The following is a 233,089-nucleotide window of genomic DNA, read 5'->3' as shown; positions in this document are numbered from 1 at the left end:
TTGCATATGAGAAAGGTTGATGAAACTTGGATGGCAAATGCTGTACAATGACTGATCTAAAAATGATCCATCGTCGAAAATCAGTCTATTGTTCATTCAAAAGAAACTGCACCATCCCCCAAAACTGAACATCTCAATGAGACCGTTCACTTGTACCCCAGGGTCAGAAGCAGCCTAAATGAAGAGATGTCAGATATCCAGACTATACTGTGTGCAGAATTATTAGGCAAGTTGTAGTTGGAATAATTTTATTATTGATCAACAACTATGTTCTCAATCAACCCAAAAGACTCAAATATCAAAGCTTAATATTTGTGGAAGGTGGAGTTTTTTTTTTTTTAGATTTGGCTATCTTAGGAGGATATCGGTTTGTGCAGGTAACCATTACCGTGCAGAATTATTAGGCAACTTAATAAAAAACAAATATATTCCCATCTCATTTGTTTATTTTCACCAGGTAAACCAATATCACTGCACAAAATTTAGAAATAAACATTTCTGACATGCAAAAACAAAACCCCCCAAAATTAGTGACCAATATAGCCACCTTTCTTTAGGATGACACTCAACAGCCTTCCATACATATATTCTGTCAGTTGCTTGATATGTTTATGATCAACATTGTGGGCAGCAGCCACTGTTCCGAGAGGTGTACTGTTTTCCCTCCCTGTAGATCTCACATTTTATGAGGGACCACAGGTTCTCTATGGGGTTCAGATCAGGTGAACAAGGGGGCCATGTCATTATTTTTTTTTTCTTCGAGACCTTTACTGGCCAGCCACGCTGTGGAGTAGTTGGAGGCATGTGATGGAGCATTGTCCTGCGTGAAAATCATGATTTTCTTGAACGATACCAACTTCTTCCTGTACCACTGCTTGAAGTTGTCTTCCAGAAACTGGCAGTAGGTCTGGGAGTTGAGCTTCACTCCATCCTCAATCCGAAAAGGTCTCACAAGTTCATCTTTGATGATACCAGCCCATACCAGTACCCCACCTCCACCTTGCTGGCATCTGAGTCGGAGTGGAGCTTTCTGCCCTTTACTGATCCAGCCTCTGGCCCATCCATTTGGGCCCATCAAGAGTCACTAATTTCATCAGCCCATAAAACCTTTGAAAAGTCAGTCTTAAGATATTTCTTGGCCCAGTCTTGACGTTTTATCTTATGTTTCTTGTTCAAAGGTGGTCGTTTTCAGCCTTCCTTACCTTGGCCATGTCCCCGAGTATCGCACACCTTGTGCTTTTTGTTACTCCAGTAATGTTGCAGCTCTGAAATATGGCAAAACTGGTGGCAAATGGCATCTTGGCAGCTTCACGCTTGATTTTCCTCAATTCATGGGCAGTTATTTTGCGCCTTTTTTGCCTAACACGCTTCTTGCGACCCTGTTGGCTATTTGCCATGAAATGCTTAATTATTCGGTGATCACGCTTCAAAAGTTTGGCAATTTCAAGTCTGCTGCATCCCTCTGCAAGACATCTCACAATTTTGGACTTTTCAGAGCTCGTCAAATCTCTCTTCTGACCCATTTTGACAAAGGAAAGGAAGTTGCCTAATAATTAAGCACACCTTATATAGGGTTTTGATGTCATTAGACAACACCCCTCCTTATTACAAAGATGCAAATCACCTGATTTACTTAATTGGTAGTTGGCTCTCAAGCCTGAACAGCTTGGAGTAGGACAAAATGTATAAAAAGTATCATGATACAGGAAAGTAATATATCTTGGTACCGTGTTAGCCAGTAGATAGAAAAATATTTAGAATTGAGAGTCCTCAGTGGTTGATACCTTTTAATGGTTAACTGAAAAGATGGTAACAAATTGCAAGCTTTCGAGAGTACAGGTCTGTTCATCAGGCAAAGACTAAAACAAATTCTGAAGAATCACATATTTATGCACAACATGGCATAGAAAAAAAAAAGCCATGTTGTGCATAAATATGTGATTCTTCAGAATTTGTTTTAGTCTTTGCCTGATGAACAGACCTGTGTAGTCTTGAAAGCTTGCAATTTGTTACCATCTTTTCAGTTAGCCATTAAAAGGTATCAACCACTGAGGACTCTCAATTCTAAATACTTTTTTAAAAAGTATCATGTGATCAAAAAATACAACTTGCCTAATAATTCTGCACACAGTGTAATGGAGAAACACAAAGAAAGAAAGGCAACACCACAAGATTGGGGAGATCTGTGTCCTCTACTAAAGATTTTGACGCAGATCTTAAAAGGAGGACAAAAATCACCTTTTCTAGTTGGTTTCATTGGGCAATTATGTGATATTTTAAGGCCAAAAATCACACTGGGCATTTTTTTTTTCAGCAGCAAAACTTGAGTGCTTGGCAGGAAAGAAGCTGGGGCAAAAATGCAGGTTTTGGTGCATTTTTTCTCATTCAATTCAATGGTTGAAAAATGTTGAAAGAAGTAACATGCTCTATGTCCAAAAAACAAGCAAAGCACAAAATACTGGTGAACAAAAAAACAAAACAAGCTGTGTGCATGACATTTCTGAAGTCTCAGACATAGTGGGTACGGTAAAATATAGCTGAAAATTAGCATAAAAAACCCATTAAAAACGCATGTAAACCTATGGAAAACAAAATCCGCAGTGCACATGCTGTGGAAAAAAACACGCAGAAACGCTGCGGTTTATATTCCGCAGCATGTCAATTCTTTGTACGGATTCCACAGCGGTTTACACCTGCTCCATAGTAGGAATCCGCAGGTGTAAAACCGCAGGTGTAATCTGCACAAAAACCGCTGAAAAAACGGCAATTTTCCTGCGGATTTACCAAAATCAGTGCGGAAAAATCCGCACACCTTTCCGCAGCGTGTGCACATAGCCATAGGGTGTAGACCAAGAACCATGTAGCAGCCTGTCGCATCTGAAAATGCAATGACCCGGAAGCACCAAACAGGTAAACTGCAACAATCCAGAAAAGTGAATCTATACTTACGGCTAAGTCAATCCGAGATAGTTGCCATGAAGGTCTCTTGCGTCGTCTGGCTGGGCGGACATACAGAAAGTCCGAGTACCTGAAGGAAGATTGACAGATACAGGCCGATTGCATGCCCAATATCCACCTTGTGGAATAGACACTTAATGGGTTGAGATGAAGAACAAAAAGCAAGGTAGGACAATTTCTTCATTATGGCAGAAAACACAGCTACCCTTTATGAGGTAGAAAGACACTAATTGAAAAACCACCGTTTCATGGTGAAAGGAGAAAGCCCTTAACCCATTCATGACCGGAGGTATTTTTGTTTGGGCATTTTTGTTTTTTGCTCCCCTTCTTCCCAGAGCCATAACTTTTTTATTTTTCAGTATTCTTTGTTCAATAAGGAAAAAAATCATATAATGTAATACACTACAGATGGTGGATGTATCGGTGTGTGAGAAAATACACCCAAATAACTCGCTTGTACCAGGGGTTCAGCAGGGGTATCAGAAAGGCCAGTGGTTTGTCCTTCCATGATTGGCAGTCTAGATGCACTGTTAACCTCAGTTCCCCTCTGGAATAAATAGTATTCTCACCTGTATTCCATCTGAATCGTCAAAAGGCAGTTCCCCCTTTAATTAGGATTTGGCACCTTTTTTTTTTTTAAATTCTGGAAGTGTGTTCTACTTGAGGCCTTTGCAACGTTCAGTCTTCGGCACGCACAGGAGTCAAGCGCAGTGATGGGGCAGTGTAAGCAGAGCCCCCTGAGGGGTAGTGGTTCACCCCAGGAGCCATAGCTCGACTGGACAGGCTGAGGAACCCATTGATCAGCAAGTCGTCAGCCTGCAGAATATGAGGAAGGAGAGTGATGACAGGACCCCATCCAGATCCCCGTGCCCCAGCACCAGGACTTCCTGCTCTACTGTAAGATATGAGTACACCTCTCTGCATCTGTGCCTGATAGGGACAGGAAAAACACAGGGTTGGAGGAGGGAAGGGCCTTTTAACCTCGTGTGTTCCTGTTCCTATCAAGGATATGAAGGACAACCTCCTGATGGTGCTGTCAGGAGGGACATCCTGGAAAAGGTACTTAAGATAACAGATCTGAATCACTTAAAGTGCATAGACATATCTGCAATAATTGTGCACATCCACATACAAAGGCAAATCCACAGTTACTATGACGGCGAACTCCTACTGCCTTGATCTTCCTGTGGGGCAGTGGAAGAGCGGAAACATTTAAGGCAGGTAAAAGACAGTTTATGGGATTTCCAGAGTGACCATTTTCAAAGAGTCATGTAGACAAACTGTGGTACCTTATGGTCTATGCCGAATTCTGAAAGGTCAACTCATGGGGTATCCCAAAACTTGCAGAGCTGGCAAAAGATGTAAAAATGGAGAGACTGCACTTCAGAGTACAACTTTTACATCATCAAGGGTGCAGTCAAACAGCCGTATAAATTGGGCCAAGATCGGAATGCAATCCACAGACTGGTCGGTGGATCTCCCAATGCAAGTGTGACTAGCCTGATGTCAGTCCAATTTATATGGCTATCAATGTGCTCCAATTTTCAATTTGAAATAAACTAAGAATATAGCACATAAAATTATGTACAAGAATGAATTTGAGAAGTTACCATTAATAGTGACCCCGTCCCTTCACATTATGTACCTTGCTTCTGGCTAATGTTTCTGACAGGATATGGTTGTCATCAAGAGTCAGCAACCCTTGGTATTTTCTTTCTGAAATAACTTACAGCAAGTTTGATTGCCTGGAAGTTGTCAACCCCTTTTGTAATTTGTCTGGAATGACAATGAGTCCAAGTGCCTGAAGGAAAGAAGTCTAGCAGTTTCAATCATAAGAAATTCAATTAGTTTCTATCTGGTGCTATCCTGATGATTGACATATGCCATGGCATGGCCAGTATGGACTTATAGGGTAATCCCTGCAAGATCTTCTGCCAATGAGGGTGTGAAAAATTGCAGGGCTCCTAAATGTTGCACAGGAGTACCCTCTCAAGGATTGCAATGGCCTCGAGTTGTGGAGGACAAACTCCTCTTTTGGCCGTGGTCAAAATTAGCCAGTGGACTAGCAAATAGTAATGACCCTGGAGACTCAAAAGGGGTTAAGATGACATCAAAGGAGGTATCTGCCTACTTCACTGGCAAGAGCTAAAAGTCAATTTTCAACTTGAAAAGGATGAAGATCTGGAGAGGAATTGAATTGGGTAAAGGCATCCGATTCCATGACAGCTACCACTGCTGTCCAGGGTATGCATGTAGAAGTGGAGAATTAAAAAAAAAAAACCTATATAATTGTCACCCGTGGGTCTTTAATGCGACCCAGAGACACCACACCAAAGTAATTTCTGGAGGAAGACTTTATAGACTTGTTGCCCAAGGAAGAGATGACACAAGCAAAGGCACTGATAGCTGTGGCCAAATCAAAGAAAAGGATAATTAAGTGAAATTTGACTTCTTAGCCCTGTGGTCCAGTCTAAATAGAGGGCTGGATTAGGACTTGCAAGTACCGTATTTTTCAGATTATAAGATGCACCGGACCATAAGACGCACCCTAAATTTTGGGGTGGAAAATAATAGAAAAAAAAGATTTTTATAAGATGGTGGTCCGTCTTATTGTTTGAATTTAAGGCATCTTACCTGAGGGCCGGCGGTGGTACAGCGGGGGTCACAGAAGGCTTGGTCCCTTCCTCAGGAAGCCGGCGGCAGAAGTGGGGCAATGCAGCAGTCCCGGGGTGCGATGCTGCATGTTCGGTGTCGGCAGTGAGGCAGAGCTGGAGCAGGGTCCCTTCTTCAGGATACCAGCGGCAGAAAAGTGGAGACGCCACTGCCCGGTGTCCACGGTGAGCAGAGCCGAGTGCATCACCGGTTTCCCTGCTGCCATCTTCCTGAAGTCATGGGCCGCTAGAGTCTTCAGGAAAATGGCCGCCAGAGGCCATGCATGCGCAGATTGAGATCTCTGTGCCATTTTCCTGAACCCGAGTGCCACCAAGATTTCAATCTGTGTAAGCGCGGCCTCCCACAGCTTCAGAAAGATGGCGCAAGGAAACCGGTAATGCACTCGACTCTGCTCACCATGGATACAGGGCCGTGGCAGCGCCACATTTCTGCCGCCGGCATGCTGAATAAGGGATCCTGCTCAGGTGCACTCTGCACTGCCCACCGCCGCAGCATCGCCACACCTCTTCCACAACCCCCCGGGTAAGCCTGTGTTCGCACTATAAGTCGCACCCCCCATTTTCCTCCTAAATTTTTTTTGGGGAAAGTGCATCTTATAGTCCGAAAAATACGTTACTTGTCCTGAATATCCAGAACACTGGAAAGGGTTAGCCTCCAAAGAAAAATAAAATAAAAACAAACTGATCAGCATCTCCAAAAAACGAATAATGCAAGCATGAAGAGGTGCAAGCTGCGATGACTGCACTGTATATCAAAGACTATTGCAGCACTCTATATGCCAGATGTAACTACACACTGAATATATGAAGCTTGACCTGCATTATTGCCATATAGAAGATGCTTATAAAATGAAGGCAATTCATGCACAAATTAGCCACATCATGCGAGCCCTCCAATCATGACAAAGGGACCTCATAGTACCTAATATTAATCAAATATGCTCTCCAAGGCTAAAAGCCTACAGATGTAAACAGCAGGTAGAATCCTACACAAATCAAAATCGGCCTTCGGAAATGTTCATGAGCATATATTAAAAAAAATAAAATAAAAAAATAAAAATCAGTTTCATCCAGTGTGCAGTCCATATGCAATCAGTTTATTTTTCCAGTAGCAGCTATTAATCATTTACAGGACAACTTTAGTTTTCCCATGTTACAGTACTGCAAAGTATCCATAAAAATCAGATGCCGGACTGTGGCTCCCTATGGCATCTGATTTTTTTTAACACACCGATATACGTGACTGAGTGAGTTTCATATGATTTATGGAGAAACTAGAGCATAATGCAATATTTTTACACTGATTTGGTCAGTGAAAAAAAAATAATTCAATCTGCCCTGCCTCACGGATATAACCTTGGTCCGAACGCTGTCCATTTTTTTTTTCACAGACTGCACTTGGGCCTGAAAATACAGTGATGTGAGTGAGCCCCTAGGCTGATGGGTAGAATGCTCAGTCAGTTATACAGCTGGTCACCACCTCCAAGAATATACAACAGAAAACGAGAACAGACCAGTACCTCCAAACAGAGCAAAGTGTAAAAAGATGTAAGCCATTGGTGAAGTTTGTGTCCGTATCTGACCCTGCACTCCTCCCATCAGTCCAAGAGAGCATTCAAACGTCCGCACAAATTGGTCCAAGATCAGACCGTAATGCATGGACTGGCTGTAGGTCTCAACTAGTATGTGGCAGCTTCATAATATAATATAGGAGGTCGCTATCGCTCTCTACCACATGGGAGAGTCTTCACATCAGCCTCAGTCAGCAGCCTGCATCCATGGTTTTCTACCTCTATACATCTATCACTCCTAGGTACGCCAACAGTGCAGTAGATAACAAGCGGTTATAACTCATGAGGGGCAAAGAGGGATGCTTTCAAGTCACCGTTATTCATTAAATAGCAGCGGTAAGACAATGGTAGTGGAGGATTGTCTAAGGCTGGTTTCACATTTGCGGTTGTGTCCGCAGCATTTTGGACGCATACATCCGCATACGTCTTGATTTCCTATCTTTTACATTGTAGACACAGGTGCATGCATTTGCATGCGTTAGCTTACGCATGCGTATTTTGGCAGTGTGCGGCTGAGCGCGGCCAACGCACCATGTTAGAATTTTTGTGGCGGCAAAATTCCGGCTCCATACGCATGCGGACGCTTGCGGAAGGAGTGCATCAAATAAACGCATTACAGTCTATGGGAACGCATGCATAGGCAAGGACTTGTGTTAGCTTGCGTACGCATGCGTTCTTCTGAGTAAACATTGCAGCATCAAGTTTGGAAGACTCCTACAAAATGTAAGTATACAAGCTATATGTCTGCCTGTCTGTTTTTCTCCCTGCAGTCTGTAATCATTTCTGTCTCTCTTGCAACATTCCTCCTCATGTCCCCCACTGAAGATCAGAGCTCACACAGTGGACAGGAGTACAACCGTGTGCGGTTCCACCATTACTCCAAAGCAACATGCCCGCTGCCTTGGGGTCATCCTTGATTCTGACCTTTCATTCACCCCCTACATCCGATCACTGGCTCGCTCTTCTTACCTGCATCTCAAAAACATTTCTAGAATTCGCCCTTTTCTTAATTTCGACTCTGCAAAAACTCTGACTGTTTCACTTATTCATTCTCGTCTGGACTATTGTAACTCTCTACTAATCGGTCTCCCTCTTGCAAAACTCTCCCCGCTCCAATCTGTCCTGAATGCTGCAGCCAGGATCATATTCCTCACCAACCGTTACACCAATGCCTCTACCCTGTGCCAGTCATTACACTGGCTACCCATCCACTCCAGAATCCAGTACAAAACTACTACCCTCATCCACAAAGCACTCCATGGCTCAGCACCACCCTACATCTCCTCCCTGGTATCAGTCTACCACCCTACCCGTGCCCTCCGCTCCGCTAATGACCTCAGGTTAGCATCCTCAATAATCAGAACCTCCCACTCCCGTCTCCAAGACTTTACACGTGCTGCGCCGATTCTTTGGAATGCACTACCTAGGTTAATACGATTAATCCCCAATCCCCACAGTTTTAAGCGTGCCCTAAAAACTCATTTGTTCAGACTGGCCTACCGCCTCAATGCATTAACCTAACGATCCCTGTGTGGCCTATTTATAATAAAAAAAAAAAAAAAAAAAAAGGTTCCTCGCATCATGTTCTCATACACTTTATGCAGTATTAGCCCTCTGTGTCTGTACTGCTACATACTTAGGCAGGTAACTGGTTCATGCAGCTTTACATGAACACCTGAGCCTTACACTATAGCTGGTCCGAATAACTAAAGCAATTGTTACCATCCACCTCTCGTGTCTCCCCTTTTCCCCATAGTTTGTAAGCTTGCGAGCAGGGCCCTCACTCCTCCTGGTATCTGTTTTGAACTGTATTTCTGTTATGCTGTAATGTTTATTGTCTGTACAAGTCCCCTCTATAATTTGTAAAGCGCTGCGGAATATGTTGGCGCTATATAAATAAAATTATTATTATTATTATTATTATTATTATTACTGCTGATTGGCAAGTGTTCACCAATTACACACTTCACATCAAGAGCTTTTTGTTCTCTTGTGTCTACAAGACTGGGGAGTTCCACCACTCCTCTTGGGCTATCTGCACAAAAGCTGTTCTACCCTGTATGCACACATGGATTTTTCCTCTCTGAACCCTGTTCACACAGGTTATATACAGATGATCAGGTTTTTAAATACATCAGATAGGGATTGCATACATTAGTTAGGACTGCTCTGATAAGGGTATACCGTGAAGATTGGTAGAGCAGCTTAGTATACATTTTTTGCAAAAAACGTATCAACCAAATACCCTGTTTTTTACATCTTTTACTAGCACTTGCGGATTACTGCAACATTTTTTCAAACTGAGTGTTTTTGGTTTTACTATTCTCTTTTGTGTCTTCAGGTTTCTTGGTGGTGTGTGAACATGATCATACAGACTTGTTCACTGTGCAAGTAGCCCATGTGTTCCTGATACCACTGTATGGCCACAACCATGCCCAGTCCTGCCGCACACCACTACACCGCCACCACCATGCCAAGTGCTGCTACAATCCACACTACCACCATGCAAAGTCTTGCTCCTGCACTGCTGCCCATCGCCACCATCAGTAGCGCGCCAGAAGATCCTGCACAGCTGCCCACCGCCACCATCAGTAGGCCGCCAGAAGATCCTGCATGGCTGCCCACCGCCACCACCAGTAGGCCGCCTTAAGTACCTGCACGGCTGTCCACCGCCACCACCAGGCCGTGACGAGTTTATACACGCCCTGCTGACCCCACCACTCCCAAGGAGACAAAAAAAGGAGGATGTCACATAAAACTGGACAGAAAGCAAAAAGGACTAAAGGCAGCAGAAGTGTTTTACTACCTCCACCCTCACCTCCCAATGTGTGTTGCCCAGTTTTTCTCTCCCTTCCAATGTCTCTCCTGTCCCATGCTTCCACTCCTAATGTGTCAACTTCCATCCTTGACCTCCCAGACCCCAAAAGTTTAGTTAGCCCTTCCCCCTGGAACCCCTTCATCGTCCACCCGTAGCCAATCTTCCCAGCTCCACAACCCCCAGGGTCCATAACATTTCCCCCTCATCAGTTCGTAAAAGTTAATTTTTTTTTGTAAATAAATTTGTGTTTTCCCCCCAATCACTGCTTGATCTTTGTCTCTTTCGTCCCCGTCAACACACACCGTGCACCATCAACACACGTAGCCATATACACACACTGTTTTTGCCACCTCATAGCTCCATGACACAATTTACTGCTCCTCTTTTTTATTTGCTTTACACAGCAGCTTTGCTTCTTGTGTGTGTAATGAAGCTATGAGGTAGCAAAAAACAGACGACTGAAAATCCTCCAAAATATATTAATACAGCAAAAAAGGTCAGGAGTCAACAATGCTCACCTGCACAGGTGTCAGCACTAGTGAACTCAGAATGCAGAGTTTTCAGCATCCTGAGTGCACTAGTTCTGACATGGGCAGGTGAGTAAAGATTGAGGTGGATTACCTCCATCATCTCTTCACTCTGCATTAATATATAGAACTATAGAAATGCAGACTGAAGAGACGATGGAGCTAATCCAATGTCACCTATCATAGCACTGACCTCAGAGAGAAGAGGTGTAGTGTAAAGCATGGATTACATAACCCAATTTGGTTATAATCCAATCCCTGTCTCATGCAATCTGCATGATACAGAGTGGATTTTTATAAAAACTAAACTGTTGTGAACCAGTGATCACCTTATTAAACTTTTAAAAAAATTATTCTAATATAGAGGGCATTTGGAACAGGTGTTTAAACTAGAGGTGTTTTATTGTCAGCAAACATTAAAGTACATTTTAATAATTACAGGTACATAACATTGCACATTACAAGAACACTAAACCATGTCATCTTGCCAGGACAGACGTCCACTCTCAGAAACAAAAGTAGGACACAAATGTATCCCTTATTTGGGCAACTTCAACTGTTGTCCTGAGAGGGTTAGGATGGTAACCTGGCAATGGGTTACAAACAGGTTCATCAAGTTCAATGTTGGGTCGCTCTTTAGCCAATATATAGTTGTGCAGAACCACACACGCCTTGACCACCTCATCAACTGTCTCAATTTTCAGATTAATGGCGGTCCGTAAAATGTGCCATTTTGAGACAAGAATACCAAAGGTACACTCAACAGTTCTTCGTGCCCTGGTCAGTCTAATTAAAAATCCTTTTTCTGTGGTTCAAATCCCGATTGGAGTATGGTTTCAGGAGGTTTCCACACATCTAAAAGACCTCATCCCCAATCAACAAATGGCATTGTCGGGCCTTGCGAGTTGGGAAAAGGTTGTGTCAGTGGGAAATTAAAATGATTCCCATACAACCGTTGGCCCATGTCCGAGTTTTTAAATGTCTGAGTCATTACCACGGCCAAAAGATCCAATGTCTACGACGACAAACCTGCAGTGTGCAGCTGCAATCACCATGAGCACTATTGAAAAATATTTTTTAGAATTTAAGTACTCTGATCCAGTTCCAGCTGGTTTGGTAATCCTGATATGTTTTCCATCCACTGCTCACAAACAGTTGGGGAAATTACAAACATCAAAAAATTGGTCTGCAGTTTGCTGCCAGATTTTCGTGGTGGACAGGGGAATAAATTCCGCACGGAGAACATCCCACAAAGCCGGCAGGTGTCTGCAATAATCCCAGAGTGTGGAAATTCCGATCTGGAACTGGAAATAGAGCGATAAGCTCTCTCCGGTAGCCAGGAATCTGCCGAACAGAGAAAGAAAAAAATATAAAATCAGAACAATAATTTTTAATGACTGGGGTTTTGCAAAACAGAGAAAGAAAAAAGAACATGGCTTTTATAACAATATATAGGACAGTATTTAAGCAAAACAAAAAAAGGGAAAAATATTAAGTACATTGCAGAACAGTAATAATTATGACAGGTGTTAATGTTTAAATATTTCGTACCTTAGTGTCACTAGCAGACGTTCCTCAGCAGGAATCGCTCTACGGAGCTGGGTGTCCTGCCTCCTGATGGCTCCATGTACATGAACAAGCAAATCCATAAAGATCACGAGACATCCTCGTGTACTCAAAATATTTCTCTGGGTTTTCACAGAGCTCACTTAAAAAGGAGTGTTAGGCTCCATGGCTCTGTCGGAGTCCAAGAATCGGGTGCTGCCTAAAGCGCTGACGCAGTCTTCTCTTTTCCGTTCTTGCTCACAAGCAAATGCAAAGGAAAGAAAGAAGTTGAGATCCAAATCCAGATTACGATAAAAACACTCCAATGCGAAGATCCATCTTGACACAGGAACAAAATTGAGGATTTCATCTGTACAAGGGTTTATATACAGAAATCCCATGAGCCATGCCCATTTGGAATGGCTTGTGTCAAGTAAATTCTTCTTGAAAAATGTTTTCCTATCAAACGCATGAGCATAAAAAACGCGAAAGCATGCAAAAACAGGATTTTTGGTTGCTTACCGTAAAATCTGTTTCTTGAAGCCTCCATTGGGGGACACAGGAACCATGGGTGTATGCTGCTGCCACTAGGAGGCTGACACTATGCAAATAAAAAAGTTAGCTCCTCCTCTGCAGTGTACACCCCACCGACTGGCATTATACTCTTCAGTTAGTGAGAAAGCAGTAGGAGATAATGAAACAAGGTTGAAAAACCATAACCACAACTTGAGAACTGTAACGTGAGAACAGTCATAGAACAGATAACAACAGAAAACATTGGGAGGGAGCTGTGTCCCCCAATGGAGGCTTCAAGAAACAGATTTTACGGTAAGCAACCAAAAATCCTGTTTTCTTTATCGCCTCTCATTGGGGGACACAGGAACCATGGGACGTCCCAAAGCAGTCCCAAGGGCGGGAAAACAGACTTCCATCAGGTCAGAGGACTCACCACTGCCGCCTGCAGGATCCTTCTGCCTAGGCTGGCGTCCGCCGATGCGTAGGTATGGACCTTGTAAAATTTGGCGAACGTGTGGATGGAAGACCAAGTTGCCACTTTGCAAAGCTGTAGGGCGGAAGCCCTGTGGTGCACCGCCCAGGAGGCGCCGACTGCCCGGGTAGAGTGAGCCTTAATCCCAGGAGGGGGCACTCTGTTCTTGACCCGGTAAGCCTCCAAAATTGCCGTTCTGATCCAGCGAGCAATAGTCGCTTTAGAAGCCGGCTGGCCTCTGCGCGTGCCATCAGGAATGACGAAAAATGAATCCGTCTTCCGGAAAGAGGATGTTCTATCCAGATAAATCCTCACTGCCCTGACTAGGTCCAGCTTGTTCAACGATCGCTCCAGAGGATGAGTCGGAGCTGGACAAAAGGAAGGTAGAACGATGTCCTCGTTGAGGTGGAAGGTGGAAACCACCTTAGGAAGAAAAGAAGGTGGAGGTCGGAAGACCACCTTGTCCTGGTGAATGACCAAAAACGGAGGGCGGCAAGACCGTGCCGCCAGCTCGGAAACGCGGCGAATGGACGTGATGGCCACAAGAAAGGCCACCTTCCAAGATAAAACTGATAGAGGAATCTCCCTAAGAGGTTCAAAGGGAGAAACCTTCAAAACGTCCAGTACCAGGTTTAGGTCCCATGCCTCCACAGGGGCCCTGTACAACGGGACGGCGTGGGCTACCCCCTGAAAGAAGGTCTTAATCTGTGGCCGAGAGGCCAAGGTCTTCTGAAAGAGGATGGAAAGCGCAGAGACCTGACCCTTCAGGGAACTAAGAGCCAGGCCCGAATCCAGTCCTGCCTGAAGGAAGGCCAAAAGAGAAGGCAGGGAAAAAACCATAGGCGGCACGCGGTTGGACTCGCACCAACGGAAGTAGGCCTTCCAGGTGCGGTAGTAGATCCTGGAAGACGAAGGCTTCCGAGCCTGAATCATGGTGTGAATCACCCGGTCCGAAAGGCCGGACGCTCTTAGAACCGCGGTCTCAACAGCCACGCCGTTAAACTGAGCGACCGAGAATTCGGGTGGCAGATCGGACCCTGGGACAGCAGATCGGGCCTGTCTGGAAGGCACCAGGGAGCGTCCGCGAGAAGGTTGACGAGCTCCGCGAACCAAGCTCTCCTGGGCCAATCCGGGGCGATCAGGATGACCGACACCCCTTCCGCTTTGATCTTCTTCAACAGTTTGGGAAGTAATGGAAGGGGTGGGAACAGATAGGGCAGCTCGAACTGTGACCAAGGAATGGCCAGAGCATCGACGCCCACTGCGAGAGGATCGCGTGACCTGGAGACGAATTGTGGAACCTTCCTGTTGATCCGAGACGCCGTGAGATCCACATCCGGAGTTCCCCATCGAAGACAAATCTGATGGAAGACCTCCGGATGCAGGGACCATTCCCCTGCCGCGAGACCCTCGCGGCTGAGGAAGTCGGCGGCCCAGTTTTCTACGCCGGGGATATGCACCGCGGATATCACCGGAACCGTTGCCTCTGCCCAAAGGAGGATCTTGGACACCTCGGCAAGGGCCAAGGAGCTCCGAGTCCCCCCCTGATGGTTGACATATGCCACAGCCGTGGCATTGTCCGTCTGGATCCGGATTGGAAGGCCCCTGAGGATCCTTTCCCAATGGCGGAGGGACAGAAAGATGGCCCGAATTTCGAGGACGTTGATCGGCAGCGCGGACTCCTGCAGCGACCAACGGCCCTGAACCGTCAGGTGGCGAAAAACCGCACCCCAGCCGATCAGGCTGACATCCGTTGTCACCACCTGCCAGTGAACCGGAAGGAAGGACCTGCCCTGGGAGATGAGAGGAGACGTCAGCCACCAGTTGAGAGACCGCTTGACCCGAAAGGAGAGTCTGATCGGCCGATCCAGGGAGAAGACCGACCTGTCCCACTGAGACAGAATGGCTTGCTGAAGGGGTCGAGAATGGAATTGGGCGAAGGGAATCGCTTCCAAGGTAGCTACCATCCTCCCCAGAACCTTCATGGCCGATCGGAGGGAGGGAGGCCGAGGACCCTGGAGCAAGAGAATGTCCCGACAAAGGGTGGATCTCTTGTCCTTGGGAAGGAAGACTCTGGACTGACGAGTGTCGAAGAGCATGCCCAGAAAGATGATGCGCTGAGAAGGAATAAGGCAGGACTTCTTCCGGTTGACCAGCCATCCGAAACGGGATAAGGTGTCGAGAACAATGGACAAGCTTTCGTGGGCCTGAGCAAAGGACGGAGCCTTGATGAGGATGTCGTCGAGGTATGGAAACAGAACCAAGCCTCTGACTCTCAAAATGGCCATCAGCGCCGCCATGATTTTCGTGAACACCCTTGGCGCGGTTGCGAGACCGAACGGCAGGGCGACGAACTGAAAATGATCTTGTTGCACTGCGAAGCGCAGGAAACGGTGATGTCCGGGAAATATTGGAACATGTAGGTAGGCGTCCTGGATATCTATAGAGCATAGAAATTCCTGAGCCTCCATGGAAGCAATTACTGAACGAAGGGATTCCATCCTGAAGTGTCTCAGGCGAACCCTCCTGTTCAACAATTTGAGGTCCAGAATGGGACGAACCTTGCCGTCTTTTTTCGGTACCACAAAGAGGTTCGAGTAGAAACCCGTGTACCGTTCCTTTTCTGGGACGGGAACGATTACCCCGGATTTGAGCAGAGAAGCGATGGCTGCGAAGAAGCCCGGAACCAAAGCGGGATCTTTTGGAGGACGAGATTGGAAGAAACGATCTCTGGGTCGGGAGGCGAACTCTATTTTGTATCCCGAAGACACAACTTCCCTGACCCATGCATCCTCTACTGCGGAAATCCAGACGTCCCTGAAACGGAGAAGACGGCCCCCCAACCTGGGAGTTGGGCTGGAGTCTTGCCGAGAGTCATGCGGAAGTGGATCTTCCAGTCCTGGGCCTGGACGATCTACCCTGGGAATAGCGAGGACGCCAGGACGGAGTGGGCCTGAAGGACACCGCCTTCTTCTCTTGACGTGCCTGTGGCCTCTGTTGCTGCTGGGAAAAGGAGTTTGATGCAGCGAAGCGACGAAAAGGCCGGAACGAGCGAAACTGCCGTCTAGGAGGAGGGCGACGAGGTTTAGCCTGGGGGAGAAGGGAACTTGTGCCCCCAGTGGCGTCCTTAATGATCTGGTCCAGCTGGGAACCAAAGAGACGAGAGCCCTGGAAGGGCAGACTAGTGAGGGACTTTTTGGAGGACAAGTCCGCCTGCCAGGCCTTGAGCCAAACGGTCCGGCGGATGGCAACGGCATTGCTGGAAGCCTGAGCCGCACAAGAGGCGACATCCAGGGAGGCGGAAACCAGGTATTCACCAGCGTGGGAAATCTGGTTGGCAAGTTCCGCTAATTGCGCAGGAGGAGCCCCGTCCAGGATACCTCGCCGCAGATCCTTGGCCCATTTTGAGATGGATTTTGAGGCCCAAGTGGAAGCAAAGGCCGGGCATAGCGCTGCTGAAGCCGCTTCGAAGGCAGATTTTGCGAAGGATTCTATAACTCTGTCGTTAGAATCCTTCAGAGACGCTCCGCCGGACAGTGGGAGCACCGTGTTGGTGGACAGCCTGGACACAGGTGGATCCACCGAGGGAGAGACCGTCCAATTGGCGGTAAGATCTGGTGAAAAAGGATATAACACCCCCAGGCGTTTTCCCCTCTGAAAACGTCTGGTCGGATTCTCTCTCTCTCTGGCCAGGATTTCCTCGAATTCAGGATGAGGGGCAAAAAATTTTGAAGGTGGTTTGGCCCGTCTAAACGAAACCGCCTGATCTGCGGGTTCCGTAGAGGGATCCTTAATGCCACAGGTTTGGTTTATAGCCCGAATGAGGTTCTGGACCGACTCACTCATGGTGGCGATTTGGCTAGGATCCAACTCCGACATCTCCTCTGAGGGCGCATCAGATAAAGCCTCGCCTGACTCAGGGGAGGAGGAACGGTGCGACACCCACCGCGGGGGAGGGCCGTGCGGCGAGATGGAACGCGAAGAGGACTCAGACCGACGTTCCTGTCTGGACCTTTTGTGGCTAATCAAGGAGGGCTCGGGCGGCGGTTCCTGCGACCCGCTGGCCACTGCAGGGGTCTGCAGGGGTAACCGATCCAGCGCGGACACCAGGGTTTGAGACACCCGTGATAAATCGGCCACCGATTGTGACAGAGAAGCGGCCCAGCCTGGGATGGGGGGGATCACTCTCGGGCGGAACAGCCGGGGGATCCTGGGCGGTGGGAGCAATCGGGTTGCTGCAGGACTGACACAGCGGGGAGGACTGACCTGAGGGAAGTTTGCTGTTACAGGACGAACATGCAAAGTACGTGACTAAGGTAGTAGATGAAGAAGAAGTAGGGGGGCGAGAGCGGCCCCCTTTAGAGGAAGACATTTTGAGGGACCCTGAAGATGCCAGTTGGTTAGGGGACAGTGGGCAGAGGGGGGTGTCAGACTGCAGTGCAGCTACTCACGGACCCGGTCCTGGAAGATGTCCCACTTGTCCTTGGTGGAGAAATCCCCTGGTGCTGAGCTCACAGAAGATGCGGGCGAAGGAGCGTGGCGCGCTGCGTGAGGCACTGCAAGGGCTGCTGCTGTGGTGTGAAGCGATGCTCACACCAGACGAGTGTCCCACGAGGAAGGGGGCGGAGCTAGACGCAGAGGCGCCGGTGGGCAGGTCATAGTATGTCGGGCGGGAAAAAAGCCCGCCCGCAGAAGCGGAAGAGACAGATCCGAAGACCGGAAGTAGGCCCCGGCCGAAGCCGGGGCTTAAATTAGGAACCGGCGGCCGGGAAACGAGCCGCGGCGCCGGTATAGAGCGCCGGAGCTATGCGCTGCGACGGGAGGCTGGCGGCACAGGCGCCGCAGCCTGCTAGGCTGCGCCGCTGAAGGGCGCCGCAGACCCACCTCCTGCGGCGCCGGAGCAATGCGCCGCGACGGGAGGCTGGCGGCACAGGCGCCGCAGCCTGCTAGGCTGCGCCGCTGAAGGGCGCCGCAGATCCACCTCCTGCGGCGCCGGAGCAATGCGCTGCAGCGATAAGCAGCGCGATAGACTGCAGGGCTGCTGCGCAGAGGACTGTGCCCAGTGAAAAACCGCAGCGCTGATAGTGCGCCGCGGAAAGGAGCGAACAGCAGCCAAGAGCTGTCAAGAAAGAAGGTGCTGGTCACGGGTGAGAGCGCTGCGGCCAGAAAACAGGCGCCGCAGCCTGCTCAGAATGGGGAAAATGCTGGAGCTCCAGGATCACCGATAAAATATCGACCGCGCTGCAAGGTTACAGGCGATGACCGGGTAAGAGAGGGTCACCATCTGGGAGCCCTTAACAAGAATCCCCCCCCTAACAAGGATCTGGGCTGGGATAGGGGAAATACCTAAAAAACATCCCACGCCGTACTAACCTTAAAAGAGGGTGAGACATCCAGGGCTGATGGACGTCCTCGTCTCCTCCAACCGACAGGCTCTGGTGGGCGAGTGGGTGGGGGACGGAGCCAGGACCGGACTTCTGAGCACGCTGGTGTGCCAGGATCTTGGTCCTGGTGAGGGATCTGTGAGGATACGGGGTGGCAGTACACACCGTACTCATAGTCCGCTTGTGGGAATACAGGTGTGACTGTTCACCCTGTATCCCTCCGAGGAAAACTGAAAGAAAACGACGCACATTGAGGTAGATAAGGGTCTAATGAAAGACCCGTGTCCACCTCCTACTGACACTAAGCTAAACTGAAGAGTATAATGCCAGTCGGTGGGGTGTACACTGCAGAGGAGGAGCTAACTTTTTTATTTGCATAGTGTCAGCCTCCTAGTGGCAGCAGCATACACCCATGGTTCCTGTGTCCCCCAATGAGAGGCGATAAAGAAAGTTGCGTTTTTTATCTGTCATGCGTAAGTTGATGCGGATAAAAAACGCAGCATTATCATGCGTTTTACAATGCGTTTGTGGACCAGACGCTGTGGAGTTAACCGCAAATGTGAATCAAGCCTAACACTGAATTGTTTGGTTCTGCTCAATATTGCCATGATCAGCAATCATGTATTCTAACAAGATACATTACTCATAGTGCAAGTCACTACCGATGTTCCGCATTTCAGCAGTGACTGATTTCCTCTAGAGATAGAACCCCCCTCTCACGTGTGCAGAAAACACTGATGTATCAGAACAGGCTTCACTCTGTAGGAGTTATGTACATATATTGACTGCTTTCACCCCTTTACCACCTTGGGTTTTCAGTTTTGATGTTTTTGTTTTTTCTCCCCTCTTCACAGAGCCATAGCTTTTTTTTCATCTTTAGGTTTATACGGCCATGTGAGGGCTTGCTTTTTGCAGGACGAGTTGTACTTTTGAATGACAACATTGATTTTACTATATAATGTACTGGAAAATGGGAAAAATATTCAAAGTGTGGTGAAATTGCACAATTGTTTTTTTTTTTTTTTTACCACATTTACCAAATGCTAAAACTGACCTGCCTTTATGATTCTCCAGGTTATTACGAGTTCACCAAACATGTCTAGGTTCTTATTTAAGTGGTGAGAAAAAATCCAATGTTTGCAAAAAAAAAGAAGAAAAAAAAGCGCCATTTTCAGAGACCCGTAGGGTCTCCGTTTTTCAGGATCTGGGGCTGGGTGAGGGCTAATTTTTTTAAGCGCCAAGCTGATCTTTTTATTGATACTATTTTGAGGTGGATATCATGTTTTGATCACCTGTTATTGCATTTTATTGTAAACATTGATGTGACAAAAAAACGCCCGTAATTCTGATGTTTCTCGTTACAGTTTACTGTTCAGTTTAATTCCTCTGCTATGAACGCCGGCCACTGGGCAATGACAACTACAGGGGTCTCCTGCGCACCCAGCCACCAAGGACACAACCTATGACACATACAGTACATTATATATACATACATATATGCCATAGGTCGTGAAGGGTTTAAACAAGCAATACTAGTCTGTCATATATGTCGAAGTTTTAGTTTGAAGATAATCCATATTTCTTGACGGCATTTCAGCAAAAAAGACTAAGGCTATGTTCACACTTTTTTTTTTCCTAAGGCCGGGTTCACATTGCGCTAGCAGCAGCCCGTTCAGCACATACGCTAACGGGCTGCTGCTAGCGCAAGTGCCGACGTTACATGGCGCTAGCGCAGATAGAGCAGCTGCTAGCTCTAGCTGCGCTAGCAGTGACGTACCCGGAAACGCTGCAGCCCGCGTCTCCGGGTCCGTCACTCAATGACGGCACATCCCTAGCGCACGCCCATTGTGGCGGCCGTAACGGACTACATTACACCGCGTTTATGCCGCAGTGTAACGTAGTCCGTCTAACGGACTTGCCTTGACGCAATGTGAACCTGCCCTAAGGCAAAACCTGCTCTCTTGGCAGTAAGAAAGTTGAGTTTTTGTTGTGTTTTTTTTGGTCAGGGTACATTTGTCTCGTGCATGCTGATAAAGTTTAGAGGAAAAAAAAAATCTCGATTCTACTTAATCAGGTTTTGGCACAAAAAAACGCAGCAAAAACAGATACCTGCATTTTATCTGCTGTTTTTTTCACCACCCATTGCTTTCAATGGGTGAAAAAAGCTAAAAGAAGTGCCATATGTTCCATTCTGCAAAATCTCAGGTTTTGCACAAAATAATGCGGACAAAAAAAAAAACAAAACAAAAAAAAACAAGCTGTGTACATGAGATTTCTGAAATCTCAGACTCTGCTGGCACTGTAAAACACAGCTAAAATTTGTATTAAAAAAAACACGCTTAAAAATGTAACGTGTGACACCGGCCTAATAGGTCACCTCCCTCAGTATTCCACTAATTGTAGAATAAACGGAAAATTATCAATGCAAAGACTATTGTTTTGAGAAACAGATATTCTGATTTATTTGGCATGGAGCCTAGTGTAGATGAGAAAATCTGTTCATCCAAGTTCCTAACCAAGCAAATAAAACAGACATAAGACAGGAGTCAAGTGTAGACTTAAACTTTACAGTATCATGTTTCCTTCTATATACAGAGAATTACAGTACATATTCATAGAAGGTGCACAGCCACCTTCCACTAGTGAGAAGAAAAGCAGTCCCAAACAAAAGTAAAAAAGCCTCATGTCTTATGTGCCACTCTCACCATGTGATACGAGTTCTGCCCCACATCTATTCGATCGTTCAGCTAACATACAGTCCGAAAGTTGAAGAGAAGTTTTCTTGTGGATTTCTTCTCCATTATACAGTTGGGTAGCACCAACTTTGGAAAGTCTGAAGCATGGCATTTTAGTAGGCTTATCACAGTCTACAACTATTCGTGTTCATCCTAAAATTATTTTTTGTGGCAGTAGGTCAAAACAAATACAGAGTGGAATATTCAATGAAACGATTAGACGGAATGGTCTGTTTCTGGATGGATTATAATTTGCCTTTACAACCAATAAAGCAACAACCTGCTATTCGACATTCTAAAACAGTGTAACACCACAGATTGTTTACACCCCTCCCTCAATGTGCTTATTGTACTACAGGACTGCTCCATTCCTTTTCTGTTGCCATGATCTGATAACTGGGTCTGTGCCCAGGGGAATATAGTTGGATTTGGAGAAAGATTGTTATACTCCTTAAATATTCACGGCCCAAGCTGGAAATTAATTGCATATACAGTTATGGCTGAAAGTATTGGCACTTCTCCCAGAAATTATTGCAATTACATACGTTTTGCTATACACGTTGGTTTCCTTTGTGGGTATTGTAACACAACAAAACAGAAAAAAGGCAAATTGGACATAATGTCACACAAAACTCAAAAATGGGCTGGTCAAATTTGTTGACAGTCCTAAAATTGTTGGGTAAGCAACTATGTTTCAAGCATGTGATGCTCGTTCAAACTCACATTTGGCAAGTAACCGGTGTGGGCAGTATGAAAATCACACCTGAAACCATAAAAAGGGGGAAGTTGCAATGGGTCTGTGTGCGTCACACGAAGCATAGAGAGCAGAAAGAAGAAAACAATCGCAAGGGTACATCTATGTTGATGTTCCTTTGTTCCTGGTGCGCAACATAAATCAAAAAGTTTACAACCCATGGCACTGTAGCTACTCTTCCTGGATGGCAGATAAAATTTGATGAATGGTTGCCATGAAGAATAGTCTAGATGGTGGATAAGCAGCCCCAACCAAATTCCAAAGAAATTCAAGCTGTTCTGCAAACTCAGGGTGCATCAGAGCACCCCACTGCTGACACAGATATAAACAGCTAGATTGAAGTGTGTTAAAATGTGCATGAGTAAGCCAAAATCCTTCTGGTAGGTGTCTTGTGGACAGAGGAGACCAAGATAGAGCTTTTAGTAAAGCACATCATCTTACTGTTTACCAATAATGGAATGAGGTCTACAAAGAAAAGTACCTACACTCAAATATGGTGGAGGTTCAAAGATGTGTTGGGGTTGTTTTGCTGCCTCTGGCACTGAATGTCTTAACGGTGTGCAAAGATGAATGAAACTTGGCACTCAATTTTTGAGAAAAAAGGCTTCTTAGTTTATTGATGCATCCAGACAAACAAAACCGCTGAACGTTTTCGGTCCACACCGGACCTTCGTCAGAGCGTTTCTTAGACATTGACTGGATGAGGAAGCTAATGAGCTTGAATGAGCGTCAGCCAGAGCACGGGATATAGGAGCTGCAGTTTGAGTGCTAGTAGTGCAGAGCGTCGCTCTCCTCTGCACTACTAGCACTCAGGATCCAGCGCCGTTACTCCCTCCAGGCTTTGTGCCTCTCCTCTGGCGCTTCACCTTCCACTGTGATCCTGCAGCAGACTGCAGCGCCTATATCCCGTGCTCTGGCTGACGCTCATTCAGGCTCATTAGCTTCCTTGAGTGCCAAGTTTCATTCATCTTTAATATACGGGGTGGACACCCTACTTGAGCACCGCCAACCCTCATATCTACTGAGTGCCGTGTTTTCTTCTTAACGGTGTGCAAGGCATCATGAAAACTTAAGATTACGAAAGGATTTTGTGTTGCAATGTAGTGCCCAGTGTCAGAAAGCTAGGTTTAAATCCTAGGTCATGGGTCTTCTAGCAGGATAATCATTCCATACACTTTAATAAGCACCCGAAAATGGATGGAAACAAAGAACTGGAGCGTTCAAGTGACAAGCAATGAGTTTGTATCTAAATCCCATTTAACACCTGTGGAGAGATCTTCAAATTCCTGTGGGAGAAGGCACCCTTCAAAGAAAACCTGGATCAGTTTGCGAAAGAAGAGTGGTGCAAAATTCCAGTTGAGACGTGAAAGAAGCTTGTTGATGGTTACAGGAAGCGACTGATTGCAGTTTTTTACTCCAAAGGGTGTCTAACCAAATATTAAGTTGAGGGTGCCAACAATTCTGTCCGGCCCATATAGGGGGCTCTGTGAGAAATTCTATCGAATTTGCCTTTTTTTGGTGGTGCTCCAATACACACATAAGGAAATAAACATGTGCATATGCAATAATTTTCTGGTACAATTTCAAGGGTGTCAACACTTTATGCCTTGGGATCTTCAGCCATTGGTTACAGTTCATCTTGGAGCTTTGCTGTGGCACTGGCTGGGAAGGGTAACGGAGGGGTGAAGAAAAAAAAAAAAACGGATTTTGTTTTGTCTACAACCATAGATATGAGAAAATTAAAAAAAAGTACAAAACCTCCCACCATAATTATACCACATCCATACATTTACAATGGTTTAAAATCATAATGGTCTCGTTTATTAAAAAAAAAAAAAAAAAATTCGGCACACTAAACAAAACCACTGAAAGAAAATTTACAAATGTTCACAGGACTGGAGGAAAACAGAAATGTAAAAGTGAATATTCATGTCAGAGGCACTGGCAAAGACACCAACACCAAGGTTTACAACTAAAGATACATATTTATATAAAAAAAACTCCTCAAAAAAACATACAGTAAAACATTATGCACAGCTGCCCATAGCACCAAAATCCCCACAGTGAGATTGCTCAGATTCAATGGAGGCAGGTGTAAGTTACATGTGCAGAGAAGGTTTAGTGTGGTGTGCATGGGACTGAAATGACCACTGTTGGTCAGTGACTAAAAGTGAAATCCAGCTGCCATACCGTCTGCCATCTTTGTAGCTTAAATAGCATTTCTCAACAATTCACATTATTTCTACTACATGTATAAGAATCTCCTGTCCACTTCGTAAAATATGCCTATACACAAACTGCATTCAATTAAAACAGGTCTCAACAATTACTACAATTCTGGTTTCACAAGTAATATAATGAGTTCAAGATGGTGATTTAAAGGGAATCGGTCAGTAGGCTCAACCCTTCTAAGCTGTCTATATGGGAACGTAGGTCATAGGAAGCTGAATAAAATGATAGTGCTATCTGAAATCTGAGGTCTTATTCCAGAGAAATCCACTTATTTGTTAAATGCAAATGAGCAGTGAAGATCTACGAGCCGGACGCATATCTCCGAGAGAATCTGCCTCCAGAGCTTATTTACCGGACTGACTCTCTTAATCACGCAACAGCATAAGTGACATTTGTCTCATTAGTCATTTGTAATAGCAGTCATCTCACAGGCAGTGTGTGAAGGAGGGAAGTACAGCTGAGCTGACAGCACTGTGAGAAGACAACTAAAAGTGTGCTTGCTGTGACTAATGAGACCTGGTTAAGCAGTATTGTGTTTGTTATAATCAGCCACAGCTCTGCAGCAGAACTGCCAGCAGTATCAGAAGACGAGTGCTGCTGCTGCAAATGCTGTTAAATGAGCACTGGACTAGCGGTGGATACTGCGTCCGTCACTCATGTCCGTTTGTGCCAGACCCTGCTTTATCAGAGATCGTCTCTCTATTCCAAGGGGGTACTTTTAACCCTATGTGACCCATAAAATCTATAAGTACTTAAGTGAGGTACATTGATGAAGGTCTAAACTGACCGAAATGTCTACTGTATGTACTCTACTTTATGAAATCTTCACTGCATTCACGTTCGTGTGTGCCAAGTTTATCTTTAGTTATGACATGTCTAACACTGGCAATGCCTTTTATTTAAATTAAGCCAGGAGGCGATTCTCATGGAGATCTGTGTCCATCCCATAGGTCTTAAGTCATTTACATACAACATACATGTATTACTCTGGATTAAGACATGGGATCTCACATAATATTGCATTCAACATTCTATGACCTACATGTCCATGTAGAAGGATTAGGAGGGTTGACTTTACCAACAGATTCCCTTCAATACAAGATCGGATAAGAAACCTCACCTTCCGATTGTGCCGTAATCTCCACCATTATTTTTACTACGTTACCCTTTGCTGACATTCTGTTGGGATCTTTAAGACAAACATTAATGCAGTAGTACCAACTGAACAATATACCTCTTGCAGCATTGTGAATGTGGGGCTGTACTATTACCAGGATGTTCCTTAGACTTCAAACTGGAAATAAGGCTGTTCATTAGAAGATGTAAATCTTAATAGTTATATAGAAGGATTCACATTAATACTGCAGTAACATCCTACAACACATGCCATTATAATCTACAATGGTAGTTGTATTTCGGCATGAGTTAGACAATTCTTGAGGTTTTGTGGCCACACACTGTACTCTGTGTCATAGGAAGAAACCTCAGACATGCAGTAACAGATCTTAATTTGACCAGAACAGGTACTCTTAACCCAAAGCACACACAAATCACCCTTCTGAGGTCCATTGGCATTTAAAGGTTTCTGGATATCAACAGTTAAAAATACAACTCAATGTAATAAGGCACCTCTTTCTTTTCCCTGCCATTAAGGCCCATAACTTCTGCAGACTTGCCACATTGATAGAAGTGCCTTATTGCTCTTACAGAACACAGCCTCTTTCAAAGAAAAGCGATTGACCTGATTATTTACTAGACATAAAACCCACTGATGCATTACAAGACGTAAGCCGCTCATCAGTGACATGATTGGGAATTCTCTAACTGCAAGAAGCCAACAATTAAAAAGCAAAAACTAAATACAGCAGCCTGCTTGTCAAATGTCTACATATTGATCACGCTGCAACTGTTTTGTTTGCCTGTATACATGACAGCCAGAGCGTGGGATTTCTCAGTCAGTCACAACCGTCTATTTCTATCGGTCCATTGCATTAGTTCTAGGATTCATTCCTTGTCTGGTTCTATATACACAGAAGGTCCTGGACAAGGGCTAGATACAGTTTTCGGCTGACAATCAGTAGCAAAGTTTTCAGACTGCTCCTGCTTTACACCAAGAGATGAATTTTCTACAATGCCAACTGAAAGTTCTCCCGGTGGATTGTTGGACGATTTCTCATCGTCTGTTTGGTGGTCTGTTGCAGGGTCTAGGTTCTGTACTGAATCGGCAGACTCATCCAAAAGTAATTGAACAATTGTTTTCTCCTTTTCTGCTGGCATAGAACAAGTTAGTTTAGGGCTGGTTAGCTCATCTGCACATAAATGCTTGAGTGATCTTTTCGAATGCAGACTTTTAGGACTTTCTAGATGCTCATCTTGGAGAATGCTTACTCTATGCAAGTCATTAAGCTTTTGTTCAGTAGTGCCTCGGGTCAATCGTCCCCGTAAAGAAGACTCACGCTTGTCTTCTGAACTAGGCAGAGGTCTCTTTACAGGATGAACAGCATTGTCAGTTTCTATTTCATCCAGGCAAGTATTAACAGAATCAAGTTTCTCTTTCAATTCTTTGTCTTCATCAGCAAGTGTTTCTTCAGCGGTCTGTCGTTTTACAGCAGCAGTTGTCAGGATGACCTTTCCAGAATCGATTGGGTATGTTCCAGCAGTTGTCAATACAACCTTCCCAGTTGATACAGGCTGTTTCCCTGTAGGAGATAGCAACACTCTACTAACTGATGAATTAGCGCTATTACTAACAGAAGTCAATAGTACCTTTCCGGCAGGTAGATTTTTTTTACCTATAGAAGCTAACAAAACCTTACCAGGAGATAACGATTTCTTCCCTAAAGAGGCCAAGAGTACTTTCCCTGTAGGTAACTGTTTCTGTGCAGACGATGCAAGAAATAACTTGCCACCCACTGGTGGTTTCTGGTTACCAGGTGTCAAGAGTAATTTGCCAGCTGACTGAGATGTATTCTCAGAGGAGCCTACCAAAACATTAGGAGCAGACGGGGAATTTTCCTCAAGAGTCAGCAAAACATTTCCAGATTCAGAGGTACTAGTCACCGAGGGGGCCATCAGTACTTTTGTTAGTGATGAATTATGCTCATCACTTGAAGATTTCTCCTTGGCTGTGTCCTTTTTAGATTTAGCTAGCCCAGAAGACACATTTTCAGGTGAGGACGATTCACTTTCTCGAATTTCTCCTGGCTCCAAAGGGTGTGGTCCACATGGGTCATGCTCAGTACAGGATAGACGACCATCTAGCTTGGAGATGAAGAGCATGCCCTCACGGTGCAGCTTGCAGAATGAACTAGGACACATTTCACAGAATGAAGCTGCTTCCTTGCTACAGACGTCACACTGATGCCAGGGACATTCCCACTTGCCTACAATGAGAACAGAAGAATTTATTTTAAGACACTAAGGTTTGTCAAAACATTTGTAGATATTCAATTTTTTTTTTCATTTTTCTCAAATATTTTCTTATTCAGAATTGGTTTACAAAACCATCATTGCTCCGACAGAGTATAAGGACAGCTCACACAAGCTGTAGAAATAATGATCCATCAATAACTGTAGAGAGGAATCCTTCCAGGAATAAAGCTGGGCCAATACGGTGAAGACAGCAGCACACTGTGCACACCTTACATCCAGCATGTGTTACTGGGAGGAGCACACCCACAGAGTCTGAAACTAAACTACACATCAAGAAGTCAGAAAATGAAGGACCAATGACGATTGTAATCAAACTTAGTGAATTTCTTTAATAGGAAAGTAACCTTCTCTATTGTTCACCCATGGCGTTTTCCTTCGTAGCTGAGTAAAAATCACACATGCATAAACTCATTGCTAGTATGTTAGGACGGGCATTGTTTTTGCTGCTCAACCTGAAAACGAGGTGCAATCAATTGGAAGAACCCAGGGAAAACAAAAAAACAAAAAAATCACAAGATTCAGTCTCTCAAATATTCTAGGATTTGCTACAACATGCAACCAAGTAAGAAACAGACTGCAACTATAGTAAAGTGGAGGGCAGTTATCACAGTAATCCAGGAAAGCTAATCAACTACAGTTGTGCTCAAAAGTTTACATGCCCAATCATAATTTTTGCTTTCTTGGCCTTTTTTCAGAGATTATGAATGATGACACCAAAACATTTTCTCCACTCATGGTTACTGGTTGGGTGAAGCCATTTATTGTCAAACTACTGTGTTTTCTCTTTCTAAAATCATAATGACAACCCAAAACATCCTATTGACCCTGATCAAAAGTTCATATACCCTGGTGATTATGGCCTGATAGCATGCACAGAAGTTAACACAAATAGTTTTGACTGGCTACTAAAGGCAACATCCTCACCTGTGACCTGTTTGCTTGTAATCAGTGTGTGCATGAAAGCTGAGGATTCACAGTTCACTACAGTAGGAATGGCAATCAGGTAGGTGATTTGCATACTCAAGGGCAGAACCAGTTTAGTGGGCATAGCCTCACTCCATACAAGTGCATAGAGCGAGCCCAAATACCCTAGACTGGTTCTGCCCGGGAGTATGCATATTGCATACATGACAGTGCGTGTGCAGAGAGGTTTCAAGACTCGCAGATGTTTCATCTTCGGACCGGACAACCCCTTTAATTATAAGGTTTATGAGGTCACCATTTCTGAGCACACCAAGACGTTTCTTCAGCCATATTTTATTTTATGGTAGGGGTAAATGTTTTGCAGCACCAGGTTGTTGTTGCTTTTTTTTTATTTATTTTTTTATTTATTTTTTTTAACACATGTACACACTTTTGTTGGAAATATAAAGGGCTTGCTAATTCGTGTCAACCCTTTGCACAATTTATGTCCTTACTTCCTTTTTTATCTATTTTTAATATATCTTCATTGTCACCTTCCTAGAAACCCTTACTGTTGGGCATATAATTCACAGATAAGACTCCGTTTGGTCTCTTAGTATTCTCATCTCTACATGGTCAGCTCTTGTTTTAACGCATTCAAAGGGACTGCATAGTTAAGGTACTGTCACACTAGACGATATCGCTAGCGATCCGTGACGTTGCAGCGTCCTCGCTAGCGATATCGTCCAGTGTGACAGGCAGCAGCGATCAGGCCCCTGCTGGGAGATCGCTGGTCGGGGAAGAAAGTCCAGAACTTTATTTCGTCGCTGGACTCCCCGTAGACATCGCTGAATCGGCGTGTGTGACACCGATTCAGCGATGTCTTCACTGGTAACCAGGGTAAACATCGGGTAACTAAGCGCAGGGCCGCGCTTAGTAACCCGATGTTTACCCTGGTTACCAGCGTAAAAAAACAAACAGTACATACTTACATTCAGCTGTCTGTCCCTTGCCGTCTGGTTCCTGCACTGACTGCTGGCCGTAAAGTGAAAGCAGAGCACAGCCACAGCGGTGAGTCACCGCTGTGTGACTCACCGCTGTGCTGTGCTTTCACTTTCACTTTACGGCCAGCAGTCAGTGCAGGAACCAGACGGCAAGGGACAGACAGCTGAATGTAAGTATGTACTGTTTGTTTTTTTACGCTGGTAACCAGGGTAAACATCGGGTTACTAAGCGCGGCCCTGCGCTTAGTTACCCGATGTTTACCCTGGTTACCGGGGACCTCGGGATCGTTGGTCGCTGGAGAGCTGTCTGTGTGACAGCTCTCCAGCGACCAAACAGCGACGCTGCAGCGATCCGGATCGTTGTCGGTATCGCTGCAGCGTCGCTAAGTGTGACGGTACCTTAAGTTTGTGAAGAATGGATTTGATGTAGTCTAATTACACGCATTGATGTTTGTACAAACTGTAGATTGTGAGCCCTCGCAGGCAGGGTTTTCTCTCCTCCTGTACCAGTCGTGACTTGTATTGTTAAGATTACTGTAGTTTTTATTATGTATACCCCTCCTCACATGTAAAGCGCCATGGAATAAATGGCGCTATAATAATAAATAATAATACTGTGGTGGTTCATCTGCTATAGGGAGTCACTGGACCTGTATTTACCCTGTGCAGCCATCCTTCTCTTTTCCTCCTGGTTTTTAGTGCTCAGCTTCCCCTAAACGGCATTTCTTGCTTTTTTGTGTGTGTGTTTTTAATATTGATTAATACAAATTATTATTTTATCTCTAAATATCTTGGGATTAGTTCTTGGTCCTGTATTAATCTTATAGGGGAATTTGTGGTTTCATTGTATATGAAGTTGCCCTTTCTATGTTGGACACTCGATCTAATTCTATGGAGCTAGTCATATAGACCAAGGAATAAAAATGAATGAATAATGGATCCAAAACACAGATTAATCCCTTAGTGACCGAGCCAATTTTGACCTTCCTGACCAGGACAAATTGTTGAAATCTGACCACTGTCCCTTTATGTGGTTATAGCTCTGGAACGCTTCAACGGATCCCACTGATTGAGACTTTTTTTTGTTAGATATTGAACTTCATGGTAGTGGTAAAATTTTTTCGATATGACTTGAATTTATTGGTGAAAATAATCAGAAATGTGGCGAAAGTTTCAAAAATTTCACAATTTTCAACTTTTAATTCTTATGCCCTGAAATCAGAAAATTATGTTACACAAAATAGTCAATGAATAACATTTCCCACACAGCTACTTTACATCTGCATCATTTTTTTTAACTTTTTTTGGTAGGAAGTTAGAAGGGTTAAAAGTTGACCAGCAATTTCTAGTTTTTCCAACAAAACCCCCAATTAGGGTTTTTATTGGTATCATTTTAGGGTACAAACTATTTTTTGATTGCTTCAAGAATAAGGCTGGATCACATTCTTGTATTCTATGCTGAGCACTTACGTTGCGGTTTGTGTAAATTCCCAAAAAATGTGATTCAGACAAAACCCCCAATGGAACCACCACCATGAGATAGATAGACACTTTGTCTTCTCTGAACTATATGAGACAGAGTACAAAGTCCAAATATATAACAGATAGGTCTGTTTTTATTACAAAAATATAAACAATGACTTACATTTAAAAGAAAAGCGATGGAAAAGTGGAGCACAGTGTCAAAAATTTCCGTTGCACAACTCCACAGATAGAAGTATCAGGCAGAAGAAGCCCACGCAAAACGCACGTTGGGGCTGTTCTCCCCTGCACTACCACATACAGGTAACAACGGGTGAGATGCTTGTTTTGGTTACCTATTCCAACCATGGTCTGATTCCATTATGTAAACATCTTTGGGTTTGTCTCTTTCCTCACCACATGTTATGGTGTAATTTTGCGATTATGTAGATATTACCTTGTTTTCTATAAAAACCAAGTCTGGTCTTTTGACCTTCAGCAGTTGATTAATATTTATAGCCTGCTCTGTTACATGTCATATTATTATAAAGAGCGTATGTTATGCTCACGTTTTTTATCCCATGCCCGATATGATATGTCTATTTGTGGAGTTGTGCAATGAAATTTTTTGACACTGTGCGCCACTTTTCCATCGCTTTTCTTTTAAATCTTTTAAATACAAGTTATTGTTTATATTTTTGTAATAAAAACTGCCATTTTTTATATACTTGGACTTTGTACTTATGTCTCGTATAGGTTTATCAGAGAGTCCGCTTTCTGGTCCAGCAACATATACAATGACACTATTTTGTGTCTTTAATTTTTCTTTTTTGGTTTGGTTGATATTGAATGTACTTCATCTTCTCTGGTGGTATCCATCTTTTGAGGTGTGAACAGATCTGTAGTCATCCACACTTGTGCACTAAAAAGATGGCTAACATGATGGGACACCGCCAGAAAAAGACCTGCTTCATAAGTGAGTGGTCCCATCAGGGGTTTTGTCTGAATAGCAGTTTTGGGGAATTTACACAGAAACCCCAAAGTGCTCAGCGGACAGCGCAAGATAAATGTGAGCCGAGCCTCATTACAATTTTTTTTTTGGTAGAATGAACAAAGAAGTACAAAAATTGTCCTTATTTTTATATGGTATAAGTGATGAGGCAGATTTATTCTTTGGGTCGGTGCAATTACAGCGATACTACATTCAGAATTTTTTTTTAGGTTTTACTACTAGCAACACAGTAAAAATGTTTTGAAGTTTTTTTCCATGACAATATTCTGAGAGCTGTAACGTATTTTTTGGCAAACAGCTGTATACAGGCTTTTTTTCCGGCTGGACGAGTTGCAGATTTTTTTGGTACCATTTTGAAGTACATAATATTTTTTTAATTCGGTCGTTAAGGGGTTAAAGAAAGCCCAATTTTTGTAGTTGTAGGAAAATAAAAAATTAGACTGCAGGCTTCTGAATCCTCATAGCGCTCATCCCATGCAGTCAGGATTCTCCGGTGCCGATTTAGAGAGTGGGAGATCATGTAACTGCAAGCATGCGATCTGCATACTTCCAGCCACACTCCAAAAAAACGTGAGTGGCCTCACTCAATACAGGTGAATTGAGTGAGATTCTGCATGTCTAGTCGGCACGTGACAGCATCTATTGCAAATTGCGGACACGGGAAAATCCTGACAGAGTGCAGTGCACACGCTGTGAAGATTCATATTTCTGCAGTTACACGGAGAACTGCAGACACCAATTCACAATCTTGGACAACCCCTTTAAGCTCAGAGTGAGAGACCAAGACTGTGATAGGGACAGATCTATGCATGTCTTTAGCGATGCACCACCTAAAATAGACATTTTAATGATCTTACAAAATGATATCCATTTACCTGCAGGTCTACGAGTTAAACTTAAGCAGTCTGCATGGTATACTTTTGGGCAGCCTAGTTTTTTGCAAGATACAAGCTGTCCTCCATCTCCACAACTGAAACACTCATCTTCATGTTCTTTAACCATCACAGTTTTCTTGCGCTTCACATACTTCCTCCTGGTTTTATCTTCAGGAGCAGTTGGCTGATTCTGGGTGTGAAATCAGAGAAAAATTAGTCATTTATGTTTTATATCAAACATAACAGAATGACAACACAATTGGCGACATTCAGAGCATACATCATAGTGACACAGCTTAACATGGGATTCCCAGGTACAGTATTTACAGGTCAGGTCCTGTTGCCTGCAGTTTGCTGCATAGAGGTAGGTGCAGGCTGTGTGACACAGTGGAATCTCACTAAGCAACTACAGTAATCAGAGCTAGCTCTGATCACTTCAGTTTAACCCCTTAGGCTAGGCTCACACTTGCATTTATAAATGTTATTTGTCTGTTGCATTTTAGGAACAGAAACAATTCATGTCCAAAAAGGAAAAATGTGACATTTGAAGCAAGTAGAAGCAGAAAAGCTCCTTCAACAGGTATGGGGTCAGTCCAAGTTCTGTTCTGTTTTGGTGATTAATGTTACACTTGTATTCTGGAAACATTGACATAAAACAGTGTGCATGGATGAACCAAGGCTTCGGTGTTGCTACCACCATTTTAGGGGTTAGAGAATTTTGTTGGTTCAAGAACACCAGTGGGACACCGATGGTTTGTCATGGGGCTACAAAAGGCCTTGTACTCCTAGGAGTAGGACAGGTCTTCGTAGAATTCATCCCCTCAATATGGAAGTATTGAATTTATTACAAGCTTCAAGGAAAAAAAATGTAATACCTTTTTATTCAACAAGAAAGTTGACCACCTCTAATGTAATACAAATGTATGCACCAACTAGAGAAAAAAGTGTGCAGCTTAAGTTTTCATTTTACAACACATACCTTAGGCCTAACACCAAGGAAACCGCTGCAATTTGGAGCACCACATTTACACACAGTCTTCCCATTTCCAAGACATTCCAGGTTGTAATTGAAAGTTAATTCTGTTCCTGAAAATGTTAAATGGTCACAAATACCATGATGTACTGTTTATCAAATCAACCAACATTAAGAACATTTTTTTATTGATTAAAAAAAACAAACAAAAAAAAAACAAAAACAATTGGCCATGTGATTCACGCTGCCTGAACCATGCCTGGCGGCGCTTGTGCAGCAGGGAAAGCGTTACTCTGAAACCTGCTGCACAGTCTGCAGAGACACAGACCCTGGTCAGATTTTCAAAGTAGGTTTTATCTGAAATGCCACAGAAAAGCGTGAACACAACTATAATAACCCAGCCAGACTCTGATTCAAGCCATTTGGATAAAACAGCAGGAATCAGATGACAGTTTTCTTTAAAAGAATCCCTCCTCCCATAAAAAAAAAAAATTGTATCCCCTACATATAGTGCACTCATCATATTATATAGCACTGTATATTTACAATTGCTCATTTTGCTTTTCTACCCAGATAATTATTTTCTTTTCCATTAGGTCTATGACAACACATGATTAAAAAATGACCAACTGAATCCATTTAAGCTCTATGTAGAAACAAGGTCAATTTTCTCTGCACAAGTTATCATTGCAAAAGTCTCTGGTGGGGGATGGGGGGGGGGGGGGGGGGAGGAGGGAGCAGCTGGGTCAGGGGTTGGAAGAGGGGAATGATAAATGCAGGGACAAGAGAATTCCTGTTTCTACACAGAGCAGAGAAAAGAAGAATTAACTGGGCACAAAGGCAAACGGAGCAATTAAAGTACAAAGTGCTATATAATATGCTTGCTATATAGTAAGGGGATAAAAATGTTGAAGGAGTGCTTCTTTAAACATGCTACTTTCACACATCAGGTTTTTTGTTTCAGGCACAATCCGATAAGTTTTTTAAAAAAAACGGATCCGTTTTTTGTTTTTTACGCCGGATCCATTTTTTTCTCATAGACTTGCATTAGCGCTGGATTGCGCCTGATGGGCAGACGTTTCATCCGTTTTTTTCCAGATCCATCCAGTCATTTCCGACGGACGGAGAAAACGTCCAGAGGAAGATTTTTTTTGTCCGGCGAAAAAAGCGCAGTGATGGAACCGGCCAAAAACGCGTGAAACGGAGATGTGAAACAATGAACCTGGTTTTCCAAGCATTTTCCATTGAAATGATGCATCCTCTCTCTCTCCCCCCTTTTTTCCAGAAAATCACTGTAAACTCCATGTTAAAAATAAAAACCGGATCCAGCAGAAAAACGGATCCATTGCATCAGTTTTTTCCAACATTAGCCGGATTCTGCATGAAACAAAAAACCTGATGTGTGAAAGTAGCCTAACATTTTCAAACTCCGTAGCAGCATTTACCAACTCTGTTACTGGATCTCTTACTGAATACCTGCCAATATATTAAAAAAAAAAAAAAATCACTGTAGACATGATTATGCACAAAATTATTAATACTGTGGTCTCAAGCATCTATAATCATTAGTGATGAGCAAATATACTCGTTACTCGAGATTTCTCGAGCATGCTCGGGGGGTCCTCAGAGTATTTTTTAGTGCTCGGAGATTTAGTTTTTCTTGCCGCAGCTGAATGATTTACATCTGTTAGCCAGCATAAGTACATGTGGGGGTTGCCTGGTTGCTAGGGAATCTCCACATGTAATCAAGCTGGCAAAGAGATGTAAATCATTCAGCTGAGGTAAGGAAAACAATCTTCAAGCGGTGTGGAGTCATAGTTGAGATGAATCTGTGCTGCACTTTATGTACATGCTTAGTAGTGAGGCAGGGCTGTGGAGTCATAGTTGAGATGAATCTGTGCTGCACTTTATGTACATGCTCAGTAGTGAGGCGGGGCTGTGGGGTCATAGTTGAGATGAATCTGTGCTCCACTTTATGTACATGCTCAGTAGTAAGGCAGGGCTATGGAGTCACAATCGTAAGTCAGAGAAATTGAGTAGTCAGAGATTTGGCTTCCCAACTCCACAGCCCTGGTTGTAATAACAATTTGTTTTTCTTACCAGATTTAATATCAAACAGGGCAAAAAGACCCACTCGTGTGTCACCGTTCACAGTCCATTTCTGAGTCTCGCAGTTTGGCTGGCAGCAGTGGTTCATAAAACGTGCAAAATTTCCCTTTGGCCCAGCATCAATCACACGATCCTATAAAGAAGAAAGAGATAGGAGCTCAGGGATTAGGAAACTAGTTTTTCAGATGAGAGAGATTGCCCAGTAATAAAATGAACATTGTGTCACGTCATGGATGTGAAAAGTAAAAAAACAAACAAAAAAAACAACAAAAAAAACAGTAATTCACCTCGAAATCATTGTCATGGGGCTCCCACTGACATTTAATTTCCTGTTAGCAAAGACAGTGTGAATTTGAGCCCTGTCCGTGTTTGCAGCAGCTCAATCGACTCCTTACATGCCGCAGTCAATAACGACTGCTGCATGTAGAGAATGTGACAGAGGGAGATCACTCCTTCTGTCACTATTGGCTTCCCAGGGAAACCATGGTTAATACGGCAACTGAGTGTCTCACAATAGCCTCCAATGGGCCATAGATCAAAGATTAATACATTGGAAAGGGTTTAAACAAGCACATTCTCACAAAATACTACCCAAGCATATTTTTCTAATGTTTCAAGTCTAATTTAGATGACCAGGTGGGTGCCACCTCTAGTCACCTGGTAGGCCATGCAAAAATCCCTTTGCATCAGAGTCTGTATGGACTTTTCTGACAGACCCATTTTTCACACAAGAAATGCTACTTTAGGTGGTAACAATTTTGGAATGCTTTTCCAATCCTAGCAATTCTGAGCTGTACTTTTGTGACATTTTTTATTCCAATGTTAAATTAAAAGGTTGATAACATCTGTGCTTATTTATAAAATTATTGAAAAAAAGAAAAACGTAGACAAATTTGAAAATGTTCACACATTAAAATCAATATGCCCTTATAGAAGATAGTGGTACCACACAAGAGTTAATAAATAACATTTCTCATATATCTAGTTTACATCAGCTTAATTATTTAAGCCCCTTTTATTTTGTTATGAAGTTAGAAGGGTTAAAAGTTTTGCAGCAGAGTCATAAAATCTTTTGTTTACAGACTATAGCAAAACCAGGTAGGCTAGGGTTAAAGGGAATCTGTCAATAGGTTATTGCCATGCAAGTTAAAGACAGCATGCTGTAAGAGGCATGGCTGAAATGTTCTTTAACAAGTTCAGAGGTTTTGTTTGCCTGCAATGATTGTACACAGAGAGCCTGATGTGGGCGGGGTTAGTTGTGGTGTGGGCGGGGTTAGCTTTCTCAGCTCTGCTTCATCATAAATCCAAAAAACTGTGTGTGAGAATGGTTGTACCCAGTAAATTAAGTGAAACTTTTTTGGATTCAGCTCCTCTTTGCATACATCAGGCTGCTCTCAGATGACATACAAAATTCTGGTGACCGATTTCCTTTAACAGCTTACCGACATCAGGCGTAATAGTACGCAGATGTCAGTATGCCTCCCTCTGATGTGGGCTCCAGCGGTGAGCCCACATCTTTCCGGGGACAGGTCAGCTGTTTTGAACAACTGACATGTGCCCGCAATAAAAGCAGGTGGAATAATGATCCACCAGCGGCTAGTAACTAGATAAATGCTGCTGTCAAAACTGACAGCGGCATTTAAATTGCATTTCCGGCCATCAGGCTGGAAATACGTGCACCGTTGACCCCTGGGGGTCATCAGTTCATCAGAATGACAATCAGAGGTCTCTGAGAACTCTGTTATGGCTGGCAATCAGGCAACACAGCGTGCAGTAATCAGCGCACATACAGAGATCTGGCAATAACCCAAAACAATAGGACGAGCTCTGAGACGTGGAATCTCTGTAGACTGCAGTACCTGATCTATCCTCACACAACTGGAAGCAGCAGTGGATTGCGCCTATCAACTACCTATGCAACTCGGCACTGCCTGAGGAGCTGACTAGCCTGAAGATAGAAATACAAGCCTGACTTACCTCAGAGAAATACCCCAAAGGAATAGGCAGCCCCCACACACAATGACTGTTAGCAAGATGAAAAGACAAACGTAGGAATGAAATAGATTCAGCAAAGTGAGGCCCGATATTCTAGACAGAGCGAGGATAGCAAAGAGAACTATGCAGTCTACAAAAAACCCTAAAACGAAAACCACGCAAAGGGGCAAAAAGACCCACCGTGCCGAACTAACAGCACGGCGGTGCACCCCTTTGCCTCTCAGAGCTTCCAGCAAAAGATAAAAACAAGCTGGACAGAAAAAACAGAAAACAAACTAGAAGCACTTATCTAGCAGAGCAGCAGGCCCAAGGAAAGATGCAGTAGCTCAGATCCAACACTGGAACATTGACAAGGAGCAAGGAAGACAGACTCAGGTGGAGCTAAATAGCAAGGCAGCCAACGAGCTCACCAAAACACCTGAGGGAGGAAGCCCAGAGACTGCAATACCACTTGTGACCACAGAAGTGAACTCAGCCACAGAATTCACAACAGAACTCTATGGTTGTCAGTGCAGGATTGCTATGAGCACCACCTAATGGTCGGCACTCATAGCCACGCAGCAATTCAGCTACATAGAGGCGATCTGAACATCATCTCTATGTAGCCGAGCCGATCGAATTGTGCCAGCTTCTAGCCTCCTTGAAAAGCGAAAAGAAAAAGGAAGACGCAAATAGAGGTGCACACACCTAATATACATGTGAACAAAGGCTTTTTTGAGGCAATAACAAGTGCACATACATGTATATAAAAAACATTTGAAACACACGCAAATCATGGCTCAATGGGGTTATAACGGTTAAATATACACAAAAAAAAATCCATGAGTGATACTGTGAAAGCTTAATAATCTGTAAATGGCGTATCTACTTACTAAGAGCAGTTTTAAATACTTTTTCCAAAGTTAGTACTCCAGAAAAACCAATAATAAATACCAGGCTTAGATGTAGCCCATTTGCTAAAATTCTGAAATGTATGCAATATTACTGGTGCGGTACAATTCCACTTAAGATGAAAACGCTCTTATCTTGTAAAAAGCAATACCCAGATACACTCATGAGGAGAATGTGCAAAACAGATAATCAATATGTAGCCATAAGAAATAACCCAAATAATATCAATAGGCATGCATATGAGCAAAATTCGTGCTTGGCAAGCGATCAATATGTAGCCATGTAAGGCATCCCTACGCGTATCGCTACCATGTGTAGCTTCGTCAGGGGAAGATGTAAAGTACACTGCCCATCCGCTTTAAATAGAAGTGCACTAACTATTGTTGCCCGGATCGCCAACACCTGTGTTTGGCAGTCAAGGAACAAATCAGCGAATGAAGGAGGCATGGAACGAGTCGGCGTGCGTGTCATCCTGCTTTCCATAAAGCGGAGAATGACGTCACCGTGCCTGCGCAGAATGAACAGCCAAGGTATCCGATGACACTCCCACTATCTCTGTAAGCATGCGTGTCTCTGTGCGTTCCACAGCACAAAGGAGATGCCAGATTGACGTCACCACATATGCGCAAAGTGACCGGCAGGATTTTCACTATCTGCCAGTGCGCGCAAGAAAATATCCACACGCATGCGCAAAGGTAAATACAAAAGAAGGTCTACTCATCCTCTTTAATGTACACTCGTGTATATCTCCACAAAACTACAAAGATTACTATTACCCCTACACTTAAGCTAACTATCCGAAGGGATATAAGGGCAATCTGATCATTGCACTATAGTATCCCATATGTAGCAAGGGAGTTTGTGTGCCATGACATACCTATACGTCAAAGGTCGGGAACCCCTATCCAACCAGAACGTATGGGTGCGTCAAAGGTTGTGAAGCGGTAAATGTACTGAAAAATGGGAGGCAGCGTTGTCGGCTGAATGTTCCCTGCAGAAGTGGAGTCCCAAGATGGCGCACGAGATTTGCAGGGCACGTCTCGTTCAGAGCGAGAAGCGCCTGAGTAGTGGGCGGGGCTTTGACGGTGGGCAGGAATTTTAAGTTGCGGTCTAGTCCGGCAGAAGCTGGGGACTAAATTTATGGAGCCGGCCGGCGGAACGCACCGGCGGCTGTGCCTGATGATCGCCGCTGGCATCTAGCCAGCGGTATCTCTCCCCAGGGATCCGGACCGCACCTTCCCACACAGGCAGCGTGAGGAAGGGTAGTACTCACCAAGCAGGGGTGCCTGCAGCTCAATCGATCCTCCCTATTCATCTGCGTCTTCAGATGTGCCTGCCGCAGGGGACTTACGGCTACTGTGGGCTCTACGTGACGCCGAGGTAAGGGCTTAATTTCGGATGAGGCCGACAGATGCACATAAGAGATATACTCTATGTGCTCACCCTCTTGCAGGGGGGAGATCGGGACCGTATAGGAACCGTCGCCCTGGTGTAGCTTAGGCGTGCCCCAGTCGTCGCAGGAGAGGCACGAGGAGGTGTGCTCGCCTGTTGATGGTTCGGGGGAGAGCGGACCCTAGAGAGGAATCAGTCGCCCCCTTCACTCCATTAATTAAAAAATAAAAATTTACAGAAAATAAAAATAAAACAAAAACCGGTGGGGTCTGAAAACAGACCCAAGTGCCTCCTACAGACACTAAGCAAGAACTGAGTCGATACTGGCCAGTCAAGGGGTGTATACTGCAGAGGAGGAGTTAACTCTGTGTTTACTTCGTGTCCTCCTAGTGGCAAGCAGCATAACACCCATGGTCCTGTGTCCCCCAATGAGGCATAGGAGAAAACCTGTTTTCCTGACGTTTCACTTTTTTTTTTTTTCTTTTTTACGGACTTCTACCATATGGGTTAAGATTTATTGAACCATAAAATTATCAAAAAGGTAACTTGTGCAAAAGAACAGTGTATAAAAATAGTGTCCCCCGGGCATCAAAATATCAGAAAAAGATATTGTCATTTCGGGAGTTGGACCAGTGATCCCTTTGATCACATTTTATATATAATGAAATACTACTGTGTGTATTGCAATATATAGGGTGGGTTGGGTTTCACAAAAGTACCAAGTTGGCAACCAATGGGGTGTACTCACCAGGCCCCCAGCTACCAAGATGAACAATAGCCACCCCATGATCACTTCGAAGGGGACCCAATGGGAGTCGGTCTACAATTGCACAATTACAGCATTTGCAAGCTGCTGTTCTGTTATGGCAAGTGGTTAAAGGGGATATCCAAAACTTAAAAAAAAAATCAATTTATTTAAGTACTACCAGGAATGTAGTTGCTACCTACCTGCCTGTTGCGCATGGCGCCGTTCTCCGCCGGCACAGAGTTGTCACAGACTTTCCCTGATGTCACATCAGCAGAGAGGTAGTTTCTCTCTATTGACAGGGCAGGACTACTGGTGTCATGCCCACTGACAGCTGGCTCTCCACTGTTTAATTGGGAGGAATTCGGCTGTCAATCAGGATGACGGCAGTAGTCCCACCTTGTCAACAGGAAATGAAACTACTGCTATGGTGACAGGGAGCAGCAGAATCTCTGGCAGGAGCAGTCAATGACTGGCTCTGGATACAACAGTTAGGTAGTTACCTCTGTTAGAAACTACACTGTGTGCAGAATTATTAGGCAAGTTGTATTTTGATCACATGATACTTTTTATACATGTTGTCCTACTCCAAGCTGTTCAGGCTTGAGAGCCAACTACCAATTAAGTAAATCCGGTGATTTGTATCTCTGTAATGAGGAGGGGTGTTGTCTAATGACATCAAAACCCTATATAAGGTGTGCTTAATTATTAGGCAACTTTTCCTTTGGCAAAATGGGTCAGAAGAGAGATTTGACGAGCTCTGAAAAGACCAAAATTGTGAGATGTCTTGCAGAGGGATGCACCAGTCTTGAAATTGCCAAACTTTTGAAGCGTGATCACCGAACAATCAAGCTTTTTATAGCAAATAGCCAACAGGGTCGCAAGAAGCGTGTTGGGCAAAAAAGGCACAAAATAACTGCCCATGAATTGAGGAAAATCAAGCGTGAAGCTGCCAAGATGCCATTTGCCACCAGGTTTTCCATATTTCAGAGCTGCAAAGTTACTGGAGTAACAAAAAGCACAAGGTGTGCGATACTCAGGGACATGGCCAAGGTAAGGAAGGCTGAAAACGACCACCTTTGAACAAGAAACATAAGATAAAACGTCAAGACTGGGCCAAGAAATATCTTAAGACTGACTTTTCAAAGGCTTTATGGACTTATGAAATGAGAGTGACTCTTGATGGGCCAGAGAGTTCCACTCCGACTCAGACACCAGCAAGATGGAGGTGGGGTACTGGTATGGGCTGGTATCATCAAAGATGAACTTGTGGGACCTTTTCGGGTTGAGGATGGAGTGAAGCTCAACTCCCATACCTACTGCCAGTTTCTGGAAGACAACGTCTTCAAGCAGCGGTACATGAAGAAGTCGGTATCGTTCAAGAAAAACATGATTTTCATGCAGAACAATGCTCCATCACATGCCCCCAACTACTCCACAGCGTGGCTGGCCAGTAAAGGTCTCAAAGAAGAAAAAATAATGACATGGCCCCATGTTCACCTGATTTGAACCCCATAGAGAACCTGTGGTCCCTCATAAAATGTGAGATCTACAGGGAGGGAAAACAGTCCACCTCTCGGAACAGTGTCTGGGAGGCTGTGGTGGCTGCTGCACGCAATGTTGTTCGTAAACCGATGAAGCAACTGACAGAATCTATGGATGGAAGGCTGCTGAGTGTCATCATAAAGAAAGATGGCTATATTGGTCACTAATTTTTTTAGGTTTTGTTTTTGCATGTCAGAAATGTTTATTTCTAAATTTTGTGCAGTGATATTGGTTTACCTGGTGAAAATAAACAAATGAGATGGGAATATATTTGGTTTTTATTAAGTTGCCTAATAATTCTGCACAGTAATAGTTACCTCCACAAACAGATATCCTCCTAAGATAGCCAAATCTTTAAAAAAAAAAAACCACTCCAACTTCCAAAAATATTAAGCTTTGATATTTAGGAGTCTTTTGGGTTGATTGAGAACATCGTTGTTGATAAATAATAAAAATAATTCTCTAAAATACAACTTGCCTAATAATTCTGCACACTGTGCACACTGCTCAAAAAAATAAAGGGAACACAAACAATATAACAAGTAAATCAAACTTCTGTGAAATCAAACTGTCCACTTAGGAAGCAACACTGTTTGACAATCAATTTCACATGCTGTTGTGCAAATGGAATAAACAGTTGGAAATTATTGGCAATTATCAACACACACAAAGGAGTGGTTCTGCAGTGGTACCAATGTTTTCTGGCTGATGTTTTGGTCACTTTTGAATGTAGTTTGTGCTTTCACACTCGTGGTAGCAAGAGACGGACTCTTCAACCACACAAGTGGTTCAGGTAGTGCAGCTCATCCAGGATGGCACATCAATGCGAGCTGTGGCAAGAAGGTTTGCCTTGTCTGTCAGCGTAGTGTCCAGAGGCTGGAGGCACTACCAGGAGACAGGCCCATACACCAGGAGACGTGGAGGGGGCTGTAGGAGGGCAACAACCCAGCAGCAGGACCGCTACCTCAGCCTTTGTGCAAGGAGGAACAGGAGGAGCACTGCCAGAGCCCTGCAAAATGACCTCGAGCAGGCCACAAATTTGCATGTGTCGGCACAAACGGTTAGAAACCAACACCATGAGGATGGTCTGAGTGCCCGACGTCCACAGATGGGGGTTGTGCTCACAGCCCAACACCATGCAGAACGCTTGGCATTTGCCACAGAACACCAGGATGGGCAAATGCGCCACTGGCGCTCTGTGCTCTTCACAGATGAAAGCAGGTTCACACTGATCACATGTGACAGACGTGACAGAATCTGGAGACGCCGTGGAGAGCGATCTGCTGCCTGCAACATCCTTCAGAATGACCGGTTTGGCAGTGGGTCAGTAATGGTGTGGGGTGGCATTTCTTTGGAGGGCCGAGCAGCCCTCCATGTGCTCGCAAGAGGTAGCCTGACTGCCATTAGGTACCGAGATGAGATCCTCAGACCCCTTGTGAGACCATATGCTGGTGCGGTTGGCCCTGGGTTACTCCTAATGCAGGACAAGGCTAGACCTCATGTGGCTGGAGTGTGTCAGCAGTTCCTGCAAGATGAAGGCATTGAAGCTATGGACTGGCCTGCCCATTCCCCAGACCTGAATCAGACTGAACACATCTGGGACATCATGTTTCACACCATCCACCAACGTCACGTTGCACCAGACTGTCCAGGAGTTTAGTCCAGGTCTGGGAGGAGATCCCTCAGGAGACCATCCACTCCCTCATCAGGAGCATGCCCAGGCGTTGTAGGGAGGTCATACAGGCATGTGGAGGCCACACACACTACTGAGCATCATTTCCTTGTGTTGAGGCATTTCCGCTGAAGTTGGATCAGCCTGTAACATTTTCCACTTTGATTTTGAGCATCATTTCAACTCAAGACCTCCGTGAGATATTAGTTATTATTTATTGTCATAGCGCCATTTATTCCATGGCGCTTTACATGTAAGGAGGGGGATACATAATAAAAACAAGTACAATAATCTTAAACAATACAAGTCATAACTGGTACAGGAGGAGAGAGGACCCTGCCCGCGAAGGCTCACAATCTACAAGGGATGGGTGAGAATACAGTAGGCGAGGGTAGAGCTGGTCATGCAGCAGTTTGGTCAATCGGTGGTTACTGCAGGTTATAGGCTTGTCGGAAGAGGTGGGTCTTCAGGCTCTTTTTGAAGGTTTCAATGGTAGGTGAGAGTCTGATATGTTGTGGTAGAGAGTTCCAGAGTAGGGGTGATGCGCGAGAGAAATCTTGTATGCGATTGTGGGAAGAGGAGATAAGAGGGGAATAGAGAAGGAGATCTTGTGAGGATCGGAGGTTGCGTGCAGGAAAGTATCGGGAGACGAGGTCACAGATGTATGGAGACAGGTTGTGGATGGCTTTGCATATCATGGTTAGGGTTTTGTACTGGAGTCTCTGGGCAATGGGGAGCCAGTGAAGGGATTGACAGAGGGGAGAAGCTGGGGAATAGCGGGGGGACAGGTGGATTAGTCGGGCAGCAGAGTTTAGAATAGCCAAAAAAGGAAAAGATGATCCAGCTTCCAAATAAAATATTAAAGTTTAATCCAACATATTAAAATAAGGAGAAAACTCCTGGGACGGCATCATACACATAGTAAGGCGAGCGACGCGTTTCAACCAAGCGGTCTTTATTACAGCTGATCTGCTAAATGACATATCCGGTATATATACAATATAGCACCAATCAAATGCTAGAAAAATGTCATGTGATACATAGGTTTAAAAAAAAAAAAAAAAAAAATCACAAATGTACCCAATAAATTCAAAACAATAATGTGCAGAAGGATATATACAATAGATAATGAACAATAAACAATGCACGATGAATAAGAATAAAGACATAAAGAAAATGAAAAGAAAACAGAGGGAGGGACATGGCTAGTAATGAAACATTAGTTCATTTCGTTTGTTCAAACCACCTGGAAACCTTGTACCTAGATTAAAGATCCAGAACGCTTCTCTGGTAAGTAACGCTCTGTGAATATCCCCACCGCGCGGAGGTTTTTTAATTTTCTCAATACCTATTACTTTTAAAGAAGCTGTATTGCGGGAATGAAAATCAATAAAATGCCTCGCCACCGAGGAAATGGTGCGACTATTATTTGTAGTGCATTTGATGTCATACAAGTGTTCCGATATGCGGTTTTTTAATTTCCGAGTAGTACACCCGATATATGATTTGTCACAAACCGTACAATCAATTTTGTAGACTACAAATCGTGTATTACAGTTTATAAATGTTTGAATTTTGTATTGATTTTTATTTCCTCCGGTACCAAAAAACTTAACGGTGGTAAGATGTCTGCACGTAGTGCAATTAGTTACATTACATTTGTAACAACCTATACAATGCAACCAAGTATTAGTTGAATGTTCAGAAGAAAAGTGATTAGGAGATATTATGTTGCCTAAGGTAGGCGCTTTTCTGGCTACTATATTGCATCCCTTAGACAGAATCTGAGCAAGAGTGGGATCTTCAAGTAAAATGGGCAAAGCTTTATTAATAATAGTTTTGATTTTATTAAACTGTGGACTAAATTGTAGACACACATATGGTTTATTGCCTATATTAGTTCTATTTATAATTTTCTTTTTTTTATTTTTATTATTATCGCTTGTTCCACTGTCTATCTCTGAGGGGATAAGACTTGATTGCTCTTTCTGATTTACTATATGTGCTGCTCTGTCTAGCATCCAATGCGGATATCCACGTTTTAAAAATTTGTTTCGTGATTGGATTAGATCTTTAAATAAATCATTATTATTGTTACAGTTTCGCTTCAATCTCGTGAATTCACCTACAGGAATTGCCTTAACTGTGTGCCTGGGATGACTACTTTTAGCGTGAAGTAAACCATTACCTGCCATTGGTTTTACAAAAGTTCGTGTGGAAATAAGTTCATTAGGGACACCTGTCAACTCCAGATCTAAAAAGGAAATCTTGGACACAGCCTGAACATATGTGAATTTTAAATTAAAATTGTTGTCGTTAATATAATTTACAAAGTCCTGTATGGCAGATACGTCGCCACGCCAAATAAACAGCGTATCATCAATGTATCTGCCATACCAATGAATACATGCAGAAAACGGATTGGAAACTGCAAAGAGGTGTGAATACTCCCAATAAGACATGACCAGATTTGCTAGGGAAGGTGAAAATTTAGCCCCCATGGCCACACCTGTGCATTGCAAAAAATATTCAGAATCAAAAGAAAAGAAATTATGCGTCAAAAGAAAATAAGTTACCTGTAAAATTAAATTAATCAGATCACTTGAATATGAACTATACTTGTTCAGATGGAATTGTAATGCTTGTATTGCAACATTGTGAGGGATACAAGTATATAAAGAAACGACATCGCAACTTAGCCAAGTATATTCCAATTTCCATTTCTTTTTTGTTATGATACCCAGTATATCTTTGGTATCCTTAATATATCCTGGGGTCCTGGATACCAATGGCTGTAGTAAAGAATCAAGCCACTGGCCAAGAAATTCATTTAGAGATCCTACGCTAGAGACTATGGGTCTCATAGGTGGAAAAGCAGCTTGTTTATGAATTTTAGGAAGCCCATATAAAATGGGCATCACTGGATGAGAAACTCGTAAAAAATCAGCCTGTTTAATGGTCAGAACCCCCAAAGATATTCCCTCTTCAATAATTTTGTCAATTTCAGATTTAAATGAGGGGGTAGGATCAGAAGTCAATTTTTTGTAAATATTAGTGTCCGCTAAAGATTTTAAAATTTCATTTTTGTAGTCAGATCCATTCTGCGGTTTTCCAATCGCCGCAAAAAACAGAACAAGCGTTTTGTAAGCTTTAGCTCAAGAGAGGGGGGTTCTGACGATAATGGCTGCAGCACATCGGATGCCTCCCTCAATGAGCTCACAGATACCAGTCCCATTAGACATGTGAATAAGCCAAAAAACGCAAAAGGCGCGGTGGGAGGAAGCACAGAAAGTCTATATGGTGTGCAGACCCGCCGCAGGAAGGGTGCAATGAGATGAATAATAATGTTACAAATTTATCATCTAGATCTTTTACACAAGACCAATTGGAAGTATTGTCTTTTGGTTTAAATTTTGCGCCGGATCAAGACTTTAATCTTTTTGCAACAATCTTGGACATCAACAAATTCATTCGGAATCTTACAATTAAAAAACATTTTTTTTCAGCTGAACAACAAGAATATTTGTCTGAGGAAAATTATGGGACAACAAATGTTTTTCATTCTTTGGATTTTCATGAACAAATGTCCCTTTTGATTCTGAAGGATTTACAGGATCAGGATACTGAATCCAATAAATTGGTCAATCAATCTCTAGATTTGGTAACAAAGAATCCCTTTTTTTATCCTTTGCAGTCTCGGGCTGAATGTATGAATAAATTTCAAGAAATAGTGGAACAAGATCTTAAAACCCTGCAGAATCAAAGGGTTTCAGTCAAACACAATTTATCTATAAACCAGAAACGAGCTATGCAGGAGATAAAAGATATGAATGACATAGTTATAAAAACTAGTGATAAAGGAGGCATAATTGTCATCATGAATTCCTCTGACTACAAAAATGAAATTTTAAAATCTTTAGCGGACACTAATATTTACAAAAAATTGACTTCTGATCCTACCCCCTCATTTAAATCTGAAATTGACAAAATTATTGAAGAGGGAATATCTTTGGGGGTTCTGACCATTAAACAGGCTGATTTTTTACGAGTTTCTCATCCAGTGATGCCCATTTTATATGGGCTTCCTAAAATTCATAAACAAGCTGCTTTTCCACCTATGAGACCCATAGTCTCTAGCGTAGGATCTCTAAATGAATTTCTTGGCCAGTGGCTTGATTCTTTACTACAGCCATTGGTATCCAGGACCCCAGGATATATTAAGGATACCAAAGATATACTGGGTATCATAACAAAAAAGAAATGGAAATTGGAATATACTTGGCTAAGTTGCGATGTCGTTTCTTTATATGCTTGTATCTCTCACAATGTTGCAATACAAGCATTACAATTCCATCTGAACAAGTATAGTTCATATTCAAATGATCTGATTAATTTTATTTTACAGGTAACTTATTTTCTTTTGACGCATAATTTCTTTTCTTTTGATTCTGAATATTTTTTGCAATGCACAGGTGTGGCCATGGGGGCTAAATTTTCACCTTCCCTAGCAAATCTGGTCATGTCTTATTGGGAGTATTCACACCTCTTTGCAGTTTCCAATCAGTTTTCTGCATGTATTCATTGGTATGGCAGATACATTGATGATACGCTGTTTATTTGGCGTGGCGACGTATCTGCCATACAGGACTTTGTAAATTATATTAACGACAACAATTTTAATTTAAAATTCACATATGTTCAGGCTGTGTCCAAGATTTCCTTTTTAGATCTGGAGTTGACAGGTGTCCCTAATGAACTTATTTCCACACGAACTTTTGTAAAACCAATGGCAGGTAATGGTTTACTTCACGCTAAAAGTAGTCATCCCAGGCACACAGTTAAGGCAATTCCTGTAGGTGAATTCACGAGATTGAAGCGAAACTGTAACAATAATAATGATTTATTTAAAGATCTAATCCAATCACGAAACAAATTTTTAAAACGTGGATATCCGCATTGGATGCTAGACAGAGCAGCACATATAGTAAATCAGAAAGAGCAATCAAGTCTTATCCCCTCAGAGATAGACAGTGGAACAAGCAATAATAATAAAAATAAAAAAAAGAAAATTATAAATAGAACTAATATAGGCAATAAACCATATGTGTGTCTACAATTTAGTCCACAGTTTAATAAAATCAAAACTATTATTAATAAAGCTTTGCCCATTTTACTTGAAGATCCCACTCTTGCTCAGATTCTGTCTAAGGGATGCAATATAGTAGCCAGAAAAGCGCCTACCTTAGGCAACATAATATCTCCTAATCACTTTTCTTCTGAACATTCAACTAATACTTGGTTGCATTGTATAGGTTGTTACAAATGTAATGTAACTAATTGCACTACGTGCAGACATCTTACCACCGTTAAGTTTTTTGGTACCGGAGGAAATAAAAATCAATACAAAATTCAAACATTTATAAACTGTAATACACGATTTGTAGTCTACAAAATTGATTGTACGGTTTGTGACAAATCATATATCGGGTGTACTACTCGGAAATTAAAAAACCGCATATCGGAACACTTGAATGACATCAAATGCACTACAAATAATAGTCGCACCATTTCCTCGGTGGCGAGGCATTTTATTGATTTTCATTCCCGCAATACAGCTTCTTTAAAAGTAATAGGTATTGAGAAAATTAAAAAACTTCCGCGCGGTGGGGATATTCACAGAGCGTTACTTACCAGAGAAGCGTTCTGGATCTTTAATCTAGGTACAAGGTTTCCAGGTGGTTTGAACAAACGAAATGAACTAATGTTTCATTACTAGCAATGTCCCTCCCTCTGTATTTTTTCATTTTCTTTATGTCTTTATTCTTATTCATCGTGCATTGTTTATTGTTCATTATCTATTGTATATATCCTTCTGCACATTATTGTTTTGAATTTATTGGGTACATTTGTGATTTTTTTTTTTTTTTTTAAACCTATGTATCACATGACATTTTTCTAGCATTTGATTGGTGCTATATTGTATATATACCGGATATGTCATTTAGCAGATCAGCTGTGATAAAGACCGCTTGGTCGAAACGCATTGCTCGCCTTACTATGTGTATGATGCCGTCCCAGGAGTTTTCTCCTTATTTTAATATGTTGGATTAAACTTTTATATTTTATTTGGAAGCTGGATCATCTTTTTGTATTTTGGATATTCTTCACGTCACGTCAGGACGGAGATCCGTGCTTCCTGTATTTCCTCGGTGTGCTGGCTCCCTGCCTTTTGTCCAGAGTTTAGAATAGATTGGAGGGGTGCAAGAGTGTTCGAGGGGAGGCCACAGAGCAGGAGGTTGCAGTAGTCAAGGCGAGAAATGATGAGGGCATGGACTAGGGTTTTTGCAGATTCTTGGTTGAGGAATGAACGGATTCGTAAAATATTTTTGAGTTGAAGTCGGCAGGAAGTGGAAATGGCTTGGATATGTGGTTTGAAGGAGAGATCAGCGTCAAGGATTACCCCGAGGCAGCGAGCTTGTGGGACTGGGGAGAGCGGGCAGCCATTTACTGTAATGGATAGGTTCGTTGGGGGAAAGATGATGAATTCTGTTTTGTCCATGTTAAGTTTCAGAAATCTAGCGGAGAAGAAGGATGAAATAGTGGTCAGACATTGAGGGATTCTGGTTAGTAGGGAGGTGATATCTGGTCCAGAGATGTAGATCTGTGTGTCATCATCATAGAGATGATACTGAAAGCCATTAGATTCTATGAGCTGTCCCAGGCCAAAGGTGTAAATGGAGAAGAGCAGGGGCCCTAGGACTGAATCTTGTGGGACTCCGACAGATAGGGGGCGAGGTGAGGAGGTGGTGTGTGAGTGGGAGACGCTGAATGTCCGGTCTGTTAGGTATGATGAGATCCAGGATAGGGCCAAGTCTGTGATGCCAAGGGATGAGAGGGTCCGCAGCAACAGGGAAAGGTCCACTGTGTCAAAGGCAGCCGACAGGTCCAGGAGGAGGAGGACAGAGTAGTGTTGCTTGCTCTTGGCGGTTAAGAGGTCATTGGTGACCTTAGTAAGGGCAGTTTCAGTGGAGTGGTGTGACCGGAAGCCAGATTGTAAGCGGTCAAATAGGGAGCAAGAAGAGAGATGGGAGGACAGTTCAAGGTAGACGTGTTGTTCCAGTAGCTTGGAGGAATAGGGGAGAAGTGATATAGGGCGATAGCTAGATACAGAGGGCTTTTTGAGGACAGGTGTGATGGAGGCATGTTTAAAGCTTGAGGGGAAAACACCAGTTGTTAGTGATAGGTTGAAGAGATGGGTTAGGGTTGGTATGAAGACTGTGGTGAGGTTTGGGATGAAGTGGGATGGGATTGGGTCAAGTGCACAGGTGGTGAGATGCGATCTTGAGAGTAGAGTGGAGAGTCGATCTTCTGTAATGGTGGAGAAGTTGGTTTTGGAGGTGGAGGGCTGGGAAGTCGGGAGGAAGGGCTCTGGGGGTTGTTGACCAATACGGTCTCTGATGTTATCAATCTTATGCTTGAAAAATGAGGCAAAGTCTTCAGCTGAGATGAGTGGGGAGGGAGGAGGTGCTGGGGGACAGAGGAGAGAATTGAATGTGTTGAATAACTGTTTAGGGTTGTGAGACAGGGAGGATATGAGAGATGAGAAGTAGGTTTGTTTAGCTGTGGCGAGTGTAGTCTTTAAAGTAGTGAGGGACTGTTTGAATGCGATGAAGTGCTCGTTGGAGTGGGATCTTTTCCATCTGCGCTCAGCAGCCCTGGAAGCTCGCCTCCGTTCTTTGGTCAGGCTGTTGTGCCAGGGCTGTCTGTTGATTTTGCGAGCTTTGGTATGTGTAAGTGGAGCAGCAGATTCCAAAGCTGCACCTATTGTGGTGTTATATAGAGCGGCAGCGTCATCCGCATTGTGTAAGGAACTTATATCTGTGGAGAGAGGGAGGAGGGATTCAGAGAATGAATGTAGGTCAAGATGTTTAAGATTTCTGCGAGGGTGTGAACGTTTGTGGGGTGGGGATTGTTGACATGGAGTGGAGAGGGAAGAGAATGTGAGACGGTTGTGGTCAGAGAGATTAAGAGGTGAGTTAGAGAGGTTAGATAGGGAGCAGAGGCGGGTGAAGATGAGGTCCAGTGTGTGGCCATCTTTGTGGGTGGCTGTAGAAGACCATTGAGTGAGGCCGAAGGAGGAAGTGAGAGATAAAAGTTTAGTGGTAGCTGAGAGGGAAGTGTCAATAGGGATGTTGAAGTCGTTCTCAACACATTCCACCATGTAATCAATAAAGCTTTACAACTGGAATATATCATTCAGTGATATCTAGGATGTGGGATTTTAGTGTTCCCTTTATTCTTTTGAACAGTGTACATTCCTGTTAGTTCTTGAGAACATTTTTTTTTAAGTCCTGAAAGCTTTTCTAAGCAGCAGCAAATGGATGCAGCTAGGAGAAAATGCCAGCTGCTTAACAGTTGACATCTGCTGAATGTGGAGTGGATCCAACTCCTGAGCCTGCTCCACACACATGTGCTCCATTTGTAGTTAGGGCTTATGGTATAACTACAATTTGGCTCAACTTGTTACAGGACAGTTCTTAGGCCTTAATTAGACCATATGCTAGCCACACACAAATGTGAATTTTCCTAAACATTCAATATCTTATTCCAGATATCAGTACACTGGCTCACAATAGAATAGACATTCTTAAAACTGATAAATCCATATTACCTTATCAAGAGTAAGCATGTAGAAGTTTGCGATATCATGCTCCTGTGCATAGCGAATACGTGCACGACACTCTTCTTCATCAATCAATTCTCCCACATACTCATTAACAAATTCACCCTACAAGGAGTACAGAATATAAAAGAAAAGATGACGAGCAGGAAGAAACAACAACTTTTATACATTTAAAGCGTAACAATGTTTTTATTTCCTAAAATCTAGTACATGTAAAAAATAAAATCAAGAGAATAAGCTCATCATTCAGTCTCAAATTTCTTCAGTGGAGATGGATTTACATTTTTCAATTACAGAGGCAAGAGATGATAGTTTGTGCTTTTGTAACTTAATAGGGAGGGAAAGATGAACAGGAGGAAGGAGCTAGAGGAAAACAAATTCTCCATAGAACTGGATTTGTCTGATAAGATATGAAAAAGTTTCTTATATACACTTACTATTGATAAAGGAAAAAAAATGGAATGATGGTTACTTTAATGATTGCAAACAAACTGTGATAACTAATGCAGAGAAAGGAAACTTGGGAAACTCACTTTTTTAATATCACTCTTACAACGTAGCCCCCAGCCTCGGCTTAGAGTTCGGAAAGTCTCCACTTCTGGATATTCACGTAGAGAGAAAGCCTGATTCTGGCAGCTTTCACCCGCTGGGCACACAGAAGGATGGCATTCATACAGCAGCATACGATTAATGCATTCAGAGTCCTGACCACAAGGGTTATCATCTGAGGCCTTGCAGTTACAGCGAGGAACTTCTGACAAATCAGCAGTTAATATCTGAACCTTCCCGACGGGTTTGTTCACCTGCCAACAAAGGTGCGACAATTATGCCATACACAAATTACAGCACAGAAATGGGTTGAATTAATGCAGGCTTTATATGCTTGATGAATATATCAATACATACATTTTCCATATTAACCCTTTCACCTCCGAGCCTGTTTTCACCTTCCTGACCAGGCAAAAATTTACAATTCTGGCCAATGTCAGATTATCTAATAACTCTGGAAGTCTAATGGATCCCACGGATTCTGAAACTGACATATTGTACTTCATGATCGTGGTAAAATTTCTTCAATATGACTTGTGTTTATTTGTGAAAGAATGGAACATTTGGTGAAATGTTTGCTATTTTAAATTTTTACATTTTTAAGCCCTTAAATCAGAGTTTTGTCACACAAAATAGTTAATAAATAACACTTCCCACATGGCTAAAAAATTGCGCTGAAGTTATAAGGGTTAAAATGTGATCAGCGATCTCATTTTCACAACCAAACCTACACAACCTTTTTTTTTTTTTAAAGGGAATCTGTCACCCCAAAATTAGAATATGAGCTGCGGCCACCGGCGTCAGGGGCTTATCTACAGCATTCTGTAATTCTGTAGATAAGCCCTCCGATGCACCCTGAAAGATAAGAAACCAAAGTTACATTATACTCACCCAGGGGCGGTCCCGGTTCGGGTCCGATGGGTGTCACGGTCCGGGTCCTCCCATCTTAATATGATAACATCCTTTTCTTCCTGCCGCTGCTGCTGCGCAGGCGTACTTTATCTGCCCTGTTGAGGGCAGAGCAAAGTACTGCAGTGCGCAGGCGAAGGGAAAGGTCAGAGAGGGCGGGCACCTGCGCACTGCAGTACTTTGCCCTCAATAGGGCAGATAAAGTACGCCTGCGCCGCGACAGGAAGACAAGAAGATGACGTAATCGTGTGAAGATGGGAGTTGCCGGACCACGACACGCATTGGACCCAAACCGGGACCGCCCCTGGGTGAGTATAATATAACCTGTTTTTTTTTTATCTTTCAGGATACATCGGGGGCTTATCTACAGAATTACAGAATGCTGTAGATAAGCCCCTGATGCCGGTGGCCGCAGCTCATACTCGAATTTTGGGGTGACAGATTCTCTTTAAGGGACCACATCACATTTGATTTCACTGAGGGGCCTATATGACAAAAAGTAGCCAAAAGAGACACCATCCTAAAACTGCACCCCCCATGGTGCTCAAAACCACATTCGATAAGTTTATTAACCCTTCATGTGCTTCACAGGAACAGAAGCAATGTGGAAGGAAAAAATGAACATTAACTTTTTTCACAAGGAGAACAAAGGGGAAATGGACCCCAAGATTTGTTGTGCAATTTCTCCTGAGTACACCAATATGTGGTCAAAACTACTTTTGAGACACAGTGCAAAACTCAGAATGGAAGAAGCGCCATTTTGCAGCTCAGATTTTGCTAGACTGGTTTGAGCAGAATCCCCCATAAGTGACCCCATTTTACAAACTACACCTCAATTCATATAGGGGTGCAGTGATTATATTGACACTACAAATGTTTGAAATTTTATACCATTGGGCAGTGAAGAAAAAAAAAATTCAATTTTAGCAAAATTTGTTTTAGCCCCAGATTTTAAATTTTCAACACTAGCAAATTTCCATATTTTGGCTGACAGTCAAATGACTTTTTTGCGGGACAAGTTGATGTTTTTATTGGTACCCTTTTTAGGCAAATTACATTTTTTTTTAAATCATTTTCTATTCCAATTTTTGGGAGGCAGAGCGAACAAAATCCAGCAGTTCATTTTGGTGCTTTTACACAACTATTTTATAGAATTTTTTTTTGGTTTTTAAAGGACAAAATAACCTTTTCAGAGATACCATTTTTATTTACATTAGTTTTTTTTTTTATTGCGTTTTATTTTGCTTTTCATTTATCGGTATTATGAAAAGTATAGTTTTTCTGCTTTGCAGAGCATCGCATGCAGGGAGGAGGCCTGTAAGTTCCAGCCCTTTACAGGAGCTTACAGGTCACCGTGCCTGGGTGACCCTGCGGCCATCTTTGGCATGGGGTCACCATCGGCACAACGCGATCACTGGGAGCAGAGAGGGAGCTTCCTCCCTCTGCGGTGCCAATAAATATCGCTGTCACTATTGACAGCAGCATCAGGAGTTAAACGCCCGTGATTGGTGCTAGCACCAATCGTGGACTTTGCTGCAGAGTATCAGCTCTCATATACAATAGAGCGGATACCCGCACTTGACCGCGGTGGTGGCCAGGGTGAGCCTGCACGATTGTCAAGAGGTTTATATGACCCTGGTTTGCTGGAATGCAGCTCCCAAAGCACCATACATATACTGCACATGTCGGGAAGAGTTTGAAGACGACCGGCTCAAAATAGGTATTTTTGTGTACTCACCGTAAAATCCTTTTCTCTGAGCTTTTCATTGGGGGACACAGACCGTGGGTGTATGCTGCTGCCACTAGGAGGCTGACACTATGATATAAAACGTTAGCTCTTCCTCTGCAGTATACACCCTCCTGCTGGCTCTCAGCTAACCAGTTCGGTGCAAAAGCAGTAGGAGATCAATTACATATGAGTATATAGCATGTCACATTATATAAGAGTATGGCATGTCAAATTATAAAACAAGCACAAGCTAATAACAGGGTGGAAGCTGTGTCCCCCAATGAACAGCTCGGAGAAAAGGATTTTACGGTGAGTACACAAAAATCCCTATTTCTCCTTCGCCTCATTGGGAGACACAGATCGTGGGACGTCCCAAAGCAGTTCCTGGGTGGGGACAACATCAGATCAGGCCCTGTGTAACCGCTACTTACAAGTGCGACACCGCGGCCTGCAGAGTCCGCTTGCCCAGACTCACATCTGTGGAAGTCTGGGAATTATAGTGCTTCAAGAATGCAAGCGGACTGGACGAACCTGCAATCTTGCAGGCATGCTTTGCCGATGCCTGGTGCCTAGAACCCAAGAAACCTCGATAGACAGGGAGATAGGCTGACATCTAACACGGAAGGACTCCTGGATGGTGTAACAAATCCACCAGGCTAACATAGCCGATGAAAAGGCTAAACTCTTCCTGTAACCGCCAGGAAGCCTTCTTCTTACAGTCAGGAAGCCCAAATAAAAGCATCCAACCTTCGGAAGGACGCCGTCCTCGAGATATACCTACTCACTTTGTCCAGAATATGGGGAACCCATTCCATTTTGTGGACTGGTGCCGAAAGATGAGTGGGAATACAATACCACCTTGGTAACAAGGGACGTGGATGGCCTGAGGACAACCTTGCCTTGAAGGTAAGGGAAAAAAAGTCTGAAAGAGCAGGGCGGCTAGCTCCGAAAAGTCGTCAGGATGACGAGATCGCAGAGAAAAAAGGGCGACTTTGTCTGATAGTAAAGTCTGTCCGGATCAAAAGGAGTCTACTGTAAGACTCCCAGGACCATAAAGGTCCCAAAGACCTAATGGTATGCGATAGGGAAAAACCACATGTGAAAACTCCATGCGAGGAAGTCCCTACTTGCAGTTTTGTTGCAATAAGACGGAAAAATACTAAAATACCAGTTCCACAAATGGAAAAAAAAAAACCTGACTTGGTCAGTGCGGATCTCCCAGGATCACTGGGGCCATTCCTGCTTCTGAAAAGCTCTCGGAAGTAGTGGAAGAGGGGTTATGGAAACTGGTACCATGGAAGAACAGAGCATGCACTGCGATTGCTTTTGGATCTTGAGGCCGAACCATAAACTAGAGTACATTGGGGTTCAGTCTGGACGCCATCCGACTACATCTGGAGTGCTCCAGAGAAGACAGATCTGATGGAAGACTTCTGGGTGAAGTTCCCACTCACTTGAGGCGGGACCCTGACTGCGTCTGCCATCTACAGTTCTAGTCCTGGGATTTGTAGTGCCGAGATCACCTGAATGATAGATCTCGGGCCAATCAGAGAATGTGAGGTACCTCGACCATCACGCCTGACCACGGGTACCTGCTAGATGATTGACGTATGGCACAACCGTGGAATTGTCTGATTGAATTCGGATGGGGTGACCTGCCAGAAGGCAGCCGGCCTGCTGTAGAATTAGCCATACCGTTCGGATCCCCAGAACAATGATCAGGAGAAGAGGATTGGCATCAGTAGTCACTAATAACCATTGAACCGGGAGAAAGGATCTCCACCGGATGAGGAAGGAGCTCAGAGACTACCCTGTAAAAGCCTGCTTGACCTACAGAAAACGAGAGGAGCGAAGAAAACAGCTTCCGTTGTCGTCACCATTTTCCATCGAAACCCTCATAGCAAATCGAATGGAATGAAGGGATGTGTGAACAAGTGCACGAGCTCCCTGTTGAAGGGACACGGCCTTGTCTCAAGGGAGAATTACCAACCTACTGGAAGTGTCCAGGATAATCCTCAAAAAGAATATCTGCTGGGCTGGAAATGAGGAAAAACTTGTTTAAGATTAGCTGCCAGACCAGGTGAGAAAGGGTATCGCAAGAGATATAGAGGACTCAGCAGTCCTGGAAGAGCAGCTAAAAAGTTGACCAGATAGGACGACCATGCCTCCAGAGTGGCAAGAGGAACATGACAGCCGACATAAGGAATGTGAAGGTAAGCATCCCGAATGTCGGTGGATGCCAGAAACTCCACCTTTTTCCGTTGAAGTAGTGGCTGAGCGGAGGAACTCCATCCGAAGAAGGGGGACCTTGTCAAGCTTGGTAGAAGTTTGCGTTCCAGGATCGGTCGTACTTTTCGGTCCCCTTTTTGGAACCAAGATCCCTTAGATCTAGACCGTCCTGGTCAACTCATCCACTGCTGGTTGGGTCCATAGGAAACGTGATTCTTTGTTCCTGCGTAGGTAACGCTCCCAACTTCTCACCAAAAAGCAGATCACCCTGGTAAGGGAGTGATGTCAGACGCTTTTTGAATGCAAGTACACTTCCATTCTCTGAGCTATAAAGTCCTTCTGAGTGTAACGGCATTTGCTGCTGACAGCGCCGCACAAATAGCCACACCCGAGAGGCGTGAAGCAGCTAGTCTCCCATTCAAGAAATTTGATTGACCAGCTGTACTGTCTTCGGGAGGTTACTGTTGTGAAGTCAAGGAAGTTAAGGTCTCTGACCAGGAGATCATTGCTGTAGCAACCCATGCCCTGGCTAAGGAAGGGTAGAGCGCTGAACCCGAGGCCGCATGACAGAATGAACCAGATTTGCTATCTGACAGTCCGTTGTATTTGTAATTGATGACCCATCGGGCAGGGATACTGGAAGGTATACCACAGGAGTTTCTACCCGGTTAATCTGCCAAGTGGCAGAATGCGCGGCTGCATCCGGAAGATCAGGAATAGCCACTCTTGACGGTGCGGCATTAAAATGATGAACCCTCAATCCACCATCCTCTTAACAGGGAAGTGGAGAGGGATCGTCCGCCTTCTTGCATCATCTGCGAGATAGTGGTGATGCAGAGGGGGACTTTCGGACACCAAAAAGGGTGCCTCTGTACATCCACAGAGTTCAGGTCACCGGGTGGACAGGGCTGGTTGTCCGGCGTTAGTCCTGGCTGCAGAAGAGGATACATGGAGGCGCCCTTTAAAAGGACCCGTTGCCCCTAAGAATCAGACCAGGCATGGCATCCCACGTCTTAGGTGGGTATACGTGGAGGGGACACGTGTTCGCATATTGGCTGAAAAAGGATACTGTGCTTGAAGAGGCTTCTGTCCAGTGGATCGCTTATCCGGACGCTCCATGTCTGGGTAAATGGCAAATGCTCTGCTGGGAGTTTAGTCTCCATATGAGGAACACTGCGTGATCTAGCGTAGAAACGAAGTCCTCGTCAATCTACAGAGATTCGTTGATGATATTAATAGGTGAATCCATCCTTTTCTGAAGTTCTGGTGAGTCCAGAACCAAGGCAATATCCAATCCATATTCAGAGTCTTGTTCTCAGCAAATCGTTGGTGAGGGATCAGGAAACGAAACTTCCGCTTTCTAGACGCCTGTACGTCTCTAGACGCCTGTACGTTTCTAAAATACTTGCGGCCCCTGCTAGCCGACAGCTCGCATGAAGGAGAGGGACCATCTATATCGGTCCTGCGAGCACTCCGAGCCACAGAGTGTTCACGGAGGGATTCAAACTCTTGGTCAGAGAAGCCATGGGTTGCGGCAGTGACCAAGCCCACTCAGGGAACTAGGTACTCTGGGATAAACTGGGATTGGCAGCGGAGGGCTCCTGAGCTCATCTAGGGTGACCGGTTTCGGACTGGTCATGTGCCTTTAAGACAGGGAACACTGTTCATGTGCCTTGAAGATCAGGAAATACTGGACATGTGCCTTTTAAGACCAGGGAATACTGGTCATGTGCTGTTAAAGGGAACCTGTCACCCCCAAAATCGAGGGTGAGCTAAGCCCACCGGCATCAGGGGCTTATCTACAGAATTCTGTAATGCTGTAGATAAGCCCCTGATGCTGGTGGGCTTAACTCATCTTCGATTTTGGGGATGACAGGTTCCCTTTAAGAAGATTAATGTCGCCTGATGCACCAGTAAAAATAGACCCTGTGACTTTGAGTCCCTCCTTCATAAATGAAACAAGATGGGTCTGCTTATGTGTCACACACCACATGGCCAGCCTGGGGTTGTTAAAAGTTACAATTACATTTCCCAGTGAATGCATTTGTAGTGGTTGAAAGCAATGTTAAAGTTGAAAAACGCTGCGTCTGAACTAAGCCTAAGTGGGGGAGGAAATTTTCGGTCTGGGGTTAAATATTTGGCCTTACAGGAAAGTCATTAACCTGAAAAGGATGCGCCTTGACATATTTCCAAGCAAAACCAGTTTTGGTTTTGTTTTAATGTGTTTTTTGTGGCGCGTCAAATTTTGAGAAATGTCATGAATCTCGGAAAAAATGATTAAAACTGTGAACTAGAAGTCAGGAATGCTTCCAGGGGCGATCCCCATGATGATCCTGTGTCATTTGAGCAATGTTTCCATCATTTTCAGACTTTTTAGACCTTAAAAGGACCCCCGGGGGGAATCGCGATAAAAATACTCGGGTCTCCCATAGACTTACATTAGGCTCGTTGTTCTGGCCGAGTACCCGAGTATTCCGATCTGCTCGACCCGACCAAAGACCACCCGAGCATTTTAGTGCTCGCTGATCACTAGTAAAAATCCCATTTGGGTTCTGTCAGACCGAATACGATTTTCAATTTCAGCCCCTCCATAGTAGCTATGAACAATTATGCTTTTTGGATTTATGCTCAATGTATACATGGGTTCTCTAATCACAAGGTTGTTTGACATGTGAATTTGATGTTCACATTGTTATTTAGAAGCTGCATAAACCTTCTTAATACATCTTCTGTCCCCTGCGAAATTACCAGAATATACTTTATATAGAGCCCAGACTAACACCTTTGAAATTGTTTACTGGGTTAGTAAAAAACAAAACAAAAAAAAAAAAAAACTACTACAAAGCCACTTCCATATCCGTCCCCTGGAGCTGTAGGGAGAGGGTTTCCTTAAAGATGAAAAAGTTGTGCATAAGGACAGTAAGGTTATGAGGAATTGGGCCAACTCTGGGTCCACGACAGTCATGGGCAGAAAACTTTGACTTCCCCTACACCATCCGCATTTCTAATAGAGCTGTATATCGGACTTGGAAAAAACAAGCCACATGTCATCTATTTGTTTTCCTGACTGTATTGTCAGAGAGCTGCATTTTTCCAAAATGCAGCATGTCATTGATGTATCCTAAAAGATGAGAAAAAAAGGTTATATTATACTCGCCTGGGGGGCTGTCCGATCTGGTGGGCATCGCGGCCCGGTCCAGGCCTCCCATCTTCAAAGGATGACGTCCTCTTCTGGTCTTCACGCTGCGGCTCCGGCACACTTTGTCTGCCCTGTTGAGGGCAGGACAAAGTACTACAGTGCGCAGGCGCCGGGAAAGGTCAGAGGCCCAGCGCCTGCGCACTGCAGTACTTTGCTCTGCCCTCAACAGGGCAGACAAAGTACGCCTACGCCGGGGCGAGAGGACTAGAAGAGGACATCATCTGATGAAGATGGGAGGCGCCGGACCGCGATACCCATCGGACTGGACCGGGACCGCCCCTGGGTGAGTATAATCTAACCTCTTTCTTATCTTTTAGGATACATCGGGGGCTTATCTACAGCATTCCAGAATGCTGTAGATAAGCCCCTGATGCTGGTGGGCTTAGCTCAACTTCGATTTTGGGGGTGACAGGAAATGCTGGTTCCCTCAAGACTAGGGAATACTGGTTGTGTGCCTTCAAGACCAGTAATACTGGTCATGTGCCTTTAAGCTTAGGGAATACTGGTCATGTGCCTTTAAGCACAGGGGGAAGATGCAGGGGAGGGGGAGAGCAGTACTTTCTTACCCGGTTGCATGTGCCCCTTCAATGCAAAACCATCGCCCCTGTGACTTCCATGAATAGGTCCAAGCCGGGGACTAAATTTCTGCAGCCGGCAGGAGCAATATCAGGGGTAGAATAGAGGGGCGTTACCGAGAGAAGCGAGCGTTCCCGTGATAGGTGAGAAGTGCCAGAAGAGGTGGGCGGAGTCGCCTTAGCGCACCATAGTGCGGGCGAAGCTTCCAGGATGCGGCCTACACATCGGCCAAAGCCGGGAGCTAAATTTTTGCAGCCAGCTGGAGCATTACCTCAAGGAGGTGGGTCACAGGGAAGCTGAGGCTGCCTATCAGCATGTGAATATCCCACTGCAGAGGCCCACCGCTGACTGGATCCACTCACCATCTGTGCGCGTCCCGGCATGGAGCCGCCGCGGATGACTGGATTTCAGCGCCGAGGAAAGCGCGCGCACTCTACTGTTCTGCTGCATATCAGGTATTGCAGCGTGGACGGTGCAGGGATAGAGGGGTAAACCTCAATTCACTATCCCTTTTGTTAGGGACATGGAGAGGAACCGTCCGCCTCCTTGTACCATCCGCTTTTACAGTGGTGGGACAGTGGGGGCTGCTCGGATGCTGAAGAGAGGGGCCACTGTACATCCACGGAGTTCAGCCCCCGGGTGGACAGGGCCAGTTGTCCGGCAATAGGCCTGGCTGGGGAAGAGGGTACGTGAAGGCGACACTCCATGTGCTCGTTCATGCAGGGTGTGGGGAGATCGGTGCCCCTGAAGAGACCCGTCGCCCCAAAGAATCAGCTCAGGCGTGGCACGTCGCAGGAGAGGATACGGAGAGGCGACACTTTCCGTGCTCACCTGTTGATGGTTCGGGGAGATCGGAGCCTTGAAAGGATCAGTCGCCCCTTCATTGTAGAAAGTAAAATCAAAAATGTAAAAGGTAAAAATAAAATACTAAAGAGTTTTGGGTCTGAATAGCAGACCCGTCTGTGTGCCTCCTACAGACACTAAGCAAGAACTGGTTAGCTGAGAGCCAGCAGCAAGGTGTATACTGCAGGGCAGGAGCTAACTGTCTTTGTATCACTTCGTGTCAGCCTCCTAGTGGCAGCAGCATACAACCACGGTCTGTGTCCCCCAATGAGGCGAAGGAGAAAATGGCATTTTCTGCTTTTATTTTATTCCTGCTGTTCCCCTAAAAAAAAAAATGTTTTGCCTAATTCTTCCACATAGTTCTAGACATTTTATTTAGTGCCAATTTCATGGTCATTACCTGTAGTGTAGCTACCGGAGAGTTAGAGGGGGCCGTCACCCCAGGCTCCACGCTCTCAGGGGCCAACCCGGAGCTACGCTACTGTAACTGTATCGGCGTGCACAGCGAACTCATACAGTAGCACACTGCAGCAGAGCAGGGAGACTCGATCTTCCTGCTCTGCCACCCAGTCGCCATTTCAAGTTCAACTGTCGGCTACATGCCGATACAATTGACAGCATTGAAGAGAGTGGGAGCGTCTCGCTCCCTCTTCCATCATCCCACCCTCAGCGTCTGACGTTACCGACGCAGACACTGACAGGAGTTGCGTTGACATTACTAGTCGGCACCCATTGTCCAGAGATATGCGGCAGAACGAGGAGAGGCGAGTATTGTATTTATTTTCTGTGGGTGCATTATACTATATAGAGTTTGCCTATGGGGGGGGGGTGCATGATACCATATAGAGACTGCCTATGGACGGGTGAATTATTCCATATAGAGTCTGCCTACGGGGCATTCATTATACCATATAGAGTCTGCCTATGGGGGTGCATTATACCATATAGTGTCTGCCTATTGGGAGTGCATTATACTATATAGCAGCATATGAGGCGAACATCTGGTGCATTATACTATATGGAGGTTATCTAAGGGGCTATCATACAGTGTGGGGATTAGAGCGAGGGGGCCATCAAACAGTGTTGGTGCCATCAAACAGTTTGTCGGCTACAAAGGGGTTAGTTTACTGTGTTGGTGGTATTATACTGTGAGGGGGCATTGTACTATGTATAAGAGCATCATACTGTGTATAGGGGAGCTGTACAGGGGGGAGACTTGGGACATTATTAAATGTAAAGTGGGCACTTTTTGTTATAGTGGAACTCAGATTACTGTGACTGTCAAAGGGACACACAGAGGGCATTATTACTTTCTAGGGGGCAAAATGTGGGCACCGCATTCTAGGGCACTTGCACAGGGCATTACTATATTTTTGTGGTTTGTTTTACCATCTAGAAGGTACACAGCACCACACAGTAGCTGAAGAATAGGGACATGTATCCCAAAACTGAGCCACTGCTGCTGTATTAGCAGGGCAAGGAGTTTGGGCAGGTTGGGAAAGGTGTCTTTGTTGTAATCTCTGCAGCCGAGTCGTGGCCGGAAAAAGATGTCATGTCGCTCTGGGCCAGATGGAAAAAACGGGGAAAGTGAATGATTTCATCAGAAAGAACGTCAGCTGTAATTCTGTAACATCTATAACTGTGTTGTAATCTCTTATATATCTACCACTGACCATATGGCAGTAATATTCATGCTGGTCTTAATATAGAGATTAATTTCAGCAACAACGCGGTCATCTGCTGAGGTTCTCCTCCACTATTAGGGTGCTTCACCGAGTTGTAATCAAGGTTACCTGGTTACGGGTCCACCCTAAAGTTTGATGGAAGCAAAGACTCAGCATCCAACATTGAACCCCTCGATAGTTAAATGCAATTTCAAAGGAAAAGTGGTGCAGACTTGGAAACAATGGTACAAACTTGTGTAGTTGCCATCACTTGTAAATGAAGGGTCTAACAGATTTACTAAACAGCAGGCGTGGGCACCTCGCCGCATTCAAAGGCTCATGCTAGAATTGCCCGCTAATCTACAAAGAGTGTCAGCTATGATAACATGCTAACAGCCATCATGCCTGATCCCATGCTATCACAGAGTTGTACATATAGCGCTACATAAAACCCTGGACGTTATGACCCCATTTATTCAAAACTGAATAAAGCCTCTTACTTTATTAAGCAACAACGTAGGTTAGCATATTGCAAAAGCCATTATAAACTAACAAGCACATTTTTTTTTTTTTTGCAATCTGCTTGTAAGGGGAGGATGCAAAAGGTATGAATAACCGTTTCATAAATCTTAGAACAAATGTTGAGCTTCTCTCATATGATTGAGGAATTGATTAACCCCTTCACCACCTAGCGATTTACCGTTTCGTGTTCTTTTTGCCCCTCTTCTTCCCAGAGCCATAACTTTTCTATTTTTCCGTCACTATAGCCATAAGAGGGCTTGTTTTTTGCGGGATGAGTTGTTCTTTTGAATGACATTGATTTTACCATATAGTATACTGGAAAACAGGAACAAAATTCCAAGTGCTGTGGAATTGCACTTTTGTTTTGCAATTCCACAATTTTTTTTTATTTACTGTGTTTACTAAATGCGAACAGTGACCAGCCACTATGATTCTCCAGGTCAGTATGAGTTTTTTTTGTTAAGCTTAAATGGGAAAGATGCAGGCTCAGCACTGGAGCCTGCATAAAACGCAGAGAGACGAAGGTCGTAACCATGTGTCGGAGGTTGTAAAGGGGGGTTGTTGACATGACAGATAAGGGTGTAAGGAAGGAAAGGGACTTAATGGGATAAAACTGAGCTACTCACTTTAATGTGCTTATAAGGAGGTGGTTTTTTATCATTTTTCTTCTCTTCTTGCAATTGCCTCATTTCCTTCTGTGCTCTTAACTCTTCAAATCTTTCTGCAGCTTCCATCAGTCCTAGAAGAAAGTAATATGACTAAATGCAAAATCGTTCAAAATGCTCTCAAAAGCAACAAAAAAAGGTTAACTATACCTTTCTTGTATACAGCATCTACTCCCTTGCTCATCTTATCTTTGTTAAGAGCATCTCCTTCCATGTAAGGAAATACTCTGGCCTGGTGGGTCCATAAGAAGTCCTTAGAACCAAAAAATAAGACTGGAAACTCTCCAATGTCATGTTTCATCTTCTGGATATTGGTTGGAATGGTCTTTGGATGACAAACCTCAGCAGGCCACCACCTGAAAAAAAAAAGTATACATAATGCTTTCTTAACTATTATCAGGAAAGATGGACAGGTGGAAGGTAGAAAGCAGTCTATTACCTGTATCGCCCGACTTTAACCCATACTATTTCCTTATAATGAGGCTTTTTGCCAGCTTTACAGTCATTGCAGAACCAGCTACCCTCTGGCATGTCAATATTAAGACATTCACGGTGAAAAGCAGCTGGACAGGACTCACAACAAAGAAGACTTCCACCTGACACAAAGAAATTATATTTAATATATTGCACTATACTATAAAATAATGCAAACACAAATTAACCACCAAGCCATCTAACTGAACAAAAACACACAAACTCCTGTAACCTTAGTGGAGACAGCTGTGAATGGGAAAATCCAAGATAAACTTACCTTCAGAGCACACAAAGCACCAGCTGACATTAACATGCTCGTGGTTCTTACAGCCTCTACGGGGAGTAAAGTGGCTTGGGCAAATAATACTATTAGAAGCCAAGGCAACTGTTCCTGCTGCCATACAGAAATCGTTGGCATGATAAGCAACTGGACATCGAACACATCTCATCAAGCGACCTGTGCCCCAATAAAGTAAGAAGATTTAAGCAATGCAGTAATCGCTCCCAAAATTAGCCCCTCAAGACACCTTATAAAAAGGTAATATCAGTACTTTACAAGTAAGAATCATAGAAAAGAGAAATTGCATTAAGAGAACATCTACAAGGAGCTTGTATGTTTGCCTACTGTTTATGTACTGGTAGGCGATTTACATTATGAGCCCAATGGAAACCAATTAGTAAAGTGTTGTAAAATTAATAGTGCTATGTAGGCAAGTAAAATAAAATGATTAAATATTATTAAATATCAAAAGCATCAATTCGTTATATGATAGTCAAGCAACTTTTCTTTGGGTCTTGGAACAAACTTGACTTTTTTATAGGAGAAATATACGTGGTATCTAACATAGGCCCCCTTCACATGTCCGCATAATACTGGTACAGGAAAAAAAAAAGGTAACGGTGTCAGTGTGCCATACATGGTTTTCCATTATAGCTTAAGAAAAAAATAGATGCGAAAGCTTCTTCTAGATGTTACCGTATTTTTCGGACTATAAGACGCACCGGACCATAAGACGCACCCCAAATTTTCAGAATAAAAATAATAGAAAAAAAAAATGTTTCAAATGGCGGTACGTCTTACAGTCCGAATTCAGCTTACCAGTGAAGGGATCGGCACAGGTGGAGAAGTGGTCACAGGGGTCTTTCGGTGGTCCAGGCTGGTGCGTTGGCCTCCAGGAAATCCCATCCCAGGCTGGTGCTCTGTGCTTGGGCAGGGGTGGAGGCTCTGTGCTTCGGGGTAGTGGCTGTGCTCCGGGGCAGGGGCTGTGCTCCGCTCCAGAACAGTGGCTGTGCTCCAGGGCAGGGGCTGTGCTCCGGAACAGTGGCTGGGCTCCGGGGCAGGGGCTGTGCTGCAGGGCAGGGGCTGTGCTGCGGGGCTGTGGCAGCAGCTCTCTCGGCTCAGTGAGGGCTCCGACGGCATTTCGTCAAAGCCCGGTGGCCCCCCGCTCATCCGTTAATGGCATGGCCATGTTGCGGTGGCGTCCGAGAACATGGGCGCCGGGAAAATGGCCGCCGGCTGGCGCACGCTCAGATTCAGATCTTGTTGCAGAGATCTCGCCCCGAGATCTCGGGAGACGAGATCTCGTTGACGAGATTTGAATCTGAGCGTGCGCCGGCCCGGCGGCCATTTTCCCTGCGCCCATGTTCTCGGAGGCCACCGCAACATGCCATTAACGGATGAGCGGGGGACCACCGGGCTTTTTCGAAGTGCCGTCGGAGTCCCCACTGAGCCCAGAGAGCTGCTGCCACAGCCCCGCAGCCCCACAGCACAGCCCCTGCCCGCAGCACAGCCGCACCAGCATGGGAAGGGAGGCTGCATCGGGACCGCCGCCGCTGCCGCATGATTTGTAAGTATATTGTGACTACAAGACGCACCCTCATTTTCCCCTAACATTTTTGGGAAAAAAAGTGCGTCTTGTAGTCCGAAAAATACGGTAAATATTATAATATAATAATGTTAAATAGGTACAGCACACAGATGACACCCGTCTGCTGTATTTGTTTTACAGACCCATAGATTTGTATTGGCCCTTGTCATGCGTGCTCTTGGTAAAAAAAAAAAAAAACAGACATGTCTCCATTCGGTTTGCAGCACCATAGATTCTATTGGGTACATGTGCATTTGTGAAAAAACAGATACAATAAATACGGCAAACAGATAAGATATGTGATGGGGGCCTTACCCATTCATTTCCACCAACATAGACAGCTCACCTTTGGATGCCGATGGGTTGTTGGGATTGTTGACATGACAAGTGTTGCAGATATGTAAAGAACAGCGAAAACCTCGATTTAGTTGAATGGTAGGTAGATAATTAAAAGCACAATCTTCATGGTAGTACTTTCCACACAGGGGAAGTGAGCAGCGTTTTACCCCTTCATCCGAGGACTTGCATACAAAACAGGTATGGACACCTTAAAAGATGAACATTTAAAAAAATATATATATATTTTAATTCCAGATATATTAAAAGGAAAACAAGATGAAGCAAATAAAAAAAACCCAATAAGATAGATTAGGAAAAAGAAAAAAAAAAAGTTTTTGAGCACATAATTAAGAAAGGCTGTCATTGAAACCATAGGTATAGGATTAGGGATGTTAGTCAGTTTGATAGCTCAGCCTAAAAACCCACACGTCTGGAAAAGGCTGCTTGCAAAACTGCAATGTTGATTGTGAAAGGCAACCCACAGGCTAATTGAACACTTCCTCCAAATAACACATTTTGAATTATTGAAACTACAATCTGTTACGTTTGACACCTACCTGAAGAACACTCACTGCAGATGAACTTTCCCCGAGGCATGTCTCTCAGACCAAGGCACTGCAGGTGAAATGCTCCGCAGCACTGGGCCTCACACAGCAGCAGCTCTCCTGGCTTCTCGCACACCTGCATAGAAGAAAAGGGACCTTCCCTGATAACACCGCATAGGGCAGGAGATACAGCATACACAGGCTCTCCAGCCGTACACTACGTCACTAATTACCATAAGGACACCCCAGATCTAGAGAATAAGTGTCTGGGCTGCATGGGAGCAGCGCTAAAACTAGCTGCGCCGCTGATCCGTCATTCCGAAGATCAGGGGTTAGAGACGAGTCAGCAGCAGTATAAATCAGATGGAGATCAGTGCTCAGACCGAATACATTAACCAGATTATACTATTGGAATATGCCGAGTGTTAGCCGACGTGACAATAGCCAGAATTAAAGGGAACTCCAACCACAGCCATTTATGACAAAGCAGTCAATAGGCAATGGGCATCTAAGTGGTAAGGGGAGAGGGTGGGTTTCATTCCTGCATACCAGAGAATTGTCATGGCAGCTTGGAGACTGACAAAGGTCTCACTTCTGCTTTGGGCACCAACAGGCTGCAAGTTTTCCCACTCATTGGCATAGGAAACTGCAATTCAGAAGCTCAGTGTAATGATTAGTGGCAGAATTTATTTTCTCAACCCTACTAAAAATAAAAGAAAAATAGAATAAAAATGGTACGTATCCCCAAAAAATTAGATGCTATTTTTTATTTTGATAAAAGTTTAAGAAATTCATTACTTAGGCTAGGTTCACATTGCGTCAAGTACATGGCGTTAAACGGATGCGTTAAACGCATGTACAGAAACGGAGCAAAAATATGTGAAATTCGTCGTCACGGTAACGCTAGCGTTAACGCATGTGATCGTGTTTTTTCATTTTGATGTCCGTTTACGAAGTATCCGTTTGTCTGCGTTTGTCACTGTCAATAAAGTTGTTCTTTTTTTTTTCCCTTTTGTCATTGTCGGGTGTGGGCACAGACTCATTCTCCATTTTGAAAGCATTGAGTGAACTTCTGCTAGCAAGATGTTTGTGTCTGAGCTCGTCAGATTTCGCTTGATGCGGTTGCGACTTCGGCAGAGAAAGCGTAGTTCGCAAAGGAGATATTGGATCCACGAAGTGAATTTCTTGCGGAGTACATATGGTGCCTTTCACACCCTGTATGTGCAGCTTCGGGATCAAACGCTATTAAAACGTGTGGTCCTATTTGGAAATTTTTCATGATTTGCGTCTGACTGCGTTTGCCATAGCCTTCTATGGCAGAATGAACGCTTCCGTTAGTAGTGCGTTATCTTGGCCGGACCCGAAAACGCTGCAAGCCGCGTTGAAGGTCCGTCAGAAAAAAAACGTTATGTGACAAACGCATACCAATTTAGGGATGCGTCACGATGCGTCAGACAATGCAAGCCTATGGGCGCGTTAGTATGTGCGTTACATTGCGTTTTTACTACTTAAAAACAAGTCCGTTAGACGGACACACCTAGCGCAATGTGAACCCAGCCTTACTCATCAAAATCACCCCAAATACCGTACATACACAAAGTTAATAGAAAAATAAAAAGGTTTGATATTCAGTTGTATACTTAAAGGGATTCAGCCTTTTAAAACTGAAGGCCATTCCTTAAAACACCATCAATATTAAATTTGTGTATGCCCAACTTTCGCATCTCGACGATCAGCTGTTTAAAGGGGCCACAGAGCTCATATAAGCAACTTCAACACTTACATCGACATGCAAACTGGTTTATATCTACTTATTACAGCAGAAAAGGGGGCAGCAGTGCTTACCTGCCAGGTCTCCGAACAAATGCACTATCCGGATGCATCAAACCCATATAGTAAAGATGGCGGCAACACACATCTCTGCTATATGGGTTTGTTGCATCCTGTAGTGCAGAGGTCCCCAACTCCAGTCCTCAAGGCCCACCAACAGGTCATGTTTTCAGGATTTCCTTAGTCTTGCCCAGGTAATAATTGCATCACCTGTGCAATGCAAAGGAAATCCTGAAAACATGACCTGTTGGTGGGCCTTGAGGACTGGAGTTGGGGACCTCTGCTGTAGTGCATTGTTTGGAGACCTCTGCTGTAGTGCATTGTTTGGAGACCTCTGCTGTAGTGCATTGTTTGGAGACCTGGGCAGGTAAGCACTGCTGCCCCTTTTCTGCTGTACTAATTCTTGCATTTTGGGAGGATTGTCAGTCCTCTTTTTGTGGCTTTGCTATTAAGTTTAGTGTTAGGACTCGCAAGTGTGAGGACACTTGGTGCGGGTTTCGAGCTTGCATAACTATCCAAAATATCAGCCAATACCTCACATATTTATATATATTTTTTGCACTTTATTTTTCAGGGTGCAGCCAGGCCCAGCACGTTAGGTCTTAGGGTATGTTCACACGTTCAGGATTTCCATCCTTTTTTTTTCAGGACAGTTTTTTTAAAAAACTGCAGCTCTTGGCAGAAAACGCAGGTCCTTTTTTTGGTCCTTTTTTTTGTCCTTTTTCGATGCGTTTTTTGATGCGTTTTTTTATCCTTTTTTTATGCAGTTTTCTATGCAGAGACTGTTTCCTAGGAAGCTTTTTAGGGCTAAAATGGCTGAAAATACCCTAACCCTACCCCTATTCTAACCTTAGTGAAAAAAAAAAAAAAAAAAAAATTCTTAATTTTTTTATTGTCCCTACCAATGGGGGTGACAAAGTGGGGGGAGTGTCATTTACTATTTTTTTATTTTGATCACTGAGATATAACCTATCTCAGTGATCAAAATGCACTTTGGAGCGAATCTGCCGGCCGGCAGATTCGGCGGGCGCACTGCGCATGCGCCCGCCATTTTGCAAGATGGCGGCGCCCAGGGAGAAGACGGCCGGACGGACACCGGGACGCCGGGTAAGTATAGGGGGGGGAAATTAGGGCACGGGGGGGGCATCGGAGCACTGGGGGGGGGCATCGGAGCACGGGGGGGGGGGCATCGGAGCACGGGGGGGCAGCCACACTCCGCCCACGCACTTCCGCCCGCTCCCCCGCACTTCCTGCTGCAGCGGTTCTGCACATCAAATCGCAGTAAAACCCGCAGATATATTTTTGATCTGCGGGTTTTACTGCGATTTTGACCTCACAATGGAGGTCTATGGGTGCAGAACCGCTGCGGTTCAGGAAAAAGAAGTGACATGCTCCTTTTTTGCCGCAGCTATTCTGCGCGGCTTTTTAAACGAAATTACGGATCATGTGCACAGCAGTGACTGTTTACCATAGGGTTACATTGTTATGTACCCTGCATGGAAAACAGCTGCGGAACCGCAGCGGCAAAACCGCTGCGGTTCCGCAGTAAAAAACGCACTGTGTGAACATGGCCTTATACACTGGAGTGTCCACATGGGATGCATTTACATAGTGCTGGGCAGCCCCCCTGATCTAATAGTATGGGCGTCACTAATAGGCTGTGAACCAGATACTGTGCATTATCTGTACGTGAACAGTGCCCTGTACAAGCCTCTACTGTGCAATCATATACTAAGCAGTCACCCCTCCATGGATTGGTAGGCTGCGAGTGGTTGTCTTAGCAGTATTTTGCACCTGTGTTGCCGCCATCTTTACTATATGGGTTTGATGCATCCGGATAGTGCACTTGTTCGGAGACCTGGACAGGTAAGCACTGCAGCCCCTTTTCTGCTGTACTAATTCTTGGATTTTTAGTCCTCTTTTTGTGGCTTTGTCATTAAATTTGGTTTTTAACTACACTCTTTTTTATTTTGCAGTAATCTCCCAGCCACTCACAAAGTAGAAACTTGAATGCTGAAAGGCATTGAATGCCAAATAGTATAATTCTATAATGCAAAGCTACATACTTAGACTTCAAATGTAGCATAGCAATTAACTAAAATGTAAACTGCTACTACCATTAAAAATAAGGAGTCAAGTGAATATAGCCGTATACCTGACACACATTCTCCTTCATGGCAGCTCCACCACCACATCGCTCAAGCTGGGCCTTCTTTGACGCAGGTCCATGTTCATGCTCTAGCCCTTCTTCAGCTGTGTCACTTGGACTGGCTGCATCATTCTCAAGCAGATCGCGCTAAATTATGGGGACAAAAATATATTTAATATAGATATATCTATCTATTCTAGAACGGTTTATTAAGTACTTTCCCATTAAAGTTAGAACTTAAAAGAACAAGAGCATACAGCACTTATGGAACAATGGCTAACGGTAAAGTGCCACGATCCTTGCCACCTACTGTACTCTTTATCCATGTAGTAGTCATTAGATCAATCCCTATACATATATTAGAATAAAACCATCTTCCAAAATCCCGTACAAAGGTATAAAAGACAGTGCATGTGGGCAAGGCGCACTTCGCATTTTTTTATTTAAATAATCCATACTTAGCCTGTACAGAGCAGAGTATGAAATAAGCCATCGTGGTTTTTCAAAACCCATTTTACAACAGTACTTACAACTTCAGCTGGGGCAAGAAGTAAGCATGCCTGACAAATTCATCCAATGTGGCGTAGTTCCGGTAGTGCATTAACCCCTTGGTGACAGGGCCAATTTTTTAAAATCTGACCAGTATCACTTTATGTAGTAATAACTAGAAAGTTTCAACATATCCCAGTGATTCGGAGACCTTTTTTTCGTGACACATTTTATGTTAATGCTAAATTTAGGTTGACATATATTTACATTGATTTATAAAAATAACAGAAAAATGACAAAAATGCTTTAAAATGTGCAATTTTCAATCTTTTAATGATCATCCCTTTAATCCAGATCGTCATACCACAGAAAAACAATAAAAAAAATAACATTTCCCACATGTCTTCTTTACATCAGCACCATTTCTAAAATGGTATTTTATTTTGTTAGAATTTTAGAAGGTTTAAAAATGTAGAAGTAATTTCTTTTTTCAAGGAAAGCATTAAGCTACTTACTGGTAGCGGCATTTTTCGGAGGCCCATGACAGCACTACGAGAGAGAGGATCCGCCCTTCAGGAACAGGAAACCTACAGATACAAAAGGGCGGCACCTCTCCCCATGCATCAGTTGTATTTCAGAGCTTGAGAGGACTACCGCGGTTAGTGGTACACAAATATACATTATATACAGTTTATATACAAAACAATCCATTGTATTGAACTAGATACCACTCGTGAAATCTATCATTATATACACTATAGGAAGTGCTACCCCCACGTGAATAGGGAGGGAACTAAGGGTGCTGTCATGGGCCTCCGAAAAATGCCGCTACCAGTAAGTAGCTTAATGCTTTATTCGGACTCCCATGACAGCACTACGAGAGATTTACAGAGATGTAAGCTACCTTAGGGAGGGACTATAGTCTGTAGCACCCTTAACCCAAAGGAGAGATCAGAGGAGGACCCCAAATCCAACCGATAGTGTTTAAAGAAAGTGGAAGGAGATGACCAAGTGGCCGCCTTACATATTTGCTCCACTGACACTCCAGATCTCTCTGCCCAGGATGACGCCATGGCCCGGGTGGAATGTGCCTTTAGATTCTGCGGAGCTGGCCCCCCACCTGCTGTATAAGCTAGAGAGATAGTTTCCCTAATCCATTTGGCTAGTGAATATTTTGACACTCTAAATCCTTTCCTTGGACCTTGGAAGGAAAGAAACAGTGCTCCATCTTTTTTCCAATTATCAGTAGCTGAGATATACTGAAGGAGAGATCTCCTAACGTCTAACGTATGAAGCTCCTGCTCTTTAGGATTAGAGGGATTAGGAACAAAGGATGGCAAAACTATCTCCTGTGATCTATGGAAACGTGTCGCTACCTTCGGCAGATATGCCGGGTCTGGTCTAAGGACTACTCTGTCTGATAAGATTTCTGTGTATGGAGGAGCTCTAGAAAGTGCCTGGATATCCCCTATCCTGCGAGCTGAGGTTATGGCAATCAGGAAGGCTGTCTTAAGCGTCAACATTTTGATCGAGGCCTCTTGCAGAGGTTCAAAGGGGGGTTTTGTTAGAGAGGACAGAACTAAATTTAAATCCCATGGAACTGTTCTATCCTTATATACCGGTCTAGATCTACTAACTGCCTTCATAAACCTCGCTATCCAATAATTGTTAGCTATATTGCATGAAAACAGGGCACCCAGAGCTGAGACCTGTACTCTAAGGGTACTAGTTGAGAGTTTTAACTCGAGACCCCTCTGTAGGAACTCTAAAATTTGTTGTATTGGTACCCCGTCTCGGATGTCAAATCTTGAACAAGACAAGAACTTCCTCCAAGTTCTAGAGTAGATTTTTGTAGTTATTTGCTTTCTACTCTTTAGGAGTGTCTCGACTAAATTTGGAGAGAAGCCTTTCCCCACTAATAGTGACCGTTCAAACTCCACGCCGTTAAATGGAGCGCTGCCACTTGTGGATGGGAGATCGGTCCCTGAGAAAGCAGGTTCGGGATCTCTGGTAGTACCCAGGGAACCGATACAGACATTGTCTTGAGCCAGGCAAACCAGGTTCTTCTGGGCCAAAAGGGGGCGATAAGGATGACTTTCGCTCGATCTTCCCTGATTTTCCTCACCACTAGAGGTATCAGGTTCAGTGGTGGGAAAGCATAGGCCAGTGGAAAATCCCATTTTATCAGAAACGCGTCCACCGCCAAGGGATTCTCCCTGGGATTTAGCGAGCAAAAAAGTTTTACTTTTCTGTTGTTTCTGGTGGCGAACAGGTCTACCACTGGTTGACCCCATCTGCAGACGATCAGATTGAAAATGTCTTTGTTGAGAGACCACTCTCCTTGTCTTAACACGTTTCGGCTGAGGAAATCTGCTGCCACATTTTCCTTTCCTTTGATGTGGAGAGCCGTCAAAGATAGAAAATTGTGCTCTGCCACCTGGAACAATCGATCCGTGATTTGCATCAATGTCTCGGAACGAGTTCCCCCTTGCCGGTTTATGTAAGCGACTGCAACTCTGTTGTCCGACAGAATTCTGACGTGCTGGCCCTGCAGATATATGAGGAATTTTTTAACAGCCAATTCAACCACCAACAACTCCCTTTGGTTGGATGAGAATGTTGTGAAGGGTTCCCATTGTCCCTGGACCACCATGTCCCCCATGTAGGCTCCCCACCCTGAAGAGCTGGCATCTGTGGTTATCACCCGGGACACATTTACTATCCAGGGAACCCCCGCTGATAAATTCTTTTTATCTGACCACCACCTAAGGGAATTTAGCGTGGTTGGCCCTAACGTTATTTTCCCATTTAACGCGCCTCCCAAGGCTCTGTCATGGAACAAGACTTCTCTCTGTAGGGATCTGGTGTGGAACTGAGCCCACTTAACTGCTGGAATGCAAGATGTGAGTGACCCAAGTAGAGACATTGCTTGCCTAAGTGTCATGGAAGGTGTATTGATTGTTTTTAACGCATACATTTGAATTAGATCTATTTTTTCTATAGGGAGGAGACACTGTTGTGTCACTGAATCCAACATTAGACCCAGGAACTTTTGAATATTTAGGGGCTGTAACTTAGATTTTTCGAAGTTTATGATCCAACCCAGGTGTTCTAGCTTGGCTTTAGTAACCTCCCATTGTGACAGACAGTGATCTACTGAGTTCCCTACAATGAGGAAATCATCCAAGTAGGGAATTATAAGGACATTTGATTCTCTTAAATGTGCCATGACTTCAGCGATTATTTTAGTGAACACTCTAGGAGCAGAAGTTATCCCGAAGGGAAGTGCCCTGAACTGAAAATGTTGAATCCTACCCCCCATTAGTACTGCTACCCTTAGGTATTGTTGGAAATCAGCGTCAATGGGTACATGATAGTAGGCATCTTTCAAATCCACTACTACCATAAAACAATTGTTGAAAAGCATTTTTATTGTCGAATTGATGGACTCCATTTTGAAGGTATGTTTTACCAAAAACTTATTGAGACCCTTAAGGTTTATAATGGTCCTATAAGACATATCCGGTTTTTGAATTAGGAAAAGGGGAGAGTAGAACCCCTTCCCTGCCTGAGAATACGGCACTTCAATCAAAACATTTTTGGAGCAAAGAGTCCTCACTTCCTCTTCTAAGGCAAATTGTTCAGTGGGAGATGAACGCCAGGGTGTTAACTGGAATTTGTCCCGTGGGGTATGGACAAACTCAAGTCTGAGACCATGGGAAACCGTGTCTTTTATCCAAACACTGTTTGTGATTTTTGACCACTCTGCCGAGAAATGCGACAGTCTCCCTCCCACCGGGATTGCCAGTCATTGGTCTTGTTTTTTGTTTTCCGTCGGGTTACGGCAAAACATGAGACCTGTGCCTCTTTTTCGCTTATCATCCCATCTGGAACGATCCCTACCCGGTGAGAAGGTGCGCCTTCCTCCCCGATTGAACCTTCTTTTGTTGAAGGGACGGCGATATGGAGTGAAAAGATTGGGAAACTTTTTCTTATCATCCCCTGCCTTCTCCAGGAGCTCATCCAGGGTAGGCCCAAATAGATACTCGCCTTTACAAGGGATAGCGCAGAGCTTTGCTTTCGCCTGCATATCCCCCGGCCAGCATTTCAGCCATAGGGCTCTCCTTGCAGCATTAGAAAGTCCTGCTGCTCTAGCTGCCAACTTTACGGAGTCAATTGAGGCGTCCGATAAAAAAAACCGCCCCCTCCTGGATTATTGGTAACGCTGAGAGTATGGAATCTCTAGAGGCCCCCTGTTTTAATTGGGTCTCCAACTGGTCCAGCCAGACCATCATTGACCTTGCCGTGCAGGTTGACGCCACCGCAGGTCTTAAGGAGCCGGCTGCCATCTCCCAGGTTCCCTTTAGGAAGGTATCCACTTTCCTATCCAGGGGGTCTTTAAGTGTCCCCATATCCTCAAACGGGAGAGAGGATCGCTTTGCTACCTTGGCAATTGCTGCATCCAGCTTTGGGGCCTTCTCCCAGCTACCCACTGCTGGGTCATCAAAAGGGTACCGACGTTTCTGCGCAGGTGGTAAGGAGCCTTTTCTCTCTGGTTTTCTCCACTCCCTGTTGATAAGTTCCTGTATTTTCTCATTTAAAGGAAAGACTCTGCGCTTTTTCTGTTCTAACCCGCTGAACATCATTTGTTCTTTAGATAGTTGAGGCTTGGGTTCTGTTATACCCATTGTGCCTCTGACCGCCTTTATTAATTTGTCTATCCTCTCTATGGGTAGGCAAAACCGAGCAGCGTCTTCTTCCGAAGAGGAGGATGAAGCTGCTGAATCGTCCGATTCCTCGCTCCTGTCCTTATCCACAGACGAATCAGATGCCCACTGAGTTTTTTGCTTAGAGCCTCCTGTCTGTGAAAGGTTCTTAATGGACTGCTTGACCTCCATTCTAACCATTTCCTTTAGACTGGCCGCAATAGAAGAGGACTCTTCTGCTACCTAAGGGGATAAGTAAGGTAGACTAGAATGTAAGATCTACATGCTATACCCCCTCCCCTCCTTCCAGGACCTCACCGTCTGCTGGATACAGGGGTCACATAGTTTTTTAGGGTGTGAGTCAGGCAAGGGGACCCCGCAGATGGCACACTCCCTATGCTTCGCCTTACTGACGCTTTTCTTTCCCTGCACAAAACATATGAGGGGACACTAGTCACTAAGTGAACTTTCTCGAAGGTCACTTACCAGTGGCTGCCCCACACCCAGAAGATACCGAAGTACGAGGGGGATCTTTTCTGGCTGACGCTCCAGACCCCTGTCTGGAGGAGCTTCTGCGGCCAGACCCATCGCTCTTTTTCTCACGATCCTTCTCCATGGATTTCTGAGGCACTTCATCCAGCAGCAGAGGCTGCTGATCCTGATCAGACTCCATCTTCAGTTTGGAGACCAGGAGCAAGGATCGCGCACCTGGAGCCGATATATAGCCCCTCCTTCGGCCAGCGTAATTATGCCGCGCTTGTAGCCACTTTCCACCACCCCCCCCCGCAGCTGCAGGGGATCAGCCGACACCTGAGGGTGATCGGCGCACATTTACCGGTGGGCGCCGCCATCTTGGAGCTCCTGCGCATGCGCAGAAGCTCCGCGACCCGGAAGACACCGCCGGCTCCGCCCCCCGACGTCACCCCTAGTCCACAGCGCTTCCTGTCAGCGCTGTGAACAGCGTGGGACGCCGAGACCATGCCGGGAGACTCCGAGGGCGCCCCCACAATGCCGCCGACCCCCCCAAGGGAGGAGGACCTTTATACATACCACGCGCGGCTTCCGGAGACCGGACACCCCCTGGCGACCGCTCCACGCTGATCAGACACTGCCGTGCAGCCCTGCCAGAGCCACCGTGTCTGCTTCAGGTACCCCGCACCGGCCGAGGTAGGAGACCCCCTCGCTACCCGAATCGGTCCGGCCGGCCTGGAATCTGCTAGCAATCTTCTTGTAGGATCCAGTCCCTCCAGGAACAGGAAACCAACTGATGCATGGGGAGAGGTGCCGCCCTTTTGTATCTGTAGGTTTCCTGTTCCTGAAGGGCGGATCCTCTCTCTCGTAGTGCTGTCATGGGAGTCCGAATAAATTTACAAAACTTATTTTTTTGGGACCTGTTCAGTTTTGAAGTAACTTTGGGGGTCCTATATATATTGGAAACCACCAAAAGTGATACCATTTTTGCAAAACTGCACCCCTAAACGTATTCAAAATTGCATTCAGGTAGTTCATTAACCCTTCATGTGGAATAACAGGAATGAAAAAGTTATATTTTTACCACCTAAATATTATAATTTTTTAACTGGTCAATATAGCTGGCAGACGCGAAGGCCGTTATTTGGCCACTAGATGGTGGCCCAATTCTAACGCATCGGGTATTCTAGAATATGTATGTATGTATGTATGTATGTATGTATGTATGTATGTATGTATGTATGTATGTATGTATGTATATAGCAGCCACATAGTATATAGCACAGGCCACGTAGTGTATAGGAGCCATGTAGTATATAGCAGACAAATACTACGTGGCCTGTGCTATATACTATGTGGCTGCTATATACATACATATTGTAGAATACCCGATGCGTTAATACAGGCCACGCAATATATAACAGTGGCCACACAGTATACAACACAGCCACGTACTATATAACACAGCCCACGCAGTATATAGCAGCCACGCAGTATATAACACAGGCGACTTAGTATATAACACAGGCCACGCAGTATATAGCACAGGCCACGTAATATATAGCACAGCCCACGCAGTATATAGCAGCCACGTAGTATATATATACTGCGTGGGCAGTGTTAACAGTGGCCACGTAATATATAGCAGAGCCCACGCAGTATATAGCAGAGCCCACGGAGTATATCACACAGCCCACATCTATAATATAACGCTGGGAGCGTCACTCTGTCCGAAGCCTTTATAGACTGCGCAGGCGCCGGCGCAGTCTGGCCCCCACAGAGTAACGCTCCCAAGAGATCGCGGTATGCGTAAGCACTGAAAGCATACCGCGATCTCCACCGGAGAGTCAGGGACCGCCAGGAGGGTAAGTATATTCACCTTTCCCCGTTCCAGCGCTGCGTGCGGCTCAGTCTCCCGGCTCCTCTGCGGTGACAGTTCAGAGGGCGCGAAGACGCGCTTAATGCGCGCCGGCGCCGCCCTCTGACCAGTCAGGCAGAGGAGCGCGGACTGCGTAGGCGCCGATTCCGGCAGCAGGACCAAGAAAATGGCGGCGGAAAGGAATCAGGTGGTGTAAATAACAAATTGCTGTGGCATGAAGTGTCACAGCTTCATGCCACAGCAATTTGTTACTTACGCCATTCCTTTCCGCCCATTTTCTTCGTCCTCCTGCTGCCGGAATCGGCGCCTGCGCAGTCCGCACTTTCAGATGCCATTTTCTTGAAGACACTCCGGCTCCACTGCAGGTGTGTCTTCAAGAAAATGGTGCCGGAAAGCGCGGACTGTGCAGGCGCCGATTCCGGCAGCAGGAGGACGAAGAAAATGGGCGGAAAGGAATGGCGTAAGTAACAAATTGCTGTTGCATGAAGCTGTGACACTTCATGCCACAGCAATTTGTTATTTACACCACCTGATTCCTTTCCGCCGCCATTTTCTTGGTCCTGCTGCCGGAATCGGCGCCTACGCAGTCCGCGCTTTCCGGCGCCATTTTCTTGAAGACACACTGCCGGCGCCATTTTCTTGAAGACACACTGCAGGTGTGTCTTCAAGAAAATGGCGCCGGAAAGCGCGGACTGCGCAGGCGCCGATTCCGCCAGCAGGAGGACCAAGAAAATGGCAGCGGAAAGGAATCAGGTGGCGCAAGTAACAAATTGCTGTGGCATGAGGCTGTGACACTTCATGCCACAGCTATTTGTTACTTACGCCACCTGATACGGGTCATATACTATGGAGCATGTTATGGAGCAGCGTATGGGGCATTTGGATGGGAGTAGCAAATTAAAGAACGGGGGCGCAGGATGGGAGCAGCACATGACAGAACGGGGGTGCAGGATGGGAGCAGCACATGACAGGATGGGAGCAGCACATGACAGGATGGAAGCGCAGGATGGGAGCAGCACATGACAGAGCGGGGGCGCAGGATGGGAGCAGCACATGACAGGATGGGAGCAGCACATGACAGGATGGGAGCAGCACATGACAGGACGGGGGCGCAGGATGGGTCCAGCACATGACAGAGCGGGGGCGCAGGATGGGACCAGCACATGACAGAACGGGGGCGCAGGATGGGAGCAGCACATGACAGAACGAGGGCGCAGGATGGGAGCAGCACATGACAGAACGGGGGTGCAGGATGGGAGCAGCACATGACAGAACGGGGGTGCAGGATGGGAGCAGCACATGACAGAACGGGGGCGCAGGATGGGAGCAGCACATGACAGAACGGGGGCGCAGGATGGGAGCAGCACATGACAGAACGGGGGCGCAGGATGGAGCAGCACATGACAGGATGGGGAGGCAGGATGGAGCAGCACATACCAGGATGGAGACCATATACCAATATAAATGCTCGGCACCTGGGCGTAGAATGGGTTCAATAGCTAGTAGTATATAACACTGCCTACGTAGTATATACCTGCCACGCGGTATCTAACACAGCCCAAGTAGTATACAGTGTGGGCACCATATCTTTGTTAAAAAAATAAATTAAAAATAGTTATATACTCACCCCCTGGGATCCACCGAAGCTCCCGCTATACACGCGCGGCTGTCGCCATCTTCCGTTCCCAGGATGCATTGCGAAATTACCCAGATGACTTAGCGGTCTCGTGAGACCGCTAAGTCTTCTGGGTAATTTCGCAATGCATCGCCGAGAAAGGAAGATGGCGGCCGGCGCAAGCAGGTCGGCAGACTACGGAGGGTGAGAATAGCAGGTTTTTTGTTTTTTTTTATTATTTTTAACATTAATTTTTTTTTGGAGACACACAGGGTTAATAGCAGCGGTTACGGAGTGCGTTACCCGCGGCATAACGTGGTCCGTTACCGCCGGCATTAACCCTGTGTGAGCAGTGACTGGAGGGGAGTATGCGGGCGCTGGGCACTGGTAAGTAAGGAGCGGCCATTTTCTTCCGGACTGTGCCCGTCGCTGATTGGTCGTGGCTGTTTTGCCGCGACCAGCCAGCGACTTGGATTTCCATGACAGACAGAGGCCGCGACCAATGAATATCCGTGACAGACAGACAGAAGGACAGATAGAAAGATGGAAGTGACCCTTAGACAATTACATAGTAGATGAACTGCATTGGCAAACATCAGGACCACACGATCAAGATCTCAGGGTGCCGATGGGATTAATGAGGAAGCCCCCATACTCTGTTAAGCATCTAGATGCCGTAGTCATTGACCGCAGCATCTAAGAGGTTAAACAGATATGGACGGTGCCAATGCTGATCATGGCTGATGCAGCAAGTTGTCAGCTATAGTAAACAACCGACAGCTGCTGGATTGTCACCTGCATGGGGATGCTATTCTCTTATATCTCAGGTCAGTAAAATAGGAATATTTGTGTACTCACCGTAAAATCCTTTTGTCCGAACCATTCATTGGGGCACACAGACCGTGGGTGTATGCTGCTGCCACTAGGAGGCTGACACTAAGTGATACAAAGAAAGATAGCTCCTCCCCTGCAGTATATACCCTCCTGCTGGCTCTCAGCTAACCAGTTCAATGCAAAAGCAGTAGGAGATCAATAACAATATTTGAGCGTATAACATGTCACATTATAAATGAGAGTATAGCATGTCAAATTATAAAACAAGCACAAGCTAATAATAGGGTGGATGTCCCCCAATGAATGGCTCGGAGAAAAGGATTTTACGGTGAGTACACAAAAATCCCTATTTCTCCTTCGCCTCATTGGGGGACACAGACCGTGGGACGTCCAAAAGCAGTCCCTGGGTGGGGACAACATCAGATCAGGCCCTGCGTAAAAGCTACTTACAAGTGCGACACCGCGGAATGCAGAGTCTGCCTGCCCAGACTCACATCTGTGGAAGTCTGGAAATTATAGTGCTTCAAGAATGCATGCGGACTGGACGAACCCGCAAGCTTGCTGGTGTGCTTTGCCGACGCCTGGTGCCTAGAATCCAAGAAACCTCAATAGACAGGGAGATGGGCTGACATTAACACGGAAGGACTGGATGGTGTAACAAATCCACCAAGCTAACATGGCCGATGAAACGTCTAAACCCTTCCTGTAACTGTCAGGAAGCAGTCCTCTTATCGTGAGGTAGCCCAAATAAAGTGTCCAACCTTCGGAAGGACACCGTCCTGGAGACGTACCTACTCAGAGCACTCACCACGTCCAGAATATGGGGAACCCATTCTGTTTTATGGACTGGTGCCGAAAGAGATGAGGGAAGAACGATGCCTTCATAACTGTGGGAATACAATACCACCTTGGTAACAAGGGATGGGGATGGCCTGAAGGCAACCTTGCCTTGATGGTAATAAGGGAAAACAGTCTGAAAGAACAGAGCGGCTAGCTCCGAAGACTCGTCAGGATGAGGAGATCGCAGAGAAAAAAGGGTGACCTTTCCTGATAGTAAAGTCTGTTCAAATCAAAAGGAGTCTACTGTAAGACTCCCAGGACCATTAAGGTCCCAAAGATCTAACGATATGCGATAGGGAAGAACCACATGTGAAGACTGCCTGCGAGGAAGTACATATTTGCAGCTTTGTTGCAATAAGATGGAAAAATACTAGTTCCGCAAATGAGAATACCTGATATGGTCAGTGCGGATCTCCCAGGATCACTGGGGCCTTTCCTGCTTCCGAAAAGATCTCGGAAGTAGTGGAAGAGGGGTTATAGAAACTGGTACCATGGAAGAACCAGAGCATGCACTGCAATGGCTTTTGGATCTGGAGGCCGAACCATGAACTAGAGTACACTGGCGTTCAGTCTGGACGCCATCCGACCAACATCTGGAGTGCTCCAGAGAAGAGAAGACCGATCTGATGGAAGACTTCCGGGTGAAGTTCCCACTCACATAAGGCGGGACCCTGACGGCGTCTGCCGCCCAGAGTTCTACTTTTGAGATGTGTAGTGCCGAGATCACCAAATCATAGATCATGGCCCAACAGAGAATGTGAGGTACCTCGGCCATGATGTCTGACCGTGGGTACCTGCTAGATGATCGACATATGGCACAGACGTGGGATAGTCCGATTGAATCGGATGGGGAGACCCGCCAGAAGGCAGTGGACCTGCTGTAGAACTAGCCGTACCGTTCGGATCCGCCGAACAAAGATCAGAAGAGGACTGGTATTGGTAGTCACTAATAACCATTGAACCGAGAGAAAGGATCTCCCCTGGATGAGGAAGGAGCTCAGAGGCTTCCCTCTGAAAGCCCGATTGACCTGCAGTAAACGAGAGGAGCAAATGAAACCGCTTCCATTGTCGTCACCAATTTTCCTCAGAACCCTCCTAGCAAATCGAATGGAATGAGGGAATGAGTGAACAAGTGCACGAGCTCCCTGTTGAAGGGCCATGGCCTTGTCTCAATGGAGAATCAGCAGCCTTCTGGAAGATTCCAGGATCATACTGAAAAAGGATATCTGATGGGCTGGAAATGAGGAAAAACTTGTCTAAGTTTAGCTGCCAGCCCAGGAGAGGGAGGGTAGCGAACGAGACAGACGACTCAGTGCAGGGCTGGAAGAATGGCTAGAAAGTCGACCAGATGGGGATGGACGACCAAGCCTCTAGGGTGCAAGAGGAACATGACAGCCGCCATAACCCTTGCGAACACTCTGGGTGCGGTAGCAAGGCCGAAGGACAAGTTCGTGATTTGAAAATGCTGTTCTCAAAAGGGAAAGCGAAGGAATTTTTGAAGAGGGGGAAACATAGGAATGTGAAGGTAAGCATCCCAAATGTCGGTGGATGCCAGAAAATCCACCTTTTTCCGTTGAAGTAATGGCTGAGCGGAGGAACTCCATCCGAAGAAGGGGGACCTTGTCAAGCTTGGTAGAAGTTTGAGGTTCAAGGTCAGTCTTACTTTTCGGTCCCCTTTTTGGAACCAAGATCCCTTAGAACTAGACCTTCCTGGACAACTGATCCACTGCTGGTTGGCTCTATAGGAAACATGCGATCCCTTGTTCCTGCATGGGGAACACTCCCAACTTTTCAACGAATAACCGATCACTCTGGTAAGGGAGTGATGTCAGAGGCCTGTTGAACGCAGAGTACGCTTCCATTCTCTGAGCTATAATGTCCTTCTGAGTGTAATGGCATTTGCTGCTGACAGCGCCGCTCAAGTAGACGCATCCGAGAGGTGTGAAGCAGCTAGTCTCCTCGCTCAAGAAATTTGATTGACCAGCTGTACCGTCTTCGCGAAAAGGTTACTCTTGGAAATCAAAAAAGTTAAGGTCTCTGACCAGGAGACCATTGCTCTAGCAACACATGCAGCGGCTAAGGCAGGGTAGAGCGCTGAACTGGAGGCAAGACGGAACGAACTAGATTTGCTATCTGACAGTCCGTTGTATTTTTAATTGATGACCCATCGGGCAGGGATACTTGTAGGTATACCAAAGGAGATTCTACCCGGTTAATATGCCAAGTGGCAGAATGCACGGCTGCATGCAGGTGGTCAGGAAAAGCCATCTCTTACTATCGCCGCTCTCTTTTGACGGTGCAGAGTTAAAATGATGAACACTCGATCTACCATCCTCTTAACAGGGAAGTGGAGAGGGATCGTCCGCCTTCTTGCATCATCTACTAAATAGTGGAGATGCAGAGGGGGTGTTCGGATGCCAAAAAGGGAGCCTCTGTACATCCACAGAGTTATGGTCCCTAGGTGGACAGGGCTGGTTGTCCGGCGTTAGGCCTGGCTATAGAAAAGGATACATGGAGGCGACACTCCGTGTGCTCGTCTGTTAATGGTGAGGGGAGATTGGTGCTTTTTAAAAGGCCCCGTCGCCCTTAAGAATCAGACCAGGCATGGCATCTCACGTCTTAGGTGGGTAGACGTGGAGGGGACACACCACGTGTTTGCATATTGGCTGAAAAAGGATACCGCGCTTGAAGAGGCTTCTGTCCAGTGGATCGCTTATCCGGACGCTCCCTGTCCGGGCGAATGAGGGACACTGCGTGATCTAGAGTAGAATCGAAGTCCTCATCAATCTACAGAGATTGATTGATGATATAAATAGGCGCATCCATCCTTTTCTGAAGTTCTGGTGAGTCCAGAACCAAGGCAATATCCGATCCATATTCAGAGACTTGTTCTCAGCAAATCATTGGTGAGGGATCAGGAAATTAAACTTTCGTTTTCTAGGCGCATGTACGTATCTAGACGCCTGTACGTTTCTAGAAAACTTGCGGCTCCTGCTAGCCGATGGCTCGCATGAAGGAAAGGGACCATCTATATTGGTCCTGCGAGCACTCCGAGCCAGAGAGGGTTCACGGAGGGATTCAAATCTCTTGGTCAGAGAATCCATGGGTTGCGGCAGTGACGAAGCCCACTAAGGGAATTAGGTACTCTGGGATAAGCTGGGATCGGCGGAGGAGGGCTCCTGAGCTCATTTAGGGTGACCGGCTTCGGACTGGTCCTAGGCCTTTAAGACAAGGGAATATTGGTCAGGAGCCTTTAAGACCAGGGGATACAGGTTCTGTGCCTTTAAGGACTACGAAATACTGGTCATGTGCCTTCAAAGACCAGGGAACACTGGTCATGTGCCTTCAAAGACCAGGGAACGCTGGTCATGTGCCTTCAAAGACCAGGGAACGCTGGTCATGTGCCTTCAAAGACCAGGGAACGCTGGTCATGTGCCTTCAAAGACCAGGGAACGCTGGTCATGTGCCTTCAAAGACCAGGGAACGCTGGTCATGCGCCTTTAAGACCAGGAATACTGGTCCTGTGCCTTTAAGACCAGGGAATGCGGGTCATATGTCTTTAAGCACTGGGGGGGAAGATGCAGGGGATGAGAGCAGTACTTCCTTACGCGGTTGCAGAGTCGTTGTGCCCCTTTAATACAAAACCATAGCATGTGTGTATGTATGTATGTATGTGTGTGTGTGTGTGTGTGTGTGTGTGTGTGTGTGTGTGTGTGTGTGTGTGTGTGTGTGTGTGTGTGTGTCGGCAGGGTGGACCAAGATGGCCACCGGGAGTTGCAGAGGTGGTAAAGTCTCTCAGACAGCAGAGGTGCCAATTTGGGGGGGGAAGGGGAGGCACAGACGCGATGTGGGCGGGCCTAGTGACTTCCAGGAATAGGCCCAAGCCGGGGCCTAAATTTCTGCAGCCGGAGTGAGCAATACCAGGGGTAGAATAGAGGGGTGTTGCCGAGAGAAGTGATCGCTCCCATGCCAGGGAAGAAGCGCCAGAGAAGGTGGGCGGAGCCGCCTCAGCGCACCATAGCACGGGCGCAGCTTCCGAGATGCAGCCTACACATCGGCCGAAGCCGGGGGCCAAATTTTTGCAGCTGGCCGGAGCGTTACCTCAGAGATGTGGGCCACAGGGAAGCTGAGGCTGCCTGTCAGCATGTGAATATTCCACTGCAGAGGCCCATCGCTGACTGGATCCACTCACCATCGGTGCGTGTCCCGGCATCGAGCCGCCACGGATGACTGTTTCAGCGCCGAGGAAAGCGCGCGCACTGTGCTGTTCTGCTGCAGGTCAGGTATTGCGGCATGGACGGTGCAGGGATAGAGGGGTAAACCTCAATCCACCATCCCTTTGTTAGGGAAGTGGAGAGGAACCGTTCACCTCCTTGTGCCATCCGCTTTAACAGTGGTGGGACAGTGGAGGCTGCTCGGACGCTGAAGAGAGGAGCCGCCGTACATTCACGGAGTTCAGCCCCCGGGTGGACAGGGCCAGTTGTCCGGCAATAGGCCTGGCTGCAGAATAGGATACATGGAGGCGACACTCCATGTGCTCGTCCATTCAGGGTGTGGGGAGATCGGTGCCCCTAAGAATCAGCTCAGGTGTGTCACGTCGCAGGAGAGGATACGGAGAGGCGACACTCTCCGTGCTCGCCTGTTGATGGTTCGGGGAGATCGGAGCCTTGAAAGGATTTATCGCCCCTTCGTTGTAGAAAGTAAAATCAAAAATGTAAAAAAGGTAAAGTAAAATAAAGAGTTTTGGGTCTGAATAGCAGACCCGTCCGTGTACCTCCTGTGGACACTAAGCAAGAACTAGTTAGCTTCCGTCAAAGTGCCTACGTCGCAATGCGTCGTTTTGGAGAGAAAAAACGCATCCTGCAAAGTTGCCCGCAGGATGCGTTTTTCTCCATAGACTTGCATTAGCGACGCATTCCGACGTATGGCCACACGTCGCATCCGTCGTGTTTTGGCGGACCGTCGGCAAAAAAAAAGTTCCATGTAACGTTTTGTGCAACGTGTCAGCCATTTCCGACCGCGCATGCGCGGCCGGAACTCCGCCCCCTCCTCCCCAGACATTACAATGAGGCAGCGGATGCGTTGTAAAACTGCATCCGCTGCCCCCGTTGTTCATTTATTTCACAACGTCTGTCGGGCCGACGCATGGCGACGGCCCCGTACCGACGGAAGTGTGAAAGTAGCCTAAGACCTACATGTCAAACCCTTGCCGATATGCGACGTAATGGTATGTCATACGTCGAGTCTCCTTCTTTGATGTGGGTTCAGGAACTTCGTTAATCTAGACCAGTGTTCCCCAAGTCCGGTCCTCAAGAGCCAACAACAGGTCATGTTTTCAGGATTTCCTTAGTATTGCACATGCGATGGAATTATCAACTGTGAAATACTAAGGAAATCCTGAAAGCATGACCTGTTGGTGGCTCTTGAGGACCGGACTTGGGGAACACTGATCTAGACCAACAAAGATACAGGCTTTGTTACTCAGCCAAGGAGTGCCTGTAACAAATGCTCAGAGCTGATAACCTGTTAAATGCCGCTGTCAGTCACTGGATGCGGCCTATTTATGAAAATAAAAAAAAAAAATATTTTATTCACTCCCTTTATCCCACCATTAAATAGAAAATAAAATATATAAACATGTCCATAAAAGTCTGATCAAAATATAAATTAAACAATTTGTAAACACAAATGAGAAAATTAAAATGCCAAAATTGCAGTTTACTGGCTGCCGCAACACGGCTGGCAAAAAATGCAGTAAGTGATCAAAACACTATTTAACCGAAAATGGTATAAAAAAGGTCAGTTCAGGGCACAAAAAAATCAAGTCCCCCCAAAAGCCTGATTAACTGAAAATGTTTTTTTTTTTAAAAATGTAATTTTTCTTCACCACTTAAAAAAAATTCTACGAGTGTTGGCATTGCTGTAATACTACTAACCTGCAGAATTATCTTCCCAAGTCATTTTACCTTATAATGAATGCTGTAAAAGCGCCCCCAAAAAATGTTTTTGCTGCACCTGGAGTTTTTTTCTCCCATTTTCAGTACATCTCATGATAAATTATATGGTGTCATTCAAAAGTACAACCCAATTCACAAAAAGAAAGTACCGTATATACTCGTGTATAAGCCGAGATTTTCAGCACATTTTTTGTGCTGAAAACACCCCCCCCCCCCCCCCGTCGGCTTATACAGGAGTCATTGTCCAGAAAGCCAGCGGGGGAGAAGGAGGGGAGCAGCGGCAGGAGCCAGCGGCTGTGACATCATACTCGCCCTCCTCGCTCCGTCGCTGAACGTCCCTGCCATCTCCATTGTCCTGGCAGCTCTCCTCTCCTGTGCTGAGGTCACGTGGTAGCGCTCATTAAGGTAATGAACATGCACGCATCTCCACTCCCATAGGCGTGGTGCACAAATTCATTAGCATAATGAGAGGTACAACATGACCTCAGCAAAGGAGAGGAGAGCTGCCGAGACAGAGATGCAGGGACATGCAGCGAAGAAGCGAGGAGGGTGAGTATGATGATGGGGGAGGACGGGGGGAGCCCAGCCATGCATACAAGGACGGGTGGGACCCCAGCCATGCATACAAGGACGGGGGGAGCCCAGCCATGCATACAAGGACGGGGGGGAGCCCAGCCATGCATACAAGGACGGGGGGGAGCCCAGCCATGCATACAAGGACGGGGGGGGAGCCCAGCCATGCATACAAGGACGGGGGGAGCCCAGCCATGCATACAAGGACAGGGGGAGCCCGGCCATGCATACAAGGACGGGGGAAACCCAGCCATGCATACAAGGACAGGGGGAGCCCAGCCATGCATACAAGGACAGGGGGAGCCCAGCCATGCATACAAGGACAGGGGGAGCCCAGCCATGCATACAAGGACAGGGGGGAGCCCAGCCATGCATACAAGGACGGGCGGAGCCCAGCCATGCATACAAGGACGGGCGGAGCCCAGCCATGCATACAAGGACAGGGGGAGTCCAGCCATGCATACAAGGACAGGGGGAGCCCAGCCATGCATACAAGGACAGGGGGGAGCCCAGCCATGCATACAAGGACAGGGGGAGCCCAGCCATGCATACAAGGACAGGGGGAGCCCAGCCATGCATACAAGGACAGGGGGGAGCCCAGCCATGCATACAAGGACAGGGGGAGCCCAGCCATGCATACAAGGACAGGGGGAGCCCAGCCATGCATACGAGGACTGGGGGAGCCCAGCCATGCATACGAGGACAGGGGGAGCCCAGCCATGCATACAAGGACAGGGGGAGCCCAGCCATGCATACAAGGACAGGGGGGAGCCCAGCCATGCATACAAGGACAGGGGGAGCCCAGCCATGCATACAAGGACAGGGGGAGCCCAGCCATGCATACAAGGACAGGGGGGAGCCCAGCCATGCATACAAGGACAGGGGGAGCCCAGCCATGCATACAAGGACAGGGGGAGCCCAGCCATGCATACAAGGACTGGGGGAGCCCAGCCATGCATACGAGGACAGGGGGAGCCCAGCCATGCATACAAGGACAGGGGGAGCCCAGCCATGCATACAAGGACGGGCGCAGCCCAGCCATGCATACAAGGACGGGGGGAGCCCAGCCATGCATACAAGGACAGGGGGAGCCCAGCCATACATACAAGGACAGGGGGAGCCCAGCCATGCATACAAGGACTGGGGGGAGCCCAGCCATGCATACGAGGACAGGGGGAGCTGTTATGACCTGGTGGTTAGGAGCACCCGGAATGACCTGATAGTTAAACCTCATACAGGACGAGCTCTGGGATGTGGGAGCTCTGCTGACCGCAAGCCCTAATCCTATCACACACACTAGAAATAGCCGTGGAGCGCTCCTGACCAGACCTAGGCGCCTCGTCACAGCCTAAGAACTATCTAGCCCTAGAGATAGAAAATAAAGCCTACCTTGCCTCAGAGAAATTCCCCAAAGGTAAAGGAAGCCCCCCACATATATTGACTGTGAGTAAAGATGAAAGTCACAAACGCAGAAATGAAACAGGTTTCAGCAAAGGGAGGCCAGACTTACTAAATAGACAGAGGATAGGAAAGGTAACTTTGCGATCAGCACAAAAACCTACAAAAGACCACGCAGAGTGTGCAAAAAGGACCTCCGCACCGACTCACGGTGCGGAGGGGCCACTCTGCATCCCAGAGCTTCCAGCTAGCAAGACAAAATCATGATAACCAGCTGGACAAGAAAACAGTGAACAAATAATGACTATCAGGAACTTAGCTTCTGCAGGAGAAGGCAGGTCACCAGAGAGATCCAGGAGCGAACTGAACCAATGCAAAAACATTGACAGCTGGCATGGAGTAACGATCTGAGAGGAGTTAAATAGAGCAGCCAACCAAAGGACACACCACGTCACCTGTGTAAGGAACCTCAGAAGCAGCAGCTTCACTCATAGCCACCAGAGGGACAAAACTCGCCGAAGTACCATTCACGACCACAGGAGGGAACTTGACAACAGAATTCACAACAGGGAGCCCAGCCATGCATACAAGGACAGGGGAGGATGGGGGAAGCCCAGTCATGCATACAAGGACAGGGGAAGCCCAGTTATGCATACAAGGACGGGACGGGGGGAGCCACACAGAGCAGGACAGGGAAGAGGGGACAATGCATACCCGGCTTATACTCGAGTCAATAAGCTTACCCTGTTTTTTAAGGCAAATTTAGGTGCCTCTGCTTATACTCAAATATATACGGTACTTATATAACTATCTTGCTGTAAAAAAAATAAAAATAAAAAAGGGGAGGAAAAAAACGAGAGCAAAATAATGAAAAATGGTCCAGTCAGTCAGCGAACGTTGCAAATATGGCAATTGTAATCTAAACCGAATATTGAAATATTCACTCATCTCTATTTATAAGGAAAAGAACATACTATCAGCAGTTAAGCATGGTGGAGGATACATAATGCTCAGGGGTTGCTTTACCGCATCTGCTGCTGGAGGCCTTGGCCGTATCACAGGAATAATGAGATGAGAGAGTAGGCAAGAGATTTTAGAGCAAAATGTCCTATCCAGTGTAAGACAATGACCCAAAACCGGAATGGTTGAAAAAGTTGAAAAAGAAAAAAAAAATACTTTTTTTAAAATTGCTATCAATGAGTCATGATCGTCAATGCCATGGAAAATTTTTGAGGTTAGCTGCAACCTGCCATTGGGAAAAAGAACCCTGCAAATATTGAAGAGCTTGAACAAACTGCAAAGGAAGAGTGGGAGAAAATACCAGCTGAGAAGTGCAAGAAGCTTATTGATGGCTACAAGAAACATTTGGAGGCTGTCATCAATGCCAAAGGGTGTGCAACCAAGTATTAATTGGGGGAGTCTTTACTGCTGCACATGCTGTCTATTCGGTTTCTTCTAGAAAATCGCAACATGTAATGTTTTATTGTTGTATTACTTTGGACCACTAATCAAAAAATCCTGAGGATTTAACTATGGTACATTTCCGTTTATTTCTGAAGATATTGTACAGTCTGAAAAAACCGAAGGGGAGCCAATAATGGTGAGCAGCACTGTACAGTATATTAGAATAGCCATTATATCATTCATTTTAATCCCAAATATCTAATGTAATGTTCATTTCTGATCACCCTTTGAGAAATAAACTAGGTTACATCCTTAAGAGTTGGACACACACTTGACATTAAAAACAACCCATTTTAACCATAGCTCACCTCAGAGTGTGAAGAATCCCGACGCATCAGGCCATTTCCCTTTCTAAATTTGCCAGCAAGTCTTAACCGTTTTCGTCTCTTCCGATTTTCAGATAGCCTGCTGGATGCTGAAAAATGAAGTGTGTACGTTCAGTATCATATTTTGTATACATAAAATTTGGAACAACTATATATTGACTTATTTCCATGCTGAAGAACCCAGCATCCACAGCAAAGACAAAGGCTCACATAACCCACAGGTTAATAATCCTCACACATTTAAAAGGAGTTGTTGGAGTCTGCAATTGCTGTGTGACTGCAGACGTATAAATCCCCCCAGCGAAGACCCGAGACCAGAGGGTATGTGTGCGTTATACATACTCCCGGTCTAGTCAGCTGAGTCACATCACAAGTGCACGACTGTAAGGACTTGTATAGTAAATATAGTGAGAAAATGTAAAAAACTTTTTATATTTCTAAAAACTGTTTAAATCCAAATACCCCTTTAAAAAGGGACCTTTCAGAAGGTTTTCCAAATTTAAGCTAAAGCCACCATTTTAAGTACTCTTGTACCACAGTCCAGAAATCTGAATACAAACTCCCCCTGCATATTAAAAAAAATACATTTAGAGTTCTCCAAAACTGGAGTCTAATTGGCGTGGTCCTCAATTGTGTCGTCCTGCCTAGAGTGACGTAGATGGCGCCTCCGACATCATCCACAGCGCTGTAAGTCTAGCACCTAAGCACTTCGCTCCGCCACAGCTGACACGTGCGCATTAAGGCTACTTTCACACATCAGGTTTTCAGTGTCAGGCTAAATCCGGCTAATTTTCAAAAAAACGGATCAGGCGAATGTTGCCGCCGGATCAGAATTTTTTCCCATAAGACTTGTATTAGTGCCGGATTGCACTGGATGACATTGCGTTTCATCCGGTTTTCGCCGGATCTGGCAAATCTGCCGCTTCCAGTTTCTTGAAAAAACGTCCATAGCAACATTTTTTGTCTCCGGCGAAAAAGCCAGAAGTGCCGGACCCGGATCCAATAATCTAGGTATGCTAGCCGGATCCTTAAAAAAAAAAAAAAAAAAAAAAACGGATCCGTCGCATCAGTTTTTCACAATCTGCGCTGGATCCAGTTTTTCCAACATTCGCCGGATTTAGCCTGACAATGAAAACCTGATATGTGAAAGTGCTTCAACCGGGCAGGCATGAGATTTGCAGTGGATGGCGCATGTTGTGTCATTCACCTCAATCAAGGTAGAACACCACAATTGTTTCTACCTCTAACGCAATGGGAATCGTGCATTATGCTGATCTATTGGACTGTAAAGGGCCCATATAATGGTCTTGCACAGGGATTCTCTCCCGTCTGTGTCCGCCGCTGGGGATATTTACTGTAGTATGAAAAATATAAGGTTAAATTCACACTGTTTTGTTCCTTTTTTTTTCCTTTGCAGAAAAAAAAAGGCTGAAACTCTTGAAAGATATGGTACGGATGACTATCACCGTGCACTAGCACATTTGGAAATATTGAAACGTTAATAGCTATAGAGATGAAGAATAAAACTGAGCAACACGCAAACTATCTCCCTACCATGCCCTGCTTTCATTTTAGCATTACTCATCAGGTTATGAAATCCTTTGTTTCCCAGTTTTGTTCTGCACATTTAGAAGTTAAGATGTGCGTAACTGACATATAGAGCTGGTACGGTCAACCGCTGAGGTGCTCTTACTCAGGTCACAAGCAGTTCATTTACATTCGATACATTTTAAGATTACCACAGAAAAGATGTAATATTACTGTCTGGTCCTAAACCTTTTTGTATAACAATAAAAATTATGAGAATGGAAGACACTTGTTTAGCTCACAAAATCATACCTGCTCGGTACCTAATACGCTTCAGGGAGGTTTTCTTCCGGGGGACTGATGCTGAAGACTAAAAGCAAACAAAAATAAAAAAGAAATAGAAAAGCATTTTTTAATTTTCACTATCAGTCTCTCAGGGAACTTGAATCTGCGACTGGACAATGGCCTGTAGTATGCATCGCAAGAGACCGTGCTGCTGTTTATATGTCTTTATCTTGGATGTTGCTAGATTTCATAGGAGCAACTGTCATGACAGGCACGGTGGTCTTCCGTAGAGATGCGCGAATTTGATCAGGGTCCCTACTTACTCGGCAAGCTATAGCGCTTACCGAATAAGCTGCAGAGGGAACCCGATACATGGAGCCGATCAGCTATTCTGCTCCGCAGCTGCACGTGTCGCGGCTGTGTGACAGTCACAACACATACATGGAGGGCCTGTGTGTTACAGTGACACAGCCGCGACACATGCAGCTGCGGAGCCGAACAGCTGATCGGCCGGAGCGATCCAGGAAGCCGGGTTCCCTCTGTAGCTTATTTGGTAAGTGCTATAGCTTGCAGAGTAAGCAGGGACCCGATTAAATTCGTTCATCTTTAGTCTTCCGTAGACCCCTCCGCTCAACAGCTGTAATTGAAAAACATTAGCACATCTCCGGGTGAGGTGGGATGGTTAGAATGGTGTACCCCACAAGTGGCACGCTGTAAACACTTCTGACACAAACTGACAGTGGTATTTAACAGATTAACCCCTTCATGACTTGGAGATTTTCCTTTTTTTTCCACTCCCCTTCTTCCAAGATCCATAAGTTTTTTATTTTTCCGTCAATAGACACATGAGCGCTTGCTTTTTTTTTGCAGGATGAGTTGTACTTTTGAACAACATCATTCATTCTACCACATAACGTACTGAGAAACGAGAATTCCAAGTGAGTTGAAACTGCAAGAAAAGAGCACTTCAACAATTTTAAAATTTTATATAGAATGTTCACTACACAATAAAACTAACTGGGCAGCATGATTCCTCAGGTTAGTATGAGTACGCAGATAGCAAACAATTATAGTTTTTGTCATTTACTTAGAATGACAGAATGTTAGAGTTGGAAGTGACCTCCAGGGTCATTGTGCCCAACCCCCTGCTCAATGCAGGATTCACTAAACCATCTCAGACAGATGTCTGTCCAGCTTGTGTTTGAAGACTACCACTGAAGGAGAACTCACCGCCTCTCGTGGCAGCCTGTTCCACTCATTGATCACCCTCACAGTCAAAAAGTTTTTTCTAATATCTAATCTGTGTCTTGTCCCTTTTAGTTTCATTCCATTGTTTCTCATGTTGCCATGTGCAAATGAGAATAAGGATGATCCCTCTCTAAGTGACAAAACATTTTTTGAGGAAATTTGTAAAAAAAAAATGAACGCATTTTGCCTTTTCTTTTTACATTTTCATTTTTTTGCAATACAGGCTTTATGAAAGCTTATTTTTGGCGTCCTGAACTGACGTTTGTACTGACACAATTTGGGGGTAGATACGATGCATTGATGGCCGCTTATTGCATTTGTTGAGTCTGCTAAAAAATAAAACAATCGTGGAGTTTATTTTGTTACACCATTAACAGATCAGATTACTTTATTTTGATTGATCTGACTTTTTTTGTTTGTTTTTTTTAAAAACGATACCAATTAAAAAAATATTTTTTTTAAATACTCAATGGGGCAAAAGGTGGGTGATTTGAACTTTTTATTTTTCGTTTTTAAAGACGTACTCACTTTTTACTTTAATAGTTGCCTTACGGGACTTGAAGCTGCGATCATCCGATTACTAGTGCAATGTATAGTGAAAATTATGATCTATGAACGCCAGCTACAGGTTATGTTCACAGGTGAATTGTAATAAACAGGCACAGGGGTCATCAGCAGACCCCCAGCTACCATGACAACCCATTGGTGCCCTGAGATCAAGTCAAAGATGCACCGATGGGAGCAATGTACGTCGAGTTCCCCTGCTGGCGCGTGTTAAGTGCCACTGTCAGAGACTTACAGCAGGATGTAACAGATGAACAGCTCTGGTCCACATGACTAAATCCGCCATCATGTGCTGGAAAAGATGCGGGCTCAGCGTGCAAGCCCACACCAAAATCAGGGACATGACATATATGATAAACGTGTAAGTCATATGTCGTGAAAGTGTTAATTGCCAAGAACAGATGTTAAGAAGCAGAAGATGGCTTAAAAAGGTTTGAGCCCACATTGGCTGGACCATACATCCAATGTTGTATGAGGCTATTGTAACTAATCACATCAACTATAAATTTCCTTTTGCAAAAAAAAAAAAAGAAAGAAAATTGTAGTGGAGCAGACTACCTTAGAATGCGTGTAACCTTCATCCTCCTCTTCCTCTTTAAGACCAAGCTGTTCATCCAAGTCATCAAATTCACACACTCGGGGAATAAGCTTGCTTTTGCGTCGGCTTCCACACTGTGCTTTAGTTTTAAAAGAAAAATACTTAAATTGAATGTATCACCTATATTTGTAAAATGAATGGTGTGGCAACATCTTATAAGGCTCAGTGATTAGGGTGAAAACTGGATCATTTCACAGTTTTTAAATTTATCCCCTTTGTGACAGACAATTTTGTACTTAACCCCTTCAAGACCCAGCCTATTTTGACCTTAAAGACCTTGCCGTTTTTTGCAATTCTGACCAGTGTCCCTTTATGAGGTAATAACTCAGGAACGCTTCAACGGATCCTAGCGGTTCTGAGATTGTTTTTTCGTGACATATTGGGCTTCATGTTAGTGGTAAATTTAGGTCAATAAATTCTGCATTTATTTGTGATAAACACGGAAATTTGGCGAAAATTTTGAAAATTTCGCAATTTTCACATTTTGAATTTTTATTCTGTTAAACCAGAGAGATATGTGACACAAAATAGTTAATAAATAACATTTCCCACATGTTTACTTTACATCAGCACAATTTTGGAAACAAAATTTTTTTTTGTTAGGAAGTTATAAGGGTTAAAATTCGACCAGCGATTTGTCATTTTTACAACGAAATTTACAAAACCATTTTTTTTAGGGACCACCTCACATTTGAAGTCAGTTTGAGGGGTCTATATGGCTGAAAATACCCAAAAGTGACACCATTCTAAAAACTGCACCCCTCAAGGTACTCAAAACCACATTCAAGAAGTTTATTAACCCTTCAGGTGCTTCACAGCAGCAGAAGCAACATGGAAGGAAAAAATGAACATTTAACTTTTTAGTCACAAAAATTATCTTTTAGCAACAATTTTTTTATTTTCCCAATGGTAAAAGGAGAAACTGAACCACGAACGTTGTTGTCCAATTTGTCCTGAGTACGCTGATACCTCATATGTGGGGGTAAACCACTGTTTTGGCGCACGGCAGGGCTTGGAAGGGAAGGAGCGCCATTTGACTTTTTGAATCAAAAATTGGCTCCACTCTTTAGCGGACACCATGTCACGTTTGGAGAGCCCCCGTGTGCCTAAAAATTGGAGCTCCCCCACAAGTGACCCCATTTTGGAAACTAGACGCCCCAAGGAACTTATCTAGATGCATAGTGAGCACTTTGAACCCCCAAGTGCTTCACAAATTGATCCGTAAAAATGAAAAAGTACTTTGTTTTCACAAAAAAATTCTTTTAGCCTCAATTTTTTCATTTTCACATGGGCAACAGGATAAAATGGATCCTAAAATGTGTTGGGCAATTTCTCCTGAGTACACCAATACCTCACATGTGGAGGTAAAGCACTGTTTGGGCACATGGTAAGGCTCGGAAGGGAAGGAGCGCCATTTGACTTTTTGAATGAAAAATTATTTCCATCGTTAGCGGACACCATGTCGCGTTTGGATAGCTCCTGTGTGCCTAAACATTGGCGCTCCCCCACAAGTGACCCCATTTTGGAAACTAGACCCCCAAGGAACTAATTTAGATGCCTAGTGAGCACTTTAAACCCTCAGGTGCTTCACAAATTGATCTGTAAAAATGAAAAAGTAATTTTTTTTCACAAAAAAATTCTTTTCGCCTCAATTTTTTCATTTTCACATGGGCAGTAGGATAAAATGGATCATAAAATTTGTTGGGCAATTTCTCCCGAGTACGCCGATACCTCATATGTGGGGGTAAACCACTGTTTGGGCACTCGGCAGGGCTCGGAAGAGAAGGCGTGCCATTTGACTTTTTGAATGGAAAATTAGCTCCAATTGTTAGTGGACACCATGTCGCGTTTGGAGAGCCCCTGTGTGCCTAAACATTGGAGCTCCCCCACAAGTGACCCCATTTTGGAAACTAGACCCCCCAAGGAACTTATCTAGATGCATATTGAGCACTTTAAACCCCCAGGTGCTTCACAGAAGTTTATAACGCAGAGCCATGAAAATAAAAAATAATTTTTCTTTCCTCAAAAATGATTTTTTAGCCTGGAATTTCCTATTTTGCCAAGGATAATAGGAGAAATTGGACCCCAAATATTGTTGTCCAGTTTGTCCTGAGTACGCTGATACCCCATATGTGGGGGTAAACCACTGTTTGGGCGCACGGCAGGGCTCGGAAGGGATGGCACGCCATTTGGCTTTTTAAATGGAAAATTAGCTCCAATCATTAGCGGACACCATGTCACGTTTGGAGAGCCCCTGTGTGCCTAAACATTGGAGATCCCCCAGAAATGACACCATTTTAGAAACTAGACCCCCAAAGGAACTAATCTAGATGTGTGGTGAGGACTTTGAACCCCCAAGTGCTTCACAGAAGTTTATAACGCAGAGCCATGAAAAAAAAAAAAAAAAATTATTTTCTCAAAAATGATCTTTTAGCCTGCAATTTTTTATTTTCCCAAGGGTAACAGGAGAAATTTGACCCCAAACGTTGTTGTCCAGTTTCTCCTGAGTACGCTGATACCCCATATGTGGGGGTAAATCAGTGTTTGGGCACATGCCGGGGCTCGGAAGTGAAGTAGTGACGTTTTGAAATGCAGACTTTGATGGAATGCTCTGTGGGCGTCACGTTGCGTTTGCAGAGCCCCTGATGTGGCTTAACAGTAGAAACCCCCCACAAGTGACCCCATTTTGGAAACTAGACCCCCAAAGGAACTTATCTAGATGTGTGGTGAGCACTTTGAACCCCCAAGTGCTTCATAGAAGTTTATAATGCAGAGCCGTGAAAATAATAAATACGTTTTCTTTCCTCAAAAATAATTATTTAGCCCAGAATTTTTTAATTTTCCCAAGGGTAACAGGAGAAATTTGACCCCAATATTTGTTGTCCAGTTTCTCCTGAGTACGGTGATACCCCATATGTGGGGGTAAACTACTGTTTGGGCACATGCCGGGGCTCAGAAGGGAAGTAGTGACTTTTGAAATGCAGACTTTGATGGAATGGTCTGCGGGTGTCACGTTGCGTTTGCAGAGCCCCTGGTGTGCCTAAACAGTAGAAACCCCCCACAAGTGACCCCATTTTAGAAACTAGACCCCCCAAGGAACTTATCTAGATATGTGGTGAGCAATTTGAACCCCCAAGTGCTTCACAGACGTTTACAACGCAGAGCCGTGAAAATAAAAAATCATTTTTCTTTCCTCAAAAATTATGTTTTAGCAAGCATTTTTTTAGATTCACAAGGGTAACAGGAGAAATTGGACCCCAGTTTGTCCTGAGTATGCTGGTACCCCATATGTGGGGGTAAACCACTGTTTGGGCACACGTCAGGGCTCGGAAGTGAGGGAGCACCATTTGACTTTTTGAATACGAGATTGGCTGGAATCAATGGTGGCGCCATGTTGCGTTTGGAGACCCCTGATGTGCCTAAACAGTGGTAACCCCTCAATTCTAACTCCAACACTAACCCCAACACACCCCTAACCCTAATCCCAACTGTAGCCATAATCCTAATCACAACCCTAACCCCAACACACCCCTAACCACAACACTAACCCCAACACACCCCTAACCCTAACCACAACCCTAATTCCAACCCTAAGGCTATGTGCCCACGTTGCGGATTCGTGTGAGATATTTCCGCACCATTTTTGAAAAATCTGCGGGTAAAAGGCACTGTGTTTTACCTGCGGATTTTCCGCGGATTTCCAGTGTTTTTTGTGCGGATTTCACCTGCGGATTCCTATTGAGGAACAGGTGTAAAACGCTGCGGAATCCGCACAAAGAATTAACATGCTGCGGAAAATACAACGCAGCGTTCCCGCGCGGTATTTTCCGCACCATGGGCACAGCGGATTTGGTTTTTCATATGTTTACATGGTACTGTAAACCTGATGGAACACTGCTGCGAATCCGCAGCCAAATCCGCACCGTGTGCACATAGCCTAATTCTAAAGGTATGTGCACACGCTGCGGAAAACGCTGCGGATCCGCAGCAGTTTCCCATGAGTGTACAGTTCAATGTAAACCTATGGGAAACAAAAATCGCTGTGCCCATGCTGCGGAAAAACTGCACGGAAACGCAGCGGTTTACATTCCGCAGCATGTCACTTCTTTGTGCGGATTCCGCAGCGGTTTTACAACTGCTCCAATAGAAAATCGCAATTGTAAAACCGCAGTGAAATGCGCAGAAAAAAACGCGGTAAATCCGCCATAAATCCGCAGCGGTTTAGCACTGCGGATTTATCAAATCCGCAGCGGAAAAATCCGCAGAGGACCAGAATACGTGTGCACATTCCTAACCCTAACCCTAGCCCTAACCCTAGCCCTAACCCTACCCCTAACCCTAACCCTACCCCTAACCCTAACCCTATTCTAACATTAGTGGAAAAAAAAAAATTTCTTTATTTTTTTATTGTCCCTACCTATGGGGGTGACAAAGGGGGGGGGGGTCATTTATTATTTTTTTTATTTTGATCACTGAGATATAATCTATCTCAGTGATCAAAATGCACTTTGGAACGAATCTGCCGGCCGGCAGATTCGGCGGGCGCACTGCGCATGCGCCCGCCATTTTGGAAGATGGCGGCGCCCGGGAGAAGACGGACGGGACCACGGCTGGATCGGTAAGTATGATAGGGTGGGGGGGGACCACGGGGGGATCGGAGCACGGGGGGGGGAATCGGAGCGCGGGAGGGGTGGAACGGAGCGCGGGGGGCGTGGAACGGAGCACGGGGGGGCTGGAATGGAGCACGGGGGGTGGAACGGAGCACGGGGGGGGGTGGATCGGAGTGCAGGGGGGGTGATTGGAGCACGGGGGGGTGATTGGAGCACGGGGGGAGCGGGCACGAGCACGGGGGGGAGCGGAGCACTGGACGGAGGGGAGCCAGAGCAGTGTACCGGCCAGATCGGGGGGGTGGGGGGTCGATCGGAGGGGTGGGGTGGGGGCACACTAGTATTTCCAGCCATGGCCGATGATATTTCAGCATCGGCCATGGCTGGATTGTAATATTTCACCCGTTATAATGGGTGAAATATTACAAATCGCTCTGATTGGCAGTTTCACTTTCAACAGCCAATCAGAGCGATCGTAGCCACGAGGGGGTGAAGCCACCCCCCCTGGGCTAAACTACCACTCCCCCTGTCCCTGCAGATCGGGTGAAATGGGAGTTAACCCTTTCACCCGGCCTGCAGGGACGCGATGTTTCCATGACGCCGCATAGGCGTCATGGGTCGGAATGGCACCGACTTTCATGACGCCTACGTGGCGTCATGGGTCGGGAAGGGGTTAATGACAGGCCAATTTTTACAATTCTGACCACTGTCACTTTATCAAGTTATAGCACTAGAATGCTTCAACGTATCCCGCTTAATCTGAAATTCTTTTTTCGTGACACATTGTACTACATGTTAGTGGTAGCATTTCTTTGATATGATTTACGTTTATGAAAACAAAACAGATTTGGCAACAATTTTGAAAATTTTGCAATTTTTGTACCCTTAAATCAGAGAGTGGGGTCACACAAAATAGTTAATAAAATAACATTTCCCACGTCAACTTTACATCAGCACAATTTTGGAAACTATTTTTTGTTAGGATGTCATAAGTGTTAAAAGTTGACCAGCGAGTTCTCATTTTTCCAACAAAATTTACAAAACCTTTTTTTAGGGACCACCTCACATTTGAAGTGAGTGTGAGGTGTCAATATAACAGATAATACCCCAAAGTGACACCATTCTAAAAACTGCACCCCTCAAGGTGCGCAAAACCACATTCAAGAAGTTTATTTACCCTTCAGGTGCTTCACGAGAACTAAAGCAATGTGGAAGGAAAAAAATGAACATTTTACTTTTTCACAAAAAAATGTACTGCAATTTCTCCTGAGTACACTGATACCCCATATGTAAGGGAAAGCCACTGTTTGGGCGCACGGCAGGGCTCAAAAGGGAGGGAGCACCATTTGACTTTTTGAACACAAAATTGGCTGGAATCAATGGTGGCTCTATGTCACGTTTGGAGGCTCCCTGATGTACCTAAACAGTGGATCGATCCCCCACCAATCCTAACTCCATCCCTAACCGCAACACACCACTAATCCTAATCCCAACCCAAGCCCCGACTGAAAAATGAAGTACTTTTTAAAAAAAAATTCTTATTTTTAGCTAACCAAGGAGGTTACGATTTTTTTTTTATTTTGATCACTATGATAGGGTCTATAACAGTGATCAAAATGAACCAATAGGAAAAAATTCCAATTGTTGCCTGGTGCTGACCTGCAGATCTCAGCAGGCGCACTGCGCATGAGCCCGCCATTTTCTTCCCAGAAGAAGACGCCGCTGGCAGAGGGACTTCATAGAGGAATGCAGGGACACCGGAAGTACCGGTGGTGGTGTTTTTTTTGGGGGGAAATCTGGGGACCCCATTTCTCTCTCCTTTGATCTGCGATCACACCAGAGAGAGAAATTTAATGGGAAATCTGAATTATTATTTTTTTTTTTGCGGTCGTCGTTATTCTTTTAATGACGGCGATCACAACGCTGGGGTCAGTAAAAACCAGAGTGCTATACCCTTATTTCTCAGCGCCGTTAAAAAGCGGCGTTGAGAAATAAGTACCCTTAACTGCCGCCGTTAAAAGGTGTATCGGTGGTCATTATGGGGTCAAGGAGAACCGGTTGTGTCTAGAAATGCTAGTTCTCAGCAGATAAAGGGTTAATCTGCAGGAAAATAGTGTTAGGCCATGTTCACAAGTTGCGTCCTGTCCCTGCGGGTTTCCCCGCAGCGGATTTGATAAATCTGCAGGGCAAACCCGCTGCGGTTATCCCTGCAGATTTATCGCGGTTTGTCCTGCGGGTTCCGCTGCGGGATTTTACTCCTACTATTGATGCTGCATATTCAGCAATATGCAGCATCAATAGTAATGTTAAAAATAATAAAATCATGATATACTCACCCTCTGGCGTCCCGATCTCCTCGGCGCTGCAGGCGGCGGTCCGCTTCCAAAGATGCTGTGCGAGAAGGACCTTCGTGACGTCACAGTCAGGTGCCCGCGACGTCACCGCAGGCCCTGCTCGCACAGCAACCCAGACCGGACGGCTGCGTGCAGCGCTGAGACTTCAGAGGTGAGTATAACATTTTTTATTTTAATTCTTTTTTTTACCCACAAATATGGTTCCCGGGGCCTGGAGGAGAGTCTCCTCTCCTCCACCCCGGGTATAACCCGCACATTATCCGCTTACTTCCCGCATGGTGGGCACAGCCCCATGCGGGAAGTAAGCGGATCAATGCATTTCTATGGGTGCAGAATCGCTGCGATTCTGCACAAAGAAGTGACATGCTGCGGGTTATAAACCGCTACGTTTCTGCGCGGGTTTTCCCGCAGCATGTGCACAGCGGTTTGCAGTTTCCATAGGGTTTACAGGTTACTGTAAACGCAATGGAAACTGCTGTGGACACGCAGCATCAAAATCGCCGCGGTTCCGCAGTAAAAACCGCAACGTGTGCACATAGCCTTAAACTCCTGCCTGACTACTGTCAACTACAGGGAGAAAACTGTATCCATTCCTGCAGTACTTGCAGTGATAGGGCTGATTTAGGGAGCTGTTAGTCACTGGTCACTTGTGAGCATGCTGAGATCATTCACCTTGCACATGGACAGCTTGTGGCTGTCAATGTGGCGGTTACAGTCGCTTGATGTACTGCCCATGTGACTAAAAAAGTGGCCACAGGGTGATTAAGCTGTATGCAAGTCCCAAATCCCCTCTACAAAGCACAAAAAAAAACAAAAAACTATTATCTGGTGTACGTCGTTTGTTTTACTTCGGCACCTCCTCTCGTCACAATTGCCCACCTCCTGTTTGCTTCATGTGGATGATGAGGAGTCTTACGTCATCCATAGCGTCTCCCAATCGCACTCTTGGGCAGGAGTAATTTGCTCTGCCATGCTGAAGGCAAAGTACTGTAATGCTCTGGCTTTACCTATGGGTCATGGGCGCTCTTTGGCCTCTCATGGCACATGCGCATTACAGTACTTTGCTCTGACCTCAGCAGGACAGAGCGAAATACACCAGCAAAGGAGCATAATTGGGGGACACTGTGGTTGAAATGGGAACCATCATCCACATGAACCAAGGAACGTTTTGTGAGGAAAGAGAAGGCGCCGAAGCAAGACCAGCCATGCTCATCGGACCGGATGGTATGAGGGGGGATAAGTATTTTTTGGGCTATGCAGAGAGGATTGGGGACATACTAGGGTACAGTGAAAAAAAGGTCTTAAAGGTGGTGGCTGTATTTTACATTGGGAACATTTGGTGACAGGTTCTATATATGACATACATACACACATACTACATACACACAAACTACTGGAACAACACGTTTACCTTGAACTGTCCTCCCATCTCTCTTCCTGCTCCCTCTTTGACCGCCTACAATCTGGCTTCCGGTCACACCATTCCACCGAAACTGCCCTAACTAAAGTCACCAATGACCTCTTAACCGCCAAGAGCAAGCGACACTACTCTGTCCTCCTCCTCCTCGACCTGTCGGCTGCCTTTGACACAGTGGACCATTCCCTATTATTACAAACCCTCTCATCCCTTGGCATCGCAGACTTGGCCCTATCCTGGATCTCATCATACCTAACAGACCGGACATTCAGCGTCTCCCACTCACACACCACCTCCTCACCTCGCCCTCTATCTGTCGGAGTCCCACAAGGTTCAGTCCTTGGGCCCTTGCTCTTCTCCATTTACACCTTTGGCCTGGGACAGCTCATAGAATCTCATGGCTTTCAGTATCACCTCTATGCTGACGACACACAGATCTACATCTCTGGACCAGATATCACCTCCCTTCTAACCAGAATCCCTCAATGTCTGTCCACTATTTCATCCTTCTTCTCCGCTAGATTTTTGAAACTTAACATGGACAAAACAGAATTCATCATCTTTCCCCCATCTCACGCGACCCCCCCAACGAACCTATCAATTACAGTAAATGGCTGCCCACTCTCCCCAGTCCCACAAGCTCGCTGCCTCGGGGTAATCCTTGACGCTGATCTCTCCTTCAAACCACATATCCAAGCCCTTTCCACTTCCTGCCGACTGCAACTCAAAATTATTTCACGAATCCGTTCATTCCTCAACCATGAATCTGCAAAAACCCTAGTCCATGCCCTCATCATCTCTCGCCTTGACTACTGCAACCTCCTGCTCTGTGGCCTCCCCGCTAACACTCTCGCACCCCTCCAATCTATTCTAAACTCTGCTGCCCGACTAATCCACTTGTCCCCCCGCTATTCCCCGGCCTCTCCCCTCTGTCAATCCCTTCACTGGCTCCCCATTGCCCAGAGACTCCACTACAAAACCCTAACCATGACGTACAAAGCCATCCACAACCTGTCTCCTCCATACATCTGTGACCTCGTCTCCCGGTACTTACCTACCCGCAACCTCCGATCCTCACAAGATCTCCTACTCTACTCCCCTCTTATCTCCACTTCCCACAATCGTATACAAGATTTCTCTCGCGTATCACCCCTACTCTGGAACCCTCTACCACAACACATCAGACTCTCGCCTACCATCGAAACCTTCAAAAAGAACCTGAAGACCCACCTCTTCAGACAAGCCTACAACCTGCAGCTACCACCGATCGACCAAACCGCTGCATGACCATCTCTACCCTCACCTACTGTATTCTCACCCATCCCTTGTAGATTGTGAGCCCTCGCGGGCAGGGTCCTCATTCCTCCTGTACCAGTTATGACTTGTATTGTTTAAGATTATTGTACTTGTTTTCATTATGTATACCCCTCCTCACATGTAAAGCGCCATGGAATAAATGACGCTATAACAATAAATAATAATAATAATAATAATAATAATAATAATACACACACACTATATACTGCAGGGCTGGTTATGGTATTACTTCCAAGAATAGAGGTAGCATCTCATCACAAGTGCTGCATACATGCGCTCACCTTGCTTTAACACTGCCCCTCCAGCAGCTTGCTCAGGAACATCTGAAGGAAATATACTGGTATTCTCCGTTTTAATGAAGGAAACATCACAGAATACGCTTGGAGAATTTGTTTCCATAGCCGAGCGATCATCTGTTTCACAAGTTGACAGGAAGGTCTGTTCGTTGGTTTCATTACCTGAGCGACCTATGCGGCCTCTCTCTCGGAGTTCACTCTAAGAATTAGAAAAGGCAAAAATAGAACACAAAAGACGTGATTCAGACACATCTTAAGCCAGCATGCCATCTTTTAAATATTATATGCTTTGTACACAAAACTGGTATGGTGGCTTTAACATTGTAGTTCGGTTCGTCTTGGAAATAAGAGTTCAGACATTGCATAAATGTGAATGAAATTTGTGAATAGCTCATTGATATTTGGGGCTTCCTTCATAAAGCAGCATATCCATATTTCCGCATTTTGTATCAGTCTAACACCTTAGAAACTAAACTCCCTCCACAGACTTTAGATGCCGGCATTTACGACTTGACTTAGCAGCAGCCAGTTCTCAGCTCTAATCGCCCTTAATTTTAATGTCACTGTCAATCACATAAGGCTGCATTTAAACAGAGTGGCGCCAATGAAACCGTACTGACACTGCCGGAATCAATAGCAGTGTGTCAATAGCGGGCTCTCACATTACCAATCACCAGCATAGTGTTCTCACTATTGTGATTTAGCACGCCGACACTGTTCTTGGCTCCTACAGTGTCTGTGTGCAGGGTATTCAATGCAAGCAGCGCTCCAAAGTGGGCATGAAATTTACATGAATCCCATCCATTATGCTAGAACTACATGTTGCATCAAAAAAGCACCAAGTACTCATCGTGGGAACTTCGCGGTGGAGTCTTATGCGATGCTCACATAAGAAGAAAAAAAAATAAAAACTATCCAACAATGCTAGCACTTCCAGACAACAAGCAAAATTATTGAAAGGTTTACCAGAGAAGATGCGACAGTCCGCCTGCAGTTCCGTTTCTTTGGAGTGCTGGTTGTCCAATGGTCATCTGCATGATGAAGGGATCTCCTTTTCGATTTTTTTCTATGTTTCTTACCCCAATTTTCTCCTGAAGACAGACAAAACGTGTAAACATTACTGCTGGTCTGTCACCATCCAGCTATATGAACTACATACTGACAGTACTTAACCCCTTCACCCCGTTTTCACCTTTCTGACCAGGCCAATTTTTACAATTCTGACCACTGTCACTTTATGTGGTCAACTCTGGAACGCTTCAACAGATCCAACTGATTCGGAGGCTGTTTTTTGTTACATATTGTACTTCATGGTAGCGATAACACTTGTTCTATATGACTTGCATTTATTTGTGAAAATATTGGAAATTTGGTGAAAATTTAGAACATTTTGCAATTTTCAAACTTAATTTTTATGCCCTTAACCCCTAATGACTGAGCCAATTCCAACCTTAATGACCAGGAAAATGACTACAATTCTGACCACTGTCACTTTATGCCGTAATAACTCTAGAACGCTTCAACGGATCCCACTGATTCTGAGAATGTTTTTTCGGGACATATTGCACTTCATGATAGAAATGATTTGAAGTGACTGGGGGGAAGTTTATAGGATAAAAAAAATTACCTAAAAGTGACACCATTCTAAAAACTGTACCCCTCAAGGTGCGCAAAACCACATTCAAGAAGTTTATTATCCCTTCAGGTGCTTCACAGGAACTGAAGCAATGTGGTAGGAAAAAAAATGAACATTTAATTTTCACAAAACATTTACTTTAGACCCAAACTTTTATTTTCACAAGGGTAACAGCAGAAAATGGACCCCAAAATTTGTTGTTCAGTTTCTCCAGAATACGCTGTTCCCTTATTTGTGGGGAAATCTACTGTTTAGGTGCATGGCAGGGCTGGGAAGGAGCGCCAGTTTACTTTTTGAATGTAAAATTTATTGAAATAATTAGCGGACGCCATGTCGCATTTGGAGAGCCCCTGATGTGCCTAAACAGTGGACACCTCCCACGAGTGACCCCATTTTGGAAGCCACACCCCTCAAGGATTTTATCCAAGGTTATAGTGAGCATTTGGAATCCACAGGTACAACACACAATTTGATAACATTAGGTCGTCATATTGAATAGGTCATTAGTGTTCAGCAAAAGTGCTCACTATTACAGTTTGCATTGGGTGCACCAAATATCACGGGTGCTTGAGTGACATGCTTGAGTCCTTGCCCCGCATGCTTCGCGGCTGTTAGACACCCCCCCACCCCCCAAAAAAAAATGCGGGGATCCACAATACTCTGTGCATACCTGACCACCTGATGCAAACTTGAGTAGTGAGCACTTGTGCTCAACACTAGCCGTCATATAGTTTTTTGGTTTTTTTTAATACTTTTGAAAAAACCCCAATGAAAATTTTTTAAATAATTTTTATTTAAGGGGTGACAAAGGCTATGTGCACACGTTGCGGATTTACTGCAGATCCGCAGCATTTTTTCCGTGCAGAAACGCTGCAGATCCGCAAAGTGATTTACAGTACAATGTAAATCAATAGGAAAAAAATATGCTGTGCTAATGGTGCCGGAAATTCCACACAGAAAACACAGTGGATTGAAAGGAGCATGTCACTTTTGTGTGGATCTAAGTTTAACAATAACTGACATATTGGATATACATAAAATATATACAGGTCCTTCTCAAAAAATTAGCATATAGTGTTAAATTTCATTATTTACCATAATGTAATGATTACAATTAAACTTTCATATATTATAGATTCATTATCCACCAACTGAAATTTGTCAGGTCTTTTATAGTTTTAATACTGATGATTTTGGCATACAACTCCTGATAACCCAAAAAACCTGTCTCAATAAATTAGCATATCAAGAAAAGGTTCTCTAAACGACCTATTACCCTAATCTTCTGAATCAACTAATTAACTCTAAACACATGCAAAAGATACCTGAGGCTTTTATAAACTCCCTGCCTGGTTCATTACTCAAAACCCCCATCATGGGTAAGACTAGCGACCTGACAGATGTCAAGAAGGCCATCATTGACACCCTCAAGCAAGAGGGTAAGACCCAGAAAGAAATTTCTCAACAAATAGGCTGTTCCCAGAGTGCTGTATCAAGGCACCTCAATGGTAAGTCTGTTGGAAGGAAACAATGTGGCAGAAAACGCTGTACAACGAGAAGAGGAGACCGGACCCTGAGGAAGATTGTGGAGAAGGACCGATTCCAGACCTTGGGGAACCTGAGGAAGCAGTGGACTGAGTCTGGTGTGGAAACATCCAGAGCCACCGTGCACAGGCGTGTGCAGGAAATGGGCTACAGGTGCCGCATTCCCCAGGTAAAGCCACTTTTGAGCTACAGAGAAGCAGCACTGGACTGTTGCTAAGTGGTCCCAAGTACTTTTTTCTGATGAAAGCAAATTTTGCATGTCATTCGGAAATCAAGGTGCCAGAGTCTGGAGGAAGACTGGGGAGACTGGGGAGAAGAAAATGCCAAAATGCCTGAAGTCCAGTGTCAAGTACCCAAAGTCAGTGATGGTGTGGGGTGCCATGTCAGCTGCTGGTGTTGGTCCACTGTGTTTCATCAAGGGCAGGGTCAATGCAGCTAGCTATCAGGAGATTTTGGAGCACTTCATGCTTCCATCGGCTGAAATGCTTTATGGAGATGAAGATTTCATTTTTCAGCACGTCCTGGCACCTGCTCACAGTGCCAAAACCACTGGTAAATGGTTTACTGACCATGGTATTACTGTGCTCAATTGGCCTGCCAACTCTCCTGACCTGAACCCCATAGAGAATCTGTGGGATATTGTGAAGAGAAAGTTGAGAGACGCAAGACCCAACACTCTGGATGAGCTTAAGGCCGCTATTGAAGCATCCTGGGCCTCCATAACATCTCAGCAGTGTCACAGGCTGATTGCCTCCATGCCACGCCGCATTGAAGCAGTCATTTCTGCCAAAGGATTCCCGACCAAGTATTGAGTGCATAACTGAACATTATTATTTGATGGTTTTTTTGTTTGTTATTAAAAAACACTTTTATTTGATTGGATGGGTGAAATATGCTAATTTATTGAGACAGGTTTTTTGGGTTATCAGGAGTTGTATGCCAAAATCATCAGTATTAAAACAATAAAAGACCTGACAAATGTCAGTTGGTGGATAATGAATCTATAATATATGAAAGTTTAATTGTAATCATTACATTATGGTAAATAATGAAATTTAACACTATATGCTAATTTTTTGAGAAGGACCTGTATAGTCCTATAGTGCTTGACCATGAAATGAGAGCGCAACCGCGACTCCACCAAATATATACCACCTACAAAAGATCAGGAGTATACTCTCATTAGGTATAAATGTAGAAAGATTAGAGCCTACCAGTCAAAAAAGTAATAATTTCAAAAGTGAATATTTATTGAACAGCCAGCTCATAAAATAGTATAAAAACGGCTAAAGAGCCCAAAGATACAAAAAGACAAGGGGGAAAAAAAAACCACGTAAAAAACACAAACAGCCTGCCAGGAGGGGTCCATCCCTATATGTAGGTACTCAGAGTGAGTTGTAAATAGGCATTCCATAATCTAAAAATAGAGGAATGATAACACAGAGAGCCTATGTATATGTAAATGCCGCAGCTAGTACCGCTAGAGTCGCTACACTCATCAGACACGACATGCCAAATGCTTACCCATGTGGGAGGGAGATAGGGAGAGACCGTGGCAGACAGGAAGGAAAGGCCCCAACGCGCGTTTCGCGAAGATGGCTTCCTCAGGGGACCATTTTGTGCGGATCTGAAGCATTTCTGCACCCATTCCATTATAGAAAGCCACAGGGGTAAAAACCGCATGAAAACCACACAGAATCCGCATAAAAACGCATCAAATCTGCACCTGCGTTTTCTGCCAGGAGATGCAGATTTTGTGCAGAAAATTCTGCACCCAAATCTGCAACGTGTGCACATAGCCAAAGGGGAGTTTGATTTACTATCCTGTCACAGTGAGAATAAATAAATAAGTAAATAAATAAATAATATGAAAAATATCCTATTGTTGCCAGGTACCGGCAGATCTTGGTGTAGGCAATTTTTTATTCCACGAAGAGGATGCTGGGACAGACAAAACAGGAGGGACCGAGTGATCGCAGAGGTACCGGGGGTGGGTGGGGGCCCGGATAGGAGGGGGGTGGTTTGCATCATTTTTTTCTCCTCTGACATGTATATCATGTCAGAGGGGAGAGAAATTGTTGAAACTGCTGGCACACTTTTTAATTTTGTGATCAGACACCGGAAAATCCGTCCCTGATCATGTTCTCTCTGGGGTGTCAGCTACTCCTGGTAGCCAAGACTCCGGAGATTTTCCGACTCTGGGGGGCGCTACAGCCTTATTCCCGATCGCTGTTTTAAAAGGGCAATGAGGGATTAGGCACCCTTAGTGACCGCCATTTTAATGTGTATCGGCGATCGCTAAGGGGTTAAACCAGAGAGTTATGTCACATAAAATAGTTAAACATTTCCCACATGTCTACTTTACATCAGCACTATTTTTACATACTTTGTTAGGTAGTTAAGGGTTAAAAGTTAACCGGCGATCTCTCAGTTTTCCAACAAAATTTACAAAACCATTTTCTTTTTAGGGACCACATCATATTTGAAGTGACTTTGAGGGGTCTATATGATAGAAAAGACCCAAAAGAGATACCCTTCAGGTGCTTCAAAGGAACTGAAGCAATGGGGAAGGAAAAAAACGAACATTAACTTTTAGCAGAGCTACATGAGAATCTGCCTCTAGGGCTTATTTTAAATACCGTATATACTCGAGTATAAGCCGAGATTTTCAGCCCAAATTTTTGGGCTGAAAGTGCCCCTCTCGGCTTATACTCGAGTCACGGTCGGCGGCAGGGTCGGCGGGTGAGGGGGAGAGGGCGCTGAGGCATACTTACCTGCTTCAGGGGGCTCCTGGCGCTGTCCCTGCAGTCCCACGGTCTCCGGGTGCCGCAGCTCTTCCCCTGTTCAGCAGTCACGTGGGACCGCTCATTAGAGAAATTAATATGGACTCCACTCCCAGAGGGGTGGAGCCGCATATTCATTTCTCTAATGAGCGGTAACGGTGACCGCTGATAGAGGAAGAGGCTGCGGCACCGAAGACCACCTGTCCGGGGGAAGGAGCGGGACGCTGGGAGCAGGTAAGTATGTCATATTCACCTGTCCGCGTTCCACATGCCGGGCGCCGCTCCATCTTCCCGGCGTCTCTCCGCACTGACTGTTCAGGTCAGAGGGCCCGATGACGCATATAGTGTGCGCGCCGCCCTCTGCCTGATCAGTCAGTGCGGAGAGACGCCGGGACGGGATGCTGAGGAGCTGCAAGCAAGAGAGGGAAGTAAGGCATTTTTTTTTTTTATTATTGCAGCAGCAGCAATGGCACAGCTTTATCAGGAGAATCTATGGGGCAATAATGAACGGTGCAGAGCACTATATGGCACAGCTATGGGGCAATAATGAACGGTGCAGAGCACTATATGGCACAGCTATGGGGCAATAATGAATGGTGCAGAGCACTATATGGCACAGATATGGGGCAATAATGAACGGTGCAAAGCACTATATGGCACAGCTGTGGGGCCATAATGAACGGTATGGAGCATCTATTTTTATTTTTGAAATTCACCGGTAGCTGCTGCATTTTCCACCCTAGGCTTATACTCGAGTCAATAAGTTTTCCCAGTTTTTTTGTGGCAAAATTAAGGGGGTCGGCTTATACTCGAGTATATATGGTAAAAGGTGGCGTTGGTTTGTGAGACATGTAATGACTGACATTGTTCTCACTTACAGCTCCGCACTTGGTCTCATTACACGCATTTGCAACAGCACTCGTCCTCTCATAATGCTGTCATCTATGCTGCAGAGCTGTGCCTGATTATATCTAACACACTATAGCAGAGCTGACCTTTGTCTCATTACAAATACAAACAGCACTTTTGCAGTGGTCTTCCCTCAGTGCAGTCAGCTCTACTGAACAGCTCTTCCCTCCACACTAGCGGCCTGTGAGATGAAAGCTGAAGCACAGAGAGGACTGCAGTTGCAAATGTTTTTATAATGAGTAAAACACTTCTGCACTGTATTAGCGTTTAGCTCACTATAGAGGTGTGTTTATTTGTAAGAGCAAAGTGTCAGTCATTACACAATGAGCAGGAAACCACTGGGTAAATCTGACATGGAGATGGCCTTTGGGATCCTAGTTAATGATAAACTTACCTGGAGCAGTCAGTGCCAGGCAGCGGCTGACAAGGCAAAAAGGATCATGGGGTGCATTAAAAGAGATCTGGATACACATGATGAGAACATTATACTGCCTCTGTACAAATCCCTGGTTAGACCGCACATGGAGTACTGTGTAGTTTTGGGCACAGTTGCTCAGGAAGTATATAATGGAACTAGAGCGAGTACAAAGGAGGGCAACAAAAATAAAGGGGATGGTGGAACTACAAAACCCAGAGAGATTAGCAAAATTAGGATTATTTAGTCTAGAAAAAAAAAGACAACTGAGGGGCGATTTAATAACCATGTGTAAGTATATAAGGGGACAATAGAAATATCTCTCCGAGGATCTGTTTATACCAAGGAAGGTGACTGTCACAAGGGGGCATTCTCTGCGTCTGGAGGAGAGAAGGTTTTTCCACCCAACATAGAAGAGGAATCTTTACTGTTAGGGCAGTGAGAATCTGGAATTCCTTGCCTGAGGAGGTGGTGATGGTGACCTCAGTCGAGGGGTTCAAGAAATGCCTGGATATCTCCCTGGAGCGTAACAATATTGTATCTGACAGTTATTAGGTTCTTTAGAAGTACGTAGATCTGGGGATTTATTCTGCTGGAATATAGGCTGAACTAGATGGACAAATGTCTTTTTTCGGCCTTACTAGCTATGTTACATGTCTCACTCCTAATGTGCCTTTGTGTTCAGCCCATAAATTTAAGCTCCTTAAGGGGGGGCGATGAGAATTACAGGGACACCCTCTGCCCTGATCTTCCTGGTGACTCTGGGAGGCAGGGGTGGGGAGGGGGGGGGGGGGGGGTTAAACAGGTAAGGGAGGCGAAACCGACTCCAAGGAAGGACTAGCGCATCCGCCCCAATTGCTCTGGGATCCCGGGACCGGGCCACAAACTGAGGTACCTTGGCATTGAACCAGGAAGCCATCAAGTCTACGTCCAGAGTACCCCACCGAAGGCAGATTTGTTGGAATACGTCCTGATGGAGAGACCACTCTCCTGAGGCAAGACCTTGCCGGCTGAGGAAATCCGCGGCCCAATTCTCCACTCATGGAATGTGAACTGCCGATATGACCGAGTGGTTGTGTTCGGCCCAGCGAAGGATGTGCTCTACTTCGCGCATTGCAGCTCTGCTGCGGGTGCCCCCTTGATGATTTATATAAGCCGTGGCATTGTCCGACTGGATACGGATGGGGCGGCCTGCTAGGAGATGATGGAACCGCTTTAGGGACAGCCGAATCGCACGTATCTCCAGGATATTGATTGGAAGACGAGACTTGTGATGGGTTCAGGTTCCCTTCGCAGTGTGATGGCAAAAAACCGCTCTCTTGCCTAGGAGGCTGGCGACGGTAGTGACTACCAGCCAATGGACTGGGAGGAAGGACCTCCCTTGGAGAAGGGAGGATCGGAGCATCCACCATTGGGAGTGTCTGCTTGACCCGAGGAGAGGACACAGTCGGTCGAGGGAAAACGGACTCCCGTCCCATGCGTCCAGCAGAACGTGCTGCAGGGGACGGAGGCGTAGTTGCGCAAATGGAATCGCTTCCATTGCGGCCACGATCTTCCCGAGAATCCTCATGCCGAAACGGAAGTAACAGGGGGACGGCTGAAGAAGCTTCCTGACCCCCTGTTGAGAGACAGGACCTTGTCCCGAGGAAGAAGCACCAACCCTAGGGAGGTATCCAGGGTCATGCCCAGGAAGGAAATCCGTTGAGCTGGAACAGGAGATGACTTTTTAAGTTGATCAACCAGCCCAGCCAAGAGAGTATCCAAGGAAATGCGGATGCACTCCTCGCAGGCTCGGAAAGATGGACCTTTAACCAGTAAGTCGTCTAGGTAGGGAAGCACGACTAGACCCCGAGAATGCAGAATGGCCATGACCTTTGTGAAAACTCTGGGGGCGGTGGCGAGGCTGAAAGGCAAGGCGGTGAACCGAAAATGTTCCTCTCCGACAGCAAAGCAAAGAAACCTTTGATGAGGTGGGAAGATTGGGATATGGAGGTACGCATCCCCTATGTCGATGGATGCTAAGAATTCGCCATGTTCCATTGAGGTTATGACGGAACGGAGAGATTCCATCCTGAAACGATGGACTTTGACAAATCTGTTCAAGAGCTTTTAGGTCCAGGATGGGCCGCACTGTTCCATCTTTTTTGGGACCATAAACAGATTTGAATAAAAGCCACAGAACCTTTCGTCCTCTGGGACAGGGACAATCACTCCGTCGGAGCAACTGGTTGGGGCCTAGATCCCCTGGACCTAGACTGTGTGGAGCGGGCCCTCCAGGAATGGTTGGGCCTGTATGAAGCCTGAGGGCTTTTGTCTCTGCCGGCGCGGAGCCCCGAACCAGGGGAACTGGCTGAGGAATGCCATGCATAGGTTCCACGGAAGGGCCGAAAACGAGCCTGCAGCTGTTGTCGGAACGGTTGCCTGAATCTCTGCTGGGGAAGGGAAGTACTTTTTCCTCCCGTAGCATCTGAAATCAGTTTGTCCAGCTTTTCACCAAATAGACGGCCACTGAGATATGGCAGAGACGTGAGGGACTTTTTTGATACGGAGTCCGCTAGCCATTTCCTCAGGCAAAGTGCTCTTCTAATAGCCACAGCATTTAAAGCCATAAGTGCAGAGCAGTTTGCCGCATCCAGGGAAGCGTTTACTAAGTAATCGCCAGCCAAGGAAATTTGATTTGCTAGCTCCGCTATGTCAGAAGGAAGGTCACTGTTCTGTAAGGCCTTATGCAGAGAGTCTGTCCAACAAGTCACGGCTTTGGCTACCCAGATAGCAGCGAAGGAGGGAAAGAGTGCCGAGCCTGAAGCCTTAAAATCTGAACGGGCGAGTGTCAACTAGGTGATCTGTGGGATCTTTGATAGAAGATCCGTCCGGCACGGATAGGACAGTTTTAGAGGACAAACGTGAGACAGGAGGATCCACAGGAGGGGATTCTGTCCATCCTTTGCAGAGATCATGAGAAAAAGGATATTTGGACTCCAGAGATCTCTGGCCCTGAAAGTGTTTGTCTGGACGCTCCCTATGTCCTGGAACTCCGGGTGATTGGCAAACACCCTGTGAGTACGTTTGGTCCTTTTGAAAGACACCGAATTATCTGTACTGGAGGTCGCTGGTTCTCATCAACCTGAAGGGACTGGTTGACAGCCTCGATGAGACTATCTATAGTGCTCTGATAACCTGGCGACTCCAGATCTAGAGGCCTATCAGACTCAGGATCAGAGTCCTGGTCAAAAGAAGTGCCTGGGAAGCGAGAGCGGGAAGCGAGAGCGGGAAGCGGAGCTAACGAACGCTGAGGCACCAGAGGGCCTGTTGGACGAGCTACGGACGCGCTTCTTAGATGGCCGCTTGTGCTTAGAGTGAGAGCGGCTCCTACAGGCTGAAGATTCCGCAGCCGTAGGGGAAGCTTCCTGAATAGGCGGATTAGTGGTCCTGCTCCTGGTTGGATCCTGGAGGGACTCGATCGCTTTAGTCAAAGAAGCCATAGATTGCAACTGACAAAGCCCACTCAGGGGGACTGGTCACCGCGGGCTCGTTTGCGGCAGGGGGCTCCTGAGCGCATTTAGGGTCACAAGAATTACAGAGCGGAGTAGTAGGTCCGCTTGGTAGCGCAGCCTGACAGGAGGTGCAAGAAGTGAGCACCACGATGTGTTTTTGCGGCCTTTTTGTGTTTAGGCAGAGACATGTTGTCTATTAACCTCCGTGCAGGGCTGTGGAGCACCTGTGCAGCTAGTAAAGCAGAGCACTGTGCAGGAGTATGAGGGCCTGTGTCAGCGTGCAGCGCACCTACCCAGGTCCTGTGCAGATGCCGCACTGAGACCGAGGGGAGAGGGTGGCGCTGAGGCTCCTTGGAGTCCAAAATGGCCGCCAAGTTTGTGGGGCGCTTCTCGCAGTGTGAAGCACTGAACCGGTGGGCGGGCCGTCGCACGTGACGCACGCTATGGGCGGAACGCGGCCTAGCTGAGGCCGAAGCCGGCGACTAAATTAACGGTGTCCGGCCGCAAAATGCCGCCGAGTCCACGGTGCGCCCCCAACCCCCACCCCCCCCAACCCCCTGCTAGACTCACCGCTTAAGGTCCTCTTCAGGCGAGGTATGGGGGGGGGGGGGAGAAGTGCAGTCAACCTCGATCCGTCGCCCTCTTAATGAGGAGGTGGAGAGGGACTGGGAAGCTCCTTGCTGCACCGCTGTTCTTCAGTGGTGGTGCAGAGGGAGGGCGGCCGGACTGTGCTCATAGGAAGGTGGCCTCTGTGTATCCTATGGGTTCGCTCCCCTAGGATTTCACAGGGCTAGTCCACGGCCGAACATACCACGTCGCAGGCAAGGGTACAGGAAGTAAACTCGCCGTACTCGCCTGTTGATGATTCAGGGGAGATCGGCCCCCTTAAAAGGGTCCGTCGCCCCCTTCATCCTCTTGAGCAAAGATAAAAATAAGAACGTCTGGAAAGAAAAGAGACGCAGTGTGCCTCCTACGGACCCTAAGCAAGAACTGGTATTATCCGGAGCCAGTGGGCGGTGTATACTGCAGAGGAGGAGCTAACCCTTTTTGTATTTACTTAGTGTCAGCCTCCTAGTGGCAGCAGCATACACCCACGGTCCTGTGTCCCCCAATGTGGCGATGGAGAAATTGGGTTTTTGTTCTTTCCTGTAAAAGCCTTTTCTCATAACATCCATTGGGGTACACAGGTTCTACTAGGAGGCGGGCACTAACTTATGCATTTGCTCCTCCCACAAACTATACCCCTTCAGCAGGCAATAATCAAATCAGTAAGTTGATAGCAGTAGGACTAGTAGGAATAGCACTAAAAGATTAAAGGAATTAATGCTAACAGTCAGAACCCAAAGGACAACGAATCTCGAAGAGAATTGGCACATGAAAAAGACATGGAAACAGTACGGAGTCCCCCATTGGAAGGTTTGACAAAACATTTTTACAGTTAGGGTACCGTCACACTATACGATTTACCTACGATCACGACCAGCGATATCACCTTGCCTTGTGCAGGCGTGTCTTATGGAGGACAGAGAATGAACTTCAATCCAATATTGCAGCCAGCATGCAGCCAGCGGGTAAGGAAAGGGTTAATCAAACACCTAAAAACCCCGCCTCCATGGCTGAAGATTGTTCCCTCCAAATTCAGGTGACAGTGTCCCTTTAAGCGAAGCTGCAGCAATATAGGCAACGATGCCAATCGCTGCAGCGTCGCTGTTTCGTCGCTGTGTGGTCGCTGGAGAGCTGTCACACAGACAGCTCTCCAGCGACCAACGATGCCGAAGTCCCCTGGTAACCAGGGTAAACATCGGGTTACTAAGCGCAGGGCCACGCTTAGTAACCCGATGTTTACCCTGGTTACCATTGTAAATGTAAAAAAAAAAAACAGTACATACTTACATTCCGGTGTCTGTCCCCCGGCCTCAGCTTCACTGCACTGTCTCAGCGCCGGCTGTAAAGGAGAGCGGTGACGTCGCCGCTGTGCTTTACGGCCAGCCAGCGCTCAGTCAGTGCGGGAAGCTGACGGCGAGGGGACAGACACCGGAATGTAAGTATGTACTGTTTGTTTGTTTTTTTACATTTACAATGGTAACCAGGGTAAACATCGGGTTACTAAACGCGGCCCTGCGCTTAGTAACCCGATGTTTACCCTGGTTACCAGTGAAGAAATGGCTGAATCGGCGTCACACACGCCGATTCAGCGATGTCTGCGGGAGATCCAGCGACGAAATAAAGTTCTGGCCTTTCTGCTCCGACCAACGATGTCACAGCAGGATCCAGATCGCTGCTGCGTGTCAAACACAACGATATCGCTATCCAGGATGCTGCAACGTCACGGATCGCTAGCGATATCGTTGTTAAGTCGCTCAGTGTGAAGGTACCTTAAGCCATCACATAGAAGAGATGCGCCTTGTCCTTCAAGTGATACAAGGGGTCCAAGACAATGTAAAGACTCTCCAAGGTGTCTGCTCTAGATGGTACCATTATCATGATAAATCAGTCAGATAAAGAAAAGCTACAACAAATGGAAATGAAGACCAAGACCTTTGTGAAAATCCAAAAGCAGGTGCCAGACTGAAAAGGAGGGACCACAAATTGTAAATGTCAGTCCCTGACCGCAAAGAGAACACTAATGAATCTGACTTGGATTAGAAGGTACTATGTTCATGCAAATCGATGGCCCTTATATGATGTTGCCGCAGTCGGCTAATCATATGCTGCAAGGATGACGTTACAAACTAAAATTCACATGAACTCTAGTACATACCGTATTTTTCGGACTATAATACACACTTTTTCTTCACAAAATTTGGACGAAAATGGGGGGAGGGGGGGTTGCGTCTGATAGTCCGGATATACCTACTGTAGCTGTGGAGGTGGGGCGGCAGCAGGTCACAGGAGCTGGTGGCTGCAGCTAACACCTGTGCCATCTGCCAAAGAAAAATTAATATTCACTGCTCCCCACACCCATGGTCCCTGCCACCTTATGCACTGAAGCTTTAACCCCTTCATGACCCAGCCTATTTTGATCTTAATGACCTGGCCATCTTTTGCAATTCTGACCAGTGTCCCTTTAGGACTTAACTCAGGAACACTTCAATGGATCCTAGCGACCCTGAGATTGTTTTTTCGTGACATATTGGGCTTCATGTTAGTGGTAAATTTAGGTCAATTTTTGCTTTTATTTGTGAAAAAATTGGAAATTTGGCTAAAATTTAGCAATTTTCAAATTTTGTTAAACCAGAGAGTTGTGTGACACAAAATTAACATTTCCCACATGTCTACTTTACATCAGCACAATTTTGGAAACAATTTTTTTTTTTTGCTAGGAAGTTATAAGGGTTAGAAGTTGACCAGCGATTTCTCATTTTTACAACAAAAGGTACAAAACCATTTTTTTATTTTTTTTTAGGGACCACCTCATATTTGAAGTCAGTTTGAGGGATCTATATGGCTAAAAATACCCAAAAGTGACACCATTCTAAAAACTGCACCCCTCAAGGTGCTCAAAACAACATTCAAGAAGTTTACTAACCCTTCAGGTGTGTCACAGCAGCAGAAGCAACATGGAAGGAAAAAAAATGAACATTTAACTTTTTAGTCACAAAAATGATAGTTAAGCAACTTTTTTTAATTTCCCAAGAGTAAAAGGAGAAAGTGGACCCCAAAAGTTGTTGTCCAATTTGTCCCGAGTATGCCGAAACCCCATATGTGGGGGAGAACCACTCTTCGGGTGTACGGCAGGGTTCGAAAGGGAAGGAGCGCCATTTGACTTTTTGAATGAAATTAGCTCAAATCGTTAGCGGACACCATGTCGCATTTGGACAGCCCCTGTGTGCATAAACATTGGAGCTACCCCACAAGTGACCCCATTTTGGAAACTAGACCCCCCAAGGAACTTCTCTAGATGGGTGCTGAGCACTTATTACCCCCAAGTGTTTCACAGAAGTTTATAACGCAGAGCTGTGAAAAAAAAATAATTTTTTCCCCCCAAAATTATATTCTAGCCCACAATTTTTTATTTTTGCAAGGATAACAGGACAAATTGGACCCCAAAAGTTGTCCTGAGTACGACGGTACCCCATATGTGGGGGGGAACACTTATTAGATGTCGGGGCTCGGAAATGAAGTAGTGACGTTTTGAAATGCAGACTTTGATGGAATGGTCTGCGGGCTACATGTTACGTTTGCAGAGCCCCAGATGTGCCTAAACAGTGGAACCCCCAATTCTAACCCCAACACACCCCTACTCCTAATCCCAACCCTAACTTTAGCCCCAACCCTAATCGGAAAACTGGTGCGGGAGGGGGTGGTCACTGGGGGCAGGAGGGGGCCGTCAGGCGCAGGGGGCTGAGGAGATGCAGTGCAGATGGAGCTGGCGGCAGCAGCGGCAGTGGGGGGCGGGTGATCACCGAGGCAGGGGAGCAGACGGCGGGGGGAGCGGAGGGCAGCAGAGGCGAGTACCTGGCGGCGGCGATCGCGGTATGTGGCAGGGCAGCAAGCAGGCACCTTGCTGTTCAGCTTCCACGGACAGCATGAAGCTGGACAGCGAGGCAGCCATGTTTACTCCGCCCCTCCACATCTGAATGGAGATAGCGACACATGGACGCTAGCTCCAATGAGATCTGGGGGGTGGTGACAAAGTGGTCACCAGAGCGATCGTAGCCACGGGAGGGGGGGGGGGGTCAAGTACAAGTCCCCCAGTTCCTGCGAGTTGGGTGAAACTTCAGTTAACCCTTTCACCCGACCCGCAGGAAAACGATCACGCCATGACGCATACGCTGCGTCACAGGTCAGGAAGAGGATAATAGCGTGCACAGTAGCTGCAGCCACCAGCTTCCTGCTGCTGTGCGATCTCAAGTGCACAATACTAAAGGGAATGAATATTCCCTCCCGCCTCTTAGTGCTGACTTCAGTGCCCAGGGTTGGAGGGACAATGGGAATGGCAAAGTGAATTTTCATTCTCTTTAATAGCGGGCAGTGTTAGACGTAGGTTAAATACCATAGCAGAGAAGCAGGACAAAGGCACAGCTGTATGACCTCTGGTTGATGAATCTGCACACACACCAGGGATTACGGTTGCCACTTCCAAAGAAAAAGAATCTGTATGTCCATAGAAAAGAAAGCGGATTGGCACATACCATCCGATGCAACAAAATCCTTTATTGTGGCATCATCATACCAACAGCAGGCAGATAAAACAGTGTAGCAAATACAGATGACGATCGTTTCACGCTTACATTGCGCTTCAACAAGTCCTGTTGAATCGCAATGTAAGCGTGAAATGATCGTCGTCTGTATTTGCTCCACTGTTTTTTCTGCCTGCTGTTGGTATGATGATGCCTCAATAAAAGATTTTGTTGCACCGGACGGTATGTTCCAATCCGTTAGTCGTAGGTTAGTGCAGCAGCTGGGCAATCACATGTGCCCGCTATTATAGAGAATATATTCTGATATTTCGTCCAGTTGAGCACATCTCTGAATGTTGTGCCTTGGGTGGAGGGGGCATACAGACTGGAGATGCGATGATTGGGTACAATGCTTGGGACTCAGCCATTTATGGTATCTGCCACGGGATCCTCCTGCAGTTGATTTTTCACAATCTCGGGTACCTGGCAAAGCCTGTGAAGTTTAGGAACCCAGCACTTCCACGATGGATCCATTTGGCTAAAGCTTGCATCAGTGGTTATATTTACGCATGGAGATACTCTAATAATAATAATAATAATAATTTTTATTTATATAGCGCCAACATATTCCGCAGCGCTTTACAAATTATAGAGGGGACTTGTACAGACAATAGACATTACAGCATAACAGAAATACAGTTCAAAACAGATACCAGGAGGAATGAGGGCCCTGCTCGCAAGCTTACAAACTATGAGGAAAAGGGGAGACACGAGAGGTGGATGGTAACAATTGCTTTAGTTATTTGGACCGGCCATAGTGTAAGGCTCGGGTGTTCATGTTAAGCTGCATGAACCAGTTAATTGCCTAAGTATGTAGCAGTTTCCCTTTTTTGAGGTTTTTTAAGTCGACCCAGCATGAGAGGGACTGTTTTAACTCGCTGGGTAACATTTTGTTGTCTAATGAACTCTTTCCATTCCATACCGAAAGAACTTCTCGTTGAAGAGTTCTGGAGTGAAATTGGCTCCATTGTACGCTGGGAATACATGAGGTCATCAGTCCTGGAACCCTCATGGCTTTCCTGATGGAAATGTATTTGCGTTTTTTTAATGTTTGAAGTTCTTTTTTGATTGACCGTTGTTTTTGGTCTGGTAGGGAGGAGTATTCCTGTTCGGAATCTAGTAGCACTCCCAGAAATATTTTCTGTGTTTCTGGTTTGAGACTCGACTTTTTTGAATTTATTATCCACCCTAGACACCTCAGGAGTGATATGGTAATTTTTAAGGATTGTTCCATCTGTTGAGATGAATCTGCTATCAGCAACAGATCGTCCAGGTATGGAGCGATGAGAACTTATTTTTCTCTTAGATGAGCCATGACCTCCGTCATGAGCTTTGTGAATATTCTTGGGGCAGAGGCGAGACCGAATGGTAGACACTGAAACCGGAAATGAAGTATCTTCTTGCGGCTTCTTATTGCAAACCTGAGGAATCTTTGATGTGAGGGATGGATGGGCACATGATAGTATGCATGTTTGAGATCCAACTAACCAAAGGACATGAAGTATATAGACTCAAAAAATATATAGTTCCATATAAAATTGTATGTTTATTGATGCAATCGTAAGCAACACTAAAATATACAAAAAACAAAATATCCAGATATATTAACAGATTAGAAACAGAAACATTTGAGTATAGGGAATGGGTGCAGTTAAAACAGTGTTGCACCACGGATATAGGAAAACCGGGGGGGGGGGGGGGGTGGATTGATATATTGGGGGGTCATAAGACCTAGTAACACGAGGAGGATGCTGCCACAGGGCTACAGTAAAGTGCTCAGTGCTCAATCAATACCCTCACAGCTATATGGATTGTGAACGTTACATCAAGTGAAAGGAAAATATCCTATAGTTCAACACATCCACAGTAAACAAGGAGTAAACTAGTCCCATATCCCCATCTTACCCTTTTCCTTTTCCATAGTTCACAACACGCGGGACTACTAGCTTTTTTCCCCACATCTTCCCATTCTTCCAGTATCATCGCCGTTATATGGTTATTGACCGGAAATACTCTATTTCTGCGGGTTCTCAGGCCCCCGAACATTTTGTCCTGAACCGATAGAAGCACTATGAAGATAAGAGGACTCGACTGAACCACTAACTGCTTTTAGTACCACATCCGTGTTTTCGGACGAGAACAGGTATCTTTTGTGTTCTTCCGGAAATACAACAATTGCCACCTTCATCAGAGTCTGGATCGGAATATCCTGAAACCTCTCCTTCTTCTGAACTTAAATCCATATCCCATCTGGGCCTCTTAGGGTGAGGAGACTGGGGTGGCACCAATGTTGATACTGTAGCCTGGACTTCGTCTTTAATCATGGTTTTAATGTTAGTTAATAAGAAGCTTGTTCGTCTTTTAGTAGTTTAGCGATGCACACTTCGCATAACTTCTTGTTATAATCATCTGGGAGCTTGGTGGCACATAACGGACATCTGATAGCCTTTTCCTTAGCGGCAGACCGTTTGGGAATGTCCTTGTCCTAAAAATGTAAAGGAAAGCCCTGTAGCTACGGATCTAAAGTCCCGCTAGGTACTTCCCCACCACGACTACTCACATGGTCCGTTGGCAGCTCTAAGGATTGGACGTCTGGATGACTAGCACCTTCCATCTTACTAAGTCAGGTGTGCAGTCAGCTGTCAGTCATTAAAGTCAGAGCTCAGCTGCTGGCATCTACGGTGATTGCAGGTCCCCAGCTGTACTGCGCATGCGTCATCTGGAACGCACGCCGACCAGTTTGGGATCCTGATCCTGGTGCCATCATGTTTTGGCCTCTTGTTTCGCCGTAGTATCCCGATGCACCCGGGAATCTGGCCACGCCCCCCGGAAGTCGTCATCAGCGCCCTCCGACCCAGAGCGGAAGTTCGGGGAACGCCGCCGGCTGCACATGGAGCCTGAGGGAACAGCGCCAGACACCGCAGCAGCCGCCTCAGAGCCCCTTTGTGAAGGGATGAGGCAGCTAACGGGAGCACAGAGCTCTATCTTGTCGCAGAGGGACCTCCATCGGTATCCTGCGACTTGGGGAGTCCCTCCACGAGACTCCCGCGGACAGAGCCCCCTCCAGGAGGAACGGACCGCCCTCGGGAGCGCCTGCTCTACCGAAACCTGAATCCGGTCATCAGGTAAATCTGACTCTTCTGGAGAACTCTCTCCTGCGTCTGTCCCTAATAGGGACAGGAAAAACACTGAAGGGTGGAGGTGGGGAGAGGCTATTTAACCTCTTCTGTGTTCCTGTCCCTATCAAGGATATGAAGGGCAAGCTCCTGGTGGTGCTGTCAGGAGGAACGACCTGGAAAACGTGCAAAAAAGGCCGTGAATGTCTGGAAAACCATTTTCTCTTGTGCAAACTTTCCCTCTTACTAAAGTGGTACCAAATGATGCATACACAGCACTCATGTCTATTTAGTGTGAGATGGTTGAAAGAGGATGTATTCTGTTTTGTCCATGTCCACTTTTTGAAAAGGGAGCATAGAAAGGCTAAAATAGCGGCAAGACGTGCGATTTTGGTCAGTGAGGAGGTAATGTCAGGTACAGATAGGTAGATCTGCATGTCATCGGCGTACTGATGATATTGCAAACCGTGCCATTACATCAGTTGTCCCAGGGCGAAGGTGTACATGGAGAAGAGTAGGGGTGCTAGAACTGAGGCTTGTGGGAACACCGAAAGAATGTGGTCGAGGTCAGGAGGTGGTGTGGGAGAGGGAGACACTGAATGTCCCTGTAACATCCTGGTTTTTTATATACTCTGCCGATAACCCCCCAAAAGGCCATTTGCACCAACAGCCAGGCCCGCATCAGCACAGGTAGCAAAACTCCCATCCTAACCACCACAACCATGATCAGGCAAATGGCAGCAAAACACTCGACTTGGTTGGTTGAACACCAGGCTCCATGAACAGTGTCTGCTGGTGATACCACTGCTTCTTCCGATGTTGTGCGTACAAGCCAATCCCCTGTCCATGGTGCATGCAAAGCTGCCTCACGCCCTGCATCTGCAGTTGCACACAAACTCAACTAGCACCAACAAGCACGTCCACGTCCTTGTCCCAGTGCAGCGTTCAGTTGTCCATACCCCAGTCCTTGGAACGCAAGTGGTAATAAGAAGCCAATGCCACAGTACTAAATTCACACATTTCTCATCTGCTTGCGCTCAAAATGTGCATTTTAGGCCCACGGGAAACGTAAGCTCTCCGCAACCTGATGCCGGTGACCATCATAAGGTACTCGTTACCCAGCTGCCACAATTTTTACCTGTCTGCCGTTACGACATTACACAAGCAAGCACGTGTCCCGCAACATTACTCAGGCCCTCTACAATGCTGTTACAGGGAAAGTGCACCTAAACACGGACACTTTGATAAGTGCATGTGGGCAGGGATGGTACATCTCGCTGATGGCACGCTGGGTTAGCGTTGAGGAAGCCATGACCAAGTCAGACATTGGGAGACCATGTTGCCGATGTACGGAGACAGGTTGTGGAAGGCTTTGTCTGTCATAGTTAGGGTTTTGAACTGTAGCCTCTGGGCAATCGGAAGGCACTGAAGGGCCTGGCAGAGAGGAGAGGCTGGGGAATAACAGGGACAGTTGGATTACTCGGGCATCAGACTTTAGGATAGATTGGAGTGGTGCCAGAGTGCTAGAGGGGAGGCCAGATTAGAAGGTTGCAATAGTGTAGGCAGGAGATCATGAGGGCGTGCAAAAACATTTGCAGTTTCTTGGAATGTATGAATCCTGGAAATGTTTTTGAGTTGCAGTGGGCAGGAGGAGGCACGTGCTTGGATATGTATCTTGAAAGAGAGGGCAGAGTCGAGGATCACCCCGAGGCCCCGAACATGCGGGACTATTTGTACCGGTGTGCTATCCCGGCATTACACAGGCACGTGTCCCACAACATTACCCGTGCCCTCCACAATGCGGTTATTGAGAAAGTCCACCAAACCACAGACATGTGGACAAGTGCTTGTTGTCAAGGACGGTACATCTCACCTACGGTACACTGGGTTGACATAGTGGAAGCCGGGACACAGTCCAACCTTGGGATGGTGCACGTCCTCCCAACACAGTATTGCTGGCCCTACGTCAATCTGGGTTGCCACCACAGTCTACAGCTCCTGCACCTCCTTCTCCTTCGCATCCTCTTCGGCCTCCATCTCCGAAAGTAACACATCTGTCACAAGCTGGAAGCACTGCCTCAGGCAAGCAGCAACCGGCTGTGCTGAAGATGATTAGGTGACAAACTGTACAATGATGAGTTGTGGACAGCTCTGAAAGAGCAGGCAGATCTGTGGCTGACACCACTGAACCTACAGCCAGGCATGGTTGTGTGTGACAATGGCTGGAACCTGGTGGCTGCTCTGTGTCGAGGCGAGCTCACACACGTGCCATCCCCGGCCCATGTGCTCTGCTGTTCTGTTCGGGTCATAGTGACCCGAACAGACTTTTTGCGGCCCTGTAGATTTTTTTCTGTAAGTCTCTAAAACTTCAGACTCTTTGACTTTTCCTCATTTGGGGGACCTACCTATGAGTATTTTTTTTTTTTTTTCGTTTACTTTTTGCTACACGCAAAAAGTTACGCTTGTTCTGTTCGGGTCATAGTGACCCGACATCGTTTTTTACAGCTGTGAGGCCATATTTTCAGTGAAATAAACGAGTTATAACCTCAGTTGGGTCTATTTATTGCATCTACTATTGTATATCAATTGATTTATTTCCTAAATTATTTCAATGGGGTCGTACACGCGCTCTACCGGGGGTATGCACTGAGATCTGCGCACCATAAAAATGGCTTTATATTGATTATTTTTGGTGCGCAGTCTATTCTAAAATGTAGAGTGCATCCGGAGAGATCACTAGGTGTGCACTACACGTGTATATTATGCGCAGAACGGACTGCTCAGAACGCGCTGTCTAAGACGTGTAATCATGTGTATTGTTTTTCATGTATTTTTCTATTTTCGTTTTGCTCGTTGATCTGTTTTTTCAGAATAAAAACAAAAAAAACAAAAAAAAAAAAAAAAGATTTCTAGTTCATTTTTCTTTTTTTTCTTTTTTTACTACCAAACATGTTCACAAACCGTCTAGTAAGCAAAAAGTATAAAAAATGGAGTTAGAGTGTCTAAAATCAAGGTTTAATAAGCCGGGTCATAGCGACCCGGAACACTACAAGTGTATAGTAAATGCGAACAAAACAGAAGGGTTTTAAACTTATTGTTCAACATTTCCTGAAAAGCGACACGAAGATGCCAGATCTGCTAGGAAAAGTACGAGGCTATGCGTACCCATTTTAGAAAGTCAGCTAGAGCTTCATCTGCCCTTGCCGTGCTTCTGCAGCGCTTGCAGCTTTTGGCTCACCGACTGGTGTGTGATGTCCTCCCCATGCATTGGAACTCTACACTGCATATTTTGGAAAGGATTTGTGAGCAGAAGAGGGCAGTTGTTGACCACCAGCATCAACAAGGCTGTTGGTATTCAGTTCTGACTTCACACAAGATCTCAGGAGTGGACATAGACGTCAGACATATGTACCATTCTCCAAAACAGAGGAATTCACCAAGATGGTGAGTGGCAATGACGCTATAATTAATATCTCCATCCTGCTTCTTTGTGTTCTAATATAAATATTTATAGTTATTTATATGGCGTCAACATATTTACAGTTTGAAACACAGTCCTAAGTAACAATCATAACAGTAATTAAACAGAAAAAACAACAACCCTGATCGTGACAGCTTACAATCTACACTAAGTAACAACCAGAACAATAATGAAACCCTAAATAAACCATCCTACTCGTGACAACTTACAATCTAAAATGAGGTGGGGGTGATAACAACTACAGGGGAATGTACTTACAAGGATGTATTTACAATGATATTACTGAGGTTTGATGAAAGTTGTGGAGGCCTAAGACAAGGAGGAGGAGGAGAGCATGGTCAGTAGTCCTCTTGGTGAGGACACGGAAGTATCGACCGTTAGCAGTCTTGCACACATCGCTGAGTTTATGTTCCGCTGCCTTTCCCGTGACCCTCGCGATCTCAAAATTTTGGAAGACAGGGAATACTGATTGGTGACACTTCCAGACCCACGCTACAAAGAAAAACTTTATTTCTCTTATTCCAGAGGCAGACAGGTGTACTACAATGATGGAGGACCCTTCTTGCTGAATTTAAAAAATTCCCATCTGAAAACGCTGGCAGAAGAGGTCACAGTTCGTTGGCAAAGCAAGGAGTACAGGTGAGAGAGACAACTCCAATCCAGCAAAGGCAGTGGAACACTGACAAAGTTCGGGGAGAGTTTTCTCACACCCTCCTATCGCCCTGGCCCTGAGGTGTGGGGGACTCTCACAAGGAGTGCTTTGTTTTGGAAAATGCTGAGGGAGTACCTTGCTGACCGTACCAACGTCCTCTGTCATTCCTCTGTGCCCTTTCATTATTGTTTTGCGAAGCTGAACATGGAGCATGAACTGTGCCTCTACTGCGAACGTGCGCTGTTCTCACGGTCATGGAGCGCACGTTGCCTCACTCTCTGGCGGTCACTGTGAACATGGCTCCTCGCTTTGTGGCGGTAACGCTTTTATTGGTGGGAGAAAACGCCTCCGTAATACAGACACAGTAAAACACTGCAAAAGCGTTCACACTCTGCTCCTCAGACTTTCTATGTGCGCAGTGACTGCCTCTAGGCAGAAGATGATGGTGGTAGTAGTAGTTGGAGCATTTAACACAGTCTTGAAGAAGCCATAAACAACTTGAAACAGAAGTATTTTTAATGAGCTACCACACTGTTCGATATGTGGCCCGTATTTGTTAATTTTTGTAAACTAAAATAGGGTACCGAACTAGGGTAAATAAAGCTGAATGTAGGCCTGAATTTCCACATTTTGTAGGCCACAAATACATCTGACAGCGATAACACACTGGCAAATATGTGCCTTTTTATGTTTTTTTTAAGCTAAATAGTGCTGTATAGAATTAGAGTATCAGACAGCAAAAAAAAAGGGGTCCACCGGCCTACAATGACCAAACTTGGAGCAAGCAGCTATATGAGGGCTGTCACAGAAATACAGTACCACACTGGCAAATATGTGGCCTTTTTGTAATTTTGGAAGCTAAATAGTGCTGTATAGAATTATTGTAACAGACAGCAAAAAAGGGGTCCACCGGCCTACAATGCCCAAAGTTGGAGCACGCAGATATACGAGGCCTTTTTTGGTGAATTTAAACCACCAAAAAAAAAAAAAAAAGTGGCACAAGGCTAGCACACACAAGTATACTACGTATGCCTGAAAAACGATCATTTTTCAACAGGCCTCAGTCTGACAGAACAGACTGTAAATTTGTTTTTTGGGGGTGAATTTTTGGAGAGAAAAAAAATCCAACTAAGTATATAATAAAGAAGCTGCAGCATCAGACAGTTATGGAGCTTTGGGAAGGATGCAGTGGGAGCAATGGACGCACATACAGCGCCTGCAGGCCTTGCACTGATGTGGATATGCTGTGCCCTGTCTACCTGGCGCTGCAATATCGGGACCCATGAATTAGCCCTAAAAAGGACTGTTTGTTTCTCAGGAGTTGTGGATGTAAGAGTTGCAGACATACACTAGCTCTAAAAACCACGATTCTGACCTTATTTCGGCACCAGGTCTCCCTAATCTCGATGAAACAGGAATAGAATGAGGCGAGCAGGGAGACGCCAGGTCTCTTATACTCGGGATGATGCTGTGCGGCCAAGCCAATCACTGCACGACCACAACAAAGATGGCTGCGGCGTTTCATGGCCTGTCAGACAATCCCTGCACAGTGATTGGGTCTCTAAAGTCTGCCAAAAACGCGGGGTGTAGACTGAAGTTACCGCCGGATAATCCCGGAAATTCTCGCTGCTCAGAGTACGCCGAGCATAGCGATACTCGGGCAAGTAACGAGTAGTGGCGAGCACGTTCGCTCATCACTAATTTTTTTTTTTTTTTCAAATACATTTTTATTAAAGGGAACCTGTCACCCCGTTTTTTCAGATTGAGATAAAAATACTGTTAAATAGGGCCTGCGCTGTGCATTACAATAGTGTATGTAGTGTACCCTGATTCCCCACCTATGCTGCGAAATACATTACCAAAGTCGCCGTTTTCGCCTGTCAATCAGGCTGGTCAGGTCGGGTGGGCGTGGTGACATCGCTGTTTCTTCCCCAGCTTTCCGTTGGTGGCGTAGTGGTGTGCGCATGTCCAAGTGGCGAATCCACTGCGCGCAGGTGAAGAAAAAGCGCGCGATCTGCGCTATTACCCTTGTCATCGGTGGGGGCGGCCATCTTCCTGAGGCCGCGCGTGCGCAGATGGAGTGCTCCGCTTCACGGGGCTTCAGGAAAATGGCCACGGGATGCCGCGTGTGCACAGATGGAGATCGCGGCGGCAATTTTCCTGAAGCCGAGATGCAAACTCGGCTTTGGGAAAATGGCCACCGCGATCTCCATCTGCGCGGCCATTTTCCTGAAGCCCCGTGCAGCAGAGCACTCCATCTGCGCACGCGCAGCCTCAGGAAGATGGCCGCCCCCACCGATGACAAGGGTAATGGCGCAGATCGCACGCTTTTTCTTCACCTGCGCGCAGTGGATTCGGCACTTGGACATGCGCACACCACAACGCCACCAACGGAAAGCTGGGGAAGAAACAGCGATGTCACCACGCCCACCCGACCTGACCAGCCTGATTGACAGGCGAAAACGGCGACTTTGGTAATGTATTTCGCAGCATAGGTGGGGAATCAGGATACACTATTGTAACGCACAGCGCAGGCCCTATTTAACAGTATTTTTATCTCAATCTGAAAAAACGGGGTGACAGGTTCCCTTTAAGAATAACAAGGCAATTGACATGTTACATTCTCATTGTCAATACAAAGTTTTTCCCCCCTCCCCCTTCAAACAACCCCCTTCAATCCCAAAAACCCCTAGTCCCACCCAACAAAGCAGCTCACCTTGCTAAACACTTTCATCATTAAAACAATAGAATATCTAATCCCTCAGCCAATAATATAAGCCAAATTTTACATTACTATCCCATAGCAATCCACGGAGACCACAATTTATTGAACGTTTCAATTTTCCCTCTCTTCTTATAAATCCCCTTTTCCAGTGTCAGACCTTGCTTCACATACTGGAGGAACTCTCCTCTTGACGGCGGTTCTTCCCTAATCCAATTTCGAGCTATTACCTTCCTAGCCATGTATAACAATCTGGCAATAGCTATCCTTAGGTTGTTATCCACTCCAATCTCATCCACGCATCCCAACAAGCACACAACTGGATCCCTTGGCACCTTACATCCAAACGCACCTTTCATACGACTCAAAACTACCACCCAGAAGGCAGCCAATCTCGGACATGTCCACATCATATGAAATATATCAGCATCCGTAGATTTACACCTCGGGCATTCAGAGTCATTAGGCAAACCTGCCTTATACAGCACCATCGGAGACTTATAAACCCTGTGTATCAGATAGAGCTGTGACAGTCTATACGGTTCGCTCAGTGACAATCGTGGGACCCATTCTAGCACCAATTCCCAAGTCTCATTTTCCATTGGACCCAGATCCCTCTCCCACTTAGCTCTCGCCATTATTGGAAACCCCAATAGGAATGCATGCAACAAATCTTTATACAAAGTGGATATGACCCCTCCAGTAGTCCCGTCATTACACACATACTCCAATACTATATCCCTTTGAATTCTAATACCTCCGTCCCTACTCTGAGCTCCAAAGGCATGCCTCATCTGCAAATACTGATACTCCCCTGCAGTCCCAAGACCAAATTCCGCCTGCAATTGGGAAAATGATTTCAATTCACCTCGCTCAATTATTTGATACACGTACTGAATCCCTTTGCCCTGCCATTCTGTCAGTACCCCCAGTGCCTCAAACTCCTGCAGATTATTGTTATGCCATAGCGGCGAGAATCTAGTCAAGTCCGTGATCCCATGTATATGCCTCAACCTACCCCACAGCCTGCGTATCAACAACACAGTCGGATGTAACTTCCCCAGAGTCCCCAGGGATCCATCCTCCAAACATTGTACTACTGGCCTTCTTTTTGTCACCACTTCCATCAACCGCTGTACCGCTCCAGATGACCCTTCATGCACCCAGCCCTTTAAATGTTGACTCTGGGCTGCAAGAAAATATATTTCAGGGTTAGGCAATGCCAGGCCCCCATCATCCTTGGGTCGCTGAAGTGTCTCCAGTTTGATACGCGGATGCTGTCTCCCCCATATCAAATTCCTAAACAGAGAGTTAATCTGTCTAAATTTCCCACGTGGTATCCAAACTGGCGCATTATGAAGAATATACAGTATTTCCAGCATCAGAATCATTTTGATAAGATTCACCCTACCTACCACAGATAGATGCAGCTTAAGCCTCCAGTCGCCCATCCTCCAGTGGTTCCCCACCCGCGTCGTCCACCTTAAACAAGATAGACTTACTCCAGTTTATCCTAAATCCCGACACCGATCCGAATCGTTCAATAATCCCAATGGCTCCCTCCAAGGACGCAACCGGGTCAGCCAGAAATAGCAGAATGTCATCCGCATACAACGCCACCCTTTCTTCAATCATCCCATATTTAAACCCAGTCACCTCATCAGACCGTCGAAGCTTAGCAGCCAAAGGTTCCACAGCCAGAGCAAACAAAAGAGGAGAGAGCGGACACCCGTGTCTCGTCCCTCTAGCCAGTTATATGGTCCGTGATAACTCCCCGTTCACCCTAACCCTGGCCATAGGCATCGAGTACATTAGTTGAATCCAGGATATGAACTGCGGTCCAAACCCCATACTCCGTAACACCTGCCAGAGATATCCCCACTCCACACTATCGAACGCCTTATGGGCGTCTAAAGATGCAATAACTCTCTGGCCACAGTTATCGGATCCGAGTTGCAAGTTCATATACAGCCTTCGTAAGTTGATGGCAGTGGACCTATCAGGCATAAAGCCAGACTGGTCTGAGTGCACCAGGCCGGAAATGACACTTGTCAACCTCATCGCCAACACCTTAGCCAGGAGTTTAACGTCTATAGTAAGCAAGGAGATTGGCCGATATGAATCCGGCTGTGTCGGGTCCTTCCCCTCCTTAGGAATCACCACTATTGTGGCCTCCCGCATAGATGCCGGTAGACTTCCACCATTCCTAGCCTCCTCCAGAACCGCCTTTAATTTAGGGATCAACACAGTTTTTATAAATTTCGGCAGGAAATCCATCTACGCCAGGCGCCTTGCCATTAGCCATAGACTGCAATGCCCAACCCAATTCCTCCTCCGTAATGGGAGCCTCCAAATCCTCTCTATCCATGTCACTCAGCCTTGGGAGCTCCAACTCCTCAAGGAACGCCCCCGTGTCCTCCATCGACCCATCCACCCGAGAGGAATATAAGTCCACATAAAAATCTGCAAAAATCTCCAAAATCTCTGAAGTCTCAGAGACAGCCATACCGCTCCCCGACACCAGAGAATGAACAAAGGAAGTATTTCTCTGGGCAGAAGCCACCAGCGATAGCAAATGACCCACAGATTCACCCTCCTGGTAATAAGCCAGATTCATGAATTCCCTCTTCCTTTCAGCCTTACTCAGCAAAACCGCCTCCAACTGACTCTGAGCTGCCTTTAAACCTCCTCCCAGCCTCCGGAGTGCCCGTTATTACCATCTCATCCTCGGCTATCCTCAGCCCATCAATCGCCAACCTCTCTGCCTCTCTCGATTTCCGCTTACACCTACTAATATCCCTGAACAACAGCCCTCTCAAGTACGCTTTCATGGCTTCCCACACAGTAAGCATGTCTACACTTCCCTCATTTATCTCAAAAAATTCCACCAACTCCTGCTTTATCTTTTCCAAATCTATACTATGTAGCCAATTAGGGTGAATTTTCCACTCCCTCCTGGTCCCGGTCCGTGTCCCCACCGGCCGAAATTCCACTTCAACTGGACTATGGTCAGAGAGCCCTAGCCAAATATCTCACGTCCCCTACCATCGTATCCAGTAAACGGTTACCCAGCGCCAAGTCAATCCTAGACAAAGTACCATGAGCTGGCGAGTAGCATGAGTACCCCCTTTCCCCAATATGTCTAACTCTCCATAAATCAATCATACCTACTTCCCGGACATAGGTCCCAAACGTAGTGATATGTACCACTGTCCTATTCTGGGGGGTTTTTGTCCTTATCCCAAAAGTTGTCACATATATTATTAAGGTCGCCGATAATTAGCAATGGTATTGGTCCCCAACGCTCTACCCTCTCCAGCACCTCTCATCTTCTTGCTCGAGTATGGGGGTGGAATATACATTGCCGCTATACACATCAATACTCCATTCATTTTACATTTCACCACCACATACTGACCATCCACATCCTCCTTTACCATTACCTCCTCATACTGCACCCCCGCAGGTATTAACAGACACACCCCTAGAGTACGTCAAGAAAGTAGAATGATACGCCCTCTGTATCCAGCGCCTATTCAATACATTCACCCTCTCCCGCACTAAATGTGTCTCCAGCAGACATATCATTGAGACCTTCTGTTCTCTAACATACTGTAGACTTGCCGCCCGCCGTGTTTTATCCGCCAGACCTCTCACATTCCAACTCAATATTTTAATACAATCTCCCCTCATGTGGCTCATCATTTCTCATAGTATCCAATTTCCCAAGTATGAGCTGTCCCAACCCTCCCGCCCCCCCTGCCCCCTCCCAACTTACCACCCTAACCCCCCCAATACACCAAGGTTACTTACTGGTAGCCGGTTTTTCCGGAGCCCATGACAGCACACCTGAGAGAGAGAGGGATCCGCCCAGTCGGGACAGGAAACCTACCGAAACAAAAGGGCGGTACCTCTCCCTCGCTTCAGTTGGTTTTCAGAGCATGAGAGGCCTCCTTGGTTAGTACACATGGTAATCCATCACCACATTATAATAATAACAAAAAACACCCAACTAAAAGTGCGCACCAAAGGGTGACAAAAGAAGGGAGGGAATATACAGGTGCTGTCATGGGCTCCGGAAAAACCGGCTACCAGTAAGTAACCTTGGTGTTTTCCCGTCTCCCATGACAGCACACCTGAGAGTTTTTTGGAGAAAGGAACACCTTAGGGAGGGACCACCGCTTGCAGCACCCTTCTACCAAAGGTAAGGTCAGTTGAGGAGGATAGATCTAGCCGGTAGTGTCTAAAGAAGGTAGACGGTGAGGACCAGGTAGCGGCCTTACAGATTTGATCAATCGATACCTCTGCTTTTTCTGCCCAGGAAGTAGCCACGGTTCTGGTGGAGTGAGCCTTGATGCCTTCAGGGATCGGGGCACCACGAGAAGCATAGGATAAGGAAATGGCCTCCCTAATCCACCTAGCAATAGTACCCTTGGATACCCCATATCCCTTCCTGCTACCCTGGAAAGCTATAAATAGTGATTGATCCTTCCTCCACTGACTAGTCAGAGATATATACTGTAAAATAGCTCTTCTTACGTCAAGCGTATGAAATTTCTCTTCCCCTGGGTTCTTAGGATTATTACAGAAAGAGGGCAACACAATTTCTTGACTCCTATGGAATTTAAGAACTACTTTCGGCAGATATGCCGGATCCGGTCTGAGCACTACTCTGTCATCAAATATCTGTGTGTAAGGAGGGGAGATGGACAGGGCTTGCAAGTCACTCACCCTACGGGCTGATGTCAACGCTACCAGAAGTACTGTCTTAAGTGTAAGTATTTTTATTGATGACTCCTGCAAGGGTTCAAACGGAACACTAGTCAGAGCTTCTAACACCAGATTTAAATCCCATGGAGGAACCCTCTGAATTACCACTGGTCTAGACCTACTACACGATTTAATAAAGCGGGACACCCATCTATTGGAGGCCAGATTACAGTTATACAAGGCTCCTAATGCCGACACTTGTACCTTGAGCGTATTAGTTGCTAATCCCAACTGCAACCCCGCCTGTAAAAATTCTAAAATAGTACCCACAGGAGCTTTGTCCCCCAAAGGTTGCCCTGAAAAATCTAGAAACTTTTTCCATGTCCTGCCATATATCCTTGATGTAACTGGTTTTCTACTTTTCAACAAGGTAGAGACAAGCCCTGGTGAAAACCCCTGCCTACTCAGTAATGCCCTCTCAAATTCCAGGCTGCAAGATGGAAGCCCTTCACTTGAGAGTGGCATATTGGACCCTGAGTAAGCAGGTCCGGAATTTCTGGCAGGATCCATGGATCGGTCACTGACATTTGTCTCAGGAGGGAGAACTTTTTGGCCAGAATGGAGCAATCAAAATTACTCTCGCCTGCTCCATTCTGATTTTTCTCACTACCGTCGGAATCATCGCTATTGGTGGAAACACATATGCGAGACTGAAATTCCATTGTATGTGGAGGGCATCTACTGCAAAGGGTCTTTCTCTTGGGTCTAGTGAACAGAAGTTCTCTACCTTCCTGTTGTTTAGGGTGGCAAACAAATCTATCACAGGTAGGCCCCAAGCCTGCACTATCTGCTGAAACACTCGGGGATTCAAAGACCACTCTCCTTGTTTCAGTGTTTTGCGACTTAGGAAGTCTGCTTTCGTATTCTCGACTCCCTTTATATGGAGAGCCAAGAGGGAGAGTAGGTGGCGCTCCGCTAGTTGTAGGAGGACAGATGCTGACTTCATCAGGGAAGGGGATCTCGTCCCCCCTTGGTGGTTGATATATGCGACTACAGCGCGATTGTCTGACATGACCCTGGTGTGATGGCCCTGGAGGATGGTTAGGAAATGTTTCACAGCTTTTTCTACTGCCCACAACTCTCTTAGGTTTGACGCTTGTTGTGATTCCGATTGGGACCAAGATCCCTGAACTGAGAGAGTCCCCAAATGAGCTCCCCATCCTGAACCGCTTGCATCTGTGGTTATGATTTGATCTACCGGAGTTATCCATTGGACCCCTGATATCAAATGGTCTCTTACCGCCCACCATTTTAGGGAATCTGTTACCTCTAACGAAAGGCGTAGTTTCCCCTCTAAATGCCCTTTTAACCACCTCTGCGCTGACAGGACCTCCCATTGTAATTGTCTTAAATGGAACTGTGCCCATCTTACTGCCGGTATACATGAAGTCAGAGAACCCAACAGGGACATTGCCCTTCTCAATGTCATTACGGGGTGATGAATCGCTGACTCTACAAGATTTTGAATTTTGACCAGTTTGTTTTCTGGCAAAAGACAAAGCTGACGCCTGGAATCCAGGACTAAACCCAGAAAAGATTGCACTAGCTCCGGCGTCAACCTTGACTTGGCAAGATTTATTTTCCACCCCAACCGCTGTAGCGTTGATATGACTTGTTCTATTTGTGTTTGGCAATGTGTTGATGAGTTCCCTATTATGAGGAAGTCGTCCAGATACGGAACTATAACTACATTCTGAGAGCGGATGAAGGACATGACCTCTGACATTAATTTTGTAAAAAGTCTCGGTGCTATTGATAGGCCGAATGGTAGGGCAGCATACTGATAGTGCCTGAGACAGCCCTGTACATAAACCGCCACCCTTAGGTATTTTTGGTGGTCTTGATGAATTGGGACGTGGTAATAGGCGTCCTTCAGGTCTATGGCTGCCATGAAGCAACCTGGGAATAAGTTTTATGGCCGTATTTACTGACTCCATTTTGAAGGAGCAGTTTACTATTGACCGATTTAGATTTTTTAAATTGATAATAGTTCTCAGGGACCCGTCTGGTTTTCGTATGAGAAAAAGAGAGTAAAAACCTTTTCCCTGCTCTTCCCCCGGGACCTCCACAAGAACCCGTTTTGATACGAGCTCCAGTACCTCTGCCTCCAAGGCTAGCTGCTCCTCTGGAGTCTTTCTTTGGGGCGTTAAAACAAAAGTTTGTCGCGGTGGAAAAAACAAAATCTATTCTTAGGCCGTGTTCGATGACCTTTAGAGTCCAATGACTGGGGGAGATGTCTACCCAGGCTGGGAGAAAAGATGAAAGCCTTCCCCCCCCACTGGCCTGGCGTCATTGGGAGGGCTTTTTCGCCGATGTTGAGGGACCTTTAAACATGTATCCAGATCCCCTTCTGTCTCTGGAGTCCCAATTCCTTCTATCTCCCGGGGGGCGGCCTCTACTAAATTTGCCCCTCCGAAAATAAGGCCTTCTAAAGTCCACAGGAAAACGAGGGAATCCCTTTTTCCCATCTCCTGCTTTCTCTAAAATGTCTTCCAATTTTTGACCGAAGAGGAAATGGCCGTCACATGGTATAGAACAAAGTCTATTTTTTGAAGGTAGATCCCCCGGGCATCCCTTCAACCAGAGAGCACGTCTAGCTGCATTGGATAAACTTGCAGCCCTAGCTGCCAGTCTTACAGAGTCTGCAGAGGAATCCGCTACGAAGGCAGCTGCACCTTTAGCCAAAGTTACATTGGTTAGAATTTCATCTCTCGGGGCTTTAGACTTCAGTTGCTCCTCTATCTGCTGCAGCCAGACAATAAGGGAGCGAGAGACACAGGTTCCTGCGATTGCTGGTTTCAAGCCCCCTGCGGTTGCTTCCCAGGTGTGTCTTAGGAACCCATCCGCTTTTTTATCTAAAGGATCCCTTAATACGCCAGAATCTTCTAAGGGAAGGGATAATTTTTTAGACGATCTAGCCATCGCACCATCGATTTTCGGAACCTTATCCCAAGTCTCTGAATCTTTATCCTCAAAGGGGTAACGTCTTTTAGAAGCCGAGGGAAGATTACCCGATTTTTCTGGTTTCCTCCACTCTTTTTCTATAAGGGCTTTTATTCTGGAATTGACTGGGAAGGTGCGTTTTTTCTTTTCCTCTAAACCCCCAAACATTATGTCCTCCAGGGATTTGGCCGCTTTCTCATCTTTAAGGCCCATTGAAGCTCTAACGGCTTTTACTAGCTTGTCCGTGTTCTCAGTAAGAAAGCACGGACGGCCCCCAACATCACTATCAGAAGAGGAGCCAGAGGACTTAGGAGAAGAGGAGCAGGGAGATAACGGTTCCTCCTGACCTTCCTCATCAGAAGGAGATACCTCAGAACCCGAAACTGGTTCAGGGTGCTTACTACCCTTTTTCTTAAGGGCTGCTTTAACAGAGTCTTGTACTTCGGCTCTGATTATTGCTCTAAGACTAGAGGCAAAGTCAGGGGTCTCTTCCTGGATAGTCTTTTGAATACAATCTATACAAAGACTTTTCTGCCACTGAACTGCCAATGGGACATTACAGAGGGCACATTCTTTATTCTTTGTCTTGGAACTAGCCTTCCTCGGCGCCTGCCAAGTAAACAGAAAATGTAGCCCATTACCACCAGGGTGACATTCACGTAGATCACTCACCACCCGCTGACCATAAAGGGTACCGGATTCCGAGGCGGACTGGGAGCACGGGGAACATTCCTCCTGGATGTCGAAGAGTCCTGAGACGTCCGACTAGGATGATTGCTGCTCCTTCCACTCGAGCGGCTATTCTTCTTAGGATGATGACGAGCAGATGTGTCGCCTGATAAGGGCTCTTGCTGCTGCTGCTGTAATAGCTGCTGCTGCTCCATACCCTCCATCTCTGGAAACTGTATGGGAATGAGCAGCGATCTATTGCAGCCACCCCCTTAATAAGGGGTCGTTCCACAGCGCTCCCCGCCTCTTTCGGTAACAATTCTTGCTCCTCTCCCCCTCCAGAACACCGCCGGAGAGCTCACATAATTACCGGCGTTTCAATCCATGGGCGCCGCCATCTTGGATCCGGCGCGCCTCTCTGACGTCACGCAGGCACGCCCATACCCAGCGTGCTCTGCACTGAACGCCAGCCGCGCACCCGGAAGTCGCTCCAGCAGAGGGGGAGAGAGCGGCGTGGCAGCCGCAGAATGGCTCCAGAGATCCGGACTGCGCTGGACCGACGCCCGCACGTGCGCAAGAGCCCGAAGGATCTGCGGACGGCGCTACCAGCGTCCCGAAGGCCGACATACAGGCGTCCTGCCTGCTCTTCAAGTGCCGGGACGGGAGTGGGTAAGTGGATCTTCTATCAACGAAAAAATAAAAACAAAAAAGTACCGCCGTGGTTCAGCACAAGGGTTCCCGTCAGGACAGGAAACCCAACTGAAGCGAGGGAGAGGTACCGCCCTTTTGTTTCGGTAGGTTTCCTGTCCCGACTGGGCGGATCCCTCTCTCTCTCAGGTGTGCTGTCATGGGAGACGGGAAAATAACGCATTCTTCCTCTCATCAAGAGTGCCCACTGCGAACACTCTCCCTTACTTAACCCTCTCCATTCGCATCCCGCTGCCATAGTAATCATAATTTCCCCCAACTTTTCACTTTATTATATCTTAACATTCCAACTTATATGAACATATAGAAAAAGTACCAAACCAATTTACAGTACCCGGCATAGCCCTCCTCCCCCATACTTTGTAGTCGGTACTGTCCCCTCCGGCCATTCCCTCAACATGGCCCAGCAAAACCCTCAGCAGTTGCTCAACTCTTTAACCAATGCTAACGAGCGCAGAACGCTCCGCCAGCGACAGAAAACAATTCCCAACCAAATCTCGCCGATATGTCAGTCGCCCATTCCTTTCAGCTTTTTTTCTCATTAGTGTCAAGCCACTGGGTAGCGTCCTCCGGTGTCAGGAAAAAGTGAGTCTTATTAAAAGCCACCAGTCTCAGCTTGGCATGAAACATCACTGAGTACTGCACTCCCAGCTCCCTCAGTTGTCGCTTGACTCCAGTAAACTTCATCCGCTGCTTCTGAACCGCAGTGAAATAATCCAGATAAATGGCGATTTTCTGACCTCCAGCTGTCAGATCCTCCATCTCTCTAGCCTTTATAAGGATAATGTCTCTGTCCTTGTAGTTTAGTATTTTAGCAAGCATGGTACGGGGGATTTGCTCCTGGGGCAGGGGGCTGCGGCGGGACCCTATGAGCTCGTTCAACAGCAAAAACTTTTGTCAATATCGTGCTCCCAATTTTCTCCAGCAGCCAGTTTTCAACAAACTCTGTGGGATTTCTCCCCTCAGTCTTTTCAGGCAGCCCCACTATACGTATGCTATTCCTTCTGGACCTATTTTCCAGATCCTCATTTTTGGCAGCGAGCTCGGCTATTGCTTGGGCGAACTTCTTTTCAGCTTTTTTGTAATTTAACTATGTGATCTTCTGCCGTGCTCACCCTCTCCTCCACCACTCCTATACGTTTGTCCATTTTCTGTAGGGCCGCATTAATCTGTGCCGTGTCCCCTTTAACTTCCTGCATCTGTTGGGCTAGGGCAGTGGTCTCCAACTCCAGGCCTCGAGGGCCGCCAACAGTGCAGGTTTTCAGGATATCCTTAGTATTGCACAGGGGTTGGAATCATCGCCTGTGCAGATGATCACATTACCACCGATGCAATACTAAAGAAATCCTGAAAACCTGCACTGTTGGCGGCCCTCGAGGCCTGGAGTTGGGGACCCCTGGGCTAGGGAATTTAGGGATTGCTGGCATGAGGAGATCAGGGTAATAACATCCCTAAGAGTCGGCTCCTCTCCCTGCGATATGTCTTCAGGTCCCCCACTAGCCCCCGCCATGCTGCCTCCTTCTTTCCCCTTCTGTACCTCATGCTGCTCAGCCGTGCCTGCTTCCTCCACCTCCTGGTCAGCTCCAGCTCCGGATCTTTGTTCTGCCTCTTCAGCAGCCTCCACCCTGGCATACTGCTGCAGCTTCGCAGCCACCTCCATGCGCCGCTGACATGCGGCGTTCTCCTCATCAGCGTCCTCTCTAGCGTCGGCGCCATCTTGGCCAGCTCCTGCATCGCCGGAGCCCACGTCTTTCTGCCGCCTCCTAGTCATCGCCGCCGTGTCCGGACCCACCGCTCCACTCTCCGGACCTTCAGCCAGACGGAGGCTAGTAAGTATCCCCGAAAATCGGGGTTAAAACAGGATTCTTTGTCCTTCTGGCAGCAGGAGCGCTCTTCCCTGCGTCCGCTCACATGGCCAGCTAGGACACGCCCCCGCTCATCACTAATTTTTACCCCAGAAACTGTGCCACTTGTCCTAATTTGCAACCTGCGTGCCCTTTCATGCTGGGTAATGGACTGTAAGAGTTTCGGACTTCACGACATATTACTTGTAACACTGAGGAAACAGTACTTTACGCCACATGTACCCTGCATTTTGGTCAGGGTACATGTGTCTCTTGTGCATGCTGATAAAGCTTAGTGTATAAAAAAATAAAATAAAAATAATATGGATTCAACTTCATCAGATTTTGGCAGAAAAAATGTAGCAAAACCTGACACGTTTTTGGCGTAGTTTTTGAACTATTGCTTTCAGTGGGTAAAAAACTGCAAAAAACGCTGAAAAGTGACAAGTTGCATTTTGTAAAAAAACAAGCTCTTTTTACAAAACAATCAGGAAAAAAAAACAAGGTTTGTGCATGAGATTTTGGAAATCTTATTGACTTTGGTACTGTGAGGGTATGTGCACACATTCAGGTTTTGTAGCGATAAAAACGCATTACAAACTGCAGATATATGCATCCTATCATTTAGAATGCATTCTGCAATTTTTGTGCAGATGCGTTTTTTTTTTGCGGGAAAAAACACATTGCGGTAAAAAAAAGCAGCATGTTCATTAATTTTGCAGATTTTCTGCGTTTTTACCCCTATTCTATGCATTTGGGGAAAAAAACGCACAAAAAACGCACCAAAAAGCGAAAAAAAACACGCGGATTTCTGGCAGAAATGTCCGTTTTTTGTCAGGAAATTTCTGCTAGTAAATCCTGACGTGTGCACATACCCTCAGAGGCAAATGAAAGTTTGCGTAAAAAAAAAACAAAAAAAAACACTGCAATAAAAGAACGTGTTAACATGGCCTAAAGCACATCAGGGACATTTAAAGAAATGCGTCTAATACCATGGACGCGTCACAATCGAAACCTATACAAGCACGCTTCTAATTTGCTCATGGCTCTGATGCTGGCCTTTTGAGAACATTGACCGGGTCAGTTTTGATAAGCACGGGGGAAATTGGGAGGAAGAATCTAGCTCAACTGGATTACGGTATGAAGGTGGACGCCACCCAAATCAGGGGATTGGACGAGGTTCTACGTTTTGCCCCTTTGCTTTAATTGTTTATAGGGTGTCTGGTTTTGTTTCTATTCATTCACTACCCCTACAATTTTAGCACCTTACACTGCATATGGATTATGGTCCTATTTTACATACATTACCTTTATGTCCACATTGTAAATAATGATGTTCCAGACGTTACAATATTTCTTCTCCTTTTACAATGCCTCATCTTTGGTGTTATCCATTTTTTGTTGGCTCGGCTAGCGAGCTTACTCTATGAGTCACCTCCGCATCCCATTATCAGTGGTGTACAAATGCCTACTATCAGTTCTACACGGTGACTTGTCTTCTGAAGCGTTAGGACTGGTCAAGGACTGATTACATTGGATGAAGACTGATTCTTGTTGCACTATTCAGTTGGTGCAAGCACAGATTTGAATCACTTCACATCTTCATTGGCAAGTAACCATATAAAAATTATCTCTGCCACCCTCTACGCACATCCCCTGGAAGAAGCGAATGTGAAACACACACAAGGTTAGTCTAATTCCACTGGGGATTTTCCCACTATTCCCAGTCATCATCTGAGTCACTCTTGGGGTATATTATTTTACTCACTTAAGGTACCGTCACATTAAGCGACGCTGCAGCGATCTAGACAACGATGCCGATCGCTGTAGCGTCGCTGTTTGGTCGCTGGAGAGCTGTCACACAGACAGCTCTCCAGCGACCAACGATCCCGAAAGCCCCGGGTAACCAGGGTAAACATCGGGTTACTAAGCGCAGGGCCGCGCTTAGTAACCCGATGTTTACCCTGGTTACCATTGTAAAAGTAAAAAAAAAAACACTACATACTTACATTCCTGTCGCGTCCCCCGGCCTCAGCTTCCCTGCACTGTGTAAGCGCGCTGGCCGGAAAGCAGAGCGGTGACGTCACCGCTGTGCTCTGTCTGCTTTGCTTTACGGCCGGCCGGCGCTGATACTGGGGGACGCAGGGAAGCTGACGCTGAGGAATGTAAGTATGTAGTGTTTTTTTTTTTTTTACTTTTACCATGTTTACCAGGGTAAACATCGGGTTACTAAGCGCGGCCCTGCGCTTAGTAACCCGATGTTTACCCTGGTTACCAGTGAAGACATCGCTGAATCGTCACACACGCCGATTCAGCGATGTCAGCGGGTGATCCAGCGACGAAATAAAGTCCTGGACTTTCCCCAGCGACCAACGATCTCCCAGTAGGGGCCTGATCATTGGTCGCTGTCACACAACGATTTCGTTAACAATATCGTTGCTATGTCACAAAAAGCAACGATATCGTTATGTGTGACGGTACCTTTACATAGGTGCTGCTCACAATCTAAATCCACCATAAGTAGATCTTTGGAGTGTGGGAGGAAACTGAAGTACCCCACAAAAATACACACAAACATGGGGAGAACATACAAGTTCCTTGCAGACGTTGTTATTGTTGGGATTTGAACCCAGCGCTGCAAAGCAACATTTAAACACGGAGCCATTTCATTCCTTATTGCTCTACCAATTGTTTTAGGCCACTTGGCCCCAATTGTCTTGGTGTAGTTGTATAGCTTTGTGCATTTGGTATCTGGTTTGGGCTATTCATTATGTTAATATAAGCATATGCCCATAAAAGTATGTGTAAGGCCGGTTTCACACGTCAGTGGCTTCGGTACGTGAGGTGACAGTTTCCTCACGTACCGGAGCCACTGACACACGTAGACACATTGAAATCAATGCATCTGTGCAGATGTCATTGATTTTTTGCGGACCGTGTCACGGAGACATGTCAGTGTTCGTGAGAGCGCACGGATTACACGGACCCATTAAAGGCAATAGGTCCGTGTAAAACACGTACCGCACACGGACGTTGTCCATGTGCCGTGCAGGAGATGGCGCTACACTGGTTTGCTGTAGAGAAGATATGAATATTCCTTTTTTTTTTTTTTGTTTCTCGTGTTTAAAATAAATATCCATGTCCCCAGCCCCGTCCCACCACCCCGCTGTTCTTAAAATACTCACCTGGCTCCCTCGCTGGCGCTGCTTCCTGTCCTGGACGCACCTTCTACTGTATGAGCGGTCACGTGGGGCCGCCGATTACAGTCATGAATATGCAGCTCCACCTCCCATAGGGGTGGAGCCGCATATTCATTACTGTAAATGAGCGGCCCCACATGACCGCTCATACAGTAGAAGGTGCGGCCAGGACAGCAAGCAGCGCCAGCGAGGGAGCCAGGTGAGTATTTTAAGAACAGCGGGCGGGCGCACAGGGGGGTGGGGACATGGATATTTATTTTAAACACGAGAAACAAAAAAAAAAGGAATATTCATATCTTCTCTACAGCAAACGCTGCTGCAGAGAAGATATGAATGGAGGCTTCAGCACCAGATGCAGGGGACAGCGCTAAACTTTAGCGCTGTCTCCTGCATGGTGCGTGTGGTACCCAGTGGGCACACGGGCGGCATACGTGTGCCACACTGATGTGCCACAGAAACGCACGGGCACACGGATAATTCCGGTACCGATTTTTCCGGTACCGGAATTATCTGGACGTGTGGGACTGCCCTAAGGATTTTTGGGCGTGCCCTGTACTTTGGCCACATATAGGCATTTTTGTCAAATGTGCTATAAGGCACCGTTGCCTCTAAGCTGTGAGCAAAGGAGGAAAAAGAAAAAAGAATTAAAGTAAGTTGACAAAATTGGGGCAATAGTTTTATTCTACAGTATAGGGCTTTTAAAAAAAAAAATCTATGTAAATGCTGATGAAACATTTAAATTATTTTTTACATGTAAATTAACTGAACTTTTATGTGGATCTTTGAGGCAAAAATACACGTGTGATTATCTCCTATATGTGGCCTGCAAAATCACAAATACATAATACAAACACAGGTAAGTTCTATAATAGGTTTGATTACCTTGTTTTGGTGACTCTGCTTGAGCTGCATCATCAGAAAGCCCAGTTGCTGAACGTATGGCATCAGAGTCCTGCTGCTGAGGTTCTGCCTCCTCTTTAATACAGTGAATGGGAATAGGAAGGCTACAAGACCTACTGCTTGGACCCGTTTGTTCTTCTTGCTTAAACCTTTGCCAACGCTTTTTCGGTGCCACACAGTTAGACTCATCCCATCCTAGGCACTCATTACTCAGCTCAGACTCTGGTTCACCCAGCTCCTTGTAACATAAAAGTGATTTACGGCTTTGGTGAGGTTTTTCTAGAATTGCATCAGTGGTTTCTACAGTCGACTGTACTAAAGCGCCTACACTTTCTTTCGGTAGGGTCTCTCTTTTAGGAGATGGCTTACGATGGAAGGAAGAATCCAGCTCTGTCCGACCAGGTGCCGATGAGTGTTGTGCAAGATCTGAAAACAATTTGTCTTCAGACTTAAAGTTCATTAATTTTCCAGCAGTTAGGTTTTCTGATGCCTGGATTCTTCTTTTCTGTAGGATGCATGGTTTTATAAATCTTTTGTTTGAGCATGGCACTTTATAATTAGGGCATCTAGAATCTTCCATATGGCCTGTGGATAGAGGCAGAGGTGGTACACCAGACGGTACCACAGAAGAACAAGCAACATCAGAACTGGCATTATCATTAAGCTTATATTCAGATTTTATTCCAGTCACTGACTGGTCACATACCACTAAGGATTGGTTTTCAGGAGAGACGTCTTTACGACTATGCAAGGAAGCGGTTTTCTGTCCAGTCATAAGCTGCCTCTCCTTTGCTTTGGTATCATGCATATCTTTGATCATCATTAACAGAGTGCTGTATTCATAACCTGGTTCCATAGGTATTTTATTCTGCAGAGATATGTTAGAGTCTGAACTTTCACAATTTTCCTCTTTTATTATTACCTTGCCCGATGGCTCTTTTAGTCCAGACATTAACTTCTTCACCTCCCCAGCCTGTAAACGACCACAAGATCGTCCATGTAAATCAATGCCAACTGTAGATACATTCCCATTTTTACTAGGAGATGTAGAGATGGATTTTAAGTCCACTTTGACATTTTCATGTTTGGGATATGATGATTGGCGTTTCTCATCTAAATACGATTTGCTATCTTCGGTTAAAGGCATGTTTTCATCTTTCGTTAAATGGGTACCTTCACTGGTAAAACTGTTACTCAACACCGGACTTGGAGAGTTTGGGGAAGAATCTGAGGAGGATGCAAGTGTAGTACCAGATGAAGAGGCTTTAATATGTGTATCTGGACTGTCCAGTTTGGTCATTGCAGAATACTCTTTACCAGACAATTGAGCGTCTTTGTCACAGTCTTTCGAAACTTTAGATGTGGCAGGCTTCTTGTTTGAGTTTAAAGGACTAGACACAGGGTCTTCCCTCACACGTTTCTTGCTTTTATTCATTCCTACACACAATTTGTCTTCTGATTGAACGTAGTGCTTAGAATGAGGACTGGCAAGAACAGTTTGTGGTTTAAAGGTGTCTTCTGGGAGGGACACATTGTCATTGCATGATGTTTCTTGCTCTACAGGACCAGCACTCCTTTTAAACAACTTTGAGGAAATGCTGGACGTCCCGTCACAACTAGTTGCACTGGAGCCATCAACCTGGTTAAGGCTGAAAGCATCTTTAAATCCTTGCCTGGCAGTGTCTTTCTGGTAGGGCGCCATTGTAAACTTTGTATCATTGATTTTGCTATACAAATGATCAGGAGACATTGGTTTTATAGAATTAACGGATTCTTCATACAACTGTTTGGTCTTGACAGCAGTCTTATTTATAGGCTTATGGCTAGGGCCTTCATTTTTATTAACAGAGTTTACGTTATCACAAGGTGATGGGAGTGAGTGATACAGAGAGGATTTTAAAAAGCCATTTAGTCCACTATTCATTGTGCCATTGAACTCCTTCCCAATGCAATCCACTTGTTGGTCATCATCACTTCCAAGATGTGCAAGTTCTCCATAGTCTGTTTTGGAAAGACAATCCAAGGCATGCGCAATACTCGACTGCCATAATTTTAGAAGTTTTGAAGGAATCTTAAAAGAAAAAAAAAATAAAGAAAAAATGTAAGTGTAAAGAAACATCCATATTTAGCAGGTTTTAAATGGGATTGCGGATCTAATAGTCTGCAGGCACTGACTGCAGACTCCTGAAACCTGACCGCGTGCAGTGAACACTCGTTTAATCGAAATATGACCAAAAAAGTATGAAAGTAACTTATTTGCAGTCAGTGAATGACAGCACGCACTTTTTTTTCTTTTTTTTTTTAATCAGAAGCCTGGACAACCCTTTTAAGTAAAGAGGTTTACCATTGGACATTGCATTCTTGTTGCTTCCATTATCCCTTAAAAAGACCAGTCAATTGTTGGCATTTAAAATGAAAGGGGTAGTCCAATGTCAGGGTACACGTTTGCAGTCACTATGTGACACGCTGGGAGGATTCTCCAATGCCGGGCACATAACTGCAAGTTTGTGATTTGCGTACATGTGGCCACATGCTGACTAGATGGTGCGGCCTTGCTCAATGCAAGTGTATTGAGAGAGACCGGATGAGTCTAGTCGGAATGTGGCTGAAAGTATACAAATCAGATATTTGTGGTCACATGTCTGCCCACTTTCAGCGCCGGAGAATCTTGACATTGTGCAGTGCATGCGCTGTTAGAATGACTGCAGACTTGTACCCCAAGGCCAGACAATGCTTTTAAGGTCCAGATTCATAAAGACTGGTTTTAACAACACCTTTCTTTATGAGGGGGTGTCTTGGGGTGAGATTCTCTTGATTCATTAAATGTGCATGCCTGTTAATGACTGGGGCACGTATAAAAAGTGGGGTGTACCTCATCACAAAACTTACTCCAGTAAGGGACCAAAGCAAGATTTATGGTGAAAGGAACACCACAGCTAATCATTAAGTAGACAAGCTGTGGGGTCAGGCCCTCGTTCTGGCCCAGTCTATTTTGCTGGAGTCAGGCAAAATTAAGTCTTAAAGCACCAAAAGTCTACATTTTTACGCCCCATTTTACAACTTATCAGTGTTTTAAACCAGATTTCTGGTGAAAACACTACAATGAATCAGTGTTTAAGTGTTTTTTTTTACCACTCTTCAATCAACGCATTCCTAAAGCCATAATGTTTTAGGTTTCTTCTTGTAAAGCTTTATGGTGAATTGTTTATTATGAGATGAACTGAAGTCCTAACACTTGGTTATATTCAATTACCGTATTTTTCGGACCATAAGACACTTTTTTTCCTCCAAATTTGGGAGGAAAGTGTGGGTGCGTCTGATGGTCCGGATGTAACATGTGGGGAGGGGGCAGCGGCCAGTGGGATCCACTGTGATCCCACTCACACTAGGCAGAAAAAATGTCCCTACTGCCTGGCTGCAGTGCTGGGGAAACCACATGATCCCGATGATTAAAGTGCAGTGAATATTCATTAGCCGCTTCCCAGCCAATCTGACAGAACTGAGCAGTGAGCAGCAAATGAATATTCCTTCACTTAAACAGGGACACACATGGTTTCCCCAGCGCTGGATTCCTGCAGCAGCTGGGGAGATCTGTGACCAGTGGAGGAGGGGGCAGCAGCATGGGGCCAGGGGAGACCAGATCGCTGCATACCTGCCTGGGCTGTGCTGGATGCTGAGGCATAAGGACCTGTGTGATGTCATGAAGTGGGCGGACTGGAGCATCACAGAGCCCTCCCACTTCTTGACATCATCACAGGTCCTTCAGACACCGCACTAGAATCTGCAAGCTTCCTCTTATGACCGGTCATGTGAAAAGGCAACAAGAGGGAGGACTCTGCGTGTGCAGTCATGGGATGCTCCAGCTTTTAACCTCACCACAGTGGCTGGCACAATTAAAAGGTTGGTCTTTACAACACACAATAAAGCACTCTGCCACTCCTGTGATTACCTATAACTCTCAGCATGTCACAGGATCTGCAGGACAGGCTGGGAGTTATAGTTCTCCCATGGGTTCTTAAAGCAGCACTCCAGTGTTACTTTTCAGTGCTGGAGTGGTGCTTTAAATATAAGCCTTGTGCCCCCATTCTTATGCTCACCCTCCAGCATCTTCATATAATACTTTACAGACACCACACTGGTCCCGCAGCTTTCAACATGTTAACATACTATTATATATAATAACACCACATATAATAGTATGTTATTTATGTTGTTAAATATTTTACCACTTTTTTGCTTCAAATATTTTTTTCCCTATTTTCCACCTCTAAAACCCGAGTGCGTCTTATAGTCCGATGCATCTTATATTCCGAAATATACGGTAATTGAACAATTTTTTGGGCACACATGGAATCATTCTAAGTGTAATAGCTAATTTATTTTTTTTTCAGAAAATAAATACATGGTCCTGTTTTTGCTCTGAGACGAGCGTTCATTGACATTATCTTGGGATACACATGGTATTGAATGATTACTAATAGGTCTAAATTTACATACAAGTTCTTTTTGGAACTTATACCATGTATACCAAATGGGAAAACGGCATACTTTTTATGTGAATTTGTAAGGTTTTATCTGTACATTGACAAAAGAAACCACTGTATTTTTTTGTACTATAAGACACAGCCAGGTTTTGGAGGTAGAAAATAAGGGGGGGGAATTGAAGCAAAAAAAAGTGTTGAAATATTTAATAACATAAGTAACATACTATTATATGTGGTGTTATTCTATATAATAGCAGGTTATTATGTTGGAAGCTACGAGTAGAAGATGTTGCTGTGGGACCAGTGTGGTGTCTGCAAAGTACTATATGAAGAGGGTGGAGGGTGAGCATAAGAATGGGGGCATAGGGATTATAATTTAGGCACCACTCCAGCACTGAAAAATAACACTGGAGTGCTGCTTAAAGATCCCATGGGAGAACTATAACTCCCAGTGTGTCCTGCAGATCCTATGGCATGCTGGGAGTTATAGTTCACCACAGGAGTGGCATAGTGCTTTTTTAGGTGTTGTAATAACTAACCTTTTAATTAGTTCTTCCTTGTACAGGTTGTGCAGGTCCTGCAGCCAGCCAGCCACACTGTGGGGAGGTAAAAAAAAAAAAAAAAAAAAAAAAAAAAGAGCTGGAGCATCCTATGACCGCACAGAGCCCTCACTCTTGTTGCCTCTCTACCGGTCATAAGAAGAAGCTTGCAGATTCTAGTGCCTTGTCTGCAGGACTTGTGGGGACAATGAAAAGGGAGGGCTCTGTGCTGTCATGTGACGATCTCTCCTGTGGCACCCTGCTCCTGCCCCCTCCTCCACCGAACGCACGATCTCCCTTGCCGCTGCAGGAATCCGAATGGCACTGGGGAAATCATGTGGGTCCGCTGTTTAAGTGAAAGATTATTCATTTGCTGCTCCCTACCCACTGCCAACAGGTGGGCGGTGAAGCGGCTAATGAATATTCCTTCACTTTAAGCATCAGGACCACGTGGTTTCCCCAGCGCCGGATTGCTTTAAAAGCGACATTTTCATGCCTCCTGCGAGTGCGATCCCATTCCGCTGCTGCCCACTTCCCACGTTACATTTGGACCATAAGACGCACCCCACACTTTTCTCCCAAATTTGGAGTAAAAAAAAAAAAAAAAAAATGCGCCTTATGGTCTGAAAATACGGTAACTGAAGACATTGATTTGCAATTAGTAGCTTGATCTATTCTATTTTGGTAGATATTGGTTTGTAGTGTTAGGAGGGAAAATACAATTTTGAACTATTTGTACATTTAACATATTGATGACTTGAGACCAAATCTATGGGAAGCTAGAAATTGATTTGAACGCCCCCCACTCTCCCATGTAAGCCCACAGGAGAAAAATTATAAAATGGTTTTTGAGTGCCGCTCACTTCCACAACAGAGGTGAGCGGTGCCGCTGATGTTAGGACCTACACAAGACAGGTACACGTTTTCTACATTAGAATAGGCCATGTGCATGCATCTCGGCAGGTATGTATCATTGGTACTAATCTCTGATGCGGAAATGACCAGTGCAGGACAAATCCTTTAAAGACAAAAAGGCACATGACTTATACAGTTAAACTCCTTAAATAAACCAACAAGAAGTAGCTGCTAAAAGCTGTAGATCACCTGCTCATTTAAGGATAGGAGCTTCTTCAGGGTGTTCTACAGTGTACCAGAGAAAATGATAAAAGATTTAGCTTACTAATATGTTCTGGGTAAGAACTTAATTTACCCAGATATGAAATTTTAACCGTAATACATACTAAGACCATTGTCTCTGAGCCAATGACATCTCACTAAAAAACTTTCATTGGGAGATTGGGGACTTTATAGAGATCATAAAAGAACATAATTAGGGGTCACATAAGTATGGGGTTTAAATGGGAGTCAACAGGCAAGAAAAAAAAAAGAAAGAATCTTATGTAAATTGGCAGTTTTTGGATGATCTCCAATTGACGTGCTCCTTAGTGGGAAGAACATTTCTTACCTTGAGTGGCCCTTCCTTTAGTTTTTGAGGATGTCGTGGGTCTGGTAATCGTTCAAACTGATAAATTCCTTTGAAAGAAACAACTGCCTTAGCAGGGACCCAAACCTTCTCAGTTAGGTCTCCCAAAGTTTCAACATAATACTGCCACGGTGGCTTTTTAGTGCCCGCTTCTGGAAAATAGAGAATATTCATGGGGAAGTGTAAGTAACAAAGAATACTACATAAATTAATCTTGCCAAAATAAAAATCCCCATTATATGTCAACAGGGAGTGACATCGCTGTTGCCTAAAGTGTCTACTACATAAAGGACACCTTCATAATAAGGACACCCAGCTGATACTCCAGCATTTCTTTCCCAGCTTAACAATATGAGCTCTACACTAAAACTCACCAGATTTTATTGCTCGATACATTTATACAGAAAAACATGGAGGGTATCTGGGTTCACATTTTTATTCCAATCCTACAGACAGGAATAATCTATTATTCTAAACTGGCTGTCACCCATTTCCACTAAAGGTTTTCTCCATAGGTCCCAAACATACGAGGATCTAAGGCTTCTTTTACACTTGCCGTGATTTTTGCAGCCCGTTTTTCTGGTTTGGAATAGTAGGGTGGGAAGAAAAAAAAAAAAAAAGGCGATACACAAATACGTTCTTTACGGTGCACCGCAAAAACAAGCTTCCGTTTTTGTGGCCCCACTGATTTTCACTTGGGGCAGTGTCCGTAATCCGTGAAAAATATCAAGCAAGCTCATTTTTTTTTGGGAGGGCTCGGAAGGGAAGGAGCTCCATTTGGAATGCAGACTTAGATGGAATGGTCTGCAGGTGTCACATTGCGTTTGCAGAGCCCCTAATGTACCTAAACAGTAGAAACCCCCCACAAGTGACACCATTTTGGAAACTAGACACCCTAAGGAACTCATCTAGATGTGTTGTTAGAGTTTTGAACCCCCGAGTGTTTCACTAGTTTGTAACTCAGAGCCATGAAAATAAAAAAAATCCTTTTTTTCCCCCCACAAAAATTATTTTTTAGCCCCCAGTTTTGTATTTTCCCAAAGGTAACAGGAGAAATTGGACCCCAAAAGTTGTTGTCCTATTTGTCCTGAGTACGCTGATACCCCATATGTTGGGGTAAACCCCTGTTTGGGCACACGGGAGAGCTCGGAAGGGAAGGTGCACGGTTTTACTTTTTCAACGCAGAATTGGCTGGAATTGAGATCGGACGCCATGTCGTGTTTGGAGAGCCCCTGATGTGCCTAAACAGTGGAAACCCCACAATTATAACTGAAACCCTAATCCAAACACACCCCTAACCCTAATTCCAACAGTAACCCTAACCACACCTCTAACCCAGACACACCCCTAACCCTAATCCCAACCCTATTCCCAACTGTAAATGTAATCTGAACCCTAACCATAACTTTAGCTCCAACCCTAACTTTAGCTCCAGCCCTAACCCTAACGGGAAAATGGAAATAAATACATTTTTTTAATTTTACCCTAACTAAGGGGGTGATGAAGGGGGGTTTGATTTACTTTTATAGCGAGTTTTTTAGCGGATTTTTACACTGAAAGACGCTTTTTATTGCAAAAAATATTTTTTCGTTGCCACATTTTGAGAGCTATAATTTTTTCCATATTTTGGTCCACAGAGTCATGTGAGGTCTTGTTTTTTGCGGGACGAGTTGACGTTTTTATTGGTAACATTTTCGGGCACGTGACATTTTTTGATCGCTTTATTCATGAATTTCTTTTGGGGGGAGGCATTTATACCGTTCCGCGTTTGGTAAAATTGATAAAGCAGTTTTATTCTTCGGGTCAGTACGATTACAGCGTCACCTCATTTATATCATTTTTTTATGTTTTGGCGCTTTTATACAATAAAAACTATTTTACAGAAAAAATAATTATTTTTGCATCCTTTTATTCTCAGAACTATAACTTTTTTATTTTTTTGCTGATGATGCTGTATGTCGGCTCGTTTTTTGCGGGACAAGATGACGCTTTCAGCGGTACCATAGTTATTTATATCTGTCTTTTTGATCGCGTGTTATTCCACTTTTTGTTCAGCGGTATGATAATCAAGCGTTGTTTTTTGCCTCTTTTTTTTTTTCTTACGGTGTTTACTGAAGGGGTTAACTAGTGGGCCAGTTTTATAGGTTGGGTCGTTACGGACGCGGCGATACTAAATATGTGTACTTTTATTGTTGTTGTTTTTTTTTTTTTTTATTTAGATGAAGAAATGTATTTATGGGAATAATTTTTTTTGTTTTCATTATTTAGGAATATTTTTTTTATTTTTTTACACATTTGGAAATTTTTTTTTTTTTACTTTTTTATTTTGTCCCGGGGGGGGGACATCACAGATCAATGATCTGACAGTTTGCATAGCACTCTGTCAGATCACTGATCTGACTTACAGTGCTGCAGGCTTCACAGTGCCTGCTCTGAGCAGGCTCTGTGAAGCCACCTCCCTCCCTGCAGGACCCGGATCCGCGGCCATCTTGGATCCGGGGCTGGAGCAGGCAGGGAGGGAGGTAAGACCTTCGCAGCAACGCGATCACATCGCGTTGCTGCGGGGGGCTCAGGGAAGCTTCCCTATACCGCCGGCACATCGCGATCATCTTTGATCGCGGTGTGCCAGGGGTTAATGTGCCGGGGGCGGTCCGCGACCGCTCCTGGCACATAGTGCCGGATGTCAGCTGCGATAAATAGCTGACACCCGGCCGCGATCGGCGGCGCTCCCCCCGTGAACGCTGCCGATCACATATGACGAACTATCCCGTCGGTGGTCATAGGGGCCCACCCCACCTCGACGGGATAGTACGTCTAATGTCAGAAAGGGGTTAAGTAATGAAAATTAAATGAATCGGATAACAGTAAAGGGAACAAGAGCTTGCAATCAAAATAGAAAAGCGTGATAGTGGGTGCATAGAGCCAACTTTGCAAAGGAGAGCAGCAACTTACTTTGGTAATGGGAAAACTCTCCTAGATTTAGAGTACAAACCATTATAGTATATAGGTATAAATGGCTTTACATCACAGACAGGTCCAATGTCAGTTTGTAGAAATAAAATTATTATAATATAGAGTACAGACCAAAAGTTTGGATACACCTCATTTAAATATTTTTCTGTATTTCCATGACTGAGAATTGTACATTCACACTGAAGGCATCAAAACTATGAATTAACCCATGTGGAATGATATACGTAACAAAAAAGTGTGAAACAACTGAAATTAGGTCTTATATTCTAGGTTCTTCAAAGTAGCCACCTTTTGCTTTGATGACTGCTTTGCACACTCTTGGCATTCTCTTGATGAGCTTCAAGAGGTAGTCACCGGGAATGGTCTTCCAACAATCTTGAAGGAGTTCCCAGAGATGCTTAGCACTTGTTGGCCCTTTTGCCTTCACTCTGGGGTCCAGCTCACAACAAACGATCTCAATTGGGTTCAGGTCTGGTGACTGTGGAGGCCAGGTCATCTGGCGTAGCACCCCATCACTCTCCTTGGTCAAATAGCACTTACATAGCCTGGAGGTGTGTTTGGGGTCATTGTCCTGTGGAAAAATAAATGATGGTCCAACTAAACGCAAACAGGATGGAATAGCATGCCGCTGCAAGATACTGTGGTACCAATGCTGGTTCAGTATGCCTTTAATTTTGAATAAATCCCCAACAGTGTCACCAGCAAAGCACCCCCACACCATCACACCTCCTCCTCCATGCTTCACGGTGGGAACCAGGCATGTAGAGTCCATCCGTTCACCTTTTCTGCGTCGCACAAAGACACAGTGGTTGGAACCAAAGATCTCAAATTTGGACTCATCAGACCAAAGCACAGATGTTCATTCCTTGTGTCCTTTAGCCCAAACAAGTCTCTTCTGCTTGTTGCCTGTCCTTAGCAGTGGTTTCCTAGCAGCTATTTTACCATGAAGGCCTGCTGCACAAAGTCTCCTCTTAACAGTTGTTGTAGAGATGTGTCTGCTGGTAGAACTCTGTGTGGCATTGACCTGGTCTCTAATCTGCTGTTAACCTGCGATTTCTGAGGCTAGGTTCAGATTGCGTTAATGGGACCGCGCTAACGAACAGCGTTGCACGGCGAAATTAACGCCGTGCAACGCGTCCGTTAGCGCGCCCATTGGCAGCAATGGAAACGCGCATCGCTAGCGCGTGCCATTTTCGGCACGCGCTAGCGACGTGCCGGTGTTTTGTGATGCGCCTTGGACGCTGCTTGCAGCGTCCGCGGCGCGCCCGAGGTCCGTTCCCTGCTCTCGCAGATCAGGGATCTGCGAGAGCGGGGACATTAAACGCGACCCCGAAAAAGACATTGCGTTAGCGCAATCCGCTAGCGCTTAGCGCTAAACGGATTGCCCTAACGCAATCTGAACTTAGCCTGAGGCTGGTGACTCGAATAAACTTATCCTCAGAAGCAGAGGTGACTCTTGGTCTTCCTTTCCTGGGGCGGTCCTCATGTGAGCCAGTTTCTTTGTAGCGCTTGATGATTTTTGCCACTGCACTTGGACACTTTCAAAGTTATCCCAATTTTTCAGACTGACTGACCTTTATTTCTTAAAGTAATGATGGCCACTCGTTCTTTACTTAGCTGCTTTTTTCTTGCCATAATACAAATTCTAACAGTCAATTCAGTAGGACTATCAGCTGTGTATCCACCAGACTTCTGCCCAACACAACTGATGGTCCCAACCCCACTTATAAGGCAAGAAATCCCACTTATTAGCCTGACAGGGCACACCTGTGAATTGAAAACCATTCTCAGTGACAACCTCTTGAAGCTCATCAAGAGAATGCCAAGAGTGTGCAAAGCAGTCAAAGCAAAAAGTGGCTACTTTGAAGAACCTAGAATATAAGACATAATTCAGTTGTTTCACACTATTTTGTTAAGTATATAATTCCACATGTTAATTCATGGTTCTGATGCCTTCAGTTTGTGTATATATATGTGTGTATGTTTGTGTGTGTGTGTGTGTATGTGTGTGTGTGTATGTGTGTGTGTGTATGTGTGTGTATGTGTGTGTGTGTGTATGTGTGTGTGTGTGTATGTGTGTGTGTGTGTATGTGTGTGTGTATATATATATATGTGTGTGTGTATATATATATATGTGTGTGTATATATATGTGTGTGTGTGTGTGTGTGTGTGTGTGTGTGTGTGTGTGTGTGTGTGTGTGTGTGTGTGTGTGTGTGTGTGTGTGTGTGTGTGTGTGTGTGTGTGTGTGTGTATATATATATATACACACATATACATACATACACACCCTTTCAAGTCAATGGGTCCGTATAAAAAAAAAAAAGAAATTTGAGAAACCAGAAATGCCATCTATGTTGCACCTCAGTACAATTTGTTTTTACATATTAGGAGAATCGTGGAAAAAGTAATTTTGGTTTTATGGAGGAAAAATGGATGCCACTGACAGTAGACAGTCAAAGACAAAAGAAAAAGAAAAAAAAAACCACGTTGAGATGAAAGTCACTAAATCAGTAAAAGCATCAGATTTTCTACAACACAGACAAGTGATGCAATGTGTGTGATAAGTTGATGACATGATGAGTATACAAATCAATGGAACTTTCTAATGGTACAAAGGTTTTGGACACAAGTATACAACCATGAAGGCAATAAATAATCTTTACCGTTGACATCCTGCTGAGGTTCGGCACAAATCCTGCATGGCCACCACGGGCGTTGACCCAATTTTGCCCACACAACAGCCCCTTCTTCAAAAATGCGGACAGGTAATTTTCCCCTTGGTTGTCTCTGGATAGACAAGGAATAAAATGCATTTAACATGAAAAACAAGTTCTCCAGCAAAGCCCAAAACATCCTCTTCTAGAAGCAATCTTAGGTCAGGTTAAACAAGGACAGTGAAAATAGACATGTGAAATCACAGTAAGGTCTCGTGAACAAAACTGTAAAAATCGGATTAGTGCGATCGGACGTTTTAATGAATAGCACTTACACCCATGTTATTTTTGGGGGCTGTGCACATCTTTAATTTTGGTCCAAGGAGAGAAGAAAAACTGCAGTATGACCGAGTTGTATCCGATTATCGTATTGCCCTCCGCCATTCATGTTTATGGGTCTGTGTAAAACTTTTAAAAATCGGACCCCGTGCTCGGATGACAGAGTGGTCCGATTTTCATGGACAGAATGAATAGAGACAATTGAAAATTTCAGAGTGTGATTAGCATAATCAACAGATTTTCTCAAATGAGAGGAAAAAAAAAGCCATGTGACTATGGCCTAAAGAGTATAAAAACATAGAGAAAAACTATAGTAAAATAGAGCACAGTATAAAATAAAAATGGGAATGAAAAGAGATTGAAACTCCATAATCGCAGTTTTTACAGTTGTCGCACTCCCACAACCCAAAAATACAATGTAAATGAAACCATTGTATATACCACAAAACCCTATCAATAACACCAGCTCAGCACACAAATCTCTGTAGTATCAATGTAGTCATACAGACCTGGAGAAGAACAGTGCCAGGTTATTTTTACTGCCTAATGAATGTCACATACAGATACTGTTCAGATGTGTCCGGTTGTTACATCTCTATAATTAACGCTGGGAGCTGCGCAAGCAAATGTGCAGTCTGAACCCCACAGTGTGACGCAGCCCAGGAGATCGCTGTATGCATAAGCACTGAACGCGTACCGCGATCTCCGACGGAAAAGCAGGGACGTGCCAGGAGGGTGAGTATGCTATATTCACCTGTCCCCGTTCCACCACTGCGCGCCGCTCTGTCTTACACGTCCTCTGCCTGTGACATTCAGGTCAGAGGGCGCGATGACTGGTAAATACGCGCCCGCCCACTGACTGAACAGTCACAGCCAGAGGACCCGGAAGACGGAGCGGCATGCAGCGGTGGAACGGGGACAGGTAAAAATAGCAAGTGTCAGGGGCCTGAGCCAGCAGCGACTTCAGCACCTGACCCCCATAGCGCGCCGGTGTCCCCGCCTGCTCAGGCCCCCAGCACTCGGCACCCAGCGACAATAGGCGAGTATGTCATTTTTCTTGTTTTTAATCGCAGCACCATACGGGGCATATTATACTATGGAGCATCTTATGGGGGCCATCAACCTTTATGGAGCAGCATACGGGGCATATTATACTATGGAGCATCTTATGACGGCCATCAACCTTTATGAAGCAGCGTACAGGGCATATGGATGGGAGCACCACACGACAGGATGGGAGCACCACACGACAGAATGGGAGCACCACACGACAGAATGGGAGCACCACACGACAGAATGGGAGCACCACACGACAGAATGGGAGCACCACACGACAGAATGGGAGCACCACACGACAGAATGGGAGCACCACACGACAGAATGGGAGCACCACACGACAGAATGGGAGCACCACACGACAGAATGGGAGCACCACACGACAGAATGGGAGCACCACACGACAGAATGGGAGCACCACACGACAGAATGGGAGCACCACACGACAGAATGGGAGCACCACACGACAGAATGGGAGCACCACACGACAGAATGGGAGCACCACACGACAGAATGGGAGCACCACACGACAGAATGGGAGCACCACACGACAGAATGGGAGCACCACACGACAGAATGGGAGCACCACACGACAGAATGGGAGCACCACACGACAGAATGGGAGCACCACACGACAGAATGGGAGCACCACACGACAGAATGGGAGCACCACACGACAGAATGGGAGCACCACACGACAGAATGGGAGCACCACACGACAGAATGGGAGCACCACACGACAGAATGGGAGCACCACACGACAGAATGGGAGCACCACACGACAGAATGGGAGCACCACACGACAGAATGGGAGCACCACACGACAGAATGGGAGCACCACACGACAGAATGGGAGCACCACACGACAGAATGGGAGCACCACACGACAGAATGGGAGCACCACACGACAGAATGGGAGCACCACACGACAGAATGGGAGCACCACACGACAGAATGGGAGCACCACACGACAGAATGGGAGCACCACACGACAGAATGGGAGCACCACACGACAGAATGGGAGCACCACACGACAGAATGGGAGCACCACACGACAGAATGGGAGCACCACACGACAGGATGGGAGCACCGGAAGAGAGTAGTACATGACAGGGTGGGGGAGCAAAATGGGAGCACGACGACAGGATTGGGGTGCAGGATAAGAGCACATTACAGGATGAGGGCTCAGGAAGAGAGTAGCACATGACAAGATGGAGGCACACAAAACAGGATGAGGGTGCAGGATGGGGGTGCAAGATGGTAGCAGCACATGACAAGATTAGGGAGCAGGATGGAAGCAGCATATACCAGGATGCAGACCATAACCCAATATAAATGCTTGCCACCCGGGTGTAGAATGGGTTCAATAGCTAGTTGCTCTATAAGGCCATGTGCACACATTCAGTATTTTACCTCAGAATTTGGCCAAAACCAGGAGTGGAGCAATCAGAGGAAAAGTATAATAGAAACATCACCACTTCAGGATTGGATTTTTTTACCCACTCTTTGATTAGCTTACAAATATTGAGATAAAGTCAAATACTCACCGTGTGCACATGGCAGAACGCATCTTCCCTAAATCAAGCGAGTCCTTGTATAGGAAGACTATAGTGAAATAACCACACACAATGGGAAACAAAACCTTATAAAGAATAATTAAAAACAGGAGGGATCCCCAAAACACTTCTGTTCATGTAATCTGTAGCACCGAAATACACATATTTCACCACAGCCCACTTCGGTAGTAAATTACTTGGATTTTAGCAAGTTATTTTGCCCACGACATTCCTAACAACTACCAGTGCAGCAAACCGTTTAAGGCAAATACAAAAGTAGCGAATTTGCTTTAGATTTTCATCAACCAATCCACGTTACATGAGGATTTCCCACATTCATGTGCTGCGTTTACATGCACACGCTGTGTTTTTCCACGTGGTTTACTTACAGAAAAAAAAAAAAAACACAGAAGTACAGTATCCGTGAGATTTGTGAAAGCTCATGTACAAGCGGCTTATTTTTTTCTGGCAGATTTGAAGAAGATTCGGATATGCAGTACATCATTTCTTTCACCCATTTAAATGAAGGGGGGAAAAAAACAAAAAAAAAACATATGCATCTATGTCACGCAGCGCTTTTCCTGCCAACACCCCAGTATTTGCAGCAAAGTCTGCGGCAAATACTGAACATGGCACACTTAGATGGACAACCAAAACTGCAGGATTAATAATGCAGCCATGATAGGTTCATGCCCAGACCAGTAGCTACAGGCACATTACGCCATCACCGCAGGTACCAAAGTGGCATAAGACATATGCTGAGAGTAATCCCCCACTACATTATACACACGCATTTGTCAGTATAGGAATAAGACTCTTAGGGTATGCTCACATGACATTACAAAAAATAATAATCAGTGTATAACTGTACGGATGAAAAGTCACCCCATGGCAGAACTCTCTCGGCATTGGAAAAAGCCAAAGTTGCACAAAGAATGGACAGGCTGCAGATGTAAGGCTATGTGCCCACGTTGCAGATTTCTGTGCGGATTTTTCCGCTCAGTTTTTCCAAAATCTACGAACAAACCCCTCAAATGGGTTTGGGAACCAAAAAAATAAATCTGTGCAAATCATTTTTTCATTTGTTGGCGTTTTACTTACAATTGTGACCAAGATAAGAGGAAATCAGTGCAGCTAGGTCCCGACCATCAGATGGGGGCTATAAACAGCTGGGCACAGCTGCACTATGCTGTTTGGGAAATCTCATAGAAAGGAATAAGTAACTCGGGAGTTACGCCAATAGTGTAGCTTGTTTTGCTACTTGTTTCCATTACTCCTATTCATTTTTATGACTGTCATACCAAAAGATAAGAGCAACTGGGTTAGGGCTCCTTCACTCGCTTTGCTGTGGACAAATGCAACATTTTACAGTGCCAGCAAAGTGAATTCGATATGTGAAATCTCATGCCGCTTATTTTTTTCTTGCAGATTTGAGCCTTCAAAGTGGTTTCACAAATCTGCAGCATGTCAATTCTTTCAGCGCTTTGATCCATTCAAATATATGGGGAAAAAAGTGTAAGTTAAAAAAAAAAGTATGAAAAATAATGCAGCAGGAGCATGCATATTTTATGCGTTTTTCCTTGTAACATTCTGGGTTTTACAACAGAAATAACTGCTGCAAATAGTTGTCTATTAGGCTATGTGCGCACTTTGCATAAATGGATGCAGAAATTCCTGCACCTCTAGGCATGAAAAACGCAGTTGCAAAAAGGCATGTTTTTGATGTGTTTTTGCCCTGATTTGAGCGAGATCAATGGTGAAAAACACAGGCAAAACCAAACAGAGGATTGACATGCTGCAGATTAAATTCTGCAAGTACATTACAAGGGTAAGTTCACACAGGGCGGTTTTGCAGGGGGTTTTTCTGCAGCAAAACCTGATCTTCTTGGCAGGAAAGAAGCTGTGTCAAAAACGCAGGTATCGGTGCGGTTTTTTTTTTCTCTTGGTCCATGCTAATGTCCTCAAATTTTCAGCAGCAAATAATGATACTTGCATTTTTGCTGCGTTTTTTCAACACTCATTCAAGTCAGTGGGTGAAAAACACTAATAAAAAAAAGCAGCAAAAACTCTGAGGCCATGTTCACACAGTGCGTTTTTTACCGCGGAACCGCGGCGGTTTTGCCGCTGCGGTTCCGCAGCTGTTTTCCATGCAGGGTACAGTACACTGTACCCTATGGAAAACAGGACACACTGTGCACATGGTCCGGAAATTGTAAAAAAAAAGCCGCGCTGAATAGCTCCCGGAAAAAAGAAGGAGCATGTCAATTCTTCTTCCTGAACCGCAGCGGTTCTGCACCCATAGACCTCCATTGTGAGGTCAAAATCGCAGTAAAACCCGCAGATCAAAAATATATCTGCGGGTTTTACTGCGATTTGATGTGCAGAACCGCTGCAGCAGGAAGTGCGGGGGAGCGGGCGGAAGTGCGTGGGCGGAGTGTGGCTGCCCCCCCGTGCTCCGATCCCGCCCCCCCGTGCTCCGATGCCCCCCCCCGTGCTCCGATGCCCCCCCCCAGTGCTCCGATGCCCCCCCCGTGCCCTAATCTCCCCCCCTTATACTTACCCGGCGTCCCGGTGTCCGTCCGGCCGTCTTCTCCCTGGGCGCCGCCATCTTGCAAAATGGCGGGCGCATGCGCAGTGCGCCCGCCGAATCTGCCGGCCGGCAGATTCGCTCCAAAGTGCATTTTGATCACTGAGATATAACCTATCTCAGTGATCAAAATAAAAAAATAGTAAATGACACCCCCCCCCACTTTGTCACCCCCATTGGTAGGGACAATAAAAAAATTAAGAATTTTTTTTTTTTTTTTTTCACTAAGGTTAGAATAGGGTTAGGGTTAGGGTTAGGGGTAGGGTTAGGGGTAGGGTTAGGGGTAGGGTTAGGGGTAGGGTTAGGGGTAGGGTTAGGGGTAGGGTTAGGGGTAGGGTTAGGGGTAGGGTTAGGGGTAGGGTTAGGGGTAGGGTTAGGGGTAGGGTTAGGGGTAGGGTTAGGGGTAGGGTTAGGGGTAGGGTTAGGGGTAGGGTTAGGGGTAGGGTTAGGGGTAGGGTTAGGGGTAGGGGTAGGGGTAGGGGTAGGGTTAGGGGTAGGGGTAGGGTTAGGGGTAGGGTTAGGGGTAGGGTTAGGGGTAGGGTTAGGGGTAGGGTTAGGGTTAGGGGTAGGGTTAGGGGTAGGGGTAGGGTTAGGGGTAGGGTTAGGGGTAGGGTTAGGGGTAGGGTATTTTCAGCCATTTTAGCCCTAAAAAGCTTCCTAGGAAACACACAGTAAAAAAAGGATAAAAAAAACGCATCAAAAAACGCATCAAAAAACGCATCAAAAAACGCATCAAAAAAGGACCTGCGTTTTCTGCCAAGAGCTGCAGTTTTTTAAAAAAACTGTCCTGAAAAAAAAAAGGATGGAAATCCTGAACGTGTGAACATACCCTATAAGTGACATGCTCTATGTCCAAAAAAACGCAGCATAGCACAAAATACAGATGCCAAAAAAAACAATGTGTGTGCATGAGATTTCTGAAATCTCATAGGCTTTGCTGGTATTGTAAAAAGCAGCTGAAAATTAGCATAACAAACGCAGCAAAAACGCCCTGTGTGAACTTAAGATACCGTCACACTGAACGATATCGCTAGCGATCCGTGACGTTGCAGCGTCCTGGCTAGGGATATCGTTCAGTTTGACACACAGCAGCGATCAGGATCCTGCTGTGCTGTCGTTGGTCGCTGCAGAAAGTCCAGCACGTTATTTTGTCGCTGGACCTCCTGCAGACATCGCTGAATCGGTGTGTGTGACGCCGATTCAGCGATGTCTTCTGGTAACCAGGGTAAACATCGGGTTACTAAGCGCAGGGCCGCGCTTAGTAACCCGATGTTTACCCTGGTTACCAGCGTTAAAGTAAAAAAAAAAAAACACTTCATGCTTACCTTCCGCTGTCTGTCCCTCGGCGCTCTGCTTCTCTGCCCTGTGTAAGCCCACAGGGCAGAGAAGCAGAGCGCCGAGGGACAGACAGCGGAAGGTAAGTATGGAGTGTTTGGGTTTTTTTTTATTGTGTGTGTGACGCCGATTCAGCGATGTCAGCAGGAAGTCCAGCGACCAAATAAAGTGCTGGACTTTCTGCAGCGACCGACGACATCACAGCAGGATCCTGATCGCTGCTGTGTGTCAAACTGAACGATATCGCTAGCCAGGACGCTGCAACGTCACGGATCGCTAGCGATATCGTTCAGTGTGACGGTACCTTAAGGCTGTGTGCACACGATGCGGATATAGTGCGGATCCGTAGCATTTTTTTCCGCGTCGAAACGCTGCAGATCCACAAAGTGATTTACAGTACAATGTAAATCAATAGAAAAAAAAATGCTGTGCTAATGGTGCGAAAAAATCCGCATGAAAAACGCTGCGGATCAAAAGTAGCATGTCACTTTTGTGCGGATCTGCAGCGTTTCTGAACCATTCCATTATAGAAATCCACAGTGCTAAAAAAACGCATGAAATCCGCACAAAAGCCGCAACAAAAACGCACAAAATCCACACAAAAAAACGCGTCAAATCTGCACCTGCGTTTTCTGCCAGGAGATGCGGATTTTGTGCAGAAAATTCTGCACCCCAATCCTTAACGTGTGCACATAGCCTAAGGCTGTGTGCACACCATCCAGAATTTGTGTGTTTTTTCGCTACAAGAACACGATAAAACCGTGAAAAAAACGCATCCATTAAGTACCCTATTAATAGAACGCAATCCGCAATTTGTGCACATTGTGCTAAAAAACGCAGCATGTTCATTAATTTTGCGGATTTTTCACGGATTTCACGCTATTTAATGCATTGTGAAGCTCCAGAAAAAAAAAAAACGAAAAATCCGAGGCAATTCCGGAACTCCCTGCTGCAGGAAAAACGCATGCGGAAGAATTGGCATGCATTTTCCCGCTAAACACTAGCATTTTACAAGCGATAAGTAGCATCACTTGGAAAACTCATTGACAGGTTGGTCACACTTATCAAACATAGTGTTTGACAAGTGTGAACAACGTTTACTATCGATGCTGCCTATGCGGCATCAATAGTAAAAAGATCTCATGTTAAAAATAATTTTTTAAAAATCGTGATATTCTCACCCTCCGGCGTCCCCGGCAGCCTTCCCGCTCCTCGCATTGCTCGCATTCCCAGTAATGCCTCGCGGCAATGACCCCAGACGTAGCATCACACGAGACCACACGTCATCACAGGTCATTGTCGCAAGGCATTACTGGGAACGAGAGCATTGCGAGGAGCGGAAAGATTGCCTGGGCCGCCGTAAGGTGAGAATATCACGATTTATTATTTTAATTCTTTTTTTTTTTTTTTTACAGGTATATGGTTCCCAAGGCCTGGAGGAGAGTCTCCTCTCCTCCACCCTGGGCATCAACCACACATGATCCGCTTACTTCTGGCATGGTGGGCATAGCCACATGTGGAAAGTAAACGGATCAATGCATTCCTATGTGTGCGGAATCCCTGCGATTCTGCACAAAGAATGAACATGCTCCTTTTTTCCGGAATGTGATTTCGCCGCGGAAAAAAAAACGCAGCATGTGCACAAAAAATGCGGAATGCATTCTAATAATAGGATGCTTAAAGGGAACCTGTCACCCAGAAAACCGCGGGTGAGGTAAGCCCACCGGCATCAGGGGCTTATCTACAGCATTCTGTAATGCTGCAGGCGTACTTTGTCTGCCCTGTTGAGGAAAGGTCAGAGAGGCCCGGCGCCTGCGCACTGCAGTACTTTGCTCTGCCCTCAACAGGGAGATAAAGTACGCCTGCTCCGGAGCCGGAGCTGAAGATCAGAAGAGGACGTCTTGGAATGAAGATAGGAGGCGCCGCAGCGGACCAGAGACACCCATCTGACCGGACCAGCAGCGGGACCGCCCCTGGGTGAGTATAATCTAACGTCTTTTTCTCCTCTTTCAGGTAACATCGGGGGCTTATCTACAGCATTACAGAATGCTGTAGATAAGCCCCTGATGCCGGTGGGCTTACCTCACCTGCGATTTTCGGGGTGACAGGTTCCCTTTAATGTAAGCGTTTTTCACGGTTTTATTGCGCTTTTATAGCGAAAAAAAATGTGAAAATTCCTGGGGACCGATCCGTGCACAGACTAGTCGGACAGTTGAGTCCCTGGTGGCTTCTCTCTGCCTGCTGATAGTGACTGACAGATCGCTGCCTACATGCTTGTATAGGTAGAGACAAGTCAGTCGCCCTTAGCGGGTGGGAGGAAGCCACAAGGGACCCGCCTTTCAGACTAGCATGCTGCATGGCTCGGTTACCGGCAGGTATGAAGAATGCTTTTCTCTGAAACACCACAGCAGTTCTGAGTAAAACATACCTGGCTGACATACAACCAGTGCCGGACACACGCTGCACTGCTCGGCACCATGTATCCGCAGTAACCTGGAACTAAACTTGCATGTGTTATAGGTTTACCCTCTGCATAGAAATGATTGAATCTGCAGATTTTAAGGGACCGGCAGACTTGACAATCCACACAATTTTTGCAGCAAGCGAATAGCTTTGCAAATTTTCATTTACATGCACATTTTTTTCCCCAACAACAACAATGCTACTTCTGAACAGGTTTCTTTTTCAAAAGCTATTCGAAATCAGGAGAGATTTAGTCCACATCAGTTGTGGCAGTTCTCTACAGAATTAATCATTTAGGCTACGTTCAGACTAGCGTTGTGCTAGTGTGCGTCGGGTTAGCGTCGGGCGATGCTTCGGGCTATGTTTAACATGGGGGACGCATGCGTTATTGTTTGTTGCGTTTTGCGATGCATGCGTCTTTTTTGCCGCAAGCGTCGGACCAAGAAAACGCAACAAGTTGCATTTTTCTTGCGTCCGATTTTCGGCAAAAAACGACGCACGCGTCGCAAAATGCAGCGTTTTTGCGTGCGTTTTGACGCGTTTTTGCGTGCGTTGCGTCGCCGACGCAGCGGCGCACAACGCTAGTCTGAACGTAGCCTTACAGGTATGTAAAAGTCTCATTTATATTATGCCTCTACATAACACTTGTGGACAGATGGTTCGCAAAAAAAAAAAAAAAACACGTGAATAGCACCAGACTTACAGCTACTCTATCAGTGAAAAATCGAGACAGAACATCTACACGATTCACGGACAAGGCCTTCTTCAAAAGGTTATGTATAAGGGGGCAGCCAGAACGCGCAACTGCTCATATGCAGCCGCAGCTCTGCCAGCCACACAGGCCCATTGCCACCACTTTAGTTTCACAACTGTGCAGCCACTGATCCTCAGGGAGTGGGCAGAGCATTGGCCATGTGCCCGCCACATCCTCTGGCCGTACAATTAAAAGGTATAATCACACATGGCAAGTTTGTTCAAATCCATGCGCTTGCTCCAGAAATGTACTAATAGATGCAGCAAAAGTTACCACCAATCTGCCCCATGAATGTTTCCTAGAAGCACAAGCTCAGACAGCCAATGCATGATCATATAATCACCACATATATACTGAGCTTCAATAAGACGGTAGGCAGGGTCATCGATTTTAAATTGATAGGGGTCTGACTATTGGGACCCCCAGTAATCAGCGTTTGTACGGCGCAGTGCTCCGCAGAGCGACACGTCCTCGCCATAGTTTCCACTGCTCTGTACAGCACAGCTTCCCATTTTTAGTAACAGTAATGCTTGGTAGAGCACCTCAGGCTCAGTTATTTTAATGGCACAAGGCTACACCAAGCAAAGCTACTACTAAAAACAAAAAAGCTGGTGTACAGCACAGTGTAAACAATGAAGGGGGTGCGTCACTCGAAAAGCACTGTGACCCCTAGAAATAGCTGACTGAGGCAGTGTCAATAGTCAGACCACCAACAATATAAAATTGATGATGACCTATTTTGAAGATCAGCCGCCTTGGAGGTCTCCATGACCCTGGCACATATTTGGAAGACCACCCTTTGACGCGCAGCAAAGTCTGAAACACTTTGAGCATGTGAGATTCCACTGCCAAGCAACAACCTGTAAAACCCTCCCAAAATCCCAGGATTTTGCTTACATCTTGTAATTCCAAGTTCCCAGAAGACAATTCATGGTTTCCTTCAAAGTCTTCTAGATCTTCCTCTTGAGAAACAGATTGATCTCCAGCACACATCTGACCACGTGGACCTTGGCCACTGAGTTCACCATCCAGCTGAGCGGGAGATAGCAGATTGTCAGACATTGGACTGGCATGAGATCCATTTGGAATTTCGGGATCTTGAATCATAGCTAAAAAAGAGGTTTTCTGCTCCCCATCTTTACTATTCATTGGATTCCCAGGCTCATCCCCCCAATCTAAGGGAACTAAATCCTCTAACTCTGTATCAAAACCTGGAGGGGTGCCAATTTTGGAAGTAATTTCCCCAATATTTTCCACCACTGAAGGCTGTTGTCCATACACAGGCAACGCCATGCCAAATTCATGTCCACCTAGGTTATAATGCAGAGGCTCCAGGCTATATTGGGACTCCATGTGATATGAATCAGGAGGGTGCATGCCGTTTTTTAACGGTTTACCGATCTTTAACGGTCCATCTGGATAGCAGTGGTTGGGATCAGGTCTGGCGGGTACGATTGCTGGCTCACTATTATTATTATAGAAGTACGGCGGAGTCGTTGGTTCTGGTCTTTTCATATCGTGAGATCCATTCATGCTTTCTCGATCCATCATGGAGGCAAGGTCTTGAAGCCTTCGTAGAGGAATGTAATGGCACGAGGGATCCTGCCCATAACCCGGTGGATGGCTCTGCAGCGGAGAAGTCAGTGGCACGCTGCAGCCGTTCCGTGGCTCGGGGTCTCGGCCCCTCTTATATGGGGCATCTGGATCAATGTAGTAGCTGGGAGCACTGCTGAGCCTGCCTAGGTCACAGGCTTCATCCATCCTGTGCAGGCATGAACCTAGGCATAGAAAAGACACATGAGCAGCAGGCAGGAGCCAAACAATGGAGGATGCTAGACATTCACATACAAAGGCTGCCCCATCCCGAGCTCCACTGCACGGAGCACATACCCACTAAGTGCAACCCCGTCCTCTAGCCAAAATGGCAGCCACCCTCAGCAGCAGAGGCCTACATGAGCGCCCAGCCTGCGCCTAGCGGGAAGGAGGGGGCCGCACGATACGCTGCGCCGCCATGTGAGCACAGGTCATACGAGCGCCGGCCGGGATAAGCCCGAGGACCGGCTTTGTCCTGCACGGTGCACACAGGCAGCGCCGAGCACAGCCACACGGCACCGGCACGCGTCTGCACGGTGGCCCTGCACCTCTGCGGTGTGCTGCCGGAATGGAGGATGGAGAAGTGTGCCCCCCGGCCTTACCGTGCGCCTGCCCCTCATCACAGAGCGCTAGGCCCGCAGCCGTCTGCACTACCTCCCCCGGCCGCACTGCACGCAGCGGCCACTGCTGGCTGCTTTCTTGCCTCAGAGCGGAGGGCGTGCGGAGCCTGCGTGGGGGAGGGGAGGCTGCAGTCAGGAGGCAGCCGAGGTAGTCGTCGGGAGGCTGCACTGCTGTGGGGGAGGGGTGACACTGCTCGCCTGGCACTGGGGGCAGCACACACACGGGCAGGGGTAGTTAGCTTCTGGGAAGGGCTCACACAATATCAAAATGGCGGGCCGGGCGCGGCCTGTCCCCTCTCCTGCATTGCTGACTGGTGGCCGCCACTCTCACACCTTGTCTCCATTATGTCCGGCCTGTCTGCAGTACTGTGTGCATGGCTGACTAGTGCCGTCCATTCCTCTGAGCTGAGCATGGCCTAATGAATAAACATGAGCAGTTTCCTGTCATGGAGGCAGCCACCTAGAGGTCGCCCGTGCCTTGTACAGCACTAGGCCTCTGAGCACAGCTCTCGGGTCCTGGCTGGGGCTGACATGGGAGAACTGCACAAGTAGCAAATCCCTTGGTTATTAGGCTTCCCTTGTGTCTGAGGTGCCACAAATCCCATACCTTGTGCCTGAGATGCCACAGAGCCCATACCTTGTATCAGGTGCCACAGAGCCCATACCTTGTGTCTGAGGTGCCACAGATTCCATTCCTTGTGTCTGAGTTGCCACAGAGCCCATACCTTGTGCCTGAGGTGCCACAGAGCCCATACCTTGTGTCTGAGGTGCCACAAATCCCATACCTTGTGTCTGAGGTGCCACAGAGCCCATACCTTGTGTCTGAGGTGCCACAAATCCCATACCTTGTGTCTGAGGTGCCACAAATCCCATACCTTGTGTCTGAGGTGCCACAGAGCCCATACCTTGTGTCTGAGGTGCCACAGATCCCATACCTTGTGTCTGAGGTGCCACAGAGCCCATACCTTGTGTCTGAGGTGCCACTGAACCCATACCTTGTGTCAAGTGCCACACATCCCATACCTTGTGTCTGAGGTGCCACAGATCTGATACCTTGTGTCTGAGGTGCCACAGAGCCCATACCTTGTGTCTGAGGTGCCACAGAGCCCATACCCCGTGCCTGAGATGCCACAGATCCCATACCTTGTGCCTGAAATGCCACAGAGCCCATACCTTGTGCCTGAGGTGCCGCAGAGCCCATACCTTGTGTCTGAGGTGCCACAAATCCCATACCTTGTGTCTGAGGTGCCACAAATCCCATACCTTGTGTCTGAGGTGCCACAAATCCCATACCTTGTGTCTGAGGTGCCACAGAGCCCATACCTTGTGTCTGAGGTGCCACAGATCCCATACCTTGTGTCTGAGGTGCCACAGAGCCCATACCTTGTGTCTGAGGTGCCACAGATTCCATACCTTGTGTTTGAGGTGCCACACAGCCCATACCTCCTGTCTGAGGTGCCACACAGCCAATACCTCCCGTCTGAGGTGCCACAGAGCCCATACCTTGTATCAGGTGCCACAGAGCCCATACCTTGTGTCTGAGGTGCCGCAGATTCCATTCCTTGTGTCTGAGTTGCCACAGAGCCCATACCTTGTGCCTGAGGTGCCACATAGCCCATACCTTGTGTCTGAGGTGCCACAAATCCCATACCTTGTGTCTGAGGTGCCACAGAGCCCATACCTTGTGTCTGAGGTGCCACAGATCCCATACCTTGTGTCTGAGGTGCCACAGAGCCCATACCTTGTGTCTGAGGTGCCACAGATCCCATACCTTGTGTCAAGTGCCACACATCCCATACCTTGTGTCTGAGGTGCCACAGATCTCATATCTTGTGTCTGAGGTGCCGCAGAGCCCATACCTTGTGTCTGAGGTGCCACAGAGCCCATACCTTGTGTCTGAGGTGCCACAGAGCCCATACCCCGTGCCTGAGATGCCACAGATCCCATACCTTGTGTCTGAGATGCCACAGAGCCCATACCTTGTGCCTGAGGTGCCACATAGCCCATACCTTGTGTCTGAGGTGCCACAAATCCCATACCTTGTGTCTGAGGTGCCACAGAGCCCATACCTTGTGTCTGAGGTGCCACAGATCCCATACCTTGTGTCAAGTGCCACACATCCCATACCTTGTGTCTGAGGTGCCACAGATCTCATATCTTGTGTCTGAGGTGCCGCAGAGCCCATACCTTGTGTCTGAGGTGCCACAGAGCCCATACCTTGTGTCTGAGGTGCCACAGAGCCCATACCCTGTGCCTGAGATGCCACATATCCCATACCTTGTGCCTGAGATGCCACAGAGCCCATACCTTGTGCCTGAGGTGCCACTGAACCCATACCTTGTGTCAAGTGCCACACATCCCATACCTTGTGTCTGAGGTGCCACAGATCTCATACCTTGTGTCTGAGGTGCCACAGAGCCCATACCTTGAGTCTGAGGTGCCACAGATCCCATACCTTCTGTTTGATGTGCCACAGATCCCATACCTTGTGTCAGGTGCCACAGATCCCATTCCTTGTGTCTGAGGTGCCACAGATCCCAATATGTGGCCACATTGCAGTGCAAAGGTGGTCTTCTCTCAGCAGCCGAAGCATTGTTGTAATGCTCGCTCCCTGAATGGATGGCATGAGTGAGGATTGCGGCCCCACTGTGCCACAAACCGGACTACCCTGGAGGGGGTGACTAAGCAGCTACCTTGGTGTTCACTGGAACCTCTAGTTGTGAGGTCAGACTTGTGCGGCAGGTAGCTACCAGGTACCACTCCAGGACGGTGTCTGGCTGTAGCATCTGATCCCACTGGGGAACGGAACACAAGCATCAGGTGCGGGCAAGTATGGGTGGGCACGACTGGTACTCAGGCGGGCACGGCTGGCACTCTGGTAGACAGGCTGGCATGGCAGGCAGTCTGGCGGGCACGGCTGGCTCTCAGGCAAGCAGGCACGGCTGGCACTCTGGCTGGCGGGCTTGGCAGGCATGGCTGGCACTCAGGCAGGCTGGAACAGCTGGCACTGGTAGGCACGGCTGGCACTCTGGCAGGCGGGCAAGGAACAGGCTGGAGGAGTCGGGACTGTAACGGGTAGGGCAGGAACAAAGGCAGGTACGAGTAGGAAAAGGGAACAGATAGGAACCAGTTCAGACTGGAGGAACAAAGACACACAGGGTCCGGAGCAGGTACAGAGCAAAGCCGCAGGATGCGGCAAGCAGAGCAGAACCTCAGGACGTGGAGAGCAGAACAGAGCCGCTGGATGCGGAGCAGAGCAGAGCCGAAGGACGCGGAGAGCAGAGCTGCAGGTTGCGCAGACAGAGCAGAAGGAGTAGACACTAGGATACACACAGCTGAGGAGAGAAGGCAACAAACAAGGATACAAACAGGTACAGACCAGAGTTCAGACAAGGACAGACACGGGAACAAGTACAGGACAAGGTTTCAGGCCTGGGTATACAGCCCCCAGGGTGGTAGAAATGAGACACAAGAATACAGACACGGGCCTGGGTATGCAGTCCCCAGGGTGCCAGAGACAGGACAGGACCTGGCAACTCAGAAGCAAGACACTGAGAAAGTACGTTGCTCAGGCATCTCCCAGTGGGTGGAGATGCCTTAAGGACCTGATGCCTCCTAGCAATAGGTTGGGGACATATTAGGAGAGTGCACACAATCTCTATAAGAATCAGGAAGTGCCGGGGCTGCTGCCCTAAGCATACAGCCAGGAAGCATGCAGCAAGCAAGGGCATGAGGCCCTGAGCATGGAGCCGGCAGAGGACAGAACTCACAGCCTGGCCTGGAGTGGTGAGTAAGATGGGAGATGGGAAGCCATGCAGTGATGGCGGTAGGGATGTTACAATTGTCCATTGGTGGTTTACTGGTGGATGAGCGCATCAATGAAGCAGATATTTGGGAAAGATGGGCACATTCCCCAAATCTGGTTTGGTCTGGCTAAAGTACACATGTGGTCAAAATATTTGGTAGCGCTCGTTTAAAGACAGAAAAACCCACAATGGTCACAGAAATAACTTGAATGTGACAAAAGTAATAATAAAAAAAAGATCTATGAGAATGAACAAATGAAAGTCAGACATTGCTTTTCAACCATACTTCCACAAAATGTTTAAAATAATAAAACTCATGAAATAGGCCTGGACAGAAATAATGGTACTCTTAAAGGGAACCTGTCACCCCGTATTTTAAAGATGAGATAAAAATGGCATTAACAAGGGCCAGAGCTGAGCTTTACAGTACTGTCTTCTGTGTGTTTATATTCCGCACCTATCTTGCCGAAATACCTTTTGAAAGTCGGCGTTTGGTGCTGTCACTCAGTCAGGTCTGGTCAGATGGGCGTTGATAAGTTGCGGTTCCTCCCCCCTGCTCCTCGGCGTGTATGACTTAAATGCGCTCTGTGAATCACACAGATCGCGCACTTTTTTCGCAGTTGCGCATTAAATGAGCCTCTTGCGCCTGCGCATTATGCTGTGCCCAACTGTGGGCATAGCGTACGTTACATCACTGCGCAGGCGCTTGTCGGCACTTTTACCTGTGTGCCCCGGAAGTGGTTATATGCGCATTTAATGTATAGCTGGATGCCGGTAAAACTTACGATCGCAGGTGGGGCTGAGAAACTGTTACCGGCATCCAGCTATACAGTATGCGCCTATGACCACTGTTGTGAATTCTGTGGCTGAGTTCACTTCTGTGGTCACAAGTGGTATTGCAGTCTCTGGGCTTCCTCCCTCAGGTGTTTTGGTGAGCTCGTTGGCTGCCTTGCTATTTAGCTCCACCTGAGTCTGTCTTCCTTGCTCCTTGTCAATGTTCCAGTGTTGGATCTGAGCTACTGCATCTTTCCTTGGGCCTGCTGCTCTGCTAGATAAGTGCTTCTAGTTTGTTTTCTGTTTTTTCTGTCCAGCTTGTTATTATCTATTGCTGGTAGCTCTGAGAAGCAAAGGGGTGCACCGCCGTGCTGTTAGTTCGGCACGGTGGGTCTTTTTGCCCCTTTGCGTGGTTTTCGTTTTAGGGTTTTTTGTAGACTGCATAGTTCTCTTTGCTATCCTCGCTCTGTCTAGAATATCGGGCCTCACTTTGCTGAATCTATTTCATTCCTACGTTTGTCTTTTCATCTTGCTAACAGTCATTATATGTGGGGGCTGCCTATTCCTTTGGGGTATTTCTCTGAGGTAAGTCAGGCTTGTATTTCTATCTTCAGGCTAGTCAGCTCCTCAGGCAGTGCCGAGTTGCATAGGTAGTGGATAGGCGCAATCCACTGCTGCTTCCAGTTGTGTGAGGATAGATCAGGTACTGCAGTCTACAGAGATTCCACGTCTCAGAGCTCGTCCTATTGTTTTGGGTTATTGCCAGATCTCTGTATGTGCGCTGATTACTGCACGCTGTGTTGCCTGATTGCCAGCCATAACAGTACAAGGAGCCATTCAATGATTTCCAATAGAGGGAAAAAAGAAATCCTGACATCATTTTTTTTTCTTAGCTCTGTCTTCAGTCTTTTTTTTCCCCTAGACATTAGAGTGCTTCAGGACACAGCTGTGGACATGGATATTCAGGCTCTGTGCTCCTCAATGGATAATCTCGTTGTAAATGTACAAAAGATTCAAGATACTATTGATCAGAAATCGATGCTAGAACCAAGAATTCCGATTCCTGATTTGTTTTTTGGTGACAGAACTAAGTTCCTGAGCTTCAGAAATAATTGTAAGCTATTTTTGGCCTTGAAACCTCATTCTTCTGGTAATCCTATTCAACAGGTTTTGATTATTATTTCTTTTTTGCGCGGCAACCCACAGGACTGGGCGTTTTCTCTTGCACCAGGAGATTCTGCATTGAGTAATGTTGATGCATTTTTCCAGGCGCTGGGATTGCTTTACGATGAGCCTAATTCAGTGGATCAAGCTGAGAAAAATCTGCTGGCTTTATGCCAGGGTCAGGATGATGTAGAAGTATATTGTCAGAAATTTAGAAAATGGTCAGTACTCACTCTGTGGAATGAATCTGCACTAGCGGCTTTGTTCAGAAAGGGTCTCTCTGAAGCTCTTAAGGATGTAATGGTGGGATTTCCTATGCCTGCTGGTTTGAATGAGTCTATGTCCTTGGCCATTCAGATCGGTCGTCGCTTGCGCGAGCGTAAATCTGTGCACCATCTGGCGGTATTGTCTGAGAGTAAACCTGAGCCTATGCAGTGCGACAGGACTATGACTAAAGTAGAACGGCACGAACACAGACGTCTGAACAGACTGTGTTTCTATTGTGGTGATTCTACTCATGCTATTTCTAATTGTCCTAAACGCACTAGGCGGTTCGATAGCTCTGCCGTTATTGGTACTGTACAGTCCAAATTCCTTTTGTCCATTACCTTAATGTGCTCTTTGTCATCATATTCTGTCATGGCGTTTGTGGATTCAGGCGCTGCCCTGAATCTGATGGATTTGGATTATGCTAAACGTTGTGGATTTTTCTTGGAGCCTTTGCGGTGTCCTATTCCGTTGAGAGGAATTGATGCTACACCTCTGGCCAAGAATAAGCCTCAGTACTGGGCCCAGCTGACCATGTGCATGGCTCCTGCACATCAGGAAGTTATTCGCTTTTTGGTACTGCATAATTTGCATGATGTGGTCGTGTTGGGGTTGCCATGGCTACAAACCCATAATCCAGTATTGGATTGGAACTCTATGTCGGTAACCAGCTGGGGTTGTCAGGGAGTACATGGTGATGTTCCATTTTTGTCTATTTCGTCATCCATTCCTTCTGACATCCCAGAGTTCTTGTCGGACTTTCAGGATGTATTTGAAGAGTCCAAGTCTGATGCCCTTCCTCCGCATAGGAATTGTGATTGTGCTATCGATTTGATTCCTGGTAGTAAATTCCCTAAGGGTCGTTTATTTAATTTGTCCGTACCTGAACACACCGCTATGCGCAGTTATGTGAAGGAGTCCCTGGAGAAGGGACATATTCGCCCATCGTCGTCACCATTGGGAGCAGGGTTCTTTTTTGTAGCCAAGAAGGATGGTTCGCTAAGACCGTGTATTGATTACCGCCTTCTTAATAAGATCACTGTTAAGTTTCAGTATCCCTTGCCATTGATTTCTGACTTGTTTGCTCGGATTAAGGGGGCTAGTTGGTTTACTAAGATTGATCTTCGTGGTGCGTATAATCTGGTGAGAATCAGGCAGGGAGATGAATGGAAAACGGCATTTAATACGCCCGAGGGTCATTTTGAGTATCTGGTGATGCCGTTCGGACTTGCCAATGCTCCATCTGTTTTTCAGTCTTTTATGCATGACATTTTCCGTGAGTATCTGGATAAATTCTTGATTGTTTACTTGGATGACATTTTGATCTTCTCAGATGATTGGGAGTCTCATGTGAAGCAAGTCAGAATGGTTTTCCAGGTACTGCGTGCTAATTCCTTGTTCGTGAAGGGATCAAAGTGTCTCTTCGGTGTGCAGAAAGTTTCATTTTTGGGGTTCATCTTTTCCCCTTCTACTATCGAGATGGATCCGGTTAAGGTTCAGGCCATCCAGGATTGGACTCAGCCGACATCTCTAAAAAGTTTGCAGAAATTCCTGGGCTTTGCTAATTTTTATCGTCGCTTCATCTGTAATTTTTCTAGCATTGCCAGACCATTGACCGATTTGACCAAGAAGGGTGCTGATTTGGTTAATTGGTCTTCTGCTGCCGTGGAAGCTTTTCAGGAGTTGAAGCGTCGTTTTTGCTGTGCCCCTGTGTTGTGTCAACCTGATGTTTCTCTTCCGTTCCAGGTCGAGGTTGATGCTTCTGAGATTGGTGCAGGGGCGGTTTTGTCACAGAGAGGTTCTGGTTGCTCAGTGTTCAAACCATGTGCTTTCTTTTCCAGGAAATTTTCTGCTGCTGAGCGTAATTATGATGTGGGCAACCGAGAGTTGCTGGCCATGAAGTGGGCATTCGAGGAGTGGCGTCATTGGCTTGAGGGTGCTAAGCATCGCGTGGTGGTTTTGACTGATCATAAGAACCTTACTTATCTTGAGTCTGCCAAGCGCTTGAATCCTAGACAGGCCCGTTGGTCGTTGTTTTTTGCTCGTTTTGATTTTGTGATTTCATACCTTCCGGGCTCTAAAAATGTGAAGGCGGATGCTCTGTCTAGGAGTTTTGTGCCCGACTCTCCGGGGTTATCTGAGCCGGCGAGTATCCTCAAGGAAGGAGTCATTGTGTCTGCCATCTCCCCTGATTTGCGGAGAGTGTTGCAGAAATTTCAGGCTAATAAACCTGATCGTTGTCCGGCCGAGAAACTGTTCGTCCCTGATAGGTGGACTAGTAAAGTTATCTCTGAACTTCATTGTTCGGTGCTGGCCGGTCATCCAGGAATCTTTGGTACCAGGGAGTTGGTTGCTAGATCCTTCTGGTGGCCATCTCTGTCACGGGATGTGCGTGCTTTTGTGCAGTCCTGTGGAATTTGTGCTAGGGCTAAGCCCTGCTGTTCACGTGCCAGTGGGTTGCTTTTGCCCTTGCCGTTCCCGAAGAGGCCTTGGACACCTATTTCGATGGATTTCATTTCTGACCTTCCCGTTTCTCAAAAGATGTCTGTCATTTGGGTGGTCTGTGATCGCTTTTCTAAAATGGTCCATCTGGTGCCCTTGGTTAAATTGCCTTCCTCCTCTGATTTGGTGCCTTTGTTCTTCCAGCATGTGGTTCGTTTACATGGCATTCCTGAGAATATTGTTTCTGACAGAGGTTCCCAGTTTGTCTCGAGGTTCTGGCGAGCCTTTTGTGGTAGGATGGGCATTGACCTATCTTTTTCCTCGGCCTTTCATCCTCAGACTAATGGCCAGACCGAACGAACCAATCAGACCTTGGAAACATATCTGAGATGTTTTGTTTCCGCTGACCAGGATGATTGGGTGTCATTTTTGCCGTTGGCTGAGTTCGCCCTTAATAATCGGGCCAGCTCGGCTACCTTGGTCTCTCCATTTTTCTGCAATTCTGGGTTCCATCCTCGTTTCTCTTCAGGACAGGTTGAGTCTTCGGACTGTCCTGGTGTGGATAATGTGGTGGACAGGTTGCAGCAGATCTGGACTCAGGTAGTGGACAATTTGACCTTGTCCCAGGAGAAGGCTCAGCTTTTCGCTAATCGCAGACGCCGTGTGGGACCCCGACTTCGTGTTGGGGATCTGGTTTGGTTATCTTCTCGTCATATACCTATGAAGGTTTCCTCTCCTCAAGGGGGGGGTACTGTTGTGAATTCTGTGGCTGAGTTCACTTCTGTGGTCACAAGTGGTATTGCAGTCTCTGGGCTTCCTCCCTCAGGTGTTTTGGTGAGCTCGTTGGCTGCCTTGCTATTTAGCTCCACCTGAGTCTGTCTTCCTTGCTCCTTGTCAATGTTCCAGTGTTGGATCTGAGCTACTGCATCTTTCCTTGGGCCTGCTGCTCTGCTAGATAAGTGCTTCTAGTTTGTTTTCTGTTTTTTTCTGTCCAGCTTGTTATTATCTATTGCTGGAAGCTCTGAGAAGCAAAGGGGTGCACCGCCGTGCTGTTAGTTCGGCACGGTGGGTCTTTTTGCCCCTTTGCGTGGTTTTCGTTTTAGGGTTTTTTGTAGACTGCATAGTTCTCTTTGCTATCCTCGCTCTGTCTAGAATATCGGGCCTCACTTTGCTGAATCTATTTCATTCCTACGTTTGTCTTTTCATCTTGCTAACAGTCATTATATGTGGGGGCTGCCTATTCCTTTGGGGTATTTCTCTGAGGTAAGTCAGGCTTGTATTTCTATCTTCAGGCTAGTCAGCTCCTCAGGCAGTGCCGAGTTGCATAGGTAGTGGATAGGCGCAATCCACTGCTGCTTCCAGTTGTGTGAGGATAGATCAGGTACTGCAGTCTACAGAGATTCCACGTCTCAGAGCTCGTCCTATTGTTTTGGGTTATTGCCAGATCTCTGTATGTGCGCTGATTACTGCACGCTGTGTTGCCTGATTGCCAGCCATAACAGACCACTTCCGGGGCACACAGGTAAAAGTGCCGACACGCGCATGCGCAGTAATGTCCATTATGATATGCCCACAGTTGGGAAAACCATAATACGCAGGCGCCAAATTATACGTTAGTGCGCAGGCGCTAAGCACAACGCTGACGGCGGGAATAACATTCGCAGGGAAACGCAAGAGGTGGGGGAGGATCCGCAACTTATCAACGCCCATCTGACCAGACCTGACTGAGTGACAGCACCAAACGCCGACTTTCAAAAGGTATTTCGGCAACATAGGTGCGGAATATAAACACACAGAAGACAGTACTGTAAAGCTCAGCTCTGGCCCTTGTTAATGCCATTTTTATCTCATCTTTAAAATACGGGGTGACAGGTTCCCTTTAACTTAATATTTTGTTGCACAACCTTTTGAGACAATCACTGCAATCAAACGTTTCCTGTAACTGTCAATGAGACTTCTGCACCTCTCAACAGATATTTTGACCCACTCCTTAAGAGCAAACTGCTCCAGTTGTCTCATGTTTGAAGGTTGTTTTTCCAGACGGCATGTTTCAGCTCTTTGTAAAGATGCTCAATAGGATTTAGGTCAGGGCTTATAGAAGGCCCCTTCAGAATAGTCCAATGTTTTCCTCTTAGCCATTCTTGGGTGCTTTTAGATGTGTGTTTTGCGTCATTATCCTGTTGAAAGACCCATGACCTGCGACTGAGATCATGCTTTCTGACACTGGGCAGCATATTTCTCTCTAGAATCCCTTGATAGTCTTGAGATTTCATTGAACCCTGCACAGATTCTAGACACCCTGTGCCAGATGCAGCAAAGCAGCCCCAGAACATAATAGAGCCTCCTCCATGTTTCACAGTAGGGACATTGTTCTTTTCTTGATATGCTTCATTTTTCCATCTGTGAACATGGAGCTGATGTGCCTTGTCAAAAAGTTCCATTTTTGTCTCATCTGTCCATAGGACATTCTCCCAGAAGCTTTGTGGCTTGTCAACATGTAGTTTGGCAAATTCCAGTCTGACCTTTTTATGATTTTTTTCAACAATAGTGTCCTCCTTTTTTCGTCTCCAATGAAGTCCACTTTGGCTCATACAACGATCGAGGGTGCGATCTGACAGTGATATTCCTTGAGCTTGAAGTTCACCTTTAACCCCTTAATGACCGCCGATACGCATTTTAACGGCGGTCATTAAGGGTACTTAAACCACAGCGCCGTTAATAACGGCGCTGTGGAAAAAGTAAATAGCGCCCCCCCAGAGTCCGATTTTCTCCAGGGTCTCGGCTGCCGAGACCCCAGAGAACATGATTCGGGTCGGTTTTTACCGACCCCGCTTTTGCGATCGCCGGTAATTAACCGTTTACTGGCGAACGCAAAAAAAATCCGGACTTGTGTTTTCTTTCTCTCCCCTCTGATGTGATCGCACATTAGAGGGGAGAGAAATAGGGTCCCCCCGAGCCCCCCCATGGTACCTAATGTACCGAAAAAGGTGCCCCCCTGGTCCCCGACCCTCCTCCGTCTCCTCTGGGCTCCAAAATGGCAGGCGCATGTGCAGATGTGCCCGCCAAAACCTAGCTTCCCGCGCCAGTGTATTGGGGTCGGTTTTTACCGACCCCAGGAGAGATCGCAATCCCGGGGGTCTTCACAGACCCCCGGGGTTGCGATCGCTCCATATAGCATATAATATGTAAAAAAAAAAAAAGTTTGCTTTGCATTTCTCTCCCCTCTGATGTGATCGCACATCAGAGGGGAGAGAAAGAGTCCCCCGAGCCCCCACCATACCTAGAAGTCCCCCGCAGGTGATGTCCCCCAGTCCCAGGTCCCCAGCCCACTGCTCCAGGCCCCCCTTCTTCTTCTCTGCTGGAAGAAAATGGCGGGCGCATGCGCAGTGCGCCCGCCAAGATCTGCCAGCAGACACCCAGCAACCAGTGAGAATTTTCTCATTGGCTGCTGGGTTTTGATTACTGTGATATGTCCTATCACAGTGATCAAAACCCCTAATATTTGATAAATATGGCAGCACTTGGGCTGTACCTCTCTCTTCTCTCCTTGTAGTTCTGGGAGAGACGAGAGAGAGACTATATTTCAAGTGCTGCCCTGTCAGTTAACAAAAACATATTTCTGCATCCGCCAGCATCCCATTTACCCACCCCCGTTCTCCGTAATCCCTGCATCATCAGCAGAGGATTATAAAAAATAAAAAAAAATGTATAATTTTTGTTTCTAATAATTTTTTTAAAATTTTTTAGTGTTAGGGTTATGCATATTAGGGTTAGCAGAGGAAATAAAATGGCCCACAGAACTTTCAGCGCGGAGCAAGCTTACAGCCTGCTTTGCTCTGGCAGCTACGGCAGTGAAACAGAATCTGCCTCTGAAGCTGAGCAGCTTTCAGACAGTGATGACGACTCTTCCTCCACGGGATCCCCCAGCCCGGTGGTAGCGGAGTCGGTCGTCACTGCTGAAGCTTCAGAGGCAGGACCAAGTACCGCAGTCCCCCCACCGCTGTGGTATAATGACACCTCATTTTCCCCTCAAATTCCCCCTTTTTCTGCAGCCCCTGGAATAAGAGTAGATGTCACCAATTTTTCCCCTATTGATTTTTTTCAAATTTTCATTAGCCCTGAAGTCCTGCAATTAATCGTCCACCAAACAAACCTATATGCCCGGCAATATATTTCCCAAAAGCCTACTGCCTTTCATTCCCGTTCCTGGATCCCCACAAATGTCCCCGAAATAAAAAACTTCTTAGGCCTCACCTTGAATATGGGTTTAGTAAAAAAAAACACACTCTGCTCTTACTGGGCAACAAAAGCTGTCCACTGCACCCATGTATTTGCAGCCGTCATGTCCCGAGTCCGTTACGAAGCCCTGATGAGATTCCTCCACTTCAGTGACAATTCCCAAGCTCTCCCAAGAACTGACCCAACTACGATTGGCTAAATAAATTAAGACCCCTAATTTCCCTCCTAAAAACTTTGTTTCTAAATTCCTATACCCCAGAGCAAAATGTGGCAGTCGACGAGTCCTTGATGAGCTACAAGGGCTGTCTGTTATTCCCTCCAAGAGAGCCAAATACGGCATAAAATTATACAAAACTTGCGAGAGCTCATTAGGGTACACGTCAACCTTCCTAATTTATGAAGGTAGGGACCACCAAATAAACCCCCCAAACTGCCCCCAGACAATTGGTATCCCAGGCAAAATTGTCTGAGAGCTAATGATGCCCTTTCTCCATCAAGGGTAATAATAATAATAGTAATCTTTATTTATATAGCGCCAACATATTCCGCAGCACTTTACAGTTTAACAGTTTCAAACACAAAAGTCATAAGTAACAACGTTAACAATACAATAAGGGTGCCGAGTGTATACTGACAACTACTACACGAGCATCCACAGTCGGATCCTTCAGACGGAACCTGAAAACTCATCTCTTTAGGAAAGCCTACAGCCTGCACTGACACCGCTGCTGCCTCATCACTATCGAAGCTACCGCCTCACCAACACCGGAGCCACCGCCTCACCAACACCGGAGCTACCGCCTCACCAACACCGGAGCTCCTGCAACCCTCAACCTACTGTCTCCTTCCCCATAATCCTGTAGAATGTAAGACCGCAAGGGCAGGGTCCTCGCCCCTCTGTATCAGTCCGTCATTGTTAGTTTGTTTACTGTATGTGATATTTGTAACTTGTATGTAACCCCTTCTCATGTACAGCACCATGGAATCAATGGTGCTGTATAAATAAATAATAATAATAATAATCCCCCTATACAAATCCCTCCATGCTGCAAATACAAGGGCCTATGGGACAGTGAGGGAAAACAGAGTGGGGTTTCCATCACAGTTGGTGTCCAGACGTTTGGAGAGGGGGGCGTCATTCTCACTCGCAAGTGACCAACTTCTTGCAGTGAAGTGGAAAGACAGGAAGGACGTCTACATGCTTTCCACACTGCATACGGACACCACTGTGACGGTCAGAGAGAGGGGTGCCACCAGGGACAAGGAAAAACCAGTCTGCGTCACAGACTATAACAAAAATATGGGTGGCGTAGACTTGTCAGACCAGGTTCTGCAACCATACCTGGTCAAGAGGAAGACCAGGGCGTGGTATAAAAAGGTGGCAATCTACCTTATTCAAACTGCCACATATAACAGCTTTGTCCTGTATAAAAAATCCCAAGGACCACTTACATTCCTGCACTTTCAGGAAAAAGTTGTAGAGAGCCTCATATTTGAGTCAATGGCACCGGGGGAAGCCTTTGACTCTGAGGATTCCCGGAGTCTTTCAGAACGCCATTTTCCTCACCCTGTCCCTGTCACTCCCACCCAAAGGTATCCTCAAAAAAGATGCCGAGTTTGCAGAAAGCATGGCAGACGGAGTGATTCCTGATTCTATTGCCCCACATGCCCATCCCAAGCAGGCCTTTGTATCTCCCCCTGTTTTGAGACCTACCACACCACCTATTAGTTTGCTTTTTTTTTCAATAATTTTTATTTTCTGCTTAGTGGCCCCAGTAGAATAATTTGGAACAATTGATAAAGAAAATTTTTATTAGTAGATCCCATTTTACCCCATTTCACAATTAATTCCAGAACTTGATCAATCCCGTACCAAACTACTATCCCAACAAATTCTCATCCACGTACCCACGTCTGTACGCTCTAGAGTGTGGACCCCACAAATGTTCTTGCAAAGTCAGGTCATCTGAAAATTCTAGGACTCGATCAATCCCATACCAAACTACTATTCCAACAAATTCTCGTCAACGTACTCACGTCAATAAGCGTTAGAATGTGGACCTCAGAAATTATCTTGAAAAGTGAGATCATCTGAAAATGAATTCTAGGACTTGATTACTCACAAACATTTTTGACCATTTATCTAACTTTGACTGTTTTTACGACTGTCTTGCTACACAAAACTTTGGCTTCCATTTATATTACTTATATTTATGTTGATGATACGGGCATGATCATTTTATTGTAGGATTTCTAAAAAATTAGGAAGTTCCGTACTTATACACTATGGACTTTACTTTATGGTTCTTGCCGAACCTCTGGTACCAGACAATACTTTCTATAGAGAACTGGTTGTTTTGTGCATATAGCGGTTCTGACCTTGGCGGGTGGGAGCTTGCTATGGTGTACCACGTCTATTGGCACATTCGTCTCTCATATAGGGATTTATAGAGCTAAAAGGACGTTGTACGACCAGTCTCTGAAAGTGTCTGCCATTCTAACCCTGATGTTGTTCTTTCATCTTTGGAACAAACTCCGCTTTGCCACATAGTTGGCTGCATTTTCCTACACATTTTGCCCTTCATTCCAGTACAGTTTATTCTTTCTGCTACAATATACGCAAATGCGGGACAACTGTTTTGTTAGCAAGACCAATTTTATAGTCAGCCAATGTGTTTTAGGAGCATGCCTCCCTCTCTGAGTAATAATTCCTGGAAGGATTTTCTTTTTTGCTCAATGTCTCTAGAAGCTTTGAATGGGTCCTGGATCTTCAATTTCAGATAAAGCCAAATTTGTCACATTGTGCCCCTTTCTGTCCAAGCCCTGCCATTTGTCCAAACAGAACTTTTTGACTACATATGGGATATCGCTGCGCTCATAATAAAGTGGGTAACGAATTGTGGGGTCCAATTTTTGATGTTATTTCTGAAAAAAGTGAGACATTCAGGTCTAAAACAAGATTTTCATGGAAAAAAAATGAATTTTTTCAATATGACGACCTAATGTTATCAAACTCTGTGTCGTACATGTGGGTTCAAATTGCTCAATATACCCCTGATTAAAATCTTTGAGGGGTGTAGTTTCCAAAATCGGGTCAGTTGTGGGGGGTTTCTGCTGTTAGGCACATCTACAAACCCAAAATGGCGTCCGCTCTCACAATTAAAAGATTAAAAAGTCAAACAGCACTCCTTCCCTTCCGAGCTCCGCAGTGCGCCCAAACAGAGGTTTACCCCCACATACAGGGTATGGAGATACTCAGGACAAATTGCACAACAACTTTTGGGGTCAAATTTCTCTTGCTACCCTTGGGAAAATAAAAAATTGGGGGTGAAAAGATCATTTTTGTGAAAACAAAATTATTTTTAATTTTTTCGGCTCTACGTTATAAACTTGTGTGAAGCACTTGGAGGTTCAAAGTGTTGACCACACACCTAGATAAGTTCCTTAGGGGGTGTAGTTTCCAAAATGGGGTCACTTGTGGGGGGTTACTGCTGTTGACTCAACCTCTGTCCTGTGTCCTTGTGTGTACCACATTGAGCATATAGAAAAGAAAGAAGACCAAAGAACTGACTGAGGACTTGAGAAACCAAATTGTGAGGAAGCATGAGCAATCTCAAGGCTACAAGTCCATCTCCAAAGACCTGAATGTTCCTGTGTCTACCGTGCGCAGTGTCATCAAGAAGTTTAAAGCCCATGGCACTGTGGCTAACCTCCCTAGATGTGGACGGAAAAGAAAAATTGACAAGAGATTTCAACGTAAGATTGTGCGGATGTTGGATAAAGAACCGCGACTAACATCCAAACAAGTTCAAGCTGCCCTGCAGTCCGAGGGTACAACAGTGTCAACCCGTACTATCTGTCGGCATCTGAATGAAAAGGGACTGTATGGTAAGAGACCCAGGAAGACCCCACTTCTTACCCCGAGACATAAAAAAGCCAGGCTGGAGTTTGCCAAAATTTACCTGAAAAAGCCTAAAACGTTTTGGAAGAATGTTCTCTGGTCAGATGAGACAAAAGTAGAGCTTTTTGGGCAAAGGCATCAACATAGAGTTTACAGGAGAAAAAAAGAGTCATTCAAAGAAAAGAACACGGTCCCTACAGTCAAACATGGCGGAGGTTCCCTGATGTTTTGGGGTTGCTTTGCTGCCTCTGGCACTGGACTGCTTGACCGTGTGCATGGCATTATGAAGTCTGAAGACTACCAACAAATTTTGCAGCATATTGTAGGGCCCAGTGAGAGAAAGCTGGGTCTCCCTCAGAGGTCATGGGTCTTCCAGCAGGACAATGACCCAAAACACACTTCAAAAAGCACTAGAAAATGGTTTGAGAGAAAGCACTGGAGACTTCTAAGGTGGCCAGCAATGAGTCCAGACCTGATTCCCATAGACCACCTGTGGAGAGATCTAAAAATGGCAGTTTGGAGAAGGCACCCTTCAAATATCAGGGACCTGGAGCAGTTTGCCAAAGAAAAATGGTCTAAAATTCCAGCAGAGCATTGTAAGAAACTCATTGATGGTTACCGGAAGCGGTTGGTCGCAGTAATTTTGGCTAAAGGTTGTGCAACCAAGTATTAGGCTGAGGGTGCCAATACTTTTGTCTGGCTCATTTTTGGAGTTTTGTGTGAAATGATCAAAGTTTTGCTTTTTGCTTCATTCTCTTTTGTGTTTTTTCATTTAAGACAAATTAAATGAAGATAATAATACCAAAGAATTTGTGATTGCAATCATTTTCAGGAAGAAACTGAGTATTATCTGACAGAATTGCAGGGGTGGCAATACTTTTGGCCATGACTGTACATAAGTTCCTTAGGGGGTGTAGTTTCAAAAATGGGGTCACTTGTCGGGGTTTCTGCTGTTAGGAACATCTACAAACCCAAAATGGCGTCCGCTCTCACAATTAAGAGCTTGAAAAGTCAAACGGCACTCCTTCCCTTCGGAGCTCCGCAGTGCGCCCAAACAGAGGTTTACCCCCACATACGGGGTATTGACATACTCAGGACAAATTGCACAACAACTATTGGGGTCCAATTTCCCTTGCTACCCTTGGGAAAATAAAAAATTGGGGGTGAAAAGATCATTTTTGTGAAAAAAAAAATGATTTTTAATTTTTTCGGCTATACGTTATAAACTTGTGTGAAGCACTTGGGGGTTCAAAGTGTTGATCACACACCTAGATAAGTTCCTTAGGGGGTCTAGTTTCCAAAATGGGGTCACATGTGGGGGGTTTCCACTGTTTAGGCACATCAGCAGCTCTCCAAACGCGACATGGTGTCCGATCTCAATTCCAGGGAATTCTGTGTTGAAAAAGTCAAATGGCGCTCCTTCCCTTCTGAGCTCCACTGTGCACCCAAACAGAGGTTTACCCCCACATACGGGGTATCGACATACTCAGGACAAATTGCACAACAACTTTTGGGGTCCAATTTGTTTTGCTACTCTTGGGAAAATAAAAAATTGGGGGTGAAAAGATCATGTTTCTGTTGACCCCAAAACAAAATGACTAGAGGGCCGGGAAGGGGTTTCAAAGGAGTAAACGCTTATACTCGGGTGTCCTGCTGGCACTGATTACGCCTCTGAGTTGTCAGGATTCTCCGACGCCACGGGTAGGTGGGTGCGCAACTGCTAGTAAGGCTACTTTCACACTAGCGTTAACTGCAAACCGTCCCAAAAACGTCTTTTTCCCGAAAAAACGGATGCGTCAAAAAACTGCAAAACGTATGCAACGAATACAGCATTTCGACGGATCCGTCGCAAAACCGTCGCAAATCCGATAAACGGTTCCGTTGAAATGCTGGATGCGTTGCATACGTTTTTTCCATCCGTTGCATACGTTTTTACGACGGATCCGTTTTTAAAATGGGAGGCACCAAAATTTGATTGGCTACTGGAAACTAGGGAAATCTATATACTGACTGTATTTACAGCACATCTTTGAGGGTTTTAGTTTAGTGGCAATGATGGATGGTGTAATTGGGAGGATTTCGAGTTTGGTTACTGAAGTTATATTTGAGACGAATCGCCTGGATATCATAGTGCGGGAGAAGGAGGCGGCAGCAGAAAGACGGATGATGCAACGGAGAAGGCGACAATTCTGGATACATCCAATCAATGAGCTGCGGATGACCAGGGGTGTCCAGTCCACTCTCTATCTGGAGTTGCGGTGCAACCCCCAAAAATTCTTTAGTTATGTACGGATGAGGATGGAACATTTCGATTATTTGGTTGGAAAAATAGAGGATGTCATCCAAAGGCAGGACACAAGGATGAGGCTTGCCATCACACCGGCGGAGCGGCTCATGGTGACACTGCGGTAAGCATTTTTTCTTTATGTCATTGCTCATATTGAATGTGAGTACATGCTGCAGAGAATACTGCGCTGACACATTGCGCCGCATTTACTGTAGCATGTCATTTGTTGGTTTATGTGAGGCCATTCCACTTGTTTTTTTTTCTTGTGTCATTGGTCATATTGAATGTTATTACATGCTGCAGAGAATACTGCGCTGACACATTGCGCCGCATTTACTGTAGCATGTAATTTGTTGGTTTATTTGAGGCCATTCCACTTGTTTTTCTTGGTTGATGGTCTGTGCAATTTTTTTTTACATTTTTTTTTTATTTTTCCCTGCAGCTTCCTAGCTACGGGTGAGTCTTTGACTTCACTCCATTTCCAATTCCGGCTGGGGATTTCCACTATTGGCGGAATTGTGAAGGACACATGTCGTGCGATTTGGGACACTTTACAGCTGGAGTATATCCCACAACCAACAATGGAAATCTGGATGAGAAGTTCCGAACAATTTGAGCGAATGTGTAATTTTCCAAATTGTGTTGGTGCTGTGGACGGCAAACACATTAGGATTGCAAAACCGGCAGGAACAGGATCAGAGTACTATAACTATAAAAAATACTTCTCAATTGTACTCATGGCTATTGCTGACGCCAACTGCCGATTCCTTGCTGTGAATATAGGAGCGTATGGCCGGTCCAACGACTCCCAAGTGTTTAAAAACTCTCCGATGGGTCGCTGCCTGTATGGAGATACATACAATTTCCCGCCAGCAAGACCGCTCCCAGGAACCAGTGAACCAGCCTTGCCCTATGTGTGTGTAGGTGATGAAGCCTTTCAACTGTCGCCGCACCTACTGAAACCATACAGCAGCCGTGAATTACACCGCACCAAGCGGGTATTTAATTACCGTCTTACCAGAGCAAGAAGAGTGGTAGAGTGCTCTTTCGGTATTTTGACAGCAAAGTGGAGAGTTCTGCTGACGGCAATAAAACTGGATACAAAAACTGTAGACGATGTTGTCAAGGCATGTGTGGTGCTCCATAATTTTGTTATTTCAAAGGAGCCCGTTACCTTGGATGACGAACAATTGGAGACATCCTTGTGGGATTACCGAAGTGCCTCTGTTCGCTCCACCGGTTCTGTTACTAGGATGAGGGAACAGTTTGCTGAATATTTTTTGTCACCTGTTGGGCGGATTCCATGGCAAGACATAATTGTGTGACTTTTTTTTAATTTTTTTTCTTTTTTTTTTCCAAAATTTTTTGGTAGCAACTGCCACAAAAAAAAAAAAAAAAAAAAACAAAAAAAGAGTGTGTGTGGTTTGCTTGCTAATATAATATAAAACCATTTTGTTAAACCTTGAAAACGTCTGGTGTTTCTTTTCACTTAACCTTTCATATTTACCTTAATTAATGAACACACACACACAGTAGATTGTAAACCAGAATTATGTTTATTTCAAAAAATATATTTTTTGTGGGTAATTTTCCCACACAATTTTTTTTTTGGTAATTTAAAGAACCTTTCTTTTTTTGGCAAAAAAAAACTATGTACAAGTACATTCCAGGTTCACAGATCCTGGTATTGTTGGGTGGAGTAACTATGGGAGGAGGGGCTGGAAGGTTGGACCACGTCGGTAGGTGGGATTGGGGAAACCCTACCTGTTGCGTCTGTAGTGGAAGGGGGGGGGAAAACAGGAGGCTGACCAGAGGGGTGTTGTGTTGGGGTAGGTGGAAAACTTACTGGGGAGGGAAAGCTGGGCAAAGATGAAGAAAACACGGGTGAATACATTTGGGTTGTGGGCCGGGTTGGGTATTGGTAGTGATGTTGATATTGAGAGTGATGTGGATATTGGGACTGGCGGTGATATTGTGGGGCATGGTGTTGAAATTGGGACTGGGATGTGTGGGGAGGTGTGGGGGTAGATTGGGGTTCGTTAATTACCTTCAGCAGAGCGTTATGGCAGCTATTCATTACCCGCATCTGCTGATCAAAAGAAAGCTTTTCCATGCTCCTGAGCATAGACTGAAAAAAAAGATTGGCTGGAGCTTGACTTACATCTAAATGCAGTCTATCCAAGCGACTGCTGATTTCATGTTGGTTTTCACTCATGCGTGATTGCATCATGCTGAAACCAGCAGTCACTTGTTCTCCCAAAATTTTAAATGAATTTTGGAAGCCTGCATTTAGATGCAAGAACTCAGGAGCATAGCTCCTTTCCTGACCCCTCTGACGCTGCCGCCATGAACCTACCGGTGGTGTAGAGGTGGCAGGGTCAGAGGGGTGGGGTAAAGGGAACGCTATCTGTTGACCATCAGATGCGAGTAAGGAAGGCTGCACTCCACTGGTAGAGGCGGATGAAGTGGAGGGGACAGAGGGGTGAGAGGTGTGGGGCCTACCGACGTGGTCCCCGGTGGCGGACTCAGGAGGGATCGCTTCAGAGGGTGCAGAGGTAGATGCAGGCGCACGGTGGCTGGAGTAGGTGCTGTGAAAGAAAAAAAAATAAGTTAATATATTGATATGAAAAAGGCCGGACTGAAACAAAAGTTTTGTGATTAGACAGGTTCTTACTGTGATGTTGAATACTTACACTCTACTCAGCATGGTTTCCCTCAGGAAGGAGAGGTTCGTGCCATATCTGTACCTCCTCTTCTTCCTTGCTGCTGAGCCACTCGGGGCCTGCATCTCCTCGTTAAACTCCCTCTTAAAGCGATCCCTCAATGACCGCCACCGCTTCCTAACCTTGGTACCTGTGAAGACAGGAATGAAGAAAAAAAAAAAAATATTCGTAAATGCAAGACATTACATTCAGCTCAAAACATCACTGAAAAGTGAATACTTACATAGTTTGCTCTGCTGCTGTGGAAGAAGGTCCTCCCACCTCGCAAAGATGTTCCGGCATACTTCCAACCAGAGCCGACGGGTGACACTGGTATCAGCATGCCTGCGGTCAGCCATGTTCCACAGTGGCTCCCGTTCACGAACCTCCTCGATGAGGGCTTCAATATCGATATCTGAATCGTATTCGGGAGCACACTGTGAAGCCTGTTAGAACAAAAAAAAAAGAAAGAATTAAAAATTAGTAGACTGAAAGCAAAAAATTAACAATTGAAGCCCCACAAAAAACCGACTCACTGATGGCCGACCGCGGCGTCGAGTCCGCCGACTCTGGGAGCGCCTGGGAGAACCTTCATGCTGTGCTGGACGTTCAGCAGCACCAGCAGCAGCAGCAGCAGCAGCAGCAGCAGGAGACTGAAATAAAGGATAAAAAAAATTAGCTTTAATGTATGTATATGTTTTGTGTGTTACGTTATATATGAAATTCTGTTTTGTGTACGGTGCAGTGTGATGTGTGAAGCAAGTGTTTCACCACTACTTACACTTGGTTCCTCCTCCACTTCGATGTCTCCACCCGTCTCGGTCCCTTCCGACAGCTCCTCATCGGATTCTGATTCCTGTTTAAACATAATAAATGCATGTAGTGACTCAAAATGATGTAAATTTAAAAAAAAAAACAAAAAAATTTTTTTTACTTACCGATACCTGCTGTTGCTGTGGAGGAGGGCTGCCGGAAGAGGACATTGTGTGGCTGTGGTCCAGGTGGCTGTGGTCCTGGTAGGTCTGTAAGTTAAAAGACACTTGCAATCTGCTCTACACATTGAAGTAGCAGATTTGGGGTCTTCAAAACTTACTTTTCAGATTTTCTGGATGTGGGCCAGGTGGCTGTGGTCCAGGTGGCTGTGGTCCAGGTGGCTGTGGTCAAGGTGGCTGTGGTCAAGGTGGCTGTGGTCCAGGTGGCTGTGGTCCAGGTGGCTGTGGTCAAGGTGGCTGTGGTCCAGGTGGCTGTGGTCCTGGTAGGTCTGTAAGTTAAAAGACACTTGCAATCTGCTCTACACATTGAAGTAGCAGATTTGGGGTCTTCAAAACTTACTTTTCAGATTTTCTGGATGTGGGCCAGGTGGCTGTGGTCCAGGTGGCTGTGGTCCAGGTGGCTGTGGTCAAGGTGGCTGTGGTCAAGGTGGCTGTGGTCCAGGTGGCTGTGGTCCAGGTGGCTGTGGTCAAGGTGGCTGTGGTCCAGGTGGCTGTGGTCCAGGTGGCTGTGGTCCTGGTAGGTCTGTAAGTTAAAAGACACTTGCAATCTGCTCTACACATTGAAGTAGCAGATTTGGGGTCTTCAAAACTTACTTTTCAGATTTTCTGGATGTGGGCCAGGTGGCTGTGGTCCAGGTGGCTGTGGTCCAGGTGGCTGTGGTCAAGGTGGCTGTGGTCAAGGTGGCTGTGGTCCAGGTGGCTGTGGTCCAGGTGGCTGTGGTCAAGGTGGCTGTGGTCCAGGTGGCTGTGGTCCAGGTGGCTGTGGTCCTGGTAGGTCTGTAAGTTAAAAGACACTTGCAATCTGCTCTACACATTGAAGTAGCAGATTTGGGGTCTTCAAAACTTACTTTTCAGATTTTCTGGATGTGGGCCAGGTGGCTGTGGTCAAGGTGGCTGTGGTCCAGGTGGCTGTGGTCCAGGTGGCTGTGGTCCTGGTAGGTCTGTAAGTTAAAAGACACTTGCAATCTGCTCTACACATTGAAGTAGCAGATTTGGGGTCTTCAAAACTTACTTTTCAGATTTTCTGGATGTGGGCCAGGTGGCTGTGGTCAAGGTGGCTGTGGTCCAGGTGGCTGTGGTCCAGGTGGCTGTGGTCCTGGTAGGTCTGTAAGTTAAAAGACACTTGCAATCTGCTCTACACATTGAAGTAGCAGATTTGGGGTCTTCAAAACTTACTTTTCAGATTTTCTGGATGTGGGCCAGGTGGCTGTGGTCCAGGTGGCTTATGCCGGTCAGTGTGGTCCCTACTCTATCTGCAATATAATAAGTATAATGGATTGAAAGTTAGACCAAAGCAGAAATAGGTAATGTTTACCACTAAACACCATGTTAAAATGAGAAAAATATGTGAACACCCAAACCCACAAACTGGTGCACGTTATACCATTCTTTTCCATGTCCCAAAAACAAAAAAAGGTAAACTGTGAGACACCTTTTAAAAATATTTTTATGTTTTAAAAAAAAAAACAATTACCTCCCCGAAATAAAATTTCAAAGGATAACCTTTATTAAAAAATGACCACTCAAACAACTCTGTATTGCATGTGTAACCATTGGTACATACACCTGATTTAAATTTACCTTTAAGAAATTATACTACGGACAATTTTTTAAGAAACATTTTATTAATATATAATTTTTTTCTTTTTTTTTTTTTTTTAAATCACAATGGAGCAGAAATGCTCTTTATTTTAAAATACAAGTACATCGAATGGGAATGGTTAAGTAAATTTAAAAAAAAAAAATATAACCTCAAGCTGCAGACCATTAGACTTTGCAATAATACATCCATTTTAATAAACAAAAAAAAAAAAAAAGGTGCACAAAACACTATACTAAAGGTACTGTCACACTAGACGATATCGCTAGCGATCTGTGACGTTGCAGCGTCCTCACTAGCGATATCGTCCAGTGTGACACGCAGCAGCGATCAGGCCCCTGCTGTGATGTCGCTGGTCGGGGAATAAAGTCCAGAACTTTATTTGGTCGCTGGACTCCCCGCAGACATCGCTGAATCGGCGTGTGTGACACCGATTCAGCGATGTCTTTGCTGGTAACCAGGGTAAACATCGGGTAACTAAGCGCAGGGCCGCGCTTAGTAACCCGATGTTTACCCTGGTTACCAGCGTAAAAAAACAAACACTACATACTTACATTCAGCTGTCTGTCCCCTGCCGTCTGGTTCCTGCACTGACTGCTGGCCGGAAAGTGAAAGTGAAAGCACAGCACAGCGGTGAGTCACACAGCGATGACTCACCGCTGTGGCTGTGCTCTGCTTTCACTTTACGGCCAGCATTCAGTGCAGGAACCAGACGGCAGGGGACAGACAGCTGAATGTAAGTATGTATTGTTTGTTTTTTTACGCTGGTAACCATGGTAAACATCGGGTTACTAAGCGCGGCTATGCACTTAGTAACCCCATGTTTACCCTGGTTACTGGCATCGTTGGTTGCTGGAGAGCTGTCTGTGTAACAGCTCTCCAGCGACCAAACAGCGACGCTGCAGTGATCCGGATTATTGTCGGTATTGCTGCAGCGTCACTCAGTGTGACGGTACCTTAATTAGTAAATACATCACAAATCAATATTAACCAATATGGCATTGACAAATGCACATGCAACCAACAAGACGCACACAAACATACCTGCAAGCCGAGTCATAACGCAAGCATAACACATGAACAGTCGCAATATTGACGAAGGCATAATAAGGTGCAGGCACGTGAACACATACATACAAAAGCACACAGCAGTACAAAAATAAACACACACACCCACACACACACACACACACGGCCATCAGTCCTCCGGCTGGAGCTTGATATCTTCACAGTGGCAGGCCTCACGGTGGATCTGGACTGTAGCATGGCAATGGCTGTTGCAGGATGACGGCAGGCCTCAGGTTGGATTCAGGTTTTATAAGCTCTTGCTATAGTCAGTACGTCATACACAAATGCGCACACACACACACACACAAATGGCAATATACTCACACTGTTGTAGTGTGTCTGGTCCTTGCTGCCAGGCTGGGCTCTTGGTGTCCGGCTGGGCTCTTGGTGTCCGGCAGGGCTCTTGGGGTCCAGGCTGGGCTCTTGGGGTCCGGCTGGGCTCTTGGTGTCCGGCAGGGCTCTTGGGGTCCAGGCTGGGCTCTTGGGGTCCGGCTGGGCTCTTGGTGTCCAGGCTGTGCTCTTGGTGTCCGGCAGGGCTCTTGGGGTCCAGGCTGGGCTCTTGGGGTCCGGCTGGGCTCTTGGTGTCCAGGCTGGGCTCTTGGTGTCCGGCTGGCTGGAGGCTGCTTCTTCTTCTCTCTGAGTCTTGCTGGCATATGTGGGGGTTGAAGGCCCAGACCAGGTTTATATAGATTTGGGGATGTCTGGCCATTTAGATAAAAACACCTGTTTCTGAGCATGCTCAGTAGAAAAAAACGTATTGCAGCGCTGCATTGCGTCGTACGACGTGTCTCGACGCATCCGTCGCTCATAGACTTTCATTCTAGCAAAAGACGCATGCCGACGAATGCGCCGAGACACGTTTTATTGGCGGAGACAAAAAACGTTACAATCTTCTTTTTTCCAGACGACGTGTCGCCTCTTTTCGACGCATCCGTCGAAAGACGTATACCGACGAATGCAAATCCGTCGCAATACGTCGCCAATACAAGTCTATGGGGAAAAAACGTATGCAGCAAAATATTTTGCTGCATACGTTTTTTCTGCAAAACGACGCATTTTAACGTATTGCAGTTAACGCTAGTGTGAAAGTAGCCTAAGCAATTTCCATACATGCATTTTTGTGCCAACTAGGTGAGCTCAATACAGGCAAATTGAGCGAGGCCGGACACATCTAGTTGGAAAATTGTCGGAAGTATTAAAACCGAATACTTGCGATCATATGACTGCCTGATGCTAGAACTGGAGAATCCTGATTGGTGTGCTCGGTAAAACTACGTTCCCATGATGAGCGTTGATGCTGCGTAAAATGGATGGGCTTTATAATCATCCCTTGCTGATTTTGTAAGTTTGCCCACTGACAAAGACGTGAACAGTCTATAATTTTAAGGGTAGGTTAATTTTAACATTGAGAGATAGAATATCAAAAATAAAATCAAGAAAATGAAATTGTATAAATTATATAGAGTACAGACCAAAAGTTTGGACACACCTTCTCATTTAAAGATTTTTCTGTATTTTCATGACTATGAAAATTGTACATTCACACTGAAGGCATCAAAACTATAAATTAACATATGTGGAATTATATGCTTAACAAAAAAGTGTGAAACAACTGAAAATATGTCTTATATTCTAGGTTCTTCAAAGTAGCCACCTTTTGCTTTGATGACTGCTTTGCACACTCTTGGCATTCTTTTGATGATCTTCAAGAGGTAGTCAACAGGAATGGTTTTCACTTCACAGGTGTGCCATGTCAGGTTTAATAAGTGTGATTTCTTGCCTTATAAATCGTGTTGGGACCATTAGTTGTGTTGTGCAGAAGTCTGGTGGATACACAGCTGATATTCCTACTGAATAGACTGTAGAATTTGTATTATGGCAAGAAAAAAGTAGCTACCGTATATACTCGAGTATAAGCCAACCCGAGTATAAGCCGACCCCCCTAATTTTGCCACAAAAAAACTGGGAAAACTTATAGACTCGAGTATAAGCCTAGGGTGGAAATGCAGCATTTACCGGTGAATTTCAAAAATAAAAATAGATCATTATTTCCCCATAGCTGTGCCATATAGTGCTCTGCACCGTTCATTATTTCCCCATAGCTGTGCCATATAGTGCTCTGCACCGTTCATTATTTCCCCATATCTGTGCCATATAGTGCCCTGCACCGTTCATATTTCCCCATATCTGTGCCATATAGTGCTCTGCACCGTTCATTATTTCCCCATCTCTGTGCCATATAGTGCTCTGCACCGTTCATATTGCCCCATATCTTTGCCATATAGTGCTGTGCACCGTTCATATTTCCCCATAGCTGTGCCATATAGTGCTCTGCACCGTTCATTATTTCCCCATAGCTGTGCCATATAGTGCTCTGCACCGTTCATTATTTCCCCATAGCTGTGCCATATAGTGCTCTGCACCGTTCATATTTCCCCATAGCTGTGCCATATAGTGCTCTGCACCGTTCATTATTTCCCCATATCTGTGCCATATAGTGCTCTGCACTGTTCATATTGCCCCATATCTGTGCCCCATATATGCTCTGCACCGTTCATTATTTCCCCATAGCTGTGCCATATAGTGCTCTGCACCGTTCATTATTTCCCCATATCTGTGCCATATAGTGCTCTGCACCGTTCATATTGCCCCATATCTGTGCCCCATATAGTGCTTTGCACCATTCATACTGCCCCATAGCTGTGCCATATAGTGCTCTGCACCGTTCATATTGCCCCATAGCTCTGCCATATAGTGCTCTGCACCGTTCATATTTCCCCATAGCTGTGCCATATAGTGCTCTGCACCGTTCATATTTCCCCATAGCTGTGCCATATAGTGCTCTGCACCGTTCATGATTGCCCCATAGCTGTGCCCCATATAGTGCTCTGCACCGTTCATATTTCCCCATAGATGCTCCACATAAATCTGTGCCGCTGCTGCTGCTGCTGCAATAAAAAAAAAGCCATACTCACCTCTCTTGATTGCAGCTCCCGGCGTCTCGTTCCGGCGTCCGGTCCCGGCGTCTCTCCGCTCTGACTGATCAGGCAGAGGGCGCGATGACGCATATAGTGTGCGCGGCGCCCTCTGCCTGATCAGTCAGAGCACAGATAGACGGAAGATGGAGCGGCGCCCGGCGGCTGGAACGGGGACAGGTAAATTTGACATACTTACCTAGTCCCAGCGATCCTGACGCTCCCCGCCTGTCCCACGGTCTTCTGTGCTGCAGCCTCTTCCTCTATCAGCGGTCACTGGCACCGCTGATTAGAGAAATGAATATTCATTTCTCTAATGAGCAGTCCCACGTGACCGCTGAAGAGGGGAAGAAGCTGCAGCACAGAAGACCGTGGGATAGGCGGGGAGCGCCAGGATCGCTGGGACTAGGTGAGTATGCCTCAGCGCCCTCTCCCCCTCACCCGCCGCCCCTGCCGCCCACCGTGACTCGAGTATAAGCCGAGAGGGGCACTTTCAGCCCAAAAATTTGGGCTGAAAACCTCGGCTTATACTCGAGTATATACGGTAAGTAAAGAAAAACGAGTGGCCATCATTACTTTAAGAAATGATGGTCAGTGAGTCCGAAAAATTGGGAAAACTTTGAAAGTGTCCCCAAATGCAGGTGCAAAAACCATCAAACGCTACAAAGAAACTGGCTCACATGAGGACCGCCCCAGGAAAGGAAGACCAAGAGTCACCTCTGCTTCTGAGGATAAGTTTATCCGAGTCACCATCCTCAGAAATCGCAGGTTAACAGCAGCTCAGATTAGAGACCAGGTAAATGCCACACAGAGTTCTAGCAGCAGACACATCTCTACAACAACTGTTAAGAGGCGACTTTGTGCAGCAGGCCTTCATGGTAAAATAGCTGCTAGGAAACCACTGCTAAGGACAGGCAACAAGCAGAAGAGACTTGTTTGGGCTAGAGAACACAAGGAATGGACATTAGACCAGTGGAAATCTGTGCTTTGGTCTGATGAGTCCAAATTTGAGATCTTTGGTTCCAACCACCGTGTCTTTGTGTGACGCAGAAAAGGTGAACGGATGGACTCTACATGTCTGGTTCCCACGGTGAAGCATGGAGGAGGAGGTGTGATGGTGTGGGGGTGCTTTTCTGGTGACACTGTTGGGGATTTATTCAAAATTGAAGGCATACTGAACCAGCATGGCTACCACAGCATCTTTCAGCGTCATGCTATTCCATCCTGTTTGCGTTTAGTTGGACCATCTTTTATTTTTCAACAGGACAATGACCCCAAACACACCTCCAGGCTGTGTAAGGGCTATCTGACCAATAAGGAGAGTGATGGGGTGCTACGCCAGATGACCTGGCCTTCACAGTCACCAGACCTGGACCCAATCGAGATGGTTTGGGGTGAGCTGGACAGCAGAGTGAAGGCAAAAGGCCCAACAAGTGCTAAGCATCTCTGGGAACTCCTTCAAGATTGTTGGAAGATCGTTCCCGGTGACTACCTCTTGAAGCTAATCAAGAGAATGCCAAGAGTGTGCAAAGCAGTCATCAAAGCACAAGGTGGCTACTTTCAAGAACCTAGAATATAAGACATAGTTTCAGTTGTTTCACACTTTTGCATTAAGTATATAATTCCACATGTGTTAATTCATAGTTTTGATGCCTTCAGCAGGCTCGGACTGGCCCACTGGAGAACCGGAGGAATCTCCGGTGGGCCCAGGCACTGCTCCAGGGCCCCACTGCTCCAGGGCCCCCACTGCTCCAGGGGCCCCCCGCGCTCGCCTACCTCCCTCCCACCCACCCTCCTTGAAGACGATACTCACCTGACCCGGCTCCAGCGATGCCTGGTCTCGGCATCTGCAGCTCCTCCTGAATGATCGGTCACGTGGTACCGCTCATTAAGGTCATGAATATGTGCATATTCATGACCTTAATGAGCGGTATCACTTGACCGCTCACGCAGGAGGAAGGTGCTGCGCCGGGAGTCGGGACAGAGGCAGAGGGATGTCGGGGCAGCCGCGCGGTGTGTTGGACAGGTGATGCCGGTCAGGTGAGTGTGAGGGATGGGGGGAGACTGACCAGCTTTTTAGAAGTTAGCCAATGTTGTAGCAGAGCTAGGTTTGTCACAAGGTCTAAGCCAGTACTGACCAATGTTGAAACTGAGCTGTATTTGTCACCAAGGATAGAACTTGCTACCAGTATAGGAGAGTTACCCAAGGTTGTAGATGAGCTGACTTTGTTACAAGTTCTAGGCTAGAACTGGCCAACAGTATGGCAGAGCTATCCAGTGTTGTAGCAAAGCTGGGTTTGTCACAAGGTTTGAGTGGTTAGCCAGCATTGCTGGATTTGTTGTGAGGTTAAAAGTGGAAATAGTAAGAGGTACTGGTGATTATCTCAGCGGTGTAGCAGAGCTGGATTTGTCATAAGGTTCAAAGCAGCACTGACCAGAGGTATAGCAGAATTACCTAGTGTTGTAGCAGTGCTCGATCTGTCACAAGGTTCAAAGCAGAACTGGCCAGAGGTATAGCAGAGCGGGAGCGGGCCAGAGCCATGCATACAGGAGGGGCGAATATGAGCCGTGCATTGGGGGGGGGGAATATGAGCCAGAGCCATGCATTCAGGAGGGGGGAATATGAGCCATGCATTCGGGGGGGGGGGGGAATATGAACCAGAGCCATGCATACAGGAGGGGGAATATGAGACATGCATACAGGAAGGGGGGATATGAACCTCCATGCATACCCGAGGGGGGGGGGGTCATTATACAGTATTGAGCATCATGTGGGATCATTATACAGTATGGAGAACTGTGCGTGGCCGTTATACAAAATTGAGCATCATGTGTGACCGTCATACAGTATGGAGTATCATTTGTGGCCATTATACAGTATGGAGCGCTATGTGTGACCATTATACAGTATGGAACATCATGTGGGATCATTATACAGTATGGAGCACTGTGTGGCCATTATACAGTACTAGATTGTGGCCCGATTCTAACGCATCGGGTATTCTAGAATATGCATGTCCCCGTAGTATATGGACAATGATGATTCCAGAATTCGCGGCACACTGTGCCCGTCGCTGATTGGTCGAGGCAACCTTTATGACATCATCGTCGCCATGGCAACCATTATGACATCTACGTCGATACTGTGCCCGTCGCTGAATCAGAAACGTGAGATGTCTACGTCCTTTATGACATCATCGTCGCTGTGCCCGTTGCTGATTGGTCGAGGCCTGGCGACCTCGACCAATCAGACGCGGGATTTCTACGTCCTTTATGACATCATCGTCGCTGTGCCCGTTGCTGATTGGTCGAGGCCTGGCGGCCTCGACCAATCAGAGACGCGGGATTTCTACGTCGATGCTGTTCCGGTCTCTGATTGGTCGAGGCCTTGCGGCCTCCACCAATCAGAGAGCCGGGATTTCCAGGACAGACAGACAGACAGAAAGACAGAAAGACAGACAGACAGACAGACGGAAAAACCCTTAGACAATTATATATATAGATGGAGCTATGTGTGGCCATTATACAGTATGGAGCATCATGTGGGATCAAACTTTTTTTTTTTATTTCATCAAAAATAAATCAGTGATGCTCAAATAAATAAAAAACTGTGTAATAAATCTTATCCGATTAATTTGCTTCTTTCTGTCATTCTCTAAATTCTCAATTCACTGGTAAAATCTATATTCAGTGAACAAAGATACTGAGAAAGGAGATGACAGCTGATGCTGATGAGATTCTATGGAGGAGGGTGGAGCTTGGCCTCTAGCTCCTCCCCATCCTGCTCCTTATATGGGAGATGACAGATGGTACTGATGAGATTCTATGTAGGAGGGTGGAGCTTGTCCTCTAGCTCCTCCCCATCCTGCTCCTTATATGGGAGATGACAGCTGGTACTGATGAGATTCTATGGAGGAGGGTGGAGCTTGGCCTCTAGCTCCTCCCCATCCTGCGCCTTATATGGGAGATGACAGCTGGTACTGATGAGATTCTATGGAGGAGGGTGGAGCTTGGCCTCTAGCTCCTCCCCATCCTGCTCCTTATATGGGAGATGACAGCTGATGCTGATGAGATTCTATGGAGGAGGGTGGAGCTTGGCCTCTAGCTCCTCCCCATCCTGCTCCTTATATGGGAGATGACAGATGGTACTGATGAGATTCTATGTAGGAGGGTGGAGCTTGTCCTCTAGCTCCTCCCCATCCTGCTCCTTATATCGGGTATTCTAGAATATGCATGTCCCCGAAGTATATGGACAATGATGATTCCAGAATTCGCGGCACACTGTGCCCGTCGCTGATTGGTCGAGGCAACCTTTATGACATCATCGTCGCCATGGCAACCATTATGACATCTACGTCGATACTGTGCCCGTCGCTGAATCAGAAACGTGAGATGTCTACGTCCTTTATGACATCGTCGCTGTGCCCGTTGCTGATTGGTCGAGGCCTGGCGGCCTTGACCAATCAGACGCGGGATTTCTACGTCCTTTATGACATCATCGTCGCTGTGCCCGTTGCTGATTGGTCGAAGCCTGGCGGCCTCGACCAATCAGAGACGCGGGATTTCTACGTCGATGCTGTGCCGGTCTCTGATTGGTCGAGGCCTGGCGGCCTCGACCAATCAGAGAGCCGGGATTTCCAGGACAGACAGACAGACAGACAGACAGAAAGACAGACAGACAGACAGACGGAAAAACCCTTAGACAATTATATATATAGATGGAGCTATGTGTGGCCATTATACAGTATGGAGCATCATGTGGGATCATTATACAGTATTGAGCATCATGTGTGGCCATTATACATTATGGAGCATCATGTGTGGCCATTATACAGTATTGAGCATCATGTGTGGCCATTATACAGTATGGAGAACTGTGTGTGGCCATTATACAGTATGGAGAACTGTGTGTGGCCATTATACAGTACTAGATTGTGGCCCGATTCTAACGCATCGGGTATTCTAGAATATGCATGTCCCCGTAGTATATAGACAATGATGATTCCAGAATTCGCGGCAGACTGTGCCCGTCGCTGATTGGTCGAGGCAACCTTTATGACATCATCGTCGCCATGGCAACCATTATGACATCATCGTCGCTGTGCCCGTTGCTGATTGGTTGAGGCCTGGCGGCCTCGACCAATCAGAGACGCGGGATGTCTACGTCCTTTATGACATCATCGTCGCTGTGCCCGTTGCTGATTGGTCGAGGCCTGGCGGCCTCGACCAATCAGAGACGCGGGATTTCTACATCGATGCTGTGCTGGTCTCTGATTGGTTGAGGCTGGCAGCCTCGACCAATCAGAGACGCGGGATTTCCAGGACAGACAGACAGACAGACAGAAAGACAGACAGACAGAAAGACAGACAGACGGAAAAACCTTTAGGCAATTATATATATAGACTAGATTGTGGCCCGATTCTAACGCATCGGGTATTCTAGAATATGCATGTCCCCGTAGTATATGGACAATGATGATTCCAGAATTTGCGGCACACTGTGCCCGTCGCTGATTGGTCGAGGCAACCTTTATGACATCATCATCGCCATGGCAACCATTATGACATCTACGTCGATACTGTGCCCGTCGCTGAATCAGAAACGTGAGATGTCTACGTCCTTTATGACATCATCGTCGCTGTGCCTGTTGCTGATTGGTCGAGGCCTGGCGGCCTCGACCAATCAGACGCGGGATTTCTACGTCCTTTATGACAACATCGTCGCTGTGCCCGTTGCTGATTGGTCGAGGCCTGGCGGCCTCGACCAATCAGAGACGCGGGATTTCTACGTCGATGCTGTGCCGGTCTCTGATTGGTCGAGGCCTGGCGGCCTCCACCAATCAGAGAGCCGGGATTTCCAGGACAGACAGACAGACAGACAGAAAGACAGACAGACAGAAAGACAGACAGACAGACAGACGGAAAAACCCTTAGACAATTATATATATATAGATGGAGCATCATGTGTGGATATTATGTGTGGCCATATTTCTTTTTGTTTATAATTATTGTATATGAAACAGTGTGATCAGCAGTGCTAAATGGCTGTGGTTGGGACGTGGATATGGGTGTGACTAGTTGTGAAATGGGTGTAGTCAGAGGCGTGGCCTAAAATTTGCCGCGGTGCACTACGCGCGCCGCAAACTTTATACCTCCTTCCCTTCTTGAAAAGTTGGGAGGTATGGTACCGCATTTGCCAGATCACGGCAAGTGCCGCAAATCCCATAGGGAATGAATGAGGCCGAATGCAGTGTTGCTGTAAGTGATCCGTTACGCGGCAGATGCAGAAAAACTGCCCGATCTGCTGCAAAAGGCGACTTTCACATCAGCGATTCTTGCCAAAGTCACTGCCGATAGTGTCATACTCACCAAAGGGGGAGGCAGCACTAAAAGTGCCTAGGGCAGCAGAAAATCTAAATACGACCCTTGGGGGCTACATTACATTCTGTGGGGGGACTGCATTATACTCAGGGTACTACATTATATTATGGGGGGCTACAGTATACTTTATGGGGGGCTGCATTATATTCTGTGGTGGAACTGCATTCTCTCAGAGGACTACATTATATTCTGTGAGGGGGCTACCCCAACCCTTGCTACATTATTAAGACGTGAACTACCATATATTATACCCTGATATTAGCGCTTTTTACCGCACAATTGGTGGTCTTGTATCTATTTCTATGTAGCTACATAGTGGGCCCCAAGAATGATTTTCTCTGGTGGGCCCAAGGTGCTCCAGTCCGACGCTGGCCTTCAGTGTGAATGTACAATTTTCATAGTCATGAAAATACAGAAAAATCTTTAAATGAGAAGGTATGTCCAAACTTTTGGTCTCTACTGTAAATGTATTTGCATTTTGCAGTGAGAAATAAGTATTTGATCCCTCTGGCAAAAAAGACTTAATACTTGGTGGCAAAACCCTTGTTGGCAAGCACAACCCTTTAAGTTTTTCACTGTTTGCTTTATTGCAGCCATTTGGTAAATTCAAAAAAGTTCATTTTTTCACATTAATGTACACTCTGCACCCCTATCTTGACTGACAAAAAAATCAGAAATATAGAAGTTTTTGAAAATGTAATAAAAAAGAAAAACTGAAATATCACATGGTCATAAGTATTCAGACGCTGTCCATTTCCTTGTGATCCTCACAGCTCACAGTGCATGCCAGAGCAAATGAGAATCATGAGGTCAAAGGAACTGGCCAAGGAGATCAGAGACAGAATTTCTGCAGTACTCAGAGTTCCTAAGAGCACAGTGGCCTCCATAATCCTTACATGGAAGAAGTTTGGGATCACCAGAAGTCTTCCTAGACCTGGCCATCCAGCCAAACTGAGCAATTTTGGGGGAAGAGCCTTGGTGAGAGAGGTAAAGAAGAACCCCAAGAGCACTGTTGCTGAGCTCCAGAGATGCAGTAGGCAGATGGGAGAAAGTTCCTCAAAGTCAACTATCAATGCAGCCAACCATCAGTTGGGCCTTTATGGCATAGTGTCCCGACAGAAGCCTCTCCTCAGTGCAAGACATATGAAAGCCCCCATAGAGTTTGCTAAAAAAAAACACATGAAGGACTCCAAGACTGAGACATAAGATTCTCTGGTCTGATGAGACGAAGATACATCTTTTTGGTGATAATTCTAAGCAATATATGTGGAGAAATCAAGGCACTGCTCATCACCTGCCCAATACAATCCCAGCAGTGAAACATGGTGGTGGCAGCATCATGCTATGGGGGTATTTTTCAGCTGCAGGGACAGTACGAATGGTTGTCATTGAAGGAAACATGAATGCGGCCAAGTACAGAGATATCCTCGATGAAAACCTCATCCAGAGTGCTCTTGACTTCAGACTTGTCCGAAGGTTCACCTTCCAACAAGACAATGACCCTAAGCACACAGCTAAAATAACAAAGGAGTGGCTTCAGAACAACTCTGTGACTATTCTTGACTGGCCCAGCCAGAGCCCTGACCTAAACCCAATTGAGCATCTCTGGAGAGACCTGAAAATGGCTGTCCACCAACGCTCACCATCCAACCTGACAGAAATAGAGAGGATCTGCAAGGAAGAATGGCAGAGGATCCCAAAATCCAGGTGTGAAAAACTTGTTGCATCACTCCCAAGAAGACTCATGGCTGTACTAGCTCCATGGCTTCTACTCAATACTGAGCAAAGGGTCTGAATACTTATGACCATGTGATATTTAATTTTTTCTTTTTTAATAAGTTTGCAAAAATTACTACATTTCTGTTTTTCTCAGTCAAGATGGGGTGCAGGTTACATTAACCCCTTACCGGCATCGGACGTACTATACCGTCCGATGCCGGCTCCCCTGCTTTGATGCAGGGCTCCGCGGTGAGCCCGCACCAAAGCCGGGACATGTCAGCTGTTTTGAACAGCTGACATGTGCCCGTAATAGGCGCGGGCAGAATCGCGATCTGCCCGCACCTATTAACTAGTTAAATGCCGCTGTCAAACGCAGACAGCGGCATTTAACTACCGCTTCCGGCCGGGCGGCCGGAAATGACGTCATCGCCGACCCCCGTCACATGTCCGGGGGTCGGCGATGCGTCTCCATTGTAGCCATAGAGGTCCTTGAGACCTCTATGGTTACTGATTGCCCGTCGCTGTGAGCGCCACCCTGTGGTCGGCGCTCACAGCACACGTGCAATTCTGCTACATAGCAGCGATCAGCAGATCGCTGCTATGTAGCAGAGCCGATCGGCTTGTGCCTGCTTCTAGCCTCTCATGGAGGCTATTGAAGCATGGCAAAAGTTAAAAAAAAAAGTTTAAAAAAATGTGAAAAAAATAAAAAAAACATAAAAGTTTAAATCACCCCCCTTTCGCCCCAATCAAAATAAATCAATAAAAAAAATATCAAATCTACGCATATTTGGTATCGCCGCGCTCAGAATTGCCCGTTCTATCAAATAAAAAAAAGTATTAACCTGATCGCTAAACAGCGTAGCGGGAAAAAAACTCGAAACGCCAGAATTACGTTTTTTTGGTCGCCGCGACATTGCATTAAAATGCAATAACGGGCGATCAAAAGAACGTATCTGCACCGAAATGCTATCATTAAAAACGTCATCTCGGCACGCAAAAAATAAGCCCTCAACCGACCCCAGATCACGAAAAATGGAGACGCTACGAGTATCGGAAAATGGCGCAATTTTTTTTTTTTTTTTTTTAGCAAAGTTTGGAATTTTTTTTCACCACTTAGATATAAAATAACCTAGTCATGTTTGGTGTCTATGAACTCGTAATGACCTGGAGAATCATAATGGCAGGTCATTTTTAGCATTTAGTGAACCTAGCAAAAAAGCCAAACAAAAAACCAATGTGGGATTGCACTTTTTTTGCAATTTCACCGCACTTGGAATTTTTTTCCCGTTTTCTAGTACACGACATGTTAAAACCAATGATGTCGTTCAAAAGTACAACTCGTCCCGCAAAAAATAAGCCCTCACATGGCCAAATTGACGGAAAAATAAAAAAGTTATGGCTCTGGGAAGGAGGGGAGCGAAAAACGAACACGGAAAAACGAAAAATCCCCTGGTCATGAAGGGGTTAATGAGAATTTTTTTTTCTTTTTTGAATTTACCAAATGGCTGCAATGAAACAAAAAATGAAAAATTTAAAAGGGTATGAATAGTTTCCTTACCCACTGTATATTAATCCTTTCACCACTTTGTGACTTTCCATTTTTGCATTTCAGTTTTTTGCTCCCCTTCTTCCCAGAGCCATCACTTTTCTTATTTTCCATCAATACAGCTGTATGACGGCTTGTTTTTGCTGCACGAGTTGTACTTTTGAATTACACTATTGAGCCAACCACATAGGGTGCAGGAAACGAGAAAATAATTCCAAGTGCGATGAAATCTACTATATAATTGTCTAAGGGTCACTTCCTTCTGTCTGTCTGTCTGTCTTTCTGTCACAGATATTCATTGGTCGCGGCCTCTGTCTGTCATGGAAATCCAAGTGCAGCATGAATAGTAAGCAGCATTAATAGTAAAAATATCTAATGTTAAAAATAATAAAAAGAAATAGTTACATACTCACCCTCGGTTGGCCCCCGGATCGAAGCGGCCGGTTACTGATGCTCCTCGCGACGCCCCGGTGACCACTCCATGCATTGCGGTTTCGCGAGATGATGACGTGCGGTCTCGCGAGACCGCTACGTCATCATCTCGCGAAACCGCAATGCACTCTTCAGACCGGAGCGCGCGAGGAGCATCGGTAACCGGCCTCTTCGATCCGGAAGGTGAGTATGTAACTATTTTTTATTTTAATTCTTTTTTTTTAACAGTGATATGGTGCATACGACGTGACTGGCCAATATACTACGTGACTGGGCAGAATACTACATGTCTGTCCTGTATAGTACGTGGCTCTGTGCTGTATACTACGTGACTAGGCAATATACTATGTGGCTGGGCAATATACTATGTGGCTGGGCAATATACTATGTGGCTGGGCAATATACTATGTGGCTGGACAATATACTACGTGACTGGGCAATATACTATGTGGCTGGGCAATATACTACGTGGCTGGGCAATAAACTACGTGTCTGTGCTGTATACTACGTGGCTCTGTGCTGTATACTACGTGACTGGGCAATATACTATGTGGCTGGGCAATATACTATGTGGCTGGGCAATATACTATGTGGCTGGGCAATATACTACGTGGCTGGGCAATATACTATGCGACTGGGCAATATACTACGTGGTTCTGTGCTGTATACTACGTCACTGGGCAATATACTGTGTGGCTAGGCAATATACTACGTGGCTGGGCAATATACTACGTGGCTGGGCAATATACTACGTGGCTGGGCAATATACTACGTGGCTGGGCAATATACTATGTGGCTGGGCAATATAGTACGTGGTTAGGCAATATACTACGTGGACATGCATATTCTAGAATACCCGATGCGTTAGAATCGGGCCACCATCTAGTTGCAAATAAAATTGCAATTCAAAAACTGTTTTTGTTTTTTTTTATTTACCATGTTTACTAAATGCTAAAACTGACCTAGCAATATGATTTTCCAGGTCAGTGCAAGCACCAAAGATGTATAGATTTGAAAAAAAAAGTTGTCATTTTCCAAAACTTGTAGTGTCTCCATTTTTTGCAATCTGTGGCTGGTTGATTGCTTATGTTTTGTGCCTTGAGCTCATGTTTTTATTAATACCATTTTGGGTTAGATACGATTTTTGATCTCCTTTGTTATTGCAATGTTGCGGTGGCCAAAAAAATGTAATTCTGTTAATTTTTTCTCATTACGCCATTTACCGATCGGAATAATTTACTTTATATTTGTATAGATTGTACATTTTTTTGAATGCAACTATACCAAACGTGTATTTTTTTTTAAATTATTATTATTGTTTTATTTTGAATAGGGCAAAAGGAGGGTGATTTGAACTTTTGTATTTTTTAAATTTTTTAAATGATCAGCTCTCATGTGCAGAGAAATATGTGAGCTCAGCGCCGAAGCCCACATCAAATGCAGGAAGACTACTTTGGACATACCTATACATCTGAAGTCATTAAGGGGTTAATGGGGTTGTCCGAAACCTAACTAAATTCACAGAGGTTGTCCAATAATTGTTAATGGTTTTGCCTTAAATGCTCAAGGATAATGCACTTAAAGTTCTCCATATACTTTTTCTCCCAAGTCTCCTGTACCCAGTCAGGGTCGGACTGGAGCATCAAGAGACTGGTCTATTCTGCGGGGGACCCAGGTCCTTGACGGGCTCCTGAGCAGAACGTAGAGGGCGTCCGTTGGTTTCAACTGAATGTGCGTCTTCGGATGCACATTCAGTTGAAATGTATTGCAATGCAGGAAGTCTACACTGCAATAGTTAACATGGCTGCCGTTGCAGGCGGTGCATGAAAGTGACCTCGATGGGCACCTTGATATCAGCCATAGGTCAGTGGTTATTTTAACACGAAGGTGCCGAATCTGAAGGGAGAAGGCGCCGGCGGCTGTGGCAGGTAAGAATCTTTTTTTTCCTTCTGTGGATGCGGCATGATGCAGGGCCAAGACTAAGGATATGGGACCAGCACCAGGGACATGGGACCGATACCAGGGACATAGGGTCAGGAACAGAAACACGGGGCCAGCACAAGAGACATGGGACCAAGACAAGGGACGTGGGTCCAGCACAAGGGACATAGAGTCCAGCACAAGGGGCATAGGGGCCAAGAATATTGGCCAGAACCAGGGACATAAGGGCCAGCACTAGGAACATGGAGCCATTGTAGGGAGATAGACCAGGGTAGTGATATCTATTACTTATCAGGCCCGGAACTGTCGGGGCTGTCACCAGTGTTGCCAGGAGAGGCATTTTCTGACTGGAAGAGACCTTTGCACCTGACTGTAGAGGGCGGACCTCAGATAAAAGGGAGGGTGCGTGCCAGGATGTGGGCTTTGGCTGGAAGACAGCGTGTGAGACAGGAGAAGGTTGATTCCCTCTCCACAGTACGACACCAACAAGCAGGGCCGTGTTTTACTCCCTTATTCCCCACACATAGAGACTGTGTACCTGCAGAGAGCAATACCTTTACTGCTTCCAACTCTAGTAGTACAAAACGGACTGTACCGCTGACTGCCGCCAGTGCACAACACAGTGTTTCCCAAACAGTGCACGGGACTTCATTCCTCCTACGCAATACCACAGGCAGTCACCCGAACAGTTCCTCCTTCCAGGACCTCAAGACTACGCGTGGAAAGACTAGGATACTTCACCGCCGTAAAGAGACAGTGCTTCACCTTTTTCCGGAATCAGCTCAGAGACTTTTCCCATCATCTACAGCGCCATCATGGGATTTTCCAGCCTCCTCCATCTGGGAACCATAGGCTGATAAGTTAATCCATTATTTTAATCTATATTGTTCCTATTTAATTGTATACTCTTTGTTCATCCATATTACTTTAACATCTTTCTCCCTGTGTGGAGTATCAACTTTGCAAAAAAAAAAACGTTAACTATTGTTCTGCCTCCTGCGCGTCACTGCATCCCGCGTACCTGCTAGAACCTTACACCATCACCAGGTACATATAGAGCTAGCACCAAGGACATAAGTGGCTTGCACAAGGGACATAGGGGCCAGCACCAGGGACATAGGGCCCCCAGTTGGGAGGGACATTGTTAATTAAAGGGGCCAGGTTGAGGGCAGAATGAGGAACATACATTATTAGTTTATGGTGGCAAGTTGACGGACATAATTGCTGTAGGGGCCAATTAAAGAACATTACTGCTGTAATATAATTTACTGTTTTCCAAACAAAAGGAAGGTCCTGTTACTGTGCAGGGCGGCACTATGTCGCCCTTTTCCTCATCTGGCATAGTGTATAACTCGGGTATGTGCTCTAGAAACGATCAGCTATTGATAATTGTGTGTTATATTCTGCAGAGACAAGTCCTGCCTGGAAGAAGTGATGGTGATCTGTACCAGATGAAGAAGAAAAGCGAAGATGAAGGACTTCAAATAGAGAAATCACAGGTAAGTTAGTGTGTTACCTGTACACTTATACTATACAGTATATGCTATATACTTGTAGATTGTGAGCACTCACGGGCAGGGTCCTCTCTCCTCCTGTACTAGTCGTGACTTGTATTAAGATTATTGTACATGTTTTTTATTATGCATACCCCTTCTCACATGTAAAGCGCCATGGAAAAATGGTGCTATAATAATAAATAATAATATACTATATACAGAGCTCCTGTGTATAATGTCACTGGTAAGTCCCTGTATTACCTCTATACTGACACTATATTCAGAGATCTTTTGTATAATGTCACTGGTGAGTTCCTGTATTACCTGTATACTGACACTGTATATAGAGCTCCTGTGTATAATGTCACCGGTGATCACTGTATTATCTGTACACTGACACTATATACAGAGCTCCTGTGTATTACATGTACATGCACACTATACACTATATACAGAGCTCCTGTGTATAATGTCACTGGTGAGTTAGTGTATTACATATATACACGCACACTATACTATATACTACATATAGAGCTCCTGTGTATAATGTCACTGTTGATCTCTATATTATCTGTACACTGGCACTATGTACAGAGCTCCTGTGTATAATGTCACCGGTGATCACTGTATTACACTGACACTATGTACAGAGCTCCTGTATATATTGTCATTGGTGAGTCACTGTTTTACCTGTACACTTACACTATACACTGTACACTCCCTGACAGAAGTTATGTCGCTTATCCATGTAATGTAAATAAAAGCTTATAACCTGATATTAAATTCATCCATTGGTTGTACAAATTATTCTTTTGAAAGCTGAAACCCTCCGAAATGTGGTTTAGGTTAAGAAAATAAATTGGCATCAATGCAGAAATATTGATCAGTTAATGGACACAGAATGGTCAGATTTTGGCAAGACAAAAGTTTTGTCACCTGGTCATATAATGCACCCAATCCTAGTTTACATCCTCACCTGTGCTCAGTAAATGATCGGTTAATTAGTGTGTGTGTGTATAAAAAAGAAACCCAGCACCCCAGACCTTCACTTGAACTGCAACTTGACCTCTGGCAACATGCCAAAAATCCACCCTGGGACCAAAGCCTGGATTATCAAGAGGACCAGATCTACTGCAGAGGTGGCTGGCACCTTTAATGTGTCTCAGCGTCAAGTACAAAGAATTAAAAAAAGATTTGAAGAGACTGGAGATGTGTTTGACAAGCCCAGGTCCGGCAGACCCCGCAAGACAACTGCTCAGGAGGAACATTTGTTGGTTAGAAAAGCCAAAGCAAGCCCCTCTTCCACTGCAGCAGAGCTCCAACAGGCCTGGTCACCTCAAGTCCCTATGTCAACTAGAACAGTTTGTAGGATTCTGTCTCAAAATAGCCTCCATGGTCGAATCAGTGCCCAGAAGCCAGCACTAAACAAAAGGCAAATAAAAAAACGTGTGGCATTTGCAAAGTCCCACAGCCTGCTATACAGATGGACCCTGGAAAGTGGCAGAAGGTAGATTTCTCTGATGAATCTTCAGTAGAATTACACCACAGCTGCCGCAAATACTGCAGGAGACCTACTGGAGCCCGTATGGATCCAAAATACACCCAGAAAACAGCTAAATTTGGTGGAAAGATCATGGTCTGGGGTTTCATTCAGTATGGGGGTGTGCAAAACATTTGCAAGGTGGAAGGCAATATCAATAGCCTAAAATATCAAGAAGTATTAGCTACCTCTTATATTCCAAATCATAAAAGGGGTCAACTTCTGCAGCAGGATGGTGCTGCATCTCATACATCCATCTCTACAACAAAGTTCCTCCAGGCAAAAAAGATCAAGGTGCTCAAGGACTGGCCAGCCCAGTCACTAGACATGAACATCATTGAGCATGTTTGGGGTAGGATGAAAGAGGAAGCTTGGAAGACAAAACCAAAGAATCTAGATGAACTCTGGGAGGCATCTAAGACGGCATTCTTTGCTATTCCTGATGACTTCATTAATAAATTGTATGAATCATTGTTGAACCACATGGATGCAGTCCTTCAAGCTCATGGAAGTCACACAAAATATTAAATATGGCTCTAATAGTACCACAACTTCATTCACCAATGTTATGCAACATACTGTATATTTGTATTTTAAGTTAATTATTTGTTTGAATATCACATTACTTTCTGTGGGCGACAAAACTTTTGTCTTGCCAAAATCTGACCATTCTGTGTCCATTAACTGACCAATATTTCTGCATTGATGCCAATTTATTTTCTTAACCTCAACCACATTTCGGAGGGTTTCAGCTTTCAAAATTATAATTTATACAACCAATGGATCAATTTAACATCAGATTATAAACTTTTAATTGCATAACATGGATAAGCGACATAACTTCTGTCAGGGAATGTATACTATATACAGAGCTCCTGTGTATATTGTAACAAGTGGTAATAACAGTGTCGTAATATGTGGCCCAGTCATGGTGTGGCAGTATTTATCCCTGTATGTGGTATTATTCAGTCACTATGTGGTCTGGTCTTTGTGTGGCAGTTTTTCTCCCTTTATATGTGAAATTATTTGATTGCTATATGCTGGTATTATGTGGTCTGGTCACGGTGTGGTGGTATTTCTCCCTTGTACAGTATGTAGTACTATTCTGTCACTATGTGGTGGTAATATGTAGTCCAGTCATAGTGTGCTAGTATTTGTCTCTTGTATGTGGTATTATTCTGTCACTAAGTGGTGGTAATATGTGGTCCAGTCCTAGCGGATTGTGTTGTGTATGGCGATCATTTGTTCTCTCTGATATTAGGAGAAGATTCTCAATTTCCATTAGTGATTAAATACTTTGAACAAGATGCACTTATAAGGGTTATCTAGTGAAAACAATCCACTCTCCACAGGATTAGTGATGACTTATTGATTGGTGGGGGCCTGACTGCTGTGACCCTCACCAATTGGCAGAATATGGAGTATTTATCCCCATTAGGCTGGAGTGGCATGTGCGATCTGACTACTGATCCATTCATTCCCTTAGTGGCTTCAAGCGCTGCACTTGTTTTTTTCTGTAAGCCCCAAAGAGAATGAATGGAGCTGCGGTCAGACATCCCACCTGCTGCTCCATTTTAATATAGCGATAAAAGTGTCCTGTCAGGAAACTTCCCAATTCTTCCGGTCTGTGCGGTTTCCAATGGTCGGACCCAAACGTTCAATAAGTTATCACCTATGCTGTGGAGCCCATGGATCTGCGTGTTTTAACCAGGTATGTACACTCTGCTGTCTGCATACAGCTACACGGGGAGGCAGGGTCTGCAGAGAGAGCTGCATCTGCAGCAGCATGCACAAGAAAACTGTGAGCTCTTCTGAATGGAGCCCACCCATGCCACCAGCCAGGAACCACGGCAATTTTGACCTGATGTCACATGAAGCCAGGAGAATCTGAGCCAGCCATCATGTAACCAAAAGAGCAGTTCAGGATACAGAAGGTAGTAAAGTGCTTTTCTATGGCAGTTAGTTTGCATGAAAGGGACATGTAGGGTAGTGGCCCTATTATGAACATGTATTTAATGCAAAAAAAACTCTTGCTGGCTCGTCACTGACAGTGTTCTCCTTTGCTTCCTCTGAAGATAAGTGACAAGATTTGGGCACTTTCTAGCTGGCTTGTCACTTCTCTTTAGAGCCACCAGAGCACACCATCAGTGTGCAATGAAAGTAACACATTGGCGAGCATTGCCAGAATATTGAGTGTACATCAGTATTTACACCAGGCACAGGCTCAGTACAGCAGAGAATAGCCCAGCCCCGGACAGGGCCGTCCATGACGGAGATTCATTTCTGGGTGTGGAGGGAGCATCAGGCCACTAATGATGTCTCAGTGCATGCTGGGAGACTGAAAACGGAGAATCACCAGAATTAAGAGAAAAAAACTAAGTAGAGAGTGAGGGTAGGGATTTTATTTATTGAAGTATACAAAAAATGTGCTTAATTTTTTTGTATTAAGTAGAAAGTCATATTGAATTCACTTAGGTTTTTGGACAACCCCTGCAAAGGAAATGTGTTGTCATTTTTAGATTAATAATTACTGATAACATAATCATTTAGTATTCAAAAAAGTGCACTGTTTAAAAAAATGTAATTCATTTTTAGTGCAGCTGCGGGGGGCCGCCATTATTATTTACTGGTGTGTAAGTGTCTGAGTACGACACTTACACACTGCAAATACGGCAGCTCTGTGGTATAAGAGACTGCGGTTGGTGTCCCACCGCATCTCCTATACTGTGGCTGCCCCTTGGCCGTCCAGTTCACAGCTGTAGGGAGAGCCCAGCGACTTCTCATTGTGGCCTGGAGCTGTGTTCTGATCTACAAATTCCTGCAGTGGGGACAGGAGGTTTGGGACAGGGGGTTCTCACTGTGGGCCAGGGTCACACTTGCAAGTGCAATGTGAGAAACTCGCATCAATACCCGTCATTGCCACCGGCACTCGGGACTGGTGCATTCAGCTGCATAGAAATACATGAGCCGCACATTCCGATCCCGAGTGCCGACCGCAGTGCCGGGTATTGATGCGAGAGACTCGCGCGGGTTTCTTGCATTGCACTCACAAGTGTGACCCCGGCCTTGGAAGAAGTTACTGCCGCACCGCGTCTGCTCTGAGCAGTGAAGTCAGGCCTGTGGTGGTGGCTTATTCCAATGGTGAGAGCAGCTGACGTGGAATTATTAGTACAATGACAGGCTGCTGACATGTTTCCACCGCTGCAATGTTCAAAGTCGTGTACAACAGATTTCAAAGCACTTTATATTTTAGAGGAGACTTCTACAGACAATGAAGACATTACAGAGTGACACATAATTCAACAGAGGAGTAAGGGCCCTGATCATAAGCTTTCAATCTATGAGGGAATAGGGGAGACACGAAAGGTACGGTAAATGTACTGTATGGTCAGTCATCAATATCATAAGTAGGGTATTCACATAACGCTGCATGAGCCAGTATCTGAATAAGTACAGATATACAGTGCTATTAAGTACATTGAGGCTGTGTAAACCGATAATATAAGGGACCAGATGTCAGTACAAAGCCTCATTCAGGTGTTCCAGCACTACAGATATTCTGAATGAGGCTTTACACTGACTGAACAGAGCAAACTATCTAGACCATCATGTGTGATACAGTCTGCTGAGCCGTCTATCTAATCCCATTGTGTGGTCCCCTGAGCTATGTATCTAATTCTGTCATGTGTGATTCAGTTTGAGTATTTACCCCGATCATGTGTGACAATTTGTGTATCTAATCCTATAATGGGTGACTCGGGGAGCATTGCAGTGCCAACTAACAGAATCAGCACTGCCAGCTGTCCTGTTACTGTCCACATCTCGGTATCACACTGCAGTCACCAACATTATGACCCTGCACTGTGATCCTAAACTTCATTCCCACTTATCCTTTTGCAGACCCTTGGAAGGGGCCTTCAAGGGGAAAAAAGGAGTGACATTAGATCCCACCCTAATGCAAGCTAGGAGTACGGTAGATTTTCATGGCAAATTTCAGCAGCTGCCCTAAGTATATAAAAGTTCAAACTATTGAAATGTTTTACATTATTTTTCATATTTTGCACAACTATAATAAACCGTTTCATTTTTTTAAATTAAAAATGAATACTTGTAGAATTTTTTTTACACATTCCATGTGCTTATGCATTAAATATACCATTTACTGGTCCTATCATGCCACCTTGTGGCTATTTTTGATATCTATTTTTACACCTTGTTATTGCTGTGCATCAGCCTCTTTCCTCTTAATTTTTAATTTGATTTTCATTTCCTATATGTCTTATTGAATAAAATAAATATTGTCACATATTTGTAATGACCAGAGGTCCGAATAAGATCCAGTGAGTCACAAACCAAGACCAAGGCAGAAATCTCCAACGGTATTTACTCAAAGGCAAAATAATCAAGGTAATATGGAGAATATTAAGGCAGATGCACCCCAAAGATACACTAATTCAGCAGCAGCTGAAATCACTGTGCCACTCAAAGGTCTCCTGAGAACTGTGTACTACAACAGACTAGTAAGAAATTTACCTAACAGGCAACTAAAAACAGGAACAAGTGTAAATTGAATGTAGTGTTATTAAGGGAGCCCCTGGAATGGCACATTGAGTATAACTTACACAACTCTAATATAAGATACACCTCTAAAGTAACAATTTAACACTCTGAGCAATGATACCCGGGTATCTATAACTATGGTACCGTATCCTGAGATGGATTTCCTCTCAGGCAGGAATCCGCAGAGGCTGTAGCCAGTTCATATCTTCAGCGCCAATAAGTTACAGCAAGCTCCTCTTGTCTTGTCGGCCGATGCCGAGCCCAAACGCCGGGGACTTAGTTAGTGGTCTCACGATGTAGTCTCTGCTTCTGTAGCTCCTAGGAATGGTTCCACGACAATCCGTCCGTCTCTGTATCAGCAGTCTGTCCAGACTTGTTCCTCCACTCAATGCACAGGGAATCCACAGACTTCTAAATTCGTACTGGGTTCTTAGCAAAGTCTCCGTCTTTTCTTAGATAAAGGGTTAGCTCCTCTCCAGGAAACGTTAGCAACACAAGTCTCTCACAGAGTTAAACAAAAGGTTAGCTCTTCTCCAGGGGAAGGTTAGCAACAAAAAGTCTCTCAAAAGCTTCTTTTCCTCCAAAAACACTTGCAGTAAATCCACACAGTCTCTTTTTAAGATCTCACAGCAGCTTCTCCTTTTCTTCCCGCCTTTTCTCTCTCAGCTCTCACTTCCTACTTTTACTTTACACTCGAGACACTAGACCCCACCCCGCAGCACACATTGTCTCTGGGAGGTCTGTCCTCTGCTGCAACAGGCAAAAACCACAGGGTCCTAGTGCCCTCTCAGTGGGACTACAGTTCACCCTCTTACATGCCACCCCACTAGAGGTTGGCGTCCTCGACATACCTTCCCACTCAAATTCATCTTGAGCATATCGCTGAGGCGGTATTCCTGCTGTAGATCGTGTAGTTCTCCTGAGTCCTACATCAACAGGTGCGACCTTAGAGGGAGCTAGAGTCTCTTCCGTGGTCGTGTTAGTGGGCGTAAGTGGAGTTGTCTCCTCCTGCGGCTCGATGTCCTGTGATACAGCGTCAGGACCAAGCAGTTGACCTGATGCACTCTCCTCAACAACATCCTCCATATCCCCAACATTCTCATCACCCGAGGCCAGATCGGTCACAGGGGGCAAATAAGCAGGCGCAGGAGTAAGCACACCATCAAACTCAAGATCATTCAGAGCTTCCGCCCCTTGGAACATGGCCTCTGGCTCTAGGGTGGAAGGCGCCGAATCTTCAAACCAGCACCGTTGTAACATGTTACGATGCAAATTACGGGTTGGCCCCCCTGTCCCCACCGGTTCGACCTCGTACACTGGAATCTCAGGGTTCACCTGTTTTTTTATCAGATACGGTATCGCCTCCCATCGGTCACTCAGCTTTCCTGACCGTCGTTTTGTCCTCACCAACACTCTGTCCCCCGGAGAGAACAGCTCTGTTTGTACAGGTCGCGTGTCCTTATGGACCACCTGTCGAAGGCGGTCGCCCACCACCTGATGCACCACCCTCAACCGCCGCCGATGCTCTCGTACCCACTCGGATGCAGTCCGAAGGGGGGCGGAGGAGGGATCTGGCATGTTCAAACCTCAATGTCTCGGCCAGGTCTACCAAACATCAACATGTGTGGTGAGTAACCAGTAGTACTGTGCACCCTGTTATTGTAAGCCCACATCAATTCGGGGAGATACTCAGGCCAGCATGTCTGTTGCTGACTCTCTAAGGACCTCAACATTTGCAACAGGGTCCGATTAAAACGCTCACACGCCCCGTTACCCTGAGGGTGGTAAGGCGTTGTTCTCGACTGCTCGATACCATAGAGCTGGTGCAACTCTTTCATCAGCGTCCCCTGAAAGCAGGCCCCTTGATCTGAATGTATTCTCTGCGGACACCCGAACACTTGGAAGAAATGTCGGCACACTGCCTCAGCCGCCGACTTGGCCGTCTGATCTCTTGTCGGCACCGCTACAGCATACTTGGTAAAGTGATCTGTCATCACCAGGCAATAGGAGTACCCTGACGTAGAGTACTCTATCAACACGTAGTCAATCATGAGTAGCTCCAGTGGAGCTGAAGTCTTAATAGACTGTGTGGGAGCCCGCTGCTCAGGGCTTTTGTTGAGCCCACAAATTCGGCACTGCCGACACGCGTCGGCCACCATCCCTCCCAACTCAGGGCAGTAGAGGACTCGCTGCAACCACTGAAGTGTCTTTTCACTTCCAAAATGGGCCCCCTTCTCATGCACCTCACGAGCGACCACTGGCCCCATCCCCACAGGAATTATCAGTTGGTACCGATGCTGCAGCTCCGATGGCAGGTACACCTTACGATACAAAAGACCTTGCTCCACACACAATTTATCCCATTGTCGAAGGAGTTTCATTCCTTCCATGGACAACTGAGCCTTGTCCTCTGCACTGGGCCAGGCCTTGTTTTGTACCCAACGGCGCACAAGTGCAATGTCCGGACACTCATCCTGGACTCTTGTCCAATCTGAGGGTGTTTTACCCAGGACACAGGGCATCCCGGTGGCCACCCCACTTGAGTGTACCACACTTTGGAAGATAGGTATCTGCCCCAAAGCTGGAGTTTCAGTATCCTCAAGTTGTTCATCAACATCTTCCCCGGATGACCCAAGGGGCACCCTTGACAATGCATCTGCATTGCCGTTCTCTCGACCAGAGCGAAATTTAATGCGGTAATTGAACTTGGCCAGTCTGGCGACCCACCGCTGCTCCAACGCCCCCAGTTTTGCATTCTCTAAGTGAGCTAGCGGGTTGTTATCTGTCATGACTAGCACCTCAGCCCCTGTTAGATACTCGGCGAAGCGTTCTGTCATTGCCCACACCAGGGCCAGCAATTCCAGCCGGAATGAGCTGTAGTTAGCCGGATTTCGCTCGGAGTCTCTTAAAGATCTGCTGCCATAAGAAATCACTCGTTCTCGGCCGTCCTGCACCTGTGCTAGTACTGCCCTCAACCCATGAAGACTACCATCGGTATACAACAAAAAAGGGGTGTCAAACCGGGCGTAGGCCAGCAATGGGGCACTCGTTAGGGCGGTTTTCACTCCATCAAATGCCTTTTTCTGTAGGGGCCCCCATGGAATGGGGCGATTTCGAGGACCCAGCGCTGTCCCTCTCAAAAGTTCATTCAAGGGACTCACCACTTGTGAGAATTTAGGCACAAACCGCCGATAGTATCCTGCTAGGCCCAGGAAGGCCCGCACTTCTCGCAGGTCACAAGGAGGTGGCCACTCTTGTACCGCCTTAATCTTACTGGCTAAAGGTAGTACCCTGTCCGGGGTCACCAGATGCCCCAAATATTCAATCTGGTTTCGTAACAGTTGACATTTTTTTGGCTTTATTTTCAGGCCGTAGCTCTTGAGCCGCCGGAGAACTTGACGCAGCTTCTCCAGATGATCTTCAAATGAGGTTCCGAACACCACAATGTCGTCTAGATATATCAGGACTGATTCAAAATTTAGATCGCCCAAGCAATGTTCCATCAGGCGTTGGAAGGTTCCTGGGGCGGTAGCGAGGCCAAAGGGCATCCGGTTGAACTCAAAGAGCCCCATTGGCAAGACAAACGCCATCTTGGCCCGATCTTTTTCAGCCATTGGGACCTGCCAGTACCCGCTTGCCAAATCCAACGTTGAGAAATACTTGGCCCGACCCAGGGCCAACAGGGATTCTTCAATACGGGGTAAAGGATATGCGTCCCGTACGGTGTGGGCATTCAATTTCCGATAGTCCACACAAAATCGGAGTGTCCCATCCTTCTTGCGGACCAAGACTACAGGGGCCGCCCAGGGACTCCGGCTCTCTCGGATCACTTGGTTGTCCAGCATACTGGCCACCATGCTCTTCACCTCTTGATAGAGCGCCGGAGGAATTTGACGATATCTTTCTCTAATGGGTGGAGTATCCCCCGTTGGAATCTCATGCTCAATCGTCTGGGTACACCCGAAGTCCTCTCCATGTCGGGAAAATGTCTCTTGATGTTCCCACAAAACTCTCTCCAACTGCTCCAACTGCACGGGGGTCAGCTTCTCCCGATCCACTCCCATCTGCTCCATGATCACATGAACATTCCATTCCTCCGTAGGAGGTTCAGTCCGGCCTACCTCGACCGCGAATGTCCAGGATGACTGTTGGTCTGGTCGCAATTCGAACCCTGCATTTTCCGGCACCTTCTCTGCCGGCACGAACAGTTCAGCCAGTATGGTCCCAGCGGGAATTGCAACAGCTTCATCTAAAACATTGATGCATCGGACCGGCACTCGTCCATTCTTCACAATCGCCAAAGACCGGGCCACATGTACCTTGGCAAATGAGGAACCCTCTCGGGCGGGCTCAAGTAGCACTTCAAGCCCATTCAATCTCTGTGCAGCTCCCACAGGCAGCATTAAGAGTTCCTCTTGTCTGGGTCCCAGCAGGATCGGGGCCCTCGAAGTCACTCGGACCCGGCCCACCCGGCCACCTGGGACCGCACTTTTCAGCAAGTCGCAACTCAGCACTAGACGGTGTAGAATTCTCTGTGTGGGTCGGTGTCTTGTCGCACGGGCCCAGTATCGGGGTCCTTCACTGGCATACATCTGGTGATTCAAATCTCGCAGCACGTTCATTCCGAGCGTCACTTCCATCCCTCTTCTAGGGGGGTGATCCACCAGTACTACCCCTTTCTGCCCCAGCTCTTGACCAAACATTTTTAGTTGCATCCACACGATCCCTTTGACTGACAATTGACCATTATTTGCGGCGGTCAGTCGTATAACTCGGCCATCCTCTGGAATCACTAGTCGACTGAAGTATCTCTCATATACTTCTAGAGGCATTATAGTACATTCGGATCCCGTGTCAACCAAGCACCTCATCTTCCGCCCTTCAAACTCTGCTTCTATCACTGGACTACATGCAAACAAATCTTGTTCATTCCGTCGAGGGCTTTGTGTGGGTGGGGCCGCTGCTGCTTGCCCTCTCATGGCAGTGGCCGGAAGTTTAAAGCCGGCGACGGGGTTTCTGCGGCTGTAAGCGCCCGGCAGTAACGCGAGATGTGTCCCTGGCGGCCACACTTCCAGCAGGTGATTGTTCCTCGTGGGCGAGGGCTTGACTCATTCTGATAGGACGACCTGGCCATTTGCGGGGTCACCGTTCCAGGGGGTGGGGCAGGAGGTTCCCGTGAGGGGGTAGAGGCGGGATCAACTGTCAGTTGAGACAATTTCAGCTTCAACTCCTTCACCTCAAAACGCAAAGCTTGTACCACGCTTACAAGCCCCTCTCCCCCCGACCCTGATGACACACCTTCCTCCAGCTGGGCACTGTTCACTGACCCCTCGGGAACATAGGCTGATTTCTCTTCCCTTTCCACTGCAGCTCGGTAAATCTGCCAGAAAGATAACTCTGGTGCAACCCGGGCCATTTCCAACAGTTTGTCCCGGAGAAGTCTATTGGCTAAACCGGTGATGAATTGGTCCCGGAGCAAGCGGTCTACCTCCCGGAACGCCCCCATGGCCCCCGGGTCTAGTCGCTGCATCTCATTCAACATCTCTTGTAAAATATTAGAGTACTGCATCAGGGACTCACACTCTCTCTGGGGACGATTAAAGAATAGGGACCGAAGCTGGGCCACACGCGCTCGGCCCCCCAAACTCCCCTCTAACAGTTCCAAAATCTTTTCTAATGTATCCCTCTCTGATTCTGGGCGCACCATCACCATACGCCTAATATCACCCTCCAGTGCATTTAATGCCAGCTCAGCGCGTAACGCGGGGGTCAAATTACACATGCGCAGAATACTCCGGATTCTCTCAGCCCAATCTTGCAACGCCATATTGCGCCCATCGTATTTCGGCATGTGCTGAAGTAAAGCTCCTACAGGCACATACCCTCCCGGAGTCGCAGCGGCTGCCAGGGGAACCCCAACCCCCGAGGAGGATGCGGATACAGCGGGGTCATTTCCACCCTCGCCCTCGTCCATGACAAACACTGGATCCTGCCGACTACGCCAAAAATGTAATGACCAGAGGTCCGAATAAGATCCAGTGAGTCACAAACCAAGACCAAGGCAGAAATCTCCAACGGTATTTACTCAAAGGCAAAATAATCAAGGTAATATGGAGAATATTAAGGCAGATGCACCCCAAAGATACACTAATTCAGCAGCAGCTGAAATCACTGTGCCACTCAAAGGTCTCCTGAGAACTGTGTACTACAACAGACTAGTAAGAAATTTACCTAACAGGCAACTAAAAACAGGAACAAGTGTAAATTGAATGTAGTGTTATTAAGGGAGCCCCTGGAATGGCACATTGAGTATAACTTACACAACTCTAATATAAGATACACCTCTAAAGTAACAATTTAACACTGAGCAGAGATACTCGGGTATCTATAACTATGGTACCGTATCCTGAGATGGATTTCCTCTCAGGCAGGAATCCGCAGAGGCTGTAGCCAGTTCATATCTTCAGCGCCAATAAGTTACAGCAAGCTCCTCTTGTCTTGTCGGCCGATGCCGAGCCCAAACGCCGGGGACTTAGTTAGTGGTCTCACGATGTAGTCTCTGCTTCTGTAGCTCCTAGGAATGGTTCCACGACAATCCGTCCGTCTCTGTATCAGCAGTCTGTCCAGACTTGTTCCTCCACTCAATGCACAGGGAATCCACAGACTTCTAAATTCGTACTGGGTTCTTAGCAAAGTCTCCGTCTTTTCTTAGATAAAGGGTTAGCTCCTCTCCAGGAAACGTTAGCAACACAAGTCTCTCACAGAGTTAAACAAAAGGTTAGCTCTTCTCCAGGGGAACGTTAGCAACAAAAAGTCTCTCAAAAGCTTCTTTTCCTCCAAAAACACTTGCAGTAAATCCACACAGTCTCTTTTTAAGATCTCACAGCAGCTTCTCCTTTTCTTCCCGCCTTTTCTCTCTCAGCTCTCACTTCCTACTTTTACTTTACACTCGAGACACTAGACCCCACCCCGCAGCACACATTGTCTCTGGGAGGTCTGTCCTCTGCTGCAACAGGCAAAAACCACAGGGTCCTAGTGCCCTCTCAGTGGGACTACAGTTCACCCTCTTACATATTTATGATTGTACTCGTTTATATATCTGAAAAAGCTTCTTTGTAGCACTATAATTGCAGTATATTATTCCTGTCACAGGTTTACCGTGACAGAGAGGAGCCAGAAGACTGCGTTGTCTACTCCTGAAGTGATTAGAAGCACTTCACCTTCATATTAAACAATGCATGTTTCTTCTAGCAATGCAGGGATTAATCTGTTTAGTTGAGAGCTTCTGGAAGCTTACCTGCTTGATGCTCTCAGCTGTCCCCTTCTCCACCCCATCCCCACGGTGTGGTCCACAGTGTTCTCCTGATTCATGTGTGCATGCCACTGTCCCAGCGGTGCACCTAGTACAAGCGTGCCCTCGCATCCCCGTTCAAGAGGCAGCACACATTTTGCTAAATGCCCTCAACTTGTAGCATAAGTAGTACACTTGCAAGATGGCTCCCAGCCAATAGCTAAGAGGCATTTTGTATAAAGACTCCCTCTCCCCTAGTTAATCACCAAGCAATGTAGTATATTATTAGTTAGTAAGGTGTACTACTAATGAGTTGTGAGGCCCCATGGTCCCAATGCGGCCAGAGCCCCAATCTTATTCCCTGGTCCCGATGTGGGCAGTCCTGTATCCGCAGACCGCTGGTCCCAAAGTGGCCAGTTCCTGAACCTTGTGCCCTGGTCGTGGAGCGGCTAGTGCCTGAACTTTGTCCCTCGGTCCAGGAGCAGCCAGTGCCAGAACCTAGTCCCCTGGTCCCAGAATGGCCAGAACCTGAACCTTGTCCCCTGGCTCTGGAAGCAGCCAGGGCCTGAACCTTGTCCCCTGGTCCTGGAGCCACCAGTGCTTGAACCTTGTCTCCAGCACAGGCTGGAGCAGGCGCCCATCCCCCATGCGGCGCTTAGTGGAAGCCGTCATGACAGGGGTTGGGGAAGGAAAGGGGTGTGGGGGTTAATGAGTCATGGGAGGGGGTGGCTATGGTAATGGGTGGGGGGTTTATAATGTTAGGGGGGGAGGAGCTGGGCACTTTCCCGCTCTGAAGCACGAGGAGAAGTCCCCTCGCTCCCCCACTCACCATGGCGTCCGTGGCCCAGGCCCTGGAGTCCCTGAGGAGAGCAGCGCAGAGCCAGCCGCGGGGCTGGCTGGAAGCACAGGTGGCGGCGATCATCGGCGGTGGAAGCGGCGCTGCAGCGTCGGATTCCGGAGCGATGCGGCGTTCTCGCCGGGTACGTCCCCCAGCGCGGCTTTCACCCGACGTCCCGTCCGGGCCTCAGCGCCGGCGCCGGAGCCCCTCTCGGGACCCTCCAGTCCGGGCGCCTGCATCCAAGCGCCCCAGTAGGCCCCGGGCTGGGAGGAATCCACCGGCCGGGCTGAGGCCTACAGCGTCGCGCGGCCCTTCCCCCCCTGTGTCTGGGGCTGTGTCAGCGCGCGCTGGGGCTACGGGAGGACCTGGGCTTGTTATAGCAGGCCGCCGGGGTAACTCACCTGGCAGGCGTCCTGCTTCGTCGTCGGGAATGACCCAGCGGTGGAGCGCAGCAGCGGATGCAGCGGCAGGTGGCCCCCCAGTGGTGTCGGGGTTGCTGGACCTGCCAGTGGATGGCGCTGATGGCGCTCTCGGCGCGTGCCAGCACTGGAGTGCTGGCAGTGGTTCGTCACATCACTCCCCGCAGCGTGGATCGGGCAGCGGGTCCGGAGTCAGCAGGGACGCCCCGGTACCGGGGCCCGCTGGCTCATCTGCAAGCAACAGGCTCCCCGGTTCCAGGGCCGCCGGGCCCTCTGCAGCGTCGCCAGCGGGATCCTTGAGGTCGGTCATCAGTGGACCTCTTCCCACGGAGGGAGCTTCGAGATCACCCATCGACGGTATGGACGCACGCCCAGCGGCTGGAGGGATCACAGCTCTCTCGCAGCCCGGTGAGTATAGCTCCATGTCTTGTTCATCCAGTGCGGTATCTCAGTCTGTGGGGGTCGGTACGGTGGGGTCGTCGGGCGCAGTTAGAGCGCATCGGTGGCGACCGGTTTGGAGGAAGCTGGCGTTAGTGAACTGCTGGGTAACGTTAGAGAGTTGATCGCGCGACTGGATGGTGGGGTAGTGTTGCCTGGTCAGTTGGCCGCGTGGGTAGGGCCGCGGGAAGCCGGGCGAGTGTTTCCGGGTTGGGGCCTGGTGGTGCATAACAGCGCTGTTGAGCCGGTGTCTGTGTCAGTACAGACTGAGAAGGAGAAAGAATGCAGGATTCACTTAGATGACAGGGCGCATGGTGAAGTGTTTGTGTGCTTCGAGGGCTCGTTGGGGGTCCATTTGAAGAAGGAAGTGAGGGAAAAGATTTGGAAAGACGAATACGTCGAAATCTTTTCCCTTCTCCCGCTGGAAAAGTTTAACTTGGACAAGGGGAAAAAAGATGAGAGCAAGAAGGAGGAGGAAGAGAAGCGTAGGTGGCGGCTTATACCGCAGACTTTTTTAAATTGGTTACAGGCATTCGCTATCCTGGCCAGTGTTGTGGGTGAGAAGGCAGAGAAAAGCGATACGGCCGGCTATACGTTGGGATCAAAAGGATATTGGCTTATGGCTTCGGGTGATGGCACCCACTCGGTTGGGACAACCCTTTCCGGGTGGGGCCGGTGGGACTGGCCAGTCTACATCCCAAGGGACCGCCGGGGGGTCCGGGAGTCAGTCGGGAGGGCAGAAGCATGGCTTGTGCTGGCAATTTAACGAGGGCCAGTGCAGATTCGGCGCTACGTGCAGGTTTAAGCACGTGTGTTCGCACTGCAGTGGTTCCTCACATGGCGCCGCACGATGTTTCAAAAAGAACAAGTCCAAGAACGAATCTGGTAATTCCAAAGGGGGCGACGCCGGTGAAGCTGGGCGCGATGGCCCCCTATCTCAGTAGATACCCTGATAAGAAAGGGGCCGAACTGTTGCGGTCCGGGTTTCAGGACGGTTTTAGGATACCGCCCCCTCCCCGTTTGTCATTCCTCGGTCTTGGAAAAACCTCAGGTCTGCTGAGGAATATGCTGGTGTCGTCACTGAGAAATTGTCAAAGGAGGTTGCTTTGGGCAGAATGTCGGGACCATTTCAGGATCCCCCTTTTGTGGATTTGGTGGTTTCCCCGTTGGGTGTCGTGCCAAAAAAGGAACCTAATAAGTTCAGGCTGATTCATCATTTGTCGTACCCTCGGGGTCGATCAGTCAATGACGGGATTGATCCGGAACTCTGCTCGGTTGTTTATACGTCGTTTGACGAGGCGGCCCGTTGGGTGCGACGTTGCGGTAGGGGAGCGCTGTTGGCGAAGACGGACATTGAATCCGCTTTTAGATTGTTGCCGGTGCACCCGGAGAGTTTAAAGTTATTGGGGTGTTTTTGGAACGGCGGGTTTTTTGTGGACAGATGTTTGCCGATGGGCCTTGTCGTGTTCGTACTTTGAAACGTTCAGTTCGTTCATGGAATGGGTCATACGGGACTCGTCGGGCTTTGATTCGGTTATCCATTACTTGGATGATTTCTTATGCATTGGTCCGGCAGATTCCAGGTGCTGTGAACTTGTTTTGAGTGCAGTTTGTTGGGTGGCTGATCTTTTTGGTGTGCCGTTGTCTCCGGGCAAGACTGAGGGGCCTTGTACGTGCCTTTCGTTCCTGGGCATTGTTCTCGACACTGTGAATTGGGAATTTCGTTTACCAGAGGAGAAGGTGGTCGCGTTACGGCTCGAGGTCGCAAGGGCGAGGCGGGTGAAGAAGTTGCAGTTACGTGAGGTTCAGTCGTTACTCGGTAAATTAAATTTTGCGTGCCGCATTGTTCCGATGGGGAGAGTTTTTTCCCGTAGACTGGCGGCTGCCACGAGCGGAGTTCGCGCGCCGAATCATTTTGTAAGGCTAACAGCAGAGCACAGGGCCGATTTGGAGGTTTGGGATCGTTTCTTGGCGGATTACAATGGTAGGTCTTTGCTCATGGAGGACGTGGTGGTGAATGCAGAGTTGGATTTGTTTACGGATGCTTCCGGGGGCATAGGTTTTGGGGCCTATTTCAGAGGACAGTGGTGCGCGACGAGGTGGCCAGCTGAATGGTTTGCGAACGGCTTGGTAAAAAATGTGACTCTGTTGGAGATCTTTCCCATTTTGGTGGCTGTGCTGTCATGATTCCAATGGCAGGGAATCACAAAAGGACAAGCACCAACGAGCTCTAGGGTGATGGAACCTGAGCTGACCGCGACCCTAAACCTGAACACACAAATAACAATAGCCGGGGAACGTGCCTACATTGATCCTAGACGTCTCGCACCAGCCGAAGATCTAACTTCCCCTATTAGAAGAAACACAGACCTCTCTTGCCTCCAGAGAAATACCCCACAGAAATAGCAGCCCCCCACATATAATGACGGTGAAATGAGAGGAAGGCACATACACAGTATGAAAACAGATTCAGCAAAATGAGGCCCGCTAAAACTAGATAGCAGAGGATACAAAAGTAAACTGCGCGGTCAGCAAAAAACCCTTCAAAAAACCATCCTGTAATTACTTGAACTCATGTTCCAACTCATGGAACATGAGGAGCAATTACAGCCCACTAAAGCAACCAGCAGCAAAGAGACAATTATATGCAAGCTGGACAAGACAAAAATAAAGCAAAACGTGGAACAAGAAAATCAAAACTTAGCTTGTCCTGAAGATTACTGAAGCCAGAAGCTGAGGTAACAAAACACTCTGATAACCTTGATAGCCGGCGGGGAAATGACAAGAAAGCCCGGTTAAATAGGAAACTCCCAAATCCTAATAGAACAGGTGGACACCAGAGACAGCAGAACACAAATCACCCAGTACCATCAGTAACCACCAGAGGGAGCCCAAAAACAGAACTCACAACAGTACCCCCCCTTGAGGAGGGGTCACCGAACCCTCACGAGAACCACCAGGCGACCAGGATGAGCCCTATGAAAAGCGCGGACCAAATCATCAGCATGAACATCAGAGGCAACCACCCAAGAATTATCCTCCTGACCATAACCCTTCCACTTGACCAAATATTGGAGTTTCCGTCTGGAAACACGAGAATCCAAGATCTTCTCCACAACATACTCCAATTCTC

At 46.0% G+C, this 233,089-nt stretch overlaps 3 protein-coding genes across 4 annotated transcripts; 1 reads left to right on the top strand and 2 right to left on the bottom strand.

The window, feature by feature from the left end:
* Window positions 1-23,747: 23,747 nt before the first annotated feature.
* Window positions 23,748-173,622, bottom strand: NSD1 (nuclear receptor binding SET domain protein 1). Of its 2 annotated transcripts, none has more exons than XM_069763951.1 (23): window positions 173,472-173,622; window positions 171,823-172,703; window positions 160,845-160,968; window positions 155,190-155,359; window positions 148,684-150,772; window positions 108,698-108,822; window positions 107,717-107,930; window positions 97,701-97,819; window positions 95,358-95,415; window positions 93,501-93,607; window positions 72,973-73,113; window positions 69,000-69,123; window positions 68,450-68,650; window positions 66,513-66,692; window positions 66,201-66,357; window positions 65,912-66,117; window positions 65,723-65,835; window positions 53,410-53,679; window positions 52,865-52,981; window positions 35,945-36,086; window positions 33,851-33,957; window positions 32,872-33,061; window positions 23,748-27,567 (listed from the first exon to the last, which is right to left on the bottom strand). In XM_069763951.1, the coding sequence occupies exons 2-23, from the start codon at window positions 172,684-172,686 to the stop codon at window positions 26,189-26,191; spliced, it is 7,197 nt and encodes a 2,398-aa protein (XP_069620052.1). In that variant the 5' UTR covers window positions 172,687-172,703; window positions 173,472-173,622; the 3' UTR covers window positions 23,748-26,188. The 2 variants fall into 2 exon arrangements, with proteins under 2 accessions (XP_069620052.1, XP_069620053.1); XM_069763952.1 differs by lacking the exon at window positions 173,472-173,622 and adding an exon at window positions 173,121-173,312.
* Window positions 173,623-191,468: 17,846 nt separating this feature from the next.
* Window positions 191,469-193,638, top strand: LOC138675584 (uncharacterized). Its single transcript, XM_069763950.1, has 2 exons — window positions 191,469-192,139; window positions 192,461-193,638. Exons 1-2 carry the CDS (start codon window positions 191,784-191,786, stop codon window positions 193,341-193,343), a joined length of 1,239 nt encoding a protein of 412 aa, XP_069620051.1. The 5' UTR covers window positions 191,469-191,783; the 3' UTR covers window positions 193,344-193,638.
* A 40-nt stretch (window positions 193,639-193,678) lies between these two features.
* Window positions 193,679-195,849, bottom strand: LOC138675583 (uncharacterized). The gene is made up of 6 exons (XM_069763949.1): window positions 195,659-195,849; window positions 195,502-195,576; window positions 195,257-195,373; window positions 194,965-195,166; window positions 194,712-194,871; window positions 193,679-194,606 (listed from the first exon to the last, which is right to left on the bottom strand). Exons 1-6 carry the CDS (start codon window positions 195,701-195,703, stop codon window positions 193,691-193,693), a joined length of 1,515 nt encoding a protein of 504 aa, XP_069620050.1. The 5' UTR covers window positions 195,704-195,849; the 3' UTR covers window positions 193,679-193,690.
* Between the last annotated feature and the right edge of the window lie 37,240 nt (window positions 195,850-233,089).

Source organism: Ranitomeya imitator, chromosome 4 (assembly GCF_032444005.1).
Source record: "Ranitomeya imitator isolate aRanImi1 chromosome 4, aRanImi1.pri, whole genome shotgun sequence".
In the NCBI taxonomy this organism is placed as follows: Eukaryota; Metazoa; Chordata; class Amphibia; order Anura; family Dendrobatidae; genus Ranitomeya; species Ranitomeya imitator.
The sequence above is the reverse complement of the archived record's forward strand: the minus strand, read 5'-3'. Positions and strand labels throughout refer to the sequence as shown.

Excerpts from the sequence above, each read along its gene's own strand:
- LOC138675583 (XM_069763949.1), bottom strand. The coding sequence starts at position 195,703 with ATGTCCTCTTCCGGCAGCCCTCCTCCACAGCAACAGCAGGTATCG. Across the intron at positions 195,577-195,658 it reads CACAGCAACAGCAGGTATCG|GAATCAGAATCCGATGAGGA; the intron begins GTAAGTAAAAAA and ends ATGTTTAAACAG. Across the intron at positions 194,872-194,964 it reads ACAGCAGCAGAGCAAACTAT|GTACCAAGGTTAGGAAGCGG; the intron begins GTAAGTATTCAC and ends CTGTCTTCACAG.
- LOC138675584 (XM_069763950.1), top strand. The coding sequence starts at position 191,784 with ATGATGGATGGTGTAATTGGGAGGATTTCGAGTTTGGTTACTGAAGTT. Across the intron at positions 192,140-192,460 it reads CGGCTCATGGTGACACTGCG|CTTCCTAGCTACGGGTGAGT; the intron begins GTAAGCATTTTT and ends TTTTCCCTGCAG.
- NSD1 (XM_069763951.1), bottom strand. The coding sequence starts at position 172,686 with ATGGATGAAGCCTGTGACCTAGGCAGGCTCAGCAGTGCTCCCAGCTAC. Across the intron at positions 93,608-95,357 it reads GCGTATTAGGTACCGAGCAG|CATCCAGCAGGCTATCTGAA; the intron begins GTATGATTTTGT and ends TTCATTTTTCAG. Across the intron at positions 36,087-52,864 it reads ACATGCTTACTCTTGATAAG|GATCGTGTGATTGATGCTGG; the intron begins GTAATATGGATT and ends TCTTCTTTATAG.